Here is a 288,358-nt window from a genome sequence, read left to right on the forward strand (position 1 = left end):
TTAGAACAGTGCCAGGCACAAAGATGAGATCCACAAGGTTCGTGATCTTAACACATCATTTTATACTGTTGATAGAAATAGAAATGGTCTCAACCTTTCTAGAAAACAATATGACAAAGTGCAGCAAGAGCCACAAAGCTGTTCTTACCATTTGATACTGTGATTCAATTTCTAGAAATGTAGAAATAATTGGAGATGCAGGTACACACACAGATGCAAAGAAATTCAGCACAGTGTTATTTCTCAGTAAGATACTGGTAGCAGCCTAGAGTTCAACACCAGGGACCTTGCTAAATAGGCAGAGGCATATCAGCACAAACTGTGTACAGTCACTAAATATCTTGTTTTAAAAGAATATTTATTTAGTATTATGGGAAATTATTACGATTAACTGAAAACAGCATAATAAAACATAATTTTATTTTATTTGATAACCTATAATGACAGACTCTTGATGTAGCTGCCAGGCAAGGGCTATCATCCATGTGTTTGTCTTTACAGACAGAATTATACTAATGGTCAGCAGCAGAATCCTTGAAAAATGACACATGTATATTCAATTGAGTGGCACAGACAAGAGGCACACAGATAACATCAAAGATCATACCAGCATGTTCGCAAATTTAAGAGAAGCATCAAGAAAAATGGTACAGGGAGGTGGCTAACCCTTCATGGGTTGCTCTAATCAAATAAGAACGTTTTCCTGTCATGATATGCTCAAATGACTCACATTCTGTCTCTGCTCATAGGAAACATTCTGCAATCAATTAGTAATGTCTGTCATGGACTCAGGAATGTGAACTGGCAGTATGCACAACATATATGTGCCATCCTCAATACTAAGAATGGCCAAGGAATCACAAAGAAAGGTGAATTTATCAAAAAAAAAATTCCAAGTAAGTTTCCAGATTTTTCATGAAATTGGCCTACGACTTTGAACTTATAAATATATAATAGATCACACTGAAATACGGCAATAGTCAGCAAAGGATTAGAGAAGGAAGGAAAACTGGAGAGCCAAGGAGGTTACACTGGAGACAGACAATGAAAGCATAGAACAGATAATAACTCACTCCATTTGTTGGGCCGTCAGAAAAAGCCAAGGTCTGGGAAAATCTTGGTCAGGACTAAGAAGGGTGCTGGTAACAGGAATCAAGACAAGAACTACCACACATTATACCACTGACTTCTCTGAACTCCTTCATACCGTAGGAACTGTGGTCCCTACCACACCAAGGAAACTAAGACCTAAAGCTCCCAGGGTCACACAGCTAGAAATGTGCACAGCTCTCTTCAGTCACAGCTCTGTGTGATTGGAGTTCTTCCTAAGTCCCACCTGCCTCTCTGACAGTGAAGAAAAACTTCCTGCTCCCCAAAATTATGGAGGGAATTTCACCTTCCCATCAACACCAAGGAAAAAAACAGAGATCTAAACAAACATTCCCACCTTAACTGTGACTCAAATTTGCTCTCACACATTGTTTCCTTATCAATGTGATCTGATTGGATTGGATTAATTAATAGCCAGTTAATAATTTTCAAATAATCAAGCCCTGAGAAAAATAGTGATTTCATGGATTCTTCCCAAATATTCTGGATGGAATGCCCAGGAGCATGACAATAATGGAGAACAAACACTCTGAAGGTCTTGTCATCCAGGGTGCGCCCTCAGAATGCCCCTGGTACTTTGCAAGCCCGGGATAGAGCAAGAGCTGGCCCCTCTCCGGCTTGTCTCAGTGTGGTCTCTGCAGCAGGGCAACCCAAGGCCAAACCCAATTCAGTTAGCCCAGACTTCGGCTGAGCAAGGTCTCCTGCCTCACTTGGCATCCACTGGGGTTTGCGAATGCCTCGAGTACTAAAATGTTCTGCAGAGAGGCCAAGTGCAGAAATATTACTGGAGATTTTCTACTTTTCCAAAAAGAATGACCATGTGAGGTGCTTAGCCAAGGTCAACCTGGAACTGAGAGGCTGCGGCCAGGCTCGGAGGAGCCAGAGCCAAGGTAGAAAGCTGCAGGCGCTGGGAGGGCAGGGTTGGGGCGGCTGGAGTTAAAGGCCAAGTGTGGGAATGTTTATTGAAAAGAACGTGCTTGGGAGAACCCAGCCCTCACACCTCGGGGATTTGGGAACTGGCCGTCTGCAGTGGAGAGCCCTGCCAGATGAGTTCAGCCGTTCCCACTTCATAAAGTTCCTGGTGCAAAAATGAATGGCAAACCCAGCCGTGAATGTGATTCCTGAAAGAAGATGATTGAAACAAACGGTCCTGCTTTTTCAAATCTGCCCTGGTGGTCAGGAGGAGGAAAGCAGGGAGGAAAACTCTCTGGTCACTTGCAAACATCCCTGTCTAGCTTCAGAAGACACTAGGGTCTAATGGCACCACAAGAAAATGTGTGTTGTCAGATTTCTCCCCAGAAGGAGAGGGGAAAAGTCTGAGCCTGGACGGAAGATTCTGGATCTGGTTACCAGCAGAGATTGCAGGAGCGTCAGGGATCGTGAAAGGGAAGAATCATGTTTCTGACCCCAAAATAACACGACCCCAGGCTGCCCCCGGGCTGTGGAACTTCAAGGCACATGTTAGATAGGCAGCTCAAGGAAGAGGCACACTGATTACATATCTCATGGGCTGTCACTCTCTTTACTTCACAACATCACATATGTCACGGGGTGGTTTTGGGGATTACTCTCAACCTAGATACCCTAGATACCCAGATCTCGTTTCCCTAGTGACTCTGCTAGCATCTTCCCTTGGAACTAGTTTTACTTCCTCGCTTGCTGTTGGCATCACTTCTCAGATCTTTGCCATGGTATCTGGGTGCCTCCCAAACCCCTAAGTCTACAGATGCTTTTTCTAGACTGCGGAGTCCTTGGGCCTTTATGTCTCCTGATCACTCAAAAAGGACATCAAACCTCACCAGATTGTCTGGCCTTGCTGCCTCTGGATCTACCATCCGGCCCAGCTTTTACCCCTTGATCATTTCACTGTGTTCAAGGCCAGGGCAGGTGAGATCATTCCAGTTGCTCTTTCAAGCTTAAGGAACTTGATAAATGAAGTTGTGTGGGGCCCTGGCAGGCAGTACAGTTGAGCAGAGTACAGTGGCCATCTGTGGACCAGTCTCTTATCCCTTTTTAGTAGATACATACTCAAGTTCCAATTGGTTAGTTAGACTTTTTTTGTGTGTGTGTGTGTGTGTGTCTCCTTCATTTTTATTTCAGCTTTAGACAATTATTCCCAAATCTTCCAAATTGACAGTGAGGGAGAGTAATTTGAAAGGACTGCTCACCTTACCTTTTGAAGATTGGTACTATGGCTGCATTTTTCTCATTTCCTGACATCTACTCTGTTTTCCTGGGTTTTCAAAAACAGTTGAAAAGTGGATGAATAAATATAATAACCAATTCCATCAATACTCTTGGACCATCCTTTTGGAATTTCCACCTTTGGATACTTTGCATTTTATCATTTATCTAAAATCAGTCCTTCAAAAGAAGTACACATGCAAAGATCTCACGGGTCTAATTAAGGACACAGAATAGGTTCAAATTCCTATGTTGTTTCTAAATAGAAAGGGATCATTTCTGGAGAAAAGAAGAGAGTGAATTAAGTTATCCTTATGATTAAAATTGCACAGTGTGTTTTGTCCACTTTAGCATTAGCTTTGGAAATAAAATAAGATCATACATTTTTTTTTAAATTCTCAAGTAAAATGCCCTGTTTTGCTATCAAGAGAGCAACTCCTCATTTTTCTTCACTGAGATCCTTTTCCTCATTGCAATAAATATAAGAACCAAGAGTGGCTTCTGTTCCTAATTGGCTCAGTGAAATTTGGTTTAATCAGAAGAGATTGTGGCTCTTGCATAATTGAAGGCATCCGACTGCTTAGTAATGTTGCTGGTAGCCCCCAGAACTTTCTGTACTGAATGTCTAAGGCACACATTGTCTTCTCTGATGGAATGGGAGCCAGAGTGTGCTCCTTTAAAGAAGTAGCTCTGTTACTTTCCCCCAAATTTTGCGGGGGGGGGGGACTCAGTTTCTTGCTTCCAAAAGCCAAAACCCTATTCCTTTTGCAGAACCACTTCTTATTTTTTTAATTTATTCTAATTAGTTATACATGTCAGCAGAATGCATTTTGACACATCATACATAAATGGAGTATAATTTCTCATTCTTCTGGTTGTACATGATGTAGAATCATACCAGTTCTGTAGTCATATATGTACATAGGATAATAATGTCTGATTCATTCTTTCTATCTTTCCTACCAACCACACCCCTCCCCTCCCTTTACTCCCCTCTACATAATCCAAATGAACTCTGTTCTTCCCCAGCCCCTCTTTTCTTATTGTGAATTAGCATCTACATATCAGAGAAAACATTTGGCTTTTTGGGAATGGTTTATTTTATATAGCATGATATTCTCCAGCTTCATCCATTTACCAGCAAATGCCATAATTTCATTCTTCTTTAAAGCTGAGTAATATTCTGTTGTGTATATATACCACATTTTCTTTATCCATTCATCTGTTGAAGGACACCTAGGTTAGTTCCATAATGGAATTTCATTGAATTAACTGATGAATTCAGGGAGAATTGACGTCTTTTCAGTGTTGAGTATTCCTATCAAAGAACATGAAATAACTTTTAATTAATTCAGGATATTAGCCATATCTTTTAGTAAAAGTTGGGCATTCCTAATCCAAAAACTCAAAATCCAAAACTTTTGAAGCTCCAACATGATGCTTCAAGTGGAAAGTTCCATACTTGACCTCATATGACAGGTCACACTCAAAATGGAGAAGCACTTAAAATGTTGCCTAAAATTACCTTCAGATTACACATATAAGGTGCACATGATGCACAAATTAATTTTGTGTTTGGGCTTGGGTTCCATTCCCAAGACATTTCATTATGTGTATGCAAATTGTTCCACAATCCAAAAATTATCTGAAATCTCCTACACTGCTGGTTCCAAGTATTTCAGATGAAGAATACACTCACACTGTACTATAATTTTCTTTATATAGATCTTACCCATTTACTAATAGATTTGGACTTATGCACTTTCCAGTTTTTGATGTTTCTGGAAACAATTACATTTTCTAATTGAGCATCACTACGTACTCCAGGTATCACATAGCTGATGACCTTGTTGAACTATTGTGCTAGTTCTAATGTTTTTGTTTGCTTGCTTGCTTTTCATCCAGCTGCTTGGAGTTTCTAGACAGATAAGGGTTCTATTTCCAATCATTATGCATTTCTGGTCTTTATCTTATTGCAACAAATGGTAACTCTGCCACAACGTCACACGATTGCAGTGGTAGCTAATATTATTGTCTTTTTTCAACTTTTAGGGTCTACCTTTGTATTTTACCCATGTATGGAAGCTACTCTTTATGGATTAGAAAAAAGAGAAATTTTCTATCTAAGTTTGCTAAAATGTTATACCAGGTAAGATGTCAAATTTCATCAAAGGCAAAAATCTCATTGTTAGCCAGCTTTTTGTTACTGAGGGAAACAACTTGGAGGAGGAAAGATTCATATTGGCTCAAGGTTTCAGAGGTTTTGGTCCGTGATTGGTCAGCTGTGTTGCTTTGGGCCCAAGGTAAGCAGAGCATCAAGGTAGACGAGTGTGGCAGAGGAAAACTGCTCAGCTCATGGCATTCTGGAAGTAGAGAGAGAGGATGGGAATGATACCCTTCCAGAGGATGCCCCAGTGAGCTACTTCCTCTTACAGTTTTCAAAGCTTCCCAGTCATTCATTCAGCTATCAGTGGGTTAACCCACTGATGAGATCAGAACCCTCACGATCCAATCATTTCCAAAAGCCTGACCTCTGAACATTGCTTCGTTGGGGACCAACTTTTCAACACATGAGCCTTTGGGGGACATTCCAGATCTAAACCATAACACTCATGAAACGCAGGAATTTCATAGCAGCTGTTGATAATTCAGAATAGAGCTCATTTTTACCACAGTCTTTATGCTTTTGCAAACTTTCCAAAATGATCAATATCATAGCCAAATATCTGTAACTAAATGTGGGCCTTATTCTTATCATGGTGGGACCTCATTTTAGAGTCATGATCAATAAACAATGTGAATCATTGTTCTAAAACCCATAATAATAGAATAACTTAAAATATCAACAAATTGTGTGGAGGAAAACTCAAATTATTGGTGTCATTTCATGCTCTGATGAAGAAATGAAAATGTCAAATCTTACTTTTTTACATCTAATCAATTTTCCTTATTCTGATTCTTAAAAAAAGACTTCCTCCCTTCAAAGTATACCTCATCTCCCTCAAGCTCCTAGCTCCCCAGCCACAGTCTCAGATAAAAGACCAGCTAGAAAGAAAAATTGTAGTTCTGCTTCATACCCAGGACTCCTACTTCACTTAAAACAAACAATTGGTAAAACTCCAGACCCAACAGGAATGGAACACTCAACAGCTTCATCTTTCACAGGGAGAAGAGGGAAACGGGCTATGGTAGAACAGGGACCCATACCAGCCCATATCTGGAAATGTCAAAACGATTAGCAGGAAATACTAAACTCATGTGAAGTCCATGTTCCAGTGGTGTGACTCCCAGATGCTCTCTGCCCCATATTGCACACCGGGATTAAGAAAACAGCCCTGGAGTGTTTCACAATAGCGCCCTCTTCTCAGCTGACTCCGTGTGTTTTCCAAAGTCCTTAATTCTGCCACTTTCAGCATCCCTGTCTCTGTGGATTTATGACGTGTCACCAATATTATTACTTTCCCTGCTTCCACCCCTTCCACCCCAAATATCTTAGGCATTGTAAGTAACACATTTCCACATAAGGGTGCTGAAAAGTCAAGAAGCAGATTTTCTCAGCAAGAGGAGCTGTGGGTAAAGGGGCTCTCCCTTGCTGTTCAAGCTGGCACCGAGCAGGCCTTGCATGCTATTGAGAAAGATGGGTTAGAGGGAACAAGGACATCCCATGAAAAGAAAAGATGCTTTAAGGAGGAGACTGGCTCCATTTTCCTACCTGGTCAGTGCAGCCATCTCTGGGAGCAAGAGAGCTCCTTTAATTTTGCAGGGGGGACCCTTGATTGTCTTAGCCACCAACTCAATCCCCATGTTTCTGTCCTTGGGGTATCTAGTAGCATGGGAAAGCTTTTGTTCCTACCTACTATCACTACGAGAATCTGTACATTGGAGAACCAGTCCGTCCTTTTAGTCTACCATGACCGCTGTGAGAAATAAAACTTCGATTATGAAACGACTTCTCATGACAAATTTCTTCTGACCCTCTTTTGGAAATAACTGCTATTGCCACTGCTTACGTCACTCTGATTCTATAAATGTAGAGCTCTTTTGTACTTTTTCTGTATTAAGTAAACACTTGTTGATCAACTGATTATTCCTCTCTTGCTGAGATAGAAGGTCTAAGAATGGCTGGGGCAATGCCCAGCTCTTGTCTGTTAAAAATTCCAGCCAGAAACCTTCCCAATTTCTGAATCAATGGGTGACCCCCATAGTGGATACTATGGCACCCTCACCAGATCTCTACCCAAATTTTAGGGCTAAGACCTTCAATATGCCATCTTTCAGGGGTGTTGGCTACTGGCATCTCATAGCTGTGCCCCTCTCCAGGAATTACCCTTGTTAGAAAGAAGCTTCATTGCCCAAGGTTACAATGTCTTCTTGGAGACAGCACACATCCAATGCCTGGTCAAGGGCTCTCTTGCTTCTATGAGGACAAGTCTGCCCTGCTCCAGGTTTCCAGTGGGATCCACTGAGCCTTCTGGTAAAAACTGCTTTGTAATCCTACTTCTCCCTTTGTGCTATCCTGCTTTCCACCCCATTCACAGGTGTGATTCTGCAGTGGCTCATAAATCTCCACCTCAGAATCTGTATCCCAGAAAACCAACAATAAGCCTTTTCCTCCCCGTGTTTTTGGATTCTAGGTTCTGTCTGCTACTCCTTCATGGAAACAGATATCTGTGTATACATACATGGATATATTGAGTGTGCTTGGATTGCAGAGGTTGCAGGAGCTTATTGATCCTTTCCACATCAAATTTAATTCAGTCTGGGGCCTGTTTCCAAAGATGAAAATCTGACTTGAGCCATAGCGACTGGAGAGTTTCAGTAGTCTGGCTCTAGCAAGAGCATGATCATGGTTCAAACATCACAGGACTTTGATGGTTTGGATATAGCTTGAGAGTATCTTCCGAGGATTCTGGTGTTGGCCTGGTCCTCAGTGTGACAGTGTTGGGAGGTCAGACCTTTAAGAGATGAGGCCTAGTGGGAAGTCCTTAAGACTATGGGCCTGTGCCTTTAGAACGGATTGTGGGATCCCATTCTCTCTCTGGCTTCCTGTTTGCTGATGTGATCTCTTCGTCCCTCATGCACTCCTCCTTTGCCATCCAACATGGCCAACAGAGGCCTTTACCAGAGCCTATGCCATGCTGTTTGGACTTTTTAACCTCTCAAACTGTGAGCCAAGTAAACTTTTCTTAATAATATTATAGTATTATTATGCCTCAGGTATTTTGTTACAGTAATGAAAAATAGACTAATACGAGGATCCGTATATTTTATTTTTTCCTCAGTCCTGCTGATACCCCAGGCAGCCACATGAGATCCATGAGGTCCAGGGACTTGGTTGACAGAGCAGCCAGGTTTGCCTGGGAGACTGCAGCCCTCTACCAGAGCCAAAAGGGTTGTGTGTCAGCATGTCCCAGGGAGGTGTCAGAGAGGACTTTGACCCAGAGGCTGGCAGCCACAGTAGATGCCCATAAGTAAATGGGTGTCCTGAGACTGTTCTCTGAAGAAAGAAGTTTAAAGAAAGAGGAATTTTGAGCATATCTGACTTCACTCTGAAAGAGCCTGTTATCAATTAGCTATTGTCACAATCTTGCTGCCTAACAGTAATCACGAAATATCAGAAGGATTAAACAATGAGTGCTTTTTTTCTTTTTCCACACATCCTCTGGTCGGCTCATGCCATCTGGGCTGGGGTTTGAGGGGTGGCTGATCAGAGCTGGGGAAGTGGATGCCCTTGTTAAAATTGCAGACAGAAATTAAGCTACCATTACAAGCATGACATCCCAAACCACCCTGGCCTGCCAGAAACCACTTCTGTCTACCATAGGGTCTTCACTCCTTCTGCCCCTCAGCGCTCTCTGCTCTTACTGTCGGGCTGTCTCTCACTGGTGTGTGTTCATCATGCTTGCTCCCCTCTCCAGCTCCGCTCACCATGGTCTTGGGTGAACTCTGGATGGCTGGGCTCAGTCTACCTCCAGCTTTCTCTCAGGTTGCCCTCTGCAAATGTGCTCAAGATTCCTCTTTCTTTAGACTTTCTTCTTCAGAGGACGGTCTCGGGACACCATTTCCTTATGGGCACCGACGGTGGCTGCCAGCCCCTGGGTCAAAGTCCTCTCTGACATGCTGAGGGCTGCAGTCTCCCAGGCCACACACTGGCTGCTCTGTCAACCAAGTCCCTGGACCTGATGGATCTCATGTGGCTGCCCTGGGGCTTCTCTCAGGTCTGTTCTATAGGAGAGAGATTTATTTCCCTGATGTTTTAGGGCAGGAAAAGACTGGCTTTCTGGAGGCGTGCCAAGAAGGAGGCGATCCACCCAGGAAGCAAACAAGACCCTTTTCTCTCTAGTCTTTCCTGCTTCCCCATGTCAAATCCTCCCTGCACTCCCCAGTGAAAGGAAAGCTGTCAGGATCAAAGGCCCGCATCTGTGATGAACGGCTGCTGGCTGGACCAGCAGTAAGGACTGTCAGTGCTTTAACTCCTTGCTCCCCACCATGTGCTGGCTGCATTCAAAGGACTCCCCAAGTCACGCTCCGGTGAATGAAGCATCATTTTATGAGCAGAAAGCCAGACCAACTGGAAGTTTGAAAGGACGACGGAGGACTCAAAAGGCCACAAATCTGTCTTAGAGGATATCTTGATCTCCTCAATCGCTTCACAACAGATGATCTCATCTATTTGCTTCAGGAGAGAGAAACAGCTAAGAAGTGGGTTTCCAAAGGCGGCCTGGTGGGCTGTTCTCTCTTGCACTGTTCCTTAGCTGGGAGACAGAAACAAACACTGACCTCTCATGGGGTTGGTGGGAGAAATAAATGAGATATGCTCAGGAAACCCTAACTCCTATGTCTGGCACGTGGTAAATATGCTTCTCTGGTTTTCACGGTGGTTGTTGTCATTACTCTCTGTACCATGCCAAAGAAGAAAGAGTTCAACCTCAGCTTGCTCCCCATTCCACCCCGCATAAAGGAAGAAGTTGTAAGATGTGCCTGGCATAATCACTCTGGGGCCTCAGGTTCTGCTAAATTTGCCTGTGAATGAATCTGTCTGGTCTCACAATACAACAAAAATGTGACCATTTTCCAAAGGAAAAGATGACAGCCTAAGATAACTGAGCCGTCATCTTGGTAGAACCGGGTCCACCTCAGACCTTTCATTCCCTAAGTATGTTCTTAGGACTCTGAACTTCATGAAATGAGAGGGATCAAGAGGGGTGTGTCAACTGATGAGAAAGACAATATATCTAACTATACCTCTGTGCTGAGGGCTACAAACATATACCCACAAAAGATTCTGCAACTTAGTGCTTGCGTATCTCCACACTTGCTTAGGGACATTTTAAGTCTTTCATTGTGGAGCCTATTCTAGATTACTTCTGACTCACGGAAGAAGTCAAGAAGGCACCCAGTGCTTTGAGATTCTAGATTGTTCCAGTGAATTATGAATAAGGATAAGCCGAAACTCCAGTAATTGAGTCCCAGCAATTTACAAGGTATCAAGATATACTCCTCTGTCAAATATATTTTATGCATTTACTTATATTCAGTTACAGCCATGAAATCTTTCGGATGCACACCACCAACACCCAATATGGATTTGGAACTACTGTGAACCATAACCCCCCAAATGAAGATGGCCACAATGTCTAAGAAAACCACCATGAAAAACATTGTCACTTGTGGTTTATCTTTCTCCAGTCAAAAGAAAGAGAAAATAGATGGTTTCAAGAAAGAAGGTATTAAATTTATAGAGCAAAACCAATAATAGTTTTAATCATAGTCTAGACTTGATTAAAGTCTACCTTGGCAACCATCTCACCTAAGACAGAGTGATTTGCGGGGTTAGGAAGACAGCAGTCCACAAGGGGCAGCTCATCCCAGTACCATGTTGGCCACTGGCTGCCTTCACTTACTGAATGAGCCAAGCAGATGGAAAGTGAATGAAGAACATTTAGATGTAGCTAAAAAAAAAAAAAAAATCCTGATGGCAATAACAGTAATTACTGATTTTGTACTTATTCCTGTGATATTTAGATGAAAGAACTTTCACCATAACTAAACCTAAAATATTATCAACTGGAATAACCTTCTTTGCTGAGTGTGAGGAAACCATTATTATTGTTGTTGTTATTATTATTAATATTGATACCAGGGATTAAACATAGGAGTGCTTAACCACTGAGCAACATTCCCAGCCTCCTCATTTTCTTTTCTTTTTGTTTGGAGACAGGGTCTCACTAAGTTGCTGAGGCTAGCCTCGGACTTACAATCCTCCTGCCTCAACTTCTCCAGCCTCTTGGATGACAGGCACGCACCACCACACCCAGCTCCAATCTCCAATTCTCTTTTGCACAGATACGTTTTAAAATGTTAGAGAGTAAAAGAGGTTGATTTATTAATAGAATTATGGCAGAAGGTCAGATTCAAAAACTTTAACTCTTCATGGTTTGAGAAAAATAGTCATTGATGAAAAGAGGCGAGAGAGTTGAGAAATAACACAGCCACCAGGAGAAGAGGAAAGAGAACTGAAGAATGAAAAGAAAAGGAGAAGGGGAGGGGCAGAGAAGAAGGAGGACAAAAAGAAGACAATAACATGGAGGACTTTGAATAGAGTAATAATACCTTTTTTAAATTAATGTTTTCAATTTACATTAACTATATATTTATGTGGTGCCATGTAATATTAACTCATTTAGATTCCACACATAAGTAAAATCACATATAAGACAAAACCAGTATTTGTCTTCTATGCCTGGCTTATTTTACCTAATAGATCATCCTCTGGGTTCATGAATGTTGTCACGATTTTACTCTTTTTAAGGCTTGATAGTATTCTGTTGTTTATATATTCAACATTTTCTTTATCCATGCATCTGCTAATGGATGCCTCCTCGGTTGCTTTCACATGTTGACTATTGTGAATAATGCTGAAATGATTCTTGGAGTACAGATTATGTCAACATACATATTTCAATCCCTTTACGTCTGTCATATACCCAGACAGAGCACCTTATTTTAATTCATTTTCTTCATAGCTAATTTAAAAGGAAGGATGTGACGAAAGGCATTGTGAAGTTTTTTTCTGTTGCTTTGAAAGTCATCTCTCACAAAGAAAGAGGCTATGATTTAGAGAGAGAAAGATGAGGCCTGACTTAGAGTGCAAGGAGGATTGAGGCAACCTGGAGTTAATGCCTGCCAAACAACCACTCAGCGCCACGGTGGCAAGAGAGACCCCCGCGGCAGACCCCAAGCTCTCCATTAACTGCATGCACCCTAAGGGAAAGAAAACTGTGGTTGAACCTGCCTTTCACTTTTGCAGGGCCTGAAGCAAAAATACAAATAGAGGTATCTTTAAGCCAACAAATTTATTTCTATTTGGCAAATATTCTTTCATAACAAAATTTTTTTTGAAATAGCAAAAGACTAAATTGGACTATTATTTTTCAGGGCTGAGTGTTCTCTCAATGGTCAGGGTTTAGATGCAAAATAAAATGACAACGCATGTAAGTCATAACTTAAATACTAATCACATGAAATTAATGGTCCTCATCTTCATTTAAGTAAAATCTATGTTCAATAGATGGTGATGGTTTGAAGGATTAAAATACAAAATGAAATTATGTTCAACACACACAGAGTTTTTACTTTCCTCAAAATGTCAATTATGATAAATGTGAAAAAACAAAATTATTAAATTATTTTTATTTAATGATTCAAGTTATTTTCTACCTAAAATATTCAAAAGTACCCTTAAAATTTAAAAGTGAAATATTAATTATAATTAATTAATATAAAAGTTTTAAATCATCCTTGTTTCAGTAAAGCTGAATTTTTATCTAATTTCTTGGGAAAAAAATTAAAAAACACTTTATAGGGCTGGGGTTGTGGCTCAGTGGTGGACCGCTTGCCTAGCACGTATGAGGCACTGGGTTCAATCCTCAGCATCACATGAAAATAAATAAATAAAATAAAGGTATTGTGTCCATCTACAACTAAAAAAAATTTAACTAAAAAAAAAAGGTATAAGTGACATGTAAAATACTGCATGTGTCCAGATTTGTTGAGCAATTTGATGTGTTTAGATATACAAAAATACCTGTAAACCCACCACAATGAAGGTAATAAGCATATCCATCACCTCCAAGAGTTTCCTCATGCCCCTTGTTGGTTTTGGTTTCCTGTGGTAAGAACACTTCACACGAGATCTATTCACTTTACATATCTTTTAAGGGTACAATCCAGGATTGTTAGCTCTAGGTGCTGCGTGGTACAACAGATTTCTAGAACTCATTCATCTGGCATAGCTGAAACTTGATACTCACCGAACAACTCTCCACTTCCCCACTCCCCAAGCTTTGGCAATCACCTTTCTATTTTCTGCTTCTATGAGTTTGATTGTTTTTGACAACGCAGATTAAGTGGACTCATACAGTATCTCTCCCTCTGTGACTGAATTACTTCATCTAGCACAAGGTCCCTCAGGTTCATCACTATTGTTGGATTCCCTTCTTTTGCAATGCTGAATAATATTCCATTGATGTGTGCACCACAATTTCTTTTTCCATCCATTGCTTGATGGACACTCAGATTGATTCCATGTCTTGGTTACTGAGCCCAATGTTGCAATGAACAAGGGAGTGAAGATCTCTCTTTGGATTCTGGTTTCAATTCTTTTAACAATTATGATTAAGATAGGCATACACAGGGTGGACGTGACTGCACAAAGCAAGAATCAAGAAATATTTTTTTAAATAAATGAAGGCATTTAAATCACAGTTTTGCATCACACACAATTTAATTTACCAATAAAAAATTTATTTTTGGCCCAAAGTCTCCCAAACACAATTTCTCTGTTAACATAAAATGATATGGGCTTTGCCATTGCTCGAGACCCCACTGGAATCAGGCATAACCCTCAAATCAGCTTGTTGAGTGCAATATTGAGACAAACCAGACACCCTTTCCCCACAGCTTCTAGGAACTGGAGATGCCAAAGAGCAAAGCTGACACCCTTAATTGTCTCTGAGCAGAAAACTCTGAATGGCCCCTGGGAATCTCTTGCTTTTGTGTGGCAAAGGGGAAAGCAGGCCATTTGCACATGACAGACAGGGTGCAAGACTTTCTCTGTTGTTTTTATTGCCTGGGGCAGAGAAAATGAATGATTAATAGATCAGAATAAAAAAGACTTAGATACATGAGGAGAAACCAGAAAACCCCACTCTCTAACACTATCATTTTCAAGATTTAATTTGGCAAAAAAATTGATCCTGTTAGAGGAGACTTTGGGAGCAAAATGTAAAATGCCAACTCTTGAGTGAATCCAATTGCTTTCCTCCTTACTGTCCACTCTTTTGGGGGATCTCCAAGCCAGAGAAGTTTTGCAAATAATCTGTGCCACTCAGTCTGACCTTCTCCTGGCCCATTTCTTTTCTTTTTGAATTCTCTAGAGATAGACACCCAGAGCTCATATTAGATCATGCTAATAATCAGCAGCACATGCACCGATGAGATTGCGACTGAACCATTTTACATTCCTGCTATTTACACATCAACAGATAATGGCTGGGCGAATGTGAGCATCATCTGGATGCATTATTTCTGGAGTCAACCCTCCCCTGTTACACCATGCTTGTCTGCCATATCCCAGCAGTCCGTCTCAGGGCTAGTATTTATGTTCACTTTCAAACCCCTGTGTCAAATTACAAGTAGCACTAAATTCCTACGGCTTGCCTTTTGGGGTGGGGGTTATACTATTTTTCCAGCACTGTTTATTTTAAATTTCAAGTTATTATTGTTATTTCTTCTTGGTGGTTAAAAGTCCAGTTGGAAGGATTTTCCACCAGGCTAAAAATTCCTGAGAAACCGTGACAATAATCAGCATTCATGATTACCTAGACGGACATATTTTATGAAAATTGCATTGCCTTTGAACGCCTTCCTATGAATGAGCTTGAATGCTGGGATTCTATTAAATTGGATTTCAGAACATATTTAACATATTTCCATCCAGCAACCTTGGGATGTCTCCCCTCTAACAGAGATTATGAATGGATTGGTATTTGGTAGGAAAACATTTGCTCAGGATAGACAGGCTTCCTGAAAAATGTTGTACATCTTTATGGCTGACATTTTTGTTATTTTGAATTAGGGGTTTTTTTTTTTTACCACCAGTTTGAAATATTTCACTTATAAAACTCTTCCTATACCACCTCAAACAAAACTGGCAAGTTTCCCTCAGAAATTTAAGAACTTGAAAAGTCACATCCATGAAAATACTTTTATTAGTGGGAAAGCCTGTGCTTCCCACACTTGCAAAAATATCAAATGATGCTTGTTCAGTTTCTCAATTTTTTTTAGGCTGGTTTTCCATGGAGCTGAAAGCAGGTATACTTTTTAAGATTTAAATTTTTTAACGGTGGGACTTCATGTTTAAAGGAAATTAAGAGTATTTTTTTTCTCTCAAGTACCCACAAGATTCCCTAAATAATATGCAAGAGTTAATACACTTAGGGGCAGCCAAATAAATCAATGCTAAGGAGCTGATCTTCTGTGCTTAGAGGAGAGAAAGCCAAATTCAAGAATGAGACAAGAATCAAATAACATACATTTCTGGAGAGAGTGAGAGGAACTTATAGAAGGCATCAAAATCCATTCAGGGTAAATGTGAGAGTCTTTACTCACAAGTCTCTTTAGGGATAAAACCAACAGAAGTAAAGGTCGAGGAGACGGTAATTCTAGAATAATTTCCATGAAAGACAGATGTTTGTTCTGGCCTCCCTTCTGAAAGTCCTGTCTCCATGGGCCAGTTAGAGGTGTCTAGTGTTGATCACCAATCCAAATGTCTAAAATCTCACCTAACCCAAACATCTCCTCTTATTTGAACAGCTACCCCCCTCTGACTGGGAAGGATCCCAAATCTGAAGAGACTACACTTTGCGAATGTGAACTACTTGGAGTCTACAATAGTTCTTTCAAGTCCTGTGAGGGGCTTTTTTTAATATTGAGGGGCTTTTAAATTAAAGCATGTTTTCAAAGATGGCAGAATGATACACTTTCCACTCCTTCTCCTCTCAAAAATTACTCTAAAACAAAAAGAAGAACAAGAAACAGGAAATCAGACTCCACCTTTGATTAGAACTCATATGCAACCACAAACTGCAATACAGAAAGACTGAAAGTGGATGGAGGAAGGTCAAATGACATAGCTGGGTGGAGGAAGGTAAAACCTAGGGGCCCTCAGAAGAAAATATGGGTAAAGTTAGCCTGAGAGAAAAGATATAAGAATTAGAAGCTCCAGGTATGTCAGGTTGGATTTTTCTTACTTGAATTGGGGAGAAGGGCAGAGGAGACAAGTAGACCCAAGTAGAGCCAAAGCTCCATAAAAGGAGACCTAGCAGTATGGCAGATCTTTAGGTTAATGTGTCCTCCTGCTAAAATACAATTAAAGTCTGTATTAACTATAGCAAAGATAATTTTAATGCACTTTGAGATTCTTTTACTAGAATGTAAAAGAAATCTTTAGTTTCCTTTCTTGCACTCTGAGCTTCAGTAGAAAAATTAAAGCTAACTTGAATCCCAAGTACAGGACTATAACAGTAAGTAAACTTCAGTAAGCAAATTCCTAGGTTGATTGCCCTGGGGTTAAGAAAGTAAATGTGTAAATATCTAAGTGGCTGTTGGGAGACTAAGCATAAATGTCTCAAGGCAAGATAAGAGAGATAAACATGAAGCTCCTAATTAATTCAGGACTATGTAAGTACAATCATAGCTCCAGCCCAGCACAAGCAAATTCTCTTTGGAGGAAGGCATCCTAAAATTCCCAGGGATTCATTTCTACAAAATATGAGCACATAATCCAAAATTATAAAACATAATGAAATGGTCACTGATAAATAAAAGAAACTGAAAAGACAAACTCATATTTAAATTCTAAGAGCTTTGGATTTCAGAATTATCAATGAATACCAACTAGACAAATATATAAAATTTTTAAAACTGATTTTTTTAAAAAGAGCCAAGAACAAGAGAATATCACAAATTGCTAAGCATGTCTGAAGAAAGAATAAAAGAACTTTCAGAAGTAAAATATATACTCACTGGCCTTTTAAACTAAATGAATGAGTTAACCGACAGATTAGACTCAACTAAGAAAAGCCAGAGAACTGGAAGGTGGATCTAATGAAATAACCCCAAATGCCGCATAAAGAGGAAAGGAATTAGAACATATAAAAGGGTAAATAGGAAGCATGATTGCTCTGGCTAGAGTTTCAAGGGCTATATGGAATAGGGGTGGTGAAAGTGGACATCTTGTTTCTATTTTTAGAGGAAGTTCTTTCAGTTTTTCTACCTTCAGTATAATGTTGGCCTTGGGTTTGTCACATATAGCCTTTGCAATGTTGAGGTAAGTTCCTTTTAATCTCAGTTTTTCTAGTGTTTTAAACATGAATGGCTGCTGTACTTTGTAAAATGCTTTTTCTGTATCTATTGAGATGATCATGTGATTTTTGTCTGTGAGTCTATTTATGGTGGTGAATTATGTTTATTCATTTCTGTGTGTTGAACCAACCTTGCATCCCTGGGATGGAACCCACTTGATCGTGGTGCACTATCTTTTAAATGTATTTTTGTATGTGATTTACAATAATTTATTAAGAATTTTTATATCTAGTTCATCAAGGATATTGGCCTGAAGTTTTCTTTCCTTGATATGTCTTGTCTGGTTTTAGTATCAGAGTGATACTTTATAGAATGAGTTTGTCAGTGTTCCCTCCTTTTATATTTCATGATATTATTTTGGAATGATTGGTAGTACCTCTAAAGGTCTGGTAAAATGCAGCTGAGAATTCATCCAGTCCTGGGATTTTCTTTGTTAGAAGGCTTTTTATAGATGCTTCGATTTCATTATTTGATATTGATCTGTTCAAGTTTTCTATATCTTCATGGTTAAATTGGGGTAGGTCATAGGTCTCTAGGAATTTTCCAGTATCAATATTTTCTAGTTTATTGGAGTGTAAGTTTTCAAAATAGTTTCTGATGATTCTTTGGATTTCATTATTGTCTGTGGTGATATTTCCTTTTGCATCTCAAATTTTGTTAATCTGAGTGTTTTTTCCTCTTTCTTTTGGTTAATTTGGCTAAGGGTTTATCAATCTTGTTTACCTTTCAAAAAAAAAAAACAACTCTCCTATTCAATGAAGTCCTTGAAATGCTAGCCAGAGCAATTAAGCAAGAGAAGGAAATTAAAGGGATACAAGCAGGAAAAGAAGAGCTCAAATTATCTGTTTGTTGACAATATAATTCTATACTTAGAATCTATATTTACAACTCCATCAGAAGATTTGTAGAGTTCATAGATGAAATCAGCAAAGTAGCAGGATACAAGATCAACAAGCATAAATCAATTGCATTCCAATACTCCAAGGATGAATCTACTGAAAAAGAAATTAGGAGAACTATCCCATTCACAATAGCCTCAATAAAATAAAATGCTTGGGAATCAATCTAACAAAAGAGGTGAAGAAGCTCTACAATGAAAACTATGAACACTGAAGAAATAAATTGAAGAATACCTTAGAAGTTGTAAAGACTTCCCATCCTCTTGGATAGACAGAATTAATATTGACAAAATGGCCAAACCACCAAAATCACTATACAGATTCAATGGAATTTCCATCAAAATTCCAACGACATTCTTCACAGAACTAGAAAAATCAGTTCTGAAATTCATTTGGAAAAAATAAAAAACCCAGAATAGCCAAAGCAATCCTTAGCAAGAAAAGTAAAGCAGGAATACCAGACCTCAAATTATAATACAGAGCTATAATTAAAAACAAAAACCAAACAAACAAAAAAGCATGTTACTGGTACCAAAACACGCATGAAGACCAATGGAATAGAATAGAAGACACAGAGACAAACTCACATAAATACAGTTATCTAGTAGACAAAGGTTCCAAAAACATACATTGGAGAAATGACAGCCTCTTTAACAAAATGATGCTAAGAAAACTGGAAATCCATATGTAGAAGAATGAAATTTAACCCCTATCTTTCACGCTGAACAAAAGTCAACCCAAAGTGGATCAAAGACCTAGAAATTAGACCAGAAACCCTGTAACTGCTAGAAAAAATGTAGGCCCAACACTTCAACATATCAACACAACAATTAGATTATTAAAGTACAAAAATAAAATAAAATAAAAAATCAATAAGTGGGATTTCACCAAATTAAAAAGCTTCTGCAGAGCAAAGGAAACAATCAAGAGCATGAAGAGAGAGCCTACAGAACGGGAGAAGATCTTTGCCATCTGTTCCTCATGGCATTAGTATCTAGAATATATATAAAAAAAAACTTAATGCCAACCCCCCCCCCCATCAATAAATGGTCAAAAGAACTAAACAGACACTTCTCAAAAGAAGAATTACAAATGGTCAACAAATATATGAAAAAATGTCAACAAATCTAGCTATTAGGGAAATACTAATTTAAACTACATTGAGAGTTCATTTCACTCTAGTTAGAATGACAATTATCAAGAACACAAATAATAATAAATGTTGGTAAGAATATGAGGAAAAATGTACACTAATATATTATTGGTGGGATTGAAAATTAGTGCGACCACTCTGGAAAGTAATATGAAGATTCCTCAATAAAATAGGAATCGAATCACAATATAACTCAACTATCCCACTTCTTGGTGTATATCCCAAGTTTTAAAATCTGCATACTATAGTGATGCAGACACATCAACGTTTATAGCAGCACAATTCACAACAGCCAAGCTGTGGAACCAACCTAGGTGCCCTTGAGAAGATGAATGTTTAGAGAAAATGTGGTATATATACACAATGGAGTACCACTCAGTCATAAAGAAAAATGACCTCATGGCACTTGCCAGTAAATGGATGGAACTGGAGAATCAATCTAACAAAAGAGGTGAAGCAGTTCTGAAATTCATTTGGAAAAAATTTTTTAAAAAACTTGGTCAAGCTAAGTGAAACAAGACAGTCTCAAAAAGTCAAAGGTCAAATGTTTTCTGATATGCCAAAGATAATTCAAAACAAAGTGAGGGGTGTGTGTGTAAATAAAATAAATAAAGAAAAAACAGAAGCATAAAAAGCAGAATCAGAAAGATTTGTGTACGTATAATTGGAACTCAAGAAAGCAGAAATAGAGAAAATGATAACATTTCAAGAGATAAAGCTGAGAATTTTTCCAGATCATATTAAAGGAGATGAATCCACAAACACAAGGAGCATGGTATATATACCAGGCAATATTTTATTTAAAAAAATTACTAGAATCGATTTATTTATTTATTTATTTGTTTGTTTATTTATTTGTGTTGGAGACCAGACCCAGGACTTCACACATGCTAAACAAGTGCTATATCACTGAGCCACAACCCCAGCCCAGAACTGAATGATTCTAATGAAAAAGAGCCACTATAAAAAGCACTTATAGAGAGGAAAGAAGCTGTCTACAAGGGAAAAAGAATTAAGTAGTCAGAAAAAGTAGAACTATATTAAAGTGCTGAGAAGAAAATGAATGCCAAATTTGAATAACTTTTATGAATGAGAGTAAATAAAAGATTTTCAGGTTAAGGAAAAAAATAAGAGTATTTTTCTCCAAAAGATATTGACCAAAGAAAATTCTAAAGGATTACCTTCAGGAATATACAAAGAGGCTTCAAACGAAAGGTGAGAGAAGTAAGAGAGAATTGTGAGCCCAGAAATTAGTAAACATGCAGGTGCCGTCACTCTCTCCATGTACAATCAGTATAAGTAACAATACTTATTTTGTGAGATGAAAAAAGTAACAAAACTAAAATTTTATAACAAGAATATCTTAATTGGGAGGAGAAGGATAATGCTAAAGTACTGTTAGGTTGCTGGATTTTTTTCAGATATCAAAAAATTAGGTGTTATTAATTATAAATGGTAAATTCCAAGAGAGAGGTTATGACTTCCAAAGTAAAGGGTAAAGAAGAAATGAAAATCAGTTTTAAAAACAGCAAGAAAAAGAGCATAAAGTAAAATGATATAAACCAATCCAGAGATAGCAAGAGTTCTAATGTATGTACATATATTAATCTCTAAGTTAAAAGAATAAGTCTGGATTTTTAAAAAGAAAAATCCTGCTATGTACTGTTTAAAAGAGATTAATTAAAATATAATGTAATGGCAAGCCTGGATGTATAATTTTCATTTGAAAAATACATGTTGCCCTATATACGTGTTCATGCATTGGAAAAATAATAGTGTTATGTCCATACTACTCAGACAGACATACATATACAGTGCAATCCCTATCAAGATTTCAAGGGAAATTTTCAAAGAACTAGAAAAAATAATTCTAAAATTTATATTGACCCACAAAAGATTGAAAGGATCCAAGAAATCTTGAGCAAATAGAACAAAATTGGAAGCATCACACAACCTGACTTCAAAATATACTACAAAGTCTACTATAAATATATTAGAAAAATAAACTCCATAGAATAATATACTACAAATCAAAAGAGTTTGGTACTGGCATAAAAACACACATATAGCTCAATGAAACATAATTGAGAATCCAGAAATAAATTCATGCATTTATGAGCAATTGATACTAGAAAAAGGCATCAAGAAGGCACAATCTCCTTAACAAATAATTTTGAGAAAACTGGATATCCACATGCAGAAGAATGAAATTCATCTGGGCAAAGGTAATTATTATTATTATCATTGTTATTTTTGGACATGACATCAAAAACATAGGTAACAAATGCAAACATAGACAAATGATATTGCATCAAACTAAAAGACTTCTGCTCATCAAAAAAAAGCAAAGAAATAAAACAACCAACATATTCCAGAAATAACCTATACAATGATAGAAAATGTTTGCAAGTTATAATTTTGATAAGAACTTAATAATCAAACAATATAATGACCTCTACTCATTAGAAAGGAAAAAAATAACCCACTTAAAGGACCAAGGGCAAAGGACTTGAAATATTTCTCAAGAGAAGACATACACATAGCTACATAGCACATATATGAAAAAAAATTCTCTCACTAATCATCAGGGAAACATGAAATAAAACCACAATGAGATATCACCTCACATCTGCTGGAATGGCTATTATCAAAAAGATAAAAGACAACAAGTGTCAGCGAGGATGTAGAAAAAAAGGAAACCCCTTTGCAGTGCTGATGGGAATGTAAATTATCGCAGCCATTATGGAAAACAGGATGGAGTATTCTGAGAAAAATTTTAAAGGGGCTCCATATGACCCAGCAATCCCATTTCTGGGCATATATATCTGAAGGAAATGAAATCAGTATGTCAAAGGGATATCTGCACTCTCATGTTTATCAGAGCATTATTCACAATAGCCAAAATATTGAGTGAATCTAAATGTCCATCAACAGATGAATGGATAAAGAAAATGTGCCTTATATACACAAAAGTATGCCATTCTGCCTTTCAAAAAAGATTTTGTCATGTGCAACAACATGGATGAATCTGGAGGACATTATGCTGAGGAAAATAGGTCGGACATTAAAAGACAAATACTGATCTCTCTTACATGTAGTCTCTAAAAAAGTTTTAACTCATAGAAGTAGAGGTTAGAATGATGGTTGGCAGCAGCTGGTGGTTGGGGTGGGAGGAAATGGGAAGATGTTTTAGTCAAAAGGGGTAGGTTCCAGAGCTCTATTGTACAGCATGGTGACTATGTTCGATAATATATTATACACTTGAAAATTTCTCAGAGAGTAGATTCTAAATGTTTCACACACACGCACACAAACACACACACAGTATGTGAGGTGAAAGATATGGTAATTATTTTGACTTAATCATCTCATAATGTATGCACACATGAAAGCATAATAGTATGCACCACAAATGTATACAATTTTTATTAGTCAGTTATAATTTAATGCCATGGGAAAATATATACGTTTATATGTATCGGGAAAATGAAAAATGGAATTTCTATATTTTTCACCAAACAAAACAGATACTAACCAAAATCATTATTAAAGACAGAGAGGATCATTACATACAAAGTTTAATTCACCAGACATAATAATTATAAACTTGCATTACCTAAAATCAACCTCAAATATACAAAATTTTTAAAAATAGAAGCACAAAAAGATGCTGACAAATCCAAAGTTATACTGGGAGATTTCTAACTACCTTTATCAACTATTTAGGTCAAACAGAAAAAAAAAATACAGTGAAGATATAGAAGAAAATTAAATGATATAATTAATATACATAACAGAATTAGCAAATATAGTATACAGTTTTTCATAAGTATGTAGAGATTATTTATAAAAATTGGTAACATTCTTGGCTACAAATCACATCTTGTCACATTTTGAAGAATAACTATAATAAGGGATTTGTTTTCTGATCACAATGAAATTAAAGTAAAAATCAATAATAAATTATAAACTAGAAATCATACTCCTAAATAATTTATAAATGAAAGAGGAAATCACATGAAATTATTTCTAAATATAGTAGTAAATGAAAAATGCATTACCTATAAAAAATAAAAAAAATTGTAGTGTACAAATAAAATTATTTAGAGGAAAATTTAGCTACTAAATGCTTATAATGGTAAAAAAGAAAATTAACAAGTTTAGCATCCAATTTAAGAAGTTATAAGAAAAACATATTCAAACAAAGGAGAAAAAAGGAGACAATACAAAATGAGAGAATAAATGTAGTAAGTAGAAAACAAAGATACAATACAGGAATCACCACATCCTAGATTTAGAAAAACCTCAGGTTATTTTAGTGAAGAAGAAAAGAAGATAGAAATAAAATGTACCGGGAATGAAAAAGGCTACCAATAATCATGGCAGATATTTTTAAAGCAAGTGAATATTATGAGATAACTTTTGTTGATAAATTTTGAAGCAGTTACAATGAATAATTTATTAGAACAACTAAGCCTAAAATATTTCCATATTGTTTGTGTATCCCACACAAAGGAACAGTACACAGTGGCAAAATGAATATGAAGAAACCACAAAATACTGCATGAAGAGACAAGTCACAGATGACAACACATGACATGATGCTGTTTTTATAAAGCACAAAATAAATAAAGCTACCCAATAAATTGATTATGACTACTTCTATATGTGATACAGCTATTTATGATTCCTTAAAAAAATAAAATAAGATTATGACAAGTACAAAATTCAGACTTGGAGTTAGCAGTTGGGGCAAGACAAGGGGACCGTTTCGGACATGTACACACAGATAAAAGGAAGAGGTATCACTGTTGCTCTGATTCTTAGGTTGAGTGATGGGTAAATATTCATCTTAATGTTGTGCTCTGAAACTTACATACCTATTGCATTATTTGATGTATTAGATATTACTTTGCAAGTTATAATATATCAATATCTGTATAAGGAAAGGTACAACTTTAAACCTTCCTTCCCACCTGCTGCAGTCAGAAGGCTTTCTCAATCCCCACCTCCTCCAGTGTAGGTGAGAGGCAATGGATGCTAGAGCCATTTTACCAAACAGACTCTACATTTAGAGACAACAAAAAATCGGAGGACATTTCCCCTGAAAAAGATATCAAAAAAGGATTTTAAAAAGGAAAAAAAAATTCTTTCAAGGTGCTTAGACCAATTTATACCTCTATCAAAGTAAAAACAATCAAATATTTGGAGTCCCAGAAGAGAAAATGAAGGACCACCCCCGCCCCCAAGTCTAGAACCCAAGAGGCTGCAAACTTCCCTCAAGCCCAGTCAGCAGTTCAATGTTTTATTCTTACTGGACTTGAACAGGTGAGGGCCAGCAAAGCTTGAGGAAAAAACCCCTCATAGGAAATAGGCCCAACACAAACAGAAAAAAAGAACTCAAGGAACCACAGGACAGAGTGATGTCAGCAAGATGGCAGAATAAGAGTTCTCCAGGCTTCCTTAACATTTCACAGGAATTTCAACCAGCAACTATCCACACAGAAAAGAACACCTTGGTTAAAATCTCTAAAATTGGAAATAATTCTGAGTCAAAATGCATGGTCCATAGAACAGAATAACAACCACATGGTAAGTGGAAGAGAAACAATTTCACATTGACAATGTTGCCATTCCTTCTCTCCACAATCAGCACAGGTTATACAGGCAGGACTCTTTTGGTTTCTACAGAAGGAAAAGAGTATTGGAAAAGAGGTGAGCATCCAGCTTCCACAGCATCCCTAGACTCTTCCTAGGAAGGTTATTTTCATCTTACCTTAAAGAGAACAAACACAAGGATAAATAATGTGGCTAACCATCTGGGCTCAGGTAGAACAAAAGCATGTATCTTATATCAACGCAACACATAGATCTTGTTTATAGCTCTTAGGTATGCAATAGTGGTGCCCAATTGGAGGTACCAGGTAACAACATAGCCCAACTGCAAGGTCAAACTGATTCCTTCTAAAAGTAGAGGGAAGTTCTACATGGCTTGAATCCTAAATGGCTAGCCTCCAGGACCTCCCTTAACTGTTTGTTTCTGAGAAGAATAGCAACTTATCCTATCAATCCAATCATCGACTTTGACTAATTTTGAAGACCTTACCGCAACTCTGTCCAACCAGGGAACTCACATAGTGGTACTGCTTGACCAGAAAATACACCCTGTGCCCTGCCTGATCAGATGAGGTTTCAGTACCCTTCTAGTAACTCAGCCTGATTGCAAAGCTCAGTCAGTGGTCTTGCCAGATAGACGATTCTACCCAACCAAATTCAAAGCATAAGCAGTAACCCAGCCATGTAGAGAACTGAAAAGCAAGTTTTGCCTGCTCAGGGTTGTTAAGAGCTGACTCACCCAGAAATCACAATCTAGACTAAATAGTGAAAATCTATCCCTTTCAAAGAAAAATAACTAGAAAAAGGTGGCTGTCTCCTTAAATGCACAGACACCAATGTAAGAACATAGGATTACAAAGACTTAGGAAACCATGACACCTCAAAAGAAACTAATGAAGTTCTAACAATAGACAGTAAAGAGAGATCTATGAAATGACAAAGAATTCCAAGTTCTACAAAAAGGTTCAGAAAGCTACAAGTATATACAGATAAAAATTTAAATGAAATCTGGAAAACATTGTAGGAGCAAATTGAGAAAATTGACAAAGAAATAGAAACAAAAAAATATGGATTCTAAATAAAAATGCAATGATTAAAATGAAAAATGCAATAGAAAGCTTCAATAGTCTACTTGATTGAGCTGAAGAAATAAGCGGTGAGCTCCAAAATAGAAGATTCAAAATTATCCAAAGAGAGAAGGGGAAATAAAAAGAATAAAGAAAGTCTATGGGAATTACAAGAAGGTATCAAGAGATCCAACTTTTAATAGGAATTCAAGAAATAAAAAAGATAGAGTGCCTGAAAGGGTATTTAAAGAATTACTGACTGAAAACATTCCTAATATGTGCCAGCATCTAGGTACAGGATGCACAGAGGTCTCTAATTAAATTCAATACAAAAAGGAGTTCAATAAGACAATAAGCCATCGAAAACAAAAGATTAAAAAAAATCTAAGAGCAGCAAGAGATAAGACACACATCACATACAAAGGTGTCTTGATGTGACTATTGGTGATTTCTCAGCAGAAACTGTGCATACCAGGAGAGAGTAAGATACTATTTGCAGAGTGCTGAAGGATAAAAGAAAACAGACAACCAAGAATACTTTACCTAGAAAAACTGTCTTTCTGAAATGTAGCAAAAATAAAAATTTTCCCAGACCCCTCCCCGCAAAAATACAACAACAACAACAACAAAAAGCTAAGAGAACTCATACCACTAGACTTGCCTTACAGAAATTGCTAAAGGGACACATTTAAGCTGAAACAAAAGTCCACTGGTTAATAACATAAAAATAACAATAGCATGAAACTTAATGATATAAGTAATACAGAGCCATATTCAGAATACTTTAGGGCTTTAATAGTAGCATATAAAACAATTTTATCCCTAGAACAGAATTAAAAGAATGATTAATAACGACTATAACTAAAATAACTGTTAAGAAATACATGCTACAAAATGATGTAAATTCTGGTATCAAAAACATCAAATGATGTGTGAGGGAACAAATGTGTGGAATTGTTGTATTCAAAGTGAAGCTGTTATCAGCTTGAAATAGACTATTAGAAGGTGTTCTGTATAAGCCTGTGATAAGCAAAAAGTAAAAGTCCACAGTAGACCAAATAAACAAATCCAGAAAGAATCCAAAGCCTACCACTCCAGGAAACAAACTACAAAAGGCAGCAGCAAAAAAGAGAAGGAACAAACAAACAAAAATTGGCAAAACAACCAGAAAACAATTAACAAAATGGTAGCAGTAAGTCCCTATCTATCAACAATTACCTTGAATTTAAATGGATTAAATTCTCCAGTCAAAAGACATATAGAGTGACTAAATAGATTTAAAAAAAAAAAAAAGAACACTTCTGTCTCTAAGAAACTCTCTTCCCTTTTAAGGACATACATAGACTAAAAGTTAAGGGGTATGAAAGAAGAAAAACAATGCTCCAAACAAATGGAAATCAAAAGAGAGCTGAAGTACTTATACTTATTTCAAACAAAATAAACTTTAAGCCAAATACTATAATAAAAGACATATAGGACATTATACAATGCTAAAGGTCAATGCATCAAGAGCATATAACTGTTCTTTTAAAAATTTTATACACACACACACACACACACACACACACATGCTTAGGTGTTCTGATATATCTCCAATATCAGAACACCTAAATATGTAAAACAAATATTAAAGGATCTAAAGGGAGAAATTGCAATTTCATAATAGTAAGGGGCTTCTTTATCTCAGTTTCAAATAATGGACAGATCATCTTGACAGAAAATTCATGAGGAAACACTGGAAATAAGCAATACTTTAGACTGAATGGGCCTAACATACATATACAGAACATTCCATCTAACAGCAACAGAATAGGCATTTTTCTCATGTGTACATGGAAATTCTTCAGGATAGAAGGTATGGGAAGCTAAAAGACAATCGTAGCAAACATAAGAAAACTGAAATCATATCAAGTATTATTTCTAACCACAATGGTCATGAAACTAGAAATCAATGACAGGAGAAATTTTGAGAATTTGTGAATGCACGGGAATTAAACAACATGCTCCTGAGCAGCCAATATGTGGAGAATGAAAGAGAATTTTTTAAACATCTGAAACAAACAAAAAGATATCAAAACTTATGCAGTGTGGCTAAAGCAGTCCTAAGTGGAAAGTTCACGGCAATAAACATCAAAAAAAGGAAGAGATAGCTCAAATAAACAAATTAACATCACAGCTCAATTAAATAGAAAGAGAAACAAACTAGGTCCCATGTTAGCAGAAGCAAACAAATAATCAAGATCAGAGCAGAAATAAATAGAAACAAACAAAAATATAAAAGATCAATACAATTGAGTTTTTTTAAATACAGATAAAACTTTATCTAGATTAAACAAGAAAAAAGAAATATTCAATTAAAATAATAAATGGAAAAGGAAATGTTGCAGCTGATATAAAAGAAGTACAAAGTATAAGAGATAATTACATGCCCCAAACTTGGATAATCTAGGAAAAACTGAATAAATTCCTAGACATGTATGACCTACCAAGACTGAACCATGAAGGCAGAGAAAATCTAAGCAAATAACAAGTAAAAGGATTGAGTCAGTAATAAAATTTTCCATCAAAGAAAAGGCTAGGACCTCATGAGTCTACTGCTGAATTCTACTGAACATTTAAAGAACAAATACCAAACAAATTCACAAACTCTTCCAAAAAGTCGAAGAGGAAGAGGTACTGCCAAACTCTTACCCTGATACATCTATGAAAGTTGCAAAATATATATTAAATACTAAGGAATATATTTAGCCAAGAAGGTGAAAGACTTGCACATGAAAACCATAAAACATTAATGAAAGAAATCAAAGAACACAAATAAATGGAAAGATAAACCTGTGTTCATAGACTGCAAGAATTAATATTGCTAAAATACCCAAAGTTGTCTACAGAGTCAATGCGATCCTTATCAACATTCCTGTCATTTTTCACAAAGAAAAAACAATCCTAAAATTTCTATGGAACCAAATAGTCTGGCCAACCATAACCCAAAAGACAAAGCTGGAAATATCATGATCTGATTTCAAACTATAGTACAAAGTGGTAGCAATTAAAACAGCTTGATATTGGCATATAAATAGACTTATGAATCAATGGAACCAAATTGAGAACTCAGAAATAAACCCAAGTATGTATGCTCAATTGATTTTCAACAAAGATGCCAAGTATGTATATGTATGTGTATATATATGCATATATATGTGTATATAAACATATATATATATACATTAGGAAAAATAAAGTCTCTTTAGTAAATGGTGCTGAGAAATCTGCATATCCTCCAGGGCTGGGGTTGTGGCTCAGTGGTAGAGGGTTTTCCTCATATGTGTTAGGCACTGGGTTCAATTCTTAGCACCGCATATAAACAAAAGAATAAAATAAAAAGGTCCATCAACAACCTAAAAAAAAAAAAAAGAAATCTGCATATCCATATGCAGAAGAATGAAATGGGACTCTTTATCTCACAAACTGTAAGACATTGATTTAGGAAATGATTTTCTGGTTATGGCCCGAAATCATAGGCAACAAAAGAAAAAATAGATAAATGGGATTGCATCAATATAAAGAAAAAGCTTCTGCATAAAAGGGAAATAACTTACCGAATGAAGAGACAGCCTACAGATTACGAGGGTTACTATCCCAAATATATAAGGAATTCAAACAACTCTATGCAAAGAAAACAATTCAAAACAGGCAAGTGATCTGAACAGACATATCTCAAAAGAAGACATACAAATGGCCAACAGATATATGAAGAGAAGTGCTCAACATCGCTAATCATTAGGGAAATGCAAATTAAAACCACAGTGAACTATCACCTTACACCTGGCCAGAGGTGCTGAGAGATGAGACTGGAAAGGGCAGGTTGTAGCCAGATTGTGAAGGGCCTTTGTGGGCTCCCTACAGGTGTTCGCACCACCTCCCATAGTGCATGCCGCCAGATGACCCGATGCATGCTTTCACAAGATCACTGGCTGCACTCTGAATCCGGAGGAAGAAAGAGCCCGGAGACTGGAAGCCAGGTTGGCAATTGTTGGAGTAGCCCCAATAAGCTCAGGATGGGCTGCCCTGGGGGCAGAGGAAGAGGGACTAAGGTGGGCACAGATATGAAAGATCCTGCAGAGGCTGCTCTCTCCTCAGATGTGCGGAACACAGAAAAGAAGTGACTGACAAAGGCTCTCTCGAAGGTCCTCTTCTTCCTTTCTCTCCCCCCCTTCTCTCCCTCTCAATTTATAAATTTAATAAATATATAGATAGCAAAATATATAAATTATTTATATGTAAATCCTTATAACTTATTTATATGTCTAACTATTTTTATATATAAATATAAATTTTTACTAAGGATAGATGTAAAAAGGACAGGGGAGGCAATGAAAAAGTATCTTGTGATCTTGGAAAACTTAACCAAATAACTTTTTCACATAGTTACCAGTCCCTGTTTTCTTGAACCACCTTATCTTGTTCCTTTCTCCATGAAAGGGAACATACTTTCCAAGACTCCTCTTCTGTTCTGTAAGTGAAGTCTTCTTTGCCACTCTCTCCATTTCGTAGGGGGATCATTCACTTTTCCCAACTGATTTCTCATTTCTCGTTACGTTAATTGACACTGCTATTTAACCTGGTATAACGTGCCAGTATTTTGTGCACTTAGCCACATGCCTGTTTACCTGGACAACCACATGGATGAGTTTTACTCCGTGAGGCATCCTGTGCCTAGCACAGCACCTGGCACTCTAGTAAGTGCTCAATAAATGTGTGCTGAGTACCTAAACCTTGGACAGACAAATAAGCGGAAAACAATAAAGACAGCAGTAGGTTTTGTTTGCAAAATTTTGGGTTTTTGTTTTGATTTGTTTGGATGCACTTAGCCAGGTAAAGTCTGTGGAAATACCTAGTAGAGAAAACGCTCAGCATTTGTAAAATTTTGACACGTTCTCCAGTCCATATTAGAATTCTAGGACTTGGTATCCAGAGAAACACACTGGTGAAGATATGAAGCGGTCTTTGGAATTAGTTTGCTCCCTCCAGTCTCCTTGCCTTTTCCTCAGGGCACAAATAGAAGCCGTGGGCAAGAGATGAGGAACCCCAGTGGCCATGTGTGAGGAAAAGGACCCGCCTATGTAATTGGATGTAAAAAAGGAAAATCTCTTTTCGTCAGGCACAGGATTTTGGCTGAAGTTCAGCCACATACCTATTCTAAGCTGAATTTGGGCATAGCCCTAATAATTACAGTTACTCTTTAGAGAAAGAGCCCAAGAGGTTTACCTGGAGATTTTTTCCAGATGTAAGCAGGTATGTGAGAAGCACAGTAATGAAGATGTAAACCGGATGAGGCCATTTTGGGCCCTGTGGTCTTCTCTCCAATCGCTTGAATGCTAGGAGATGTTCCCCAGCAATCACGAGGATGATGCAACACAGCCATCTAACAAACACCAGATGCCTGACTGGCCCTACATGCCGTAGTGTTAAAGAGAAGGGGGGGCAAGACCCCAAGTTTGAATGCCTTTGCAGTTATCAATCTGTCATGAATTGTAATCAAACAGAAACAACCCTCTTTATTCCATCAGATCCTGGGATAGGCCCATCATATGCCCCACAGACATGCTCTGGGTGTGGTTAGAGCCCTCAGGGATCTGTCCCCCTCCTTCATTCTTGACTGACTTAGGGACATCTGTAAAGACACCTAGCTTCCACCCCACCACCTGGGCTCTGTAGTTTCCTAAATGAGAAAAGAGTCACTGGATCAGCTCTACCCCAGACTGGATGTTTTGGTCAAATGCTCTTCAGTATCACCCTTATTTTTTCTTTTTCCCATCTAAGTCCAAAATATGTCTTATTTCCTCTCTTGTGGTACTTTTATAAGGACTATTAAAGCTAGCCCTTAGGGGGAAAAATGAAACTCTTCATCATCAAAGTGTAAAAATACCAAGATGAACCTACATGCTTAATTAGCCCTCTCTGGAAAAAAAAAAAAAGTAACATTGCAGAATATATTTTAGAAGGAGAAATTCCAATTAACTTGAAATGAAATGATTTAGAAATTTCCCCCAGGTGAAAGCCCCAAATTAAAGCCCACAGACACTGAAAACTACAAAGAGCCAGGGACCTATGCTGGAGGCAGTTGAGTGTGGAATAGGGAGCACAGCCTTTGAGGTCTCCTGAACTTGGATTTCAATTTGAGCTCCACCATGTATTGCTAGTACTCTAACTTGTCTTCACTGTTTTGAGCTTTAGCGCCACCATCTATAGACTGGTGATAAGACCACATACTTCACATTAATGGATCAAGTGCCTGATTTATAGAGATTATTTAATATACAATATCATTAAGGTGAAAAGAAACCCCGTGGTGATATAGAAGGCCTTGGGAATAAAACTTCAGGCAACTACATCTTAACTCTTACAACTTCTTCCTGGGCTAATATAAATAACCTCTCTTACTTTGCTTTCAAATAGACTTCTACATCTTTGTCTTGTCATTTTAGTGCTGAACTAAATTAGTAATTTAGTAATTAGTAATTATTTACTAATTACTAAATGACTTGCCCTTCTGGTTATTTCTGAAAATTCCAGGTGCCTGCCCAACCTAATGATACTAAGGTTGCAGGACAGGGGTTGAACCCTTAAGATAAAAACAAGGCTTCCTGGCCTACAAAATCTGACAAGAGAGCAACATCTGTAATCACACTAAAAACTCATGTGGGCTGAGAATCTGGTTTGGCTCCAAATCTCAAATCACCATGGCCTTATCCCATGAGGGTTCCACAGTGCTCCTCACTCACAGCCTTTCGGAGTGGTGGGTAGAGCTGCTTGGTTTAACTATCTTTCAGCTAATACCTCTCAGGGTTGATATAGCCTCTGGGAGCAAGCAGATGGGATGAATTCCTGCCAGAATATTCTCCATTGCACAGAGCAACTTTGCAGGCCCCACATCAAAGTGGTGGAGTTTCCATCAGTTATGGAGCACAATGAACACTAGCTTGGAAGTTGGTTTGGGGTGCTTGTGGGCCTGTTCCATGAACAGTTTTTTAATTCAAACATTTTGTATGCTAGTATCTTCCAGAAGTCATTTCATTGTTAAGATATGGGTGATAATGGCAGTTTTCTGAGAAAAAAAAAAAACTGAAGTCAAGATTCTGGTATATGGCACCTTTGTACCTTCATAGAAATCTCTTGAAGGGTTAAATAAAACCATGATGATGAAGATGATGAAAGTTACAGGTGCAAAGAAATAGAAGAGATGAAAAAGGTAATTTACAAATTAACACACTGAGATTTGTTCCCTAATTCTTGGAAACCCTGTCATGGATATCCCACAGTTCTAGAAAGGCCCTGCTTAGCTCCGCTGGGAAGATGAGGTTCCATTCAGATGAGGACAGACAGACCCCCAGAACAAGGTAAGTGGGTGGTGGAGGGTGAAAACAGCTGAAAGGAATCAAACTTTGGGAAAACCTAACCCAACAGAAGGATAACCAGGTAAGGACAAAACAGGCCCATTTTTGAGAATCATATTAAATGCTTTTAAAATAGATACTAATTGTTCTCACTCAAAATTTCAACACAGTGCTTCTCTGTCTTGAACAAGCATCACAATAACAGGGAGGACTTGCTAAACACATCTTGTTAACCCATAGTTTTAAAATGAAATCTGGGATGAGGTCTAAACATTTGTATTTCTAGAGTTCCCAGGTGGGGACCACATGATAGGAAGCATTTTGGTGGGGTACACTGCATGAAATTGATGATGGCCTGCATTTTAGGATGCCAAGAATATGACTTACAATGTGGGGGTCTTCATCACCCCACTTCTCCTCTTCCAAACAAGTAAATCAACAAAACAAAAGATGAAGCATTTCAACAACAAATGTTATGATGCCAAAATCCATCTGTAGAGATGACTTTTAAAGGTGAAAATTAATCTGTGAACAGTGGGCAACTCTGCACATATTTCCTTAGAGACCAATCTTTGAGAATTGTGTAAAAGTTTCCTGTCAAATTTTTTAAGACACATAGGCACCAGTATGCTATAATTCCTGCATTTTCACCTATAGAGTTATCCTGATGGAACTCCCCAAAGTCTATATTGTAAGCACAAAAACATATACAACTGCTAAATATTTTACTGAGTAAGATGAAATCTGAGTAATTCTACAAATGTTTCCCTTTTCCCCAATCTTGCAGATTCTTGGAGGCCTTTCTCATGGCTTCGGATAAGGACAAGCAAACTTGACCCAATTGTCAGAGTCCCAGATTTCAAAATCTTCATCAGAGAAAAAGTCTCTCTCAATACAAATGACAAACCTGCCAATCTGGTAAGGAGGTAAACAGTCTACTGCATACCTCAGTGGACCATCCATGCATCTGTGCAGGAAATAAGCAGAATCTTTAGGAAACAGAGAAAAATATTTTTATAAAGAAATTTTATTACATAATTTCTGTATACAACAAACATAGGAAAAGGGTTTTTTAATGAAAGTTTCATCTCATTTTTTAAAAGTTTTGAATTGTGTAGAGGAAATTCATTACAAAGGTATTTAAGTCAATAATAATATTTGATCTCCAAAACCAATGATAATCCTTTTCATATTTAAAGCAAGACATGTTAAACACAATTAACATGGAGAGATTTTCAAATTGTTATGTCATTTTATTAAGAACATAAAATACATCTAAGAAGTGAAAACTTTTGCCACATAGAAATGTTTTCTACTACAATAGATACTGTTGTTTTCTTCAGATTTGCTCAGCATGGCTGTATAGATGTATTTTCTGCACACCAACAAAACCCTTCATCTTCCAAAGGTGCAGCAAGAGCTGGAAGGCAGAGAGGGAAAGTCCCATGCACTTCCAATGCTAAATGGCATTCCTCCCACAGATCACATACACCTCACCATATTGACTCAGTTCATTGCACTCCATATCCTGCAAAAATAAATCTAGGGCTCGACAGCTGACATTATTGCTCACTGACATTTTGGTAATATATTTCCTTAACATAAGACAGAAATATACCGAAATTTGATACCACTTAAACCCAAAAGCAATTTGGAATTAAACCACATGCATACACCCTGCTCCCCCATGCCCCCCTTTGATGGATGTTGCATTTTTCTTCAAAGTTAGTGTTGGAAAATAACTGGTTTTCCTTGGGGGGGGCGGCTAAAGATTAGGAGAGACATATATTTTTATTCTTATATTTTTTAAAATTTGGTTTTTGAGGGAAATGCTATGCCCTACTATAAAAATGAAGAAACAATGACAATCAATTCTTTGGGGAGAGGGCAGTCCTCTCAAATTTCTTTCTCACCTAGGCCAACTCTGTGGATCATATCCAGGCAACCCTGTGGGTAAGGCCACCACACATGGCTAGAGTGGTTGAGAAGTTCTGTGTGCCTGTGAGAATGGATGGGAGGCCATGGGAAACCCATTTCTTTCTTCAGCTACCCCTATATGAGATCCTTGTTGTTGAGAAATATTCAGCATCCCTCCATGAAGTTGCGAAAGATTCTAAGAAGGTCTGGATGCCAATGGCTGATCAGGTCTTAAATTTTACTCTTTGTTTCTAGAAGGGAGTGAAGCCTGTAAGTTCCAGCATGACCCCAGAGTATGAGGTGTAATATCTACAGCTGAGGGAATAGCTGGATAGTCAGACAACAATGGCCTCTTATCTGAGCATGTTAAGAGCATGACTCCTCTGGGATTGCATCCATGATGACACAGAGTCGCCAGGATGACAGGGCCTTCCTCACATGCCTAAAGTCAGGCAGGTACGCCAACATGATGATGCTCACATTTTGATTTGTCACAACTTTTCATTCTCATTTCCCACTGTATAATTGTCTAGTGACCCTCTTTCTTCTTTTTCTCTTGATGCATGAAAGGAAGATGTCAGTCTTCATAAGCTATCAAATAGTTATAAAAATAATATTTTAAAAAACGACATTTCAGAATGAGCATCCAAAGTTATATATACAATATATATTAGTCAGTCACACATGATGCTTTCACACCTGGCTATGGCAACATCAGCTTGTACCTGTGAAAACCTTATTGTGCACAATGACACCAGATCACATGTTATAAAGCAGCCGAGCAAAGTTTCTCAAAGTAAAACCAGCCATATTGCTATAAAGAAAAATGTCTGGCTCTTGGCCCAACCATTTCCATACTAATCGGCTAAGTCAACCTCTGCTTCTTTATATTTCAAATGCCTAGGCTTCAGTTTTTGAGGCAATTAGAACCAGATCAGTGTAACTTTACAATACTGATCTTAATTATATAGCAATATAGTAATTTTGCCCTGAGAGTGTCAATACATTTACAAATATTGTGAGTCCCAGTTTGTACATGAAGAAATAGGCACAGAAAGGCTAAATGGCTTGTCCCTTGTTGCACAGCAGGTTAGTTAGGTCAAGTGTGGAGCATGAGCCTGGTTCTTTCTACTTTAATGCCCAGCATCTTTCCAGGGGTAACCTAAAGCTGTGTACAAGGTTCCTACTTTGGGTTCTGTTTGTTACTTGTAGTATCCTGCCAGCTTTTCTGCCAGTACTGATTTTTTTGAGGACTCAAGGCTTCATCCTTGGTCTTCTCTGGATCTCTCTCATTTTGCTGTCCTGAAGAAGTGTGTTGTCCCAGAATTTTATTTTATGCAGGGGGATTAACCAAAATGCACTTCCAGCTGCAGTTGGTATTAAGTGTGGAGAAAAGTCTTATAAAAAGGCAATGGGCAGGTGTTCTTCTTTGTGAACTTTGGACAAAATGGGACTCAACATTTTACATTTGTCTTGCACTCCAATGGTCTCAATGGAAAATAAAATAAAATAAAGGCCTAACCGTGAGGTAATGTTTACTTCTCTGCCACAACACTCAGAGTGCCCCCTCAGATCTGGCAACAATTTAACATAAGGAAAGACTTTAGACCTTCACACCCTTTTAGTGAGAAAAAAACGACCTTAGCTCAGACTTTACACAAAGCTGGGAAGTCTTCTAGACATCCCTCATCCTTATCGTAGGTAGATCTGTAAAACGCCTTAAGACCATGTGTCTCAATGCCAGGCACATCCCAGCTCTGGTCCCTGCTCTGCTAGAACTTTGCTTTCACATCTGAAGACCAAAAACCTCTGCCTCTTAATCAAGAGTTAACAACAACAAAACTCAAAAGAAGGTAGGTACTCAAAGAAAAGAATGCCAAAGGCTACTTAAGTGACTTGTGAAGAAGTTTCACAAAGCTATCTCCATTTTCAAAAGCTATAAACAGTCCTGGATCTAGTCAATAGCAAAATACATGGATGGAAAGGGCCTCTGTTTAAGCAAAAGAAGAAAAATACCAATAGCACAAAACTGCCCTTAGAGTTTTGAAAAAATATATCTATTAAGATAAACAATTTTGATTTTTTAATAAGCTGTGCATTAAGTACACTTTGTTTCCATCACTCTCCATTTCTCTACAGCTCCGCTTTGTCTGCCTGGGCTGAGCTGCTGACCTCGCTGCCTCCTTCCGCGCCACTGCTGTCCGCAGGTGTGAAAGACAAGGAAGCTGAATTTATGCAGTATCTTTTGCCGGTTGGACGAGGTCCATCATCAAAAATGTGCCCAAGATGAGCCCCACACTGAAAGAGAAGAACAACATGTAAGGGAGAGTACGCACAAAGCAGGCTTTCACAGCGAGCAGCTTAAATGGATGGCCAGCCCGTGCAGAGATGATGGAAAGCATCCTGGACGATTTCTAGTCTGCCTGTCAATCGCAAAAAAGATGGTTGCTGGCAGGCTTTGCCCCACATGCTGAGAATAAAAAACACTAGAATTGTGCATATCAGAAATCATTTAGGAGCCACTGTATTTTTTTGATCTGCTAAGTCTCTCAGCCAGCTGAAAAACGACTGCAGTAATTTTATGAATTGTATTGACCTTTGATCTCCTCTTTGTAAGAAACATGGCAGAATAAAATCTCTCCCCCCTGCCACTACTTTTTGCTTTGGGTGGGTGGTTTTAGATATGCAGAAGTCCACTGTAAAAGATACTGTTTAACTGGCCATGACGGAGGTGATGTTTGCTTTCATGGGCAGTAAAACTTAACATCAGACAAGCATTGGATGTTCTTGGAACCCAGTGAAGCAATGGCAAGGCTCAACAGATTTATGTCACGGTCACCAGGGCTGCAAGTGTAGCAAATGGAAATGTCTTGAGCTCACGCAATTATTTTTTCCTGGCTCCCATTAGTGCAGCGTCATGCTGGCTTCTTTACCTTCTGAACTACAGTGTGGAGTTTTTGCTAAAGGAAGATACTCTTTAGCTAAAATCAATACCACTGATTATTCAAAAAGTTGGGGAAGGAGAAAATGCCTGGAGTTCAGACAGACAGAAGGACGGATGGTTGCTTAAGCTAGTGTTTAAAAGAAATCCAGCTCAGAAAGTTTTTCAAAAAAGGCTGGCTATCTAACTAAAGCCCAGCACTGACTGCCTCAACATTGACGATGGCTCCAGGAGACGAGAGCATGCCACTTCTCCCACCCTTTCTCAGCAGGGCCAGGAGAAGATGGAGATATTAGTGTACCACACTCAGTGGGTCCTGAAAATATATCATCTGTCATGGAACAAAAACACCCAAGCTAGGGTAAATGACTTCCATTCCTTCATTTAACAGACATTATGTGGTGTCTACTACCTGCCAGGCTCTGTCCTAGACTCTGGAGGTGTGGGCAATAATCCCTGGCCTCAAGAGCTTACATTCCAGTGAGAAAGACAGATAATATTCAAGAAAATTATGAACTAAATGTGTAGCATGTAGAAATCAATGCTAAGGAGGGAAGGAAAATAAAAACAGACCGTGATATGAAGACAATGAAGCATCTAAGTCCAGAGCAGGTCTCCCTGGGAATAAGAACCTGAAAGTAGCAGAATTTCTATGGGAGAGCATTTTGAGGAGAGAGTAGAGTCATGATTTAGATAAGAACATGATAGAAAAGGCCTATACATGATTTATTAATTCTTCTCACTGGGCTGATTCAATGTATAAAAATCTTATAAATTGTAAGGAAAGATATGAATTGACAAGGGACTGGGGCTGAGATACTAAATGGAGATGATGAGAGAGAAATGAGGCAGGATGCTCATTACATTGGAAAGAACTAGAACCTCAGTCTCCCTACTGAAAGAGCTAAACTCAATTCTCAAGGGATCCTGAGTTATTAATAAATAGCACGAACAGTAACTTTGACTATATGGCATTTCCATGTTAAAAGTGCATTCTTATTTTTCTTCTAATATACTGTGTCAGCTTATTAAAGAACTAAAAATGAACCCTGAACTGATTTGATCTATTGCCTGGAAAATATGAAACAGGCCTAAAAAACAAATCTTGCATTATTTTACCACATTCAATGCAGGTTTAGGTAATATCAAAGCTGACAGCTCAGATTGCTTTTCCTTTCTATAAACAATTGAGGCCAAATTTTCAGGCATCAGCTGCTAAGATGCACTAGTAAGAATATATCTGCTTGCCCAATAGTCACAGGAATATGCCTATTTTTGCCTGCCAAAATAGCCGGTGTGCAGGCCAATAGGAACTGGTGCTCTTGGTGACCAGGGTATGAATACAATTACTGATCTCTCAGACAGCTTTGGCATTTGATCATCTGGTATCTAAAAGGTGACATTCTTGCATAAAAGTCTTAGATGGGAGGGTGGGGGTGTGCATGTGTTTAAAGAAAGATTGCAGCTATCTGGGCAAAATATATTATATGGCCTTCCTTTCTTAATCATCCTTTGAGCATATTTAGAAAACAGTTCTATTTAAATTACTCCAAAAATAAAGTATAGCAAGGATATTCTTGAAGCCATTTAGAAATAAGTCTTCATTTCCCAAATCATTTTTAAAAAATCCAAACTACAGTAATTTAATCTGTAGCTTCATTAGTTAATCTGGAACCAGTCTTCTGTTAAACAGAAAGGAAAATGCTGCCTTTAGATTTGTCCCTAAAACAGGCGGAAAAAAAAAAGCGAGGAAAAGAAATTATAGTTTGAAAAGTCAACAAAGATCACTTGCAAACAAGTACATGGGTTGGGGATGTGGTAGGGAAATTCTCAGGAAAGGTGTGATGACAGCTAATGGCTTCATGATATTTGTCACAAGATGTTCTGAAAGATTCACACCAGGCTTAGGTTACCAAGGGTGGAGCAACATTTTAAAGCGTAGACAGGTGTCATTTATATCTATGCAATCACATACCTGCCCACCTGTTGCCTGCAAAGTGGCAAGGTCTTTTGAAAGAAGACTAACCACACATTGCCCTTTATGTCTCCCATGAAAGACCAGGTTTCTTAGAAAAGTTTGCAAGCCCTGAAGGCTCCTCCCTGAGGGCAATGCACATGGAGCCCATTCTTTCCAGCTTCCAGGCCTGGCGCAGGCTGGGATGATGAATGGAAGTTGTCAGTGATGCATTGTTTCTTTAGCCTCCTGCAAGCTCTGCCTCCCAGCTCTAGCCAACTGCCAATGTGTTGGGATCTCTCAGCACACCTGGTTGTAACTGAAACAAACTGGTTTCCCAATGAAGAAATCTCTGAAACTGAAACGTGCTGTTAAAGATTTACTTCAGGATGGGATCTTTGGTGTGTTTTGAAAGTTGTTTTTAATGGTTATGTAGTTCTTTATTTTACAGGTAAATATAAACCACACCTGAATATTCTAGACTTCACTCTGAAAAAGGATAAGTTCACTGTTTAAAGTAAAAATTTAATTCCCACAGAAATCCTTATCATCTAAGCCTCCCACTCAGAAGAGTTGACAAGAACCTGTACAGAACCATGGAAAAGGACCTCCTTAAAAAAAAAAGTGATTGAGCATCAAATTTAACATAATTATCTAAATTCTGACTGTAATTTTCAGTTGTGTGCATGAGAAACACAAATAGTGTATTCCGCAGCTACATATTTCTGCACTGATGTATTTCCCACTGTCCTAGAGGGCTTTCTCTTAACTGTTCCTAGGATGCTTGGGCTTTATTATTGTCATTTTCTCTTAAGTGTTTGATCTACAGCATGAAACATTTTCAAAGCAGGGCTTTTACACTTGGGCACATGGGGCAGAAATGGAAAGAGAAAACAGTTTTAAGAAGAAAAGAAATTTACTTTGCCAGTAGTATTCTGTTTTCTCCCACTGTTATTGAAGACACTTGTGTGCAAGTATGGGCCCTTTTCCTCTGTGCTCGTAATATTAATCTTTTGCCAAGGAAATGATTGTGAAGTCACCAGTTTGGCATTATGATTTTACTGAAAGATCAGAAAAAGAGAGATGGACTGTTGAGTCAAAAACCCAAGGGTAATACATGGGTATCTCTAATCATCAGCAATATATGATTTGTCATCTGCAGAAGATTAATAAGGTTTGGAGTTTTACCAAAAACTGCTTAACTTCTGAAAAATACTTTGTATTGGTAGATATCTACCTTTCTATTAACTTGGCTGACCTAGGACAAATTAAAAATAACCTAAAACAAATATAAGAGACTTAATCATAGACTCAAGCAGTAGTAGGAACTGTCACAGACTCCAACTTGGGCAAACACAAGGATCTGATGGTTTCCTCAAAGATTATTACAAAAAGTTAAGTGATTTATTACTCTCCCATTTGCTCCAGATGTAGAATTTTGATATGAAGAAGGAAAAATTCCCCAAGTATTTCCAGGAGGGACTTAAGTTGCCAACTACACTTTGACCATGTGAATCTTGCCTCTTTGTGCTGAATTTAATCTTCTGACCAAGTGTTGCTTAATAGGCCGAAGTTGGAAGATTAGGAAGAAGCTGTCAACCGATTATTCACAATAGTCAGTGAAGCTGGAATAAAAGCAACCTAACTTATCACAAGCTGAAATATAAATAAAATTAAGGAAGATTATTCATAATTGAAATCATGAGGAAATGACTGGCCAGGGAGAAGACACACATACCCACCAGAGTAGGCAAACTGAAGATAGAATTGGGATGCAATTCCTCAATTCAGGAGCAAACAGGAAACAAATAGGGCTACAACAAAATGCAACAGGGCAGCCTATTCCTCCATAAGCAACAATCATGAAAGCAGGAGGAATCCTACCACTGCCCATTTTCTGTTAACCCAAACAGCTTGCTAGGTTTCTTATACAACACTCTGTAAAAAGGACCTAATTGCAAAATTTCTTGTAGAAGTGGCTTAAGGACCGAACCAATCTTAACGTTCTCAGTAAGAACTTCATTAAAATATTATTACCTAAGAAGTCACTGAACATATGGAAAAACTACAATGTACTATAAATGTGGTAGGCTACAGGCTCCCAACTTGTCTGTAAGTCCTACCCAAATATGAGACCTAATTAATTGCATTCATGATATGATTATACCACAATTAAAAAAATAATAAGAGTCCTAGTACTAAAACAAGAATTAGGAACCCATAGACCGTATTGCAGGCAGGCAGGTTGAATCTACTGGTTCGATTCAGTGGAAACTCAGCTTATTTGTGTTGGCAGTAAAAGGGTCTTTATATTTAGATATTCCACCTTTACCCCAAAGGAAGAAGTATTCCACATAACATGCTCAACTGAGAATGTCTGTAAGACACTAAAAGCATCTAACAAACTCCTCACAACACAAACTACATTAATGCAATTCACCCCAGAGAAGAGAAAACAAGAATTTTGGAAAAGGAAAAAGCAAACCAGGAGAAACTTCCCACACTCTCTCACCAGCAAAAAACAAAAACTACCCTTCTCCACAAAAAAGGAGGAAGATGTGATAAGAAGAGAAAATTTAAATTGGGGGGGAAAAGGTAAAAAAAAAAAAAGAGTAGCCAGTAAATGAAAAATAATGTTAAGAATGAGAAAGTAGGAAGCAAAACACAAATGGTTGCTCTAGCATGGGAACTATTACATCAGTTATAGTTATTACATATTACATATATTACATATTACAACTATTACATCAGTTATTTTTTTAAGTCAAGGTAAAAGGGATTTATGAGAAAAAGGAAAAGAAAAAACAATAAAAGGAAAATAAATGTATCAGAAACACACAAATTAGATGACAAAGAAATTAAAGTAGAATCTCCAGCACGCTTCAATTTAGTGTGCTGAATTGTTAGGGGCAGACATCCTGGGCTCTGCTTACACAGAAAGAGCCAGCAAGCCTATGGGTCTGTAGTGCTGGAACCCAATAATCTCCTACAGGAGCTCACTGCAAAGCATGTACTTTCATACATGCCTTAGTGGAATACGTTTTTCTCTCTCTCTTTTTAAATTTAGAACTTTTATTTAAGAAAGAGTTTAACACTTTCTAAATATGAAAAGTGAAGATGGTAGATAAAAAGCCATAAGGGAACAGGTCAATATTAGGTCTTCACACAACCCTTAGGAAAGAACCCAAAGACTTAGTCTTTGTGCAGAGGGCCAGAATATCTCTCATGAATGTCACCTAATCTTGGCATTGCCTGTGGGTTTTATTCCTCTTTGGTCACTGTAAGACACATTCAAGAATGATCTTTTCTTAATTACTGTTGATTGATATCTGGAGCTGTCATAGGGAAAAGAGGAAGTTTATTTCAACTGAATTCTAAGAATTAGTTACCAAAAAAATAAGAAAGTAGAGCCTTAAGGAAAGTGAATAACATATACCTCACCTCACTTTTTCTGTGCTTTTTAATCTTGTTTTCATAGGACTCATTGTTTGAAAATGGGTTGTGAGTGAAAAGGAAAGACACAGTCATAGAGCAGCTTAAAAGAAAAAAAACTATTTTTAAAGATTTACTAAGTACTATGTATTTAAACTACAAATTCCTGTGCATCAGCCTGTCTACACTTTCCTTTTGTCAAAAATTCTAGATTCTTGGGTAGTTTTAATTTTTTGGTGACATTTATAAAATCATCAATTATAATTAAATTGATCTCAAAACTGAATTGCATTAAAACAACTACAGGAAAATAATGGGATTTTTCATTTAATTTATTATTATTATTATTTGTGTGTTTGTGTGTGTGTTTGTGTGTGTGAATATGTGTGTTGCTGGATATCAAACCCAGGGCCTTGTGAACACTAGTCAAGTACTCTACCATTGAGCTTCATCCTCAACCCTAATACGGCTCTTTCCAGTAACATTACCCTCATTCCATTGTCTCTCATATAAAGCTTTGGATTCAGACTGCCTTGCACTGAAGTTTCACTTCTGCTACTTAAATCTGCGTAAGTTTACAAAAGTTCAGTTGCCCTCTTTGTGACTCAGTTTCATCTACTATGTAATAAGGGAGAATAGCAGGACCTACCTCATTAGGTTATTGAGAGTATTAACATGGGGGAGGTTTTTAAATGCAGTGGTGCAGGCTACACCTAGCCCAATTAATTCAGAGTGGCTGGGGATGAAGCCTGCATCAGAAAGTCCCACTACCATGTTCAGAGACTCATTTCTGAGATATGAGGGTATAAAGAAAATGTGATACCTAATCTATCTTTCAAGGGAGAGAGTGAACCCAATACCTATAAGACAGTAAAATTGCCAGCATTATTTTTTATTTACAAAATTGGAAACAGAATTTCATCATGTGGTCAGGTTCAAACCAATCTCCCTCCCTAATTGGTAAATACTTACTCCCTAAAAATCTTGTGCTTGATAAAGGGGGTTGAAAAAAATGGATAAAGGGTAAGTAGACGAATACTGAGGGAGGTCCTTGTCACAATCACTTTGCTATTACAGCCTCCTGATTGTACCCCCTTTACCCCTGAACTGTTTATAGACATTTCCCAACAAATCCCTTTGTAGTATCAATGAATGTCCATGCCACAATCGGACTGTATATTTTATTATTTAAAACAGATTAGAAGAGAAGGCCTGCCTATCATAGGATATGCAGTTACTCTTACTCTGTATACATGGAAGTTCTAGCTATATTTCTGGGTTTAGGTGCAAAATATCAACAAGTTTATGTCTCTGAACAAATTAACTACTCTTGCTTCCTTCTCGAAACATGCTCATTTTCTCCCTTAGAGCCAGCATTAATTTGGCTAGAAAGAAATGGACAGTATTGATGAGAACCTCCTTGGAAATGAGGATGTCAACATACTAGGAGAGGCATGCTACTCTGTCCTCAACTAGCCTACCACTGAACTTCCACTTCTACAGCTTCTCTGCAATTTCCCTCCTAATACCCACTCAAGAAAAGCCATTTCTGGGGTCTTCATTGACTGTGTTTGGATCACAGACATTAAAGGCACTACGAATGAATGATGAACTTGAGAGAGAAGATTATCAAAACACCAAGTTCTACCAGGCCACAAAATGAAATTTTCATATACCTACTAGGTATATTTAATATACCTAGAGAATAGCTCACTCCCCGCTACATTGAGTAAAATGAAGGGATTTTTGTCTTGCCAATGATTTTGTTTAATAGTGTTGAAGCTAAAGATCAATATTTCATCAGACTTGCAAAACACCTGAAGACTGACTGAGGTATCATTCAAAATTTAAAAAGACTTCATTGTGCTTGTCTGTTCCACTTGTGAATAGTTGCTTGACATTGGTTGCTGTATTTAGTACAAGCAAGAGTCTTGAAAGTGTTATCACTGTCAAGTGAGTGGCCTATTGGGTTGTCAGGTGGGGTTAACTAACCTGAGAGCAGCTTGTTTCCACCCTGTGCATCCCATAGGAAAAGTCATCTGTGAACGTGATGGCCTCAGAACTGATCACGTCATGGAAGGAAGGCCAACCTGGGTGGAGCAGGCATAAGAAACAGAAACAGAGAAGAGAGATATACATTTGTGAATTAGAATGCAATTTTAAATAAGTACTAAGCAAATAATGTCAATACTTACAATATGACTTATGCTTAACTTTTTCAACTTGAAAAAAATCAAAAGCTGAAGTATATTTTGCAAGATACAATTATTTTTTTAAGACTAACCCTTTTCTCACATCCAACTTATAGTTGCATTGGGGTTTGATGTCTCATGAGACATTATTAGGCCATCCAATAGTTTTCCCAAATTTTGAAAGTTCTTTGTCCCCATTTTTTCTTTTGTCTCCAGAGTCACTGGCATGACCCTGAAGCACTATTTATCTTCCATTATGACACTGTGCAAAATATAATCAGTTAATCGGTCTGGCTTTTTTTTTAGTACTTTTTTGGGATGATTAAAGTATAAAAAGATGAATAATCATTCGGATCAAATTTCCCAGGACAAGGTGTATCTGGAGCATGACTTATGTTCTTTGGGAACAGGCTTGCTCACTTTATAGGAGAAATTCATAGAGCAACAGAATGCAAACTTCAACAATATCATTTCCAGTTTCAAAAAAATAAAAAACAAATTAGCTCATGCCAAGTTTTTATAAGAAACTGGCCCAAGCTCCCCATCCCCCACTATACAAGAGTATAGTCCTCACAGTCGGGGCTAGATAGAACACCACAAATTTAAACACTTTTCAACTCCTTGATTATAGCTCAAGGTTGCTACAAAAAAAAAAAAAAAACAGGAAAAACCTTAAACTTCTAGACTCTTAACATTTAAAAATTAGTTACGCTAAGTGTCAGTATAATTTTTTAAAAAGTTATTTCTGCCTATTTCCTAAATAAACTCTAAGCTATAGAATTTGGTTTACAATGGTTGTTTTGATATATTTGGGTATCTTTGTTCAATGACAGAAGTGTCAATTGCTCATGAAGACAAGTGTTAGTGGTGATATTTAGGGACACTGAAAATTAAAGCCATTTATCTATTAACTCCCCCAATTCACAGTGTCCTTTTGCACTGTGTTCTTTCTTTTTTAACCTTCCATGGTCTAAATCATTTTTTTTGGGGGGGGCACAATTGATTCAGTAGTAAACAGAGAGAAGAGTAAGAAATTTGTTTTAAATTTACCGTAAAGTTATCTTTGTGCACGTGTGTGTGCATTCGTGTATACACACACACATACATTTCCCCCTATTTTTGAATTCAAAATAGGTACATTCAAAATAGACACACACACACACACACACACACACATATGTATATGTGTATACATATACATTTAAAGTAGCCTTATTAACTTACTCTTCTGAGAGCAGAAGAGTAAGTTACTTATCTAAGCTATACAGGCATTAAGCAGCAGAGCCAAAACTAGAATCTGAGCATTTTGGCTTTCAGACTGTCTTTAGATTCCACTTTCTTCCTTAATAAAAGCCTGAGAGGTCTTCAATTGAAGCACTCTAGCAGCTAGGAGGCTGAAGGCTGTAAGAAATCTTTACCCTCCTGTCTGGATTAGTTGATTGTTTCACTTCTAAGACACTAAAGCAGATAATGAATGCACCCCAAAACAATACCTATTCTCTCACTTTCTAATGGCTAAACTACTCAAAGGGAAAGTCTAAGAGTAATGATGTAAATAATTCAATCTACTTTGAGACATACATAATTTTTTATTCATTTACCTAAAATAACCACAAAGACTTAGAAACTCACCATTTAGCAGTAGCATTGAGAAAACCGCCAATTGTATCTAGAGTTTCCTAATTCTATTTCTCTCCTAATAATTTTGAATACTTGTCCACTAAAGATTTGGAAGGGAAGAGACTTCTTTCAAATGAGCTATGTATTTTGTCTACCTGAATTAAATATTTATAAATTTGTTCCAGGAAACTGTATTAAAAAATAGAACGGTGAAATAGAGTAGAAGTTCTCAAAAGACCTCAATGTTCCTGGGGAACTACTAATACTTGAATGTTGTTTTTGTTGTTGTTGTTTAACATGGAATTATTTCATTGAAAGAGGAATTAAAAATAATGAAAATAAAAATCAATAAAGACATTTCAAAACTCCTCCAATTCACAGTGTCCTTTTGCACTGTGGAAGAAATGCAGCTCTCATATGCAATATTCGATTTGTCACCCAAATCTTGATCACTGGAGACTGACAGGAGAAACCATGTTGAAGACTATAATCCCCAGTGATGGAACATATTTTGGGGGGGAAAAAATCAGAGCTAACTTCACCAGTAAGGTTAACAAAGGAGACTGGCGAGTTGCTTTGCTAGGTCCCTCAGAAAAAGCCAAAGTCTGTGGAAAGAGAATCCATCAGAAAGGTAAGTCCTTAATGACAATCAAGCTAAGAAGGACCTTCGCCCAAGAATAAATTGTCTTATGGCAGAGAAGCCACAGTGATGACAGCACTTTGAAAGCGGAATTCCCTCATCATGTGAAAGTATTTAAAGGAGGAACTCTTCACTGCTGTAAAAATCCTCAAAGGAAACCCTGCCCCCACTGCTAATAATAAGGAAAGTGCTTCAAAGGGTGATAGGCAAAGACTGAAGCAATCTGCGTCTTGTTGAGAAAATTATCTTGAGCAAAAGGGTGGGGGGAGGGGAGTGTTTATGTCAGTTTTGACATTAAAGAAAGATCATCCATCCTCCTTTCTTTAGGTTTTTCCTTTTGGTCTTCTCATCTAACAAAACATTATTTGTTTTGGATGCATTCCATGCACTTTTTAAAAGGAAAGTCATGTGAAAACCTGTAAAAACAGAGTGCACTCCCTCCACCCCCAACACATCCCTTTGTTTCCATTTGGTGAGTTTGGATTTGGGCCTATAATCATTTCATTTCAAAGAATATAAACTGTGCTTTTATATATTAGCCTACTAGTATCAAGAATATCTTCTTTTCAATAAATACATTCTTCCCTCAAGGAATTGCCATCTCCAGATAGCAAATAAATACAGCTACTGCAACTGAAGCAGGCCCGTTCTTCAGTTTTATTCAGCCACTGGGCCACATGCATCTGCAGTTATAACTTAATATTTCTTGTATAACGTGAAGCAAATCCAGAACATGCCCATTTACATCTCTACTGTAAGAATAAGTGATACAGAATATTAGTAGTGGCTCCTTGGTGCTGCTATCACCTATATCACAATAGATTTTCTCTACATTGCAGTTTAAAAAAAATCATTCTGCTCCTTCCCCATAATGTAGCTTGATGTAGCTGCTCTGGGTTTACTTGAACCCATAGTTGAACAATGACATGACTTTTCACAAGTAGTGTTCTGTTGAAACATCTTAAATGCTTCACTCCAACAGCTTCCTAGGAAAAACCTCCTCAGCTTCCTATCCCTACCTACTCCTCCTTCATTCAAAATCTTTTAAACAAGTTGTTAAAATTAGCAACAGTTTATAAAAAATTTGAAGCCAATACCCACTGTACCATGTCTAGGAAGTGTGGCCCTCACTCCTCTATTCTTAACAAAGATTGCTATGCAGCTTCTACATCCCCTACCCCTAAATAAAAATTAGGAACTTCAGTAAATTGGCTATATATCCAATCAATAGAACATAGCAAAAACTACCCATGAACAAAAGTTTATTGAATTGAAAGGTAATTACCAATATTTTCTTATCTTCAAATGTAAACTAAGTTTGAGCACAATGAATGCCAGTTGAGCTTGGGTGATGGTTTAATATTGATGACTTGGCTGGGCATGGTAGTTCATTCCTATAGTTCCAGTGATAAGGAGGCTGAAGTAGGAAGATCACAAGATTCTGAGGCTACCCTAGACAAGTTAGTGAGACCCTGTCTTAAAATTTTAAAAAATAAATAAAAAGGATATAGTTCACTGGTGGAAAACCCATGGGTTCAACCACTAATATAGCAATAAATAAATATTTCTGATTTATATTGGAGCACAGCTTTGTGAAGATAAGTTGGAGATGTAGATCCACATTTTTAGCATGTGCCAATTGTCACACCTCCATAATTCTAGGGATATATTTCAAATTTTTCAGCTTTTGGTTTTCCTGTAGCCAGAGTATTTACCTCACTGACCACAATTTACCTTATTAGACACCTCAAGACAAATGATGAAACTCCCTATGAAGGTCCCCTGCTGACAAGAATTGTTTGAACCTTAGACCCCTGATTCTTGCCAAATTATTCATTTGGACTTACATTTCAAGTATAACTTTTATCTCACTTTAATGATTCTCTACTCCCCTTCAAAGACCCATTTGGTTGCAATCTAGTCTTCCAAAAGTTTAAGTAGTAATCAACCAAATATATGCATGTAGTAGAAAATCAAACAGTGCAAGATGGCTCGTGATGAGATTTTTCCCTTTCAATCCCTCACCCACCCACAGGCAACTGATTAATAGGTTTTCTGTTTAGTTCTAAAACAATGCTGCTACCTCTTAATTCATTCATTTTAATACTGTGCTATCCAACACAGTAGTTACTAGGCACATGTCATGATTTAAGTTTAAATTAATTAAAATTACATAAAATTACAGTTCCTCAGTCACATGAGCCACATTTCAAGTTCCCAACAGTCCTTTGTAGCTAACACCTGCACAGATAGACACAAAACATTTCCACCATGATTTCCCCAGAGTAGGGCACTTCTACCATTAAACAATGCTGTTAGACATTTGAATTGATTCTTCTAATGAAAGACGGAGATTTAGTATTCATGTCTGCACTTAATCTCCTGCATCCCCTTTCCAATATTTGATACTTATATGATTTTTAATTTTTTTAAAACATCACTTGGTAACGTCTACCTCGTAAACTGGAATTTAAGTTCAACAAAAGCCGGAAATGTGCTTGTTCATCACGATATTGCCAACTACCTAAAATAGTGCCTGCTACATAAAAGGTGTTCAAGAAACTATCTGACAAATGAACACATGAATATCCTGTAGCACAACATAACATTCTGACACCCCACTCTGTAAAACAGCCTTAGCGCTTTCATGTTCCCTCCAATGGATTCTTCGCCTCCGATCCAGCAACCAAGCATGACTAAGTCTTCTTTGCTTTTCTATAGATTCTAAGAGATGAAAACTAATATACAGCATTTGTATTATTATGCTATATATCTGCTGCTAACTGAAGAGCTAAAGGGTATTAGCATTGTTTTTCATTCTCCACGGTCCAAATGTCATGATCCTAAGTTGCCTAAAGTCAAAAAGATTTTTCCTTTTTTCCATTACATTATTGTTAAAAGGTATATCACATTTCTTTTCATTCTTTGTTTGGATCATGACTTTATTATTCAGTTGTGTAAAATCTTTGTAATTCACAATTTTACTTTTTGAAATTTTAATTATAGATATTTCAAGTATATGCAAAAATACACAGCATGATTTAATCTATTAACTGCCCAGATGTAACAGGGAATAACATTATTTCCTATATTTGCTTCTGATTTTTTTCTCTTTCTCTTACAAAGAAAAATGTTATGATTACAGCTAGATCTGACTCCAGCCTTCTCTCTACTCCTCTATCTCTTGAAGAACCAAAGGTAATTGTTTTATGTACCATTCCTACACTTGTTTTTATTTTTATATTTATTTGATTTATTTTCTACATATGTCTATATCCATATGTAACATGTTAAATGTTTAAAAAATTATATAAATGACATTGCAATATTTTGAAACTGATTTTTTTTCACATTATTCTTGTTCTTTGATTGCTTTTAAAAAACACTATCATTTTATTTTATAAATGAAATATCTTTTCAAATACCTCTGAGAATATGAATTAGAGGGTTGGTTTTTGATTTTTCCACTATTCTCTAAAATATCTCTGCTTCCTCTGGGGCAATTGTTCTCCTTATCTTTTTGTTTGTTTGTTTGTTTGTTTTAATTTATTTCCCCCAGGGTGTAGTGTTCTTCTTCTATCTCTGGTGATCCCTGATCAACTCTACCTCCTGTTATAGGATGGAAGCCTGGGTCAGATATCTTAGAGTCTGATGTAGGTTCCTTTGCTATTAGTTGTAATTATCAGTTTGTTTCCTTAGCAGGTCTTATCTCTAAACAGAAAAGCTGCCTGGAGATCTGGGAACATTGTCATTATTTGCTAACTAAGCAAGATTTATTCTGGGGTTCCCTTACAACCTGAAAGGCGAATGGTTTACTAGATGGTACCAACACCTCAATAAGAGCTCCAATTCTCTCAGATACACTGTTTAATAAGTCTTTTGAAAAGCATCTATCTTCCAGAATTTTTTTTTCTCATGGAAACTGATAAGCTATCATTGTAAATGTGAAGGTGAGGAAGATGTAAAACTGGTCTACCTATTCTTCAGACTTTTGAGTAAGCACCTTGTCAGCACTCCATTTTGCTGTTGCTAATTCTAAGCTCTGAGCTTTGTAACCCTGCTAGGCATCTCTATAACAACTTTCCTGCACACTTGGGGCTGCAACTTTCTTTAATTAGTCATATCCATTTCCACCACCCACCCCATTGGAAAATATTTTTAAACTTCTTTTCTGCTCAACATGGCCCACCCATTCCAGTTTTTTGGTTTTTTTTTTGCACTGTGTTTCTTCTTCTTTTACTCTTCCTCTTCTTCTTCTGACTCTCATTTTAAAGGAGTCTCTTGGGAGAGAGGAGAATAAACATGCATGCTGTCTATATCATCTTAAGAAGCTGACATTTAAAAAAAATAAACTACTGATGTTAGTCTCAATCTACTATTTTATGTGAAGCAACAGATTTTAGGCATCATAACTTTTTTGTAAACACAATTGAATTCTTTTAATCTTATTGATTAAAAATAGTAAAACTAATGTAAGCTTTAGTAGCTTTAACAGGCTCAGATTTAACCCTGTGGTTAAAAACTGACTGTGGGCTAAGTGTCTGAGACTAACCTTTCATGAGCTTGGCAATACCATCCGAGCTTGGAACCAGCAGGGCAGAGAGCCTTCCGGCTGACTAGCTCAGTAAAAGAAATATCTTAAACTGTTTTTCAAGTTTATATTGTATTGTTTAATATTATTTGAGAATTTACTACATTTATACCTTCCTGCCATTGCAAACATAGGGACAAATATCTCCCTATATGTTCATGACATGATTTTATTACTACAAATAAGCAAGAGTCTCAAGGGGCATATTACTCTAGTCAGGACAAAGGGATAGACAGCAGTTATGAAAAAAAAATCACTGACTTTGGCAAACTTTCTTCCATGCTTCATTCAGCTTTATTAAGTGATAAACAAAAACTATATTTAAAATACTTACCTTGGAAAGCACAGAGGTTAAAACATAAATGAAATTAGCATAAATCTGCAGATAGATTCTAAAACTTTATGAAGATAAGAATAATAATAAAATTTAAATGCAATGTACTGTGAAGAAGGCTTAATTTATTCTGGTTACCAGTTACCATTTGTTGTTAAGTAACCCAGGAGTTCTAAATGAGGGTGACATTGCTGCCAGTGGCATTTTGTTTTGTTTTGTTTTGGTTTTTTTTGGAGAGAGAGAGAGAGAGAGAGAGAGAGAGAGAGAGAGAGACAGAGAGAGAGAGAGAATTTTTTTTTAATATTTATTTTTTAGTTCTCGGCGGACACAACATCTTTGTTGGTATGTGGTGCTGAGGACCGAACCATGGCCGCACGCATGCCAGGCGAGCGCGCTACCGCTTGAGCCACATCCCCAGCCCCGCCGGTGGCATTTTGGATGACAGGATATTTGGGAGTCCAATGGAAGGCTTTTATTTTTTATTTTTTTTTAAATCTTAATATTTATTTATTTATTTTTTTATTCTTGGCGGACACAACATCTTTGTTGGTATGTGGTGCTGAGGATCGAACCCGGGCCGCTCGCATGCCTGACAAGCGTGCTACCACTTGAGCCACATCCCCAGCCCAATGGAAGGCTTTTAAACAGACTACTCTCATGATCATATTTGAGTTTTATGAAGATGCTAGAAGTATGCTGGAAGGTGAGGAATAAGAAGGAGCATGAAAACAAAAATATAGATGGAAGATTATACACTGGAACAGAACTGATAGTGCTCAAGTGAAGACATTTACAACGGACAGTAGAACACAGGAGAGGCTACAGAGAGATTAAGAGCCAAATTCACTGATTTTTGTGACTGCAGTATATATGGGACCCTGCAGGAGGACAGTTCATGCCAGTGAACTATGCACTTCAAAATTGTTAATAGGTAAATTTTAGGTTTCCAGGCCCTATGACTAGCTGGATCATGCTGGACATACATTTTTGCATGTAAAATCATAAAAGCAGTTTCTTGGGTAACTCTGTAGGATGCAGAGGGCTGGTGAGAACTACCCTTGGAGATATAGTGTGAAAGTCATCAGAACATAAAGGACAGCACGGTAATGTATAAGGACAGGTAGTCAGGAATATAGGGAAGAGGTGAACAGGCAAGTACTTAAAAGTTGGTCAAAGGAAGAGTCAATATAAATAAATAAATAAATAACAAAGTGTTTCAAGAAATAGGGGGAAGACAAGAGAACCAGGACAGAGTCCAATAGAGAAAAATGATTAAAGATTGGAGGGCACATAGAGGTGCCACATTCTACAGAAAGAGTCTGTAGAAAGGCAACTTAAAAAGGTCTGAAAGAAACTGCTGAATTCAACAACTAGTGTTAGGCTGAAGAGCAAAGTGAAGTGGAGACTGAGCAAAGGATTACCAAGGCTGTCAGGGAAGAAAGGTAAAACAGGATGATGGCTACAGAGAGAACACAGTATGTCTGTGTTAAGATATCTGAACTCTGGGTGTCCTATCTGTCCCACCTTTCTGTGTTTTATAGAGTGCTTTAAAATTTAAAATATGACATTCCTACAATTTTGCAATAAAGTGATTGATATAAAAATATGTAAACATGCTAAATTATTTTAAGCATTACTCAAATGCTCCTAAGGACACTGAACAGAAGTGATAGTTGAAGAAAGGCTAAAAGATATTTTAAAATTTTTAGTGTATTTAAAATTTTTTTTATTGCTGTTCTAGTATCTTTTGTCTATTGAACAAAGAGTGATAGGTGTGATGCTTTTAATGACCATTGTAATATGTTTTGCTTTTTGAGGAAAAAGTAGGTGCTCATAAATACAGTTGAAGAAATGAATCCAGAGCTTAAATTCTAGGTTAGGTTCTCATGTCAACCAAGTTAACAGCATTTGGTACTTTCACTTCAAACCGTATATCATGATTTGTGATTACTTATTTATAAGGATACTTTAAAATTAATGTTTTCCTTTTTTCAATAAGCACAATGAGATCAAGATTATTTTGTTTACTAACACATCCTCAAGACCTACCTCATATATTTCTTACATGAACTAATTAATAAAGAAAATATAACACATTTCATTATTTAACAACAAAATTAAATTTAATTAAACAATAATAACTTTCTACTTAGACACTCAAAATCATAGAGACAGAGAGTAGAATACTGGTTGCCAGAGGCTGGGGTAAGGGGAAAGCAGGTGTCATTGTTAAATGGCTATAGAGTTCTGATTTTACAAAATGAAAAGAGTTATGGAGTTGGATGGTGATAATGGCTGTATAACATGATTTTATTTCATGCTAGTGGACTATGCACTTCAAAATTGTTAATAAGTTAATTTTATGTTACATGTTTAGCATTTTACAACAATAACAAAATTTTAAAGGGGGGGGGAAAATAGACAATGACCATCTGAAGACAGGAACAGGGCCATCACCAGGAGCTGAATGGGTCCTTGATTTTGGATTTTCCAACCTCCAGAACTATGAGAAATAAATGTCCTTTGTTTAAGGAAACAAACAAACAAACAAAGATAATCAGTTACTAGTTTGGATATATCTATCACTGGGCCAACTGAAAAATTTTTTTAAAAAAGGCAAATAATTTTTACTACTTTGCTTTAGACTTTTTTTTTTTTACAAATGCCAATTTAACATAGGTTTATTTTTCCTGTTTATCAAAAATAGTGCATTTTTTCAAAAATGTTCATTGATAGTTTCAGACATAAAGATCACATGGCCTTATCACCCACAATCATTCTAGGCATTTGAGTCTATTAAAGGACAATATGACTAAAGACCATCAAGAACACTGAGGTGTCCTTTGGGCAGTGTGAACATCTGGTATCTATTCTCTTTGGAGATTAATAATGTAGCTGTACTGCAGCAGCCTTTACTAATTCCTTTGAGCCCTGCACAGCATTTTTTAAATGGTTCCAAACACACAAGATCTCTAATTGGTATGGATTTCATCCACAGTTTTCTTACAATCTCAGAATATCTCAGAAACTCCTAAGCAGGAATTGACAGGGGCCAGCTTCCCTATTTCCCTTTGTGAAGGCAGCTATTAATAATATTTTTTCAGGTTCAATAAAATTACTGAACTCAAACAATTTCAACCAAAAAACTGGAGAGGGAGACTTTATTTTCCCTGGCCTGAACACTGTCTCTTGCTACTTTAAATCACAGTTAATGTTTTAAAAAATATATGTTACACATAAGTCAGTTGTAGACTTTTAGCATCAAAGGATCTGAGCAACATCACATGGAACAGCCTGACCTTTAGCCATAATTTCTAAGTGCCATTAAAAAAAGTCTCTCAAACTGGTTTTAAATTTAGTGTTGACCTTGTAACCTTGATCCAAAACATTCAACTTTAGATGATTATTTTATTTTGCTTCCAAAAATCTTCAGTTCAGTGAGGCATCCATTAGGAAGCTTCACAAGGAGTTTTGTAGTTTGCTTAGAATTTATTATTTACATCAGATGGGAAAATGGTGATTTGGATTGCTTGCTAAGTGAAGATTATTTACTGTGCTTAACTGACCTCAGGAATACCAGGAGAGATACAGAATGGGGAATTTCAAAGAAATACAGATTTATTCATAGCAACATGCAATCCAGACCAAAAATAAAGTAATTTTCCATTCACATGCAGTCTTGAATTAGGTCTATTAACTAAAAAGCATCATTTGGGAGTGTCAAACTATTCCTTACATTCTTTAGTTGGGTGCCATCAAAAATTTCAAAATAATTCCCCTTTTATACACATGTACCTAATGAAAACATGAGATTACTTATTCTAACAGGCAGTTAAGTCTCAAAATTCTACTTATCTAAATTTTTTCATGTTTTTCTCTAACAGAAGTCTCTCTAAATTTCTGGATAGACTTCAGATCTTTATGCTATACTTTTAAGTCCTGCAATCCAAAATAAAGGATTTCCTTGTTTTCATAAATTTTCTATGATCTTTCACTGATACACAAAACCTTTTAATGATGTATCAAAACTTGGTTCCTCTACTATAATTTAGATTTCTGAAAAACTATCTTGAAACAATATTTTAAAACAGAATAAACTGCTCAGAAAAGCTGTGAAAAAAATTAGAACAAAATAATTGCTTCAAGTTGTTTACAAAAGATATTCTGCCTTTGTAGCAGACACACGACAAAATTAGAACAATTTATCAAAACAGTGTACATTCCTTAATATGTATATCCCATATATATATGTGTATATATATATATAATTACAATATATATTATATATAATTACAATATATTATATATATATATATAATTACAATATAAAGTTGTGCATCTGTGTATTTTCAAACCCAACCCAGTTTTTATCTTTAAATTTCAGATTTTTCAAGTAGCAGGTATGTACATAGGAAATTCATTCAATTAAATTTTTTTGAATGTCAAGTTCCCCTTCAGGAACTTGAACTACATTAGGAGATATATCCATATATATATCTATATATGTATATCTTCATATATGTATATATATCCATATATCTCTATATCATATATACCATATATACCATACACACACACACACACACACACACACACACACACACAAACACACATATACTAGGGAATGTACATTGTTTTGATAAATTTTATTAATTTTGTAATGTGTCTGCTACAAAGGCAAAAATGTATATATATAATAGATTGCATCAAAAAGTCATTAAGCAAACTAAGCCATATCCTGATTACTTACTCTTTCTTTTCTAAACCTTTAGGAAAAATTTTGCCAACACTCAACACATAATTCCCCATTACTCTACTCTATTTTTATCACATAAATTGTTACTAATATACTATACATGGTAGTTTATTATGCTTTTTGTCTCCTCAACTCCCATGTAAATCCATGAAGGCAAAGATAATTGCTTTGGTCCTAATGTAGTTCAAGTTTCCTTTTAGGAACTTGACATTCAAAAAAATTTAATTGAATGAATTTCCTATATACACCCCTGCTACCTGGGAATCTGGAATTTAAAGATAAAAACTTGTTTGGGTGTGAAAATATACAGATGAACAACTTTATATTGTTATAGAATTAGTTATAGAATCTCTGGTCCTTACTAATATTTATTAAAGATTTTGGCACCTGATGACAATCTTTTCTCAGCTCCAAACTCCTGTCTACATTCTAAGGGACTTCAGTGAGAGTAAGTCACACGAAACATTTTACTATCAGCAGGTCTTTGAGTACTTCAGAGAGCTGAAACTAAGTCTATGGAGTCAAGGTACTACATCAAGACCCATGGGGACAAGTGGCCCTTGCAGTGTAAAAGATTCTTTAATTCTGACCATTGACAAGCTGAATTCATTAAGTGTTAGATATCATCACATGAAGAGAGTAGAACTTCACATGATTGAATTTGGCTGATGTGCTGTGGTACACACAGTCCTATTTTAATGTGGCATTGGATATCCATGACAAAAAAAAAATGCAGTTCCATAAAGGTCCAACCCAGCCTATAATATATTTATTCCTACAGTTTGACTTATCATTCTGTTATGCAGTAATAGTTAAGTTCTATACCACAAATACTGTGAATGATTAGTGCATGGCATGGCTGCCTTAGTAGTGAGTAGTCTGAATAAATACTTGTTGAATAACTGAGCCAAATTGGGGTTGAAGAAAATGTTAAGAAAAATTATTGCCGGGTACAGTGGCACATGCGTGTAATCCCAGCAGCAACCGCAACAGAGGCAAGAGGATTACAAGACCAACCTCAGCAATTCAGCAAGGTCCTAAACAACTTAGTGAGACTCTGTCTCAAAATAAAAAATAAAAAGGCCTGGGGATGTAGCTCAATGGCAAAGCATTCTTTGGGTTTAATCCCTAGTACCATCCCCCCACCACAAAAAAATATTGTGGATATTACAATCAATGCATAGATATTTTTGATAAAGATAATTCTTAAGTATTTATTATTTATTGATATATTAATATTATCTCAAGACCAGAGTCTAGCATGCCAAGGATTACTACCTCTAGGTGGTATGTTACAGGCACTATGAAATTTCTCTGATCTTTGAAAGCCTTGAACAGGATCCATAAACCTGAAGCACTGTAGTATTACTACATTTGTGTATCTCTCTCTCTCTCTCTCTCTCTCTCTCTCTCTCTCTCTCTAATATTTGGTTTCTTTTTAGTGTTAAAAAATTACAAAAGTCTCAGCCATACACTGTTAAATAGTGGCCAATATCATGGTCTTAAACACTATGTAAAAATGAATTTTAATTACATTTCCCATATTGGAAAACTTCCTCAGGGGAAATTTTACCAAAATCTGGTGCCATATAAAATATTTTTAAAAAAATAATCTACTTTGACTTAAGGGGTAAACCAACAGCCAATATAATAGCTCTTTAATCTTTAACAATTTTTATTTTTATGTACTTTTATTTGAAATGTCTCTCTCACACAATTCTTATCTCTCAATTTCAAGTTCTTGCTTAGTTCCTAGTATTGCTCTTGGTTCTGTCCTCCGAGATATCTTAATGTTATTACTTTTTAAATGCCTTGTTGCTAAGCTCCTGTTGCTTTTTAAAAATGTCACACATACATTTATTAACCACATATAAATACGTAATGTGAATTTATCATGCATACTTTAACTACAACTCTCCCTCTTTTTTTCTTGGCCCCTTTCCCCATCCCATAGGAAAGCAATGTTAACAACCTAATAAGTTTTCTATTGCATTTCTGTCCATGTTCTTATAGCCATATAAAATTATAAGTATCTATATAAGTATAAACAGAAATGTTCTATTAGCTACATAATATTCCACTGTGTAACCATCTTCCAATGACAGAGATGGCCTTGTTTCCAATTGTTTTTCCTATATGAAACATACAGCAATAACATCTATATACATATGCTCTTACATCTAGTGGAATTTTTCCTCCTATGGGATTTATTCTTAGGAAGGGGATTTCTAAACCAAAGGGTAAATATATTTTTTGCATTTAAAAGATATTTCTAGATGGCTTTTCAAAACAATTCAATACCCTTTCCTTCAAACCCTCATCAACAATATCTGTTACTTTTTAAATGTCCAATAAATTTTTGTCAGTAGCTCATTTAAGTATAACTGTATTTCAATGAGTACTTAAAAAAATAGATAACTCTTAATGTTTGTTGGCTATCTGAATTTGCTCTTCTGGGACTTGAATCTTTACATTGTCTTTTTTATTGTTATTTTCTTCTTAACTGGTAATAGTTCTTTGCATATTGTAGATACTAATTCATGGCCTCTGCATTATAATTATTCTCCTATAGCCATTATTTCTGTATTTGATATTGTTTAAGGGTATTTTTTTTAGATAAAATATCTTTCTCTTTCTTTTGCAGTTTTTCGGCTACCAGTCTTGGTTGAGAACTCCCTCTCTGCCCTGGATTATATGCATAGTATCCAGTATTTTCATTCAGGATTTTTGTTTTGTTTTGCATTTAGATCTTAAATCATCTGGACTTTATTTTTTTATTTTCTTGTAAATGGAAGAAAAATTAGGCCATCAACAAATTTTAAATCATTTCTGTAAGCTTTCTGTTGCTTTGAAAAAAAATCTTCAGACAAGTAACTAAGGACAAAGATTTATTCTGGATCATGTTTCAGAGACTTTAGATTTCATAGTTGTTCTACACCATCAGTTTGGACCTGTGGTGGCATTCATGGCAAAAGAGGTCTGTTCACCTCACAAAGGCCAAGAAGCAGTGAGACAGGAAGAGACAAGCATCCCAATATTCCTTTCAAAGGAACTCCCCCAATGACCTAACTTCCTTCCACTAGGCCCTACCTCTTAAAATTTCTACCACCTCCCAACAATGCCACAGGCTGATGACCAAGCCTTTGAATATGGGTCTTTGAGAGATAATTTAAGATCCAAACCATAACATCATCCATCTTTGACTGAGATGAAATACCATGCTCATAAATTTTCATTTGTGATGTCTGTAATTATAGAGTCTCTAGGCTATTACAATGGTCGATTTCAAGCCAGCATAATTTTCTTGTGGTAGCTTCAAAAACGTTTTTATATACAGAAAGGCAAGTATCTACTACCTATTGTTTTTTCTTTTTAATAAATGTTTCTGCTCTATTTTCCCTCTTAATCAGATTCATTATAAGTTAATCTATTTTGTTTGATCTTCATAAGAACCAACTTTGGTTTCATTTTTTCTATTATTGTTTGATATTTTTTATTTTCAGCTTTTATCTTTATTACATCTGCATATAAATTTTATTGTTCTTTTCTATAAAGTTACTTCATTTTCTACTTCTTTCCTTTAATAATCAAAGCATGCAAGATTACAAATGTTTCACTAAGTACACTATTCACTGCATCTCATAGTCATGTTTATTTCTAATTTTATTAGATAATTATAAAACTATAGCCTATAAAATCTTTAGAGGTTTATGATTACTCTATAGTCTTTATAAATAGTGCCCCTTTGTTATGACATAATTCCCTTGTCTATTCCTTGTCTATGCTTTTCATTAGCCTACACTGCAGTCTGTCTGATATTAATACTGCCATTCCTCCTTCCTCTTTATTTTCCTGGTCTACAATCTGTTTAGCCACCCCTTATTTTCAAACTTTCTTTAAAATTTGTTTGTTTCTTATAAGTAGCAAATGACCAGAATTTAATCCAATCTTTAGCAGTCTCTGTCTTTTAGTGGAAGGATTCAGTCCATTCATATTTGACTGAACAACCAATTTACCTGCACTCTTTTCATCTTAGCTTGTATTTATTATTCATTTTATGCTGTTTTCCCCCTTTTTCCTGCTATTCAAAACAAATTCCCATTCATTTCATTGTCCCCCTTAAGTCACTTTCCTTTTTTCTGGGACCACAAACACAAAATCATCTATTATTTTTGCAAACAAGACACTATTCCTTCCACAAAGACCCCTTCCTCCCACTCAGAGGCTTTAGGTACTGTTTTCTTTATAAATCCTATGTGCAATTTGGTGACCTATTCAAAATGTGGACTTGAGCCTTTCTTTAGATTAGAAATTTTTTTTCCTAAATCATCTATTATTTTCATGATAAGGCTTTTGGAAGTTTCTAAGTCTCTTAATTTTTCTTTTATGGTTTACCTTTTTAGGTTTTACTCTGTGCTTCAAGACACTTCTTTCAACTGATCCCCCAAGCAACAAATTTGAGTCTCAGCAATGGCTTTCTTCCTTTATGAAATTGTTCAGTTGGAAAATCATAATATTTTCAAATCTGAAAAATACTTTTTGGAGACTGAGCATGAATTGTATTAATTGTATCAGGAAATTTCAGCCATGAAAAAAAAACAGGGGAACCAAATAATGACATGAAAGTGCTTTAAAGAAAAAAGGAATTTTTTTCTATCTCACATAATAATGAGTCTATAGTTAAGAGGTTTTATTTTGGCCAAACTAGTGGTCTATCTATCTCTTAAGGATCAATGTGTTTTTCTTTCTACTTCCCTTACAGTGTTGATGATGTTCTCCTCATGGTCGCATGATAACAGCAGCAATTCCAGACACCATAAGCGGATAGGACAACATCCAGTAACAAAAATGGAGTTTTTTGACAAGAATATCTCATTTTGCTAGTGAGCAAGACTTTTACCAAAAACCTTCCAGATTTTCTCTTAGACCAATAGAAGAGTAATGGGCATCTGTCCAATTAAACTAGTCACTCAATCAATGAACTTTTATGATTGGCTTATATCAAGTATTATTCACCCGTGGCAGGAGCTGTTTTGCCTTGAACACAAGATAAGTTTAAAGAGATTAGGCAACTAGTATCATTACAGTTGTCTTTTAGTTGCTTGGTTTAGTGGTTGTGTTTCACCTCTAGAAGTTGTTTCATCAGATAGATGTGCAACTATCTGTTTTGACTGAGCCTGGCTGCTGGTCTCTTGGATGTGTTGTTTTTCTTTGTGAGTTCCCTGAAGCTCTGAACTGTTTATTAAGGTAATGTAATAGCTAGTATTCCTTCACATAACAAGTCCAGACCTAGATGAGCTTACTGAGGGAATAAGAGGATAAAAACAGGAGAAAATCTCCTGTATCCAAGATCCCTTTCAGGAACATCTGACTCATCTCAGATGTTTAGTTGCTTCTTAGTCTCTTGGGAGCAAGGATGGGGACAAATATGAGTTGTTATGCTGATCTTTACTCTTGGAGTCCATAAATCTCTGTAAATCAAACTTCTCCTATGGTCTACTATTTCAAAATCTCACCCCTGTCCTCTCTGACACAAGGGCAAAAACTTTAGCCTTAGTCCACAAGGGCAAAAACTTTATCCAAGTAGTTCCTGCCAAATTTTCACCTCCATTTAACTCAGGAGGATCAGAGAGACCACAATAGAGAGTGTAAGTGTAGCAAGCCATATGAAGAATCATCTTCAACGAATGTTATTGTTGTTATTTTTCGTCAGATGTTACACTAAGTGCTTTACATTTATTGTTACATAAAAACTTTACACCAATACTACTTGTCCTTATTTTATAGGTGAAGAGACTGAGGTTTAGAGATTATGTATCATTCACAAGGTCACTTTACTGCATACTAGTAAATTGTAAAGTTGGCATGTAAATCCAAGATTATTTCCAAACTCTTTGCTCTTAAGTACAATATGAAATAGTCTCTGTGGCAACTTAGAGATTTGTTAAAGTGAGATTATCTCTGATAGAATATAAATAGTGAATAAAAGAAATAAAATAGTAAGAATCTATGAATATTTCCCAAAAGCTAGAAATTTCACACTCTGTAGATGATTAATGATTTTTTTTACTTTTTCTAATTAGTTATACATGACAGTAGAATGCATTTAACACATCATACATAAATGGAGTATAACTTCTCTTTCTTCTAGTTGTACATGATGTGGAATCGCACTGGCCATGTAGTCATATGTGCATAGGGTAATAATGTCTGATTCATTCTACTGTCCTTCCTACCACCATACCTGTCCCCCCCTTCGCTCCCCTTTATCTAATCCAAAATACCTCTATTCTTCCCTACCCTGACCACCTTGTGAATTAGCATCCACAGAGAAGAGAAAACATTTGGCCTTTGATTTTGGGGGATTGGTTTATTTTGCTTAGCATGATATTCTCCAGTTCCATCCATTTACTAGCAAATGCCATAATTTCATTCTTCTTTAAGGCTGAGTAATATTCCATTGTGTAAATTTTCTTTTTAGTAAATAATATTATATGATGAAATCCTAAGCTGCATGTTCAATGCACTAACAACAACAACAACAAAAAAGACTGAAAATGATGATGTAACCTACCTGAAGCAGGGATTCTTGAATTTTTCTTGTTCCATGGATGCTTGAAGTCTAGACTCCTCAGGATAATTTTTTAATTCATTTTTGATATGCTAGGCAAGTGCTGTACCATGAACTACATCCCCAGCCCAGAATAATGTTTTTATTTATTATAACTATTTTTTAAATTCATTTTTATTGGTGCAGTATAATTACACAGAATAGTGGGATTCATTATGCCATATTCATATGTGTACATAAAATGATATCTTGGTCTCTTTTCCTAGTACCTTCTTTTCCCTCCCCCTAAGTATAATATTTTTAAATGCCCAAGAGAAAATACATGAGATTAAAAAGAAAATAATAATCTTTATATGGTGTTATCAAAATACTAAAAATAAAACCAAATTTGTAATATACTAACATGTTTTCCTTATTAAGAAATTAAATAACAAGCTCTATTAGCAGATCTAATAGAGATCATAATTTTGAAATACTATTGTGGTTTGAATGTGAGCTGTTCCCCCAAAAGCTCATGTTATAGATAATGCAGTAGGTGGAATAATTACATTATGGCAGCTGTGACCTAATCAGTAGTAAATCCATTTGATGGATTAATAATTTGAAAGGATTACTGGGTGGTAACTGTAGACTGGTGGTGTATGGCTGCAAGAAAGGGGTCATTGGAGGTTTGCTTTCAGGACTGTATTTTTTGTTTCTGCCTCAATCTGCTCGCTCTCTCTTGCTCTCGCTCTCTCTCTCTCTCTCTCTCTCTCTCTCTCTCTCTCTCTGTTTCCTGGCTGTCAGGAGCTGTGTAGTTGTCCCCTGCCTTGCTCTTCCGCCATGAAGTTTTGCTTTGTCTTAGGCCCAAAGCAATGGAGTCAATCCACTATGAAGTCAATCTCTGAAACTGTAAGTCCAAAATAACCTTCTTATCCTCCAAATTGGTCACAGTGATGAAAAGCTGACTAACAAAAGCATAAATGTTTTGAGATATCTGTAAACAACTGGATTAATATATTTTTGTGAGTTTTGCTTTTTGAAATTAAAAACTTCACCTGAACATGTTTACCTAGATGCTGGTATTTTTTCATTAATTCTAGCAGGCACACAGTAAATGCAATTTTTGAGATTGAAATTAATCTTTCTTCATGTATCTTTTACTACTGTTTCCTTCTACTTTGTTTTTTTTTTGTGTGTGTGTGTGTTTTCTTTTTGAGGGACACCAATTACCCACTTAATTAAATCATAGTTTTCCATGCTCCACATCTATCATCTTATGCTGACAATTTTCCCATTGTTTTGATCTTCTTCTTTATTACAGGGCAATATTTCAAGTTGTCTTTTGCATTACTAACTATACATTTAGCATTACACATTAATACATTATCAATTTAGTTCCTTACTTCTTCTAATGAAGTTTCCAATTCAGCTATAGGACTGTTAATTTCTCTGCAGGAATTTAAAAAATTCTACCAGCTATGTTATATCTTAGTCTATGATCATATTTCATCTTTCACCTCTTCTTATAGTTTCTTTTATCTTATTCAGTGAAAATATTTTTCAACAAAAATATTTTAAACATACATGTTTTATCCCAGAGCCTTGTTATTTTCATTTGCTTACATTGCAGAATATTTTGTAGGTCCCATGTTTGATAATTTTCTTTCTCCCCATGTCAATGGGAAATATACTTATATCTGTTATTGGGCCCACATTAATATGAGCATATTGTCCTTCCACACAGTACTGCCCACCTATATTTTGTTAGAAGTTCTAACACTTATGTGTTGTTTTGTGTCTACCTGTGTACTATTACATAAAATGCTGAATACTGATTAATTTATATTATTAGTTCAGTAATCTAGCATTGAAGGAAATGTTTGAAACCAGGTGCTAAAAGTTCTCCTTACTGGGGACATTTGTCTCTGTATACTTTTCATTGTGTTTGGCAAACATTTTATGCAAAGGATCAATTGTTGCTCCACATCCAGTTTACTCTTTGGCCTGGCTTCCTTTCCAGGTACATGATGGGACTGTGTGTGGCCTTCATTTGGTTGCTTGTTACTGTTTGGTCCAACAGAGAAAGGTCAAAATTCTAACCTCTTATGCTGTGCAAAGGTTAACTGCCTTTAGACGTCTGCACTCAGTTTACAGCTCAGTGTACTTCTATAATGGTAAAAGGATTTCCAAAGTGGAAAATCCCTCTCTCCCATGAACCAAATTGCCATTTTTATTTATTTATTTATTTATTTTTGAACTCTTTTTTTTATTGGTTGTTCAAAACATTACAAAGCTCTTGACATATCATATTTCATACATTAGATTCAAGTGGGTTATGCACTCCCATTTTTACCCCAAATACAGATTGCAGAATCACATCGGTTACACATCCACATTTTTACATAATGTCCTATTAGTAACTATTGTATTCTGCTACCTTTCCTATCCTCTAGCTATAAACTCTAGCTTCAGAAGCTTTATTTGGGTCCTGACAGTATCATCCTAACCTTCAACTATACCACTTTCTTATAAAGGATAATGATACATCTTCCCACAGTATCTTCCATTAATCATATTTTAGTTTACCTCACCTGGTAGAAATTCTCAAAGTTAAAATAAATTTTGGTATTCCTTTCATTATTTTAGCTGGGATTTGGGAGATTAGGAAAGGAACACACATCTTTTCATCTTGCTACATCCATGTGGCACAGACATGAGACATCTCAAACTCTAATTCCCCCATTTAATTTCTAGGTTTAGTGGTTTTAAGAAATTCTTACATGTGACTTTAAAACAAATGAATATGAAGAAAAAATAAAAATGAATGATGTTAGGTCATATATATTACATATTATTATTGTGATAAAAATATATATGATTTTAGCCATTTTTAGGTGTGCTATTCAACCAATTTAAACACCACTCATATTGTTGTGCTACCAGTATCAACATCTATTTCCAGGACTTTTTCAAACTGAAAATTGGTACCTATTAAACAATAACTCCCTGTGGGTCCCTATCTCTAGTACTTGATAACCACCTTTCTACTTTCTTCTCTATGATTTTGACTATTCTAGGTACTACATACAAGTGAAATTATACATTATTTGTCCTTTTGTGTCTGATTTATTTCACCTGGCATAATGTTTTTGAGGTTCATCCATATGGCACAGTATCATTCCTATTAAAGACTGAATAATATTCCATTATATACACCTACACAAACACATATAAAATACATTCATAGAGGTCATATAGTCTAAGTCATATACAATGGAATATTTTCAGTCTTTAATAGGAATAAAACTCTGATACATGCCATATGACCCTTTATATATAGTCCATTTTATACTGTGAACTGTTACTACAACAAATACCTAAGATAACCAATTTATAAGAAAAAAAGGTTACTTTGGTTCACAGTTTTGGAAGTTTAAGTCCAGGATCAGTTACTGCTATCGCTAAGGGCAAAACAGCACATCATGATGGGAGCATGTGGCAGAGCGAAACATCTCAATGCCAGGAAGAAAAAGAGAGGATACTAGGGAGGGCTAATCCTGCTAATTTATTCATACATCTATCGAAGAACATTGAGCTGACCTTTTGGCAACTAAAAATAATTCTGCTTTAAACACTGTTGTACAAATATCTATTCAGGTCCCTGCTTTTAATTCTTTTGAGTATATACCTACAAGTAGAATTGCTGGATCAATGACAATTCTGTGATTAATTTTTTGAAGAAATGTCACACCGTTTTCCACACTAGTGCACCATTTTACATCATTTGCATTTACCAGAAATATACAGGAATTTCTTACTTACAATGAATTATCTTGATATAGCTTGGATCTGGAATGTCTCCCATAGTCTTTATATTAAAGGCTTGATTCCCAGGGAGGTGTTATTAGGAGGTAGTTCTGCTCTGCCACACACTCCCACCATGCTGTGCTGCCTTGCCCATAGCAACAAGGCCAACTGATCATGGACTGATTGGGAGCCAAATCATACATTTCCAGAGGAGGAAGAAGATGGAGGAATAGAGAGGTCGATTCCCTGGATGCTTCATGGTGTGAAACCAAGAAAAGCAGACAGGCAGGTTCTCAACAAGGTGGATAAATGAACAAAAATTAGGAGGGACATTACTGAAATTTAATACTAGACACTCAAAACAGACTGGGGACTCAGGAGATCGAATTTAATAAAATAATACAGAATTTCTTAATGCCACTGCCATTGGCAGTGTCTGAAGACAAAAGTCAGAATGGTCCCTCTGTGAATACAGTAAAGTGATAAAGAAATTAAAGGAATCTGCATTTGGGGGAAGACTGAGGCATATCTGGGTACAGAGAGTTTCAAGAGCAAAGACACTGCTTGATGAAACTGTAAGGTGTGCTGCACAATATCCTCCTACAGGAAAGAAACTGCAACTCTTCTGGCAGCCTGGGGAGGACAAAGGAAGGAACCATTTTACAACCCTAATACAGGGGCCAACAGCCAAGGGAGCCAATTTCTGGCAGATCTGAGTGTGGCCCAAAAAACAAGCCTGGCAGACTCACGTTGTGCAACAGAGAGTGCCTAAGTGACCAGGAGAAAATCAAGCATGGAGTTTACTGAATCAATTGATACCACAGTGGAAGAAATGTCAGAGAAGGAGTTTAGAGAGTATATAGTTAAACTAAACCATGAGGTAAAGGACAATGTAAGGAGTGAAATCAGAGAGAAAATACAAGAAATGAAAGATCACTTCAATAAAGAAATAGAGATTCTTTTAAAAAGGAATCAAGAAGAAATCCTCCAAATAAAGTAATTAATAAACCAAATTAAAAATTCAAAGGAAATCAGAACCAATAGACTAGACCACTTAGAAGATAGTGTTTCAGACAATGAAGACAAAATAATCTTGAAAATAAAGTTGACCATGGAGAAAAGATGTTAAGAAACCACGAAAAGTATGGGATAACATGAAAAGACCAAATTTAAGATGTATTGGGATAGATGAAGGTGCAGATATACGAACGAAAGGAATGCACAATTTTTAATGAAATAGTATCAGAAAAATTTCCAAACCTAAAGAATGAAATAGAAAATCAAATACAGGAGACCTCCAGGACCCCAAATATACAAAATTACAACAGACCCACACCAAGACACATTATTATGAAAATGCCTAACATACAGAGGGAAATCAATCCATATCTCAAGTGACCTCTCAACCCAGACACTTAACGTTAGGAGGTCTTGGAATAATATATAACAAGTGCTGAAAGAAAATGGATGCCAACTAAAAATATTATACCCAGGAAAATTAAGCTTCAGATTTGATGAAATAAAAATAATCCATGATACATAAAGTTGAAAGAATTCACAACTAGAAAGCCTACACTACAGAATATTCTCAGCAAAATATTTCATGAAGAAGAAATGAAAAATAAAAGTGAGTCCTGGGGATATAGCTCTGTTAGTAGACTGCTTGCTTTGCATGCACAAGACCCTGGGTTTAATCCCCAGCACCACAAAAAAAAAAAAAAAAAAAAAAAAAAAAAAAAAAAGAAAGAAAAGTGAAAACCAGCAAAGGGAGGAACTACATTAAAGGAATAGTCAATCAAAGGAATAAACCAAAATGACTGGGAATACAAATAATATCTCAATAATAACTTGGAAAATAAATTGCCTAAACTCATCAATCAAAAGACATAGACTGGCAAAGTAGATTAAAAAACAATAACCAACAATATGCTTTCTCCAAGAAACTTACCTCAGAGGCAAAGACATCCTCAGACTGAAGGCAAAAGAATGGGAAAAAAACATATAACTCACATGGACTGTGTAAACAAGCAGGGGTTTTATCCTCATGTCAGATAAAGTGGACTTCAAGCCCAAGTTAATCAGAAGTGACAAAGAAGGACATTTCATACTGCTTAAAGAAATTTTACATCAACAAGACATAACAATAATAAATATTTATGCCTCAAACAATGGATCATCTACATACATCAAACAAACCCTTCTCAATTTCAAGAATCAAACAGAACACAACACAATAAGATTGGGTGACTTTAACACACCCCTCTCACCACTGGACAGATCCTCCAAACAAAAACTAAAAAAGAAACTGTAGAACTAAATAATATACTCAATAATTTAGACTTCATAGAGTATTTCATCCATCAATGATTGCATTCATTTTCTTCTCAGAAGCACTTGGATCCTTCTCTAAAATGGACCATATCTCGGGCCACAAAGCAACACTTGGCAAATTCAAAAAGTTAGAGATAGTACCTGGCATTCTATCAGATCATAATGGAATGAAATCAAAAATCAATGATTAAATAAAAAATGGAAGCTACTCTAACACCTGGAGACTAACTAATATGCTACTGAATGATGAATAGATAGCAGAAGAAATCAGGAATGAAATAAAAAAATACTTAGAGGTAAATGAAAATAGCACAACATATCAAAATCTCTGGAACACTATGAAGGCAATGCTAAGAGAAAAGTTCATTGCATTGAGCTCATGCATTAAAAGAATAGAAAATTGCCAAAGAAATAACCTAACATTACATCTCAAAGTCCTAAAAAAAGAACATATCAACACCAAAAGCAGTAGAAGACATAAAATAATTAAAATCAGAGCTAAAAATCAATAAAATTGAACAAAAGAAACAATCCAAAAAATTGACAAAACAAAAAATTGGTTCTTTGAGAAAATGGATAAAATTGATAAACCATAGACATGCTAAGACACTACTGAAATACAGATGATAATCAGAAATATTTTGAAAATTTATATTCTAATAAGATAGAAAATCTTGAAGACATTGACAAATTTCTAGGGATATATGACCTACCAAACTGAATCAGAAGGACATACACAATTTAAACAGATCAATTTCAAGCAATGAAATAGAAGACACAATCAAAAGCTTACCAACTAAGAAAAGCCCAGGATCAGCCAGATTCTTAACTGAGTTCTATCAGACCTTCAAAGAAGAATTAATACTAATATTCCACAAATTATTCCATGAAATAGAAAAGGAGGGGACACTTCCAAACTCATTCTATGAAGCTAGAATCACCCTGATACCAAAACCAGACAAAGACATATGAAGGAAAAAAACCTTCAGACCAATATCCCTGATGAACATAGATGCAAATATTCTTAATAAAATTCTGGCAAATTGCATGCAAAAATATATTAAAAAGATAGTGTATCATACTCAAGTGGGGTTCATCTCAGGGATGCAAGGTTGGTTCAACATTTGGAAATCAATAAACATAATGCATCATCATATCAATAGACATAAAGTCAAGAATCCAATGATTATCCAACAGATGCAGAAAAAGCATTTGACAAAATACAACATCCAGTAATATTCAAGACACTAGAAAAACTAGGGATAGTAGGAACATACGTCAACATTGTAAAAGCTATATGCTAAACCCAAGGCCAACATAATTCTAAATGGAGAAAAATTGAAAGCATTTTCTCTAAAAACTGGAATAAGACAAGGATGTCCTCTTTCACAATTTCTATTTAACATTGTCCTTGAAACTCTAGCCAGAGCAATTAGAAGAAAGAAATTAAAGGGATACAAGTAGGAAAAGAAACACTCAAACTATACCTATTTGCTGACAACATGATTCTCTATTCAGAAGACCCAAAGAACTCCACCAGAAAACTTCTAGAACTCATAAATTAATTCAACAAAGTAGCAGGATATAAAATTAACACCCATAAATCAATTGCATTCTATACATCAGTGATAGTAGGAAAGCTATCCCATTCACAATAGCCTCAAAAAATGAAAATAAAATACTTGGGAATCCATCTAACAAAATAGGTGAAAGACCTTTACAATGAAAACTACAGAACACTTAAGAAAGAAATTGAAGAAGACTTTAGAAGATGGAAAGATCACCCATGTTCTTGGTTTGGCAGAATTAACATTGTCAAAATGGCCATACTGCCAAAAACATTATACAGATTTAATGCAATTCCTATTAAAATACTGATGACATTCTTCATAGAAATAGAAAAAGTAGTCATGAAATTCATTCAGAAAAAATAAGAGGCCCAGAATAGCCAAAGCAAGCCTTAGCAAGAAAAGTGAAGCATGAGGCATCACAATACCAGACCTTAAATTATACTACAGAGTTATAGAGATAAAAATAGCATAGTATTGGCGCCAAACAGACACATAGTACCAATGGTACAGAATAGAAGACACAGAAACAAACCCATATAAATACAGCTATCTCATACTAGACAGAGGTGCCAATAACATACAATGGAGAAATTATAGCCTTTTCAACAACTGGTGCTAGGCAAACTGAAAATACATATATAACAAAATGAAATTAAATCCCTATCTCTCACCCTGTATAAAACTCAACTCAAAGTAGATTAAAGACTTAAGCAATAGGCCACAGACCTTGAGCCTAATAGAAAAAGAATAGGTCCAAATCTACATCATGTCAGATTAGGAACCAAATGCCTTAACAAGACTCTTAAAGTTCAAGAAGTAAAATCAAGAACCAACAAATGGGATGGAATCAAACTAAAAAGCTTCTTTATAACAAAGGAAACAATAAGAATTCGAAGAAAGAGTCTACAGAATGGGAGAAAAATCTTTGACACCCAAAACTGAGACAGAGCATTAATCTCCAGAATATAAAAAGAACTCAAAAACCTTAACACCAAAACCCCCCAAATAACCCAATTAATAAATGGACAAAGGAACTGAACAGGTGCTTCATAAAAAAAGAAATACAATTGGTTAACAAATATGTGAAAAAAAAGTTCAACAACTCTAGCAGTTAGAGAAATGCAATTTAAAACTACACTGAGATTTCATCTCACTCCAGTCAGAATGGCAATTATCAAGAATATAAATAACAATAAATGTTGGTGAGGATGTCAGGAAAATGGTACATTCATACATTGCTGGTGGGATTGATTGCAAATTGATACAACCACCCTGGAAAGCATTATGGAGAGTCCTCATAAAACTTTGAATGGAACCACCATTTGACCACTTATCCCACTCCTTGTTTTATATCCAAAGGACTCAAAATCAGCATACTACAATGACATGGCCACATCAAGGTTACAGAAGCTCCATTTATAATAGTTAAATTATAGAACCAGATTAGGTGCCCTTCAACAAATGACTGGATAAAGAAAATATGAAAAAAATACATATATAATTTGTGTGTGTATATAGACATATAGACATATATGTGTGTGTATATATATGTATATTTATTTATTTATATATTTATATATACGTGTGTGTGTGTGTGTAATGGAATACTACTCAGCCATAAAGAGAAATAAAATTATGGCATTTGCCAGTAAATGAATGGAACTGGAGAATATCATGCTAAGTGAAATAAGCCAATTCCCCCCAAAACCAAAGGCTGAATGTTCTCTCAGATATGCAGATGCTAACTCATAGTAAGGAGAAGGCAGGTAGAGAAGAATAGAAGAACTCTGGACTAGACAAAGGGAAATAAAAGGAAGGGAGGGGAATGGGAATAGGAAAGATTGTACAATGAATAAGACATTATTACCCTATGTGCATATATATGAATACACAACCAGTGTAATTCCACATCAGGTACAACCAGAAGAATGGGAAGTTATACCCATGTATAATATTTCTAACAGGTCAAAATACATTCTACTACCATATATAACTAATAAGAACAAATTTTAAAAAGAAAATACACATTTTCTCTTTTAATGCTGATTATCTTAAGCATTTTTATAGTAACAGGAGGCTAACTAACACATAACCTGATAAACCCATAATAAGTTGAAAAATTCTAAGTAGAAAATGCATTTAATATACCTAAATTACTACATAACACAGCTTAGCAACACAGTATTATTATTATAAATTATTTATTATTTACCATCAAGATCATGTGGCTAACTGGAAGCTACAGCTCAATGGCACAGCCCATGAAAAGATCAAAACTCAAAATTTGGTATAGTTTCTACTGAATGTGTATCACACTTGCACCACTGTAAAGTTGAAATATCATAATACAAACAATTGTAATTATGAGGCCATCTGAAACAAGGAATCCAATTTCTCCACACCCTCTCCAATATGTATATTTTCTTTCTTTTTTTTCTTTCTAAAAGTCATCCTAATGAACTAAGAATATCATTTAATATGTTATTCTCATATTCATTCTTTATCTCAAATTTACACAAGAAAGGGTAAGGGGCGTACTATTTGCCTGTACAAAGAGCTTTCCGATTGTATGAACATACAATGGTACTCAAGCATGTGGCCTAAGCATCATTAACAACATGGTCACACCAGGTAAGCCAACAGACTAGAACCACTGCATCACTGATATACAAATTTGCCTCTAACTGCTTTAAGAATTTACTGATCCAACTGTTTTTAAAACTTAGCTGTTAAAGAAGGGTCACACAAGTGGACATGGGGGATAAGGAAAGGCAGGGGAGAGGATGCAATGCCAGACATCTTTGTTCCTATCTTCACCTGCAAAGATGGGGAGTCAATTCATTTACTGTATTATCAAAAGAGCTACAGACGGATACTGATAAAGAAGAAAATGAAGTGTTTTAAATGTCAGCTTGTGCTGACATATATAAATCACCATTTCAATTCTTATAGAAACATCAAGCACTATTTTTCCTTTGGGAATCCATCTTTTCTTTTTTCCACAAAGCTATCTTGTGCCAGAATCTGGCTCTTTTCTCAAGGGTCTAACATTTCATCTTGTCATAAACAACATATGGATATAGACAATGCAATGATATGGTGTTCTACATTCCAACAGCCTATGTTTTCTGTATATATGTGAATAGCAAGTAATCATTACATTGATTTTCCTCCACTCTCAAAATAAATAATATCCTAATTGACCAACTAAAACAGTACATATATTCTTTTGTGATTTATATTAGAATCCCTTATTTTTATGGATTTAACATTTTTTAAAAGTTCTGTGCTAAACAATGAGAAGGCAGCTATAAACATTATGTGAGCTTTATGGATAAAAGTTTATATTTTTTTAAAGATAGCATACTGAACATAATGAAGTCTAGTGAAAGATTTCCTAGTAGTCAATTTCTGAATAATTTATGTCAGTATTCTACTAATCTTACATATTCTGTTTGTCCTGTGCTAGACTTATGCTCTGTCTCCTTAGCACATGCTCAGCTGCCATTTATTATCAGGACACAGGCACTGTCTTTTGAAACTCACAAAGACATGTACTTGCTCATGCAGTTCCTCACATAAGTGAAGTGTGTACTATAATAATCATTAAAACTCACATGTCAAAAAGTATCATCTTCACCTCTCTGGACCTTTTAAATGGGAACACACAAGAGTTCTGGCTTTCCAATAACCTGACTTTCACCTTCTTCAAAAAAGAAAGAAAGACAGAAAAAAGAATGAGAAAAAGAGGGAAAATGTATATCCAAAAGCCTTTCTCATCAATTGTTAAATGGTTCAATATATTTGTAACTCTATTTCCTTTTCCTTTACCCCAAGTGAGTGATGAAAACCTGATGGGACAGGCGGGCAACACACAAACTTCAAATCACTTAAGTGTATTCACAGATAAAATAAGATAAAATAAGCCTAAATAAGCACAAAAAGATGCTAGGAATGGCATTAGTGGCAACTGAAAACATTTTCATCAAGAGAAAAGCTTAAAAAGTTTAAGGAAATAGCTGAATAAAATTATTAAGGCAGTGAAAGGAATTAACTTTTCAATTTTCTTGAAAAACAGGAGTCAATCTGTGACCCAGCTCCCCAGGTATTACATGCAGGCCTCTAGAATAGAGTCATTTCAACTGCTTCAAGGAGTCTAGCTAAAACTACAAAGATATGAAATTCCAGTCAGACACAGGAAATTCTTTGGGGAATAAAAGAATTTTATGACTCATAAGATAAAAATCTCCTGAATACTCATAAAAGTAATCTAATGAAGTACTGTCACCAGGAAAAAAGTTTGATGAATTTATGTTATTCAGGAAAATTTTAAGCAAAACAGGAAATGGAACAAACTTGAACCTGTATTCATTTATAATTTTTCCTTCAGGGTAAAACTAATTTCAAAAATATCAGACTTTCCTAGTAGTATGGCATTTTATAGAATGCCACATTTTTGACTTCTAGGATCTAAGGCAAAATTTCATATTCACTTAAAAAATTGTACAAGTTAGTACAGGAGTAGGCCCAGGATTCAAATTTGGCCCATTTCAAAGGTCCCTGGTCTTTAATATTTAATATTATTTGGCAAAAAAAAACTACAGTTGAGTTGTTGACGATAAAGACTTGAAACAGGACTGATGTAAGCAGAAAGAAGGTCAAGTTTTCCTAGGGAAATCAATGACAACAAGACAAAGAGAGAGAGGAGTGTTTACTTGACTTTTAGACAAGGATTAATCTTAGAAAAATCAACCCCAAGCAGGATACCCTGACCTTAAAACTATTTCCATTTTTTTCCCCTAACTTAATTCTAATTCAAAACTGTGTCTGTTCTCCATGAAATTTCCTTTTGGTGCCAGGTTCTAAAAAGAGAGCAAACAAAGAAAGCCCTCTGTTTACTCTTTTCCAGGGACAAACACAGTGTAATGTACAATATTTGAGTTAGCTTGAAAATTACTTTTATTTAATTTAGTCTAGTGTTTGGCTTCACCTCTGTAATATCAGTCTGAATCCTTCTATTTTGATTTGATTCTATAGTCCACTTAAAACAGTAAATGTTTACATTAAAAGGACAAGAGAATGCATGATGCATTTAACTGTCAAAAGTGTTGTGAACAGCGGCAGCTGGAAGAAGAATGTCTAGTCCACTTTACTGTTATTCTGAAGCCTTTTAGATTCCTCAAATCAGCAGTTACATCCTTCAATGCCCATATTAAAACACACATAGAGAGAACTCAATTATTGCTATTTCTGAAAAGTAAAGTTATAAAATTTCTCTTGTTCATGTGTGGTCTTTGCATTAGATTCTACACTAACTTGTTAATGCAAGGAATGAACTGGCAGTGGACATGAAGCTTATCTTGAATTTTTAAGGTTGCTGAATCATATAAAGACAAAATTCAGGATAGAAATCTATATGAACTGTGCTTAGTCCAATTCCTTCAAGATCATAGTTCATATCATCCTGATTTTGTTATGATATGGCTGTTGGTCAGGCACTTGGAAGACCAAACTCTAAAAACAAGTTGCTTCCTTTAAGGTTTCCAGATCTTATTGTTCCATTAATAAAAGTAAAGAGAGGAATGTACAGCACATATTGCAATGACTTCAAGCCCAGTGGAAACATAAGTGGATGGAAATGTTGGAGGATAAAGACAAATACATCCATAATTAGATTTGAAGTTTGACGTATTCAATTCAAGAAATATTTGAAGGTGCATGAAAAAAAATTTTGTTACCCAACTCCTGCAGGCCTCTCCAAACACATCTCCCTCCTCATACTAGGGATTGAACCCAGAGGTTCTCTACCACTTAACTACATTCCCAACCCTTTTACTTTTTATTTTGAGACAAGAGTCTTGCTAAGTTACTGATACCAGCCTCAAACTTGTGAATGTCCTAACTTAGCCTCCTGAGTTTCAGGGAATATAGGTGGGCACATAAACACACCTTGAACAACACTCCCTGTCATGCTCCAACCACACTGCTCTTCTTCCAGTCTTTCCAACATATCAAGTATTTGCTTTCTCTTCTGTTTGAATCACTCCCCCAAACTCTGTATGGTTGGATTCTCATACTTTAGAATTTTAGTATAATATCAGTGAGGGGTTCCCTTTAATGCCTATCTAAATTAGTGCTTGCTTCTACACAACACTACCATTCCCTCTCATGTGATCCTTTTTGGGTCTTCTATAGCTCCTATCAGATGTCATCGTGTTTGTTTATTTGTTTATTGCCAGACACAAACACATTCAAATGTAAACTCTTCAAAAGCAGGATTCCTGTCTATTACCACTGTACCTTCTGTTCTAATGCAGTAAATGTTTACTGAATATGATGAGCTTAAAACTACTAGAGGCTGAGGGTAAAACAACATGAAAATATACAGTTACATCCTCAAAAAACTTATAAGAAGAATGGAAACTGGTAAGTTATCATAATACAGTAAAATAATTGCCTTACAAGGGTCAAATGAGCCTAGTAAAAACAAGCTCATACCTATCTTATGGGGCACAAGTATATTCCAAGGGAGGATCTGTTAAAAGCACAGAACTAGCTGTAAGTGCATAATGCATTCTGGTGAATTATTTCAGTTTTTCTAAAGTATAAGTTGCTAAGAATGAGGATTGATAGAGGAAGAATTGAACCTGAACAGAAAGAAGTCCAGGTCATTGAAAACCCTTCCAGGGCATGCAAAGGGAGTGAGATTCCATCCTGTAGTCAATGGAAGTCCTTGGAAAAACTCTGTACAGAAGGGTTACCTCATTAGATCTGTAGTTCTGAAACCTCATACTTTCTCTTTGTAATATTACTTTTAAGACTCATTAAGTTAGGGAAGATCCTAACTTGAGCCTATATTGTCCCATATACTCAGTGCTCACCTATTAGAGCAGGTATTGAATTGGTGTTTAAAAGAAAGAATAAATAAATAATAAAGTCACTACCAAGATGGCAGAGAACAAGAAATCAGTCTTCTCCCTCTCCCTGCCAAAAATAAGTATAAACAGCTATCCACAAACAAATATACTAGATAAGTCCTGAGAGCCCATTAAAGAATTTTGTCTACCAGGGCTGGGGTTGTGGTTCAGTGGTACAGCACTTCCCTGGCATGTGTTAGGCACTGGGTTTGAGCCTCAGCACCACACGAAAATAAACAAAATAAAGATATTGTGTTCATCTACAATTAACAGTACTTTTTTTAAAAAAAGAACTGTCTACCAGTACAGTAAACAAAACAAAACAAAAAGGATATCCATACATCCATAGTAAAACCACCACACCTGAGATAACAGAAGATGGTCAGGGACAAAGAAGAAAGGCAGATACTATTTCTATCAGGTACACAACAGGAACTTATACTACTCTAAAGAGGACACTAACATCTTTTGCCACTGAGGTAACCAGCAGCTGTTTCCACCAAAAAATCCTGGAGGGGAGACACAGCTCACATTCCTCCACCACCCAAAAAGTGACCACTGTTGGGTTGCTCTGGGGAAGGAGTTGCCACCTCTCCCAATTCTACTACCCAGGAGTTATGGCCATCCCTTGAGTGCCCACACTCTACACCTTGGCACTGTGATTACACTGGGCCTACCAAAATCTCAGACACTGGAGCCATCACCATAGCAAACTAGCTTACATTACAGATCCTAGAGCCAAATTTTCAGTGCGTGCCTGTAATCTAGGCATTGGCTCAGCCACCATAGAGAGCCAGACCCTGCCATAAAACCCCAGCCACTGTAACTCTATACATCAGTCCTCAGTTCTCAGCTCCTCCATTACTTAACAAGCATTACTTTATACCTCAGTGTGACAGCCAGCGGGAGTAACTACACACTGGGCACCAGTGCCATTACTGCGATAGATCTCAGAGCCATAGTCTTCCCACACATGCTCATGTATTAAGTCTCAGCTCCATGGCCACTTGATAGACACCATTCATCAGACATCAGTGCTACCACTACTGTGAATGGCCAAATCCAGTACTAAGAGGTATTTCCTCAGACACAACTTTCCTAGTTGGAAATTTATAAATCAGGAGGATGTTAGTATCTATTGACACTGAAGACCCTAACAACTCTGGTGGCTACTGTGGATGTCTATAGTATTGGTCATTGAAGATTCCTGCATGTTCATCCGCACTGACCCTAGCTGAAAAAGTTGTACAGACACTACATAACTGCACTCTCATAGGTGCTACATCACCTAGCCAGCAAGCTCCCTCAAAGTCCAGATCCTTCCCCAGCAAAACGAGCCTATAAAATGTACAAACATTATTATAATGTAACAAGAAACCTGAGAAACCCAAGAAACATAACACTGCCAAATCATGCATTAATTTGACCTCCAAAAATGGAGATATACAAACTGCATGAAAAATAATTCAAAATAATTATTTTAAGGAAGTTCAGTGAACCTCAAGAAAAATATGGAGAAACAATGATATTGGGAAATCAATAAATGAGAAATTTAACAGTAACTGAAAGTTCTGAAGCAGAAAAATACAAAAAAAAAAAGCTGAAAAATGAAACAGAGAGCATCAACAATAAAAGTGATCAAGCAGAAGAAAGAATATATGAATTCAAAGAGGTTATTTAAGAATACTATCAGAGAAAAAAGAATAAAGAAAGTATATAGGACTTGTGGGAGAGCATCACAAGAACAAATATTTGAATTATAAGACCTTGGAAAGGACAATATAGAGAAAAAGGGTCAAAAAAGCTAACTAAAAGAAATAATAGCAGAAAACTTCCCCAATCTAATAGAAGATATAAGTATTCAGTCTCAGGAAGATCAAAGATTTCTAATCAGATTTAATCCAAACAAGACTACAGCAGGACCAACTATACTCAAACTGCCAATAATGAAAGAGAGGAACTTGAAAGCAGGAAAAGAAAAGAAAAAAAATTATATATAGGGAGTTCTAATAAGGCTAGGAATGGACTCCTCAGTAGAGACCTTACAGGTCAATGTGCTGAGAGTAAAAAACTTATAACCAGGAATACTTGACCCAGAAAAGCCATCATAAAGACTCCCAGACAAACAAAAGCTGAGTTAATCACCACCAAACTCAAACCTATCTTATAAATAATGCTAAAGGGAATTCTTCAAGTTAAAAGAAAAAGATGCAATTAAAAGCATCTTTTAAAATGAAGAAGTATAAAATTTGTTGGTAATTGTACACACATAATAAAATTCAGAATACTCTAATATTGAATGGCAGTGTGCAAATCACTTTAGTATGAAGAGTACAGTGCTCCTTTTACTCTTTATATTAAAGTGATTTACATACTACCATGCAGTTTTATTTATTTAAAATATTGCCTAAAATAATTTAGGGGGAATATGATATAAAAAGATGCAAACTGGAACAGCCTTAGAGTAACTAGAAAGTAAAACTCTATTACAGATATATGAGATAAAAAGTAAATAATAAAAGAATACCACTGGTGAAAAACACCTATTCACAAAAGAGGTCAGCAAGAGAAAAAGAAAGGAAAAAAGACTCTATGAAACAACAGAAAATAATAAAATTGGAGTAATAAGTCCTTACCTATCAATAATTATCTTGAATATAAATGGATTAAATTCTCCAATCAAAAGACATAGATGAAATGGGGCAGTAGGGAGGGGGGGGACAGGTCCCAAATATTAGCTACCTGCAAGAGGCACACTGCACCTTAAGGACACACATAGACTAAAACTGAAAGGATGGAAAAAGATATTCCATGTAAATTCAAATAGAAACCAAAAGAGAGCACAAAAGATGGAAATGGAGACTGTAATTTTGAGTGAAATAGATCAGACTCAGAGAAAAAAAATTATCCTGTTTTCTTTCATATGCAAGAACTATAGGTGAAAAACATGGGAAAAATGGATACATGTAGAAGGCTATAGAAAGGGGATCAGAGGGAAGGAGGAGGAGAGGGTAGGGGAGGAAATGGGAAGTGAAATTGATCAAATTATGTTTACATCATAATATGTACAGATATGCCATTCTGTATAACTAATACACATCAATAAAAATAAATAAAACTTACTCCCTCCCCCTCCAAAAAATTATGAAATAAGACAAAGGAGGTCATTATATAGAGGTCAGTACATCAAGGGCGTTTGACAATCACACATAAATATATAAAGCAAATATTAATAGAACTAAAGAGAGAGACTATAATAAAATGACAGTAGGGAACTTCAAAATGCAACTTTTGACAATGGATAGATCATCTAGACACAAAATTAATATGGAGACATTAGACCTGAACTACACATTAGAGCCAATGGACCTAAAAACATAAGCAGACCATTCCATCCAATAACAGTAGAATACATATTATTTTCAAGAATACATGGAACATTTTCCAGGATCGATCATATGTTAGTGTCACAAAACAAGTCTAACAAATTTGAGAAATGGAAATAATATTGAGTATCTTTTCCAACCACTATGGTATAAAACCAGAAATAAAGGAATTTCAGAAAATTCACCAATATGTGGAAATTAAACAATATGCCCTTAAACAATCAAGGAGTCAAAAAACAAATTTAGAGGAAAAAATTTAAAATCCTGGAACAACTAAAAATTAAACACAATGTGCCAAAACTTATGGGATACAGCAAAAGCAGTTCTAAGAGGGTTTATAGCAATAAATGCTATATCAAAAGAGAGGAAGTTTGCCAAACAAATAATCTTACATTACACCTCAAGGAACTAGAAAAAGAACAAACTAAACTTAAAGATAGCAAGATGAAAGAACCGATAAAGATCAGAGTAGAAATAAATGAAATAGAGACTGGAAAACAATGGAAAAGATCAACAAGACCCAAGTTGGTTGTTTGAAAAGATAAACCTTTAGCAAGAGTAAGGGGGAAAAAAGACTTAAAATCAGAAATGTAAGAGAAGACATTATACTTGATGTCATAAAAATACAGATTATAATATTTTATTATGAAGAATTATACAGCAAAGTTTGGATAATCTAGGAAAATGGATAAATTCCTAGACACATCCAACTTACCAAAATTTAATCATAAAGAAACAGAAATTATTAACAAGTTAATGACAAGTAAGAACATTGAGGGATGAAATTGTAGCTCAGTGGTGGAGCACTTGCCCCGTATATGTGAGGCACAGGGTTTGATTCCTAGTACCACATATAAATAAGCAAATAAAATAAAGGTCTATCAACAACTAAAATATATATATTTCCTTATATTTTTTACTTCCAAACTCACTAACAAAAACAGTATTAGCTTGATAACAAAGTCAGACAAGGGCACTACAAGAAAAGTATATTACAGGAGGGGGATCCCCAATGAACATAAATGCAAAAATTCTTAACTAAATACTAACAAACTGATTCAGCAACATCATAAAATGATCATTCACTATGGTCATGTAAGATTTATCCCCAGAAAGCAAGGGTATGCAAATAAAGTGTACCATGTTAGCAGAACAAAGAACAATCCCACATGATTATCTCAATAGATTCAGAAAAGACATTCAACAAAATTCCACATCCTTTCATGAGAAAAAAACTCACACAAATTAGGTAGACAAGGAATGTACCCCAACACAATAAAGGCCATATATGACAGCCCTATTGCTAGTATCATTCTCAAATGCAAAAAAAAAAAAAGAAGCTTTTTCTCTAAAATTAAGACAAAACAAGGATGCCTAATCTTACTATTCAACATAATCTCCTATAAGCCCTAGCCAGGGCAACTAGGAGGAAAAAAAAAAAAGATGTCCAAATAGAAAAAGAAGTTAAATTATCTCTATTTGTACACCACATGATTTTATATATAGAAACTCAAAAGAGTTCACCAAAAAAACTGATAGAATAAACAAATTCAGAAAAGTGGCAGGACAAAAAATCAATATACCAAAATCATTAGCATTTCTATACACTAACAACAAACTAAATAAGAAGTCAAGAATACTATCCCATCTATAAATAGCACCAAAAATATAAAATAAAATAGATATGAGTAAATTTAACCAAGAAGTTGAAAACTCTATACACTGAAGACTATAAAATACTGATTAAAGAAGATGAAGAAGACACATATAAATAGATATCCCATACTCGTGGATATCTGGACAGAATGCCTATATTTTTTATTTTTATGCCATGCCAAGGTTTGAACCCAGTGCCTCACACATGCTAAGCAAATATCTGGAAAAACAATATGGTCAAAATGTCTATACTACCAAAAGCCATCCACAGATTCAATGTAATTTTTTTCAAAATTCCAATGACATGTTAGAAAAAAATCTTAATGTTCATATATAATCACAAAAAAATCCAAATAGGCAGAGCAATCTTGAGGGGAAATAGAAAAAGTAACAACAGGAAACAAAAACTAAGCCATAAATACCATACTGATTTCAAAATATACTATAGAACTAGAAATTAAAATAGCCTTGTACTGGCATAAAAACAGACACAGACCAATGGAACAGAATTAAAAACCCAGACACAAATCCACATATTTATAATCAACTGAATTTTGACAAAGATGCCAAGAACCCAAAATGGAGATAGGAATTTAATAAATGGTTCTGAGAAAACTGGATATCCATATGCCAAAGAATGGAATTAGATCTTCATCTCACAGCACATACAAAAAATAATCTCAAAATAGATTAAAGACTTAAAGATAAGACCTGAAACTATAAAACTACTACAACAAAATACAGGGGGAAAGCCTGATGACACTAGTCTGGGCAATGATTTTTTTGGATATGATTCAAAGCACAGGAAATAAAAGCAAGAATAGACAAATAAAATCACATCAAACAAAAAAGCTTCTACACAGCAAAGGAAGCAATTAAGAGAGTAGAGATAAAACTTATATAATGGTAGGAAATATTTTCAAATTATATCTACTAAGGGGTTAATGCCCCAAATATATAATAAACAACTCAGTAGCAAGAAAAAATAGTAAACTCAATTTCAGAAAAGGCAAATGACCTGAACTGATACTTCTCAAAAGAAGTCATACAAATTGCCAAGAGGCATATGAAAAAATGCTTATGCTCACTAATAATTTGGGAAATGCAAATTTAAATCACAATGAGGTACAATACCTGTTGGACTGGTATTATTTAAAAAATGAAAGGTAGGAAGTGTTAATAAGGATGTGGAGGGAAAAAAAACCTTGTATACTGTTGATTGGTACATCAATTAGGACAGTCACTATGGAGGTTCCTCAATAAATTTAAAATAGGGCTACAATTTATGTTGGGCCCAGTAACTATGCCTATAATCCCAGCTACTCATGAGGTAGGAGGATCACAAATTTGAGGACAACCTGAGCAATATTCTGATGTTTGAATAAATTTAACTAGATTCAGAAGGCAGTAAAGAGTATCTCCTTTTTAAAATTTTTTCATAGTTGTAGATGGACAGAATGCCTATATTTTTTATTTTTATGCCATGCCAAGTTTTGAACCCAGTGTCTCACACATGCTAAGCAAATGCTCTGCCACTGAGCTACAGCCCCAGTCCATATAAAAAGGGTCTTCTAGAAAGAGAAAATGAATAAAATCTAAAAAGATATACTACTCTTATTTCACTAGAGAAAGAAGTGCATTGTATCTTTAGTAGATTGTCTTGTCTGAGCAGGTGATGAGATGGAGAATATTTGTGAGTTTATCAATATAAACTACATTATTAAAACCCAAGCAGAGTCAGGAAAGAAAGGAAATCCTAGTACACACTATCAAGTTGGCAAAGTAAAGACAACTGTATACCTTCAGGCTTTCCATATCCCTCTTACACATGTCACAAGGGATAATGGAATGTTATACTTGGAGCCACAAAAAGTTCTACCATACCTCACATGAGGTCTTTTTAAATCATATTTAGGATGTGAGATGGAATCATGTACAGTCAAGAATGTTTTGGACCTAGCAATTAACCAGGGAGGTCTCCCAGTGCTGATTCAGAAACTGGCAAGCAACAAATGCAAAGTTGTACCAAGGGACTGAATTCCTTTACATGCACCCAAGTTTGACTGAAACAACAAGCAAACCATTTGTAAGATGCTCCTGACCTTCTTGATGCCTTATTTATTCACTGTACTTATTGGTCCATTTTGTGCACAAGGTGAATTTCATCTGCACCCACCCATCTTTCTGGAAACCATATCTTCCCCAAACATATACAGATACGTTGACTCGGCTTTGCTCTCTTTTTATTTGTGATCAGAGTTCATAAGTATCTAGCAACGAGTTTGCAAACCATATCATGGCACTATAATCTGTCCTCCAGAGACAAAGGTGAGTTAAACCTCCAAGATAGTCTCCTAAGGCCATGCAGGATGGCTTACTGAGATGGAGAACTAACTTAAGAGTTCCATAATCCTCTCTCAAGTCTCTCTCAAAACTTCACAGAGCCAGATGAAGCTGCTATCAGATGAAACAGAAGAGGTCCCAACCAATCTCTCACATGGTTCATGAAAAGAAATTCTCTCTTGAGAAATAAGCATCCTTTCAGCAAAAGTGTGGTGACCATATCTGAAGACAGAGGTTTGGTCTAATTATAAAGCATTCTACACAAAAGAGTAGGCAGACAGTTTCTTTCTTAGCCAGATCTGTCCTCCCTGGTTCCTTTGCTGGTTCCTCCACTTTTGCCAACTTCTAAATGTTGCAATGCTCCCAGACTCAGATCTTGATTCTGATCTCTAACTAAATATGCTCCCCTGTGGTAATCATAGTCATACTCATGCTTATATATCATCTATATCTTATGACTTAAATTTTTATCTGTAATCTAGCTTTCTCTTCTAAACTTCAAATAACCTACACAACATTTCCATCTGGATGCCTCAATATTAGCATTTCCAAAACCGAATTACTGATTTCCCATGCCCATTCTACAACCTCGTGCCCAAACCTCTTCTACCTGTAATCTCCCTCATTTTAATGGAAGAAACTTCATATACATGGTTGAACAGGTAGGAAACCTTTTTCACATAATTTATACCCTATCAGGAAATACTTTTGGTTCCATGTTTCAATTATATCCCCAAATCTACCGTACCTTATCCCTACCACTGCTATAAATTAATGTAAGCTACCCAGGAATTATGTAATAGCCATCTCATAGCATGCCACTCTTCTGCTCAAAATCTTCCAGTGATTTTCCATTTTATTTAGAATAAAATCCAATGTGTTTATAGTGGCCTAAAATGTCCTACCTGGTTTGACCCCATTTCCTCTCTGATCTCCAGCCACCTTCCCTCTCATTGACTCCACTATAGCCACGATCCCTTTTTTGTTTGTTTTCTGTTCTTAAAATTCAGAGACATGGTTACCTGAAGGCCTTTGTTCTGTTTTCCCCAGGATATCTGCATTGTCAGCTCCCTTTTCTTCAGAAAATGTTTGTTTAGATATCTTCCTGTTCTTGAAGCTGCCCTGACCTATTTTTTGTTTTTATGCTTTCATTAGTGCATTATAATCATATATAATAGTGGGGTTCATAGAACATGAAAGGACTTTTAAAAGAGTTATTATTATTATTTTTATCCTGAAGACATTAAAAGTCCTAAAACACTGCCCTGACCTATTGACTGTGCGCTATGTCACTCCTCTTCGCAACATTTCCAATCCCCTTATTCTGCTGGGGTTTTTACCATCTAATGTTAGAATATATAGATACTTATTATGTCTGTTTTGTCTGTCTCCTCACACACACCAGAATGTAAGGTCCAGATGACAGAATTTTTTTTTTTTACTTTTGTCTGTTTTGTTTACAAATGCATCCCAAGTACCAGTAACAATGACCGGCATACAGTAAGTACAGATAGTAAGCACTGAATAAATCCACATGGCCCTCTTTCTCCATGGGTTCTGCATCCATAATGTCAACCTCAGGTTGAAAATATTTGAAAGGAATAAACTGTGTGTATGCTGATATATGCAGCCTTTTTTCCTGTTATTATTCCCTAAACAATATAACAACTCTTCACATAAAATTTACATTATATTAAATATTATAAGTAATCTAGACCTGATTTAACATGTAGGAGAGGATGTGTGTAGGTTATATGCAAAACTATGCTATTGATACGGAGGACTTGAGCATCCAAAGGGTTTGGTATTCACGGGGTCCCTGAAACCAAGTTCCCCACCAGGTACTGTGGGACAACTAAATTGATGATTACTGAACGAAGCAGGAAATTAATCTATGAAAAGAGATGCTGTTCAGCAGAGAAATAAGCTAAAATAGGAAACAGGGCATCTCAAAGTTAAAAAATTATCCGAAGTTTGCTATTTTTTCTTTACCTAAGGCTATAAGTCAACTTCTCAGGCACTGGCTTTTACCATTAAATGTCAGGCAACAAAGCAAAGAAGTATGCTGACTGCAATGGTATTTATAATGAAACACCTACTATCTGCTGGATATTCCTGGAGTTGGTATAAAGATGAAGAAAGCAAATATACTGTCCTTCCTACTTAAGAGACATATGCCATTCAGCATGGGTAATATTTAAGTCTTTTATCTCAATCAAGGAAAACAAATCATCTTAATGCCCTATATCCATTTGGTATTTTAGTAATTTGAAGAGACGCTGTTAAAATAGAGTAAATTATTATTTTCCATAAAGACTACCAAATCCAATACTTTTCAAGGACAAGGAAAAAAAATTAGTAGTATCCTGGTGTACCATGGCCAATGCAATTAGATAGAGCAAGCTACAATTTTAATGTGTTGTTTAATGAAAAAGCACAGCTATTGAAGCATTGTCTTTAGTCCTATTAAGTCCATTCACTTAATCATAATGGTATTGAGCTACTTAGAAGCCTCAGAACACAGCACACAATTTCAAGGTCCACAACAGGTACAATGTATCATGACACCTTTTGAGGGAAGGCAACATGAAGTTATGACTTGTTCTTATTAGGGTCTCCAGATGGGAACACATGCTGGGCAGCTTGGGAGGCTGAGGCAGAAGGATTGCAAGTTCCAAGCCAGCCTCAACAATTTAGTGAGGCCATAGCAAATTGGCAAGACCCTGTCTCAAAATAAAAAGTTAAGGACTGGAGATGTAGCTCAGTGGTTGAGTGCCCCTGGGTTAAATCCCCAGTATGAAGAAGAAAAAGAAAAAGAAGGAATAGGAGGAAGTGAGGAAGGAGGAGGACAGGGAGAAAGAAAAGAGGGAATACATAACATATTACAAGTACTTGGATGGCAGTTTTTGAAAATTTTCAGTAAAAGCAAACTTAGTGGTAGACTTAATGGTCTCATAGCCTGCTGCCCTAATATGATGACTCCTGCTTTTAAAAATCTGCTAAGTGATTAAATGGGAAAAATTGAATAGATTTAGTCAAAAAATAACTGTGACATTAAAAACAAGTTAAATAAAATTTAAAAGTTGTGGTTGCCACCATAGGTAGCATGGCATTAACTCAATCCTGAATTCGTTACTAGGTTATCCCATACGAGACACTGGGTAATCTATGTGCTACCTTTCTAAGCTTATTATTTTAAAATGGGTGTATTAAAATACATGATCTTGAATGTTCCCTTTTTAGGCATTAACATTCTGTTTCTATAAAAGCAAATCAGGAGACATCACATCTTTTTATATATCTATAATATAATAAAGTAAATCCATATGTGAAATATAAAATATTAAAATAAGTATATAACATTGTATGCTTAGTATATAAGTATACAAATATATATAAACATTATTTTTAAATTTAGCTTATTTCTGCATTAATAAATTGTAAAGTAGTTAAACTTAGAATGACTTCATCTTTCTTCCCTTTCATCAATAACCTAATTCTCTTTTAGCCTTTCTATAAAGTATGCATGATTAAATATCTGAAAACTAAAAACAGCTTATAAAAGGAATAAGAATTTAAGCATTTATTAATCTGATGATCAAAAAGATATTGTGATCATTACAAATTTTTCAAAAGTAGAAGAGAACAAATTTTACATTCATTTGTACATATGGGTTTTACAAAGGAGATCCAAGAATAATGGGTAGCACATGTACAAAAGTTGCATTGGTGGCCGTAGAAAGGACATATTTTATTCAACCACAGAATAGACAGATATGTAAAAATTACATAAAAAGAAACAACACAAGTAAGACTTCCCTATGGAAAGCTCACATTCCCATTCCTCCAAACTTTTGGGAGGGGAAAAATGTCACTAATCAAAAAAAGAAGTAGTCTCTGTGGCATATTCAGAGCTAGAAACATCCTTTTGTTACATCTTCTACTTGTACAATTGCCTCTGTTACATAAGTAGGAAAAATAGTTAATATTCATTATATCTGAAAATAGTTCTCTTACTGAGCTTTATTTACTTAAGTACACTTAATTGGAAAACCTACACAAAGAGTACCTAGAAAAATCCCAAATGCTTGAAACAAAATAAAAATAAGATTATGTATCAAATACACTGCTCACGAAAAGGTACGAGTAACAGGGGGTTGGTTACTGGCAATATTTCTGATAAACAGCATCCATGCCATTATATAAAAAGGTCCCCCAGCATGTTTTGCCTGTGGGAAAGGCTAATGGGAAGAATTCATACACTCATTAATTTAATATAATTTCCTTTTATTTCTCCTTAGCTCAACTCTCAAAAAGTACATAAACAGGAGCAGCCAGAAATGACTAAATGTTTACTTGATTATGACAGATATTTTGCTAAAGCCCTTTAAGTCCTTTAAACAATCCTAAGAAATTGGCACTCTTGTTTTGTATTAGTTTTGGCAAGATCTAAAAGAAATTAAGCAGTTTCACAAAATTACACAATGAGCAAGTGGTTGAGCTAGGATTTGAATACAGAGCCTGTGCTCTTAACCATCCCCCTAATGAAACCTCAACAAGCACTGATCTTGTGCCAAACAAAATATGGTGAAGATAAATTAGCTGGATAAAATAAGATATCTAATATCCTTAATATATAAAGAGATGTTACAAATCAATCAGAAAACAAGCAAATGATATAAACTGGCAATACATAAAAGAAAAAAATGTTCAATAACTATACTAAAAATTAATAATTAAACAATACAACTAAAACATTAATGACATCCTAGCTTTCAAATATGGCATGCCATGCATTAAAATGGATTAAAAATATTCAGAATTAAAGAAAGAGGGTACAAAGAATAGAAATATCCATAAAATTGACACAAAAGCTAAGTTTTCAGGAAAGCAGTCTGCAATAACTACCAAAAGCATAATGGAAACACTCAGAAGTCATACTAACCCTATTCTTATTCTAAGCATTTTTTCTTAAAAATCAAAATACAAAGCCCAAGGTAAGGGAAGATATACTATATAAGAAATATCTACAACAAATGAAAACTGTAAGTTATTTTAATGCTGAATCTACCTAATTCTTGATATTATGATTTTGAAAGATATTGTAGCACATAAAAAAGATTTTATAAATAGATACGGCATTTTGTAAAGAAAGAAGTTGCTGAGAATCTAGAACCAAATTCCCAATTACTTTACAGAACATGAAAAGAAAGGAAAAAAGAGAAAAAAAATTACACACACACACACACACACACACACACACACCCCTATCTGTACCCATTAGCAGTCGCTCATTCAGTCCCTATTTATTTTCCCCAAACTCCCCACCCTGGGAAACCACTTATCTATTCTTCTGTCTCTATTGATTTACTTATTCTAGACATTTCATATCAGTGAAATAATGTAATAGGTCCTCTTTTATTACTGACTTGTTTTCATATAACAATGTTATTAAGGTTCATCCACTTTGTAGCATGAATCTGTTTCATTTGTTTATATGGCTAAGTAATATTCCATTGAATGGATATACAATGGTTTTATCTATCCACTCAGTGCCTGATGGACATTTGGATTGTTTCCATCTTTTGATTATTATGAACAACACTGCTGTAACTACTCAAGGACAAGTTTTAATATGGACATATAATATCAAGTATCAAGATTATATAGTTCAAAGTGGAAATTATACATGTTTATCGTTTGAAGAATTAAAAATGCAGGACCTCTGGGAATGTGGCTCAATGGTTAAGTGATCCTCAGTTCAATTCCCGGTACCAAAAATAAAAAAATAAATAAAATAAAAAGGCTGGACAACTTTATGTTTCCATCAGCAATATATAAGGGTTTCAAATTCCTTTCCATTTACAGACATCCCATTTAATAGGAAGTAGTATCTCACTTTTTATTTGAATTTTCCAAATGGCTAATATTGCTCTGAAGCTTTTCAAAAGTGCATACTGAACATTAATATATTATCTTGCTCAGGGAAATTTCTACCAAATGCTTTATAATTTTTGTTTTTATTTTTTTTCCTAGGAGTTTTTATTTTTAATATTTATTCATAGGAGATTTTTATATAGTCTAGACATTAGTCCTTTTTTAGATATATGATTTGTAAATATTTCCTCCCATTCTGTGAATTGCCTTTTCATTTTTGTGGTGGTATTCATTGAGACATAAAAGCTTTTTTAATATTTATTTTTTAGTTGTAGTTGGACACAATACCTTTATTTATTTATTTATTTTTATGTGGTGCTGAGGATCGAGGCCAGGGCCCCGCACATGCTAGGCAAGTACTCTACCGCTGAGCCACAGCTCCAGCCCCGAGACATAAAAGCTTTTAATTTTTCCTGAGTATCTCTATTTTTTTTCCTTTTACTACTTGTGCTTTTAGAGTCATAAGTAAGAAGATTTTGCTAAATAAAAACCACAAATGTTTAACTTCTATAATTTTTTCTAAGGGCTTGATATTTATTGGTATATTTATGTGATACATTTTAAGTTATTTAGTATATTATATGAAGTCAGGATCCAACTCTGTTCTTTTGCATGTGAATATCTATTTGGGGTACCCCATTTGGAAATGACAATCTCCAAGTTCCTTGCTAGACCAGAAACTTAATGGCCCTCAATCCCCTAGTTGTATTCTATACACTAGCTGCTATAAAATAAATGTTTGCCTATCCCCCATCCATATTCTGAAGTTCTAATCCCCAAGATGATGGTATTATGTAGGGGTTCTTGGAAGGAAATTAGATCATGAAAGTAAAGCCCTCATGAGAGGGATATTCCACTCATTTCAAGACTTTTCCTGTTGATTTGGCTTGGTGCCCTTCCTGAAAATTAATTAACCATAATGTGAAGGTATATTTTTTAATTCTCAACTTCATTCCAGTGATCTATATGCTTATACTTTGGGAAGTACTACATTATCTTTATTACTGTATCTGTTTTAAGTTTTGAAATCAGGGCATGTGAATCCTTTGTTCTTGTTTCCAAACTTTTTCATTCTTTCTTTTTTTTTTGTCTATTATTGGTTCATTTTTATTTCTACATGAGTTGTAGGATCAGCTTGTCAATTTACGCAAGAAAAAGCCAGCTGATATTTTGATAGAATCTTTTGTTGAATCAGTAGATATATGTGGAAAATAGCGTCATATTAAAAACATTAAGTTTTTCAATCCATGAATATGGAGATCTTTCTACATATTTAGGTCTTCCTTAGTTTCTTTCAACAGTATTTTGTAGTTTTCAAAGTAGAAGTTTTAAATTTCTTTTGTTAAATTAATTCCAGAATATTTTATTCCTTTTGAAGCTATTGTACATTTAATTATTCTCTTAATTTCATTTTCAAGTGTTCACCATTTGGAACGCTACAACAAAATAACATAAACTAGGTAGCTTATAAACAAGGGAAATTTGGTTTTCACAGTTCTATAGCTTGGGATGTCCAAGATAAAGGTACTAGCACATTCAGTGGATGGCAAGGTCCACTTGTTGGTTCATGATGTCACAATCTTACTGTACCTTAATAGGTGGAAAGCAAAGATTTTTTGGGCTCTCTTATAATACTACTCATGAAGGTTTTACCCTTATGATCTAATCACCTCCTAAAGAACCCATGCAAACATTCAGATCATAGCAGCTAGCATGTAGAAATACAATTGAGGGACACAATTCTGGTCCAGCATGTAAGGACTTGTTACTCCCATCTTCATAATAAAAAAAAATAACTGAAAAATATAAAATCAACATTTCTTAGATCCTTCAGAGAAATGAGGTACAGGGCAACCAGCTGCCCCCCCCCAAATTGGAAAAACATACAGGTGAATACAGAGAATCCCGGTTTATAAGAGCAGAAACTCAAGATCAGAAACCAGTATCAAGACAGGAAAACTTAAACTGTAACTGATAAGCCACTGGAGGTTCAGTGTGAATAAGTTTAAGAGTTAAAAACTCTATGGAGGTCTAGTCTTGGGGGTAGGAGATACATCAATAAATAGGCTAAGAGCTGAATAGTCACTTCTCAGAAAAAGATACAATCGATCAACAAAAAAATATTCAACATCTCTAGTAATTAGAGAAATGCAAATTGAAACTACTGTAAGATTTCATCTCATTCCAGTCAGAATGGCAGTTATCAAGAATACAAACAACAGGGGCTGGGGATGTGGCTCAAGCGGTAGTGTGCTCGCCTGGCATGCGTGCGGCCTGGGTTCGATCCTCAGCACCACATACAAACAAAGATGTTGTGTCCGCCGAAAACTAAAAAATAAATATTAAAAAATTATCTCTCACTTTAAAAAAAAAAGAATACAAACAACAGTAAATGTTGACAAGGATGTGGGGGGAAAGGCACACTCAGACATTGCTGGTGGGACTACAAATTGGTGCAGCCAATCTGGAAAGCAGTATAGAGATTCCTTAGAAAATTTGGAATGGAACCACCATTTGACCCAGCTATCCCACTCCTTGGTCTATACCCAAAGGACTTAAAAATAAAAACACCATAACTACAGTAACACAGCCACATCAATGTTCATAGAAGCACAATTCACAATAGTCAAACTTTGGAACCAACCTAGATGCCCTTCAATAGATGAATGGATTAAAAAAACTGGTGTGTGTGTGTGTGTGTGTGTGTGTGTGTGTGTGTGTATGTGTGTGTATGCCGGGTTTCTGTTCTCGTGACTAAAAGGCTCAGGGGTCAATCCAGTTGAACTGGGCTAACTGGGCTGCACAAAATTACCACACAAGAGACACAAGTACCTTTTTCTTTGTGGTCGCTGTGAGGGCTCCTCTGACCTTAAGGGTCCGCAGGAAGAGAGAGAGCGAGAGCATGCGCTGACCCCTTTTATTGAGGAGAAGCTATTCAAATGAGGCAAGGGGTCAGGTTTCAGGGGGCTGAGTCTATCTTTATGATGTCCACTGTCAGCAGGTTGACTGACACCTGGGTAGGCCACACCCAAGGGCACAGTAAGAGAAGGGGACACACACAAGGCACTTCCATGGAAGATTCTATCCTAAACAGGGCAAGGGGTTATATTACAAAGGAACAGGTGAACATAGCTTCACCCATGGGGCTGTAGCAAGACACACCCATGCACAAGACACTGACCCTTGGACCCAAGAAGGGTGGGGAAAGCTCTGCCACATTTCTTCCACTGAGCGCCTCAGCACCCAGCTGGGGAGTGTGACTCAGTCACGTGTAAGGTTGGTCTCCCACATATGTATACACTGGAGTATTACTCAGCAATAAAAGAGAATAAAATGGTGGCATTTTCAGGTAAATGGATGTTAAGCAAAGTAAGCCAATCCCAAAAAACAAAGACTGAATGTTTTCTCTGACAAGTGGATGCTAATCTATAATGAGGGGAGGCAATGTCATGGGATGAGTAGAAGAACTTTGGATGGGGGAAAGAGAGGAGGGATGGGAAATGGGAGTAGGAAAGATAGTGAAATGAGACATACATCATTAACCTAGGTACATGTATGATTGCACAAATGGTTTGACCCTACTTTAGGTACAAGCAGAAAAGTAAAAAATGTGCTCTATTTGTGTATATTGAATCAAAGAGCATTCTGCTGTCATGTATAACTGATTAGAACAAATTAAAAAATTAAACAAAAACATTTTCATATATTTTACCCCTACGAGCCCTACCAGATTGACACAGTGAGAAGCAGAGAAAAATACTCTGTGCTTCAAGCAGTGGAAAAGTGAAAAGAGTCAATTTTTAAATACATACAGAGCATTCTGTTCTATTTAACAAGGTCTGCCCTCAAGGGAAACTTTTCCCAGAGCCTAATCAACTGGGCTTTTATCAGATTCTAATCAACCTGAGAGAAAGAAAATACCCAATCCTTGTCTACATTAAACCCTCCACAATGGGGAAGAGAAATACCCAAATCCTGCCTCTTCTAGCCACCATTTGTTGTCTCACCAAAGAGGAAAGGGAAGGACTAAGAAGTACTTGTGAAAGTCACACCCAGAAGGCCACAGGTTCATTGAGACAGCCGAGACCTGATCACAGGTTCATATAATTGACCCTCTCCTCCCACATTTTAACAGCACAACAACAGGGCTTCTGTTTAATAACAATATATTACAAATGAAAAAACAACATCTCTCAGAACAAGTTAATATCTCTAGCCATAGAAAATAGTAAAAGAAGTCTAACTCCTAACCAGATGAACATAAAATATCACATTAAAGGCCTACCTACCTCAGCGCTTTTTATTCAATGTATCATGTTCAATCTTCAACAGAATATAGAAGGCATACTAAAAGACAGAAACATATTTTGAAGAGATAGAACAAGCATTAAAACCAGACTCAGATATGGCAAAAATTTATGATTATTAGATTGGGAATTTAAAACAACTGCAATGGAAAAATGGGCAACATGTAAAATCAGATGAAAATGTAGGCAGGAACCATAAAAACTATAAGAATGAATCAAAGAGAAGTGCTATAAATCAAAAACACTATAACAAAGATGAAAATTTCCTTTGATGGGCTTATCAACAGACTGGACACAACTGAGGAAAGAATCAGTGAGCTTCAAGAAATGTCAAGAGAAGTTTCCAAAACAAATTCAAAGAGAAAAAAGAATGAAAAAGAACAGAATATCCAATAGCTGTAGAATATTTTAAAGGGTATAAGATTTGCTTAATAGGAATATCAGAAAGTGAAGAAAGAAAGGAACACAGAGATGTTTAAAAATGGCTAAGAAATTTTCAGAATTAATGACAAATACAAACCATTTGTCATAGAAGCTCAGAAAACACTGAGCTGAATAAATATCAAAAATCTATACCTAGCCATAACATTCAAATTGCAGAAAATCAAAGACAATGAGTAACTTTTTAAAGAAGGCAGAGAATGGGAAAAAACACATCAGTTGAAAAATAACAAATATAAGAATTAGATTGGATTTCTGAGGAACCACACAAGCAAGAAGAGAGTGGAGTGAGGTACAGCACTGAAGGAAAAAAAACTCACCACCCTAATTATATATTCTGTACAATTTAAATTAATAAGAAAAAATTGAAAGAGGAATAAAAATATTTCTCATATAAAACAAAGTTGAAGTTTTCCCAAAACCATTTACTGAAGAGACTGTTCTTTCCCTACTGTATTCTTGATATCTTTATGAACAACCAATTGACTATAAATAAATAGATTGATTTCTGGGTTCTCTCTTCTGTTCATGTGTCTGTTTTGCTCATCTACTTTTGAAAGTACCACACTGTTTTGATTACCACAGTATCTTAGCCATTCCTGCTGTATAACAAAATATTTTAAACTGAAAAACTTAAAAAACAGAAATTTAATTCTCCAGTTCTGCAGGCAATAAAGTCCAAGATCAAAGAATTTGCAAATTTGGTGTCTGATGAGTGCTGGATCTCTCTGCTTCCCAGACAGTGACTTGTTACCAGGTCTTCATAAGGCAAAAGGGTACAATGGGCCTAGCTAGTTCCCTACAGATCTTTTTAAAAGCACTAATCCCATCAATGAGGGAAGAGCCATCAAAATCACATCATCTCCTAATTGTTATACCTCTTACTTCCAAATAGGAGATTTAAGTTTCAACATGAATTGTGGAGAAGACACAAACATTCAAATTAGAGCACATAGTTTTGTAATAGATTTTGAAATCAGGTAGCACAATACCTCCAGCTTTGGTTCTTTTGCTCAAGATTGTTTTAGTTATCTGAAATACTATGTGGTTCTATATGCTTTTAAGATTTTTTTTCTATTTCTGTGAAAAAAAATTTTGAATTTTTGTTTGTTTTTTTTTTGTACCAGGTATTAAATCAAGAGCCACTTAACTACTGAGTCACATCCCCAGCCCTTTTAATATTTTATTTAGAGACAGGGTCTAGCTGAGTTGCTTAGGGCCTCACTAAATTGCTGAGGCTAGCTTTGAACTCATGATCCTCTTACCTCAGCCTCTAGAGCTGCTGGCATTACAGGCAAGTACCACCATTCCTGACTTGGAATTTTGACAGAGATTGCATTGAATCTGTAGATTGTTATGGGTAGTATGAACACATTAACAATACTGCTTCTTCCAATCCAAGAAGATATCTTTCTATTTATGTTTTCCTTAATTTCTTTCATTAATTATAGTTTTCAGTTTACAGATTTTTTTACTTCCTTCATTAAATTTATTCCTGTTTTTTTTCTTTTCAGTACTACATGATATGGCTTTCTTGAATTTCTTTTTTGAGTAGCATGTTGCTAGTGTATAAATGTGCATAAGAAAGAATGAAATGGAATTCTTATTTCACACTCTCCCCAAAATGAACTCAAAATCAATTAAAGAATTAAAGGTAAGACCTTAAATTGTAAAACTACTATAACAAAAATAGGGGAAAATCTCTGCAACACTGGTCTGAACAATGTTTTTTGGATATGATCCCAAAAGCACAAGCAACGAAAGCAAAAACAAAACGGATATGGCAAACTAAAAATTTCTGCACAGCAAATAAAGTAATCAACAGTGATAATTCACAAAGTTCATATAACACTGATGAACTTTTATGTGCACCAGAGCAGTAAACTATATAAAATAAAAACTATTTGAAATACAAAGAAACTTGGTAATCCTCAATTATTGTAGGAGCTGTTAATGCACATCTTTCCAAACAAAAAAATAAAGCTTAGTGAAAATAGGGAAGAAGAAAATGACATGAATTATATATAATGAATAAGCCTTGCTGAATATAAAAAAATCACCTCTTTATATTCATTTATAAACTACAATTAGTTCTAGAGCAATAGGGCAACAAGAAGTGATTTGAAATGGAAGAAATGGAGCTCACTGACAGGGAATTGGAGTGGTACTGAAGAAGTAAAAATGTCTTTCAAGTCCTCTACTATTACAGGTCCTCTATTATTTGGCTGAGATTCAGAGGCAACATTCTGGGTTTTAAGAAATGAGTCTGGGGGCTGGGGATATGGCTCAAGCGGTAGCGCGCTCGCCTGGTGTGCGTGCGGCCCGGGTTCGATCCTCAGCACCACATACAAACAAAGATGTTGTGTCCGCTGAGAACTAGAAAATAAATGTTGGAAAAATTCTCTCTCTCTCTCTCTCTCTCTCTCTCTCTCTCTCTCTCTCTCTCCCCTCTCTCACTCTCTCTTTAAAAAAAAAAAAAAAAAAAGAAATGAGTCTGATTTGGGATCACAATTGTTGATAGGTTCCTAACACAAGGACTGAGAAACAGTGACCAGAAGAGAAGACATGAAGTGGAGTGCCAATGGGGGTTCTCAGGAATCAGATAGAAGACCAGCTGTCTGAGTTGAGAAGGTCAGAAAGACACAATGGATCTAATGCTGAGCTAATTAAATCCACTCATTCCTTATCCTTGATTCATTCTGTATATCTAAGCAAATTTTCATTGAATTTCTATTAACAATCAAGCACTATGCTGGATACAGAGTTAAATAGCAAATAAAATCAACATCCACAATTTTTATCCTTGTATACCTACTTCTGGCTGTATCTAGCAACTTACCTCTGTAGATACACACAGGAATTACCTAGGGAGCTTTTAAAACAATGCAATGTCTCAGTTCCAATTGCAGCAACCTTAAGTAAATTCATCAGTGATGGGCTTGGCACCTCTATTTTTTAAAAGTTCCTAAGGCCATTCTTCAGTGTGGGGTAGTGTCATGAAAAACTGTTCTATGCACTTTGCAGAATAAGAAATAGGAATGGTTAACAAATATATGAAAAAATGTTCAAAACCTCTAGCAATTATAGAAATGCAAATTAAAACTCTACTGAGATTTCATCTCACTCCAGGAAGAATGGCAATTATTAAAATTCAAGTAACAGTAAATGCTGGCAAGAATGTAGGGAAAAGGATACACTCATACATTGCTGGTAGGACTGCAAACTGATACAATCACTCTGGAAAACAGTATGGAGATTCCTCAGACAACTCGGAATGGAACTGCCATTTGACCCAGTTAGCCCTCTCCCAAAGGACTTACAATCAGCATACTGTAGGGATGCAGCCACATCAATGTTTACAGCAGCTCAATTCACAATAGTTAAGGTATGGAACCAACCTGGGTGCCCTTCAATAGATAAGAAAATGTAGTATATATCCACAATGGAATATTACTCAGCCATAAAGAAGAATGAAATTATGACACTTGCTGTTAAATGGATAAAACTGGAGACTATAATGCTAAGTGAAATAAGCCAATCCCAAAAAACAAAGGTCAAATTTTCTCTCTGATATGTGGATGCTAACACATAATAAGGAGAGAGGGAAAAATAGAAGTTCATTGGACTAGACAAAGGGGAATGAAGGGAGGGGGGATGGATATAGTAAAGATAGTAAAATGAATCAAACATAACTTTCCTATGTTCAAATATGAACACATTACCAGGAAAACTTCAAATCATGTACAACCGCAAGAATGGGAAGTGATACTCCATGTATGTGTATGTCAAAATATGCTCTACTGTCATGTGTAGCTAAAAAGAACAAATACGAAAAAGAAAAACTGTTCTAAATGACACTAGACCTAATAACCAGAGTTGGGGCTGGCTAAAGTGAGTATAAATGACTCCAGGTGCAAGCAGCAGGACTACTGTGGCTAGAAATCCAAGCAGACACTAAGGCTTTGCCACTTGAGACACTGTGCATTTGAAGTCCTCATTTACCCTCTCCCCTCCTCCATCTGTAGATTCCTGGGATATTCTCCCATTTTCTTTTAGCACTTGGTTCAAATTTTCTCTTTCTAATACAGCTTTCCATGGTCTTCTATAACTCTAACAATCCTGTTGATAACTCTTCCAGGACTCTGGCTTCATGCTTCCTCGATCTTTACAACTCCCAAAATATTTTTTTATCATTCCCCTGGTGTTATCAACCAACCTACACAAACCTGTAACTTATCATCTTTGAAAATTGCTCCACACACTCAAGAGAATTGAGAGCTTTTTTTTTCCTTTCTTTCATTTTTTTCCTTCCCAATGGGAATTTGATTCTTAGCACCACAACCTAAAATTCTAAATAAATCCTCCACTGAAACTGTTACGTACTGCCAAGTACATGATAGGTTAAAATGTTTGATAAACTGACCTTGAAATCTAATTTTCTAATATGTTGTTTCTATAAAAAATGCAATCTAAGCTCAAAACAACCTAGAAATGGACTTAAAAAACCTAATCACCTCCTTGAGAGCATTATGTATATTATATTACTGGCCAGTGTTTGATATGACAGTACCACTTATATGAATATGAATTATGAGGAAAAGACAGAGCCAGAGACCCACACAATAAATTTTAGTCTACATTTGTAAAGTCACAAATTAAAAGTACAGCTAGAAACATATATCGTGGATATCTTCATTTAAACAGCAGTGGTTTCTGAAGAGGAATACACTACTATCATAAATCACTTTTCTCAATTTCTATACACATTCTGGTGTATTTCCTTTTGAACTTTTCTTCCTGTATAGAGAGAGTGTGATAATCTACCTCTATTATTTGACATTTAAGCTATTTAGGCTGGCTTTCTTTCTTTTTTTAAAATCTAAAACAATTTTCACTATGATAATGCTTCCTGACATTCTTTCACATTTAGCCCTGAATATTTTCTTTATAAAGTCTCCCAAAGCAGAATTATTGAATTAAGGAATTACCTAATTGCTTTTCAGAAAGAGTGCACCAATTTATATTACTACTAATATTTGAGGGTAGACATTTAACCACATTCTTGAGGTCCTAATTTCTTTGGCAAACAATTTTATAGTTAATATGATTTGCCTTTCTATAATTAATAGTTTGGTTGAACTCTTGCAAATGCTTATTGACCATTAGTATTTCTTCAGTTTTTCCTTTTTCCTTTTTTTTATTAGGCTGTTCCTATGAATAAGACAAAGTAGAAACAATTTAGTACACTGAAAACCTTAAGTCCAATGGAAAGAACCGATGAATGTTAGAAGCAAACAAAATTGAAGAAACTGTGTTCTGGATTTTTTTTTAATTCCTTTTTTTTTAAAGACATGATTATTTGAGTTCATCTCTGTGAGAAAGAAGCAAGCAGAATCAAATAGCTTCAAAATTCAGAAATTATAAGTGATAGGATAATGTGCAGGAGAGAATTGATGGTATTCCTGTGGACCAAAAAAAGTACATCTTTTCCTCCAGAAGTATGAAGAATGGGATAAGTATGAGTGTAGATATTTGTAGTTACAGAAGAAAAGTTCAAGCTTCATAGCCTCAAGTTTCTAAAAAAACAGGGTCAAGATTATTGCTCAGAAAGAAAAGAGTGGTAGACAAGGAGATCTGAGAAAAGTGATAGAGGCATAGGTGGGCTATAGAACAGTACCAATAGGCAATCTGAAATCGAAGGCCATAAATCTCCAGTGGCATCTATCCCATCATTTTATCCTTTCTTTCATCAGGGCTGAAGGAGATACAGTTGAAAGCATATGATTGGGGTTTTTTTCTGGGGAATTTAACATAAGGAAAACAAACCCAGGGCCCAGGGAGCACTGGCAAAAGAAAAATGGTCACCATGGAGTCTGGGATGGATGTGGAAGAAAGTAAAATGATGGGGTATGAAACAGAGTAGGTGGGAGAGGGTCAAGGAAAAGGGTCATGACATGGAAGATGAACAAACTTAGTCAGTGGATGACCTTTCCATATTATCACTGAAATCATGCATAAATATAGAAATAATTAGAGAAGACTAAAATCCTCAATAAATGAAGAAGATTTACCAGGAAACAGATAAATCACAGTAATGGAAAAAGGCAATGAGTGGTTGCATAAGATGGTAAACCTCAAAAGAAGAGTTCTCACATGAGAAGGGAAAGGTAAAGTTCTGACAGAAATAATAAAGACTTTCTGACAACACTGCCTGTGGGTATGGAGAAAAACTGCAGTTGCAGGAAGGTGGGAGAAGGAGAGAAAAGTGAGAGGGAGGGAGAGAGGGAGAGATAAAGAAATGAAAGAAACATCTTGTGAAGAGATCTGAGAATTTTAAAAAATGTGTATCTACAAAGGTATCAGAGCTCCAAGAAACACAGTAGAAAAGGCTGCAAGCCTAGGAAGAAAGAACCATGGATAAGAAAATATAATAAATATAAGGGCATGAGAGAAAAGCACTATAGGATAGGCAAGTACAACTGCAGGGGGAGACTTCTGCATAGCACATTTTGCTAGAGACTCTAAATAATACTGATCAATTCCCCCGTAACAAGAAAAGCATTTAAAAATGGGGCCCCAGATTTTCCACAAACATCATTATTTACTACAAGGAAGAAACCAACCTTTGAGAACATTTACATTAATACCCAAAGTAGTAAAATAGAGGGCTGTCTGATTAGTGCCAGTACTCTTTTCCTCATTTTGTGTCCATAATATTCAAATAAAAAGCTTTTTGTTTATGAAGTGCTTATATAAATAAGTCCGCTCAATTCAGTTGAACTATGCAAGTGGATTTATATAAACAAATCATTATTTTCTCAAACTTTTTCAAGAGCTATTTTGTGAAACACTGAAATGTAGGACCCTCTCACAGAGAGGTGCAATCTGGGCGGCCCCAGGGAGCCTTCTGGAAGAGACACATGGGAACTGAGCTCCTGCTCCCACATGAGCAGGAGATCAGTTCCCACGTGTCCCACTTGTCACTCCCAGACAAGTATACACCCCTGAACACAGGAGTCATTTAGTACAGGGTGAATGGTGGTGATAACGCAAGGTGGGGACTATTTTTCTACTTTGTTGGCCCAAGGACATCACCATTTTCTAGTGGACACAAAGACACTTCATACGTAGAGACCCTTCCTAAACACATAAATCAGCCAGGAACACAGTGTTTGAGTCTTTAAAAAAAGCATTTCAAACTTACTAAACAGGTGAACTAATGTTTCTGAACTTTTTTTTGACAGGAGTAAATGCTAATGTTTTCTAAAAGAAATAAAAGGTAATAGAATTATTAGTTGTTTTCTATAGTTTGCATCATGAAAAATTTATGATTCCATTTACAACTCAGTCGTACAGAAAAAATATTTCCATCTTATTTTCATATCAAAATGAAAAAGAAGAAAACTTGCCAGTCATTAAAAATGAAAATCAAAATAATGAGATTCCACCTTTTACCTACCAGATAGACAAAGGAAACAAAAATAGAAATATTCAGAGCCAAATGGGTAAAAAAGGGTAATATTCAGAGTTGGTTAGTGTTTTCAGAAAAACAAAAAAAACAAAACTGCTAAACACAGATTGTGAGAATATAAGTTGAAATAATTTTTTCTGGAAGTCTGAAATATTAAAACAAAATTCAAAAGTCTTAAAAATATGCAGACCTTTTAATTCTTATTTCATTAATTTTATTTTAATTTATTCATGCTGTTGAATTTTCTCTTATTTCTCTTTGTTCATTGCCTTTCGAAGGTTCTCAAACCTTATTGTGTCAAACAAACTCCCTGAATGCCTTTAAAATGAGATAGTGTCGTTGTACTCTAACCCTGTCATCCATTAGCTCTACAATAGTCTTACATAAATAAACTCAAAAGTTTAAATAATGAGATAAGAGCAAGAAATATAAGGAAATATAGTCTATATTAAAGGTATATAGCTGTAAAACATTTATAACAAAACTGACACCAAAGGTCTTTGCTTCATTAATCTTTGTGAACTAGAAAAACAAAGTGAAATCCTGTCATCTCTTGTTCTGCTATAATACGCTGCTAATTTTACTAAATATCCAAAAATGGATGATGACATTCAAAAATCAATATGACTTATACTCCAATTTAATCAAAGATGATAATATTCCTTTAAAATTTATAATTTCAGGTATTTAATTTTAAAAACCTCTTCAAACAAAATTCAGGAATTATCAAGACCAAGTTTAAACTATAACATGAAAAATTTTAACACACTGAGCAAGATATTATATTTAATATGGTCTCCCTCAGTACTGGACTTATTAATTATTTATTGAAGTACATATTTTTAAGTGTTTGATACCTGAAAATTTTAGCAAATGAGTTTGAACTAAATTCAAATCTTACCTATGATTTGATCATTAAAAAAGAAAAAAAGAGTCACCTGGTATGATGGTGAGGTTCAGGAGGCTGAGGCTGGAGGATCTTGAGTTTGAGGACAGCCTCAACAACTTAGTGAGGTCTGAACTTACTTAGTGAGACCAGTCATAAAATAAAAAATAAAAAGGTCTTGGATTTTGGATCAGTGTTCAAGAGCCCCTGAGTTCAATCCCTGATACCAAAAGACAGGGGAAAAAAATGTCCACCCTTAATGGAAGCACATACAAAGATCCTAGAATCATGTAAGCCCACTTTACCAATTTCCATTTTTAAGGAATTAATACACAATGATGTGACCTCTGCCTTGACATCATCAGAGATGTGAATAACAATCTATAGTATATATAAATAATTCAGATAGTTGGCTATATAGACCATTTTTGAAATAATATCCATTGGAACACCATGGTTTGTGGGGAAAGGAAAGGAATGGTACAAAATATTGTGGATCAGAGACAAGTTAAAAGAGTACAAAAGTAAAGTGGGAGAATGGGAAGGAGGTTATAGATAATGGGTTCTCAACACTAATAGAAAAATACAAGATCAAATATTTTTGTTATATTAAATGTCAGACAGAATAAAAGGAATAATATGTATAACTAACAACTTGAAGTTCTTTTTTTAAAACTATTTTAGTTGTATATGAATACATACCTTTATTTTATTTATTTTTATGTGGTACTGAGGATTGAACCCAGTGCCTCCTATATGTGAGGCAAGCATTCCACCACTGAGCCACAACCCCAGCCCCCTTGAAGTTCTTTTTAAAGGGCAAAAATGTAACCCATCCATCTGAAGCAAACAAATAAACAAACAGAAAAACCCAAAAAACAGGACCAAAGGGAACACAATAAATTTTAAAAAGAAGAAGAATGGCAGGTACAATTCAAAAACATTTGTTTTCACAGTACATTTAAGTAAGCAAATGTAAATAAATATTAATTCATTTGGTATTTACTTCTCAAATCATCTGGTCACCACTTGTCACCCAATTGCACTTAATGTGGTAATTAATATAATAGATGAATTAAATAGGCCTCTGTCCCCAAGAAAGTTCAGAGTATAGGAAGTTAATTAAAGTCACTTTATTTTATTTTGTGAAGTTTTAAAATAGAAATAAGTTTTAAAAGGCAATGTATTCTTTTTCTTATATTGATCTTATAAATTCATAAATATGGCTTGCTAGAAAAATTATACTATAACTGATTGAAGATTAGCTTCAGATTTCTTTCAGAAATCAATGCAAGTGTTGATACAAATGGTATGCCAGTAGTAATTGGAAATTAAGAAGTGATAAAGCAAAGTTGGGGTGGGACTGAATTGATTCCCCTAAGCAGACACAATCAGAAAAATGTATACAGTTTTAAAGGGATTTAATACCAGTTCATATAATTTGCAACATATTTTTGCTTTGGTCTTATCCATTCTCTTCCTCCCACCAAACAAAACCCATATCACTATTCTTTCAAAGACGGGATGATGTGTTTGTTTAAGATGAATGGTATCTTTAGACAAAGCAGACTTCTTCCATTTGCCATTTTACGTAGTATTTACACATAACCTCAGTGAAGGAGAAAAATGGGGGATTAAAAAGACTTCCACTAGGTAAATATGACAGAGAATGAATACACATCATTATCTCTGGATAAAAAAGACAGAGCAATTAGAACCAATGGGCAAAGTTCCAACATTAATAGTTATACTTGTCACCTATTTATGAACATAGAAAACATTTATAGTTAAACATTCTAAAATGGCCTATTTCCAAATGATGAAGAGCTGTCTAGTTGTAAAGATAAATTTTTAAAAATTACATACTGACTGAAGTGTTACCCTCCCTAATTGAAAACAACAATCTTAGATCTTTCATGCTAAACCTAATAAATCTTAACACTTTAATGAATATATTTAAGGATAGCCCAAAAGCTATATTTTTGTTAAAAATTTGTTCTTAATTTATGCTGTTTGAGCTAAAAAGAAAGCACAATTTGATAAGGTAAAACAACTTCAAGTGGATTATGAATGATATATTTTTCCTGAAGTATTTTACTCCTTATAAATTTTAAGGTAGAAACTTACGATTGTGGTCATTAAAAACAGAATGTGAAAATATTTTAATCTTCTTCAGACATTAATCATGTCATCTTTACTAGATCCCCCCACTAAGTTATTTGAAACAGATTAAAATGTTTTCTAAGCCATAACTTTCTCTTTCTGATCATCTATATAAAACTATGCTATTGATACAGTGACAAGTGTGGATAGCAGATAAGTATAGGAGCTTTCAGTTTTTTGTTATATGAATCTATGACTTGTATTGTGTGTATGTATGTGTGTGTGTGTGTGTATATATATATATATATATATATATATATATATATATGTAAAAGTTGTATGAATTGGGAAAATATGTTTGGGGAAAATCATGCCAAAAAAGAAAACTGTTAACTCCAGCAGTAAGAACAACAAAATAGGAAAGTGAGTCTCTACCAATAATGTTATAAAATAAAAAAATGATTCCAGTCAGGCTTAGTGGTGCATGCCTGTAATCCCAATGGCTCTGAAGGCTGAGGCAGGAGGATCACGAGTTCAAAGGCAGCCTCAGCAACTTAGCTAGGCCCTAAGCAACTTAGTGAGATCCTGTCTATAAATAAATAAATATATACATAAAGATATATATATATATATATACACACATATACACACATATATATGTATATATAAATAAATAAGTATATATACATATATATAAAAGATGACATAATTAATGACTGAAGAAGATTAAAATATTTTCACATTCTTTTTAATGACCATAATTTTAATGTTCTATCCTAAAATTTATAACAAATAAAATATTGCAGGAAAGAAATATATACACATAATACACATACACACACACACACACACACACACATATATATATATACACACACACACACACACACACAAAATCCCACAACCAAAAAGAATAGAGAAAAGAAATGATTCCATTGGGTTCCAATAAAACAAATATGTATTTTGAAAAACCATAAAAGTTTATTTTCTTAAAAACTGATTACAGAGTAGAGGAAGGTGAATAGGGGGAGGGAAGAGGAAAGGGAAAGTGAATGGGTCAGAATTCCATAAATTCTCCCAAATTTATGGAATCATATATACTTCAAAATAAAACTAGTTGTTATCAAGATGCATAGCTTTACTTTAAAATAACTGAACTAATAATGCATCTGTGTTTATATTATTTCCTACTTCAGGAATAAATATTCATTCATCATTACTTAAAATTATTACTAATATTACACCAAGAAGTTTACAAATACTAAAATAATAGCAACTAGCTATTGAATCAACTTTTAAATCAACTGCACAACTACACTGGCACTGAGATATAATTATTTTTTCCATAGGTATAATACAGACACATGAGGACAAAACAGTAAGAAATCTCCATTGGCCCTGTTCATTAAAAAATAAATAGCAGAGAGAGGTGACCTTCCTTCATGGTTATCACAATTGTGTAAGAATATGCTACCAGTAGTACATTTCTATGCCAAGAATTGCTTCTGCTAGATATTAAATTATTCTAAAATAATTTAGAATAATAATTGCTCAAGGCAATGTGCAAAGTTTATATCAGAAATGTTACAAAAAACTCTGTGAAACTAAACAGGGGCAAATTAAACTTCCAAATTGATGAAAAGGCATTCATTCTGACATTAAAATTTCTTTTTTAAGTTCATACATTCATTTGTGAAAATTTCTTTTAACAAAAATATCAGTGTGTAGTTATATGAAGTTACTTCCAGATCTGACAGATCTGTTATGACTATATTTGATAGTTTATAAAATTATTAAGTTACAAAAATGCATAATAGATTTACAAAGAAAACTTTTGGAAAAAATAATTATATTTCATCATGATAAGTTTAATATGATTGCAAAACTTTTAGGAGAGAAATTTTTATTCTCATATATATAATATACATAATGGGATCAATAAGCAGTTCTAAGTTCTAGATATACAGTATTCTACAATCCTGAAAAAAAAAACATATGAAATCATACAGCTAGAAAAATAAATACATTTATCACATTGCTTAGAACAAGAAATTTCCTAATACACAAATCAGTGAAAGCCACATATCTGACAATATCTCAAGGAAAAATGCTAAATAAAATGTAGATCATGATGAAAATAAATTGAGTAAATTCCTATACAATTGAAGGGTACATTTTCCCCTGGACCCTTCCCCCTCTTTCTTCTTTTTCCTTCTACTTCTCCTCCTACTTCTTCTCCTCCTCCTTCTTCTCCCTTTCCTCCTCACTCTTTTTTCTTCTTCTTTCTTATTCTCCCTCTCCTTCTTCTTCATTCATTCTCCCCCCTCTCCCTCCAGCCTTCCAGCTATGAGATGAGCAGTTTTCCTTTACCATCCCTTCTACCATGATCTTCTTCTGACCATAGACTGAAACCATGAGCCAAAATAAATCTTTCTTCCACTAAGTTATTTTTCTCAGTTATTTTGTCACAGTGACAAAAAAAAACCCAACTACAACAGATGGTAATATCGAAAGACGCGGAATTCAGGTGAAACACATTGAATAACAGACTATCTCCTTTCAAAGTCCTCATCAAATAAAATAAAAAAAACAAATAAATAGTGATATAAAAGTTATATTATCTTGAATCAAATTTATCTATTGAATGTGCATCAAACATAGTGTTTTGAATCATCAACAAAGAGTCATAAAAATTAAATCCATATTAAGCCCAAAATCCTTATGTACTACTTTTAGATTTACTAACAATTAGTAAGACCATATTCTTTGACACTAAGCAATGAAGCAAAAAATATCATCAAAAGCAGAAATGGAAAATTTGGAAATTTAAAACTACTTTCCTAAAAATTATTGTATTCAAAAGAAAATCAAAACTGCAACTATTTAAAATACAGTATAAAAACCTCTAGAATCCAGCTAAATCTTTGATGAAAAAAATTTATAGCTTTAAATGTTTTAATTCTGAATTAGCAAAAGAAAAAATATAAGATTTAAATATGTAGCATAGTGGTACACAAGAAATCCAATATAACCACTAAAATTTTTAGAAATAAGAAGAGACCTCACTTAAATCTATTTCATCCAAACCTCAGTAGTTAGCCACTATGCCTTGCTAACTACTAGTTTATAAAAGAAGCTGAATGTCTTTGTCCCCTTTACTTGCTTTTTTATAATATAGTAAGCTATTATAGAGAAGGTTGCCTGATTTTTTAGGTCAACCTTGAATATGATCCAGATAGGTATAGATAGATAGATGGATCAATAGATAGATAACTGCAAAGAAGAAAGTATTCACAAATATTTGTCATTGTTCTCATCTCAATCTCGTGATGATAATTAAATGTCACTGTTTATTGAAAGCTATATAAAAAACTACAATGCTAACTGTTAGCATTATTGAGCTAGTCTCTTAAAAACTCAAAGTGGAAAACAAAGTGACATGGTTTGAATAAAGACAGGTGATTTTTGTCTAAACCTAAAAGATAATCACCTCATGCTTAAATATCAAGAGTTCTTTAACTCACCATCTGGATCTAAGTTTAGCCTTGTTAGGCCACCTCAGTTAAATATGGAGAGAAATCCATGTGAATTTGTACAAAGGATCAAGTAATGTAAAATTCCATGAGAGGAAGAATTGTACACCCTTTTTCATAACTATAACCTCAACATGTTGCATATAGTATGCTCAATAAATATATGTACAATGAATAAGTAGAGGAAAAATCAGTATTTCTTATTTGTGATACTGAATTATGCCCAAATACAGATTCAATATTCATATCAAATAATTTATATTTGCTTTCCTTGTTCTTCATTGTTACAAGACCTTTGAAAATAAAAGAAATGTAAAATGGCAAAACTAAACTGGGCAACAAAAAAGTATTGTCAACATATTCTCACACAAGAACTGAAAATCTTTTTCTAACTAATATTTCTTGAGGAAGGCTTACCATGTTAGACAAATTGTCTTATCTGTTAATAAGCTTTGAAAATTCAAGTTGCACAACATTTAAATTCCTCATTTCCTTTCAGCTTGTGGCTACCATAACAGCTCACTCAATTCTTCACTGCCCTTATGCTTTAACTGATTGTGTTCTTTGATTTCCTTACTCTGGTTTGTAGATTCCTTTTTAACTACAGATCCTAAAAGCGACACTAGCTGCTTTTTGTTCTTTGGAAGCTTTCCCCCCTCTCTTCAGGATAATTATATTCTGTTGTGCCTTTTATTATCGTGTCTTTAAGGATCTCCTAACCTTCTACACTTTCGGGCTTTATTTAATAGTGAGCTCCCGCCTCAACCCTCCACACTAAACCATGCTCATTAGGTTTCTTAATCCTCCATAATTTGCTTTCATGAAATCTTATACCTTTGAGTTGCTGTGTTCTATGAGCCCATTTCCTTAGTACAGCTATTCCAAGAAGCCCAGAATCAACAAGCACTAAACATAAGCTTATTCACTTTCTCGGCCAACATGACTCGAAAGGAAAAAAAAAAAAATCTTTGTTTTGAATGTTTATGGACCATGAAACGATACCATTTAACTTGGTATTTCATTTTCTTACCCAAACATTGCCTGAGATGGTGAAGACTACAAAATTAGCCCACAGACAGTCCTTAACATTGTTATTAACTTAGGAGCATCAGGTTCTTCTTAGAACAAAAATAACAATATCGTAATGCTATATTAGTGATCAGTAAATTCTAGCTATAGCTTTACCTTCTCAGAATTCGGAAGAAGAGAAAAAAGTATTTTTCCACTTATTCTACAAAGTTCTGTTTTTTCAAGTGGTGGCAGTTTGTTTTGGGGGGAGGAGTTACTAGTGATTGAACCCAGAGGTGCTTAACCACTGAACTACATCCTCGGCCCTTTTCATATTTTTTATTTTTGAGACAGGGTCTTGCTAAGTTGTTTAGGGCCTCATTAAGTTGTAAAGGTGGCTTTGAACTTGGGATCTTCCTGCCTCAGCTTCCCAAATTGCTGGGATTACAGGCGTGTGCCACCATGTCCAGCACTCAAATGGGTTGTTTTCAAAAGATGTGTGCATGTTCTTGACCATAGAGCTAGCTAACTCTGGTCTTTTTTCAGCAGCTCATCCTGTTTTCTCTTCCATTCTTCTCTTTACTAACACCTTGGTTAATAGGGTTTGTTAAAAAGAGCCAAGACAGCACATATTTTCACTTTTTATTTTTAACTTCGTAGCAACCTTGGTTTAAAAAATAATCTTGGTAGTGGACTGAAAGAGTTAATGAAGTTTCCAAAGGTGCCTAGCTTACTCCAGCAAAGTTTACACTTCAACCCTGTGCATGTTAACTTGTGATCCTCCCCATCCAGATGATAGAAAGCAAAAGCCAGTAAGTTCTTTATTTAATTGGTTTGCATCCACACACTGACCTCCAGGGCTCTGTTTATATAGCCTATCATGCAATATGCTCCACAGTTCTCTGCTTCTTTCAAAAGCATGTTTCTCCTGAGATTTGATATATGGCTTTCATGTTTAATCACTACATTAAACTCAATGCTCTGCTTCCTCCAGCATCAACTAACTTCCCTTCTTGGGAGGTGGGGAGAAGAGCACAGCTTCTTGCTACTTTTGAACATAAAAGGAAGTCTGTTTTACTCTATTAGTAAAATCACCAGTTCCACATGATCTAGGCAAGCAACGTTATTATTACATCAACTAGGAACTGGTGTTAAAATGGAAACCTTAAAAAAAAAATTGTGGGTTTGCTGTTCTCAACTGGCAAAGCCAAAACCTTAGATGATCCAGTTATAAATCAACAGAAAAGGTTTTTAATCAGCATGTAACTCAATATATAGAGATCACAGCTATATAGCAACTAAAGTTTTAGCCAAACTAATTTTGAGAATAGAACATTCCTGAGATTCTCAGATCAGAATTAAATCAGTGCCTCTGCCTTGTGGTGAAAGGTTTTCTTAACAACACAATGCCCCATAAAAAGAATTTCCAAAGTTTCCTTAACTAAATGCTATGATTCTTTTCATAATAATTTGTATGTGATCCATATTTCTAAGATAGATGATAACCTCTGAAATTAATTGACACTTTTCAATAAGTCAAGACAATCTATAATTTTCAGGTTTTTTAAAAAATCATGTGAAATATATGTATTTTACTTTAAAATATTCTGAACAAAACTAGGGGAAACAAATGTAATCAATTATTAATAAGTAAAATTTAGATGCTGGTTCTTTGGATGCTCATAATGTTATACCTCTATTTTCAAATGTGGTTGAAATTTTTCACTATAAAAATTTTTAACTTAAAAAATACCAGGAGGTTGTTTGTGAACTTGCTTTTATAAAACAAATTGTTACAATTCTGATAGAAATTTTATATCATTTTCTATGTTGATCATTTGATACATATTAAACTGAAAAATTGTTTTTACCTGTGCAGGCAATGAAAACTTTCTTTCCTCCTGAATCTCTTTCCATACCCTGAAACTCCTTTGTACAAACTACAAATGTTGTGCAGTAGGCTCTCCATAAATTGGATACTTTCCTTTAAAATATATATTTATCTGTGTGTGTGTATGCACACATATATGTATACACATATTTTATATGTGTATATATAAATACATGAAATTTGACTTTGAAATCCTTTCTTTTATGGCTAGTCACTGACCAGAGTATTTATTTTTTAAGGTTTCTTTTCTTAGAAAGATTGACATCATTCTTCATTTAGAAATCTTGCTTTGTCACAGCTGTATACAACATTAAACAGAGCCAGTTTACTTTCTTCTGTATTCAATGAACAATAGAAAATCTGAACCTATTAAAGTCATACATTTAATTGTTCCAATATGCTACCTTATTTCTAACCAAAATTTGCAGGAGACAAAATGTCAAAGAACAAACTTCTCGCTTCCTTTGTCATGATTTCTCATTCACTATCCAGCTAAAAGAGCTTTAAGAAAAATAATTACCTATTTCTTAATTTGAAACCATCTGAATTTCCTCTATATTTAAACTCAAAATTAAAAGAATAAATAAACTTTTAATCAGTATTCCCCATAAGACTTTAAGAGTGCAGAACTTTGTAGTTCTCAAAGACATGCAGATGTTGTCCATGTAGACAGTAAAACAAAAAAATTAGGACTTGAAAAAAAACAAGACTCATGGACAAAATCTTTGGTTACTGTGAGTGAAAGATATGTGCACGTACAGATGTTATAACTATTTCCATGATAAATACTAACCTTCAGTACAAGAAGTTAGCAGCACACTTTAATTTGGATTTGAAAATTTAACATAAATTATCTGATTTTGACAATAGCTGCCTAATATTTCAGTTTTGTACACCATTTCTAGGTTTACCTTTGAAATGAACCTTGTGGACTTTTTCCTTTTTAAAAGCTATATTCCAGATTCTGTGCCTTAAAACCAGTTTCTGGTTTGCTGTTTAGGAAAATTAAATCAGATCATAAGAAAGTAAGTTCTTAAATATTTTGTAACTGACTGGCAGAGATTCTTAAAAAGACATAATTTTTATGTAAAAACACATTCTCCATAAATTTTTCTCATTTTATTTACTTTTCAATTGTATTTATAAATTGTAAGTATTAACAAAATGAAAAAGACTTTTCACCATATTCTGAGTCACCTTCAGTTCAATAAAAGTCAAATAGCTGGTACAATGGCACCACATCTTTAGTCTCCAGATAGTTAATACTGTTTACCAAAACTGTTCATGTTACACCATCACTGTCATCTGTAATTCAGAAGACCTGGGACACACAGAATAAGAGGATTCCTGGAATCAAGATTCTCAACTTAGGTGAATTTGTTAACTTTAATGTATAAACTTCATAAAAAAAAAAAGAGTCTCACCTAATTGAGGAAAGTCATAAAGCAATACAATAAAAGATGATGCTTATAAAGAAGAAAAGCATGTTAGCTCCTTATACCACTATCAAAAAGTATTTGAAAGTATTTGTAGCACTTGGTTCCTTTGTGATATTAATAGGCAAAAATATTTTTAAGTTAAAACACAGTGGAACTCACACCAGAGTAAGAATGTTAGTTTTAAACTCAACACACTATATATTTTTCTGCAAATTATTTTCTCCTGGAATCAAAAACTAATGTTTATGTATTAATAGTTTATTAAAAGACATTAATTCTTGTAAAACTGAACATGAAACAATTTTTTATTTATAATTAAAGTAAATATCATCAAGAACTCTGAAGCAATAAATCTCAAAAGTAACAATAAGGACATAGTCAAACCTGAGGATTACATGGCTACATCATGCTTTACAAAAAGAAACCATAGAATGAAGCTGATATGCCAGTTTGTGAGAATGTAAATTTTGTCTTAATAGACATAAAACAACTGTTTAAGGTGATTTTCATTTTCCATAACCCACAATAAAACATTTTTTTAAAAACAAATTCATAGACAAATTCCATTTCTATTGGCTGAAACTCATCATACTTTGCTGGATTAAATGCATCCATCACCCACATTTGCTGACAAATCACTTGTAGAGAATCTTCAAATTATTCAAGATGCTTTTTCCATGGAGAAAATAATATTCTATTTTGAGCAAAAAGTATGTACGACCCCCTCCTATGCTTTTAAATTGAAACTCTGCAGATATAGAACACTTAATGCTTATTGCAGAACTATGAAGAATCCCAAAGTGAACATCTCAAATTATGATTTGAAGCAGCCAATAGCTCTGCTTTGAGGTGGGGCTCATGTTTTGAAAAGAGACTGCCCAGTCTGTTTAAAATCAAAATGGTTCTTGATCTGATGAATTACTCCTCAGAGAATAATGTAAATAAAATATAGCCAGAATAACGTTATTAATGTAAACATACCTGAACCGGAGTCAAATTTGGTTTCTGACCTGCAAAGTGAAAAAAATTTTAGAATATAAAAATAGTTTGTAAAATAACAATAGTTATTTCATGGGAGGAGGGTGTAATAGTTATAGATTTCTGTATGTTGACCAAGAAGTAAAATGTAAATATAAAATTTATATTTTTAAAATGTAAATACACAATTTACATTTCTAAAATGTAAACATATATTTATTTTAACCATTTTCAGTGCATGCATTAACCTAGGTCCCCTAAAAATGCACAAATCAATACAGATAGCACAGTATGGAAAATTACACCAACATTTTAGTTGTTTTTTTTTAAAGAAACAGGATAAATTGTGTTTTTTAAAAAGCACCCAACCTTTCAGATTAACTTGCTTCAGTAATATAATAAAGTAATAAAAACCCGGATTTATAATTATTCTTTTTACTTCATTATTCAAGATTTTCAACTATTAATACCAAATAATTTCACTCAGTTCTTAGCACATAGCAAATGAACCTAGTAACCCCATACATTTAATAAGGAGAAAAAAAAACTGAGCCCTTGTGGGAACATTATGTTTCAGATATAGGTTAATACTGGTTGTAAATTCAGAAGCCTTTGAAGCTCTCAGATCGGCTGTGGGAAAACTTCTGTTGGGTAATTACTCTCAAGATGCTGCTGATGTGCTGTCAAGCAGAATTAACCCTATGACTAGGCCTATCTACACAGGCTACTATAAGACAGCATTGTCTATATCTAGCTCTCAAACCAATTAGTGGGCATGCTCCAGTCGGATTTATATCACACATTAACAATCAATAGTATATATGTTCACAGCTGCCATAGCAAGATACAAGAAGCAAGCAGCAGGAGTCCTGTTAAAGGATGTTACATTGACAGAGAAGATTTTTTTTCCTAGGGAAATGTAGTTAACTAACTGGGAAAGGAGATTTCTTTGAAATTATGCCAGAGTACCAAAGCACTTTTGGAAGCAGTGGCTTTCTTTACCTAAATTAGTTTCAAGAAGTCATCAAAGAGGGGGAGGGAAGATAAGCAAGAGGCTTCTTTCATCATAAAAATTCATTTTCTCAAGTACTCCCAAATAGTTTCACCTGCTACTTAAACATATTCAGTATGTGTGTATATATATATATATATATATATATATATATATATATAGATGATAGATAGACAGACTTGTGTAGCGCGCGCGCACATGCACACGCACACACACACACACACACACACACACACACACACACACCTGCACCCATGGTTTTCAACCACTGTAATCCAGGTCCACTTCTTCCAAGTCCAATCCTCATCTCAGTTCCTCTCTCTTCCAGGTCCCGTTCTCTTTGCAGATGCAACCCCATTTTGTCCTCTCTGATTCTGGAAAGCTTTACCTCAAGCCTACCACCATGATTTCACTAAGGCTGATGGCAACTCTAATTGCTCTTACCACACATTATCTAGCTGGCTTCCTTATCTAGGTCCCCCACTAGACTACAACCTTGGCTTACTAACCTCTGTAGGCAGGACATCTAAACAGTGCCTGATTCATGTGTTTAGAAGTCTGTTAAGAAAACTTTTGCAAGTATAATATACATCCCTTGTCCTTCTTTCCTATATAAAACCAGAGGATTCCTTTCTTCTGAGGTTCTCTTCATCTATGTGCTAAAATGCACTCTTCTATCTGCCTTGAAGCCAAGCTGTATGAATTATTATTCCTTCTCTCTGTCATTCTCCAATATCTGGCCTTCTACAGCTTCCTCTTTCCTTCAGCATATAAGTACTCCAGAATATTTTTTTTAAGTCTTCCTTTAAATCTTTTTGTTTTGTTATCCCTCGTGTCCTCTGGCTTTACAATCAAGTTTACTGTAAAGCCAAGTTTACCAGCTTCACAGCTATATCCTATGTCATCTGTCTTCCTTCTCTGACTTCCCAACATAGTCACTCCTCCAGCAACTACAATTGTCCCTTGCTAAGGCTTATCCATGACTTCCTTACTTAAAATGCAGAAGCCTTTTTATAGTCCCTATTCTAGGAATCTCTTGCTCCTCGGACATGCAGGTACTTCTTTCCAGTGTGCGTTTGGTAGCATCTTGCCTGCTCCCTGAACCTCTCAACCACTGTGCTCCTCCCTCAGTTTATTCCATGGCATGGGGCTTGGCATGGGATTCCCCAGACTGTGTGGCACTGACACTGCATTCTGTGAGGTGCAGAATGGGTCTCATGTATTTTCATATTCCCAACACTTAGCACAGCACAAGAGTTCATGAAAATTTGTAGTAAGAATTAATCCATGAACAAATAAATCTATACATTAACAGAAAGCCAAAAGCAAAATATAATGACAAAATCTACAAAATAGCTATTTTGAGATATGAAAACTCATGTCAGAAAACTTTTATTTTTCAAGCCATCTTATCTTCTTCAGGAATTGGTAGTCAACATAATATGAGGAAGTCAATATGATCAAGTAATACAGACAGGAACAAATAAACAGCAAGGGCAAAAAAGAATACACAATCACATGGAATGCACAAGAAAGGCAAAGAGAGATGTTCATTCATTTATTTGAAATCCATTTCTTGTGTGCTTATTTTCAGTGATGTACTATGCTAGATGGTAGAGATAAAAAGGCAAAAAAAATTGAATAAGATGCATAAATATAGTTGTCTCTCCAAAAGGCACCCACTTTACTCCTTGACTACATATTCACATCTAAGCTTAAAACTATACAACTGTTTTGTTGTTTTGGTTTTGATAATCACCAAAAGATGGTGATAATAGGACAGACCCTTATTGCTTTCTATCATCCATTATCCCCTTTTTAAATTTAGAAATAGAATATCTGAGTTTTAAATGGTCACATGGCTGCCTAGGTAGGAGTTTTTCCACACTACTTCCCACCTCTCTTGTGGCTAGTTTTGACCATGTGACCTAATTACATTGCACCAGCCTATCCACCTTAAAGGTTCCAGCACATAAACACTGACACACTAGAGACCAAAGTTCCGGCATATGAACCTTTGGGGGATACCCTCAAACCATACCCAAACCATAGCAAGACTTAAACTGAAGTTTCCAAATATTTAAAGTTGGAAAAGAAGGTTTCTTGAATTTTAAACCAGAATTCAAGTATAATTCTTTTATTCATTCTTATCATACTTTTTAAATAATAAAAATATTTAATAAAATATTCATTTGATAATAGTTACAGATTCTCAAAAGTGGGAAGTTTTAGTCATTTAGTCATTTTAGATTTGTATATTCCTGGGTAAATTTATAAAACTACTGTTTTCTACTTTAGAGAACAGCCCATTATCTATGAAAGTTCTATGTGTATTGCCATTATCTATAAAAGTTCTATGTGTATTGAAGTAAAAATGTTTATTTTTACTTACTTATTTTATTGTCTCTCTTGGGGAACAAAGTCTCAGAGAACATTGTTATTTGCTTAATGTTCAATTGTTTCAAAAAATTTAAAATGGGAATAGCATAAGTATGAACTATAGATTAATAGAATTAATGTTTCAAAAGTTTCAGACAACATGTAAAAAAGTGAGCTTGCTATTCTGTTTTTAATTGATTTCAATTAACGATTCTAGCTGCAGAAAATTATTAGAGACAAGAAGCAGGAGTGACAGATTGACTTTGACCTATAAATTCATTATACACAGAAACTCAATGGCAAATTTTTCTAGGACAATCCCAGTCAAATAATCTATTCAACTGTCCCCTTCAAACATGGAATTTTTTTGAAAATTCCAATATTTCAGGATCCTACTTGTAAGTCTAAGAATTTCTTCCTACCCCTAGAAGTAATTCAAAGACCTTCACAGGGCCAGAGACTAGTAATAACAGCAGTGAATATTTATGTGCCTTTTTAAAGTTACATAAACACAATACGCTTCCCCTGCCTGGAATGCTCCCATCCTCCCTGCCTAGCATACCTTAACCCCTTTGCTACCTCACTTCTGAAAATTTTTCTACAGATTAGCTTAATCATCTTTGAAAGCGTGGCCAGTCTAGGTTAAATATCTTCTTTCAAAGCACCAGTCACTCCTTCCTTGTGATTCTACATTTGTTCACATGGTTATCTGATCATACTAAGAGTTTAATAATAATATTTAGATATTATTAGTTACCTACCTAATATCCATTCTAGTTTCCTCAATAACATGATACCAATTTTTGAAGGGCACTAAAAATATAACTATCCCAGAGATGAATCATAATTGGGCTAAGCCAATCATTGTAATCCTTTTTATGTCAGTGACTGGATCCAGGATAAGCACTTACCCCAATTCTGAGCGGTGAGCAGTACTGAGAAGGCCTCTGCTGGTAGTTCTTAGAAAAGTCATTCTTTATGGAAAAGAGAGGGGTGACTTAGGGAGAAGGCCCTTCTTCTACTCTCTTCCTCTTCTCAGCCAATGAGGTTACCATGTAAGAATACATAAACAATCTTGCAGCCCTGAGTAATGTCGCCCTAGAACCAGGACATCATTCCAATTCCAGATCAGTCTTTTTCTGGAGCTCTTACTAACAGTGAGCTCTAGCATTGTCCAGCCACTGTTACTCGGACATTTTTGTCCTGTTAATCCAAAGTACTCTAATAGATATTCATATCATAGCACTAAATTATGTGCTTATTTACTGTGCTTAAAACTTAGGCCACAATTTTATATTTTGATAATAACAATGCTCTAGATATAAAAGACAAAAACTACAAACAACAGTAAATTTAATGTTTAAAGACACATTAACTACAACTAAAAACTAAAAAAAAATCAAAGATGTCCATCAACTACATAATTTTTTAAAACCCAAAAGCATAAATCAGAAAACCCCAAAAATTTAGAAATTAAGATAATCATGAGCAAAAGAGAAGCCAGAACTCAGCCAAGCCACTTTGAAAACATGATACAATTGCAACTTCTATGATGAATCATGTGGTTTAACAAAATATTGCTTTATATGTCTTTTAACTTTCATGTGAAAATCAAATTTATGGTTGCTTGGTTAAGAAATATTACTAAAATAAAGCATGCCAAAGTCTTAAAGTTTGCCAATATTAAAAAGAAATAAATCATATTCAAAGGAAAAGTCTAAATTCATTATAAGAAACTAATATCTGAAAGAACAAATTAAGACATAAAAATTATCAAAAGATACTAAAAAACGACACTGTATAAAATATATTTATTTAGAATCTGTGTTTAGTATCCTATTTTTCAACAAATGTTTATTTAAGCTTTTAGGAACAAGACTCTATGCTAGACACTGGAGATCTAAATAGTAAACAAACAGGTAAAAATGTGGATGTGTAACCGATGTGATTCTGCAACTTGTATTTGGGGTAAAAATGGGAGTTCCTAACCCACTTGAATCAAATGTATGAAAGATGATATGTCATGAGCTTTGTAATGTTTTGAACAACCAATTAAAAAAAAACAGGCATACTCTTTGTTCACAATGAAGTAATGATCATGGAAAAGATAGAAGGAATAGATAGGAATAGACAGACCCGAGCTACTTCCCAGCTCTTCTACTTTTTACCCTATATGACTTTAGAGAAGTATGATTATCATTCTACATCTCTGTTTTACTGCCTATAGAATAGAGTAATATATTTGCCTTTTAAAACTTTGGGGTAGAATAAATGAGAATAAACAAAATGCCTACGACAGCTCCTGATACATATTAGAAATTGAGTAAAACGTTTTGTCTAAGCAAAATAAATTAATTAATAAAGTTGACCTATGGCTGCAAGTAAAATTACTAATATTTTGTCAAATTAAAAAATAGCATTATGGTATAGAAAGAATTATTACTCTGTTTGATATCTCACATAGGTGCAACATAAATGATACAGAAAAATAAGAGGATAGTGATAAAAATAACTGAAGAAAATGGAAATGTTTAAAAGGAAAAGTAAATAAGAAATAATAAGAATAACCCCATTACACAATATTAAAAAGAATTCTTATTTGTTCTTAAAACGTAAATTAACATTCCCAACTAAAACAGTAGCACAATGCACTTGAAAGAAAGCACAAGGGGATAAGAATCAGGAGACCTGGATTCTCCAAATTATTTAATGTGTGAGCTTCATTTTCCTCACTGACAAAATGAGGTTATTTAAAGTAAATCAATGTTGTCTCAAACTAACTCATGGATAGATAAGCTACCTAGGTTTCTTTTCTGCAGTTCCCAGGAATGAAGAACAGGAGAAATGCAGATGTGAAAATGAAAAAAAAGTTGAGTTGAGGTGATAAAAATTTGGATGTATAAAACTTGAAACTATAGATGGATTGTGATGAAAAAAATAAATAATTCTTAAGCCAGTTTTGGCTTCCAGTTTCTACAATTCTCCTCTACTACCTTTTCTGAATTCCAGTATCATTTCCTGCCTACATAATTATGTTTCCTTCAAAATAATTTAATGCTTCCTTGTGCAACTCCAGAGAGAATAAAGCTTTTAGAGTCCAGACCCTTTATCCATTGAGAATAAATTCAAAGATGCTAAAGAAACAGCTTTAAAGAGAATACAACATACCTTCATGTTGTAGGTTGAATTTCTGCCCACCACCATCACCACCACACACAAATTCCTACGTTGATGTTCTAAGCTCTAGTACCACAAAATGTGACTGAATTTGGAAACAGGGCTCTTAAAAGGTAATTAAATTAAAGTGAGATTTTTTGATTTGACCCTAATCCAACATGGGTGCTGCCCTTATAAGAGGAAATTAGGATGTATATATAGAGAGAAGACACACAATGTGAAGACACAGGGAAAACAGAGAATCTAAGTCAAGGAGAAGAGCTCAGAAGACATCAGACCTGTTGACATTTTGATCTTGGACTTCTAGCTTCAAAAACTGTAAGACAGCAAAATTCTGTTAAGACTTCCCAGTCTGTGACACTTTGTTATAGTAGTCCTAGCAAACGCAATTATTTTATTTTTTCTATAGTTACATATTTCACAACCTCACACCTCTAATAAAAGCCAAAAATCAGTTTTAACACATATCTCTACCCTATATTTTAGTCAGAAATAGAACAAGAGAAGTTACAGTTAGAAGGTTAGGGCCAAATGCAACTACTGGCAAATTCCAACATTTAAAAAGACAGCAAAAGAAACTCAAAAGCAACACAGAGCTGGAGCATTTTTCGGTGACAGCTTCTAGGGAGGTCAATGCATATGAGAAAAGCAAAGGAACTCATGCTCTACATTGTATAGAACTCTGTAGGAATCAGAGGCCAAGGAGAGTCTTAACATAAATTATTAGGGCTTAATTGCACTATTGTTTTATAACACAGTTAAAAAAATTAATGTTCATAATACCAACTATGTCATGAAATTAACCAATAAATTAAGGGAAATTATGCCTTTTAGTAAGATAGGTAAGTATGTTTTTTAGATAAGATTATACAAAAATCATTAATAATTTTAGGGTTAAAATAGAAATTTTTGTTTGCCTAGAGAATGTATTTATTCAGAGCCCTTTGTTTTCTGGATATCACTATATACAAACAGAAGTAGTAACACAAAATTAAGAAGAGAAAGATATAAATGAAGAGTAAAGAGACATGGAGAAAAGATCTGATTTACAGTCTTAAGCTTGCTCTGTTTTTATGAAATTCTAAAAGTATTTAGGCCTTAAAAGTCAGTTGTGCTTTTTATTTGTAAAGTAAATTAACAATATCTGTTATTCCATATAGCTATATTGAGAACAAAATGAATCATAATTGAAGCACAGGAAAAGATTATAGGAATGAATTTTCATTGAAATTTTTCATATTGTATAATTCAATAATTAAACTGAATTCAGGAACTAATTTTCATGAGATTTCATTCATTACTTTAAAATCTAGCATTTCTAATTGGAACAATTAAAATGTGGCCTATGGCAAAGTTTTAAAAGCAAAATGTATGAGAAAGTCATTCTTCTTCTATTCAACATATTTTGCATATGGACCATGTACAGGCACTATTCTAACTCTAGGATACATAGAGACTGACAGACAAGGTTCCTGCTCCCATGCATCTCACACTCTGTTCAGGAGAGTCAGATAGTAAACAACCACATAAGTCACATTCTTGCAGACAGAGACTGAAATATAGTGCCTGCTGTGAATAAAATCTATAGGGGTAATGGGACAGAAAGTTCCTAGGGTGGGTAAGTGAGGGAGGCTTTGTTAAACAAATGTTCATGGATATGCTTTCAGAGATGACATGTCTGCTGACACATGAAGCACAGGAGCACATAATGTAGAGCAAAACAGAACCTTTGGTAGAGATTTCAAATGAAAGGGAAAATGCACAAGCTGAAGCTTGGCATATTACAAATAAAAAAAAATAAAGAAAAAAGGGAAAGGGGTGGGGAAGGAAAGAGAAAACAAAGGTCAAGGTGTTTGAAAGGAATGAATGAGAGAGAATGATAAGAGATGAAATCATAGAGGTAGACAAGGGCCAGATCACAACTCTAAAAGCCACAGTAAGAAATTATGGTTTTTACAGATATGAGGATAAATCATCAGAAATAAAAAAGAACAAATTGGGCTGGGATGTGGCTCAGTGGTGAAGCACCTGCCTAGCATGCATGTGGCACTGAGTTTGAACCCCATTTCACTGATTAAAAAAAAAAAGAACATATTGTTATTGTAATCTAATTTCAGGTCTTTTTTTTCTTTTTTTGTGGTGCTGGGGATTGTACCTAGGGCCTTGTGCTTACAAGGCAAACACTCTACCAACTGAGCTGTATCCCCAGGCCCCTGATATTTTACATTACTTAAACCTTCACCTTGCTATGTGGAGAATATACTACCCTGGGACAAAAACCGTATATTTTCACAAAAAAATTCATATATGTGGATATATGTATTCTAACTCTAACCCTGACCCTCGTGTCAACCCTAAACTTAGTCCTAGGCCTGAAACAGCTTCTACCATGAAAGTCTTTTTGTACAAAATGCACATATTTCAATGCAGATTTATACATGCATTGACATATAATATTTATATATTCATACAAAAATTTACATATATGTTCATATATACTCTTTTACATATGTATGCCCTATATTTTATCCAAGCAATATCTATGTATTTGTCTCTAATATTTCTAATACAGATACATGTAACAAATGTCTCATGTATATTTTCACAGGTATATTCATATAAACATTCATATTATATATATTCATATTTATGGATACATATGTTCTAACCCTAACCCTAACACTAACCTTACCCTCTCTCTCAGTCCAAATCTTAACACTGGCCCCACATAGGATCTCAGATTTAAAATTTTTTTTTCTTCTATTTTGTTTTTTATTCATGAAGATACTAAAAGTTTGCTTTGTAATACTTTTAAGTTCTTCAGATAATCCTAATAATCACTAACCTTGATGGCATTCCTTTAAAGCAAAGATAACCTCTCCATTTAAAATAAGAAAGCATCCCATCTTTCCAATTATCCCAAAGTCTTTATATTAGTCATTTCCAAAGTCATTTTTAACCCAATGAAGTAGTAAAAAGTTTTCCCTCATGTTGAATAAAATTCCACATTGAAAAGTTTTTACAAATCACTGTCATAAAATTATTTTTTGTGGGAAGCCCTTAACTAAACACCAAATAAGTGAAAATCCATCAGAAAAGACCCAGTCCCAGGATAAAAAATAATGGATTTACCACATTCTTGATGAACTCATTAAAACTATTGTTTCATTTTACAGCTGTATTGAAATAAATAATAAAACTTAGTTTGCAAGACTTACTGAGATGGGCCAGCAAACCACCTAAAAAGATTCATCAATAAAAGATAAATTTCATCTTTTTTTCAGCGAAATTACACTCCATTAGTCCCCATCCCCATTTTTCCAGCAAAACTCATTGGAAAGACAAAAACATAAGGTCAAAAAGCCTTGCCTCAATCTGAAAACCATGAAGAGAAGTTCACCAGAGGGTCTAAACACACGTTGTCAGGGTCAGTGGAGAGCATTTATGGAGTGCTCACTACATGCAAAGCACTTTACTTTAAGGAAGGGGGTCTTTAAAAGAGCCATAATTCAGCCCATAAAGCTCTTTATAGTTTAAGATCAACAGTTTGAATCTTGATCAAGAGCAAATGGTAGCTGATTCATACTGAAGGATGCAGGTGTAATTGGTCAGTCAGTGCTGCTCCGTTTCTGAAGCTGAATGAGTCTTTGCAGTCTGTGTAAACTCCACCTCCTGGGTGGTCTTCCAGAGCAATCTCAAAGAAGGCACACCACAGAGGTACCAGAGTTAATTTATGCTTGTGTAGACTATGAGTCATACGACTGCCATTAACACTACATACTTAAGTGAGTACATAGAAGTAAAATGTGCAAATCTCCAGCAGTATAAAGCCAACTTTCCTTACAGTAGAAAAACTGCAACTGAAATGACCACTGAAAAACAAATCAAGACATGAATTCACAAAAGCATATTTTGTTCCAAGTACAATGTAAGGTAATAAACATAAAATATAAACAGCAGAAAGGAGCACAGACTACAGCCAGCTAATTCATGATCATGAAATATAGGACTGAAAACCATAGTTATCTAGTTTGATGATAATGGAATTTTCTTTCCTTTGTCTACTCTCTGGTTGTGGTACCAAGCAGTAAAAGGTTCAAATTGTTGAAACAATAGCAACACTAATAAGAGCTGCCAACTATTGAACTCCTATTCATGGCAAGAGTCCTTGACATACATATACAAGCAAACAAACTGGCTAATTACCCAAACTAAAAATCAAAAACATCTCAGAGATGGACAGTTGTTAATCTTAAAAAATGTTCCATTGGGGTTGTGGTTGTAGGTTAGTGGTAGAGCACTTGCCTAGCATGTATGAGGCACTGGGTTCAAACCTCAGCAACATAAAAAAATAAACAAAGGAATAAAAATATACAATAACAAAAAATTTTCCCAAAAGTTCCATTGCCTATCTACCAAAAGAAGAAAAATCAATCATTTTTACTAAAGCTTATTCTACCTGTTCTCTAAATCTTTTGCTCAATTCTAGCATTGTAAATGTATCTCTGATTACACTTTTTTCAGTTTAATAAAAAAAAATTAAACTCTATTTCTAAAGTCTGCCTTCCCTCCAACTATGAGGGATTGGCCCACCTCTCCCTTGTTTAACTGTATCTACCTAATCACAGTAAGTGTATTTTACTACCATTTCTTCATTTAGGTTTGTGGTTTGAAAATATATCATATCCCAACATCTCCACAATCTCTCACTACTTCTTCTACTGAAATTGTTTTCTAATATTGCCAAACCAAATGCCTGGTTCTTTGAGTCTATACAGCATCCCATAGCCCTGTGCATTCCTTCCATATGTACTCAACTTAAATACTCTCCTGGTCTACATTAGAATTTTCCAGTGTGTATTGTCAGGAATATTAGACTCACAATATGTTCTTCAATTAAGAAAAATTATGTGGTCAAAAAATTTTGAAAATGCTACTTATTCTATTCCACTCCTGGAACTCTACAATGAACCATAGTGTGTTGTAGGCTTTTTTTTTTTTTTTGATGATATGGCAATCCTTTGACTCATTTTAATTCAATATTTACCAATAAGAAATCCTTTTTTTTTCTTTCCAAGCAATGGTACTCTTTCTTTGTACATAACACATATTAACATGTTATGAAACTAGCTTTATGTAGGAGTAAATATTCTAATGAAACTGTTAAATATTTAGTAGCACACACTTAAGGGAATACTGACATACCTGAAATTTTAGGTTAAAACCCCAAATTGATCGGGCTTCCAAAATTAAATTCATCATCTTTTCTCCTAATTTAGATTTTAAACATCAAGTTAATATTTTTTTAAAAAATGTTTATTTTTTAGTTGCAGTTAGACACAATACCTTTATTTATTTTTATGTGGTGCTGAGGATCAAACTCGGGTCCTCGAATGTGCTAGGTGAATGCTCTCTGCTGGGCCACAACCCCAGCCCCTCAAATCAATCTTTTTAATAACAGCTTTCATATCAATCTGACATTCAGGCAACTGATACATCTTCTCAGCTCTCACAGCCTGTTTTTTGTAGTATGTTTAATATTGCTACTGACATTATCCTAAGACAGATCTTTCTTAAACTTCATCTAGACCAATGGTAATCAAGCATAAGAAATGTAGGAGAGGATCTTTAAAACAAACAAACAGACAAATAAAAATAGATTCTAGGCTCCACTACAATCTTGCTAAATCAGAACTTGGAATATGTGGTTCTAATGAACAGCTAGATTTGCAAACTACTGAAGCATACCATGACAAGTCCAGACTTTTCCATTTCAGCTAGTATTTTCAGTTCTTTTCTATCATCTGTTCAAAGTGACATGGTACTGAGTCTCCTAACTATCAGTTGTTCTATCTCTGTGCTTCATTATGTCCATTAACCTTTTAAATTGAAGGCTTCATATTGAACCATCGAGCAGATATAGGCTAATCAATTTGTGAGAGATCTAGACTGTCAATTACCTATCGTATCTTCCGTTTTTCTAGATTTCTCTTTATGCTAGACAAGCACAATCACTCTCCTCCCTGATCCATCCCTTGTAGCAAATTACTACTAGTTGTCACTAACAATCTTGCAATTACCACCAGAATGCAACCACTCAGCAAACAGGAAGAAACTTCCCAGAATTCTAAAGCATCACTTACCTAAATTATATCTAGTTTCTATTTTATTTTGGGTTTTTTTCTTACATACATGACAATAGTGGAATGCATCACATTCATAATTATCCATTCACAGCACAATTTTTTAACTCTGTACATAAAGTATGTTCACGCCAAATTATGCCATTATACATGAGCTCCCTTTTTTTGCATTTCAATTCTTAATACACCTTTATACCATACTTTATCATATCTCTGTTTGTATATAAGGTATGTTGACACCAAATTCACATCTTCATACAAGTATTTTGTATAATGATGACCGTCTCCTTCCACCATCCTTGCTACTATTCCCTTCTCTCTCCCTTTCCCTCCCCCATCCCTATTCCCTATCTAGAGGTAATTTTCCACCCATGCTCTCCCTCCCTACCCCACTTTGAGTCACTCCCCTTATATCAGAGAAAACATTTGGCATTTGTTTTTTGGGGATTAGCTAGTTTCTATTTTGAATAAGCAATGTGCTTCCCTTTCACTGATGAACTTCAGTTCTGACAGCTGCTATTTATACCAATCCTTACACTATTTTGGTATTGATGCTTCATATTTATAGTGATTTTTTTCCATTTACAAAACATGTCAAGATTATGAACTTGATCCTCTCAGAAGTTCTTGTGATATGGGTATTAGACTCATCTTAACAAATGAGGAAATTAAGGCTCCTAGAGGTTAAGTAGCTTATTCAAAGTCACACACAGTAAGGTAGGGAAAGATGTGACTTTAACCTTGCTTGCATTAGACCTTAATCATAGCTTTCTCCACTTCAAAATCCAAGTATAGTTACTTGGCCATCATCAGAATATTAGAACCAATTAGCACCAGAGTGTGATAGCTACCAGATGGTGAATTACTTAGTAAAAGGACTAATCAGCCAGAATACAGGGAAGCCTTATGATATAAGAGCTAGGGAAGGAATGACTGAGAGCCAGACAGACCCTCTTTCCATCTCTCACTACCAGTATTCTCTTGAGTAAATAACATCAGCTTTGATAATTCTATTTAAGTTAAAAAAAAGAGATAATTTTCTTGAAATTGATTAGCATAGTCCCTGGTATATGATAAGTCCTCAATCAATGGCTGCTTTAAAATATCCCCAAATGCAAGCATGATAAACAGTTCATAAAATACATCTATTTGGAAATAAATACAATCTTCTGGTCTTGGTGAGGCATCATTCATCAATTACCTCAAAGTTTCTGGGACTATGATCATGTGAATACTATAGGAAGATGGAGGATAATCATGAAAAGGGAGAAAATTTGAAATGGTGATTGAAGTGGAGGTCATGAGAAGATAAGTAAGTAGAAGATTTGAGCAGTCCAAACACCCAGTGGTCACCATTCCAGTATAATTGTCTTAATCGGTTGTTTTTTGCTATGACAAAATACTTGAGGCTGGGTAATTTGTAAAGATAAAAGGTTTGTTTAGCTCTCAGGTCCAGAGCATGGTGCCAACTTCTACTTGGATCTGGTAATAACTTCCTTGGCTGTTTCACAGTATGAAGTAAGTATAAAAGAGATCACATGGCAAGACAGGAAGCCAGACAGGAGAGAGAGACCAGTCTCACTCCTTTTATAACAATCCACTCTCAGGGGAAATAACCAAATTCCCACAAGAATGATATTAATCCCTTTTAAAAGCACTGCCCCTAATGATCTAATCACCCCCACCACTAGGTTTCACCACCTGAAGGTTCAAGCATTTCTGAACACTGCCACACTGAGGACCAAGCTTCTATCATAAAAACACTTAAAGACACACTCAAACCATATCCAAACTACTGCAGATGCCATCACCATTAGCATTTATTCCTATAACAGAGAAAAGAAAACAGCAACGACTCAGAAGATGGTGAGCAAAGTGTCTACCTGGAATATGAGTAATTGACCATGATGAATTTGGGCCCACAAAAATAAATTTGGAATGACATTCCATTTCATTCCTTTAAATTGTCATTGTGAAAAAATTAATTTGGGGTGTAGAGAGGTAATGGGGGGGTGGTGCTGGGGACTGAACCTAGAGCCTTGTGCATGCTAAGCAAGCACTCTTATCACTGAGTTATAGCCCAAGCCCAATAGATGATGTTCTTAATTTTTTAAAATAAATTGTTCAGAGGTGAAATGATTGGGTTATCAGAGCCTAAAAGGAATTAACTGGGTGGTAACTGAAGGTAGGTAGGGTATGACCAGAGGAAGTAAGGTCACAAGAGCCATGCCTTTGGGGTTTATATTTGTCCCTAGCCAATGGAGTCTCTCCCTCTCTGCTTTCTGGTGGCCATGTTCTGTCACACTCTTCTGCCATGATGTTCTGCCTATCTCCAGCCACAAGGAATGGAGTCGGCTATTTATGGACTCAGACCTCTGAAACCAGAAGTCCCCCAAAAAACTTTTCCTCCTTAAAATTGTTCTCTTCAGAACTTTTGGTCACAGTGACAAAAAAAAAAAAAAAAAAAAAAAAAAAAAAGCTAAAACAGCTTTCATAGCATATTTCTATTCTTTCACTTGATACAATAGTGATATGAGTTAGAAAAAGGTACTGTTATTCTTACCATTTTACAAATGAGGAAGACAAAATGGAATGTTTAAAAAACTTGTTTATGGTTTTGCAGCAAATCTGTGCTGGAACTTCACAACACCATATTCCCACTGGTTCTCTGGATGTCATCTTTGACAATATTTCATGATGAGTCAATTATCCATGTATACAACATAGTGAAGATGTCTATCTGAATTAAAATTTATGCAATTCTCACTAACCACTTTCTAAAGAAAAGGATTCATTTAAAAGACCAGCAGCTTTGTGGATAACCTCTGAAGTATTTATAAAATTCATATTTTTCTGAACTGCCTTTAAGTAATTTCAAAATCTGTGAACTAGAATAAAACTACTCATTAATTTTCTAATTTGCTTACTCAACCAAGATAAATTTTTGTGACTTATAGTTAAAACTTTTATCCATTATGTTTCCCAGTTTATCCTAACCATCCATTCTAATTCACTATGAAAATACTCATCTCTGTCAATGTTTTAAAAGTTAACTACACACTTAATATTGTGATTTTGGTAATATAGAGAAAAACTGCTCTTCCCCCATCTTTCTCTCCCCAAAATACATACACATATGTACACACACACACACACACACAAGCATACATGTACCTCCAGGATCTAGGAATTTTATGTGTAGGTATTGCTTCAATACATTTTTGTATGTTTGTATAGGTTTTATTTTTTATATCACTCATAATTTTATTGTACTGTTTGTATAGTTTTTAAAAAGAAAAATGCAGCTATAATTATTTTTGTATTTGCTTACGCTTTGAATCATGCTTTGCTATAGTTTTCTAGTTTCTAAAACACAATTATTCTTTTCTTTTCTCAATACTATGCTCTTTGTGTTTTCTCCTCACCTCCACAGTTTAATAGGTCAGGCATTAGCAGTGATTTTTGCTCCCTATCTTTTTAAGTAGCTCAAGAAAATCCTTTTCTTCCACTCTAGCTGTTATCTTATTCTGAACTTTCAGCTGACATAAAGGCAGAAAAGAAACTCCCTCTATTAAAAATACCTTTCCTGTAAATCACTATGTGGGGACAAGATAAGAAGGGTCAATGAGATGACAGGATTCAATTTTATATTCTCTTCAAAATCATATAGGTCTGATTTAGGTATAACAAAAGCTTGAGTAAAACATCACTCAGAAATCTATTTCAGAGCAATTTCATTACACTATGGTGAAAGGCAATTCAAATCTTTTAAAATTAAAGTCAAATGTACACTGTTAAAAATTAAGTAACATTCGCTGGAATTATAAGCAATTTCTAGGTAGAAATCTTGAAGTTCTTGTTGATTTCCCTAGAATTCAGTGACTGAAAATATTTATTAGTAAATATCCTATGGATGGTATTTGAAAGAGTTAAGAAGGTTGGATCTGAGTAGAGGGGAAAAAATGGAGAACTCTTATCTTCTTGCCCTGTTCTATTCTCCCTGCCACACACACAAAACTGGATGAGGGGAAAAATTCATCTTGAAAGTCAGTTTTAGTGGTGAATGGAATAGCACATGGAGTAGCAGAGCTAAGTAAACTGTGTGTGGCATTGGGCTGGAATGTTCTCGGTAAAAGGGATTATGTTCTTAAAGAGCTGAAAGGGGGCTTAAATTTTCTGGTAGCCTAGGATAAAACTGCAGAGGAGTCTCATGTGAAATGCAGCATCATGTGTGAACAGTTTTGCAGCAGAGTTTTATTTGAAATGTGGCAGTACATCTGGAACAGTGACTCATCACACCAGTATCTTCTGTAAGCAGACTCTAATATCAGAGTCCCTAATTTCTCACACTTTAAGAAGTTTTTAGGCTGTAGTATTAGTATGATATGTTCTCAAAACTTGGTCAGGTCATTTATATTTAATATTTGTTGAATACTGAAATATAATAGGCATTTTTCTACATTTAGTTTTTATATTTGTTTGGTTTTATTTTCCCCAGTTTATAGATAATGAGTCTGAGGTCAGATCATCTGGGCTGATATGCAACAAGTTCTACCACTTGCTTTTAGCCAGTGCCTGTTCTGATTACTTGATGAAGATGAAGAAAGGAAAGGAATTTCCAGACTGATAGAAAACCATTTAGGATTACTGATATCAGTTGGCATCAGGCTTCTAAGAAATGTAGAAGATGGGGGGGGTGAGGGAAAAGTGGTGAAAATTTGTAATACAGTAACTTGATAAAAATGTAATGGGAAATCACTAAGTGAAAATTAAATGATCTCCCAGTTTCAGTTACTAGAGTCCTCCCCATAAATCTATTTGCTGCCCGACCTCCCAGATGCTAAATGGCCTCATGGCTTCTGAACCTTGGCTGCATCATCCTGTCAAGATTCCAAGGGACTTCTTGGATATCATCAAGATTCTAAGGATACCACCAGATTGAAACAGTCCTTCTTGATGACATGCCATAATGGATCTAGTTACTATTGATTCAATTCTTCCCGAATTGAGATGGTGTTCAATTTTTAATACATACTTTTTTATAACTTTATTTTTATGTGATGCTGAGAATCAAACCCAGTGCCTCATCTGTACTAGACAAGTACTCTACCACTGAACTATAGCCCTTGCCCCAATGTTCAATTTTTAACTTAAGTACTGTGTCAGATTTATCAAAGAATCAAGATAGGCGTATGTGTTCTATTTGCTCTGATGCTAGCCAAATAACCAGACTAGAGTGACCAAAATAAAATATTAAAGCATTCTATTATAATTTTTTATGCTCTTCTTTTTAAAAATTTGAAAGTGACTATTCTAAATCTGCTTGTATACTGGCTGGCTAATCTTTACAAGTTGCTTATCCTTTCTCAGTTTCTTCATCTATAAAATGTGTTGTTGTGAAGATTTAATGAGTCAATATACATAAAGTACATAAAACCTTGCCTGGCATGTGGTAAGTACTATTAAGTGTCAGTCTTTATTTTAGTAAAATTGTTATTTATTATTAATGAACCTGTATAATATGAGTTACTCAATTCAGAGTCTTCCAAAGTAAATGTATACAGGATATTAACTATCCTATGTGGTACTTCAGGTCTAGAACAAAATTATCAGGAGCTATTTGTACATGGATAATGTTGAGATTTATTGGCTAACAGAAAAGTTCCCAATGAAGTTGTTACAATCCCATGTCCTTCTTTTTTACTCCCAGAAATCCATCTTTTAGCACTATGGTGGTTTTTTTGTTATTATTGTTTTTGTTGTTCTAATCAGTTATACATGACAGCAGAATGCTCTTCAATTCATCATACACAAATGGAGCACAATTTTTCACTTTTCTGGTTGTACACAAAGGAGAGTGACACCATTCATGCAATCATACATGTACCTAAGGTAATAATGTCCAATTCATTACTATGGTAGTTTTTTCATCATGCTATTCCCTTATTCAAAATTGTCCCATAATCTATCTAACAAATTTTAGCTTGCATGTGATCAACAAATAAATATTTAGGGATTATTATGTGTCGGGGGATAGAGATTAAAAAAAATGACTAGGGCGTGGCCTTGCTATTGGGAAATTACATAAACAGAAAATTCATAAAAAACTAGAAACCGCAATTATGGAAGTGCATACAACATGCTATGGAGCAGAAAGTAGGGACAATAAAGTTCATCCTGAGAGGATCAAAGGGCTTCATGGAGGAAAAGATTCCAGAGCTTAAAAGATTTCAAGCAGGAATTAAAACATCTTCTCTGGTATCCAAGGACTTAACCTTTACCGGCCCAGCCAATACTGCTTTATAAACTCCAGCTATATTTGCCATTACAACATCAGCATAGCCCTCCTCCCCACTCCTATTCAACTGGTCTTCTATTTCCTTGAAAACTCCACTTTTGATCTTATCTCTAATTTCTCTTCTCACATGATATTCCCTACCATGCATATGCCCCCTGGGAAAAACTGAAATCTCCATGCCTAGTAAAATGTGGTCTTGAACCAACCTAGATATGCTTCAATAGATGAATGGGTAAAGAAACTGTGGTACATATACACAATGGGATATTAGTCAGCATTAAAGGAGAATAAAATTATGGCATTTGCAGGTAAATGCATAGTTGGAGAACATCATGCTAAGCGAAATAAGCCAATCCCCCAAAAGACAGGGGCCAAATGTTTTTTCTGATAAGTGGATGCTAATCCATAATGGGGTGGTGACATAGGATGAGTGGAGGAACTCTGGATGGGGCCATGGTGGGAGGGAGGATCCAGTAAGAAGGTAGGAAAAATGGTGAAATGAAACAGACATCATTATCCTAGGTGCATGTATAATTGCAAGAATGGTGTAACACCACTTCATGTACAACCAGATAAGTGAAAATTTCTGCTCCATTTATGTACAATGAATCAAAGAACTTTCTACTGTAATGCACAACTGATTAGAACTAATTAAAAAATGCATCTCCTCCATGAATTCTTGCCCCACTTAATGTAGTCAAATACCTTCCTATTACATATAAAATCAGATTTAATGCAGTTCTGATCAAAATTCCAATGGCATTCCTCACAGAAACAGAAAAAGCAGTCATGAAATTCATCTGGAAAAATAAGAGACCCAGAATAGCTAAAGCAATCCTTAGCATGAAGAGTGAAGCAGGTGGCATCTCTATACCAGACCTTAAACTATACTCAGAGCAATAGTAACAAAAACAGCATGGTATTGGCACCAAAACAGATGGGTAGACCAATGGTACAGAACAGAGGACACAAAGACTAACCCACAAAACTACAATTATCTTACATTACTCAAAGGTGTCAAGAACATGCATTGGAGAAAAGATAGCCTCCTCAACAAATGGTGCTGGCAAAACTGGAAATCCATATGCAACAAAATGAAATTAAACCCCTATCCCTTACCATGTACAAAACTCAACTCAAAATGGATCAAGGACTTAGGAATAAAACCAGAGACCCTGTGTCTAACAGAAGAAAAAGTAGACCCTAATCTCCATCATGTGGGATTAGGTCCCAACTTCCTTAATAAGACTCCTGTGGCACAAGAATTAAAATCAAGAATCAATAAATGGGATGGATTCAAACTACAAAGCTTGTTCTCAGCAAAAGAAAGAATCTTTGAGGTGAATAGAGAGCCTACATCTTGGGAGCAAGTCTTTACCCCTCACACATCAGATAGAGCTCTAATCACTAGTGCATATAAAGAACTCAAAAAGCTAAACACCAAAAAAATAAATAACCCAATCAATAAATGGGCCAAGGACCTGAACAGATACTTCTCAGAAGATAATGTAAAAATCAATCAAAAAATACATTAAAAAATGTTCATCATCACTAGCAATTAGAGAAATGCAAATCAAAACCACTCTCTAAGATTTCATCTCACTCCAGTCAGAATGGCAGCTATTATGAAGACAAACAACAATAAGTGTTGGCGAGGATGTGGGGGAAAAGGTACACTCATACACTGTTGGTGGGACTGCACATTGGTGCAGCCAATATGGAAAGCAGTATGGAGATTTCTTGGAAAATTGGGAATGGAACCACCATTTGACCCAGTTGTCCCCTCTCCTTGGTCTATAAGGACTTAAAAACAGCATACTACAGGGCCACAGCCACATCAATGTTTATAGCAGCACAATTCATAATAGCTAACCTGTGGAACCAACCTAAATGCCCTTCAATAGATGAACGGATAAAAAAGTGTGGCATAAATACACAATGGAATATTAGTCAGCAATAAAAGAGAATAAAATCATGGCATTTGCAGGTAAATGGATGGAGTTAGAAAAGATAATACTAAGTGAAGTTAGCCAATTCCAAAAAAACAAATGCCAAATGTTTTCTTTGATGTAAGAAGGCTGATTCATAGTGGGATAGGGAGCGGGAGCATGGGAGGAATAGAGGAACTCTAGATAGGGCAGAGGGGTGGGAGGGAAAGGAAGGGATATGGGGTAATTAATGATGGTAGAATGTGATGGACATTATCATCCAAAGTAAATGTATGAAAACATGAATTGGTGTGAATATAAAACCAGAGATATGAAAAATTGTGCTCTATATATGTAATAAGATTTGTAATGCATCTGTCAGAGATAAATAAAAAATTTACATGATAAAATTAAAAAAGAAATGGCAAATATATTTGCCATAACTCACATACTGTAGAATTTCAAAAAGAAAAAGAATGTTCAGATAGATGCTAATATTAATATTGCCATATTTTATAACTGCTATTTTTCATATTATGTGAACAAAACCATAAGTACCTTGAGAATAAAATATTTCATAAATTTATTTTATTTGTTCCCAACACCTGGCAAAGTGTTAGCCAAAGCATGATAAAAGTGGTCAAAAATACTTTCTGAATTAAATTATTTTACCAATGCTTTCTCTGGTTTATCTGATGAGTAATAAATTCACTTTATGAAATTTTAAAAGTTCAAATAACCAGAGGTGAGAACATCTTGCTTCTGTCAGTTAATTTACTGAGTGAAAGTAGTAGTACTATATGAGAAATAAACTAGCTTGGTAAAATTTGTGAATGTGAAGAAAACATGAACCATGGAATAAATTACATATTTGGTTTATAAGAAGCCTGTGAATGAGGTTCTTGTACTTGGTAAGCAGTAAAAAAGCAGCATATTGTTCAGAGAAGGAATGTATTTTGAGTAGCATACACATTTGAAAATGAAATAAGAATAATTGAATAACCTTTTTTGTAAGGAAATATAATACATATACATCAGTTAAGTAAAGGAAAAAGATTATGCACTTATATGCACACACTACTATAAGTGTGAATTCTATAACATATATGAGTTATACTGCTAATAGCAAGACATTTTCAAATTCTGAACTTTGTATTTCTTCCTTCTTTTCTATTTTCCTCCTACTGCTATCTCTCATGCTGTTCCTCTATTTAGTCATTTGCTTAATTTTCTTCTCTCGACCCTTTCTAACTACACACACAGACAAACAAATGTGCATGCATACCCATAACCCCATATCCCAACTGTCTCCTTTACCTTGTATACAAAGCATGAAGAAACCAACTACCGACAGGAACCCTAACAGTAAGATCACTAATTGACTAGACTAGTGGGTGGCTTTCAAACTTCTGAACATGTATCCCTAAAACAAAACTGAAAAAAAAAATATGTAGACTTTGTGCCAGTTATCAATTTGTTACCTTTCACCTAAAAATCCATCTTCCTTTTGCTCTGCTAAAATGGAGCTGGGCCCTTGAAAATATCTTTTCCTTGTCAATTAGCATGATGCTAAGCTTTGCCCATAGAGGACACAGAAGAGAGGCTACTGAAGGAAAACATTTTTCCTTCCAGATTTGAGTATGCTTGCTCAACAGGCTCCTTCAGTGCATGCAGCTTCTTGAACATCTGAATCCTGAAGCACATAGAGCTTCTCCACTTCTAGGCAGCTCTTGCACTGTGGCTGGGTTCTCCAATGATAGGCTCCTATAGTGTCTCCTACATCCAACTCCTTCAAGGTACCCAGCTTCTCCAACACCTGATTCCTGCACAGCAAACAGCTTCTCCATCATCTGGCCTTTTTAGCATACATGGCTTCCCAAGAGCCCAGCTGCTGCAGCACAAGCAGCGTCTACAGTGCCAGGATCCTGCCATGCCAGATGCTCTTTTCAATTCACAGCAATCAGCAGCACCTAGCTCCCCCTAGCTCTCCTCTCAGCTGGGGTTTTATAACGAACTGCCTCCACTGAGACATCTTGCTGCCAACAGCTTTCCCCAGAACCCTAGAGGACAGATAACCAGCAAATTCCAGAAGGTGGATTTCCAGAAAGTTCCAGAGGCTTCCAGCAAGTTGTACCCTCATGGCACATTAAAGACTTTTCTGACATTTAGTAAATATAGACTCATCCAGATTTCAGTTCTTGGGAAATAAAAGTGGGGATATGGGGCAGGAAGGAGAAGGAGGTTTTTCCTTGGGTTATCACAGCACCAGGAGTCATGTTTACCATTCCTGCTAATACATGTTTTCTCATATATTTTAAGTTAACAGCTAAATGTCTTATCATTAATTTAAATAACTACAAAAGATGAATTTTCTGTTGTTTTGCATATCATATGCATGTTCATTTTTGCCAACACTTGAGAGCTACATATATAGATTATTTAATGAACAGAGAAGTCCAATTATGAAGTAATTTGCAAACCAGTCCTCACTGACAAATTAATCAAATCAGACTTATTTTCTGTCCAAAAGTGGGTAGAAAATAAGCCTGAAAATATGTGTATCATGGGCATGGTGATACCCACCTGTAAATCCAGCGGCTCAGGAGGCTGAGCAGGAGAATCACAAGTTCAAAGCAAGCCTCATCAACTTAGCAAAGCCCTAAGCATCTTAGTCTCAAAATTTTTTAAAAAAATTTTTTTAATTATTTATAAAATAAAAATAAATAAAAGGGCTGGGTTTGTGGCTCAGTGGTTAAGCACACCTGGATTCAATCCCTGGTACCCAAAAGAGAAAGAAAATGGATAGACAGGCCACAGGTCACAGACAGAGGACCAGACAGGGAGGTAGACTGAGTTGTGCCAGGAGCCTTGCCAAGACAAAATACTATTTCAATATTTTTACCAATGCTTTTTTATCTTGCTTTTTTGGGTCTCTCCTTCAGAAGTAATGCTTTCCTGAAGCATTATTTTACTTAATGCATTAGAGATCATACCGAAGGACAATAAATCATCATAATATCTGAGACATAATATCTGACATCTTTCATGAAAAGGGAGAAAGATGATCTTGATAGAAGACATAGGAAGGAAGAAGCAGCAGACCACAGGCTCTTAGATACATCAGTTTTAGGAAACACACATACAGAAGTTGAGAATCAGAAAATAGATTCCCTCAAAATTGTCCATGCCCTAGGGCTCCTGGAGAGCCTTGTGGGTACTTAGGGCACACATTCTCTAGTCTGAAGACTGATGCAACAGACCAATGAGTTACTCCATCTCCAGAAAAGGAAAGAGCAGGGAATCTTCCCCCAAATAGATAAGAAACCAAGATAGGAGAAGCAAACAAACTTCATAGAAAAGATGTAGGATAAAAATAATTAAACTATATTGCTTAAAAATTTATAAAATAAAAGATTTCATTCCAAGATTGCTAAAGGAAATCAAGGCATTGTCACACCGAATGTGAAACCTGATTCCTACCAGTACCTATGTTTGGATAAGAGTCCTACTTTTAGGATTCGTGATTCAAAATCTCACATTGGGGGCTGGGGATGTGGTTCAAGCGGTAGCGCCATCGCCTGGCATGCGTGCAGCCGGGGTTCGATCCTCAGCACCACATACAAAGATGTTGTGTCCGCCGAAAACTAAAACATAAATATTAAAAATTCTCTCTCTCTCTCTTTAAAAAAAAAAAATCTCACATGGGTTAAATCCTTCACTTATAGTGGTTCTGCTTCTTATTTTAAAAGGTAAGTTTTCCTTAGATACAATACGTTAGTGAATCACATGATAGTGAAAGAGATGGAGGATCTTAAAAAAGCAAAAGGGACGTAGCCAATTATTACCATTTGAGGTATTAACAAGTTTAACATGGCTCAGCAACTATCTTCAGTGTTATATCAATTATTTTAACACAAGCTAAAGGTGTTGAAATATAAGGACCTGTGTTTTCTGAAAGGAAATGGGTGACAATTTGAAGGGCCAGTTTTTTACATGAATAATAAATACGTAAGAATTCAGAACAGATTCTGAACCAACACTAACGTGAAATGAGGTTTTCGCAATTTAAGAAAAGTTCAAGGAAACTACTATTTCCTGTTACTTCTGGAAAATCTGTAAATGCTAGTGTTTTAAAAGAGAAACATTTATGGAGAGATATAAAGTGTGTTTTACATGCTACAAGTATCAAATTCTTGTTTATTCATTTCCCCTAAGAAACTTTGCAATTCTGTTTTAAATACATGACATTTACTCTCAAGTAAGCTTTCTTTTTATTTCCCCAAATTAGCCACCCCATGGAGAAATTAGGGCTTCTAGGATTTTCTCCATCTATATAAATAAATTTTTGGTAAAGATTTTCTTTTCTTGAATAAGATCTATACTCTCCAGAATGCACTGTCTGAATTAACCATTTTGTTCAAAAAGTCTATGTGATCTCCATTTTATGGTAAACTGTTGGGATCTTTAAAGATTTTTAAATCAATGCAAAAATGGCTAACCTCATATTTATATAATTTGTTTATCTGTGTATAAGTATCCTTAATACTTCTCAGGTTACTTTCAGTACAGGTATTCTCTTTATCGAAGAAGTATAAATAGTCTACTTGGTAGTTATTATTATATCTGAAAGATGTACATGAAGACCTTTCAATATAGTCCAATAAATAAATTTAGGGACATCACTTGAAAATAGAAAAAAAATCAATAAACATAAAAATTCAATAAACATACATTTCTATGTTCACCAAAATCTCTTTCACAGCTCTCTTATACACAATAATTACTGAGATGAATAAGTTAATGTTGGATACTTTAAAAATCTAAATAGTGAAAAATCTGTCTATCACACTAGTAATTTACCATGAAAGTCAATATTTTGTTTTGTGGGAGGTAAACAGACATAGAAAAAGATAAAAGTAAAAAAAAAAATAGTAATGGAAAGATTCCAAGGTGAACAAGCAATAACTAGTTTGTTGCCATCTGTGACATGCCCATACCTACAGGTTGTTAATATACTTACTTGAATAACGGAGTTCCACAAACAATACATTTATATATTCCAGGATCTTTGTGATGTGTGTATTCTCCTTCAAAGGCACTGATAAATAATAAACAGATCATCAAAAAATTAAGCAAAGCTAGCATTATTTCTTATAGAACATGTATGCTTAAAATACATTTCTCTAATAAATCTTTCAAGGGCTTTTTGTCCTAAAATGAGAACAGACCCAACATATGGAAATCTGAACAATACTAATATATTTCAAACCCATATAATAAAATGTACATATAACTACTCCAAACTAGTGCAGGTTAAATAAAAAAATCAAGTCATCTAGTTATGTAATGCTTAGAAGATTTTTTCCAATTAAAAAAAGCCTATAGTTTGATTCACAAAAAAAAAAAAACATTATTACATAAGATTTTTGCTACTCTACAGTGTCCAAGAGTATACCAGAAAATGCAGAAAGGTCTGAGACTTCAAGTGGAAGGAGCCTTATTTTTTGGTTTGAAAAGGAATATTGCAGCTTTAAGGGAATATTTTTCTAAGTTAACAATCTTAAAGGCTAGGAGGTCATTCAGCTAATACAAATCAGCTGTGCTAGCCCAACAAAAAGTCTATGTGCTCTGCAGCTTGTTTTTATTATCCTTTCACCCTCTTTATGAGGTCCAATTTTTTTTATAAACAGAATTTTTAAGAATGACCTAATCTCTGGTTGTTTGTGTGCATTAAATCATTTTGCTAGTCATGCACACAACAGGACGGGTAGAAGTCCTCCAGAGTTGAGTCCCAAGTCCACCACTAGATCATTGTACAGTGAGGGTGGACTTTGTCAGATTCAACATTTGGTAAATTCAGTAAACAGTAGATACTGTGACAGGAAGAGAGTGTTGCCTATTAACAAGGATCCCATGTGTGGTAAAGAGCTCTTTCAGTTCATGAATGAAAACAAGAAGTTACATCATTAATAAATCTGGATCATAGGTAAGTTACGGCCTTATGCCAGGCTCCATGGTATAAATTAGACAACAAAATCATTGGACCTTGGCAAGTTACTTTTGAGCTAGAATCAGCTGAGAGAGACTTTATTCACTAAAAACAGTCTTGGAAGTGAACAAACTCTTTTTTCAGGACTTAGGGCGAACTTCCAAGGACCAAAGCCATGTGAGGGCAGTTATTGAAAATTTTTGACATTCCAACCACAAATGAGCCAATAAATACTTTCTCCACATGTGCTTCAAAAAGAAATTGGAGTGGGGTAGAAAGGAACTAAATTATGCTACCTTCTTTTTGCAGCCAAAACGTCTATACTTACAATGGCCACCTTCAAAATTTCGGCATCCTGGCATGGCTCCATGTCCTCATGGTTTTGCTTACTGTGATGTCTTCCCAAAAAATATACCTAAATCGCTATTACTTCCACACATTTTGTAGTAAACTAAAAACAGGCCCTTAACAAAAGCCCATGACTTTACATAAGATACAGTACTCATTAAATGGAGGAAAGAACAAATAAAACTTAGTCTTAACCTAAACAATGACATTTTCAAATGTAGACTTTAGCAAATAAGTAGAGAACTCTTTAAATTAATTGGCAAGGAAGAGGATTCAAAGGAGGAGATGAAGAAAACTAGCTCTTGCTTAATGACTTTTTATTACAGCTCACCTTACCTTTCAGTCCCTTTCTCCTGAGTGACATGGTACTGCAGGGGTGTTAGCCGCTTCCTCAGCTCCTGCTGGGAAAAGACCACCTTACAGTTCTTTTTATCCCTACATGACCCTGGAAAGAGAGAGGATATGGGAGAAGGAGGCTTTTTAGCTTGAATCCTAAATAATTGCTTTGGCTGGACGCCATAGCACAGCTTCTACAGTCACTTGTCAATGACCAGACCAGTCCCTGGTGCACTAGAAAATCTTACCTGAACTGCAGCTGATTATTTCTCTAAGTTTAAAAAGAATGTTTCTTAAGATCCAAGTGATTCCACTGGAGTAGTGACAATGTGCTACAGCAAAAGCTTCTAGCATGTGATACTAAAACTTATTGAACATTCACAAGATGGTGCTACATCCTTTGTTTCCCAGTACCCTGAAACTCCTTTTTAAAAAAGGATTTCAGCTGGGCTAGGGATGTAACTCAGTGGTAGCATATGGGAGGCCCTGAATTTAATCTTCAGCACCATAAAAAGAAAAAAAAAGTCAAGACACAGTCTATTTACAATTATTCACACTGTATGTTTAAGATGATGGGCATATTAAGTTAACCATAACCCTCCATTAAATAATTCTGCAGCTTGATAGAATAGCTTAAAACCATCCTCAATTCCAATTCTGAATGATTTAACTACCATCCTTCTTATTTTTCTGTGAACCCTGAAGATTTATTTTTATACAACCAGGAATTGTTTTTCTCTATGATTCCATCAGATTCTTCTCTAGGTTCTGTAGAGTCCTTAGAAATAAACATTTCTTTAAAGACATTTAAACAGGCAATAAGAAACTTTCAACAGACAACATAATGCGTTTATACTAATGCAGATTCAATAAGTTCCAAAGAAAGAGTGAGAAAAACAGGGACGGAGAAAGACAAAGGTAAAGTGAATGCGATTTTTGCAAAGTATCTCTAGGAAGACTTCACTAAGTGTATTTGATAGTGAAATACTTCTATTAATGTGACCCTATTAACAATAGCAGCTTTTATTTCACTCTGTATAGACTGCAGTAAAATGTTCAGAAAACACCCATTTACATGTAGTATTTTATTTTACCTGCACAAGTGACTGAAAAGAAATACAGCTCCAGGACAGAGCAGCCATTACTCACTGTAAGAAAGCTGTTTTTCTTTGCCTTCCGTCGTAATGGGAAAGAAGCTGCCAATTGTCCTAAAGGTAAAGATGTCATAGAATGTTTTGAAGGTTCTAAAAGGAAGTTTGCTTTGTTTCCTCAATGTTAAATTCAATTTCTTTTGAAATATAAAGAAATATGATTTAGTAGTGGGAATGCTTTCTACTTCTTTTACTCTCAAGGTCCGTAATGTCATAGAATGTGAGAGCATTGAAGTTAAACTTGAAAAAATTAACCAGTTACCCTGATTGTGGGATTGAAGGAGGGTATCAGCTTCCAGAATCAAGGCCACCAAGACACAGTGGCTGATTCTCTATCAAAAAATGCAGAGGCAGGAAAAGAGCAAATAGCTGAATAGAAAGGTAAGCATGAGTGTAGGCCTGCGGCTATCAACAGCTCTTCTGCTGACCTTCCATGAGGTACCCTGGCCCTTCCCAGCCTGGAAAGAGCCACAGAACAGCTGGCACATCACAAATGGCAGCTGGGTATCTCATCTCACTGGGCCCCATTTTACACTAGGCTTTGTCCAAAACCCTACTACTTGAATTTTTACTATTGTCTAAGGGGTAAACAGAAATGTCTGTTCTGTCAGAACAAGCCTCTCAATGGCCTGAATGAAGAACAGCTCTTTCTTAAATAATCAGTTGACCATGGATAGCTGGGTTTCCCCTCAATCACCATAGCTCTCTTAAAAGTTACTTTGTTTGTTTGTTTGTTGGAAAGGTTGTATCTTTGTTAATTCTGTCAAAAAAAAACATTAATTACAAACTTAACATGACAAAATATCTTGGTTAGAATCATTCTTTCCAATGGCATAGATAATTAAACTCCAAACCACTAGAATTAAACAATTCTGTCCAAAATATTTTTGTTAATATATGTTCATTCATACAAAAAGGCCAATTGTGTTCCCAAAGTTGAGAGAACTAAGCTACCCATCTGTATGTCATTTAGTACAAGAGAAGCAACTGCAGGTTTAAATTACATGGTATTGGATTGCAATTTCCTAACATTGGATGCTTTTCTGCTTTTTTACCTTGAGTCATTTACTAAGGAGTGTTCATAAAAAGTAGCTTAAAGCACAGATGCTTGCAAATCGTTTAGACAAAGATGTTTCTCTCTTTTTCATTCCCCCCTCTCTCAAAAATCTCACTTTTCTGAAGAAAAAGAATAAAACTGTTGGTCAGTATTGATGAACCATGTCAAGTATTTGTATAACAGGGGAAAAAAAGGTGAAATTGAAAACATCTGATTGAAGTAAATAATACAAACATAAAAGCTTTACTGGTGAATGAAGGGTATTGAAGAGACTTTATTTCATAGATTAGAAATTACTTTTGATCTAAACATTCTTAAAAACAGATTGTTTTCTACTATGAACCATCTCATTAACTGTGCTACAGAGACCTCGTTTGAATGGCAAGCTTTGAAAGAGTGCTGCTGTACTCCTTTGTTAGTCTCCGTCTTATTTAGGAGGGGAATAAAGATTTCATTCCAGCTTTCTTTGTTTGTCTTTCAAGAACCACTAAAGCAGTATTCACACAAATTTTGTAGGAATGTGCCCTATGTCATAGCCTACAAATTATTTGGTTTTGGTGCACTTAAAGGTCATCTTCCAAATTAGCAAAATTTTCCTACATCCTGGCTTTTCAACCTTAAATATAAATATTGTTTCCTAATTGTAAGTGAGGTATGTTCTCTAAGAAATGCTAGTGATTATTTAAAATTGTCAAACTTTATACCTTTTCTACTCTTTGGTCATACTATGTTCTCAAAATAATTAGACTTTTAAAGAATACCTAATAGTGAGAGGAAGTATATATATTTCATAAATAATTATTATGATTTTACATCAAACAACTCATTGAGAAGTTTATCATATTTTATAAATGCCTTGCCATGTAGTTTAATAACAATAATATAACACTTGGACAATTGAAAGCTACACTATTTCATTAGCTCTTCTAGCATAACCCAAAACCCAAAATTGGCATACATAAACACAGAAAAACTTCCCTTTTGTCTCTCTCTGATTTTCCTTCCCCCATCAGACTCACTTTCCTGAAGTCATATGGTGCCACTGTTAATTTTAAAGATATCATTTCATTTTGAAATTCTAGAGTAATTCATTGGATGGTTTCCCTTTACTATCTTCACTTAGGTACTGTAATTTTCTTATTACACAGGGTAATTTAACATTAGTATTATACAACATCTGTTCAATGACCTCTAAATTGGCTTAGAAGTATGTTAGGGAAAGACATTTCCCTTTATTTAAATGTTTAATAGTATATTTTGAAGGCACAAGTGAGTGAGTGCGCATACATAGCAACACAGGAATATTTGAGGAGTTAATATCGTCCCTTTGGTATCTAATAATAACCCATTCCTTACAGAGTAAACTTGGCATAGAGCAAATCTATCTGGCACCCAAACCAGAGGTATTTATTCACTGAAATATGCCCAAAGTCTCTTTTACTTTGTTCAATGTTGTTGCCTTAAAGCAAAACTGTTTTTCTTTTCAATGTTAAGCTCTTGCTATAAGTAGAAATAAACTTAAAGCAGTAGTTCACTTCTGCTTCTGCTGCTTCTGAACAATGAGACCTTAGACCAGTCAACTGCTCTGACTACATGCTATCACCCTCATACCTGTTCTAAGGACCACAGCAAACAGCATACACAAAACTCAGTCTGACTAAATGCAATATCACATTATCATTCTGAATGCAGCAAATTCTGAAGTTAAAATTGAATTTTACAAGGTAGCTAAGTGAGGTATTTCCATGTGTTTCAATATTTTATGAGTAATTAATTTTTATGTAATTACAACAGACGGGTATTTTCCCCAGAAGGTATCCTCAAGAAAATGCTAAAAATAGGAAGTGAAGGAAGAAAGTAAAATTAAAACTTGATTTCTACTATGTGTCAAACACATTTCCAAGCACATAGAAGATAGCTGCCATGCCCATTTTACAGATACAGAAACTGATACTCATAAAGTATAGATCTCAACTTACTAAGCAGACAACTCAACTGAAGCTCAGAGCTGTTTGACTGCAAAGCCCAAAGTCATTGTGTTTTCTGTCAGGAAAAATTAAGTAACAACATTCTTTTTTCTCAAGTTATACAATAACTTTCAGTTTAAAAAAAAAACTATCACTAACAACTGAAGATAATGAGGGGTTAAGTAAGAATCACTGCATCACATCCGGAAGAGTAAATATATTTGTCATTAGCCAATGTCTGCTCTCCCTATATTCACTCTTTAACACAGGGTCAGAGACAAGGTTCGTAGAGGATTCTCACAGAGTCTATAAAATGTTAAAAGGCTTTTCAACTTCCTGTTAAGAAGTAAATCAGATCTGCTACCTAAAAATGCTTAGAGCACTTTTAAGTCATAAATTTTATATTTCAGTGTGAAAAGAAAACAAAACTTAAAGATCCTATAATTTTAAGTTTGGTACAAGGATCAGAAGAAGTCAAATTATTAAATTTTTTTCCAAAATAATGAGTAAGAATAAAAATATCATGTTTTTCTTTGAATTTACTACGTTAAAACAGTAAAGTTCAAGTTGAAATAGTTTACTATTAGTTGAAATACAGCTTATTGCTGTATTTAAAGGTAGTATAAAATTATACTTTAATTTTCACTATAAATTTTAATTTTTAATTAGTTATTAGTCTGACATATTGGAAAACTGAACAAACTTGATAGTATTAGACTTGATAGTATTAGAATTGCTAAAAAGGTAGGAATTTATAAAGTACAAATCTAATCCACTTTCAAAATTAAACAAAATATATACCACGAACTATTATTCTGTGTGTGTGTGTGTGTGTGTGTGTGTGCACATGCGTGCCCGCATTTGCATTCTAGTAATTCAATAGAGGCCTTAAGAAAACTACTGCAAAGCTTAGGGGGAATAAAGGTTCCCTATTTGTAGAAATATACCCAATTGTTCTCATTCTTCTGTTGGAATAGACATATAGGAAAAACATTCATTTATGATGTCAAGACACTGTTTCAGGCCTCTGATTTGCACAAAATTAGGGCTGCAGAGCTTACTTGGAAGCCCATTGATCCAGAACTTTTTATTATCTAAGTTATAAAAATGTTGAATATTTATAGAGTTCCAGGTACTATGTTAAGTAAAACATATTCATTTTATTCATTAATTACTTATTGAGTACCTACTATGCTGACATTAATCTGATGCATCAGTATACACCGGAGAATAAAATAAAGATCCTGCTTTCATGGAGCTCCCATTCTGAGAGGGGTAGGAAAGACAGACAAAACACAATGAAAATAAGTAAGTAAATTATGTAGGCTTACATAATTTAAACCTTATACCTATAGTGGTAAGTATGCAGCAAGGAAAAAAGGAAACCTGGAGCAGAGCAAGGAAAATGGAAAGTGCTAGGAGTAAGCATTCTAATGTTAGAGTGGTAAAGGTAGTTCTTCCTAAAAAGGTGACACTTGAACAAAGTCCTGAAGGAGAAGAGAAAGCTGGCTGTGCTGATATCTGGAAAGAGCTTTTCAAACACTCAGAGGAAGTGGCCAACCCAAGAGATGAAAACACTAAGATGTTAAACACCATTGGCAGAGGAAGAGACAGGTCACTTGAATGCAAGTACAAAACCCTGAATATAAACACAGTAGATAAGCAACAATTCAAACATGCAAAGAATGTATTTTTAAATGAGAAAATTTACAAATACATATCTTAATATGGACCTTAACTAACATTACTTTTTTTAGTTCCAAGAGAATTCGTAGTAACATCTTTTTAGCAAAGTGCTATACTCAAAAGAGCTCTCATAATTATCTGGCTGAACTCTGAATCTATAATCATCGTGCAGACTCTGTTAATTTGTATTGTCTACTTAATGCCATGCTATATTTAGACTAAAGACCATCATTCCCAATCTGGAGTCATGTGTAAGAGGATACTCAACAGATATTTTTTGGTGATGAAATCTGGATGAGCACAGAGAATAAAAAACTTTGGCCAAACAGTGTTGTTCCCCTTCTGAAACATTAAGTCACCTCTTCCAAGTAATCCTCTAGGTAACAGCAGAGAACATCCATAACTAAGAAAACTATAAAATTAGTACCTCAACTGAGTTTCTGTTTGTTTAAAGACATTCTTAATTTGTACATTTAGGATCAGATCAATTTCATCTGTACTCCAAGCCCTAAATAAAACATACTGAAGATAAAAGTACAAATCTTAGGAGTCAAATAGCAAACAGTTGTTTCTTTTAAAGGAAGATTTCTTTTTCCTTTTCTGAATGTGCGAAAAAAAATTACATCTTAGATTGCATAATAATAATCACATTTCATACCTTCTCACTGTTTTTCTTTTACTTCACATAAAATAATTCTACACATCAGTTTTAGTTATATTTTACTTATGCATGCACAGAGTTCTAATTAACATCAATGGATATGGTAACCATGCCAAGGCAACATACCATTTTAAATTTCTTGAATTAAACAATACCATATGTCTTAAAGGTGCATAGCTGAATGATAAAATTGGTCTTCCGGTTTCCTTACTGAAGGCATGAATTGATCAACTCAGAAGACATTTCAAGAAAGTTTTCCTTCCAAGCCTACATACCCTACCCTACGTACCCTGTTAACTTTGCCCCTACCACCAACTTTAGCATTAGTGTATTTACTAGGCAAGGCATTATTTGCATGAGAATATACAGTACTGTGCAATCATCCTGAAACATCTTCAGTTGTTTCTACTTCATTTTGCCAAACACACTGTAAATTCCTTGAAGATAAAAACTGTTCAGGCAGGGCACAATGGCACACACCTGTGATCCCAGAAGCTAGGGGGGCTGAGATAGGTGGATCATAAGTTCAAAGCCAGCCTCAGCAATTTAGCAAGGCCTTAAGCAACTTAGCAAGACTCTGCATCTAAATTAAAAAAAAAAAAAGGTGGGGGCTGAGGACGTGGCTCAGTGGTTGAGTGCCCTTGGGTTTAATCCCTGGTACAAAAAAAAAGTGTTCAGCTTAATATTAATATTCATACTTCCTACAACTATTTATTAACATCTACAGTGAGATAAGAGTGTGTGATGAGCATTGTAAAATTTAAAAATAAATAAAGTTCCTGGATGAGAAACTCATACACACACTAGCAGGAGAGATAAAAACAATTACTCTTGATGTGAAGTCTGTAGTAAAGGTATGTGCCAGATTTTGCATAAAAAGAGTTAACAAAAAGAGGATGTTAATACTCTTAAACTTTGCCCACCTAGATTGGCCATGTCCAGTTATAACTAGAATAAAGAAATTCAAATATTTGTAGAAACAGCATCTACAGTGCCAGAGTGCAGGAGAAGATCCAAATAGAGAAAGAACTTCATCAGGAGAAGCTGATGGATAGGCTGTGATCAAATGTGTACAAGTCAAAGTGGTAAGTATCCTATCCCAGTGAAAGGTATACAAATAGTTTTTTCATGTAAGCTTTATCAGCTAATTTAAAGAAAAAAAAACAGAATAAAATGTGGATTCATCTTCGAATGAGGAAAAATTGAGATTCTGAGAAATAAGGGAGTTTTAAAATTCAGGGGGAAAATATGCAAATGTTTTCTGTGAGTCAGCAGAGTAAATAATTTTTCCACAGTATCTGAAGCTTATTAGTATGACTTAAATTTCCAGACTAAATATAGTAAAATCTCATGTACGAAGTTGCATGATTTTCTTGAAAGGAAGCAATGAGCAGTTTACCACTTCATTCATTCTGATACAATAGTCATTAATAATTCACCTGAATGACTGTAAGATAGAAGCCACATTTTACATTTCTATATCTTCCTTGCATGTTACAAATTTTTAATTGTTGAACTCATGTATAGTAGTCATTTTATCAACATTGTTTAAGTACCAAAAAGAATTAAAGAGTACTTTATCAATTCTTCAAAATTTAACGCAAATACTGGGGGCATGATTTTCATGTTAATGTGGACCATGAAGCTTAGAGAAAAATGTTAGACGTGGGTTTGATCCAAAAAGAATTTTCTTACTTGCAAAGCTATGAGTAAAGAGAAAAATTTTAAAGGCACTGCCATCATCAAGTGACAATAATGGAAGAGAGAGTCATTTAACTTCAATTCCATCTGATTGCATGTGAAATGTCTGACAAAGTTGGAATTCCCTGTTTTTAATTTTTTTTTTAAAGTTTGGGTCTTCACTAGAACATCATAGCCCATACAGGGAAAAAAAATTAAAAACAGACAGACTCATTTCCATTCTACATTTCACATGCAATCAAAAAGATCTGCAAATAAAAAAGGTCTCTCTCCCATTCTCCTTCTTCCCCTTGGGGAGCATAGATTGCTAGGAAGATGAGAGGTAACCACTCACAAAAAGGAAGAAAAGGAGCCCTCTCTTAAATTATAATGCAGAATTTTATTTAAATACAACATTAAATATTGAAAAGAAAATAAAATTGGCATTATCTAAAAACCCAGTTTTACATATTTCCAAAACCTCATGCTGGCCCACATCAAATTTCAAATCCAAATGAAGCATAATGAACAAAAAACAAGTCTGCAATTGCCACTCAATGAATAGCTAAATTTGAATCTATATAATCCAAAGAAACCTGAGATATTCTGGAGGGAAAAAAGTCAAAAATTTTATATTTTTCTTTTTCACCCAGGTAAGTTAAGAAAAGGTACAGGTTTCCCCTGAATTATTTAATATCTCCTTCAGGGACAGTACTCATATATTTTAGTCATCTTGTATTCCCAACACTTAGCAATGTGCCTGGGCAAGGGAAAGGACAAAAACTATATATGTATTGTATTTGCTTATTCAACTCTCCATTTTAATTATTTTTATTTAAATCTTCCTAAAAGACATTTCCTAAATGGCATGTTTGGCTATGTTTCTTAGAACTTAGTTTAAAAATTACAATGATAACATTTGCTTAATTAATCAGTAAAGTTTTTTAAAAGAATGAATAATAATATGGTTTAAAAAACTTTCCCTTTATTACTACTCTGATCCTTTATTGCCTTTCTAGAGTTCCACATTTACATTTTTTTTAAAATTTTGCCTAATAATCCACTAATTCTCTGGATTTAAGACTATGAGATTACCTGATCCATCACTCCCCCAAAAGAATTTTGTTAAACACTGGCTCTGAAAACAATGCTAACTGGCAGTTTGTCTTGGGGAGTGAGAAGGGGACTGGGAAAATCTAGGTTACATGGGTTTCTTTTATTTACTTTCTTTCTTTCCCCGGCCCCCTGGTACCAGGGATATTTAATCACTGAGCTACATCCCCAATCCTTAGCAAGGGTCTTGCTAAATTGATTGGAGCTTCACTAAGTTGCTGCGGTTGGCCTCAAACTTGCAATCCTCCTACCTCAGCCTCTCAGTCATTGTGATAACATGCATGTGCCACCATGCCTGGAAATTACATGGGTTTCTTGATGCAGACCTTCTCAGAGACTTTATTATGTTGATGTCTACCACTAAATACATGATATTTTGACTCACCATTAACTTTATGTTCCATTATAAAAGGGAAAAAATGCCAAACTATGATATATCCTTATCACAATTATTTTTAGGCTGATTATCAAAATGGTAGACTATAAAAAGGTAAAACTTATAATTTATAAAATATTATAGTATGCAGTTTTTCAATTTGATGAAGAAATTTGTTTTACAGAGTAACTAGTGTAACTAATATTCCTCATATTATAATTTGGGAAATAACAGATTTCTAATCCAAACCCCTCAAGAGGAAATTAAGACCCAAAGAAGTTGACTGACATGGTCATATACCTGATTAATGTGAGCCAGGATCTCTTGTCTGGAGTTTTCCTCCATTGATTATTCATTCATTACATTCCTTTCTTGAACCATGTTTTGTTGTATATTAATATACCCTCTATTTCTAACCCATCAGCCTGTAGCCCATTCCCACTTCATCCTCCTAACTTACACTCATCCCACTTCCTGCTAAGTATATCTATGCATTCCTTCAATATCCTGTCATTGTGTGAAATCCTATTCCAAGAAGTGTATCATTCATTTGAGGCAGAAAGAAACACAGTGTCTCCACAGTGAAATAAAAGAGAAAGTGTTTTTATAAAAACTCATTAACTATTGTATGTAACTCCTTTTATCCAATAATAGATAATAAAATATGGATCTACAATGGCCATGTTTCTCACCAGAACGTGCATTCCTTAAGAAAAGATTATATTACTTGGCAATGTGGCAATATTTTGATACTGATACTTATTCAAGATAATGATACTTATTCACAGCAATTCATTAATCCAACACATACTTACTGAACACCTATTATGTGACACAGATAATTCCAATTGTTGAGATATAGCAGTGAACTAAACAGATGAAAATTTCTGCCATTCTGAGTTTATTTTGCAGTAACCAAGAATTTTCTGTAAAAGAAAATGCTTTTGCCTAATCAACCCATCCCCTTTCCCAGACTTATTTGATGTCCCTTCCCCCCCCCCACCCACACACACTATTTTCTTCTCCCTTACAATAAGGAATTAAGATTCCAAATAACAAATTTTGGGGAAATTCCGGCTAATGTAACCAGAGAATCATACCTAATTGTAAAAGACTTAACCATGTTATATAATTCTTCATTTACAGATGAAGAATAGGGGAAAAAGGTGAAAAAAACAAACAACTCTTGGGGCCAGAAAGCAAGTTGGTAGTAGAAACAAATTAGTAAATTTACAGAATATACTTCTAATCTGTTTCTTCATCAATACAATAATAAGATGGTAAAAGCTGTGAAACTTGCTGTAATGTTATCTAAAATTGCACAAGAAATATTGCAAGCTAGGCATGGTGGCACATCCTTTAATCCAAGCAACTTAGGGGGCTTTGGGAAGGGGAATCCCAAGCTCCAGGCTAGTCTCAGCAATTTAGCAAAGCCCTAAACAACTTAGTGAGACCCTATCTCAAAAATAAAAAATAAAAAGGGCTGGAGATGTAGCTCCTTGGTTCAATCACCAGAACAAACATATATAATATTAATCAAATGAGATGTAATATGAATAGCTTTATCATTTTGAATCAACATACATTTCTACAATTAAAAACCCTTAGAAAACTATAATTATTCTAGATTTTCTTTGTTTGCTTAAAATTAAAATAATCTAATGATTTAAGTTAATATCCCATTCTTTGTTTGCAATTATGTGGTTGAACATGATAAATATGTTTACTTTTGAGGGAAATGCCTGGCATAAAAGTTACTGAGTAAATTTAAACTGTATAAATGTATAGCTCTTACTAATCAACTAAATAACTGATATTTTCTTCACATCATGTTTTTTTAAATAACATAACATATATTTTTAAATAACTAATACCAGTGCAAGCATGCTAAATGGGAAAAACAACTTAAGGAACTTAAATAAGTAAAATTGGTATTTTAAATATTCAAATAAATAATTAATTTCAAATACAAAAGCACAAAAAGTAATTAGAGATAATTTGCCATTGCATTTCAACAAATCTATTTAGAAGAATTTTAAATGAAAATGTATGTAGCAAAAGCAATCATGAGTAATTCAATCTCCAAATAAAATGTTCAGTTTGAAACTATAAACTACGAAAGACTGATAATAAAAATTCATCAAGCATCCACCATCAATATTAGTCTTTGTAAACTGTCCTTTATGGCTCATTCTTTCATTAAACTTGCGTTTGTTGAGATCAAAAGACTTCATTTTAATAAATTCTTCTATGATCTATTAGGTAACATTATTATGAATATGTTGAGATAAAATGTAATTACCTATGTGAATTCTTCAGAGTACAAATTTTCTAGATATTCTAATGCTATAGAATTGTTTTAGAGCTAACAATGTTATATTCTTTCCAGTCATTGTTAATTAACTGCTGAATTTCTCAAACAAAACTAAGATTTAATTGTTTTGTTCAGCCTATTTTAACTCTGTTGCTAGCAGATATTGGTTTGTCTTTTATGATTACTAATGAATAATACGAAGAATGTATTTGAAATTGAAAATTTTAACAAAATTCACATTTAAGAAACCATATGCCCAACACCTTATTTATACAGATGTATTATTCTAGAACAATTTAGCCTTGACTAATATGCATTATCCACAAATAGTTTTTGAAACTCTTTTGGTAATTAGATGCTGCACAGCACTCTTCAATGTTAACTAAAACTTTACCACATCATTAAGCTAGTAAAAGATTTTTTAGAAAAAATATAGCTATATCAGAATATATTCATTAATGAACATTTTAAATATAATTTTTATAATTTTTCTTAGTGTCAAAAATATTTTCATTCATGCAAAAATGATTCATGCTTAACAGTCAACATGTTAAACTAATAACATTTTTTAAATTCTATAAAAATTTAAAACAGCAAAAAGAATGTGAAATTTTCTTTAATATTTGGGTGGTCTGCTGAAGAAAATTTAGCTGCATATAAAAACTATAAATTACTGTTAAATCAGCTGTTTGGATACAAGATAAGTTAATTTATTAAAACTTGTTTTAGTTTATAGAAGGTCTACACATGAAAGACAATTTCAATGAGAGGTCCAAGCAACAAAGGGCATCAGAATCCTACTGAAAATGGAAAAAGGTTTTCACTTCACAAATATTGTTTGAACATAATAAGAAGAAAAAGTTGTAATTTGTAAATCCATGTGTTCTTAATTGGATGTTCTTTACATACTTTCTAAGTTTTCACAATGTACCTAATGCTATCAGTTAAGTATCTATGCTAGGAAAGAATGTAAAACTAGTGCCATCTACTGGAAAGAGTGGATATCATTCCAACAACTAATTGCAAATTATGTTGTGAATTATGAGTTGGAATTTGTATGGTTTTATTAATTATTTGTTTTTGTTTTTTAAAAAGTCCTCCACAAAGCATTTTTAATGTAGTTAAACAGGTTAGGTAAGAAGAATTCGGAGGACTGATGAAATTGGAGAACAGAGGGCATTCAGGGAGTGAATTCTATTGGTGACACCAACACAGAAATCAGAAATAATGCATTCTGAACAGAATTTTCCTTTGATTTCTTATGTACCTGATAAAATAGGGTTTCTACGGCATGCAGTTTGTGGATGTAAATGAATGGACATCATTACCCTAAGTACATGTATGAAGACATGAATGGTGTGAATATACTTTGTATACAACCAGAGATATGAAAAATTGTGCTCTACATGTGTAATATGAATTGCAATGCATTCTGCTATCATACATAACAAATTAGAATAAAAAATTTAAAAAAATAAAAATAGAATTTCTAAACTCAATTCAAAGAACACTTTCTGAAGAGTTTCAGAAGATCTAATTTTTTAAAACTTCAAATTGTTTGGAAATTTGAGTTTAGGGATGTTTAGAGGTGTGTGTGTGTGTGTGTGTGTGTGTGTGTGTGTGTGTGTGTTTATTCCTCCCCTCACCCTAGCTCTTACCAAGAACTAAGGGGGTAGTTAATATTTTTATGACCCAAAAAGTTTGTTAACAATTAATATAAAAAGTTAATCTATCCAGGAAGTGAACAGCATGCTGCTGAGGTGATTTTTTTTTCTTTTTAGGGATAAATACATCAGTTGCTTTGAATGAACTCTCACCAGCTCAGAGTGAAGAAATAGTACTTTTTAACCATGGATGCTGCTTTAATGCATACCTATAGTGTTTCCTCTTTAAAAATGGAGACTTTAAAAGACAAAAAAATACTAATTTTCTCAAAAAAAGTAATCAAAAAATCAGAGTTCTTAATTCTCAGAGTAAATATAAGAGGCACTATTCATCTCCTCAGTTGATACACCACCAAAATTCAAACTGTTTGAGAGAAAAACTAAAAGCAATTTTGGATAATATACACTGTATTTGTGTTACTATCTTTTTGTTATATGTTTTACTACAATGTGGTTTATATCTAAGACATCCCCTATGTGGAATTAATACAATAAAGTGAGAAAAGAGAAATTATTTTTGACAATAAATTTAACAGCAAGCTAAACTATGAACTTTACTTTTAATCTTTTCTTATAAAGGAATCTCAAATAAATTTGTACTCTGTTAAAATTATGACTTCACCTATATGTAAACTTTCCAAATGTTTACTTATGCATTTAACAAATATTTATTAAGTGCCAGGCATTGTGCTAAGTTCTGAAGCCATAAGCTTGTGATTCATAGAGTTCTACTTATACAGATGGTATTATATGACTTTCAAACACCATTTGCAAAATATCTCTTAAAGATGTCTAAGTTATCCATTAGAAGATCATGATATAATATCTTTATAAACTACATAACAGCCATGTGGTTCTTCAATTCACTGGAGACAGTTAAATACGCCCCTGAAGTCAAGGAAGAATCACAACCATATATTATGTGCTTGATGTTAGAGAAAAAGTATAATTTATCACTATAATTAGTACTATTTAGGCAAACACCCTCACTTGGCTGAAAAATTCTATAATATCTAGCCTACAATTACTCTTAATTTTTATCTAGCATTAAAACTATGTATAAAACTGTGCTTCCTAATCCCTCCTCAGATAATGGTTCAATCTTAATTTAGTGGTCAGGAATTCTAATGTTCAAATGGAAAATATTTCTATCCTCCCACCACCAACTAGAATACTTTTCTATAAGTTTGCAACACTAATTAGTAGTGAGTTTTAACATTTAATTAACCTATGACCAAAAGTTGAAACAAATAGCAGCTAATAAAATCACAGAATTTCAGATCTGAGCATACTATATAATTTTAAAGATCTAGAGGTTTACTGATTTGTTCAAGGTCACACAAGTTAATGACAGAGCCATGGTTAGAGTTTTCTGACTCCTCTTCCAGTGCTCTTTTTTAATACTTAAAGAAACTGTTAGAGGAAATTAAGAAATTCTGAGAGAAAAAAATTACCTTTAATGACAAACATAAGTGAACCATAACTCAGATGCATTTAATAAGCTCTAAATTAAAATTATACTTTATTAAAAAATAGAAAAGGAAGTCAAAGCTCAAAAATGATGTATCACTCTTCTGGGATATGGCCTTCATGCAGGTCAATCCAGTTATAATCAACTTTAAGAGCCTGTTGCAATTATTTTTTAGTTCTGGAATTATTTCATATTGAATAATACTCAAAATTAGTAGGATAATGGCTAGGGAACAAAAATCTTTTTGATTTACAGAGATTTCTGTTGCAATCAGTTTTAACCAGGGAACAGTAAATTAAAGCAAGGCTTCAAACTTTCACCTTAATTTCCTATATCTCTAGTGTTGTCCTCTTCCTTCCTTACCTGTACAAAATAATAAAAACTAGAATTCTCATTTCATTTTATATTTCAAGGTTGAAATAGTTTCTATTACTGTTGAACTTAGTTTCTTTACCATTTCTATATACCTAAAAGTAAAATCTTATTACAGAAATAAACAATAAAGATTAATGTAGACACTAAAAGACTAACTTTCCTAACACTTGAAAAATTAAATTAAGTGGCACTTAAATGATTAAGTAATTATGAAACACTATTTTATACAGTTCATTTGCCATCTTAAAATGGGTGTATAAGGCCTAGATAAGAATGATAACAGTTTCTTTGGGTTTTCATCAGTACTGGGTAATAAGAATGACAGAATGTATTATTATATATTTATAGGACTCAAATTCTGGTTCAGCAGGATATATAAGTAAAATAAAGAGTTCAAAACAACAGACTGAGGTGGTTATTTCTTCAAACATAAAGTATATTTGTGGTTTCTATTTAAGTAAAAGTAGTTAAATATGGTGTAATTTTAAATGTTTTTAAAAGCATATTGTGCTGGAAAAGTAAAAACCTATATGGATACAGATGCATGGATTTCCACAGTGAACCTAGTAAAGACATAGATGGTGCCTACTTCATGCCAGCCAGTGTGCTAAGCACTTTTTACAACCCAAACTTTTTAATTCTCCACAGCTATCCTTTCAGGTGGGTATTATTATCCTTGTCTTACAAACAACTGAGCTAAAGTACACAGCCAGTGAGAGAAAAGCCAGATCTCAAGCCCTGTCAGTCTGAATCTAGAATGTGTATGCTTAGGCACTGCACTGTAATGGTTACCTCTTAAAAATTGTCAGCTTTGTTGAATTTAACTCTGAATTATTTTGTTATCAAAACTTAAAGATATTTATATTTCAATTAAACAATTTCACCATGAAATACATTAATTCCATGACTGTCACATCTCAAGGAATATACTGTTATTAAGTTGTTTCTGTTAATATTTGCCCTCCTCTGTGTACAGCACATCCCATGTTACAGGAACTTTCCTGGGTGCTTTTACCCATGGGTTTCTTGTTTCCCCAAAGTGAACATAACATAGAGCAATGGAAAAGTTCCATTCGGCACAGGTACTACAGTGGTTAAGGTACTGTTTCCAGCTCATATACAATGCAACAGACAAAGCTAATGCATCACCTTTCTTTTCAAACCTACTACCAAGACCACTAAATTCAGAATCTCAGCTCTTCCTGACACCATCCAGCCTCAAACTCCTCCAATATACTGTATGGTGGGAGTGCAGGTAATATGGGGCCAATGCAGATACTGAGAAGAGTGGTGGGGGCTTCCATGGTTTAAGCTGCATTAGTCACCATAAATAGACACACACAAAAAAAACTACTTTAAACAAGTTACTTGCTATTCAGATATAACCTCAAGACAAATGCCTTATCTTCCCCTTCCAATTAGCGGCCATTCAGCCCCTCTCAAAAACACCTGGAAAACCAGCACTGACCTTTCCCCACACTAAAACAGTCTTTTTAAATACAAAAGGAAGTCATATTATTCTCTGTCTATTCCCCAAAATTTAAATTCCTTAGAACATCATCTATAGCTCTTCATGATTTGGCTTCCTGTCCTTCCTCATCTTTTGTACTTCCCCTTCCCCTCCTAAACTTCCTATAGTAAATAACCCATATTTTCTGAACACATATTGTTCTTTCAGGCCTTCATGTTTTACCCATGCTACACAGTATGTTAGAGATATCCTGAACCCTCACTGGCCACAGGGCTAAGGACAGTTAGCCCTGTCCTTAGGGCTAACTCACAGTCTGAGATTCAGCTCAAGTAGAACCTTTCTTGAACTTCAGAAACCTTACCTCCCTTCCAAAATTTCTTCCCCTAAAAAGCTAGGCCCATCCACCTCTGGATTCCCACAATACCCCAGGCATAAATACTTCTATTTTCAAACCTTTCAAAAGTCCTCACACACTTCAATCACTACTTCGAACTCTTTGAAAGAAACTGGCTTTATCTTGTATATCCTTGTATCCTCAGTGCTTAACACAATGTCTGGCACTCATAGTTAAAACTCAATAAATATTTAACAAGTTAGAATCAGATTCTCTATCCAATGTAGTAATAGAGATACTCATTAATGTAAATGTAAATTATAATAATATTAAAAATAAAATATTTGGTTTTCATAATAAAATTAAAGTATTAAACTTATACGCACATAGGAAATTTTGGACTTTCATACTTTATTGTTTTAAATGCTCAAAATCACATTTTTAAAAAGTACAGTGGTTCTAATTTAAGAATCAACTGACACAGCTATTTTACTTCTGTTTATTTGGTAATTATTAAGTAGAGTATATTTTATTTTAAACTACAACAAATGTATATTATGCCAAAGTTGGTCATTTAATTTTTTTTCCCTAAAGGATGCCCACATGTAACACGGAAAGTGTTTTCATTATCCTTTAACAAGATGAATGTCTTATTTTGTATGATTTGGGGCATTTTCTCACTGAGCTTCTGCCTCTTATGAACATTATGATTTGCAGATGTGTAGTGTGCAAAGAACAGGAAGATATCATGAAATTTTAGTGATGATTGTATACTGGACAAAGAAACTGGACAGTGTTTCCAAGAGCTGAAGAATTATGGAAATGAATGCCACTCAAGTAGAGTGGTGATTTATAACCAATTTCCGTGTTCAAATTAGGACTCAAATAAAAGAAAAGGAAATTTAGTAAAGCAAGGTGGTGTATCATTTCCTGCAGCAGAAACACCCACACAGACCAGTGCCCTCACTATGTACAGTACAACAAGCAGCAACCTGAGGGAAGCCCACAGGCTCGCAGGGCCACTGGCTGGCTCTTTGTCACCAAATGCAGCAGGTTGAATGCAGACATCACTGTAATATCTTCACCAACAAAACGAGAGGCAAAGAACAGGGGCAAGAGCTGAGTAAGAGAAAAAAAAAACAAAACAAAAAAAACAAATTAACACAACACGTATGTTAAACACATTCATTGAACAATTTATAATTATGATTTTATCTGGAACTGAACATACATACACACACAGTGCTAATAAACTTCAAATGTCTATTTTTCAGACAGTGAGCTTATTTTCCACCCAGGCTTATTTATATCTAATGAATAAAATACACACCATATAATAGCAGTGTAATCTGCAAACACATTTTGCAAGAAGTTGAAGTTTTAAATAGTTGAAAGGAATTAGGTTTAGTGAGTTCATAACATGTGACAGGAACTGTCTGGAGCCTAATGTGTATACATTGTATCATATAATTCTTACAATAAACCTAGGAAGTAGGTTTTACCCTCCTAGTACATATGTGAGAAACCTAGGCTCAAAGGTCCAAAGGCACAAACCAAATAACCAGTGGAAAAAGGATTAGAAAACCTTGTTACATCTGACTGCAAAGCCATATTCTTGCTTTATACCATGCTGCCTTTTCCCAGCAATTATTTGCAAGCCTCCCTTCCTGGAGAAGACTGTAAAATATTGTGAACTTAAGAGACTTCTTTTGTTAGAGTTTCATTTTTTAAAAATAGAATCAAAAAACCTAAGGGGAACTAAGAGAATTCACAGCAGAAACCGAGTTAAGTTAGAATAAAACATGAACAAGAATTTTCATTCTATTTTATGATAAATTCTAAATAAATTTCTGTGAAAAAACACTCGAGACCTAGTATTAAAAAGGCTAAAAATATTTTTCTAAAGTCTTTGGAAATGAATCATGTGGAATAATCTCAAAACCATAAGAATATTAAGCTTCAGAGAACAGTTCAGTTCTTAGGATTTTTGTGAAAGTTTTAAACAATATTGTAATTGGTAAAGATTAACTTCAAATGAAAATGGAAAAGTGCTATATTAATATAAACTTCTTATTGTTATTTAAAATTAGTATTTTAATTAGCTTTAACTACCAAATGTCCAAAAATGGTTATAAAATTAATGTCTTGTTCATTTCCTGACCACCATGTCCATTCCCCTTCCACCCACCCACCCCCAATCCACCCACAAATAAAAACCTGTTCCTGGACTTTTCTGACCAACTTCAAGAACAAACACATAATAAACAGTAATGTATTTTATCAAATCACTCTGGAGTATATCTGACAGAAATCTGCTTGTATTAACATGCCTGAACTCTGACTTCTCCAAACTAAACTCACTACGAAACTAAAACATTTTTGTGTTACCAACTGGAGACAAAGGAGAGGAAGAGGGAAGGTAAGTATCACAATGCACAGCCTGAAAGAACCATTAAACATAAATAAACATGTCATTTTCACGAGTGACTGCAGAGCAGGAGAAAGAGAGCATGCCTTTGGAGCAGACTACTGACTAATAAAAGATCAAAGGTCTATACCTCCCAACACTATAAATAAAATGTATTTTTTTCCATGAGACCCTTCTCTGCTAGGAATAAAGTGTTCACGGTAAATGTAATTACTTAGCAAAGCTGTAGCCTCATTGTGCTCTCACAGCTGACCATAAAACGTCTTCCTATTCTGTTTCATCAACCGCTCGCTGTACCAGGCAGCCTGGGTGCCTACCGATCACTGTGGCCATCTGGCTTGTGTCAAAGCCAGCACACAGGAAGAAAGGCAGTGATGTCACTCTGCAGGTCAGGCAAAGAACAAAGATGCATTCTGCAATTAAAAGCTGAGGGCCGCAAATACCCAGGACCCTCCACCATGATATGACTGGGTGATTTAATGTTCTGACTTCACTGCCTTTTTTTTTCTACCCAAATAGCCAGAGCTCCATCTAGTGGCAAATTAGTTTTGCCCAGTTTTTTAATAGATGAAGAAAGTGTTAAATTAGCATCAACAAACTGGAGCAACTAAAGTGACTACTTTTAGAGCAGCTTAGATTTTTTTATACTTAAGAATGTAAAAAGCACAATCTGTCACAGTGTTCTTCATTGTTAAATCCTACAATGAATGCATTTCATAAATTAGGATTTGATACAACCCTAATTGTTTCAATGTTCACAGGATAGGAGAAGAAGCAGATAAGTTTACAAAATACATAAAGTGGTATTACTCACACACTACCCTGAAAATATGTAGCTGAGATGTAAAGAGAAAATCAGTTCTAAAGAATATGTACACACATCTGGATGCCTTGGTTACATCAAACCCATAATCTTATACTTGCACACACACACACACACACACAAAAAAAAAAAAAAAACAGTAAATGTGGCTCAAGCATGTGACATCAGGAGCAAATGTTCTCCAGAATAGAAAAAGTAACACTTTTATGCTGAAATATTTCAACAAAATTATTTTTAAGTTAATGTTTCCACCTAATTATGTTTATAGAAATAAAATATTTTTGTCAAAATACATCTAAAGTACATAATATGATTGTGTGAAAGATGGGTTTGTGTGAACTATGGAGCCAGACTGTCAATGTTTCAATATTGACCTTGGACAAGTTAGCTTTCCCTCACAGTGCCTCAGTTTCTTCAACTCTAAGATAACCATTAAGTAAATTATTCAGTTAAAAATTCCTAGAACAACTCCTGGAACATAGTATATGCTCAGGAAATGTTAGTTGCTACTATTATTATTTAAATATGTTAGATATTTGCTAAATTTAAATTACATGAATTCAAAAATTCTAACAGTCCATTTATATACCTAACCATATTGAGAGATAGCAGATCATTCTCCAAAGAATCCTATTTAGGCCAGAAAAGTTACTATTCATTCTTCCATAGTAAAGTATTCTAAATAAAACCACAGGATAAAGAAATCCTAAAGATAACAGTTAACTAAGCACTGACAGGTGCCAGGTAGTATTCTAAGCACTTCACATTCATCAGCTTTTTTAATGTTCACAGCCTTAGACATAATACCATTTTTTTTCCATTTTAGCTATAGAGACTGAAGCTTAGGAAGGTTCAGTACTTTGCTTAAGGTCTTAAAGTTAGGAAGGGAAACAGACCCTAAGTAACTGGGTAATGTAATTGGCATATTTGAACCTAGGCCATATAGTTCTGGGGTCAGTGCTCTTGACCATTACACAACTGAAAAGGAAAAGCTTTAGGAATACCAACCCATTCTGCATACTCTGATTCTATGTTTCTCTGCTAGATAGTGTGGCTGATAATCAACATGTAATAAGAAAACATAATTCAAGATTATTTGAGAATCTTCTCACTGAGAGGAAAAAGTAGGGAATTAAGTAAAAAGTCTGAGATGCTCAGATTTCTGCACTTCCTCTTTTCATTTCCACCAGATACAACTTTAACTTCTATTTCGCCTTCAAAATTTTTCTCTAAATATCTTGGACATACCTTCAGGATATATGCTAAGGATTATAAAACTCACTGCACTTTAACCTACTAAAATTTATATATGTCCATGATATAGGAAAACAACGGCTAGTTTCCCATCCCTCTACTCCACCCCCCCAAAAAAATCCAAGTGTCAATTTGGCAGCTTTCTTCCTATTATTCTTTTTGAACCGCCTGAGTGAAGATCCTAGCCAGAAACAATTCTAGTACAAAAAGAGTCATGCTTTTTAACTATATATGATTAACTCTGTCTGGAGTGATGCTTCAAAACCCCTTTCTGTCCTATAACCATCCCACAGAACACGTTCTGGTAAGTCTTTTGGGTAAAGTTCAAATTCCTAAACAGAGCATCTAAAGTTGTACATCTAGCTGCCACCTAACTCTTCAGCATCTCTCACGGCACCTCCACATCTCACCCCGCCCCGCACTCCTACCATACCAACATGCTCCTTATTTCCCCAAATAGGCTCACAGTTTCCTAATTCCACCTCCACATCTTTATTTCATATCATTACTCTCTTTTGCCACCTCTCCCAGCTCCCACCACTCCCAGCTTCTCCAAGAACACCCAATGTGCCAGGTACCTCCCTGGCAACGTTAAGGGCACTGATTTGCTCTCATCACTTCCTCTTAAGGTCAGGGACAGTATCTTTTTCATCTTTATACCCCAGAACCTGGCACATTACAGCCATTCGTTTTATAGAGTGAAAGACTCACCATGCAAATGACAGTTTCTATGGAATGGGATCATCATTTCCAATGCTAGAGTCTGTCTGCTCAATCTGTTATTTATACAATTAATAGCAGTTTCTATGAAGAGGTGGAAAGTTAAAAATGCAACCTGACTTGAATCCAAAGATAATTCAAATTCTCTGTTATGGTCAAAATTTTTCACTTTTCCACCTTCTTCCCCCAGAATTCCAATACCCCCAAATTCAACTAAAGTTAGTTTGGTAACACTAAAGTTTGTTTTTTCTTTCTACTTTTATCCCTGTAGTTGGACAATAAACTACCAAGGAGAGATGATATACACAGGGAATCCAGAAAACTCACAAAGTTGATAATTAGCTTCAGAATACCTGAGCTGACTGTAACAGTGGGCTTCAAGTGTCAAACCTAAAGGTCAAATACCTTTCCAATAAATACCAAAGGAATGTCTACATCAGTGGTTTTCCACAAGCTAGTAAAATGTTCCCCCAAAACCGCAGTAACAAACAGAGAGTTGGCAAATTTGAATTTTGTCAAGTAAGGACATTAAAAAAAAAACCCTGCAAAACTTTAATTTCATCATATAAGAAAGATTACATTAACACCATCAAGAACTAAGCAATCGAGAGAAAAAATATTTTTTTTAATTGTTGTTGTGCTGCAGATTGAAGCCAGGGCTTGGTACATGATAGGCAAGGGCTCTACCAATGAGCTATATCTCCAGCCCAAGAACATTCTTTTAATTTATTTATTTAGAATATATTTAGTTTTGTGGGAGAGAAGTTTCATTTTTAGTATTGTTCTCACTAATCTAAATGTATACTATAAAGGTTATATAAAAATATTGTTCTTATTATTGTTCTTATTAATTAGTTCTTATTGTTAGATAAAAAATATTGTTTATTGAGTGAATTGATCAATCATTTAACTACTGCTTGAAATCATCAGCCAACTGGTAGAAATTGGCAAACCTTTTGTTAAAAGGAGCTCCCTCTATTATTGTACTTCTTTTAAGAAACACCAGAATCCTGTTACTGAGGAATTCCTAGTCAATCTTCCAAACTGCTTATAGTTGAATGATTTTAAGATATGGATTTTTAAGTTATGCAATCCCTAGTACTTGGAAAACAATTTATCAGGTGCTGATGAACTATACAAAGATGTAAAACATTGTCTATGCTGTCAAAAAACATATAAGACTAAATGGGAACAGTAGACATGTGCCAAATGTCATGACAGATAGAAATTAAATGCTACAGAATTTCAGTAAATATTGGTAGGTATAACTATATAAACAAAAGGTATTTGGAGTTCTTGACAATTTTTCTGGAGTCTAAAGGCTCCTGATATCAAAAAATTTAAGCTATTTTGAATAGATATACGCTTGCCTAATTTTATGACATCATACAAAGTTCATTTGGAAAGTACTGGTTCACTGGGTTATACAGATCTTTCATATGTTGACACACTTCAACACATGGTACTAAAAAATCATATTCAGGGCTGGGGATGTGGCTCAAGCGGTAGCGCGCTCGCCTGGCATGCGTGTGGCACTGGGTTCGATCCTCAGCACCACATACAAATAAAGATGTTGTGTCCGCCGAAAACTAAAAGATAAATATTTTAAAAATTCTCTCTCTCTCTCTAAAAAAAATCATATTCATTAATATCACTACTGATTTCATCAGAAAAGTTTCTAAATAATGAGAAACTATTATGCTTACAATAGTAGATATGTTTTCCAAAAATTTTTAACCTGAAAGCTCACTTTTTCTAATTGACAAAAGTAGTGCCAGTGTTTTCCAAGAACCAAATTGTTCATTTTTGAGAAAAATGCCCCCCAAATACCATGGTTTGTCTATCATTCTTTTAAGTAAAATAGTATCTCCAACAATTGCACAAATGCTTTTCCTGAAGACAACCAGTATGCTTTAGTACCCAGAAGCACTTTACAAAAATATAGTTTCCATTTCTGCACATAGAATATTAAAAAGATATGTATTCGGTCAACAAAATTTAATAAAATATAAATGTTTGTTAATGCATCATCTTAAGTGAAATTACCCTTTTTTCCGACTTATGCAGTGTTGCTGAAAAACAGAATGACAGTGAAATTTGTTGCTTTGTTTTATACTAAGAACCAGCAGGGTTACCCACTCTTGCTTTTGCAACATTAATGAAAACATCCAACAGTGAAAAAAGCAGTTAGTGTTAGTATCAAAATAGTTTTGGCTTCATAAATCCTTGAAAGGGTCTCAAAGACTTCAAAGATCCACAGTTCACACTTTGGAGAACTGCTTTGAGAACTGCTGGTCTGGTAGGTGGCCTGTCACATAGTAAGTGCACAAATGTTTAAAAGTATTTGTGAATAAATGAATAACAAATTGAGGAATACATTTACAATTTCTCCCATAACAGTTCGAAAACAACAAATGAAAAATAATATCTACTAGTAGATTTTAGATCCCTTGCCACTTCTGAAGCGATCAGTATATTTCCTATTTCATCATATTAGTGAAAAAATTAAAAATTTTGCAGTATTTTATCAAGCTCAGGAAGACTAGTTATGGCAGATTTCTGAAAGTAACAGAATACTGAAAACCAGTCTTCTCAGTATCACTTTAAGAAATCCACAAAAACATGTCCTGCTAAGGGATAAGAAAAAAATTATGAATTTATGTTATCTGCATACAGGGATAATTATTTCATTAATAAGTCCACTCAATATTTACTGAATCCATATCATGTATATGGTACTATTAATTCATGTAATGCCTACCAATGAAAACCTACTAGTATAATAACCAGGAAATCAGAAATGCTTGAGAATAACAGAATTGCATCATTAAATAAGTTTAATAACTAGCCAAAGTCTTAGACACATCTACTACCTTAGAAGTCACTACTTACCAATAGTAAAATATTAGTCATGAGGTATCTTGCTGAAAATTATATTTAAGTGCCAAAGTTTGAGAACACAATAAAAAAAACTAGATGGGTTTAGAATTACCTCTAATGTCACTTTCATTTACTAATCTTCTGGAATATTTTCTTGAATGGGAGAGAAAAGAGTAGAGTTAGATCTAGTACTAGGCACTGAATATCATGTGCAGCCTATACCATCTATTTCACAACCTATAATCAAATCTCCATAGGACTATGTGACTATGTTGCCATTTGTCATGTATATGACAGGGGTAAAAAAGTGAGAGAAACAAATTTTCCATTTTCTAAATAGGAAAAGAGATAAAGAGACTTACCAAAGGCAAGGTCAGATAGCTAATTTGAAGAAATATAATGTCTATATATTGCAGCATCTACATTTTCTTTATTATTAGGTTCACATAAAAAGTAGCTCGGTGGTAGAGCACCTGCCTCCCACATGTGAGGCACTGGGTTCCATCCTCAGCACCACATAAAAATAAATAAATAAAGATATTGTGTCCATCTACAAATTTAAAAAATGGAAAAAAGGTAAGAAATGAACATAAAGAAGTGTATCTAATACTGACAATGCAAGAGTGACACTATGTCCATTGAAAAGGTATACCAATTGTATAACTAAAATAGAATGTAGACAAAAGCTCAACTTCTAATGTAAAATATTTTAATTTTTACATTTACTATTAAGTATAAATTTAGTGTTTATATTTATTATAACATATTATGATTTAATATTTTATATTACATATACAGGCCATCTTTTTTCATAATTTTTTCTTTCATAACTGGATATTATCTGTTAAATAAAATTATAAAAGTAACTACTGGAGAATGATTCATAAACATCACTTCCAAAGAGTGAAACATATACAGGGAGGGGTGAAGATGGTGGCTGCTGCTTCCCATCTCAGGTTCCCCATGTGCAGATTTTTGATGAAAATAAAGCTTAAGCCAGGCATGGTGGTGCACATTTGTAATTTCAGTGACTCAGGAGGTTGAGGCAGAAGAATTGAGAGTTCAAAGCCAGTTTCAGCAGCTCAGTGAGACACAGCAACACAGTGAGACCCTATCTCAAAACAAAAAAAAAAAATGTGCTGGAGATATGGCTCAGTGGTCATCCCTAGTACCAAATAAATAAATAAAGCTTATAGACTAAAGAAATAAAATAAATAAAAGATGCAAGGCATCAAATGGACTGTTTTGTCTAAAGAAAAACTTGTTAATCCTGGCTGAGTAATCCTATGCCTGGGACTATAAACCAGACATCTAAATCTATTTTAAAAGATATTTTTTGTCTATTTAACTTATCTTTCCCATCCACCTTACAAAACATTTTTAAATTTTATTTTTATTGTTGCATAATTATACGTAATTGTTGAATTCACTGCAGTATATTCATACTTGGACATAATAAAATTTGATCATTTTCATTTTCCGGTACTTCCTTTTGTCCCCTCCTCCTTCCTCCTCTTGGTTCCCTACTTCTACTCTATTAGTCTCCCTTCTACTTTCAGGAGAGCCCCTTTTTTCTTTCTTCTCTCTAAAAACATGTGGCCCTTAACTTTCTGAGTCTGGCTTATTTTGCCTAAATAATGCTCTCTAGTTCCATCTGTTTTCCTGTAAATAACATAATTTTGTTCTTCTATATGGCCAAATAAAACTCCATTGTGTATATATACCTCATTCTTTATCCATTGATATGCTGCCAGACCTAGGCTGGTTCCATAAGTTGGCAACTGTCAATTTCATTGCTATGAACATGGGTATGCATGTATAGCTACAGTAAGCTGACTTTGATTCTTTTGGATGAATACTTAGGAGTGGTATAGCTGGGTCATATGGGGATTTCATTCCTAGTTTTTTGGGGTTTTTTTAGGAACCTCCATACTGATTTCCATAGTGATTGTACTAATTTATATTTCCACCAATAGTGTATAAAGTTTCTATTTCCCTGTATCCTCGCCAGAATTTATTGTTATTTGAATTCTTGATGATTACCATCCTGGAGTAAAATGAAATCACAGTGTAGTTTTGATTTGCATTCCCCTATTAGCTAAAGACACTGAACATTTTTGCATTTGTTCAATTTGTAATTGTAATTGTCTGATAAGTTCATGGGAACATTTATTGAATGGATTATTTGTTGGTTTCTTTCCCTTTTTTTGGTGTTGTTTTTTTTTTTGAGTTCTTTATATATTCTGGATATTAATCCTCTGTCAGAAGAGTAGCAGGTAAGATTTTTCTCCTATTTTGTAGGCTCTCACTTCATGTTTTTTTTATTGTTTCTTTGCTACGCAGAAGCTTTTTACTTTGATGCCATCCAATTTCTTAATTTTTACTATTACTTTCTGGGCTTTAGAAGTGCTATCAAGAAGTCATTGCCTGTACCTACTACTGGAGTGTTTCCCCTGTGTTTTCTACTAGCAGTTGTGAAGTTTCTGGTGTAATTACTAGGTTTTTGACACATTTTGAGTTGATTTTTGCACAAGGTGAGTGATAGGGATCTAGTTTCATTCTTCTATATATGAATATCCACTCTTCTAAGCACCATTTGTTTAAAGGGTTGTCTTTTCTTCAATGTATGTTTTTAGCATCTTTGTTAAGGATCACATGACTGTATCTGTGTGGGTTTGTCTTTGTGTCTTCTATGGTGTTCCATTGGTCTATGTGTCTGTTTTCATGCCGGTATCATGATGTATTTGTCAACATATCTCAGTAGTATAATTTTAAATCAGATACTGAAATGCCTACAGTATTACTCTTTTCACTCAGAACTGCCTAGGCTGAATATTTTGCTCTCCCATATGAATTTTAAGACTGTTTCTGTGGGTTGGGGATGTGGCTCAAGTGGTAGCACGCTCGCCTGGCGTGCGTGCGGCCCGGGTTCGATCCTCAGCACCACATACAAACAAAGATGTTGTGTCCGCCGAGAACTAAAAAATAAATATTAAAAAAAAATTTAAAAAAAAAAGACTGTTTCTGTGAAGAATATTATTGATATTTTGATGGAGATCGCAATTGAATCTGTGGATCACTTTTGGTAACATGGCCATTTTAACAGTATTAATTCTGCCTACCCGTGAACATGGGAGATCTTTCTATTTTCTAGCACCTTCTTTCATTTCTTTTTTCATTGTTCTGTAGCTTTTGCTGCAGTGGTCTTTTATCTCTTCGGTTAGCCTTATTCTGTTTTATTTATTTATTTATTTATTTTGAGGATTTTACAAATGGAACAGTTTTCCTGATTTCTTTCTTAGTGGACTCATTCTTGGAGTTCAAAAAGGCTATCAATTTTTATATGTTGATTTTGTATTTGGCTATTTTGCTGGATTTGTTTATCAGCTCTAGAAGTCTTCTGTTGGAATGTTTAGGATCTTCTATGTGTAGGATCACCTCATTACAGTGAGAAGATCACCTCATTACAGTGATAATTTGACTTCTTCCTTTCCTATTTGTATCTTTTTATTCCCTTCTCTTGTTTAACTGCTCTGTGTAAAATTTAAAGCACTATATTGATTAGGAATGATAAAAGTAGACATCTTTGTCTTGTTCCTGATTTTAGAAAGAATGCTTCCAGTTTTTCCCCATTCAAGGCTTTGGGTTTGTCATGTGTAGCCTTTATAATGTTGAGGTTAAGTTCCTTCTATCCCTAATTTTATTGGGGTTGTTATTATGAATGAGTGCTAAATTTTGTCAAAAGCTTTTTCTGCATATATTGAGGTAATCAGGTGATTTCTGTCTTTGGTTCTATTTACATTGACTGATTTGTATATATCAAACCCTCCTTGCATCCCTGGAACAAAACCAACTTGATCATGATGTATACTTTTTGTAATGTGTTATTGAATTCTATTTCCTAGTATCTTGTTAAGGATTTTTGCATCTATGCTCCATGTGCTCTTATCTGGTTTTAGTATCAGGTTTCAACTTGGTTCAATTTTGGTAGGGTGTATGTATCTTGGTATGCATCCCTTTCTTCTAGATTTTCTACTTTATTGGGACATAAGTTTTCAAAATAGTCCCTAGTGATCCTCTAGATTTCCATAATGTCTGTTGTGATATCTTCTTTTTCCATCTCTAATTTTATTAATTTGGGTCTTCTTTCACTAAGAAATAATTTTAATGAGTTAAATATAAGCCCTAAGACATGTCCTTAAATCATATTTAAAATATTACTATCAGAACTTTGTCCCCATTCTAGGAATAGAAAGTTTCAGCACTGGAAATTGCAAATAAATGTTTGTTATATCAGAATTTTAGCAACCCTCCCTCCAAGTTAACTTTCTATTGCAGAAAATAAGAAATTTTATCTGATATAGTATATAACAGAGAAATTTTACAAAATGAACCTCACCAAAAAGTAAATCTTTGTGACCTCTATCAACTACTTGACAAGTATTGGTCTTGAGAGGGATAAGTCCAAAAGAAGTTCATAAAGTGAAAGAAATAAAATATTTTGCATAATGTTCTTTCTACTTTGTCCTACTATGGTTTTCTTTATTAATTAAATCATGTTTTTAAATGAACCTAAATACTCCACATATACTCCAAACTATTTTTCTTATCCCAAACTCAATTCAATTATTTCTTTATTTCTTCACTAATTTATTATTCTTTCTGTATTCCTAATTATGTTTAAAAAGGACTCCCATTTACCCAAATGAAACCACAAACCTGAAAGTCACCTTGATTCTCTTCTAATGATCGTTATATCCAAACAACACTAAGTACTATCTTTATTTCCAAGAGGGTACTCAAATACACCTTTTCATCTCTCATCAGATTATGTGCCTCTTACTGCCCATAATCTGATTTCCTCCACATGTAACCAAAAGCCCTGCATGCTGGCTCTAACAGTGCTATAACCCAATCTAACATACTTCATAGCTCATTAACACCTACAGGGAAAAATTCAATCTATCCTGCCATTTAAGACCTACTTGGTTTCTTTCTTTTCCTATGTCTATAACTTTAATCCTCCATACAACCTAGTATACTCTTATGTTCCATGCACTCTCTTACCCTTACTTTTTCTCTAGTACCTCACACAAAGCCGATCCCCTAGTAGGAATTCAATATGTATTTACTGAACAAATAAATATTGACAATACATCTTTTATAACCTCACCATACCACTTATATACTCTATATTATATACAGAATGCATTCATATTTAACTTTGAAGCCCAATTTAGACATCATTCCTATAGGCAGGAAATTGTGTACATATCATTTATATAAAGTTTATATTTAGGTATCATTTCCCTCACAAGGATCTCCCATTTCCTTCTCGCCATTCCTTCTATTAGAAAAAGAATGCATTTCTCCTCTGCACTACTTTCTATCTCAGCACTTCTATTACTATAATGCAGCTAGAATTTTAGGTTTACAAATCTGCCTATCTTATAAGCTCCTTAAGAGTATTCAGTGGGCTGGGTGTGGTGGCACATGACTATAATCCCAGCAACTCAAGAGTCTGAGGCAGGAGGTTCCCAAGTTCAAAGCCAGACTCAGCAAAAGTATGACATTAAGCAACTCAGTGAGACATTGTCTCTAAATAAAATACAAAAATGGGCTGGGGATGTGGCTCAGTGGTTGAGTGCCCTGAGTTCAATCCTTGGTACCCCCTACCCCCAAAAAAGGAATATTTGGTGGGATTTCATCTCCATAAAATAAAGGCTCAGTAAATGTTTTAATATAACTGAACTCAAATGTTTTCCTCTGTTTTCCCTATATTTGTACAAAGTGTCCTAGTGCCCATAGAACTAGTCCTATATTTCTGTTTATACAGCATGGTATACAGGAACTGCATTCAAATTCTGACTCAATCAGCTGAATAATCTTGAAAAATTAATTACCCTCTAAAATCCTCAGTTTTAGGCCTGAGGATGTGGCTCAGTGATAGAGTGCTTGCCTAATGAACATGAAGCCCTGGGTTCAATCCTCAGGACTGCAACGAATAAATAAATAAATAAACAAACAAAATCCTCAGTTTCCTAAGGATCTGTCTCCTTCCCTGCACAATGTAGATCATAACACTTACTTCATTAAGCTTCAGAAAGATTAAATGAGATATTTTTTAAAAAGCTATCTAGCCGTGGGTTTTATTTCCCCCACTGAATAACAAAAGAGGAGGTATAAGAAAGAGAGAGTTGGAGAATTTAGTTTCATTTTGGACAGAGTAAGAATAAGGTGGGTATCTAACAGATAACTCAATTGAGATACCTTTTTCCAGGGCTGAGGATGTGACATGGTGGGAGAGCACTTTACCAAGCATGTGTAAAACCCTGGGTTCAGTCCCCAGTACCATTAATAAAAACATGTATATATTTTTTCCATTTAAGCAATTATGTTTTAGGAATTTCAAAAAAACCATTATCTTTGAGAAGAAGGAAAAACTTCAAATTTTGCATCAACTGTTCTAATCAGGGTGACCTAACTTTATACATACATGAGGCATGTACACTAATAAGATAGGAATTTGACAAAATAAACTTTGGGTCAACTTCAATGTGAACCGTCCAACAGGAGTTATAAATTATCATTGCCATTCAACTAAAACTGGCAAAATTACTCACTTTCATTCAAAGATAAACTGTTCAAGGACTTGCCCATCATGGAGGCACATACCTGTAATTCCTACTACTCAGGAGGCCAAAGCAGGAGGATGGCAAGTTTGAGGCCATCCTGGGCAACTTAACAAGATCCTGTCTCAAAATAACTTATTTTTAAGAAAGGGATGCATGGAGCAGCTCAGTGGTACAGTGCTTACCTAGCCTGAGTGTACCCTGGATTTAATTCCCAGTATGGAAAAGAAAGAAACAAGCAAACAAACAAAACCTGTTTAAGGACTTATAATTTTACATTAGAACCCTGATAACTATATATACTATTTGAATACCCAGGAAGAACTCTGGGAGTGGCACTAATTTGTTAACTGAATGCCAGTACATTCTATCATTACAGATTCTTCTTCTGTATAGAATGCTAGCAACCTTTTTATATTCCATAATTACAATATTATTTACATTCAGGTTATTCTCGAAGAACTTTCCAGCCTCCTAATTATCAAATTATGCCTTTTAAAAATTCTCTTATCAATTCAATGTTGTTTTGCAAGGGAAAGTTAACATGGTATATAATATTCTTTATTAAATTACCTAAGATAACAGAGGAGCTCAGGAAATAAAACATGCATACATCCTTCCCTACCAAAAAAAAAAAAAAAAAGACATCAACTCAAGGATGTACCCTCATTAAACAAGGTATGTATCAAAATATTCTTACAGGGACTGGAGTTGTGGCTCAGTGGTAGAGCACTTGCCTGGCATATGTTAGCCCCTGGGTTCAATCCTTAGCACCACATATAAATAAATAAAATAAAAGATCCATTTACAACTAAAAAAATATTTTTTAAAAATATCCTTACAGATGAAAAAATTAAGATAAAAAGATAGGTGGTAATAACTGCATACCATAGATGTTACATGATAAAATGAAAAGGACAAAAATAATCCTTAAAAAGGGAGAATGTATAATGTAAAAATAACAATAATCAACAATAATCATTTTGAACTAAGGCCACTTTCATTAATAAAGAAGAGCAGAGAAAAACAAAAAGATCTTAAGTTTTTTCTGTAAAAAAGGGTCAAATGCTGTTGTATTTTTTTAGGGAAATAATCAGATTAAGTAAAGCTCAGCAATGTTTTTAAGGTCCAGAAACTAAATTCCTATAAAAGATTAAAAACAAATAAAACACAAAAACCATATGACAAAAGACTGAAAACCAAGGCAAAAATATCACAAAAGAGCATAAAATAACAGGACAAAGAATGTCATCAAATATGTTCATCCCATAAAACATAAATAATTTAAATGTGCCTATTAAAAATAATGACTCTTATAAAGTGTCACAAAATGAATGGTATAGAGGGATTTTTTAAAAAGAGAGAGAAAAAGACTGCTCATACATGTGCACACCCATGAAGACAAAGGGGGCAATATAAATAAATACCTTCCAGAAGAGAACTTATGTTTTCCTTCAATCAGATTTTATCAGTTCCTCTCAAAACCGTGAATAGACTATAAAAACATATAAGACCTATATCATCCTGGAAACTAAAAAAGAATAAAACTCACTTTGAAAAACTTTGAATTGCAGAAAGAAAGTACTGAAGAAAAGGCAACCCCTAACTCATCTAATTCATGACCGTTGTCCCTGCAAGTTAGAGGAACAGAGTCCAGCAAATTCCCACCAGGATTCTAAACAGGAGAAGGAAAAGCCAGCAAGATAGTCTACAAGGTTTGGAAAGCTTAGCAACCTGCACATGATTGCTAAGCTATGTCTATGTGTGTGGCTACAAAGGTAAAGCTCAGCAATGCTCAACTCTGGCAAGGACTTCTGACACTGGATGCTACCTCACAAAGGTAGGAAGGACATGAAAAAGACAGCATATCCTTAAGTACTGGGGTCACTGCCCTGCAAACTCTGGGTGGCACTCCAGTCAGAGAGAAGAAACTTCAACACCAAGAAAGTATCTTCAGAACCATCTGCAGCCCTCATGCTACTTTCCTCCTCTCTACTCAGAGGCCACTGGAGCTCTGAGAGTGAATCTAGGGTAATTCTAAACTTTTCTATTCTACCCTTTTGTAATTCTGAGTGACTAAGACAAATGCACACCCAACTCAGAAGGACTCCAATTCCCCAAACTGGACAAGCCTGTGTTGTACTCATTCCTTGTTCTATTTAACAAGCAGATGCTGGGGACAAAGTAAAAAAAGATAACATAGTCCCTGGAAGTTACCATGTTAGTGAAAATGAAAGACATTACTAGGAAATGCAATAAAGATCACATAGAGGTAGAGAATAAATAAAGATCCTAAATAACAGAGGAAGAGAGGGGGGCATGAGAAAGGTGTTCTAGAAGAAATAACATTGAAACTAAGAATAACTGTTAAGACTTACACCCAGTTTAAGAAGGAGGAGAGAAGTATTCCAAACAAAGAGAAAGATATACAGTGGTCCCAAATTAAGATCATAGCTCACTGAAGCTCCTCTTCTCAACAAGAGCAGTGTGGCTGAAAAATGTAAGGAAGGAGTGAAAGGGGAGATGATGGTGCTGACAGAAACAAATCTTGTGCCGCAGTCTGGCTGGGCACAAAATGACAGGGAGGTCACGAGCCACTTGTAGGTTCAAACAGGAACTACTTTATTGCCAGAACCCCACGGGAACACCACCAGAACTCAACCGAAACTCCATGAGAATCAACGGGAACTCAAAAGTAGCAGCCACCCGAGGTAGCAGAAGCCGCCTTATTGCCGGACAGCAGAGGTTTATATACACACCTGAATACACAGCTTGTTTCAATTTAGCATCATCCAGTTACAGCAATCAGTCATTATCTTATTAATTATACACGGCTTAACTTAATTATCATCATCTTAATGGCTTGCTGGCGTTACTTCTCAACCACTCCTTCTGGCAAAATGCCAGGCGCCATCTTGACTTGGTTGTGGCTCTCAACAATCTTGAAAAATTATAAGTATTTAGAACTTCACCCTAAGAAGAAAGGGAACTAACCAAAGGACAGTGACATGATCAGATTTGCAAATTAAATAATGAAGATGATAAAAATGGAAATGGACAGGAATAGCATAAGACCAAAGGTAGTGATTCTAATTAGGAGACTTACAGAAAACTGTGCAAGTGGTGGACCATTTACTGAGCTAGAGAACAAAGAGGAAAGGGTTAAATTCAGGTTGAAAAAGAAGTTCCATTTTTGACATGTTTAAGGCACCTTAGACAGTCCTCCAGGTAGAGATGATAGAGAAGTATGTGGATAAATGGGCTATAATTTAGGGTAGAGAACTAACAGATAGACATTGCGGGTGGGTAATTATATACAGATAAAACTGAAGCTCAAAAGTAAATAATGTTGTATAAGAATATGTATTAAATTAGAAAAAAATGCCAGAGCCTTGAGGAACACATGGAGATAAGCTGAAAGAACTAGCGAAAAAGACTAAGAAAAAACAATGGTCAGAGATGGGAAAGTATTGTCCCAGAATGACAAAAATGATGATGATGATGATATTAACACTGTGAATTAACTCTGTGGAAGATGATGTGCTAAGTAATCCACATTTACTCTTTCACTTAATGGTTACAACAGCCTAAGTGTGATAGGTATGATCTTATTTCCATTCTACAAGAACCTGAGTCACAGTCAATCTAATTAATTTTTGCCTAAGATTGCACATCTAACAATACCAATGCTATTAGAAACTACTGAATCCACTGAGTTTAATGATATGAGCACCATAAGTGGCTTCAACCAAAGCAATTTCAGTAGAATATGAATGGTTCTTCTATCTTCCTTAAATCCTATGCCCAATCAATCAGCAAGGTTTCAGTTCTGGCACCACCATCCTGGCCCAACCATTATCAACTCACCAGCCCAACCCTAAACATTCGTCTGATTCTATTCTCAACCCCTATGTTATATTCTCCATACAGCATGCAGAGTGTGCATTTGAAAATGCGAATCAGATCTCCTCATTGCCTACTTAAAACCCCCAACTGTTTCTTCTATCATACAACATACTATCTACACACCTCATATGATCTTAAAGTCCCATGTGATCTGGCCCACTTCTTGACCCTCAACTCCAACCATACTCTTTCTCTTACCAAAAAATGATCTTCTTGCTCTTTCTACAACAGGACATAGCAGCTCCAAAGTGGATAGAAAAGCCTCTGAGAATGAGGCCTGTGTCACTCTGATTCATGTTGTGTCCCCTGAGATTAGACAAATCAGTACCTGACATGGAAGAGGGCTAACTACATATTTTTAGATGGAGGGCAGATAAAGAGAGATAGCAAGGACATAAACAACTTATAGAATAGCTTGATCATATTGGATGTTGGGTTGAACAAGTTTTTTGTTTGTTTTAAAGATGAGAGAAATTTGAGCACATTTAAATAAGGGATATTAGGAAAGTATGCAAGAGCTTGGAAAAACTTAAAGACATCAAAAAACAGCATGTAAGAGAAAAATATAATTAATTAGCTACTTTAGGAAATATAAAAGCTGTTCAAGAAAGTCATGATACAAACATATTTTATTTCTGAATGCCAATGTGTTTCTTCTTCTGAAATTTGAGGGTCTTGGGTCAAACTGGTAGTTTCCAATCACTATCAAGAACTTTCTTTTATTTAACCATTTTCCTTTTGTAATCTCCGCTTGTAATTTCACAATGAAAGTGATTAGCAATTAATAAAATAAGTATTACAAAGTTCAAGATGATTACTGATTCATCTAAGGCCATACAAATGTTTATAAAAAGAGAATGCTGCTGCACAAATATAAAGAAACTGGCCCAAACAAGCAAAAGAAATCAAGGAACTCAAGTCTAAACCACAGACCAAAAATTAAAAACTGAAAAATTTCAAATTATGAAGAAGGTATATTTTTCTTTTTAATTAGGAAAAAACACAATGATAAATCCTGCAGAATCAAACAACTTTGTATAAAATGAAAGATTGGAAATAAATCTGGGGAGAAGAGGAGGAATGGAAAAAGGGAGATGTTGATCAAAGAATACAAAGTTTCAGTTGGACTGGAGTAATAAGTTTTATGGTTAATGTCACAGTTAATAACAATCATTGTATAATTAAAACATGTTAAAAGAATAGATTTTTAAAGTCTTCACCATAAAAAATAAATTGGTGAGGTGATGGATATATTAATCAGCTTGCCTGAATCTTTCTACAATGTATACCATATATTAAGACATCACATCATACCCCCATAATTACATATAATTATTATTTGATAATTAAGATTGATTTAATAAAAATTTTATAATTTTTAAAAGAAAATCATGTTCTAACCATGAAGCAAATTAAACTGTGGCATGACTTCGAGCAACTGGTGTTGTTCGTGCAGGAGAACCCAATTGAACATCGAGTGAGAGCCATTTCCTTTTTAATGTCCTACCAAGGTTTTTAATACCTTAAAAAGTTAAGTGGGGAAAAAAGAAAAGACTACATGGAGTCAAATAGTGAAATGATAAAAGGATGGCATTCGTAGCCAGACTGCCTAGTTTAACTCATGGTCATACAAATTACTGAACATCTCTGTGCTTTAGTCCCTAATATTTTTTCCCTATGCTTTATTATGATGAAAAGTAAAATCTGTACCTCCTTGGAAAATTTTCACCAACATTCAATGAGTTGATATATGTAAATATAAATGCTTAAAACAGTATCTGAAACACAGTAACGTATTTGCTATGATTTTATCACAATTATCATCACTATTATTATTGTTACTATAGAGATGATAAAGCTTAAAAGCAACAGAAGAAAATGCAAAGATTTGACTTGATAGGAAAATACAAGAATCCAACTCCACAAATGTGCAAGAAGCATAAATAAATTAAAAGTAGAAAAACATGGATAATAAAAGAAATGCTGATTTAATGAAAAATGAATTCTACATAGCAATACAGATGGCAAAAATAATACTATATGGGAAAAGCAAGCTACAGAAGATATACAGTAGATAATACCATCTCTCTAAAGTTCTAATGCATGCAAAACTGAACAATGTAATATGCAGAGATTCATCCATAGTAAAAGCATAGAGCAAGAGTTTATCAGGTATCATTAAATAAAAAACAAAATGTAGGACTGCGGGTACCTCTGAGCAGAAGGAAGATGTGACTGACAAAAATCACAGAGGCAGCTTTAGCATTCTATTCTGAAGCTGGTGAGAGCCGCCTAATTTTTTAAAACATCATTTTTTATTCCTTATATGAACATTTTATATTTGTTGAATGAAGTATTTTATGATTAAAAAAGACAAAAAACTTAATAATAAATTTTAAAGGCAAGAAAACATACTTTTTGCCTGTCAATAAAACATTTTTTCTTTAAAGCTCATAGTGAAGATTTATTTTTCAATCTTTACTTTCAAATCTTTAAAATCAAGATTAAGCAGTGCTAAGAGTTAAATAAATTTCTAAGATGGTCAAAAGCAAATTCCACTGGTAGTATACCTTTGTTAAAAGAGGACTTTTTCATCTGAGATATATTTTCAAGCATAGACAAGTAATTACTGGCTATGTATACAGAATAACAGACATGATTTCTGGTGCTTAATGCCATTATTTCAGATGGGATATTCAATATGATACCTGTAGTACAGTATAATCTATCATTTAAATAAATACTAAATTTTTAAGAGGGTTATGTAACTGCCTGTAGATCAAATTACTGGACACACTAGGCTACAAAGTACAAACAGATCTTAGAGAGCATTTGTAGTTAGTTCAACAAAATAGCTTGTGCAACTTGAACAAAACATAACAAGAAAAGAGAATTTTATAATTAACTAATCATATTATTTTCATTAAAAATCATGGAAGCTATTGGAGACTTTTAGACAATTCAGATCTACAGAATCTTAAACAAAAAGCAACACCAGGTATTACCTAGTCTAATTCATTCATTTTGCAGATATTAAAACCAAGACACAAGACACTTAAGATAAGAACAGGTCTAGGAAAACCCAATCTCCCAATTCACCACCCAGTGTTCTTCTTATGCCTGATTCCCTTGCAACCTGATCATGAACACAGGATGCAAATACTCAAATGAACTTGCAATTTCTCACATACCTCTATTTATAGACAAACATCCTCTGTCCTCAACCCATTCTCTTCCTGGAAGGCAGCCTGAGTTGAAGGCATATTCATCTACCAAAAAATCAGAAACAAGGACTATGGTGCACTTTTATTTTTTGCTTTCAATTACTGTGAAACTAGAAATCCAAGACCACTCGTGGCCTCTCACCCATTGTCGTGTCTAATCCCCTGGATGATGTCCAGAGAGATATGTCTGTACTTTTTCTCAATTACACACCACTAATTTAAGTATCCATCTATAACAGGCATTACACAGTTTCCCCCTAAGCTCTACCAAACCAAAATTCTCTGACCACCAAACAAAATAAAAATAAAAAAGAAAGAATAAACATAAAATGTAGGACTTTTGATTTATGCAAGGACTGTACTGCTTTTCTTTTAATACTGACTCTACCATGCACCATAGTCCTATTTTCAATAATGGCTTAAGTTTAACACGTATACTGAAGGATTTTTTTGCTTTAAATAAAAAGAAGAAACTACAAGGATTCATCATATAATTTATAGTACTAGAAGACAGTTATGTTATGGTCATAGCAGTAACAGCTGTAGGTATGTATGTATGTATATGCAAATAATTTTCTAAATTTCACCTTAAAATCTCTCTACAGTCCTAGGAATGATGCTCATATACTTGAAAATGCAATTTTTAAAATTTTTTTAAATATATTTTTAGTTGTTGATAGACCTTTATTTTATTTATTTATTTATATGCAGTGCTGAGAAATGAACCCTGTGCCTCACACATGCTGGTCAAGCGATCTACAGCTGAGCTACAACTCCAGCCCCAAAATGCAATTTTTAAAGTATTTGTATACTGTATTTGACTTCTAATCCCTGAGACTGTTCAATAGGCCAATCAGCATAAAACATATTGCATGCTATAAAATAAGCATTAGGTGTTGTAAGAGTGAGTATATTGAGGAGCTTCCAGTAATTCCAAAATTTCAGTTATGGCTGACATTTTCAAACAAAAACTCTCCCCCACATTCTAAAGCAAATGATAATGAGCCACTGGAAGTCAAAGCCAGAACTTCCCTGAGAATATCTATAAAACAAGAATTCAATGGCTGTCTGTAGACTAAGTCATAATTTCTATATATGTGCACTTTCCAAACAAATGCTTTCATATTTTTTTAAAAATGCAAGTCAAAGTTTTATAGTAGTTGTTATGTACTTTCTCAGTGAAGAGCTACTAAAAGCACAACTACTAGCATATGAGAGAGTTCTTATATATTTTTTAAATTTAGCAAGTCAGAAATTACTCTTAATACTCTATGCCATACATAAATGTGTCACTTTAGACAAATGTTATGAACAATGTACTATTTTTAGAAACTGAGGATCAAGATATATGATTGGTTTAGAAGCTGAACTCTGAGAACACTTTATGCCATTCTTAATTCTGTTTCACCTGTAGTCATCTCCATGTTTTATAAATATCTATAATCTGTCTAAATGAAGGCTCTCATAAGATAAATTCCCCCAGCTTACCTTCAGGTCCTAAAGTTTCCAAATCAGCACATATTTGGGTAACTCAATTATACAAATGCAGATAACAATGCTGTTCCAAACTATCACATCCAAGTGTCAGAGGTTACCAAGTGTCAGAGGTTATCGTATGATGGCCAGTGTGGCCAACTCAAGCGTACAGGATACTTATACAGGAGACATTTAAAGAGATAACACAAGCAACGTGTTCTGTTTTATTTTAACAAAAAAAAAAAGGGGGAGAGAAATAATTTTTATCATATTTTTTTGTTTTTTAAGATTAGGAACTTGTCAACAATTATCTTATGGTTAAGAACCTGACCCTGACAACAAAAAGTGCCCATAAAAGACTTCTCAAGTACACAGGGTACTCCATCTGCTGGAAATCACATCTTCACATTTTGTCTATTCTTGGGGAAGAGAAAGGGAGGAACGAGGAGGAGTGTGAGACAGAATATGTGTTCAGCACTAACTGAACGACTTGCAGGAAGTCCAAATTATAGAAAGAAACAAGGTTTTGTGATGATGAAAACAACTAAGGAATCCGTTCTTTATCTTAACAAAGCAGAGATGCCATGGAAGGAGGGTTAGTCAAGAAAGTAGCAGCAACAATTTTGTACTCTAGTAAGGTCATTCTGGGTGCAGTATCCTTTATTCAATTTTTCCCACATATTATTTGTAGAATTAAAAAACAATGTTCCTTAAACAAAGAAAGCTCAAGGATAGAATGCCAGAAGTTGAGTGAACATCTTGTAAAGGCAGATCAAAGGGCCTAGGATGTAGCTAATAGGTAGAGCACTTGCCTAGGTTCAAGTTCCAGAACCAAAAGAAATAAAGGAAAGAAAGAAGAAAAGAAAAAAAAAGAAAAACGTAAAGCCAGATCAAATTCTATCTTCTTTATGATGTTTTTCCTGTACCCTTCCTCTTACTTCAGCCTACTAATGCTCTCTTCCTATCTTTATTTTTAAACCTCCTTACTCATACATGTTTTATTTCTAGCCCAAACTCTCTCCAAGTTCCAATCCCACACCATCTGATTCTACTACACATTTCCATATAAATGTCCTACCAGCACTTCAAACAGGAGATCTAAAACAAAACATTTTTACCCTACCCACAAACCTGAGTTCACACTCTTTCAATCAACCAGTCTTAACATCTTATCATCATCCTTTACTCATCCCTTGTTTCCCAATATCCAACTAATTGTTTATTTCTGTTTAATGTGCTTCAGCAATACTTCTCCAACCCCATACCTACTGCTCTAGTTCAGGTGTTCTTTGACCAAAACATTTACAACACTTTTTTATTCATCCCCTGGTTTCTTTCCAATTCAATTCATTCTCTGAATTATTAGATAATATAACCTATAATTCAATTCCAATTATGACATTTCAAGGATCAAGCAACTTCAATTTCATACCTTACTAAATAAATCCAAATTTCTTGGTCTAGCATTAAAAGGTTTCCATGTTCTAAGTCAAACCAAAATTTCTTCTACTTTATCTTCTTGCTATTCCTTTTTAAATATGCTCAAATTTTTTTTCTATGCCTGCTCTCTGTCTAATCTGGTAAATAAATGTAAGGTGCTCTACAAAAGTTTACTCCCTTTCATATAAGTGTGCTACATGCTCCCTCCCTGTACCACTTTAATTGACAGGAAAACATCCCATCATTCTATATATTTGATCTTCACAATGAAAATCAGAATGTTCATGGGAAAGCCTGTAAAATCTAAGAAACAGACTATAAAAGAAAAGCACTGTGACTGAGTTCCAATGTCAAAGGAAAATGGTAGTAGCAAGTAAGATGTCACAAAAGTATCAGAATATCTGAAAAAGTAAAAATCAATATAACCTGAATCAGGGCTGGGGTTGTGGCTAAGTGGTAGAGAACCTAGCACGTGCGAGGCCCTGAGTTCAATTCTTGGCACCACATAAAATAAATAAAATAAAGGTATTACATCCAACTACAACTAAAAAATAAATATTTAAAAAATATATAACCTGAGACAACTGATCCTGAGCCTTATCCAAAGTCAGTGATTCACTAGACTTCAGGAATTTAGTCTAATGAAGAAGATAAATACATATAGACTAAATTATAACACAGTGGTAAAAGTTGTGCCAACCAAGGTATAAACTGTTATAGAAAATGTATAAAATGTATAGGAAATTACAAATTCTCCAAGATGAGGAAGGCTTCACAAAACACCATCTGAAAGAGGTCTTAAGGACTTCAATCTGATAGAATAGTTGCAGGCCACAGGAATAGCCTAAACTGATGAATTCTTGGTCCCTGAACTATTTCTAAGAATATCTCTAATTACATTAGTTTAAATCAATTTATCCTAAAAAGCTATTTGAGTTTGGCATTTTATCCAGTGAACTCCTGAAAATATGCAGATGATTATCTGCAGAATGGATTAGTTGCTATCAGACAGGATTTTCCTACCTCAGTTGCATGCCAAGTTTATAATTCCTAAATGTGGTGCTAATCTCAGTCTACTCCCCAGAAGCTTCTTTCCTCTTCAGCATTACTACAATAATGTGAAGTGCACTAAGGTCCTAGGATTTCACTGACAATGTCACACAGTTCCATACACATTTCAGTCAAGAACAAATGATTCATTTTAAGGACTAATACCTCCATGATATAAAATGTAATAAGGCATATGCAAACCATCTACACATACTACATCCTGTAGATAACTCCAGAATTAGAAGAAACGTTAGGAAAAATCTAGATCAACCATATGATCCAAAGTGTCTACCATTCTCTTCCTCTCAAAAATTTAAGATCAATGCTCAATAATTTAGTCTCTCCTTGTGCTTGGAGTCAAGGGACATATAAATTCTCAGGAGCTGCTGAATAGCCACATTCAAATATCAAAAACAACAAACAAAAAAGACATAAATAAGAAAAGTCAGCTAAGAGAAAATAAAGATGCAAGGAGAGATAAGACTAGAGACAGGGAATGTTCCATGTTTTCAAATCCCTGGTCCCAGGCCCCACCTGATAAGGTCTGTCTGAACTTGGCTTCCAGTAGTCTTCCAACAAATTCCTTTCTTCCTTCCTTCTTTTTGCTAAAACTTGTTCAAGTTCATTTCTGTTACTTGCAAGGGAAACTTAAATGAGGCAACAACCAAAATTTTCCATAAAGTCAACTGACTGATTTTTACTGGTCTATGTTTTTTATAGTTTCTTTTTTTCTTTAATTCTATTCCTTAAAAACCACAAGTAGACTTTGATATACTATACAAATGAATATGTGAACAGGGATCAGAGCCTTTGCTAAGCATTTCGAAAAGAAAATGCATTATTCCCAGGAAAGAGAAAACAATAGAACATTTAAATTAAAAACAAAAACCTTAAGTTATCTGTACAGCAATAAAAAATGTTACCTAATAAATGGCCAATTAATTAGCTGATCACCCTCCTCTGCAAAGGTAACTTAATTCTGAATAAATCAGACAGGTAGATAGATCCACTTCAGTCTTCTGTGGATCAAAAGGTGATACCTCAACATAGGTCATTTCATTTGGAATGCTTCCAGCTAACTAGCCACAGCCTTCTCAACCACAGAAGGTTCGGGAGCTCTCTGGTGGTGTCCCTAACCTGAACCCCAAAACCAAAATTGAATATCAAAATGATGTTAGGGCCTGAACTTTACTATCCACAAAGAGCAATCGGGAATTTATCCTATAACATAACAAGCACTTTCTACTAGTAGATGAAGAGAAGAAAGTAATCGAAGTTTAATAGTATGGACTCTGTGTGTATGAAGACAATCTTGAGGCAGAATTGAGCTCCCCAAAGCTGTATGCACGCCCATCAGATCTAACTACAGTTAGACCAGCTTAACAAGTATAACAAGTCAGAAACTGACAATCAGAAGTTTGAACCAGATGTGGCGGGTGGCTCTGCAGGGTTAAATAAACAAAAACAATATTAAAGGATCCTGGAGTCAGAAGAGACATGGAAACTATACCCAGCTTTATCATTTTACAGAGAAGGAAGCTAAACTCTGGAACTAAATTCATCAACCAAATCTCTAACTGTAATACATTAGACAGTTGAGAATAAAATCAAAGGGATTATGACCAGTTTACGATAGAACTAAAAAGTATTATTTCCTAAGGTTGCTTTTGGATGATTTAGAATCTATGCTCAATAATTTGGTCTCTCCTTGTGCTTAATAAATACATATTAGAATAAACATATATTAGAAAACTAATGAATCCTACTTTGCAGATAATCTTTGCATATTATCATTACTTGAGTAAAACAGTAAGGATTTCTGACTAAAGAGGTTAACATTTTAGTTACAATATTGAAATAAGCACCTTGAAAGAGTAAAAATAATAAGTTGATTTGAAATGTAAAAGTTTTATGTTGCAACCTTGGGGATGAGCAATATAGATACTGTAAAAAAGTTAAAAATCTAGATGGCTAAAAGCTACTTATTTTAAAATAAGAAAAAATTCCAGACATTCACAAAAGGCCCTAGTAAAAGTCACCAAAAAGTAGACTGATACACCAGTTGGGACCAAAATTAAAAGAATCTATGTTTAAAAAATCCAAATATAAACTTGTTAAAAATTACTGGCAAGGGGGCACATAGCAGTGGATTTGGGTCATCAAGGGCTATTTTACCAAAATTATTAGGTAAGTCAACAAACTGAGGTGCGCGCATGTGCACACGTGAGCACACACACAGCATACATATATTTCCTACAATACAATCCATTCTTTTTTTTTAAAGAGAGAGAGAGAGATTTTTTTAATATTTATTTTTCAGTTTTCGGTGGACACATCTTTTCATTTCATTTTTATGTGGTGCTGAGAATTGAACCCAGAGCCCCGCGCATGCCAGGCGAGCGTGTTACCACTTGAGCCACATCCCCAGCCCACAATCCACTTTTTATCAGCCGGCACAGTATTTTTTAGAAGCCCATTGATAAAATGAGAAATTAAAACCTGTTGTTTGCCAAGAAGTGCTATCCCGAAACAAACATGAAACTGATATCATTGCTTATATTAGTATGTATAAGCTGCACATTTAATAGTTAAATATTGTAAATATCTGCCATTAATTCTAATTGACAGTTTTATATGTTCTAGGAACCATGAAGATTGTTATAAATAAAATTATCTTATAAAATCTATTTTGCTGCCTATGCTGCAAATGAAAATAGGATACTAAACCAGAGAATATAATCTATGTTTAGAAGAGTCAGCTTTCAACTAATTAATGTGTCCTACTTAGCCAAATCTTATTTTGACAGCTTAGTCTATTGATGACAAAAACAAAAGCAAACTGAAATCTCCTAAATAATCTCAGCTGTAAATTTCTGTTCTTCCATTCCAGACAAAATAGAGAACCTAGAAGCTTTGACGGCTAGTTACTCATCACAAAAGTAAGAATTCACGCAATTTCACATTTACCTTAATTCCTCCTCAGTATTTTGTACATGCTTTGAAGAAAATTGTCTTTTAAAACCCTTACAGTTACGACTTAATGGCTTCTAGTCTTAAACCTAATAAGGTAGAATGAGGACTTTACATTCATAGTTTGACTTGAAACAGTTCAGTGTAAAACTTTTAAAAAAAAATAGACTTAAATGCTTTTTTCCGTTTAAAAACAAAACAAAACTGGTACCTGGCAAACTCGGGGATCTCTGCGATTTTTGGCCTAGGAGATGCCAGCCGGGCCCGCGGGAGACTGGCCCAGCGGCGCGGAGCCCCCGGGGGCGCTCCTCTGCGCCGCTCCCCGTCCGCCCCCGCCCGCCCGCCCGACGCCCCACTCCACAGCGTGCTACGCGGCGGTGGCGTGGGCCTGGCCGGCTCGTTCCCACGCCCCGGGCCCGTTATCTGGGCAGCGACGCCCACGGGGCCAACTTGCGCCGAGTAGGGGGCTCCGGGACAGTCCCCTATCCCGGCCGCGGGCCCCGCGCCCCTCCCTCGCCACTCGCCGCTGTGGGGCCAGACCCCTCCCTCGGGCCCGCGCCGGGAAAGAGCCTCCCGCAGGCTCAGGTTCGCTCTGGGCTTGGGGTAAGGTGTCAGCGCGGCGGCCAGGCGCCTTCCGTCGGCGGGGGGAACGCTGGCCAGCCCTGACCTCCTTCCAGTCAGCCCCTCACAGCCCGCGCGGGGCGCAACCCTCCCGCGCCCCTCCTAGGCTCGGGAAGGGGGTGTCCCCGCCAGAGGCTGAGGGGCGCAGCCGGCGCTCGGAGGGGACCTGGCTTCGGGTCACACCCTAACTTGGCAGGGTCGGGTGGGAGGGGTGAGGCGAGGTGGGAAGGAAGACTGAACTTACCAGACTGCGCGGTTGCCCGCGCCGCGACAGCGGCCAGGCAAAGGCAGAGGCAGAGCGAGAGGGGGCGCGGGAGGGTCCACCGCGCGCTCATCGAAAGGCCAGGGAGCCGCCGCCGCTGTCCGAGCCTCCTCCTCCCTCCCTGGCTCCGGGCGACGGACGGGGCGGCGGGAGGCATGACGGGAAATTCCTGGGCACGGGCAGCCGAGTCCAAATATGAGCATAGGAGATGAGCGAGGGAGGACCGGGGAGCGCGCCGGCCGCGGACGGGGCCCGCTGCCCGGGTTTCGGCGGCAGCCAACTCCCGCCTCCAAGGCATCCAGCCGCCGTGCGCGAGCGGAAGGTGGGATTCCCAGGAACATCACTTCCAACTTTTTGGGCCCAAGAGCAGAGCCCAGCACCCCATCCGACCCTTTTCAAGGTTCTGAGAGTCCTATGCGACCTGGAAAAGGAGAAAACTATGTAGGGAGTGGACCGTGAGACAGTGACCTAGAGGAAGACCTGTCAGGGCTTGACAACCTTGGTAGTGAGGGGATAAAAAAATTCTGGCAATTACTATGTATGGGAAGGTAAGGCAGGAGCCGCATGGCCAGGCTGGGAATATCACTCAGTTGGTAGAGCACTTGCTTAGCATGTGTAAAGGCCTGGGTTCAATGCCCAGCACCACAAAAGAGAAATTGGATTTTTAAAAGTTAGGAGAAAAAAAAAAAAAAGGAAGCTGTGTTGCCACTTAAAATATCCACATAAGTATTCTATACATATAGAACAAGCATTATAGTATAGAGAACACCACCCAGGTGAGGGGGCCCCTGCCACAGTTGTGTGTGTGCGTGGAAAGGTCTTTCTCCAAACTTGTATTTTGAACACCATATATGGAATCAGATAAGCTGACTGAACAATAGGTTTTCACAATAGCTAGATGCTGAAGTTTACACCAGCCTTTCTCCACCTCCAACCTCCATTCGTCTCTTACCCTCCAAACACACACACTTATTTCACACAACTCATCTTGTATTTATTGGAGCTTGTCTAAAGTGTAATGTTGAAATGTATTCAAAAAGTGCTACCTCTGATGACCAGAATGTCAGTCCCAGAGGGTTAATTACAGGCCCAAGCCTGTAGTTACCTGACTTTTCTTTGGCACTAATTCCTAAAGTAATCAAGTCCAAATGACCCTTAGCCTTCCAAGACAATGTAATTATGTCTTAATTACTATATTTTTTCACTTTAATAAATGGGACAGGACCCGGAGATGGTAGGATGAAATATAATTACTTATGAACATTTTAAGATGCTACAGAAAAGATTTATTGATGCAAAACATTTAAGGGGTAAATGTCAAATAGATTTAGAGGGTAGATTATTCTAATATGAACTAAAGTGATGATAATTTGTACATAACACTATTTGTTTGAAAATGCTTTATTTGAAAATCAGAAACTTTATTTCAAAACAGCTTCAATTCTGGCAGACTATTTAGGTCTGTAAGCCAAAAATCAGTCTATTTGCAAGTGATTCCCTTAAAACATCTGGAATTAAAAAGCACCACATCCCATGAATTATGCCTGGCAGATGGGCAGATTTCACCTTTAAACTTACTAACAGTGATAAGGAATCTAAGGAAGGGCAGGTGACCTAGATAAACTGATGGTAAATAAATTGTAATATAGTAAATAAATAATCCAAATGACCCATAACATTACCATTCAATTAGGTACCTAGAACCGGGTATTTGCAAGGAAATACCCAGGAAATTTGAGTATTCTTTTTTTTTTTTTTGTATATTTAATCTTGTATTACATAAGCATCTGTTTTTCTTACTGCTTCCAGAATACCTGACACAATTCTTTGCCCATAGTTTAAATGTTTAAAACAAAAATGAGCACAGCCATTTGTAGACTAGAATCTAGGAAATTCCTCATAGAGAAAAGCATGTTTCAAAGGATTATAATAATTATGGCTACATTTAAAATATTTCTGTTGGATGATCTTAATTACTAAAATGTAAAATCATGAAGAATGCAGTGTCATTACATCTTGATTTGTGTTTATAAGTGAAGAGTTAATTGATCAAATTTGCAGATTTCAATTGCTGTTTTAAAGGTTTAAATTAAGTACGTTAATGGAGTTGAGAAAAGAACAAAAGTTCATGAGTTCATAAGTTAATGACCGTCACTAAGTTAGATGTTTTATACCTGATGTCTAATTTTAATCCTTACAAATCCTGTGAGTTTATTCTCTTCATCCCTATTTACAGCTAAAGAATCTAAGATAAATAATATGCTACCAGGAAGGGGTGAGGTAGTATTGAAATTTAAACTGTTCCAAAGTGCATATACAGTTGTTTGTTTATTTTTTAAGTAACAGGGATCCAACCCAGTGTACTTAACCACTGTGGCACATCTCCAGCACCTCCCACCTTTTTTAAAATTTTGAGACAGGGTCTCCTTAAGTTGTTTAGGCCTTGCTAACTTGCTGAGGCTGGCCTTGAGCTTGTAATCCTTCTGCCTCAGCCTCTGCAGCTGCTGGTATCACAGGCCATATTTTTTACTATACTAAATTGTTCTATTTCCCCAATATTACCCAAAAAAAGGAGGGGGGACATTTAAAAATTATACTCCTTGGGCTCTTCTGGTTTTAAGTAACTTTAAGTATGTATTCAGGTTACCTCAAGTACTAGAAAATAAAAGAATGGCAATTAAATAAAATGCTAAATTAAGACTGAAAAAGAAAAGAAAATGTAGAAATATGACCAGAAGTTTAACTGGTTTGTCAGATCATGCTTTTCGGATCTAGGGAATGGGTCCTATGACTTTAATAGCTGGGAAAACAGGAAAGGTGTCACCTTTATATCATCCTCTTACAAATTTTATAGTTTAACCATTAATATTTTAATCATGTATTTCACAATGCTTTCTCTAATGTCTTTTTCATTGTATCCTTAGTAACAATCATTTTAACATAATACTTTGACCATTGATTTTAAAGGATCAAGAGACATAATCACTTCCCTGCTGCCTAAACTATCCCTCCCCCTCCCCAGTGGTGTGCTGGTAAACATTTAGCAACCATATCTGGACCCAGAGGTATGGAGGAGGTGCGAATTTGTAGCATTAACCAATTTATGGGATGTATTGGCAATATTCTTACCAATTTAATGTCTCTGAGGCAAAATTGGGAAGCTAACTCAGCATAGTACTAGAGCCAGCTCTAGAATACTACTGCTCCAACTCTTCATAAAATGTCTTGAGAATACAATAATCATCCAACCACAGTTTTGTCTCTCTGCCTGTCTTTCCACTTCTGCTCCCATACAGTCCTCTCACAGTCAAATGCCCCCCAGGAGAGAATCTTATTCTTTTACCATTCTTATGAGTCTGTAGACTGACCACCTTTGAGCCAGATGCCCTCTTCTAGTTCTTCAGCTGTGGCTAAAATATGAGAGTCACATGCTACAGAACATGGTCAGCTATTTGCTGAAGAAGCAGACTATGATGGGGCCATGCTTAAGGCAGCCCTGTTCAAAAGGAGTGTGTAAGCATGACAGGTACCCAAGCTATAACCTAATATGCTTTTCTAGTTCTTAAATAAAATCCTCTCTGCCACTGCACAAAGCTTTGGGACAGCCCTCTTCCTACATCCTGGATGGATACCAATGACTACAAATGGAAAATGGATGCATTAGGACTAAATACCATTCCAAAGCCTCCAGCCAAAGAGAAAACTCTTAAGTTAGTGCTTAAATTCACTGGACATCTATCGAATGCCATTGTTTTAAAACAATTAATTAATGATCAATTGGAAAGTGACAGTAATACTCTTAGGGGGATGAAATATACTCTCTATAGGAAAATTTTTCAAACCACAATCCAAACTGCAAAAATTCTGTGTTTCTATCCCAGGAAGTAGAATGCTATCACTCTCAGCTCTTCTGAGAACACTATTGTAAATGGATGGAATTGTGCCTCCTGCCTCAGTTTGCTGCAGTGGAAATAGGGCTGAAAAGAACTATTTTCAACAACACAAGGGACACACTTGTATTTTTCTCTCAGATTCTGAATTCTGAAATGATGTCATGTCCATCACCATGACATAATTTCATCCATCAGTCACCAAATATTCTAAAATCCCAAGAGCTGTCTACCAGGAAATAAGGTGGGTCTTCTAAACAAAGAAGACTAAAGAGAGCATTTCTCTTATTTTAATGGTAAAATGGTTTGTCTGCATCTCAGATGGCCTCTTCAGATACACAGTTGAAGTCATCCCTTTGTGTTGATTAATTTTGAAGAAATTTGAAATGATTGATATGCTGCTAATTCTACCAGCTTTGGCTTGGATATACCACAGCAAGTAATATATATTTAACAAGATTTTAAATATTGTGGAGAATAAAGTAATCCTCTCTAAACCAGCAAAGCTGTTTGGCTTTGGGCAAGATTTTTTAATGTAAAGTGATACATGCAAAATCAACTGGATACAAACATGGAATGGTGGAGGCAAGAATTAACTTTTTAAGTGGTACAGGAATATTCTGCTATTCATTCTATTTTTTCACTCAGCCTTGTTTTTAAATGCTTCTTAAGAGCATAATACCACATGGTATGTGTCCAGTGTCTAAAAGTGTGTGTTTTTCACACAACTAATCCCTTACTGCAAACAGCTCTTTCATCTGTTATTCGTCCAAAGTGGCTACTCTGAACCACAGATGGAAATTCTGGCCATTTCCTAGGAAATGGTATGTTGTTTTCCAAAATAATGCCTCCTTAAAGGGATTTTCATAGTTTTACCTTGGCCTAACTTTCATCCATGTGAACTGTGGACAGAGCCCAGTCCCTACATAAAATGAAGCTCCACTCAGGCATCAAAGGCTTGGGCTTTGGCATCAGACAGATTTAGATTAAAGTGTGGCTTCCACTATCAAATCTTCAGGATAGCAGGCAAGTAGGTTCTCTAAGCCTTTATATTCTTATCTATAAAACGGAAAATAAAGGTAGCTAGTACACATGGAGCTTAGTACTTGGTCCCATGCTAGCACATGGTAAGTACAAAACAACTATTAATATAGTTCTAGTATCATTTTTTTACCAACTTTCAATCACTACAAAGTCACTCTTTGCCTTTAAGCCTTATCTGATATGATTTCCTGTCTGACGTGACTCACAGTTTCTATTTGCAGCTCATAGTCCCACATTTATATTCATAATCACTTCTTAAAGAAATATGTCCAGATTTAGTGATCTTTTCAAAATACATTTTTAAAAGTTACGTTTTACATTTATACTCAAAGTACCAACAGTAATTGTTTTTAAAATGTTTTAACTTCCTCAAAGTAATTATTAGAAGGCTTCAGTCATATTTAAATGATTATTCAAACTATTTTGCAGAAACCATTTATAAAGTGCTGTCAAAATACATAATGTAATCTTGAAAATATTTCCAACAAAGGAAAATAATCTTTGCATTCACACATTTGTTGATTCATTCAAATACTTAACTGAAGACTTACTATATGCTAGATAGACCATAAACAAGATAAATCAATAACATGTCTGGCATGAAGAATGATAATTACTAATAAGAAAAATAAGGCAGGGAATGTTGCTGAAAGTGTTGGTTGGGGAAATGACATTAAAGACCTGAAAGAAGGAAGCAACCAACCAGGGGGGAAAAGAGCTGCAAGTGAAAAGGTCACACCCGAGGTAGAAAGAAGCCTCTTCTCTAGGGCCATCTAGGAGGCCAGGGTAGGAGGAAGAGGGTTAAAGAGGTGGAGGCAGGAAAGGATTAGGAGATATGGCCTGAGAGGCAAACATGTAGGCTCTTATGGGCCTTTCTAAGAACTTGAGCTTTTATAATAAGATGGGAAGCTATCACTGGGTTTTAAGCAGAGCAGTGACATGATCTGACTTACATTTTAACAATAACTGGCTGTTCATTTGATAAGGAGTGGGCAAGAGAGACAGAAGGAGTCTCTTCATAATCCAGGTGAAAGAGGATAGTGATCAGGAGTAGGGTGGAGAGGAAGCAGTGGAGATGATAAAATTGCAGATATATTTATGAAATCCCCACTGGATTTGCTGACAGACTAGATGTGGTGTGAAAGAAATAAGTTAAAAATGTCTCTGTATTTTTTTTCCTTAAGTATTACCATCAAATAGCCATCTCCTAAGATAGGGAAGATTTAGAAGTAGGAGATGGTGTATTATATTAGCAGATCTGTTTTAAACACTTAAGTTTGAAATGGCTTTTCAGATATCCAAGGTAATGTTGAAATAGACTATTAAATACAAAATTCACAAGAATGGGAGGATGTTTCAGTTGGGGATATCACAGAGATAGCATTTAAATCATAAGAAGCCCATGGATTAATAACAGAGTCAGCAAGGGCCATACAAAGATGTGGCTAAAGAGGTAGGAAGAAAATTGGGTAAATATGAAGGCCTGAGAGACAAGTAAAGCTATATATATTTTTTTAGTAATACATTTGATTTATGAAAAAGGAAAAAAGTGTGTAAAATCAATCCAGAATAGGTGAATAATCTTTTTATTCTTTTTAAATAAGTGAACATAAAATATTAAGAATGATTTTATGAGTATAAATCAATTCTAAATTTTACCCTAAAATATGGCCTCTAATATAGAGGTACAGTGGCACTGGAATACAGCAATATCCCCCCATTGTGACTACACTCACAGTCTCTATAGGTCAAACAGTCAAACACTTAATATTTGTGATGTGTAAAAAATAAGCTAAGTGGCAATCCTGAAAGGTGGGAATAAATGGATCTTTGTCTCTTCAGAGATGGAAAGCAACTTTTTTGAGGTTCGAATATACACAAAGCAGTTCTAATCCTGTTCTATGAAGTATTATACAAATATTGGCTATTACTTTTTAAAGCTGACTCATATTATACAAATATTGGCTATTACTTTTTAAAGCTGACTCATAAAAAGTGGAGAAATAAACTTACAGGTAGCAGATTTCTATTCAGACTTTGACTATCCATGTAACAGTCATGTATCCATGACTTTATAATTCACTTCACTTCTCTGGGATTTCATTACCTTATCTTTGAAATGGAAGTAAATACCTGTTCTACCTATTCTGCAAGATGCTGGTGAGAGTCAAATTACATAACCCAGGGAATTTGAAATTGATATCTAAAGTAAGCCACGATTGAGGCAATTGACATGTTTCTAAATTCACTTACTTTTTTAAAAAAATAAGCCACATTATTTATCTTGAAGATGTTTCATTGAAATTCTGATAAACAGTAAATACCTCTCATAAGATTACACATACACACATTCACACAAAACTTAGTACACAACGGTTATAAATCACTAGGAAAATAACAGGAGTCATCATAAACTTTCTGGTGGAAGAGAAACTTAATGAAAATAAATTCTAAACAGTTTGATCAAGCAGCAGAGTGGGGCAAATAGGAAGAGGAGTGTTGGAAAACCTGGACTCAGGTAATGAAGATCCCTATCCTAAAATGACAGCAGTGTGACTAGAGATGAACAAGGAGATATGTAGGAATACAGATGCCAGATAGAATGCAGGATACCCAAATAAATTTGAATTTTAGATACTCACCAAATAATTTTCTAGCCTAAATATATCCTAAATATTGCATGGTACATACTTACACTAAAACGGTATTCGTGGTTTATCTGAAATTCAAGTTTAACTGGGCATTGTTTTAATTTGCCCAATCTAGCAGCCCTAGGGAGAAACTAGTAAGTTCTCTTCTACCCTACTTCCATATTTCTCTCACAGGCAGATTCTGAAATGAACAAAAATGTGCCACGTGAAATGAAAGAAAGTCTTTGCTGGTCCAACACTTTTGTGGATCCTGAAGAGATCAGTAAAGATTTCAAAATATTCTTTACAGACACACTTGTTTTCAATCTGGGGCATAAGCCTTCCTAAAATTGTGGCTATATTCTATTCTTAATACAGTTTTGGTATTGTACTATGCAATTTGCATGAATGTCTATGTGTTTGTGCATGCATATATTTAGTGTATGGATTAATCAGCAAAGGAGAACTCTAGCTCAGGGTTCCCACTGGAGAAATAATGAATAGGAAACAGCAAAGGAAATAACGAGAGTCAGTTCACAACCACAAGCACAAGAACACACATGTGAATGTGAGAGACAGGGCAGGGAAATTATTCTCCAAAGTAGTCTAGGCAGCCTAAGCCTGTGGCTGTACTTGATTGGACAGTGTATGGAATGTGTGGAGAGAGAAAGGCTCAAGACTATGAGGCCCCTTTCAATGGAGGAGATCCATTTGAAGTGGTAGTGCAACCTTCAGGCAGGTCAAGCAGGTGTGTTCAGGAGGGTGGCATGCCATTTAAAATCTTAAGACCCTTGGGAACTTCCTTTAGGTCCTCCAAGGGAAAAGCCAAACTAGAGCTGCAGAACTTTTAACTTTTGTCTCTTCTACTTTATAATTCTGCTCTGAAATATTAGGGAAGACTAGGCAGGACATGGATACTAATTGAATTATCAACAGAGAAAATTGAACATGAATCTAAAGTTTTCCTCCTTTGACTCCTAAAAGTAGTGCCTAACAATGCTGCTCAATGCTCCTTTAACTGGAGGAAGAGTGATTAAGATAGAAATTTTACATGTTTAACTCACAGAGAAAGCAAAGCCATTGACCACTTATTTTTTCACAATGACAAAAATATAGTTCCTCCTAAAAATGTTATGTTTTGCTCCCAGTGTTAACAGTTACAACAAAAAATACAAGTAAAATTGGTGCACATTAATAAAAATATATAACTATCACAACTAAAGCTCTGCAACCCAAGGTATTTAGGTGAAAGAAAGCCTAAAAAGACCCTTATGATAGTGTTTACAAGTTAATGAATGAATGGGCTCAGCTAAATTCATGTTATTTCATGTCTATAAAGAATATAGTGGAAAAATCTATATATTAAATGTTGATATTATCAACATGGATGAAATAGCTCTGAACTATTTCCAATTTTGCCTCTAATTTGGTCCAACAACATATAATTTCCTACTCTTGTACTCTATGGGAAGTAACACACCCATTTCAATTGTTGTCACTTTTCTCCTGTATCAACATTCATGGGAAGAATTATTTGGTGTTGCTTCCATTATCCTCCCTATGTTGATATTTCTCAGATCCAGAAGCTGTTTGAAAGTGGGTTCTAATTCAGAATTACCTGGAAAGTTTGTTAAAATCCTGAGATCTTTCCCAGATACAGTGATTCATTAAGTTAGGTGAAGGATTCAGTAATCTGCATTTCTAACAAGTATCCCTGATGATTTGAAAGCAAGTGATTTACAGATCATTTTTCATAAACTCTGATCTAGAGTAACTGGAATAATTTTCAATATCTACTTTCCAGTTGGAGGTAGGAAAGGGATAAGGTTTGGCCTCTCTTTTCTATAATTTTCCTAACAGGGGTGGGAGAGATTGAAGGAAAAAAATAAAAGCATATAAGACACTGATTTCATGACCTTTACAAATTATATAGCTTACTCATAATCCAAATAAGTAATTCAAATAACTAGAATTTTCAGTTTTATCCTATAATAAGCATTTAGTTATGAATTCAGGCACTGTAAGATTCCAAGTTGTTTCTTGAGTCATCGATGATTAAATTAAGCTCCTCATAGATTTAGTGCTATAAATGTTTTACTGTATTCTTTGAAAAGGGGGGGTTTTAATCTGGTTATGATAAACCTTAGATAATGGAAATATTAAGTTTGTCAGGATACATCTTTAATAATTATCCCAGGTAAACAGGAATTTACTGTATAAACCTCTTTAGTACCAGTGTATGAAATGCTTTATTATATTAAAATAGAACATAATAAAAATAAGTGTTCTCTCTCTAAATGTTTTAGTTATACATGTAATATTTTTCCACCAAAAGCTATATACAATAAGGTTGTTTTATAACTAAGTAGTATTTTAAATATACTGAACTCTCCTTGGAGAAAACCAAGAAAAGCAACATTGACTTTTTCACATTATTAAAGCATAGTAGAAAATGAAAATGGAATATTTTTTACATAAGCCGACTAAATTTTATTAGATATGAAACAATGTAATTTTTAAATATGCTTTTAATGATATTGAAACATGGCTTATTTAAATGTAAAACAGTATAAAATTCTCAATGAATAATAAATAACAGAATGAGCAGCCCATCAACAAGGCCCATGGATAGATCTTTGAATTTGAGATTAGGACTCAAAACTCACATGACTATACAAAAACAGTCACTCTCGTCCACTATCCACTTCTCATGCACCTCCGTTACTCCCTGTTGTCTTCTAGGGATGTCCACCACACAAAAGAGACACATTGATAGAAGGCATACATCATGAAATTAATTTTTAAGACTCCTACAATTAAAAGATTATACCATCCTCTATGTTCAAAGGGACATCAAACAAAATTTTAATAGCAAAAATTTAATAAATTTTAATGATTGTAGCCAGGTGTGGTGGCACACTCCTGTAATCCCAGTGGCTCAGGAGCAGTTAGACTCTGTCCTTAAATAAAAAAATTAAATAAAAAAATACAAAATAGGGCTGGGTATGTGGCTTAGTGGCTGCCTCTGAGTTCAATCCCTGGTAACTCCCCTGCCCCCTAAAAAAGACTGATTGTAGACAATCATTTTCATAGTTTAGTTTTCCACTGGAATGCACAACTGGTCCATTCCAATCAGGCTGACACCACTCTGACAAAACTTCATATGTAACTAAAATATTTAGAGAAATACATTTATTTTTATTCTATAACTATTTTGATATAATAAAGTATATCATACTCTGGTATTAGATTCATACAGTAAATTCCTGATTATCTGAAATACTTATTAAAGACGAATCCTGATAAATTATTATTTGGCAAAACTCACAATAAAATGAATAAGAAATATTAATGAAGTATTACTGTTTAAAAGCCAAATAAAAAGAACATTGGTCCTAAAAGAACAAAATTACTTAATAGTGACAAACAACTATTTAGAAATTAAGGGAGATTTCAAAACTTCTGGGCATTCAAAACTATACCCAATAGGGATATACCTGAAAATTAACCATTAATAGGATGTTAACTGTAGCTTTTTGGCAAAATTTTAAAATCAGATATAGCAACTACTCCCAGTTTGCTAAGAAATTACTTTTTGCAAAAAGATTTATGTATATTAAAATTTATCAGATGCTTTTACTGCATCTATTTGAGGTGGCCATATTATTTATTTCATTTATTTTGTTAATATAATGTTATATTGATTTTGGAATGTCAAAGCAATCCTGTAATTCTGGAATCAATCCAACATGGTCATTATGTGTAATTCTTATTACATATTGCTGTATTTGTTGATCAATTTTGTTTGTTTGGGATTTTTGCTTCTCTATTCAGTAAGAATGGTCTGTATATGTTTCCTTTCTGTCTGCTATTTGCAGCAAGGTTATGCTCATCAGGAGTTCACCCCTTTTTCTATTTTCTGCAATAAGGAACTTATTATTTTAAAAGGAAGCACTCAACAGCTGATACATTTTCAAAAATGTCTCTTATATGTGAGCATTGTTAAGAAGGACCACAATGAAAAGCAACAAAGGAATGTTAAAAATAGATATTATCAAGTACTCTCATAGAGCAGTTTAGAAATAGTAACAGTGACATTATGACAGGCATTTTACATTATTTTACTTAATTCTGTCAATAGAACACTGTTTTACAAATGAAGAAATAGTCCTAGACAATTTAAATAACTTGCCTAAGAGCTGCAGAATTAGTATGCCTCAAAGCTGAAATTCACTCAGCAGTGTTCTGGCTCTAGAGGCTATGCTCTTAAACCACTTGTCTCTGTTTTGTCTCCCTTCTCTGAAAGCAGGAATCTAGGGTGTTCTGGAAGACCTTTTTACACACCTGCTAACAGTAACATCTCATGGATCTGCAACCAAAATAAACATGGTCCTTTTCCAAAGTGCTGAAATTATAAGAACGCTAAATGTCTTAGCTTCACTAACAAAGGTTGGCAGTGACTCAAAATAAATTACCAGAGGAGATAAAATTTGAAACATGGAGTGAAGGCAAATTAAATCCTAAGTAAGGTAAACATTTAAATATGCAATAAATGTACAGGGAAAAATTTTGTTTAAAAAAAAAGTGACACAATAGATTGGCCTCCATGGCTAAATTTGGAATATTTCTTTTGAATTGTATGCATTCCAGGCTCACAGTTCTTCCCCTTTTAACAAATCTGATAATAGAAATTTTAGAATCAACCATGTCTTATAATCATTGTCAAGAATTACAGAAATAAATTGCTGTCTACCTTTATTAAGGTTCACTTCTGCCATAGCATTGATGCTTCCTCTAGGAACTATCAACTACAAACATGTTTTATCAAAATTTTCTTTTTGATTGAAGCTTTTTGGACAATGATGGAAGTGGGGATTTAAACCATTATCTGAATGAGAACTAGCTTAGTTCTTTGCTGTCCCCTTCTAGAAACAGGTCTATTCTCATTTACCCTGGCTCTGAGATTATTCCAGCTTTACACCAGAATCTTCTGTTAGAATCTACACCTAGGATTATCTCATTGAAGAGATTGTGCATTCCTATTGGTGTAGATCCACCCACACCAGTCTGTGCAGGACCCAGGCTCACAGTAGGCCTGGGTCCACCCCTTGACCCACGGGGCAGACACCTACCAGAGCCCAGCCTCTGGCACAGGACTGCCTCTGCCGACCAGCAGACTACCCAGGGAGGCCAGGCCTGGCCCAAATCCGTCCACACCTACTTGTGCAGGACCCAGGTCCAGGGTAGATCCAAGTTTGCTCCCCCCTACTTGGAAGCCTAAGTCTAACCCACTTCCATCTTGGGACACTGCAGCCATCACCCACCATAGCCTTCCTTATGCAGCAGCCCCTAACTTTCTGACGACAGGGCCTAGAAGCACCTACATCTCAGAGCAGGCATCCCAAAGGGAGTGTGAGGCCCACCCTTTCAGCTTCATCTCTGTAAGACATTGCTTCCATTTTGGGGCACCTTAACTATTATCTCAAGTTACCTAAGCTATTGCTGCCACCACCTTTAGATGCAGTAGCATACATTGAGAGACACTAGCAAGGTCTGGAAGCCCAACATCAAGGTAAGGTAAAGAAAATCTGCATGGGTACTATAAGAATATAGGGAAGAAACTAGAATATCTCAGATCCACACTGCAAGAAAGGAAGACACATAGACAACATGAAAAAACAAGGGAGGAAAGTGCCCCAAACAAACCAGGATACTATAATAACAGAACCCATGGACAGCAAAGTTGATGAAATATCAGGGAAGGAGTTCACAAGGTTCATAATTAAAATGACCTGTGAATTAAAGAATGACCTAAATGAGCAAATACAAGCAAAAAATGATTACTCCAACAAAAAGATGAGAGGAAATACAAGTAGCAAAAGATTACTTCAAGAGGGAGAGAGACTCTGAAAAAAAAAGGTCAGAAATCCTTGAAATGGAGGATACAATAAATCAAATAAAAAACTCAATACAAACTACAACCAACAGACTAGATCACTTGGAAGAAAGAACTTCAGATAATGAAGACAAAGTATACAATCTGGAAACTCAAGTTGACCACACAGTGAAGATGGTAAGAAACCATGAACAGAGCATCCAAGAATTATAGGGCAGCATCAAAAGACAAAAATAAGAGTTATTGGGATAGAAAAAGGCACAGAGTTTCAAACCAAAGGAATGCGCAATCTCTTCAATGAGATAATATCAGAAAATTTCCCAAGCATGAAGAATGAATTGGAAAACCAAATACCAGAGGCTTACAGGACACCAAATGAACAAAATTACAACAGACTGACACCAAGGCACATTATAATGAAAATGCCTTGCAGAATAAGGATTGAATCTTAAAAGCTGCAAGAGAGAAGAATCAGATCATATGTATAGGGGGAGACCAATTCATATCGCAGCAGATTTTTCAACCCAGACCCTCAAAGCCAGGAGATCATGGAACAACATATACCAAGCTCTGAAAGAAAATGAATACCAAACAAGAATCTTGTATCCAGCAAAACTAAGCTTTAGATTTGATGATGAAATAAAAACCTTTCATGATAAAAGAAGGTAAAAAGAATTTACAACTAGAAAGAATTTACCACTACAGAACCTTCTCAGCAAAGTATTCAAAGAGGAGGAAATGAAAAACAATGTTGAAAATCAGCAGAGAGAAGAATTACACTAAAGGAAAAACTAATCAGAGGAGAAACCAAGCCATGTTAAATGCTAAAAATAAAGAAAAATGGATGGAAATTCAAATCTTGTCAATAATAACCCTGAATGTTAATAACCTAAAATCACCAATTAAAATATACAGACTAGCAGACTGGATAAAAAAAAATCAATATGCTGATTTCAAGAGATTCATCTCATAGAAAAAGACATCCACACATTGAAGGTGAAGGGTTGGGGAAAAAATCATACCACTCACATGAACTGTGGAAGCAAACAGGGGTTTCCATCCTCATATCAAATAAAGTAGACTTCAAGCTAAAGTCAATCAAAAAGGACAAAGAAAGACACTACATACTGCTCAAGGGAACCATACACCAACAGGAATTAACAATTATAAATATATATGCCCCAAATAACAGAGCAGCTATGTTCATCAAACTCTTCTCAAGTTCAAGAGTCAAATAGACCAGAACACAATAATTTTGGGTGACTTTAACACACCTCTTTCATCACTAGATAGATCTTTCAAACAAAAGCTGAAACTATAGAACTCAATAATACAATCAATAACTTAGACTTAACTGACATATATACAATATTCCATCCTTCATTGAGAAGATAACACTTTCTTCTCAGCAGCACATAGGTCCTGCTCTAAAACAGACCATATACTATGCTACAAAACAACTCTTAATATAAAAAAATAGAGATACTACCCTGCATTCTGTCAGATCATAATGGAATGCAATTAGAAATCAATGATAAAATAAGTAAAAGCCACTCCAACACCTGAAGACTAAATAATATGCTACTCAGTGAACAATGGGTTGCAGAAGACATCAAGGAGGAGATGAAAAAAAATTTTAGAGATGAATGAGAACACAAACACAACATATCAAAATCTCTGGGACACTATGAAAGCAGTTCTAAGAGAAACGTTCATTGCATGGAGTTCATTCCTTAAAAGAAGAAAAAGCCAACAAATAAATGACTTAACACTACGTCTCAAAGCCCTAGAAAAAGAAGAACAAATCAACACCAAAGGTGGTAGAAGACAGGAAATAATTAAAATCAGAGCTGAAATCAATGAAATTGAAACAAACAATTGAAAACATTGACAGAACAAAAAGTTGGTTCTTTGAAAAAATAAATTGACAGATCCTTAGCCATGCTAACGAAGAAAAGGAGAAAACTCAAATCACTAACACACGTGATGAAAAAGGAAATATCACAACAGACACTACAGAAATAAGAAGATAATTAGAAATTATTTTGAAAACTTTTATTCCAATAAAATAGAAAATATCAAAGGTATTGACAAACTTCTAGAGTCATATAATTTGCCCAAATTGAATCAGGATGATATACACAATTTAAACAGATCAATTTCAAGTGACAAAATAGAAGATGCCATCAAAAGTCTACCAACCAACAAAAGCCCAAGACTGGATGCATACACAGCCGAGGTCTACAAGACCTTTAAAGAAGAACTAATACCAATACTCTTCAATTTATTTCAGGAAATAGAAAAAGAGGGAGCACTTCCAAACTTATTCTATGAGGCCAATATCACCGTCATTCCAAAGCCAGGCAAAGACACATATTAAAAAAAAAAAAAAAAAAAAAAAAAACTTCTGACCAATATCTCTTATGAACATAGATGCAAAAATTCTCAATAAAATTCTGGCAAATTGAATACAAAAACAAAAGATTGTGAACCACGATAAAGTGGAATTCATCCCAGGGATGCAAGGTTGGTTCAACATACAGAAATCAATAAATGTAATTCACCACATCAATAGACTTATAAAGATAAGAATCATATGATCATCTCAATAGATGCAGAAAAAGCATTTGACAAAATACTGCACCCCTTTATGTTCAGAACACTAAAAAAACTAGGGATAACAGGAACATATCTCAACATCATAAAGGCTATCTATGCTAAGCCCCAGGCCAACATCATTCTAAATGGAGAAAAATTGAAGGTATTCCCTCTAAAAACTGGAACAAGACAGGGATGCCCTCTTTCACCACTTCTATTTAACAAAGTTCTTGAAACACTGCCCAGAGCAATTAGATGAAAGAAATTAAAGGGATACACATAGGAAAAGAAGAATTCAAATTGGCACTATTTGCTGATGATATGACTCTATATCTAGAAGACCCTAAAAGTTCCACCAGAAAACTCCTAGAACTAGCAAATGAATTCAGCAAAGTAGCAGGATATAAAATCAGCACCCATAAATCAAAGGCATTTCTGTATATCAGTGACAAATACTCAGAAAGGGAAATGAGGAAAACTACCCCATTTATAATACCCTTAAAAAAATAAAATACTTGGGAATCAACTAAACAAAAGAGGTGAATGATGTATATAATGAAAATTATAGAACCCTAAAGAAAGAAGTCAAAGAAGACCTTAGAAGATGGAAATATCTACCTTGCTCTTAGATAGTCATAATTAATATTATCAAAATGACCACACCACCATAAGCACTATACAGATTTAATGCAATTCCGATCAAAATCCCAATGGCATTCATCATAGAAATAGAAAAAGCAGTCATGAAATTCATCTGGAAAAATAAGAAACCCAGAATAGCTAAAACAATCCTTAGCAGGAAAAGTAAAGCAGGTGCCATAGACCTTAAACTATACTAGACCTTAAACTATACAACAGGTCAATGGTAATAAAAACAGCATGGTATTGGCACCAAAACAGATGGGTAGACCAATGGTACAGAATAGAGGACACAGAGACTAACCCACAAAATTACAATTATCTTTTATTAGACAAAGGTGCAAAAAAAAAAACATGGATTAGAGAAAAGATAGCCTCTTCAACAAATGATGCTGGCAAAACTGAAAATCCATATGCAATAAAATGAAATTAAATCCCTATCTTTCACCATGCACAAAACTCAACTCAAAATGGATCAAGGACTTAGGAATAAAACCAGAGACTTGGTGTCTAATAGAAGAAAAAGTAGGCCCTAATCTCTATCATGTGGGATTAGGTCCCAACTTCCTTCATAAGACTCCTATGGCGAAGAATTAAAGTCAAGAATCAATAAATGGGATGGACTCAAACTAAAAGTTTCTCCTCAGCAATAGAAACAATCTGTGAGGTGAATAGAGAGCCTACATCTTGGGAGCAAATCTTTATCCCTCACACATCAGATACAGCACTAATCTTGAGGGTATATAAAGAGCTCAAAAAGCTAAACACAAAAACAACAAATAACCCAATCGATAAATGGGCCAAGGACCTGAACAGACACTTCTCAGAATATAATACATAATCAATCAACAAATATATGAAAAAATATTCATATCACTAGCAATTAGAGAAATGCAAATCAAAGCCACTCTAAGCTTTCATCTCACTCCAGTCAGAATAGTAGCTATTCTGAAGACAACAATAGTGTTGGCAAGGATGTGGGGTACAGCCAATATGGAAAGCAGTATGGAGATTTCTTGGAAAATTGGGAATGGAACAACATTTGACCCAGCTATCCCTCTCCTTGGTCCATACCCAAAGGACTTAAACAGCATACTACAGGGACACAGTCACATCAATGTTTATAGCAGCACAATTCACAATAGCTAAACTGTGGAACCAACCTAGATGCCCTTCAATAGATAAATGGATATAAAAATGTGGCATATAAACACAATGTCCTGATGTCAGTAATAAGAGAATAAAATCATGGCATTTGCAGGTAAATGGATGGAATTAGAGAAGATAATGCTAAGTGAAGTTAGCCAGTCCCAAAACCCTAATGCCAAATGTTTTATCTGATATAAGGAGGCTGATTAATAGTAGGGTAGGGAAAGGGAGCATGGGAGGAATAGACAAACTCTAGATAGGACAGATGGGTGGGGGGGTAAGGAATGGGGGTTTATAATGGGGATTTATAATGATGGTGGAATGTGATGGTCATTATTATCCAAAATACATGTATGAAGACATGAATTGGTGTGAATATACTTTGTATACAACCAGAGATATGAAAAATTGTACTCTATATGTACAATAAGAATTGTAATGCATTCCACTGTCACATATAAATAAAAAAAAAGAAAGAAAAGAAAAAAGAATCTACACCTACATCTTCAGTGTCATTTTTGTTATTGTTTTTTTTTCCTTAGGTGCCAGAGGAAATATGATGCGTCTCCCAATGTAAAGTGTTCTACATGAAACAGAGTTGAGATGATGTATATGCAATTTATGCACTACACAGACACTGCTTTTCACATCTTAAATATTCTTCACATTATTTTAATTATTTCCCAAGATTTCATATAATTCATTATGTATTCCCATATTCATAAGAGTTAGGTTGCTTCTAACTTTTATCACAATATAAATATAGCTGTGATGAACATCTCTGATAATTTCTTCACAATAAATTCCTAAAAATAGAATCATCAGAATGGTCTGAATACTGAAATATTTTTATCATGTATTGGCAAACTGGCATTCAGAGATGCTCATCATATGACACAACAAGGGGCTCTGTATGTACGGGGCTCTGTTTCCCTGCATTTGAGTCAAATTGATAATTTTCATATGCAAAAAAAAATTTACCAACTGTTCACTGATTTGCATTTACTTCTGTGGCGGAATGCTTTATATGCTTATTGACCATTTGTAGCTCTTCATTTGTGAATCAAGTCCTGATGTCACTTGATTATTTTTCTATTAGGATGTCTGTTTTCATGTTTTTAGAACACCACTGCAAATCATATGCTAATATTTTCCCATTTCCTTGTCTTTTAACTTTGTTCTCAGAATTTTTTGATATACTGGTTATCATTATTTTAATACAACTCAAAATGTAATATTTTTATTTATGGTTTGTTTCTGTGTTTAACCTTCTTTTAAACATTTTCCTCATATTTTTCTTTCAGTTATTTTATGATCATTTCAACTATTCTTTCCTCATGGAACTTATCTGGGCATAAGAGGATTAAGAACTAAAAGCTGTATAAGATTTGAAACAAATAGACATATTAATCATATAAAGTCTAATATGAATCTGAATTAGAACAAGACATATTCCATGCTTTTATAATTATGTCAAAATGAATTCTACAGTCATGTATAACTAAAAAGAACAAGAAAATAGAATTGGAGAGAATCAGAAAAAAATCTGATCCACCCACTCACCCACTGCCTACTAGACTCTATTATTCTTCTTCCTAACTCAAATGACTCTGTGTTGCGTGATTTTATTCACATTTTCAATGTTCCCATTTAATTACTTAGAACAACCTTAAAAAAAACTGGCATTCAAAGGAACGGATAATAATTGTAAAATGCATGGTTAAATGAAGGAAGCTGTTTACAGAAGGCAGGAGGCGTGTAGGCCTTGAACTTCACCACCCCAAGTACTGCTACTATTCTAAAAACTAATATTTGGGCACATCTGATACATCATGATATATCAGCTGCAAGATTCTATTCCATAATAGCTCTGCTACTTAATGTGTTCCTCTGACAGAACCCCTGCTCTTTTGATGTTCCTGGGAGTATATAACTCAGATACTAGTAGCAATGTAGAAGAGCCTATGACTGTGAAGAAAAAGAGAGCCCTGGAGAAAATAAGAATCAGGAAAACATCCTTCTGCCCTTTTGTTCTAAGGAGAGGATACTGAACATAAGGACTGTAATTGTTTGTTATCAAAATATATGAAATCTTCCTGCATGAAACCCTTCGTCGGCTGAGTGACTCCCATATACTGTGGAAAACTCAAGTCATTAACATCTTTGAAATTACTACAAGCCAACTTGTAGTTGGGCCTCTTCTAAGGAGACACAGTTACAAGGATTATAGGTCCTAGTAACGTTAGGTCTCTAATCTCTTTGAAAATGTCTCAACTTTCATTGAAAGATTCACTTGTCCAATTTAAATAATCAATCAATTTATTTTAATTTAATGGAACCTAGTGCCTCACATATGAGAGGAAGGAGATCTAACAATGGGCTATATCTCCAGGCCCTCCCACCAATTTTATTAGCTACTTTTATCACATACTGAATTCTTACAAGAATGTCCACATAATTCAAGTATTTACTAACCGTATAATCTCAGTTATGATGTTGAATCATTAGAACATAAAAATATTCTTAAGAAAATGCTCTTCACAGAGCCTCCTTATATATTCTCTGCTTCATAGTACCTTCTATTCCTGCTCAGTAACCAATTCCTAAGTATTTTTGTTTGTGTGTGTGTTCGTAGTTCTTGTAAATGAAAGTGTTTTAATTTTTTTAAATGGTTATTAGTGCATAAAAGTGCCATTAATTTTTCATGTTTATTTTTGTATTCTGAAACTTAACTGAATTTGTTCATTAGTTTAAATATTTTTATTTTATTTTCTCTATATAGAAGATCATGTCATCTGCAAACAGACAGTTTAATTTCTTTCTTTCAAATTTAAATACCTACCATTTTCTTGCCCAATTATTCTGCTAGGACCTCTTACATAATGTTCAATAGAAGTGGTGAGAGTGAACATCCTTGTTACTGATCTTGGGGGAAAAGCTTCCAACTTTTCACAATTCAGTATGATGCTGAATACACTGCTGAGTATGAGGAGGGACCTTCACCTGTCCCAGCAGAAATTCAGTCCCCACAGACTGAGGCTCAAAATATACCTCAGACCAGGGTAGCCGATGCAGTCTTAGTAATCAGGCTGATCCTATCCGCATGCTCCAGCAGAAACATGGTCCAGGTTCATATCAGTAAATCGAGTTCTAGAAGAGTCTCCAGAGACCAAGCCTCCAGCACAATCCATGTGAATCCAGATTCCAAGCCTGTCCTGGCTCCAAGACATAAGCCGTCCTTGAAGACAGACTCCAGACCAGCACTTTGATATCCAGCCTCCAGGCCAAGCTCCAGACCAATCCCTCTATCTAGAGAATCAAGTCATCATCCATAGTCTCAAGCTCAAGTATGACCCCCTGTGGACCCAGACTCCATGCCTGCCCCAGTGCCATGTCATTGTCATTTTCATTTTCCAGACCCACACCAGTGGACCCAGGCACCAAGCCTATCCAAGTATCTGGCTGGCCTTTCAAACTCAGCTTCAAGGCCCATCCAAATATCAGGTATGCTCTTTTAAACCCAGAATTCAAATCACTGTCCAAGAACCCACGAAAAAAGCCAATTATCCTGATGATTCCAGCAGCAAGCCACCCTCAGAATATGCCATGTAGTCTGCCCAAAATCTATGGATGGGCTGCCTGCTGAAGGGCTTTCCAAGACAGAACTAATCAAAAGACTAAAGTAAGACCCGGCTCTCTCAAGTGAACAGATACCAATGCATAGCAATTAAGGTCACAAACAATTAGGGAAACATGACACCACCAGAGAAATAAAGCAGTAACTGACCCTAAAGAAACTGACTAACAAAGGACTCAAAATAATCATTTTAAGGCAGCTCTGTGAGCTTCAAGAAAATATACAGAAACAATTCAATGAAATCAGGAAAACAATAAGGAGAACAAATTTATACATATGTCTAAAAAAAAATTCTGAAGCCTAGAAATACAATGAAGTTAAAATTGCACTAGAAGGTGTCAGAAAAGGTTCACATATGTTTTCTCATATGTGAAATCTAGGGAAAAAAGACAGATATAAATGTATGTGAGAGACTATTAGTGAATAGCAAAGGGAGTGGGAAGAGGATCTGAGGAGATTACAGGCAAATAAAAATGATAAAAATGTTAAGTGCACATATGAATATGCCACAACAAAATCCACTATTCTATAGAATTAATATGCTCTATTAAAAAAGGGAGTGAATATTTAAGAGTAGTGCCTGTTAGCAGCAGATGAAAGAATTCATCTCTTATCACATCCTTTCTACAAAAAAAAAGTTAAACCCTGTAGGCATAAGGAAAATTCTTACAAGGTAAAATATGAATCTACATGGGAATGAAAAGTACTGAAACCGTTCACTGTATGGGTAAATATAAGATTTTTTTTCTTATTAAATATCTTTAAAATTGTTCAAACAAAAAAAAAAATGGGTCATAGCCGGGCACAGTGATGAATGCCTGTAATCCCAGCAAATCGGGAGGCTGAGGTGGAGGCAGGAGGATTGCAAGTTCAAAGCCAGTCTCAGCAACTTCATGAGGTCCTAAGCAATTTAGCAGCGAGACCCTAACTCTAAATAAAATATTCAAAAAGGGCTGGGGATGTGGCTTAGTGGTTAAGCTCCCCTGGGTTCAATCCCCAGTACCAAAACAAAACAAAAAGAAAGTTGCTATACATAAAGTTGTAAAATATGACTTGAAGGCAGACGGTGCTAAGTATAATGATAATGATACCATTAAGGTTTATGATATACCTTATAAAAATAACATTAAAAAGGTATAAAAAAGAAGCAGAAAGGAGATAAAAATGGAACCACAGATACTCAATCCAAAAAAAGACAGGAAAAGAAGAACAAAGAACAGACAGAATAAAGGGAAAACAAATAACAAGATGGTAGACTGAAACCTAACCAAATCAATAATCATATGTGAATGGAATACATACCCACTTAAAAACAAAGATTGAAAGATTCAGATTGCAAAAATAAACAAAAATCTAGCTAAATACTCTTATTAAAAGCATACTTTAAGTATAAAGACACAACAGGTTAAAAATAAAGGGATGGGCAAAAAAGACATATCATCCTACCACTAATCAAAAGAAAGCCGGAATGCTCATTTCAGCAGCATTCCATATTAAAACTGGAATGATACAGAGAAGATTAGCATGGCCCCTGCGCAAGAATGACATGCAAATTCATGAAGCGTTCCACATTCTTAAACCCCAAATTTAAGTAAATAATAACAAACAATAAAAACAGAAATTTGGGGAAAACACATGCACACAAAGAGAAAGCTGGAGTGGCTATATCAATATCAGATAAAGTAGATTTTGGACCAAAACATATTATCAGAGATAAAGACCATTTCTATAATGATAAAGGGGTAAAAACATCAAGGTAATATAATAATCCAAAATGTCCACCAAACAACACAGCTTCAAAATACATGAAGCAAAAAATAGATAAATCCTCAATTAGAGATTTGAATACTCTTCTCAATAATTAACAAGTACACAGAAAATTGGTAATGATAAAGAAAACCTGAACAACATTATCAAATAATTATGTCTATTCAAGTCATGAACAGTCCACCAATTAACAGCAGATAATACCCACCCTCATCTCCTTTTTTTCCTAAGTACTCACAGAAATTTTACCAAGAAAGATCATGTTATAGACCATAATATAAGTCTCAACTTTAAAAAGATTCAAATAATACACTGGTGTATAATGGAATAAAATTAAAAGCCATAACCAAAAACTTCATCTGGAAATCTTCAAAGAATTTGGAAACTAAATAATACACTCCTCAATAACCCATGGAACAAAGAAGAAACCAGAAGGGAAACTATAAAATATTTTGAACTGAATGCAAATGAAAATACAACATACCAAAAATTGTGGGATTCTGCTGCAGCAATACATAAGGAATCAGATTTTTGGAAGTTATACTGAACTCCCTAAAATCAAAACACAAACTTATTTTAGATCCAGAAAAACATTTTAAAAATGTGTGTCTTATGGGTTAATTCAATAAATATATGGTGACAACTTAAGGGAGGCTCTATTCTGAGCCCTAAAAATAAAATAACTAATACAAATAAGACCCTCTACTCTTATATTGCATCAAAGGGTACAAATAATAAATACAAACACTAAGAAACTTGCAGATAATAACAAACTACATTAAGAAAATAAAACAGTAATTTAAAAGAGAAGTAGTCAGAGAAGTACTCTGTAAATACATATGAGCTGAAACCCGAATAAGGACAGCAGATCATGCAGATGTAAACCCAAAGAAACAGTATCATACAGAGATAAAGTATGAAGGTCCTAATGTGGGAGGCATATGTTCTAGATATCTGGAGAAAGTTAAGTGAAGGAGGTAATATAGGAGAAATATTAGTAAAGATATGCATGAAAAAGATAAGCACTCAAGCTGGAGTACAGGTAGCTGGGTAAGGACTGAGAGTCGGCTAGAAAGGTATAGGTGGGTCAAGACCTATACTGTCAACATGGCAGCCACCAACTGCATGTGACTCTTGAGTACTTAAACTTGGGCCAGTACACCTGAATAACCAGTTTTAATCTAATTTGAATTACTTTATATTTTTAGAACTATTTCAAGTACATTGGGAACTGTTTCAACTATGGGTTTTATAAAATCTAAATATAGATCAAATATTTCTAATTTGGTTTTCTATTATAGAACATTATAAGAGGAATAGCAAGCTAATCTTTTCAGCACAAAAAAAAACATAATTGTTGTTAATGTTCTGTCATTATCTGACTCTTTAATACTTATTAGCAATTTTTCCTGAGTTGTAGACAAATGAGATGTTAGGTAGATCTAGAAAACTGCAATATGTCTGAATGTTCTATAGGTATCTCAAACTCAAAATATCCAAAAACCCAGTTTATCATCTTTCCTATCCAATATATTCTTTCTCTTCTATTCTTTAAATGTTGGGAATTTAGATTTCCCACTTTAGAAAACTTGTTATCAATTTCCCCCTCAATATCCACTAATAATCATCTTTCCCATTTGCTTCTTAAGTATTTTTCAAATCCTTTATGTAGTATTCATTCCAACAAACCCTAATTATTAGTTTGTTACCAGAAGTCTTTGAACCAGGTAACACTGAACTTCAAATGTGACCTACAAAAATTTCCATGACATGCTCATGGCCTACCTTTCCCATTAATATTTATTGCCTTGGACTTAAGTGATTTGGCCATAAGAAACCACTTGTGGTTTATACAGGCAGTAAATTGTTTCACACATCATAGTTCATGTATTATGCCTACTCATAGCAGAAAAAGTAAACTTAAGTACACAGGTTCTACTGGTTTAAAAAACTAAGAATCAACAAAATGGGTCTATATTACTATCTACACCAGAGGTTCTTAGGAATAGAAACTCAATCTACCCATAAAATCTCCTTGGGCTTACAGGCTAAGAATGAGCATACTGCACATTGTTTCTTTAAACCATAACTTCTGGTTCCTAATTATTCTCAGTTAAGTACCTGTTCTTGAGCATCCTTCCCAAAAGAAGGGCTGGCAAAATTCTGCTTGATTTAGTTAGCATCCTTTGATCAGCCATCTGGAAGAAGTGAATTGCCAAGATAGGTCTAGGAAAAAAGGGTGAAGAAGCCATGTAGTTGACCTAAAGTAATTTGATGTCACCAAGAGCAAGGAGTGAAAATTGCAAGGTCAATTTTACTAAAGGAGATATTCTGGGCACAGGACAAAACAAAACACTGTTTTCTTACAAATCACAACTTGTAATTCAAACTGTGAATATAAGACAAGAAAAATGTAAGGTCCAATATCAGGCTTCAATATTCATAAAACATTCAGGAATCTACATACCAATGAGTATGCATATGAATTTTATTATGACACAGGTTCCACACATTAGATTTCAAGATCTCATCCCTACAAGCTCTCCTCTGAGGGATCAAGGGAAAAGAGACTTATCATTGTATCTATTCTTAAGAGGTGCTTAATAGGCATACTGAATTAAAATACAGCTTAGCTATTTTCTTATCTATTCTGATATTCTTTCTATTAAGATGCATATGATATTTCTCTGCTCCCAGAATGCCCCCAGCCTAGTTCTTTTTTACTGTTATTTTCCATATATTTTTTAATCTGACCTGTGTTCATCCTCTTGACTGACCAGCTTAAGGATTGAGCTGTATGTTTTCATCCATGTTCCTCTAACAGAAACAGTACCAACACTTATTAGCAATCCTAAGTCTACCATGTGACTAATAAATCTAGGCTTCTTGCTACTCAAAGAAGCTTGCCCAAGAACTGTTTGTTATCGATTTATGACAAGATAGAGTTTGACCCAGAATGTATGTAGAAAAGAACTTTTTCCTTTTGTGAGAGAGTTGTTCTTTGAAAAAGTGTCTAACAATTAGATAACGCTTAATGATACAATTTATACTCTTGCCCACTTTGATCCAAGGTGCGTAAAGACACTTTTATGAAGAAAAGCAAGATCCTGAAGAATGCATGGTTAAAACTAATAACTTTAGAGTCTTCATCATGAATGCAGATTCCCAAGTAAAATAGATTTAAAATAAAGGCATATGTTTTCACTGGTAAAAATAAAGACGCGAGGCACTTAAAAAACTTTTTTAAAAGTGAAGACACATTAAAAAAAAACCTAATAAATTTTTAATTAGGATGTGTTCTGTCTCTCTTTTTTTTTTTTAAACAGGACAAGTAACAGATTACATCAAACTACAGAACTTCTCAAATATCTAATTATTATACACATTCCCATCTGTCTTGCAGGGAGGAATCTTGGTCGGCTTAACAGTTTCAGGTAAAATAAGCTGCATAATAGCATATATTACAATAATAAATGTACAATGTTTACATGAAATATGTTTTAGAAGCAAGAAAAAGATGCATCTGCATCAAAAGGCGACCTGTTAGAATACCACAACTGTTTTTTGTTTTTTACATTCACTCTTGCAACAGGTTACAAGATGGGGTCACTAAGCTCAGATAAATCACTATGATGCACATAAAATACAGAAAGATTGGTTAATTTATATATTATATATATTTATATTTCACACATTAGCATCTGAGACATAAACTGAGAATTTAAAACTTATTCTCTTCAAATAACAAATTAATTTTTTATTCTTCATAAACATGGTGCCCACAAAAGCACATAGGTAAGGCACAATAGGATTTTCTGTTACAGAATAGTGTGCATCATGTTTACTTAACCAGAAAACGTGCATTATCTGTGCAAGTTCATGCTGCAAACCCAACACATACATAATAAAACAAAAAGAAAATTGAACTTTAAACAAAATCAAAATTGGTACAATTCCAGCTGTTTCACATATTCATCTGGACTGACAATGATATATCAACAGATTATTTTTAAAAAGCCAATTGTTACATTACAAATAAACCTTGCTTAGCAACTATTTTAATCTGAAATCATAACAGTAATAAAGCAACTTTATTAAAACAAATTAAATACTGAGGCACAAACCAATGGCCACTCTTGCATTTACTATATTGCAATCTTTCATGACCCAAAATTCCAAGTATAGTTTGTCTAATACATTTTGCTGCAACCATGTGCCCTGCTTTAAACTTGACATATAACAGGGTGCTATCATTTCATTAAATTATAAATAGATTGGGAAAAATACTTAATCCCAATAGTACTATGTCACAGCCCTATTAATTAACAATAAATACAGCTTTTCACAAAATATTTTTCTAATATCTGCCAATTGCTTCTTTATTGCTCACATAAATTTGAATCCATTACAACTGGTGTCAGAACTTTCACACAAAATCATACTCAGACATTTTTATATAAAATCTATAAAAGATATTTTAAACTTGTATCTAATACTTCCAGGTGTTTGGCTGTTTGATCTATGTGATAGTACAGCCATATGTATATATGTGTGTGTGTATACATACACACACACACACACACACACACAAATTAGATTACGAATAAAATAGAAAGCTTATTTTACTGCTTATGCAGACATCCTCACAAAACAAGACTACTTTCACCACCACCACCACCAGTATTTATACATATTTACAAAAGCCAGTTTAAGTACATGTACATCCACTTACACATATATGTAACCATTAAAACCAAATAAATTTTCCCATATTCCAGCTGTAGCAAATAAATCTCTTACAAGCAATAGAAACCTAAGGTTAAATTGGGAAATTAACAGTTTTACCACATTAGCTTGTAAGGAATTATGCAGGTGACTGTATACAAAAATTCACATTAGTTCACAAGAAATTATGGAAATACAAGAAGCCTCTTCACCATGCTTTTGTGTGGTTATCCAAACACTTCTTGGTGCAAAAATATAACCACCATATCTGAAAATGCTTAATAAAGTTCCTCATGCAAAACTTTAAATGCACTGGCTTAACTGAGCTCCTAAAACTGAATGAAACAATTATTCTACATACTCAGCATTGCTGCCTCACTGCTAAATCCCTTTGGAACCTTAAGATTTCTGGAACTTTCAAACAGAGCTGTACTCAGCAATAAAAATATTACATAAAAAAGCATTTAAAAAGGAAGACAGGAAGCCAAACAGGAATTTTCCTATTGTAAATAACAGTCCTAGGAGTGAAGAAAGTCCTTTCAGGAACCTCCTTGAGAATTGGCTATGCCAGTCCGAAGGCGAAGATGAGACATAGAGTTCATATGTTTATTTGATGGCTTCAAGGGAGTGTTGCAAGTAAGAGCTTGGGGAAAGCGATGGTGATATCTATCTAGTCGTAAATATTTTACTGTAACCAACTTCCCTGTTGCAAGATAAAAATAATATTTTAGATCTGTAAAAATGTCTTTAATATTGTTAGAAAAGTTAACTGTGGTAAAGTCATATGAACACAAAACACAAAATAATTTAAAATTATTACTTAAAAAATGGTAACCTAAAATACTTCAATTTAAAATCTCGTATAGTTTAATCATCTTTTCAAAATTTTTGTAATACACGAATTTCTTACCATCAAACCAAGAGCCATGTAATGCCTTAAAAGCCTTTCCAGCATATTCTGGAGACAGACATTTAACATATACACAACCCTATGATATTAAAAAACAAAAAAAGAAAGAAATGTTTTAGTTAAACAGCAACAAATCCAAAACATGAAATTCAATACTTGAAGCTACGTTACCTCACGTGAATTTTTGTCTACTGCAATGTGAACAATGCCATCATTGTCACTGCATTTTTCTAAAATTGCTTCTTGAATTGCCAGATGCCACTGATCCCCTATTTCCCTAAAAATTAGTAAAACCAAAAATTAACAACTATATTCCTACTCAACTGAAAATCTCATTATTTCAATCACAACAGTACATATGAGTCATTTTTATATTTAAAATCCCATGCACTTGCAAGTTGTTTCTTTTTTCTTTCTAATGTTAACTCATTAAAAGTGCAAAAGTTGAATATCATTTTCTTTATTTTTAATGACATTTTTGACTTCTTGAATTTAAGAAAAGTCTTAGTAAATACTATATTGAGCTTCTCTTTTCCAAAATAATGGAAGAGTGATACAGGACAAACATTTTACATAGCTACCTTATTATAATGAGAACTTTAAGATCTCTTGCTATAGTAATGCACTTTTGTCTTACTTGTGAGACAGAAGAAAAGTAACCTCACTTTAAATCATAAATCTTCATTTTAGGTAATGAAGTACAGGGCTGGCATTGACCTCCTCATTACTAAGGCATGAGGTCAGAGTTCCTACAGAGGTATTACCACACTGCTACTGTTTATATATATGCAAAACAGAGGATGCATATACATACATTCATGTATAGACTGACAGTACTTTCCAACATTTCCATTTTGCTGTCATCTATTTGAAATCTCATCAATAATTTTTTAAATAAATGAATTATTAGATTGGATCTGGAGTATTTTAATTGTAATGCAGATTCTACCATTAGAATTTTAAAAACAATTTAATCTGTCAAACTGTTGAACAACTAACCTCCAGAAAGCTAATTCTAAAAATTCTTGTGGCTTAATATGTAAAATATTATAAATTCTAAGGCAGCAACTTTTGACTCTGCTATTCTCTGGATGTGTTTATTGCTATAATTGTAGTAAAAAAAAGTTCTTCAAATATTACATTGCAAGGAAATGTAGGCCCTAAAGAAAGGAAGGTATATACAACTTTGTAGGAAATATTTTTATAATTGGACACTGGAAATTTTATTAAAGAGGCTCATATATGTATGTGTAAGTGTATAGATATAAACTAAACACACACACACACACACACACACACACACACATAAACCTACTGAAACAAAAAATGTTGTCAGTCGTCTATAAAATGAATTGTACATTTAATAAAGGATGTTGTTTGTTGTTGTGTGTCAAGGCTTCAAAATAATACAAAGATTTAGAAATGTTTTACAAATCTCTATACAACTATTTCCTGGTTAATCCTTTGCTGGGAATTTAACAAAAGAGAAAAGCATTAAAATTTCTATAGTTAGGAATTCAGAAGGAAACAGATTTTTCAATTATAGACACAGCATTATAAGAATGCCATGCAACTTTCGGCGGTGGCAAGACGAGGTCTGGCCTTGCGGAGGACGTTGGATTTAATCCTTAATCTCCAACCTTCTCAATAAAATGATTTGACACCAAAAAAAAAAAAAAAAAAAAGAATGCCATGCATTTTTTAGCCAAACATTGCCATTAAAATTACATGTAATCGTAATACTTACATAACTGGATCAAACATATTTCGAATCTTTAAACACGGTGTCAAACTATTTGGCGGTGAATTTCTTCTATCTAAATGAAATGCTATAAAAAATAAATTTGTTTTACTATTGGCCATTGTTTCATTTTGTTAAACATTTTCATCGTTTAATTCAAAAATATTCATTACATAGTTATACTATGAACCAGACCCATGTTAGATGTTACAGTGAATTAACAGAGTCCTTGCTGTCACAGAGTTTACAGTGCAGTGGGAAACATAGATGATAAACAGTGTCATCCAAGACATAACTGTGATACATCCTAAGACAATAGAGTACAAAAAGCTGTAAAAAATAAATAAATAAATAAATAACTTCACCTCATTTGGGAATATCAGATAAGATTTCCCCAAGGAATTGAAATTCATGTTGAGCACTAAAGAATAAATAAAAATTAACAGGGTAAAGATAAGTGTAAGGACATCTCAAGAAGAAAAGATAGCTTTTACACAGGCTTTGTGACAAGGAGCCTGATATATTCAAATAACCAAAGGCAGTTAATGTGGCAAAGTGGAAAAATTTAAAAGATAAACTTGGAGAGGTAGATGTCAGATTATTCAGGAACACCTAGGCCACACTCAAGTACTTCAACATTGACACAGAAATAATAGCCATTCAAGTGTCTTAAGCAGTGGAACAATAGGACAGCATCAATCCTTTAAAATTGTAATTTAAAAAAATAGTTTGTTATATGAGGAATCAATCAGGCAAATACAAAAACGAATACTAGGAGACCGGTTAAGAAGGCCATTGTTGCTAGGAAGGAGATGACAGTGATGTGGGTAAGACAGGCGAACAGTGCAGATGGAAAATAGATGGAATCAGGATATATTAGGGAACAGATATGACTTGCTAGTTAAAAGACTGAACAAAACGGGTTAGGGGGAGATTAAGAATGAGTCCCAGGTTTATAGCTGAAAACATGAGGAATGTTACTAATAACTAGACTAAAAATATTCAGTTCAATATTCACGTTCAATTTGTGGTTCCCATATCCTAAAAAATAAGATTAGTATAAACCTCAATACAATCTGAAAACCAGAACAGCAGACTTAGTCACAGCTGAGATTATTTAAGGAGTGAAGATAGAGGACTGGGGATATAGCTCAGCTGGTAGAGTGCTTGCCTCGAATGTACAAGACCCTGGGGGATTCAATTCTCAGCACTACCAAAAAAAAAAAAAAAAAGTTAAGATAGAATGAGAAGATGGTCTTTAAAAACTCCAATGTCTAAAAGTGTAGGAAATGAGAAAGATTGGGGGGGGGGTTGCAGAAGAGGTCTGATAAGAGGAAAAACTAAGGGGAGGTGGGGGATGGCATCTCCTAAGTTCAAAGATAAAAGTTTCAAGGAGTGCTCAATTGTCAAACACTGGTAAGAGACTGGGTAAAGTAAGTAATTCTTTGTTTTCAATTACTTAGGGCCCTTCTGCATGAATCTTTTAAAAAGGAACAGTTTGTTATTTTAATTTTGGGTAACACCAAAGCATCACTTTCATACCATGATTAAAGAAGCTTTTATTCAAGTATTTTGAAAGTGAAAATTAGAAAAAAAGGGGGGACTGGGTTTTCTTCCTGTAGTTTCAAAACAGGGTACTTACCTTTTCTAAGAATACTGTTTATCAAACATTGATAAATATGCTTTTGTAGAAAAAAGAATTTACAATTGTGAATTTGGCATTCACAATTTTCTTATATATAATTTTCTGCTTTACTGTATGCAAGAGGTTTGGGTATATAAGGCAGCCAGTCTTAAACAAAAAAAAACCTCCTGTATGCTTATGTGACTGTTTTTGAAACTAAGCAGACAATACGAAAACTATGAAAAGATATCTACAAAAAAATAGGTGGCAGGGGGAATATACAAGTAGAGATGTATTAACAAGAAAGAAGAGGGAGACAAGCAAAAACTAGAAGAAAGAATAGTTTAAAAGGTTATGTTTCCACTTATATACATAAAATATGTAAGGTATGTATGTTTATGTCATACTTATAAATTATGTGTCTTATTTACATAGAGAAATTAGATGAAAAGAAGGCAACTAGATCTATGATACTATATTGCTTGTTAAGTGAAAAGAGCAAGATCAAAGAAATGTTTGCCTTTATTACAGTAAAACAAATCATTTGTGTTTGCATTAGCAAGCAAAAAAATGTGTAAGGATACATAACAAGTTTTCATGCATCTTTGAATTGTATGGTTTCAACTTAAACACATATTGTAGTTTTGAAAAATTGTAAGAAAATCAATTTTATACTTTTTTGTTTAAAGTACATACCTTGACCTTGCCATACTTTAGAAGGTATCACTAATATTTTATCACAGGATGCAGAAGGCTGGATCCACCGCCAAACTAGAAAATCTGCACCACCTATTCTTCGTGTTTCCGTGCGAACTCTAGACTCATTAGCAGCAAGGAAGTCAACGGCTCTATCCCAGACTTTCTTCATTTTTTTTCTATTACATGAACGAAATGACAAATTTACAAATTTATCTTGGCTTGTCATCTTTTTGAAATATTAGTAATTGAAGTATGGCTATTATGAAGTCTGGCTGTTCTTATCACTACTCAGAGTTCGTTTAAAAGCAGATAGTAGGTGCCTGTACCCCACTTCAGATTTACTGAATTTCAGTCCAAAGAGGTGATAAATGAGCATGTAGTTTTTTTTCTTCTTCTTTTTTAATCTAAAACCTCCACTGGTGATTATAATGTGCTACTAGGTTACGAATGATGCTTTATATATAGCATCACCTTTTTATTTTCAAAAGTCATTTTTTTTAGTTTTTATTTTAAAAACTAAATTAATAATAAAATAGGTATTTTAAAATATTAGTAAAGCACCAGAGATTATTTCTGGGCTTTTTTTTCCTACAAATTTACTCCTTATTGGTTTTTAGTTATACATGACAGTAGAATCCATTTTGACATAATTATAAAAGCATGAAATATATCTTGTTGTAATTCAGACCCCAGTACCTCTCCTTACTCTTCCCTCCCCTCCCCGTTCCCTTCCCTCAATTGATCTTTCTGCCATTTACCCATAGCTATTTTTTAAATTAATTTCTTATGGATGTACACAATGGTGAGATTAACTATGGTTTGTACATATTTCTGTTTCTTAAATAAAATGAAATGAAAGGAGATAAGATGGAAAGTGACAACAAAGAATCAAAAATGTACAGGAATGACAAAAGTTTAGAAATCTAGTCATCTTACGTGTGACTGAAAATCAGGGGGATGACAAAAGAATTTAGAAAGAAAGAAGAGTATAAAATATTTGTAAAAAGTGTGCATAGTAAAATAGGTCTAGATAAGAAAGAGCCACAATTCTCAATATAATTTCCAAGACTACAGAAGATACCTATATTCTGATTTACTTCAACTCAAAATGCTTTGAACACACCTATCATGAGGCTGTATTAAGGAATCTCGCACATGAGGAATAGGCATGTAAGGTTGTAAATCCTTATTCTCCTGGCAAGCTTCATTATGACTTCGCAAAACATCTGAAAAAAATCAAACTTCAAAAATGAATCAATCACTTGACATTGTTATATTATCATATAATTGTTCTAGAAATAGTTAGGGGTTTTACAAATACTGTACCTATTATCTTTACCACCATATCATACATCTGCCTTGATTCCTCCTCCTCTTTTGTCCAGCGATATTTCATGTAACGCAGAACAACACAAACCATCACTACACCTGCAATATTTACATGTTTTTCAGTTTAACAATTGTGGTCAATGGCATTTAATTATATTAGATAGTCTCTACAATGATTATCTTAATTGTACTAATGAAAAAATGCAAAGAGCCTTTATGACAGAGGATTGAATTGGGCACATAATAAAAGTGCACAAAAAAAATTTAATATTAAACATTTTCCAGAGTTTTCTCTAGAAAATGTCTTCTATTACACTGATAACTAAACATTTAAATTCTATCTTTAAAAAAAAATGCAACTTTTTAAACATTTTCCAATTATAGCATTAAAGTACTTGAACAGTTTTATTAAAGCATTAAACATGCTAAATCTTACTTTAACTGAATTATTTGTAAAGGGCTAAGAAAAAGAAAAGGCAAGGAATAAAATCTCTTAAATTCCTATTACCAATCACAAAATATAATAACCTGAATATAAATTTTAAATCTCATAAACAATACTGTTTAAATGAAGAATAATTTCAATGAGCTTAATTTACAATATTTTATTTAAAAAGAAAAATTTTCTATTTTCTAAAGTAAATACACTTACTATTTTTGAAACATTCTTATGAAAAAGTTTTATCCCTACCTCTCTCTGTTACTGTTTTCTGAGCCCTCAGTCTGATATGACATTATAAAAAGCCCTCAACTTCATTTAGTGAACACTTCTGGATGTGATTTATATGACATCTATCACCAAAGTGACAAGTAAATTCTTGGCTCTGGCATTTAGTGAAATACAGACACACACAAAAATTCTAAACTGCAATATATCACTCTTCTTATCCTAACAACTTACCCAAGCATAACAACAATAACCTGTGTGTTACAGTAATAAAAGCACGTCGAAAACGACACCAGAAAGACATCTGTGGTCTTGTAGATTGTAAAAACTGCACATCAGTTATGTTTTTCAGTTCTTCCTCAGGGCTATAACCAACACACCTATTTAAAAATAATTAGAGTTGAGTTTAAGGTTAAAAAAAAAAAATCACTTCTTATACTATAAAACAAAGTGGAAATCAACTCCTCTACCTTATTCCAACATCTTTCCCATTTTCTAAAATCCACTGCAATGAGGTGTTAAATATATCTTCATATTCAGGACCTAAATCCTAACAAGAAAAAAGAGAAAATAGCTATTTTTAATAATCCACATTCATTTGACTCTGACTATAAGCTGTCTTATAAATAACACTCCATGTAACATTTTTAACTATATAACAAATATAACAAAAATGTATTATTCATTAAAGAAAATTTAAAAAAACAAAGAAATCATGATTTTCCCATTAATTCAATATAACTTGTTAATATTTTGCTATATTTTCTCCTTTTATATTTATAGACTTGGGAGTTCTTTTCATAGTTTTGTTTTTAAGTGTCATTGTGATCAGAATGACTTAATTTTTAATGAAACGCCATTTTCATATGAATAAACAGCAAACAGTTCAGATGTGGCTATTTTATTTTTACAACTGAATGCATTAAGCATATGAACTCAAAAAACCTGTGTAAACAATGGACTCAAGCTTCCAAGAGAAAAGAATTGAGAAAAACTTGCATGGATCACTGTGTCCTTAACAGGTTTTATAGAGTACTTGTGACCTTTCCAAGATGATTGGTGTGATATTAAAAATGTGACTTTTTGATATGGTATAATGAAATGTGACAACAACTGGAAGTCCTAACAACTCAGTATACCTATATTTTTCAAATAACCAGTGCTTGAAATTATATAATCATACATGGATAAAAGATTTATTCAAAGTACAAAGCACAAGCTGAGGTTGTAGATCAGTGGTAGTGTTTGACTAGCACATGTGAGGCATTGGGGTCAATCCTCAGTACCACATAAAAATACAATAAAGGTATCGTGCCCACCTACAACTAAATAAATAAATGTATATTTTTTAAAGTACAAAGCACTTCAAAAGATTTTATTGGGCACAGTACAAAATGTTCACTAATATGCTTGAGACTCCAAATTAAAATCACCTTTAAGAAACTACTTGTGAGGTTTGCTATACTACCAAAGAATATTTATAATTATCTGAAAAGACACATTTTTCCCTGTTTTAACTCCATACTGATTAAGGCTGGATTTTCTTGATATACTTCAACAAAATAGCAACACAACAGACTGAATGCAAAAGCAGAAGAGAATCCAGCTGCCTTTTATTAAGCTAGACATTAAAAAGATTTGCAAAATGTAAAACAATACCACTATTCTCATTAAACTAAATTTTTGAAAATAGAATTATTTTTCATAAAATTATGTCTCACAAAATTATGTCAACATTTAACAGGATCATTATTTTTATTCTAAGTGAATAAAATGATTTCATTTTTAATTCTAACATAACTATATGTATATATATATATATATCTAACATATTATAATAAATGTATAAAATATATATTTGTAAACATTTATCCACAAATGTAAATGTAAACACACACACACACATAAATAGCCACTTAAGACTTCAGTAATTATGGAAAGTCCAAAAGTTTAAGATCTGCTATGTATGGGTATTTTTTAAATCAAAATATTGAAACTGGCATCACATATGCACTATTTTTCTACTTGCGTTTTCCATGGAACCAAGTATTATGTCAATATCAGTACACATGGAAAAACCCTAGGTTTTTCTACTCCATGGTATGATTACTCGAGACATAAATCAACTCCTTATTAATGAACATTAAGAGTATATTCTTTAAAAAAATTTTTTTGCATTCTTGGGTATAGAAACCAGGACTTCCTGCACACTAGGCAATGTTCTACCACTGAGCTAAGTACCAGCCTGAATTTTAAATATATATATATATATCAAATAGTACTGTTACAAAAATCCCTGAAACATTTTTCACTCAACAAATATGTATTAAGGGCTCACTATCTGTCAGGTACCATATCAAGAACTGGAAGTACAACACTAGGCAAGACCGTCAAAATTTCCTGTGCTTGTGAAGTAGTCTTCTAGAAAGTATATCGTATTAGATATGACATGAGTCCCCTAAAAGCTTATGTGTGAAACAATGCAAGAACCTTCAGATGTGAAATGATTACATTATGAGAGTTCTGGGCTACATTATCCACTGATACGGATTAACTGGGCGGTAACTGTAGGCAGGTAGGATGTGGTTGAAATAAGTAAAAGGGGGAAGTAGCCTTTAGGGTTTATATTTTATCTCCAGTGAGCAGAGCTCTCTCTCTGCTTCCTGTTCCTCCTCATACTTAGCTTATTAAAATCATAGGAGTTGTTAATTAATGAGTTTATTATAATAGCCGGTATATTTGTAAACTTCAAGTTACAAAACACAAGGGGTAGGGGCTGGGGATATAGCTCAGCTGGTAGAGTGCTTGTCTCCAATGCACAAGGCCCTGGGTTTAACCCCCAGCACCACAAAAAGAAAAAGAAAAATACAAGGGGTAAATAAGAAAAGAGTACTGTTATTTTCCCCCACTTCCTGTTTTCTTTTCCCTATACTCGATATCCCCATCATCTGGAATATAATGGAACCATGGTATGTTACATATTCTTACAAAACAATTGACAAATTATTTAAAAACTTTAAAGAGTCAAAGGAGTGTTTAGGTCTTAACTATGTTATTTCTACAAATATTCTATATAGAGTTCTACAGCACTATAAAATAGAATTGCTTGATAAAACTTGAGGTTTTTTTCCCTTGCTTATGCTAACTAAATACTTCATGCTACTATTGTAACATACATAGTATCTGATACTTGGATTTTAAGAACTTAAATTGTTTTATTATTCACTTTATGTGGTCACTTTAAAAAGCTATAATACAGCAAAGTATGCCAACTACTTTTTTTCTGTAAATGGTTAGAAAAGAAGACATTTAAGTTTTGTTGATAAAAACATGCCTCTTTGTAAAGCAACCATTATTTCTTTTTCTTTTTTGGTGCTGGGAACTAAAAACCAGGGTGCTCTATCAATGAGCTAAATCCCGGGTCCTTTTAATTTTTATTTTCAGAGAGGGTATCTGTAAGCTGCTGAGGGCTGGCCTCAAACTTTCAATCCTCCAGAGTTGCTGGAATTACAGGTGCGTGCCACCACATCCAGCTATAAAGCAACCTTTAAAAATGTAAAGCCAGGGGCTGGGGTTGTGACTCAGCAGTAGAGTGCTCTCACCTAGCATGTGTGAGGCCCTGGGTTGGATTCTCAGCACCACATAAAAGTAAATTAATATAAAATAGGTATTGTGTCCAACTACAAAAAAAAAAAAAGTAAAGCCAGCCAGGTACCGTGGCACACACCCATAATCCCAGTGGCTTGAGAGGCTGAGACAGGAGGATTGCAAATTCAAAGCCAGCCTCAGTAAAAGCAAAACACAAGCAACTCAGTAAGACACTATTCCTAAACAAAATACAAAATAGGGCTGGGTATGTGGCTCAGTGGTTAAGTGCCCCCAAGTCCAATTCCCAGTACCTCGCCTCCAAAGAACAGTAAAGCCACAGCTCACAAGCCATACAAAAATAGGATGATTTTGGTCCATGGACCGTAATTTGTCAACCTCTGAAATACATTCCAGCATCAGAAAGCAAATATCTTCCAAAAGCTGATAACAAAAATAAGAAAACAAAGTTTCTTTTATTTACTATTATTTACTTATGAGTAATAACTCAGTCAACATACTGTTTGCTGCTTCATATAAATTTAGAGTATGTTCTCCCAAGTCTTAAATCTATTTATTTTATTACATTATGCACGTACATACACATATACCCATCCAGGATCCCCACTTCCAATGTACCTTATTTTCAAAATAACTGGTGAGCTGAGTGCAGTGGCACACACTAGTAATCTCAGAAACTCAGGAAGCTGAGGCAGGAGGATTGCAAGTTCAAAGCCAACCTCAGCAATTTAGTGAGGCCCTAAGCAACTAAATGAGATCTTGTCTCAAAATTTAAAAAGGGCTTGGGATGTAGCTCAGTGTAAAGTACCCCTGGATCCAATCCCCAGTATTAAAAAAAGGAGTGAGGGATGGGGCAGTGTATTCTAAAAAATTGTTGTCAGATGCTTCAAGCTTTTATTATACAGTTTCAAAGTACAAAAAATAATACTACTTTATATAAAAGACTCAGCTCATTAAATGAAGCAATGTAACTTTAGTAAGAAGGAAAAAGGAACTGCCACAGACAGTAGTACTACAAGAAATAAAAACTTAATGTGGCTAGGCATGGTATGTGCATGCCTATAATCCCAGCAAGGAGGATAACAAATTCAAGACCAATCTCAGCAATCTCAGAGCCTATCTCAAAATAAAAAATAAAAGGGCCAGGGACTTTAGCTTGGTGGCAAAGCACCCCTAGGTTCAAGCCCCAATATCCGCCTTCCCTGCAAAAAAAGCCTCATGAGATAAGTTGCATGAGTAAGTTACAAAGTAAAAATAGTTCTATGGCTTTCCAATTAGTGAACATTCTGGTTATTTCTGAGATTATGTATACTACCTATTGGATACCATCCTTTAAACTATAAAACACAATACTGAATATGAATACTGATGATTCAAGGGGAACTTGATCTTTCACCTCCAGGAATAAGAGAAAAACCATTGTCTTTAGAATAGAAAAAGCCTGGGATTAGATCCTCACTGTCTCCATTATAGACTATGTATAACATTAAGTAGGGACAAGAGAAATATGCCATTTTTATATGTGAACTTACTTTGATTTCTACCTCTTTAGATCATTCACAATTCTTTTTTTTCATTTTCTTTATTTGTTGTTCAAAACATTACAAAGCTCATGATATATCATCTTTCATAACCCAATTGAGTCAAATGTATGAAAGATGATACATTCACAATTCTTAACAGCATCAAGTCCCTTGTCCATTCAATAGTTGGAGCTAGGGGTTATATACCAAATCTGTCTAAGAGGCAGAATAGTAAAAGAGAAGAGCAAATGCTTTGGGGTTCTATTCCCAGTTCAATTACATACTAGCTACATATTTTAGTTAATGAACCCCTCTAAGCTTTAGTTTCTTCATAAACTAGGTCTGATATTATCCATTGTTAAATTACATAGGGAGTACCAAAATAACTTACACTTGATAAGTTATATTATGAAATTTCCCCCAATCCTAGTACTCAGAATACACAATTTTATTAACTGTGATTCGCATCCCAAGCTAGTCCCTAAAATCTTGGTCTATTAGCATATTTGTAACACTTGGTATATTTGCAACTATCATTGTGTCAAAGGATAACCAGGTTTTGAAAATAATAAAGGGACTTTACTATTATTCATTATACCATTCTACAGAAAAGTTAACATAACCAACATGTTGTTTCATGAAAGTATAATGCTATGTATTTCCTAAATGTTCCACCAGAGGGACCTCTCAACTTCTCATAAATAAAAGCTTTCAATATCAAAAATGATGAAAATAAAGCTCAAGAAAAGAACCAGGGGACTTAGAAATGAGTATTTAAATTATTTAATTATAAGTTGACTTAAGTGTCCTTTGAGGGACATAACAAGATAAATAAAAGGATCAAATTCAAGAAAACAAAAATATTTTATTGAGGCTTTTCACTAATTTTACTCCATCAAATATTTATAATACATACTGTGTTTAAAATGCACTAGAAGCTGGGGAAAAACTAGCTTAAAACAATGTGTACAATTCCTGTTCTACACATTCTCCAGTTTATTTACTCCTAAATCCACAAACTTAACTGCATTGCATGTGAAACCACACTATAAATATATGAAGGTCTCTTTCTATAAGCAGAAAGCCTACTATATACATATTATCATTGTTTGATACAAACTTTCTAGGGAGTCTCTTCCATATTTATGACAGAACTTGGATAAAATAAACAATCTGGGCTAGATTGTGCTAAAACAACCATTGGAAATAATTTGAACATATATTAAAAGCATTTTTAAAAAGCTCTAGACAGAGTACTTTCATAATACTGAAAAATGACAAACCAAACAATACAATCACATATTATCCAATGAGAAAAGTTTTCAAAAAACTGTTCAATGACAGATGGAAATGTACTTAATAATTTTAAGGGGAAATAAATATTTATACTGTAAAATACTTAAATATTAATTAAAAAAATATTTTAAAAGACTGTAGAAAAATGGGCCAAAATACTATCAGTGCTTATCCTTAATGAATTTGAAACCTATTTTTTTCTTTTATTTTCCATGTGAATTATAATAAGAAGCAATAATTAATTTTACTTTGGAAAATGTAAGCATTATTTTTAATGTACTTATATATTTATCTAGACTTTGTCCACAAAAATCCTAATTATTGTTTCTTTTTTTGTAAGGGAAGAGGAGAGTCTAAAACTACACCTATGGTAATGACAAGCCATAACAAGTTTTTATAACATTTGAAAACCTGAAAATTAGACTCCAAAAGGCAAATGTTAACAAAAGAACACATACATAAATCTGGATGTAGTTAAGTGTGGTGACACGTGCCTGAAATCCCAACAATATGGGAGACTGAGGTAGGAGAATTCAAGGCCAAGTTCAAGGCCAGCCTGAAAATAAAAGGTCTGAAGATGTAGTTCAATGTCAGAACAATTGCCTAGATTGTGCAAGACCCTGGATTCAATCCCCAGTATTACAGAAATAAATAGATAAACAGATAAACAAATAAAAAAATCTAATGCAGAAGAATGTTAACATTTTACATAAAATGACTTCATTTAACCAAGACATGGAATTAAATTAGTACAGAATCTTTTGTAAAATATGAAAAATTCTACAGAATTGAAAAATATAGGGCTGGGGATGTGGCTCAAGTGGTAGCGTGCTCGCCTAGCATGCGTGGAGCACTGGGTTCGATTCTCAATACCACATAAAAACAAAATAAAGATATTGTGTCCACCTAAAACTAAAAAATAAATTTTTAAAAAAAGAAAATATAAAAAAGCAAAATCCAGTGTAAAACATAAAATAATCCCAGGAAAAAGAGATGAAAACATCTTCAGGAATGCATTTCATTAATTTCTTTTTTTTACTGATTTTTTTTTTTTTTTTTTTTTTTTTTTACTGTTTCCAACATAGTTCATCCATAGGTGCTTCCAATAAATTCTTTGCTATAAGACTTTAGTAGAACTAATCTCTTATACCCTATGCTTCTCTGGGTCTCTGTCCCTTCTTTTTACTTTTTCTTACTGTTGACTCAAAGCTGCAATCAAGTGGTTTGAGAAGAAAAAGAGAGGAGGTTAATAAACCTTACATACCAACCCTGCCTCTTCGTTCCTCAGTTGTAGACTGACTACTAGCCAGGCACTATCCTGTTCCAAAGCCTATCCTATTTTTTTGACTCCTTCAAACATACTACTTTGTTTTTAAGAATCTTGGATTTCTTCTAAATCATCAATGAATCTTGCTCCAGGAATTTATAACCAACCAAAACATATATCTATGCCATTGCCTATGAACATGAACTGAATAAAAAAGTAGGAAGGATTGGATTGGATCAGATCTTCCTACTACTAGAAGTAAAAACACTTTCAATTATTTAATAAGGAACATTTTGCTTGCTTTGAATTTCTACATGATATACCCTTCTTCCTAAAATATTTTCTTCTATGTTCCCTTAGGCCTCCTCAATCCAATCCCCTCAATGAAACTAGGAGTTGGTTTAAAACCAACAAGAGTAACAAACACTTAACTACTCTAAAAAAATAAAAATAAATATACACACAAAAAAATTTTATATATACGTATATATATTTTTTTCATTTCTAACTCTTAGGGTTTGAATATGAGGTTTCCACCAAAAGCTTTTGCAGAAACGTTAATAGAAATGTTCAAAGGTAAAATGATTATAGAGTATGAGAGCTGTAACCTAATCAGTTCATCTTCACTTGAATGGGCTAACTGGTTCATAAGTATAAGCGAGTGAGGTGTGGCTGGAGGATGTGGATCACTGGGGGCATGCCCTGGAAGGGTTGATCTTCCCTGAAGCACTTTCCTTTCTCTTGGTGCTTTCTAGCTGTCATGAGCAAACAGCTCTCCTCTGTCACTTCATGATGCTGTACCTTGCTTTGGGCCCAGAGCAACGAAATCCACGAACCATCAACTGAACCTCTGAAACTGTGAGTCCAAAATAAACTTTTCTTCCATATCATTCTTGCCAGATATAAAGGTAACTAAGACACTAATTTTTATGACTTAATTAATGAAGAATTCATCATAATCCTACTCAAATTTTCCCCTAAAATTGAAGAGAACAGAACACCCTCAAACTCAATTTATGAGGCCAGCATTACTTCAGCATGAAAATTAGACAAAGTAAATACAAGAAAACCATATACTAATATCCTTGATTAATATAGACTCAAATATCTTCAACAAAATAGGAGAAAGCTGAATTCAACAGCACATTAAAAGACTCATACACCATGACCCAAGGATGGTTCAACATACGAATATTAATAGATGTGATTGCACATTAACAGATGATTAAAACAAATCATTATTTGCTTCTAACCCTAATTTATTATAAATTATATACATGTATTATTACCATAATGTACCTCATAAAGATGTACAAATATTACATCTTTAAAAAAGATCTTAAAAATCTTCTCTTTAAAAAAAGAAATACAATTATTTCAACAGATATAGGAAAAATGCTTAACAAAATTCAACATGATTTCATGGTTAAAAAAAACAAATGAAAAACTAGGAATAGAAGGAACACATTACAGGTCATATATGCAAAGTCCTCAGCTACATCATACTCAATATATGCCCACTCTTGTCACTTCTAATCAGCACACTACCAGAAATGCTAGCTAAAGTAATAGGCAAGAAAAAGAAAAAAAGCATCCAAATCAGAAAGATAGAAATAAATTTCTCCTCATAGATGACATAATCTTATACACAGAAAACACTACAGATTTCATGAAAAATCCTATTAAAATAAATGAATTTAGCAAACTTCCAGGATATATACAACAATCTCAAAAGGATACTTTAAAAAAATTAATTTATAATACCATCAAAAAGAATAAGATACTCAGGAATATAATCTTAACCTACGATGTGAAAGACCTGTACCCTGAAAACTACAAAACACTGCTGAAAGAAATTAAAGAAATATGAGAACGCCATGTACTAGAAGACTTAACAGTGACACAATTTATATATCCCCCAAAGCTATACCAATACAGTATAAACTCTAATAAAATCCCAATATCAAAAATGGCAGAAATAGAAAAAAAATCCTAAAATTTATATGGAATCATAAAAGACCCTACACAACCAAAACAATCTTAAGAATGAGGAAGCTGAAGACTTCACATTTCCTGTCTTCATAACTTATGATAAAATGATAGTAATCAAAACATATGTATGGTAACTGGCATATGGACCAAAGAAACAGAATAGCCCACATATAAAACCACTTATATGTAATGAAATAATATTTAATAAGAGTGTCAAGACAAAGGATACAGGACACATTCTATTCAATCTATGGTACTAAGAAAACTATTTCCACACGCAAAAAGAAGGATATTTGGTTGTGGCTCAGTGGTAGAGTACTAGCCTAGCACATGTGAAGCACTGGGTTCTATCCTTAGCACCTCATTAAAAAAAATAAATAAATAAAAATTTAAAAAGAATGATATTGGACCTTTATCCTATATAGCAAAATCAACTCTAAATAGATTAAAGACTTAAACATAAGACCTGAAACTCCTAGAAGAAAACATAAAGAAGAAGCTTTGTGATGCTGATATAAAGCAAAGATTTCTTAATTATGACCCAAATGCATAGGCAACAAAATAGAAGTAGACAATCTAAAATACCTATCGGCAACAAAGGAAACAAAGAACAGAGTGAAACAGAATCTCTACGATGGAGGAAAATTTTGGTAAATCATATACCTAAAAAGAGGTTAATAAAGTATGCAAGGAACTCTAACAACTCAATAATAAAATATAAATAAATAATATTAAGGGCTTGAATAGCATTTTCCCAAAGACATACAAATGCCAACAGACAGTATAGTGTATGTATATACAAATATATATGGTACATAGAAATGGTATATGAAAAAGTACTCAAAATCACCAATCATCAGGGAAATGCAAATCAAAACCACAATGAGCTGGGGAGGGGCTGGGGATGTGGCTCAAGAGGTAGCATGCTCGCCTGGCATGCGTGCGGCCCGGATTCGATCCTCAGCACCACATACAAAGATGTTGTGTCCACCAAAAACTAAAAAATAAATATTAAAATTCTCTCTCTCTCTTTAAAAAAAAAAAATGAGCTGGGGATGTAGCTCAATGGTAGAGCATCTGCAAGACCCAGGGTTCAATCTCCAGCAGTGCAAAACTCAAAACAAAACAAAACGAAAATAGATGTGAAGAAACTGGAACCTTTGAACACTTTTGTGAAACTGCAAATTCATTACAGCCATTATGGAAAACAGTATGTAGGTTCCTCAAAAAATTAAAAACAGAACTACTATAGGACCTAACAAACTTCTGAGTTATTTAACCAAAAGAATTTGAAGCAGGAACTTGAAGAGGTATTTGCACTCCAAGGTTCACTACAGTGTAATATTCACAATAGACCAGAGACAGTCAAAATAGACCAGAGGCAGAAACAATTTAAAAGTCCATCAACAGATGAATGGCTAAACAAAATGGGTATACACAGACAATGAGAAACTATTCAGTATTTAAAAAAAGAAATAGTGTCATATGCTATAATATGGACAAACCTTGAGGATATGTTAAAAGAATAACCCTGCTATTGGATGACAAACAGTGCAGGATTCTATTTACATAAGGTATCTAAAGTCAAGCTGACTGATGTAAGCAAAAGGTAGAATGGTTGTTGCAGGGGTAGAGGGTAGGGTGTTGGTGGAGAGAAAAATGAGAAGCTGCTGTCCAACAGACATAAGATTTTAGTCATGCAAAATGAAAACGTTCTAGAGATTTCATGTACAACAATGTGCATATAGTTAACAATACTGTGCTGTATACTTAAAAATGTTAATTGAGTAGATTTCATGTTATGTATTTTACTACAATATTTAAAAAGGGGAGGGATATGGGAGAAATATTTGCATGACATAACTTGTTCACATGCCAGTCACCTTCTTAGGATCAAAGTTCCCATTTGCAAGTACTTATATCTTTATGGAATTATCTATTTGGAACTGAACTGATAAGAAGCTTTCCAATATTGTTTTCAAATTCCACTTTCCCCTTTTTGAAGTCAGAATGACATTTGTCCACCTTTAACCTTCTAGTACCTTTCATTTCATCTAGGATTTTCAAAGATTATTTATAGTAGTTTAGAAAATTCATCTGCAATTTCTCTTGGAATCCTGAGGTGAAACTGATCTAGGGCAGATTTGAAATAATTGGTATATACTTACTTACTTGCTTGCTTCCTTACATGTTACTCACCTGTCTCAACTTCCCTCTTACCAATTTTCTTTCTTTTTTATTGATGCCACCCAGGCTGGTCTCAAACTCCTAGATGCCAAGTGATTCTCCTGAATTAGCCTCCCAAGTAGCTAGAACTAAACTAGCATGCCTGCCTCTAACTGATGTTTGTTATACCCTTTCCAAATTAATGTACATTCTCGAAGACTGAGTGTTTTAAAACAAAAAATATTGAGCAATTCCAATTTCTCTTATTTACTCATATGAAACAAGAAGCACAGGCTTTTAAAGGTACCACTGAAGTAGTCAAATTCATAATCCTTTGATATCAGTAGAAATGATTTACATAAGTTTTAAGAAAACATATATTAAAATTCTAATGTCACTACTTACCTTTAAGTATGCAACTGCCTCTTGGACAGAAAGTGTTCTTTGACTAGAACTCCCACATTCGTGATCTCCTAAAAAGATTAGCATATTGTTAATTTGTAATCAGTATATTATTAAACAGAACTAAAATTTAAAAAATTTTTATAAATATACAATTATAGGTTATATTACTATAATCAGTAAAGAAAGATTAACTATAATTTATATTCTTTTTAAAAATTTCAATAGCTAAATAGTTACCCTTATGTAAATCACAATCTTTAAATGCACTTCAGTCTAGATAGGAATACATCTTCCTCTTATATTCCCAACTAAACTATAAGTCTGTATAGAAACCATGTCACCTTGATGGGTTTCATAGATCTTCACACAAAAGTGGCCCTCTACAGTTTTGTGTTATTCCTAAAGGGGAAAATTTCACCAAATTCACTGCTAAGTTACTAGTTTACACCTTTATTCTTAAAGCTAATAATTCCAGAATTCAAATAAGTTTAAATTTATTATTGTACTAAAACATGACCTTTTTCAGAGGATAGCTATGTCTATCTCTAGCAAGGGGAACGCATACCTGGAAAACTGCGATGACACAAATCAACAGGGAAATTTGGTAGAAGTTTGGTTTCTAAAGAAGAAGATTTGGTTTCTAAAGGGGTATGTTACAAAGTTTGGAAAACTGTTTTTCTTTTCTTGTGACCATTTTTAAGAAGAGAATTTAAAGCTTTTTTCTTTATGCTATTATATATGGTTATTAAATTATCCTCTATATTCAACTTAAATTTAAGTTTTTCCTGCCATATTACTTTCAGTAGTTTTTTTTTCAATTAGCATAAAATTCCAATTAAAGACTTAAAGACAATGGCATTTGACAAAATACAATACCCCTTCATATTCAAAACATCAGAAAAAGTAGGGATAGTAGAAACATACTTCAACATTGTAAAAGCTAGCTATCTTAAGACTAAGTCCAACATCATTCTAAATGGAGAAAAACTGAAAGAATTCCCTCCAAAAACTGGAACAGACAAGGATGCCCAGTATCGCCACTTTTATTCAACATAGACCTGAAAACTCTAGCCAGAGCAATTAGATTAAAGAAATTAAAGAGATATGAATAGGAAAAGAAGAACTCAAAACTATTACTATTTGCCTACAATATGATTCTATATTTAGAAGATCTAAAAATCTCCACCAGAAAACTTCTAAAACTAATAAATAAATTCAGCAAAGTAGCAGGATATAAAATCAACGCCCATAAATCAAACACATTCCTATACATTAGTGATGAATCCACTGAAAGAGAAATTAGGAAAACTAGACCAATCACAATCTCAAAAAACAAAATACTTGGGAATCAATCTAACAAAAGAGGTAAAAGAACTCTACAATGAAAACTATAGAACACTGAAGACCTTAGACAATGGCATGATCTTCCATGCTCTTGAATAAGCAGAATTAACACAATCAAAATGGCCATATGACCAAAAGCATTCTGCACTGCATAATGCAATTCCTATAAGATCCCAATGACATTCTTCACAGAACTAGAAAAAGCAATCATGAAATTTATTTGGAAAAATAAGAGACCCAGAATAGCCAAGCAATCCTTAGCAAGACTAGTGAAGCAGAAGACATCGCAATACCAGACTTTAAACTATACTATGGAGCCATGGTAACAAAAACAGCATGGTATTGTCACCAAAATAGACACACAGACCAATGGTAGAAACAGAATAGAAAACACAAGAGATAAACCCACATAAATACAGTTATCTCATACTAGACAAAGACACCCAAAACATTCATTGGAGAAAAGATAGTCTCTTCAATAAACGGTGCTGAGAAAACTAGAAACCTATATGTAACAAATGAAATTAAACCTTTATCTCTCACCATGCACAAAACTCCACTCAAAGTCAACTGAAGACTTAGGCACTAAAACAGAGATCCTGCGCCTAATAGATGAAAAACTAGGGTAGGCCCAAATCTTCACCATGTTGGTTTAGGAACTGCCTTCTTTAACAAGACTCCTAAAACACAAGATGTAAAGTCAAGAATCAAAAATGGGATGGAATCAAACTAAAAAGCTTCTTTTCAGCAAAGGAAACAATCAAGATGTGAACAGAGAGCCTACAAGAATGGGAGACAATCTTTACCACATGCACCTCAGATACAGAACTAATCTCCAGGATATAAAGAACTCAAAGAGACTTACACACACACACACACACACACACACACATCCCAATCAATAAGTGGGCTAAGGAACTGAACAGACTCTTCACAGAAGAAATACAACTGATCAACAAACATGAAAAATGTTCATCATCTCTAGCAATTAAAGAAATGCAAATCAAAACTAATGAGATTTCATCTCACTCCAGTCAGAATGGCAATTATCAAGAATATCATAACCCACTTGAATCTAGAGTATGAAATATGATATGTCAAGAGCTTTGTAATGTTTTGAACAACCAATAAAAAAAAAAGAATATAAGCAACAATAAATTTTGGCAAGGATGTGGGGAAAAAGGTACACTCATACGTTGTTGGTGGGACTGCAAATTGGTACAACCATTATGGAAAGCTATATGGAGATTCCCCACAAAACTTGGAATGGAACCACCATTTGATCCGGCTATCCCACTCCTCAGTTGTATACCCAAAAGACTTAAAATCAGCATACTACAGTGAAGCAGCCACATCCTTGTTTCTAATAGCTCAATTCACAACAGCCAAACTATGAAACCAACCTAGATGCCCTTCAACAGATGAATGGATAAAGAAAATGTGGAGACACACACACACACACACACACACACACACACACACAATGGAATATTATTCAGCCTTAAAGAAGAATGAAATTATGGCATTTGCAGGTAAATAGATGGAGCTATAGTATATCATGCTAAGTGAAATAAGCCAATCTCCAAAAACCAAAGGCAGAATGTTTTCTCTGGTGAGGATGCTAATTCACAATAGGCGGGGGGCTAGGAAAAATAGAGGTACTTTGCATTATGCAGATAGGAGTGAAGGGAGGGAAGGGGGTAAGAAGGATAATAGAATGAATCAGACATTACTATCCTATGTACATATATTATTACACAACCAGTGTGATTCTACAACATGTACAACCAGAAGAATGAGAAGTTACACTCCACTTATGTATGGTGTGTCAAAATGCATTCTACTGTCATGCTTAACTAATTAAAACAAAAAAAATGTAAAATTAAAATAAAATCCTTGGCGATTTTTCTATAATAAAAGAAACCATGTTCTTATTTATCAGCTTTGTTCATGCAACATTTTAATGCTAGTGGTTTCAAGAAGGAAAAAAGTGCCTACTGGGTAAACAAGTCTTCAAACTTTATAATGGATCCTCAGAGACTCAGATTCCATAGATCTAGAGTAGAGGTCAGCAAACCGTAGCCCAGGGCCAAATATGGTCTGCTGATGGTTTTTATAAATGAAGTTTTATTGAAATACAGCTAAGCTTATTCATTTGTGTAGAATTTATTATTATTTTCCTGCTATAACAGCAGAACTAAATAGTTGTGACAGAGGCAGTCCAGCCAGCAAAGCCTGAAATATTTACTATCTGGCCAATCACAAAAGTTTGGCAACCCCTACTCTAGAAGAAAAATCTGGATCTTTAAAAGCATATTGTGTTAATAAAATGAGCCCCAGATTACATTTCTTAAGACAATGTTACAGAGATAACTATAGATGCTGGTATTAGCAACATCAGGATTTCATAGCTAGAAAATATACTTAGCCTATTTTGGGATGTTAAAGTATAATAAATATATGTCATTAGCCTGCAATTCATAAATATGACAGCCAGTCAATATAAAGACTTCTAGTGATGAATTATAAGCTTAAAAAAACTCAAGAGAATTAAAGACCTGAACTAAAAAACAAATATAGATGAGAGTACAGGGAACTGTCAGATTCTTAAATATTCCCATTCAACCAGAGAAGTTTCACATTGATCTATTAGGTTTCTGGTTTTCACAAAATGATCTGCTACATTAAAGTATAAAGAACTGCATTATTATTATTTTCTTACAACTAATTATAAGAAGGAAATCCAAAGTCTCTTCTTTCAGGTTATATGTAAAAGAATAATTTTTTAAAAAGTGAAAGATAATAAACAGATATTGCTACTATAGCTACTTGATACTAATAGCTACTTGATACTAATGCTAAGTGAAATAAGCCAATCTCCAAAAACCAAAGGCAGAATGTTTTCTCTGGTGAGGATGCTAATTCACAATAGGTGGGGGGCTAGGGAAAAATAGAGGTACTTTGCATTATGCAGATGGGATACTAATTCATAAGCAACAATTTATTCTAATTGTAGGTATGTTGATAACTCAGAGTGTTCAAGACTTTTAACTAAGAGCAGGATATGCAGAAAATTCAATGAATCGGGAAAAATATTCTAGAATATGTTTTAAGCAACAATTTATTCTAATTGTAGACATGTTGATAACTCAAGAGTGTTCAAAAACTTTTAACAGCAGCATATGCGGAAAATTCAATGAACCAGGAAAAAATATTCTAGAATATGTTTATTTTATCCAAAGGAATGACACCTATATAACCACCAAAAGAAAATCTGCATTTTTATATTTAATCCAAGATTTTAATTAATTCATTACTTACCCAATTCAACCAATATTTAAAATTCCAGAATTTTTTTCTATTAATGCAATTAAGAAATTAGGTTGACTTTAAAATTATATACAATATACATATGTATTATAATTCATGGCAGAGAGAGAAAAGGCCTTGATTAAACAAATTTACATAAATTGAAAAATCTGCTATGCAGAGGTAATAAAAATTTCTAATGAAAAATATTCCACAAATAGGACAATGCGCTTTGGAAAGACAATTTCCACTGATACAACACACTAGATAGGCAAATTAATCTTTACAAACATCTTTAGAGACTATGAATGCTAAACAATTACCTGCAAGCTGTGCCAATCGATCATGTAGCTTGTATAATGTGCTCATCATAAGATTCTTTTCACTTTCCTAAAATTAAAAGAAGTTATTATGAAATATCAAATCCCAAGAAAAAAGTATATTGTTATTCCAAAAGAAAAACAGGAAATTTAAATTTATGGGTTCTGCATTCACTGAAAGACAAATTTATATTTAAATCTCGGTCACAATATTTTAAGGAACCCTACTTTACAAATCTAAGTTATCACTTTAAAGATTTTACTTTCTTGAGAATGATCAAGAAGTTGGCACTGTGACTGGTGCTAACAAGATTTTGTAATCTTAGTAAACTCACCCATCCACCTAAGAAAAGCTTTCTATCCCTCTCTAAGCTATGGATACCATTCTCACAAATTGTTTTACATCAAGGCTTTCCTTTATTTTGTTTTGATCTGCCTCAACCACGCAAAACAAAGGGAAGAAATATTAAGCACTCTGACCTCATCCTCTCATAGGCTTCCAAGGTGGCCCTGTATAAACTTATGAACCATTAAACTGAAACAAATGTTCAGTGAAGAAGTAGGAGTCAAGAACTGTTCTGTCAGCAAAGTAAGAGACCAAAAGAATAAGATGATTCCTGTTCAAAAAACATACACAGCATTACATTACAGTTGCAAACTAAAATGCAAATATATAAGAGGGAGGTAAGGGAAGACCTATTTGTGGAGCAGAGTATTTGAGGTTTCACTGGAAGAATAGAATTGACCAGCATCCCTTGGCGGAACGAAGAGCATGAACAAAGGCATGATGGCACAAAACAATTGTTAAATTTCTTATGTAACAAGTAAACAAGTCTGACTCAGTAAACTACTAGAAGTAGTTTGGAATTAATTGCCACAGAGTGCTGGATACTAAAACAAAGAATCTGAAAATTTAGGAGGAAAGTAAACCAGACTTATGTATATCAGAGATATTTCTCAGACGTGAAAGTATAGGATGAAAGGAGTCCAGACAGGGAACTACTGTAATGGCATAGTCTAAGCTCTCTGCCAAGTACTCTAAAACCCTGATATCCCCAATCTAAGAGCAACTGCAAGAAGGCAGACCAATATAAGCAATGAAGAAGGGTAAGTTAGAAGGAGGTCATTGCTTATCACACTATCTAAAATGAATTACTGATTCATCAGGAGAATTGTCTTTATTATTTTCTTTCCTCTGGAGCAAATTCAGACATGATATAAAAGGGAAAGTAACATCTATGTGTCTAATGACATGCAACCTTATCTATCCATTTGTTTTCATGCTTTATATTCAGAAAAAGAAGAAACTAAGTCTGCACACCGTGGGTAACATGTTTTGGTGGAGTTTTTCAGTACCAAGGGTTGAATCCAGGAGCACTAAACCATTGAGCCACATTCCCAGCTCTTTTTTATATTTTATTAGAGATAGGGTCTCCCCGAGTTGCTCAGGGCCTTCCTAAATTGCTGAGGCTGGATTTAAACTCAATCCTCCTGCCTCAGCCTCCCAAGTCCTTGGGATTATAGGTGTGTGCCACTGCACCTGGCTAGGTAACATGTTTTTGTCAATATTTCGTTTTGTTTTTCAGTGACATTAGGAAGAGGAAAAACTCATCAAAGGTTCCATGATCCTACCACCAGAGTCCTGGTTTTATGTTGTTTGACTTAACACAAATATTCCTGCAGTTGACTACTTGCCTTTCAAACCTTTTACCTTTTCTTCCCCTCAACTCTATATCAACAAGATTCTTATCAAACCAATCATTATCTTCACTTAGGATTAAAAATGCAAACTGCAAAAATCAGACATAAAAAGTAAAAGTAGGAGCTGCAACCCAAGATTCTGAAAGCTATGCATTTGTGATACAGTAAATTACAAAGGATTTTCAATACAAATGTTCAACAGAATGAGCAGAAGTTCCAATCACAGTGTAACTTACGGACTTGATATATAAAACCAAGGTGTGTGTAATTAAGTTATGGAGTTAAGGCAAATGAAAGTTCTGAAGTGTTTCTCATCTGAAGAAGAGACTGATTTCCCTTTTATTTATCCTATCTTTTGATCATACCCATCCTTATTCTTCTTTCAAAAACAAAATTTAAATATCTGGTACCTGTCTTCTGTGATTATATCTTTAATAAACATAAAAGACTTGATAATAAACTTTATCTTCTGAATTACAGATATTTCTTAACCTAGATAACAAAACCAACTGGATCCCAAACATACCATTATATTCTCAAAGAATTCAAGAAATTCAAGAACTCAGAAAGCTCAACTATCATTTTTTTCCCAAAAAATCATTTTTCTGATATAAACTCATTCAAAGGGATGTCTATATATTACAGGGCCTAAAGTGCTATCCAAATGACCAATTATGTAAGACTGCCATGATATATGTTATTAAGTATAAAATATATAAATATTTTATATTTATATATAAAGAAGGAAACAGTCTTGTATTCCCAAAGTTCAGTGAGTATATTGTACTAACCTTAAATTTTGATATTTTCGTATTGCTAAACTCAATACGGCAACTAATTAAGTCAACTTTATTTTAAATGTCATCACAATAGAATATTATTGAACATAATTATTTTGAAAAAAATAGAAAGGCTTTGATTCAATTAGTTTTAGTAGCAGATACGCTAAAGTAGCAGAAAATTTGAAAAGTATACAAATAAAATTTTTAAAGTTATATTCTTATTGGTTTATAATTTTATTACACTCTTCTCTGTTTTTCAGACTGCCTCCTAACATTTCAGTCTGAAATGTCTAACTACTAGCTTCCTTTATCTCCCCTACAAACTAAAGACCTAACAATACAAAAAAGCTTTCAAGTAACTTTAATTAAACAAAAATAATTTTATAATTTAAACTTGCTACCTTCTAATTGTTTGTTTTTAGTTAGGTTCAGATTACTGTTTTTCTATATATATCATTTCCTAAAGCAAACATTTAACTCATGGGGTTAAAAAACCTGTAGGGTGACCCTACCAAAATTTTTCTCATATACTGTCAACCTTTAAATATTTCTCTTCTCTATCCTCAACCATTTTCTCTTCAATGACATTTTTAACTATTATCAAGCCTTTGATTAAATGACAATGGACTTGAAACACCTAGCATGGTGCCTGGCAAAGAATAAACACTAGTGTAAGTGAACTGCCATTATCTTCATTAGAATTATTACTATCATTCAGAGGCTCAGAACTTCAGTTTACCCCAAGGGGAAAATTACACAGAAGGAAATAGTCTTGTATTCCCAAAGTTCAGTGAGTATATTGTACTAACCTTAAATTTTGATATTGCCATATTGCTAAACTCAATAATACTGCAACTGATAAAGTCAACTTTATTTTAAATGTCATCACAATAGAATATTATTGAACATAATTATTTCAAAGGTTCACTCTTAACAATTTAATATTCTGTGAGTTTGATTACTTCTTTATTAAACATTCTTCCATTCAAGTACAAAAACAAACATTTCTATATAGTCTATGTAACTGTCAGTTGCTATAAAAAATTAACAAGGTGTGCATTATTGTATATATGAATGCATATGTGTGTATATATATATATTAAATACACATACATATATAAAAGATTAAACATCTTAATCTTCAAAGTACCTATAATTATGGTAAATGAAAAATGTTTTTATGTAAATAAAATCTAGGTTAAAATTATTATAGCATTCTTTGAAATGAACTCTTTCTAAATCCTTTACTGGCTAGGCATGCCAATTTATGATGTGAAAGATTCAGAGACAAGATGAAGACAAAGAAGACAAAAACTGCTAAGGCATCCAACAATAAGACAAAGACATACTTTTAAAACTTAATACTTTAATACATTAATACTTAAGTGTAAGACCCAGATCCATAGAAAACATGTTACTTCCATTTTACTTAGCAGTTGGCTTCAAAATGATAAACAGTTCAATCCTTAGGAGAAAATATTTGTCAAATTTAATCACATTGTAGTTAAGGAATACTCAGAATAAGAAAATGTATTTTCTGAGACTAAAAGAAACTTAAAAATTATTATTTTTAAAGTTGTCATTTTAATACTTTTATCATAAAACATAATACAAAGTATCAGTATTATGGTCTTTTACTTACTTGTATTTTTCCAAATGTTTCATCAAAGGGGTTTTTTACTATCAAGGAAAAGAAAAAAAAAAACTATTAGCATCACTTAAGAATTTAAACCCCCCTAAAAAGCCCACTGAAATGCCAGTATATTCTTTACTAAAACCGAATGTAAATATGCAAACAAACTGATGATAATAAAAGGGAAGTGATTTTTCAGACATACTCTAATGACCATTCTCACTCTGAATTCACAATTTTCTCATAATCATTGAAAGTGTTTTTGTGTCAGGCACTGAATGCAAGTACCAGCTTTACTACTTTTTGCAACATCCCTTTAAAGTAATATCTACTTAGCCACTCTAAGCTATATTTCTTCTTTTTTATAAGAGGGATAACAATGATCCACCTACTTTACCTAATTGTTGTCAGTATTAAAATAATCCATAAAATGCCTAGTATAGTGTCAAGCACTTAATATATACTAATGCATACTACCCATTATTACTGTTAATGACTGTATCATGCTTGCACCTTAACTTGATTTCTCTTCAAAATGTAGACTACAAGTAGTTAAGTAGTTAACTACTTAACAATAAGATGCTTTAAGTTTTAAATATTTAGAATTCCAACTTCTAAAGAACATCTTCCTCATCTTTGCTAACATATGGAAAAGTAGAAAGAAAAAAATATACTGATCAAAGTAGCTAAGAATTAGGTCTCGCTGTTGAACAACTCAGAATTTCCAATAAAATATTAAATTATAATGAAAGGATTTAATATTTTCCATACAATCTTCCTATCCCTCTCCCCCCATAATAAATAAGTTATGGTTGAACATATATGGCATCTAAAGATTATTCAGAACCTTTTTTCTATCATCTCTTTTAATAGTATATGCAAAAATACTCAAATTTGTCCGTTGAAAACTTTTATATATGTTATAGACTATATATCTATATAATCTAGGTCACAACTAAAACTAGCTGATCTTACAAAGTAGTTCACACTGACCAGGTTTCCTTTCTGAGATGCTTTTCTATTTTTATTTGAGAAAACAGGAAGTCCCATAGGAACCAGGAACTGCCTGATTCTAAGAAAGTTCATGTGAGAGACCAGTTTAACAAGGTACAATAAAAAAGCAAGAGAAAAAAAAAATGTATCCTGTTATCATCACAAGAGATTTTATTTTGCTAATAGATTTTTGGACATTTTCCCATACAACAAAATGACTTTAATACCATGGAAGAAAAATGTTGGGAAAATAGATAATCAAAAGAACTTAAAAGGGGAGTAGAAAGAATGTAACTTAGAGATTAAAAATTAAAAATCTTGGGGCTGGGGCCGTAGCTCAGCGGCAAAGTGCTTGCCTAGCATCTGTAAGGCACTGGGTTCGAGCCTCAGCACCACATAAAAATAAAATAATGGAAAAAAAATTAAAAATTAAAAATCAAAGCACATGGATTGAAATACTTTTTAATAACATTTTTATGTAAAATTTCAATAGTTTGAAATAAAGCTAAAGTTAATTCCATACTACCAAAAATAATACCTTGTCAATCTACTTAACATAAATTTATTCTGTATAGGAAAATGCATGCAGTTCTAAATAAAAATGATAACATTTTTTTCATTTTATACAAGTATCACTATGAAAGCATATCAATAAATAAGAATGTTCTGCCACCAGACTGCTCCACTGTGAGTTTCTCACAACAGAACCATATTTCATCCCACCTTTATATGACTAAAGCCAAGATAGTACTGGACATAGAGTTAGTGCCTGAAAAATGCTGATGGTGCTACCTGGGTACTTTGTGTGCTAACACCAAAGCAAAAAAAATGTATTTGACAAGAAGCTAGAAGAGGGTACGTTCTGAGCAAGTAAGAAGGTACAAGGTGGGATAACACAGAGAAAGCTAACAAGAACAACAATTTTGCATAACATATCTAAAAAGCCAAGAGGATACGTTCTTCCATATGCAACTTGTTTTCCCATATTGTCACCTATTAAATTAACAAACAAATTTATTAAATTAACAATGGTAGAAGTAAAACATAGTCTTGAGTTAAGTTTCAGAAGGAAACTATCCAAAAAAGCAGAAACTCTAAAACCCCTCAAATTTTTGCAAGAAGTATCTTGATACATCTAACCATTTTTCCTCCAAATCATTTCAGTATTTCTAAAAACACACCAATATCTTATCCAGATTACACAGTCTTTAACGGAAATAACACACATTGTTACCCCTAGAGTAAGAAAACCTAACACCAGTTCCCAATTAGGCAACTACAGAAAAAAAAAAAACTAATTTCAAAAACAGCCAGCAGCAAAACTTTGCCACATCATTTATTATGTTTCTTTTCTAGGGAGACCCAAGAATGAATTATATTTCTTATCCCATATTCTAAAATAATAATAATGCCAAGATGGTACTTCAAAATGTACTCTTCTAACCCCCTAAAGGAACAACTTTTTTAAACCTGCTGTCTTCCTTTATAACATACAACTCCATCAGCTTTTCATTATTGCTTTTCCTCAATTTCTTCTCATTTGGCCATTTCTTCTTCAATGTTTTTGTTCAGATTATTTCAAACCTCAAATGCACCAAACAATTTATGTCCATAATCTTTGTACATGTCTGTAATATTCTGACTTCTCTTTTTATTAAATCTATCCTAATGACTAAAAATCAAATTCCTCAAATGTTTGTTTAATTAGATCCCTCAAAATCTTCTAATGATTTCCCATCACATTTTGCCTAAGGAACTAATTCTTGTGATATTTATTAGACACGTACTAGTTTCTCCTTTTCCAACCCTTTCCTACCAATTTCAAAAACATTACCAGTTTTACCGATCCTTTCATTAAGTGCAAACTTTATTCCATTCTTTTAAGCTGAAATCAAATATATCAACCACCATGAATTCCCAGATAAACAGGAACAAATTATAAACTCAACTATAGGTCGATATACTTCAAAGTACATGCTTATATTAACCAATTAAATAAATGATCTCTCGAAAAGGCTCTATTTTGGTTTCACAGTGCCAGAAAAGTCAGAGACTTTATAAAAGTTCTTCTTTATAGCTCAGGGGATAACAGTGTATTCATTTAACAAATTTTTATTGAGTACTTAGAGCTAGACAATGGAAATTTGGCACTTAAAAAAAAAAATCCCAGGCTGGAGTTGTAGCTCAGTGGTACAGCACTTGCCTCACAAGTGTGAGGCACTAAGTTCAATCCTAGCACCACATAAAAACAAATAAAGGCATTGAATTCACATACAACTAAAAAAAAATTTTTTTTAAATCCCTGCCTTCATGGAACTTTGTCCTAATAGGATCTGAAGAGACAATGAACAAATCATTTTAAAAATACATATATGTCAGATGATTCTAAGTTCTTTGGAAGGAAAACAGAAGGAATAGTACTTGATATGATAGGGGGAAGCAATTTTATACAAGACATTCAGAGGAAGCCATATTAAGATTGCATTTGAATAGAAACCTGAGGAACCAGAGGAAATAAGCCATGTGGATATATAAAGTTTGATGCTTATAGACAGAAAAAATAGCCAAGTCTAAAGGTTATAAGGTGGTAACATTTCCACCACATTACTCCTGAAAATGGAAGGAAGCCAGTATGGCTGGATAGAGTAGATGAGATAAAAAAAAAATGAAGTCCAATCAATAAGATGAAGGAAATAAGTCAGTACAGAATCTGAAAGGCTTTGAACACTTTTGTACTTTAAGAGAAATACCTCAGAGAACTGGGAGTATGTGTTACCTGGCTCATGCTTTAAAAGAAAGACACATGCAATAAGGGGCAGCTCACTCTCTGGCTTCAGAGTCCTAAGCATTGAAAACATAAAGGATCTGCTCTTTATGGACCCAGAAAAACAGGTAATAGTACATTCAGGATTCTTCCAGCTTTTCTAGATCAAGACAATAAACAATATATTTGGAACTAATGGAAATAATAGTACATAAAAATATTTTCCCAGGAAGACTCTAGGCCTTTGATCTTTCAGCTCTTCTTCATACCTGAATAGCTTCTATTTTATTTCTCCTGTCTTGAGGAACAAGGCAGCAGCTATGCTCCAATCAGGAAGGATATCAAACTATTGTAGCTTAGTTTAACTTTCCTCTTCTCAGAATCCCTGTAAATTTGTTTTCAGTATCTTTACTATCTTTTAATTTAAAATCTCTTCATATCTCAATGCTTGTATACTGGGTACTAAGTATATACTGAACAAATAAAAGCTTGAAGGCACACTGAGCCTCATTGAGTAACATTTCACCAATGTCAAAAAGGTACTATAGTTCTGAATACTTGTACAATCTTCTCCTTGAATAAAATGGAAATTACATTTACTGAGCTCTCTGTATGTGCCAGGAATAATACTGCTGTCATATAATCATTTCATCCTCACATTACCACTGTTTTAGAGCAGGGAGTAATCCCATTTTTGTGAACAGAGACAATGAAATGTAAGATTAGGTTGTTTCCTTTAGGTACATGCAGCTGGAATTAAAAAAGACCAAATTTAAACCTGAGTACAAAATCTACATTCTTTTCATTATAGAAACAACCACAGAAAATACTTATTCTGTTTGATTTAAGGAAAGCAATATCAAGAACTTTCAGATAGGAAATCATTAATTTAATCTCCTTATAACATAATGCATTAAAAAGGACAAAAATGTGGATAAGAGGGTTGAAGAATATGCTGTTGGCTCCTAGATGAGAAAAAACTTATCTCTGAAAAAAAGCTTTCTTTTGCAGCCTAGGAAAATATACACAATATAAAGTGTCCTATGACTGCCATGAGCAGAATTACTCACTCCCTTCTCTCTGCAGCAACAGCACTCTGTTCATAGGGCTGCTTTGGAACTTAACACATGGCATCCACTTAAAATAACCATAATTTCTAGTTTAGATATAGTATCTGGTTTAGATATACTATATCTAAACATTTTCATTTGGCTTTATCTTGCAACATAAAAGATTCACAAACATCAAGTGCCTACTAAGTGCCAATCATGCTAGCTGCAGGAGATTAAGAAATGAATAAATATAAGCAAGCCCTGCCTTCAAATTCTAGACAGCAGCAATTCCAGCAACATGGGCTTCCAAAGGCAACCTCTTAAATTCTAAATTTCTATGAACTTAGGACTAGCTAGGTTTTAATCTTAGGAAAATTCAAGTCATCTAGGCAGTTAAATTCAGCTCCTTGCTCTCTAGGTTATATCTTTTTGCAAAGAGATATTCAAATTCTTAAATCTCATCTCTAGTATTAATGGTTTAAGTAGAACATAATTATATATAAAGAAGATAGGGGGAGTAGTGAGAGGGTGAGAGGGAATGTTCCAACAGCTGCAGAACACTGCACCTGTGTGGCAAACACTTCTGCATTTCGCCATCAGCTAGACTGATCTAAATATGGACAGGGTGAACAAAGCAGGATATTCTTTTTCAACACAGCATTTTGCCCATTTGTTCTCTGAAAATTTTCCAATTGTTTCATGGCTTTATTAAACACATGTTCATTCTACAAGACAAGTTCAGTTTATTTGATGTGTACTTAGCAAATCAGACAAAAATTATCTATTGTCTACTATAAAACTCGCCTAAGGTAAACGCTTGATCATCTTTGTTCTACTCATGAATAACCTTTCAATGTAATCTCATCTATCTATCTGGATTATAGAGGTCTAAATCTAGAAAAGGATAATGAGTGAAAGAAAAAGGAAGGAGAGTGTTATAGTTTGCATGAGGTGTCTCCCCAAAGCTCCTGTATTAATGGAGGAATATTCAGAGGTAAAATGATTAGATTATGTGCGCTGTAACCTGTAATCTGATCGGTCCACCTCAGTGTGAATGGGTGATTAACCGTAGGCAGATAGGACATGGATGGAGGAGGTGGGTCACTGGAGTGACCCTATGAGGGTGCACCATCCCCTACACCCCCACCCCCACCCCCGGCTTCCAGGCCATCCATGAACAGACAGTCCTCCTCTGATGCACCCCTTCCTCCATGATGTTCTGCCTCACCCTGAACCCAGAGCAATGGAGTCAGCCAACCATGGACTAAAACTCTGAAACCATAAGCCAAAATAAATTTCTTCCTCTATGTAGTTCTTGTCAGGTATTTTGGTTACAGCAATGAAAATTGATTAACAGTGATAGGAAGAACTCCACTTCTCATATACTACAGGTCTTCTAGTTTTTCATCAGTCTCTGGTTTAAGCTTTAGTTTTTCAGCTAAAGCTCAGGAAATAATGCCAAAAGTAAATAAATGGGATGGCATCAAATTAAAAAGCTTCTGCACAACAAAGGAAACAATTAGGAATATGAAGAGAAAACCCACAAAATGGAAAAAAAAAACTTCGCTAGCTATTTTTCTGATGGAGGATTAATATCTAGAATATATAAAGAACTCAAAAAACTTTACACCAAATAAGTAAATGACCTAATTAATAATTGGGCAAATGAATTAACACTTTTCAAAAGAAGAAATACAAATGACCAATAAATACATAAAAATAAATGTTCAACATCATTAACATTTAGAGAAATGTAAATCAAACTACCCTGAGATTTCATCTCACACCAATAGGAATATTAGTCATCAAGAATACAACCAAGGGCTGGGATTGTGGCTCAGTGGTAGAGCGCTTGCCTAGCACATGTGAGGCCCTGGGTTCAATCCTCAGCACCACATAAAAATAAATAAATAAAATAAATGTATTGTGTCCAAGTACAACTAAAAAAAATGTTTTTTTGTTTAAAAAGAATACAACCAATAATAAATGCTGGAGAGGATGTGAAGAAAAGAAACTTTTGGTGGGAGTGTAAATCAGTAGAACCACTATAGAAATCAGTATGAAGGGTGCTCAAAAGACTAGGCATGGAACCACCACATGAACTGGCTATTCAGCTCTTAAGTATTTATCTTAAAGAATTAAAGTCATCATACTATAGAGATAAATGCATACCCATGTTTATAGCAGCACAATTCAAAACTGTGGAATCTAGGTATCCATCAACAGATGAATGAATAAAGAAAATGTGATATACACAATAGAGTTCTATTCATCCGTAAAGAAAAATGAAATTATGTCATCTGCAGGAAAATGGATGGAACCAGAGACCATCATGTTAAGTGAAATAAGTCAAATCCTAAAGGTCAAGGGTCATGTATTTTCTGTCATTATGTGGATGCTAGAGAAGAAAAACAAAGGGGGATGGGGTGGCAGATCTCATGAAAATCAAAGAGAGATCAGTAGAGGAAAAGAACCAAAGGGTGGGAGGTGGAAAGGGATGAGGGAAGAGCTAGAGAGTGATATTGGCCAAATTATATTGTTATACTGTATGCATGTATGAATATATAATGACAAATTCCATCATTATGTACAACTATACTATACCAATAAAAATGAGTCGGGGGCTGGGGTCGTGGCTTAAGCGGTAACATGCTTGCCTGGCATGCACGGGACTCAATCCTCAGCACCACATAAAAATAAAGATGCTGAGTCCACCGAAAACTGAAAAATAAATATTAAAAAATTCTCTCTCTCTCTCTCTCTCTCTCTCTCTCTCTCTCTCTCCCCCACTCCCCCTCTCTCTTTAAAAAAAAACATATTTTAAAAAATGGGGGGGGGGGACAACATTATGGTCTCTTTCAACCTCATGATCATCTCAAAGTCTCATATGTTGTTCACCATAAAAATGAAGATGCCCTTGGGGAAAACTGATACCAGATTATAACTGAAAGTACTTATCTTTTTACTCAACCACTAATTTTACATTGGAATTGTATCCCAAGTTTGGGATCTCTGTAACAAAAGTTATCTAGTTAATAATATGCATGATGTATATAAGGATAAGGTATATCAATATCTTCAACTTACTTTAAAATACATTTTTAAGCCAGGCATGGTGATATACACCTGTAATTCCAGGGGCTGGAAAAGCTGAGGCAGGTGGATTTCAATTTCAAAGTGAGTCTCAGGAACTTAGTGAGACTCTGTCTCAAAATAATACTTTTTTTAAAAAGTATTTAAAAGGGCTGGGGATGTGGCTCAGTGGTAGAGTGCCTCTGGATTCAATCCCTAATACCAAAAAAAAAAAAAAAAAAGATGAAGAGGAGGAGAAAATACATTTTCAAGAAAAAAAAAATGAATGATGGGTGGATAAATAGAGTGCAAATAAGATCCAAAAGAAATACTGAAATTTTCAACAGCAGAATTTAGGTAATACGGGTATATAAGTACTGACAGCACAATTCAATTTTCTGTCTAAAAATGTTCATAATAAAATATTAGGGAAGGAAAATATAAATACATAAAATGTATGCTTTAGTATTAAAATGCATTTTTTAAAAACAAGAAATATGTGTTGGTAGTGCTACAATCTCATCAGAGGTCTGAGCTTCCAGCCTGGCATGTAAAAAGCTCTCAAATTTCTCTTCAGTCCTGACAAGAAGAGTTGAACAAAGTGAATAATCAACAACTCCTCATATCCTCAAGATACGCAAGGTTATACCACAACCTGCTACTGGCAAAAATGGAGAGCCCAAGTGGCAAGTAGAGAATCACTATCTAGCTGAACAAAACACACAACTAGTTATTTCTGAGCAGCTACCTCACAGGGAACCAGTGCCAGGATAGGAAAACCTGAATTGTACTTGACAAACTACTGGTGGTTCACTTGAACAACACGGAGAGGTATACTCCAATAGGATAAAATCATATAGGGCACCCACACTTTTGTGAGTTCTGCCTCCAGGAGCTTTTCCAGGTCCTCACAATGGATATCAGAGAAATATCCCCATGTACTTCTATTGGGTGGAGAGGAGAGGCAATTTTAAAATATGCCAGTCATTTCTGTTCCTAAAATCTGTCCTCAGGAGAAACTAGTTAATTAGAGCTTAACCTGCTGGGTTTTAACAGAGGCTACATGATCTGGGAGAAAAGAAACACACAGGAGAAGGGAAATGTTCAATTCAAGACCACTCTAGCCATCAAGTCCCACCTGCAGGGTGGGGATAAAGTTAATAATCCAGAGGTACAGGTTCTAGAAATCTGAGACCTAGTCAGAGGACTACAGAATGCTCTCTTGCCCTCAAATACAATTACCACTGCATTACTAGACTTATGTACTACAATACCTTTTACCCAGTTCATTATGTCTGGCTATCAAGAAAAAACTTACAAGTACAGACTAAAAGGAAAAAAAAAAAAAAAAAACAATTGAAGACACAGAGCAAGTTTCAAAACCAGACTCACATATGGCAGGGATGTTGTAATTATCAGACTAGAAATTTAAAACAACTATAATTAACAAGTTAAAGTAGTCAATGTGCAAAAACAGATGGGCAATATGAGAAGAAAATTTTAAGAAAGAAACAAAAAGAAATGCTAATAATCAAAACCACTGGATCAGGAATGGTACAGTGCCTGTGATGGGCTTGAATGGAGCCAGCTGAGGAAACAATCTCTAAGCTTGAGGAATCTTAATAAAACTCTAAAACTGAAAAGCAAAGGAGGAAAACAAAGACTGGAGGGGGAAAAAAAAAATCTAAGAACTGTGAAACAACTACAAAAAGTATAACATTTGCAAAATAAAAATAACCCGAAGAAGAAAGAGAAAGGGACAAAAGCAGTACTTTAGACCATCATAGCCTGAAATTTCTCCAACTTAACATTAACACTAATTCACAGATCCAGGAAGTCCAGAACACTAAAGTGAGATAAATGCCAAAAAAGCAAAACAAACAAACAAAAAACCACCTAAGCATATAATTTCAAACTATAGAAAACAAAAGATAAATGAAAAAAATCTGCAGGGCACGGTGGTACACACCTGTAATCTGAGCGGCTCAGGAGGCAGGAGGATCTTAAGTTCAAAGCCAGCCTCAGGAATGGCAAGGTGCTAAGCAACTCAGTGAGACCCTGTCTCTAAGTAAAATACAAAACAGGGCCAGGGATGTGGCTCAGTGGCCGAATGCCCCTGAATTCAATACCCGGTACCCACTCCCTGATCACAAAAAGAAAAAATTCTGGAAGAAGCCACAGGAATCACTTCTTGGGCTTTTGGCTAAGATCAAGTAAAAAAGCCACAGGAAAAAACATGTTACCTATGGAGGAATGAAGAATGACATCTACAGTAGTCAAAAGAGATACATCTATACTATCTTTACTAAGGTACTAACCAAGTTGCAGAATCAGCCTAGGTGCCCATCAGCAAATGAATGGATAAATATGACAAATATATACACAATGGATTATTCAGCTATAAGGAAAAATGAAAACAGCTCATTTGGAAGTAAATGGGTGGAACTGCAGTTAACATGTTAAAAAAAAAATAAACCAGACACAGAAAGACAAGCATCACATATTGTTTCTCATATATGGATACAATTAAAGCATGAAATATGTATGAAAATGTTGCATTGAAACCCATTAAACTATGTAATTAATAATTATAATAAAAAGAATGACATCAACTCCTCTGAAACCATGTATTTAAGTAGAATAAATATTAGGGTGTTCAGAGAAAATAAGCCACCAATCCAGAACTCTATGCCCTGCAAAATAACCCTACAAGAGTTAGAAATAACAGAAACTTTTTCTGAAAAACAAAACTTGAGGAAATTTGTTGCTTAGTAGACCTGACTTGTAAGAAATATTAAAAGAAGTCCTTTAAAGAGAAGGAAAATGACGCCAGTAAAACATTTGCATCTATATCAAGAAAGGAAAAGAACAGAAAAGAAATAAGTGAAAATAAAATAAAACCTTCATTTTTCTTATTCTCAATTAATCTGATAAGTTTGAGTAATAACCGGAACAATGGATTTGATTGGATGCCTAAGCATGTCTGTGTGTATATGTATAAATGTGTACTTACATATTTTTATAAATAAATAAAATGAAGGATAGCAATGAAACAAGGCAGAAAGGGAGAAATCAGGCCTATTTTCTTATTAAGAGTTATATTTGTGAGGCAGTACAGTGTTATATGAAAGTGGACTTGCATTAGTTACAAATGTATAATGCAAACTACAGCATTACATAAAAAGAAGACTGATATGCTATGAAGGGAAAAATTTGAACTTAAAAAAAAGCTCAATTGAAATCACAAAGGCAGAAAAGGAGTGGAAGAATAGGAACAAAGTTCAAGGGCAACAAATAAAAAACAGTAACAATTACAGCAGATATTAATCCAGCTGTCAGTAATTAAATGTTAAGTCAAATGCACTAATTAAAAGATCAGAGTCAATCAAAAAACAAGAACCAAATATATATTGTTTACAAGAAACTCATTTTAAATACAAAGAAACAGATAAATGAAAAGAGATGAAAAAAGTTGTACAGCCAGGCCCAGCGGCACACACACCCTATAATCCCATAGGTTCAGTAGGCTGAGGCAAAAGGACTAAAAGTTCAAAGCCAGCCTCAGCAACTTAGCAAGGCACTGAGCAACTCAGTGTGACCTTGTCTCTAGAGAAAATATTTTTTAAAAGGCTGGGGATATGACTTGGTGGTTAAATGCTCCTGGGTTCAATGCCCAATACAAAAAAAAAAAAAAAAAAAGCTGTACAATGCTAACACTAATCACAAGAAAGTGGAAGTGTGTTGAGAGCCACAGTTTAGTCAGAATGACGCCTGGCATTTTGCTAGAGGGAATAGTTGAAAGGTGACCCTGCTCCGGGATTAGGGGGGCTCCTGCTGGGAATAGGGTGGCTCCAGGATTAGGGCGGGTCCTGCTGCCCTAATCCTGCACCCCCTAGTTTGGAGTTCCTGTTGAGTTCTCTGGGGTTCTGAGAGAATTGGCGCGCCGAGCCTGGTGGAGGCAGTGTGTTCCTGGGAAGTGTGTGTAGAGGGCCGGTTCGAGTTCGGGAATAAAGGTTGCTGTTTGAACCTACAAGGCTGTGTGGCTGCTCGGTTATTTTGTGCCCAGCCAGACTGCGGCAGAAGTGCATGTGTTAATTTCCAATACAGCAAACTTTAGAGCAAGGAAAACTGTCACGGCATTCCATATCAATAAGTCCAAAAGTCAGAACAATACTTAATGTGTATATGCCTAACAACTCAGAAATGAACAGAGCTGGACAGGAGGTAAGCAGTAAGAACATAGTTGAACTCCACAACACTATAAGTCAACTGGATGTAAAGGTTACTGTTGCTTTATCCAGCAACAACAGAACACACATTTTCCTCAAGTTCACATGGAACATTCACCAAGAAGGCCCACGTTCTGGGGCATAAAACACAGCTTAAGAACACAAATCATAATAGGTCTGCTACCAAATCACAACTGAATTAAACTAGAAATCAAAACAAAGATAGCTAGAAAATCCCAAACAGTTGGAGATGAAACAACACACTTCTAAAATAAGACTTGGGTCAAAGAAGAAATTTCAAGAGAAATTTACACTTTGAACAAAAGAAAAATAAAAATACAACTTTTCAGAATGTGTGGGATTCATCAAAAGCAATGCTTAGAGAAAAATTTATTAATGAATGTGTATATATTGTAAAAGAAAGACCTAAAATCAGTCATAAGCTTCTACCCTAGAAAAACTAGAAAAAGAACAAATTAAACCCAATATAAACAGAGAAAAAAGTTACAAAAATTAAGGTAGAAACCAATGTAACAAACCAGGAAATATAGAGAAAAATAAATGAAATCAAAAGTTGATTCTTTGAAAAGATGAATGAAATTAATAAGGCTTTAGGCAGATTAAGACAAAGACATAAATTACTAATACCAGAAATGAAAAGGGACATCACTATAGATCCCACAAACATTAAAAGAAGGAGTCCTATAAACAAGTCTGTGTCCCAAAATTTGATAACCAAGATGAAACTAACCAATTCCTAGAAAGATATGATCTGTCAAAACTCACAGAAAAAAATGAACATCTGAATAGGCTTAAATCTATTAAAGAATTTAAATCAGTAATTAATAATCTTCCAAAACACTGTGCCCAGATGGGTTCAATAGTGAAATCTACCAAAAATTTAAGAAAGAATGTATATCAATTTTCTATAATATCTTTCAGACGATAGGAGAAGGAATATTTATTTAACTCATTCTCTATGAGGCCAGCATTACCCTAATAGCAAAACCAGACAGACATTACAAGAAAACTACAGATAAACATCTCTACAAAATCTTCTACAACAGTAAATCAAATTCAAGAGTATAGGGCCGGGGTTATTATAGCTCAGTGGCAGAGGACTTGCCCAGCATGCGTGAGGCCCTAGATTCGATCCTCAGCACCACATAAAAATAAACAAATAAAAAAAGGCATTCTGTCCATTTACAACTACTAAAAGAAAAAAAATTTTAAATAATTCAAGAGTGTAGCCTGGCACACTGGCTATTTTCCCAGTGGCTCAGAAGGCTGAGACAGGAGGATCACAGTTCAAAGGCAGCTGCTGCAATCTATCGTGGCCTAAACAATGCTAGAGCAGGTTAGTGAAACCCTGTCTCAAATTTTTTAAAAAAATAAATAAAAGGGATGTGGCTCGGGAGTAAGTGCCTGGATTCAATCCCTGGAACCGACAATGTATAAAAAGAATAATACACCAGACCAAGTAGTGTGTATTTCATGTATGTAGGGTTTAGTCAAAAATCAACTAATGTAATTCATCGCCTCAAAAGACCAAAGAAGAAAAAAAAAAAAATCACAAGATCACATCAGTAGATGCAGAGAATCATTTTAAAACCTCTCAGTAAACAAGAAACAGAAGGAAATTCCTCAACTTCACAAATGCCACCAAAAGCAATAAAACCTATAGCTAACACTATGCTTAACTGTGAGATATACACAGCATTCCAACTACCATCAGGATCAAGGCAAGGATGTCCCTTTTCATCACTGCTTTAACAAATGGATCACAAACCTAAATGTAAAACATAAAACTATAAAACTTCTAGGAGATAAGAGAAAATCTAGATGGTCCAGGGATGAGCAATGACTTTTTAGCTATAACACCAAAGGCATGAAAGAATTGATAAGCTGGACTGCATTCAAATTTAAAATTTTCACTCTGCAAAAGACACTGACAAGAGAATCAAAACAGAAACCACAGACTGTCAGAAAGTATTTGCAAAATGTATCTGGTAAAGCACTGTTATCCAAAATATATAAAGAATTCTTAAAACTCAATAATAAGAAAACAAACAATATAAAAAAATGGGTCAAGAACTTAACAGACTTTCCAAAGAAGAAAAGACATTCTATATCATGTCATCGGAAAAATGCAAATAAAACAAGAAGATACCACTACATACTTCTCAGAATGGCCAAAATCCAGAACACTGACATTATCAAATGCTGGCAAAGCCATGGAACAGCAGGAGCTTTCATTCAGTGCTGGTGGGAATGCAAAATGGCACATCCATTTTGGAAGAAAGTTTGGTATTTTCTTATAAAAGTAAACATACTCTCCCCATATAATCAAATAATCATGCTCCTTGGTATTTACCCTAAGGAGGTAAAGATTTAGGTCCACACAAACACCTGCACATGGATGTCTACAGCAGCATTATTCATAATTTTTCAAACTTAAAGCAATCAAGATGTGCTTCAATAGGTGAATGAATAAACAAACTGTTGTACACCTAGACAATAGATTATTTACTCAGCACTGAAAAGAAATGAGCTATCAAGCCATAAAAAAAAAATGGAAGCAGCTCAACTGCATGTTATTAAGTGAAAGAAGGCAGTCTAAAAAGAGCACATACTATACAATTACACATGACATTCTAAGAAAGGCAAAACAATGAAGACAGTAAGAAATAAAATCAGTGGTTACCAAGGAGTTAAAGGGGATGGAGAGATAAATAGGTGGATCACAGAGGAGTTTTAGGGTAGTACAAATAGTCTGAATGATACTATAACAGTAAATAAATGTCATCATAAATCTGTCCAAGTCCTTACAGTGAATATCCCCAAGAGTAAAGCTTATCGTGAACTATGCACTTCAGGTAAAAATGATTCATCAATGTAGGTTCATCAATTGTAACAACTGTACCAATTCAGTGGAGCATGCTGATAATGGGGAAAGTCACATATGTGTAGAAGTAGAGGTATGTGGGAAATTTCTGTGCTTTCTGCTCAATTTTTTTTTTGCTGTGAATCTACAAGTACTGTAAAAAATAAAATCAAGCTAAAATTTCTATCAAAGAATTGTTAAAGATTACTTCAAAACCTAAATACATCAGTTGAAAACCTCAATTTTAAAAGCTGCAGCTTAACACACAAAAAAGATTTTCTTTCAATTCAATCTAAAATATTTATAAACTGCAAACAGAAAATTCCTCCTCTTGCAAAACAAAGTAAAACAAACAAAAACTAGAGTTATTGTAATTTAAAGGCTTTTTTTTTAAAGTAAGGTCTCGCTAGTCTTATACAATTCACATAATTTACATTACAAATAAATCTTAAGTTCTTTTTACTAAAATAACTAAGAAACAACACATTAGAAAAGTCAAAATATGTAATTTTGTCTAGTAGTCTTAAAAGTAAATGTCCACAAATATTCATTAGCTATTTTCTGAAGTGCTTATTAAGTTAGTGAGTTGAAAGTAATTCACCTATCAATGATTTTATAGAACTAGTCTCACTTATCTGAATAAAATATGACTAAATTAGAAAGTTAGGTCCCTATCAAATCAAGAGAATACCAAAATACTATACATTTAGAAACCTTTAATAAGGCTATTTCTTCCAAAAATGAACAGATATCACAATAGAGATACACAATTCCAAAAAATTTTCCATAGGATTTATAATTCTTAAATTTTACTAGTAACTAAAATTGAAGTTTCCATGCCCCCCAAAAAAGTTTACTCTGTGGGCTGGGGTTGTGGCTCAGTGGTAGAGCACTTGCCTAGCATGTGTGAGGCACTGGGTTTGATTCTCAGCACCATATACAAATTAATAAAATAAAATAAAAAAGGTCCATCAGCAACTAAAAAAAATTTTTAAAAAAAGTTTACTCTGGGCTGGGGATGTGGCTCAAGCGGTAGCGCGCTTGTCTGGCATGCGTGCGGCCCCCGGTTCGATCCTCAACACCACATACAAAGATGTTATGTCTGCCAAGAACTGAAAAATAAATATTAAAAAAATTCTCCTCTCTCTCTCTCTCTCTCTCTCTCTCTCTCTCTTTAAAAAAAAAAGTTTACTCTGAACAAAGACTTTCAGACTTAAAGAAAATATCAACAATTTGAAATAAAATACAAAACTAATAATAAATTCCCTACACCCTAAGCCTTCATACAAAGACAAATCTCAATGGCTCAAAGTTCTAAGCAAAACAATCAGGCTGCTATCTCCATCTAAATTTGCCAAAGACATGCCTGAAGTTTTCCCAAATGCTGGAAAGAAAAACAGTAGATAGAACATACTCAAATAAAGACAAAGCAGCATGTCTACTTACTATACTGCTCAAGGTCCAAAACTTTTGAGTGTTCTGCCTTTCAGTACTTTCAACAGATTTCTTCTTGAAAATTATTTTTGTACATTTGGCAGTTAAATTAAATTATTGCAGAGTGACAAGTGAATAGAAAATAAAAATAAGACGACCCACAAAGGTTAGATACAAACCTATAAATAATATCAGGCATCTGTGTGACAGCTAACTTGGCACTCAGAGGAGTTTATGCTAATGAAATACTGTAATTTATTAAATATGATGGCAGCTCACTGTTCTAAGAGATTTTTAAACATTAACTGTTACACACTAGAGACTGACTGTAACACTTTCTCAAGGTCTACATTACAAGATTACAACTGAAACTTGCATTACAACAAGGTCTGTTCTGAAAGAATACTGCTAAAGGAGAATTCGGAGGCCCAAAAGGGATCTGGGATACACTATACAGCCTATCTCAAGAGCAATGCAATAAAACAACATGAATTTCCCATACAATTTTAAATATAGTAGATGCCTAACTTAGTAACTGTTACGGTTTGAATGTGTCTCCCAAGTTAATGTGCTAGAAATTGAAACCCCAATATAACAGAATTGAGAGATGGAATATTTAGGATAATTATCTAATTAGGTCATGAGGGCTCTACATTATCATGCAGAAGTGGATATATTATTATAAGAGAGGATTTGTTATAAAAGCAAGTCAACTTTTTCTATGGCAGAAGGTAGAAAAGCAAGAGAGGGCACACATGATACACCAAGGCCCTCCAGATGCAAGCCACTCAATCTGGGACTTCCCAGCCTTCAAAACGATAGATAAATAAATAAATAAATTTGTTATTTATATACTCAATTTCAAGTATTCTGTTATAGCAGCTCAAGAGACTAAGACAGTAACAGTCTAAATTACAATGCATATGCTTGAAATCTTAAATGACTATCACCAATTTAATTTTGTGTTGCACATAGATAATATGCAAATAAAAAAACCAGAGAGTCTGCAGAGGAAAAGATGTAATTAGGACTGAAAAATACTAATGACAGTTTTCATTTCACTCAAACAGGACTAAGGAATACTGTTTTGATAAAATGGAAAAGGGCCTAATATGTCTAGACAAAGCAGAGATTGACCAAAATGAACATCTGAACTAAATTTGAAGCTAAGACCATCATTGAGAAATGTGCTTAAAAGTCACATCTCTCCTGACCTTAGCTCTAAAAGAGAGTAGACACAGATGAAAAGTTACTTAGCAAACAGAGACATTTACAAATGTCATCAGTAAGTCAAAAACAAAACCACTGGATAAAACAACCATTCAAGCAGTTATGACATGTGGCAAACAGGCTAAGTAAGACTTTTGTTGGTTATATAGAACCTTGGAGTAAAACTATGCTTCTATATGAACACAACAGACAGAACATACAGCGTAAAATAGAATCATATCAATTCTCATCTAACATCTTCTAATTTCTACAACTTCTACTTATGTCAAAGTGGGAGAATACAAATGAGTACCATGTGAAAGAATGCTTAAAAAAAATGATACATGCAATTCCTCATCCATTCTACTTGTCAGTGACCTAGACATAACTTAGAGATAGGAGATATAACTACTGTCAAGCAAATAAGGAAGTCCTTAATCTGAGCTTGTCTCTGTAAGTGGAGCTCCAACATAAGTAAACCAAAACCCAATTCAATGTAAGCAGCAAAATGAGACATAAATTTAACCTATTAGAAATTGCCAACTAACCTCAAACTAGGGTTTTTCCATACTAACCAAAGAGAATTTATTTCCACATTCAGCTATAAATGTTCACTGCCTATAGTGCTATGGAATAGAGCTTTCTGAATCTCCTCTGGTTCTAACTGATGCCCAATTCATGACTTCTTATTTTTGACTTGTCAAAAGTTTTATCTTTTAATATTATGCTATTTCTTAAGCTGCTCTCAGTTTCCATATAGCTTTTACAGTATACTTCAAGCACTGAGTATGATTTTAATGTTTAAAGATAAATAATCGTCCTTAATGCTTTATTAAGTATTTTTGAAAATCTAATCTTACACTGAAGAAAAACAAATGTCCTTTTTGAGAGACCATATAAAATACATAGACCATGGTTTCAATGGAATTTTTGAACACATTAGTTTTTGCTTCATGCTCTTTACTTCATGCAATCAGTATATAACCTTTCCTAGTGTAACTGATAGTGCAGTGAGTGATTCTCACTACTTAGGGAATTTTATTTAATTCTCTCTGAGAATTAAATAAAATCTGTGGACCATCCCTCTCACAAAATGCAAACACACACACACACACACACACACACACACACACACACACACACACATTTTTTTTTTCAAGCTTTTCATACATTTCAAGGAGTTACTGTTCACCCGGAGTCCATTTATTGCTTCATTAAGATTCATGGATCACTGTTTTAAGCGCTCCTGGTCTAGGAGAATATCAAGCTTTTTGTTTTTTTCAAAGGCCAACTGGGAACAACTTCAAAGGAAATTTAAAAAAAAAAACTCTTTGAGAAGACATAAGATCATGCAGATAATATAGTTTAAGTACAAAGATTCTTTAGTGAGAATCATAGTATCTGTATTCAACTCTTGGTTCTGCCATTTTCTGACTCTAGATAAGTTTCTTAACCTCTCCAATCCTCAGCTTCCTCATCTAAAGATGGAAACAGTAATACCTGGTTCTTAGAATTTTAAGAATACAACAGACACTAGTATGGCAATACGTAAATCAGTGGATGTGTAACCGATGTGATTCTGCAATCTGTATACGGGGTAAAAATGGGAGTTCATAACCCACTTGAATCAAAGTGTGAAATATGATATGTCAAGAACTATGTAATGTTTTGAACAACCAACAATAAAAATTTTTTAAAAAGAGAACATTAATGAAAATCAAAATGTAAAAATAAAAATTTTTAAAGTTTCCTAAAAAAAAAAAAAAAAAAAAAAATTTTAAGAATTAAATGAAATAATGCAAGCAAAACTTAACACAGTACCAAGAGAGTTTTAAGAATTAAATGAAATAATGCAAGCAAAATTTAACACAGTACCAAGACAGAGGCACTTGCAAATACACAGAGTTTTTCAATTTAATTCACTCCTCAGTCTTTTCTGATTTGAGTTTACATGCATCCTCACAGTAAACCCTCAATTTCTTAAAACTGTCTTTATGACCAAAAAAGCCCAACAAAAACATTATATACTCCCACATTCCACTGTGTAAGCTAATGATTTCTAAAACTCCTTCAAACTCTAAGATAATCTTAGGTGGCAAAAAATGTTGATTTTAAATTTAACTGCTTTTATTCAATTTCATGTAACCTCCCTTCCTTCAGAACCTGGATTTATTAGCAAAAACATAAAAACAAAAGCATAGCAACTACACTATAATAAATTGGTAGAGTTGATTACAGAAGAAAATATGTAAAAGACCTTGTAAATTCTTTAGCTAGCAGATGGACTTGCCAGAATTTCTTCCACTTTAAGCAGTTTGTTCTTTTTCTCAAATTGTACACCCTACTATAGCCTATTTAATCTTTTTTTAAACATCCAAAACATGCTTACATAGTTTTATTTATTTCCCTCTAATATTTGTACTATAGTTCTTATCACTAAGCAGATACTCATGAACTCTGGCATCTTTATTTTAATCTCTACAGAAATTATTAACCAAAAAGAATTTTAAAGAATGTAGTATGTGTTTACAAGAGAAAAAGAAAAGCAATTTCTACCAACTCAACAGAATGTTGCACACCTATTTTTAAAAAATGCATTCAGACTGATATTCTGTCCAAAATAAAATTCAAGCAAGACACTAAATTGCCCTTGTTTCTCTCATTTTCCAATCCAAATAATACAAAATTTATTTAAAGATGCTAAATATTTTCAAAGTAATTGGGAAATACTTTACCTTTTTTTCCTTCTTGACATAATTTTAAAATGTTTGTATTAACTTCAATCTAGTATAATTTTTAAAATTTAAAAATCTCTGGAGCAGAGAGATATCCAAGATGGCAGAATAGATATCCAAGATGGCTGCTCCAAGGTGTGAAACCAATAGACAGGCAGCTTCTCCCCAAGGTGGGTGAACAAAAAAAAGTGGAGGGGAGGGGAGAATTATTGGAACTTAAAACTGGACATTCAAAGCAGACCTGGGGGCTGGGGATGTGGCTCAAGCGGTAGCGCACTCGCCTGGCATGTGTGCGGCCTGGGTTCGATCCTCAGCACCACATACCAACAAAGATGTTGTGTCCGCCGAAAACTGAAAAATAAATATTAAAAAAAAATTCTCGCTCTCTTTAAAAAAAAAAAAAAGAACAAAGCAGACCTGGGACATGGAGGTTGGACATAATAAAATGAGGGGAAAAAAATCCCCAGTGGCTCAGCTGTTGCCACAGCTAGGCCAGAAGCTCCAGCCAGAGAGATCCCTCCATGAGCACAGTAGAGGGATAAGGAATTTAGAGAACCCACATTTTTGGGAGACCCATGGCATGTCTAGGTAGAGTGTTTAGAGACCAAGGACATTGCCCAAGAAACCTGAAGGAATTGCTACACAATACGTGGGGTGGGGGGGTGGGGGAGAAGCTGCCATTTCTCCAGGCAGCAAGGGAGGACAAAGGAAGGAACCATTCTGCAGCTTCCACTGGGAGGGCCAGCAACAGAGAGAGACAATTCCTGGCAAACCAGAATTTGGCAGGAAATATAGGTCCAGTAAACACACACTGCACAACATAGTGAACAGAAGAAAATCAAATGTCGAGAGAGTTTCCACAGGGTACAACTAGTAACGAAAACCCACCCAGGTCTACCCTTCCCTTTCCCAATCTGACTGCTTACAGACCAGCTGGGAGATACACTGGGAATGGCAGGGGCAGGAAAAACTGTTTGGAGACTGAACCCAAGACCAGGAAAGGTGGAGTCTGCAGATGACGTAGGGGACAAAGAAGTGGCTCCCCCACCACACAAGTGGAACCTAGGGGAGCTCTCTGGGGTAAAGTCTTCCAGCATGGACCAGGAAATACTGGGTGATGACGGAGGTACGCTGATTTATAATCTCCAGACCAATTAGCATTCAGCAAAGAGCCTGAGTCCACCTAACCAAACCCATCTATGGGATTACTTCTCTCACTCCAGCAATCCAGAGGTTGGAGCATCATACTCCAGAAGACCCGACCTAAAACTGCTGAAAAGAGAAGCTGAGCATATTTTGAATTCCAATTTTCATCAAGATTTTTTTTCTTTGCATTTTTAAAGCCAGTTATATTATATGGATTAGTAATAGATGTTCACAAAACATTAGTAATATAACTAGATGTTCACAAAAATGTATGTTTTAGTTTTGTTTTATATTATTTTTAATTTTTTAAAATTTTTGCTTTATAATTTTTTGTTTCCATGTCTCTTTCCTTCTGCTAACAGCCAATCTCTTTCACTCTTACTTTAATCTTTTACTTGTCTTCTCTCCTCCTATCCTCTTATAATCATCACATCCTATATCACATCTGTTCTCTCCCTGTTCACCATTTGAAAATGTTAACCCTTTTGCAAACTTGCTATTTTTTTATTATAGGCAATAAATGATCATATCATTTCTGTTTATTGTGATAATTAACATTGTAGAGGTCACAGTAGAAAACTATTTGGTTTATTCTGTAACTTGTTTGAATTGGTCATTGTTATTATTTGTCTCCCCCTAAACAGTGAGATACTGGAAACCTTCAGAGACACTGTAAATCCACAGGGTAGAAACTCTACTCCCTCAGATCCATACTGTTAGATGGGTAGACACACAAACAACGTGAAAAAGAAAGGGAACAAACTGCCAAGCAAACCAAGATACTCCAACTATAGAATCCATGGACACCATAGTGGAAGAAATGTCAGAGAAGGAGTTTAAAATGTACAGTTAAACTGATCTGCAAAGTAAGAATGATGTAAGAGAGCAAATACAGGTAGCAAAAGATGACTTCAATAAAGAGAGATTGGGAGGGGGGAGAAATCTGGAAATGAAGGAAACAAACCAAATGAAAAATTCAATAGAAAGCATAGAAAATAATCACCAACAGACTAGACCACTTGGAAGATGGAACCTTAGACAATGAAGACAAAATATATTGAGAACAGAGTTGACCATGGAGAGAATATAATAAACCATGAACAGAACTTCCATGAAATATGGGATAACATGAAAAGACCAAATTTAAGATTTATTAAGATAGACGAAAGCACAGAAATACAAACCAAAAGAATGCACAATTTTTTCCATGAAATATCAGGAACATTTCCCAAAGCTAAATAATGAAACGAAAAATCAAATATAAGAGTCTTATAGGACCCCAAATGTGTAAAATTACAACAGACCCACATCAAAGACACATTATAATAAAAATGCCAAGCATCCAGAATAAGGATAGAATTGTAAAGGCTGCAAGAGAAAAACATCAGATCACATATAGAGGGAAATCAATAGGGATCTCAGCTGATGGCTCAAACCAGACCCTCAAAGCTAGGAAGAATAACGCATATCAAGCTCTGAAAGAAAATGGATGCCACCCAAGAATCCTATCTCCAGCAAAATTAAGCTTCAGATTTGAAGATGAAATAAATATCTTCCATGATAAACAAAAATTTTAAAAATCCACAACCAGAAAGCCTGCACTTCAGAATATTCTAAACAAAATATTCCATGAAGATGAAATGAAAAAAGTGAAAACCAGCGAAGAGAGGAACTATATTAAAGGAATAGTCAATCAAAAAGAAACTAATTCAAATTAAAAACTAGAAATGAACAAAATGACCAGGAACACAATCATATCTCAATAACCTTGAATATTAATGGCCTAACCTCATCAAAAGATAATGATTGGCAGTTAGATTAAAAAACAAGGCCCAACAGGGGCTGGGGATGTGGCTCAAGCGGTAGCGCGCTCGCCTGGCATGCGTGCGGCCCAGGTTCGATCCTCAGCACCACATACCAACAAAAGATGTTGTGTCTGCCGAGAACTAAAAAATAAATATTAAAAAAAATTCTAAAAAAAAAAAAAAAAAAAAAAAAAAAAACAAGGCCCAACAATATTCTGTCTACAAAAGACTCATCTCCTGGGCAAAGACATCCAAAGACTGAAAGTGAAAGGATGGAAAGAAAACCTCACTCACATGGATCATGTAAACAAAAAGGGGTTTCTATCCTCATGTCAGATAAAGTGGACTTCAAGCCAAAGTTAATCAGAAAGGGGACAAAGGAGATTTCATACTGCTTAAGGGAATTATACATCAACAAAACATAAATATTTATGCCCCAAACAATGCAGCATCTACATACATCAAACAAACCCTTCTCAACTTCAAAAATCAAATAGACCACAACACAATAATACTGGGTTTGAACACTGTTATCCATATATATAAATACAAATGTGAATATATATGTAAAAATATACACAAATATTTAAATAGATATGGGTTTGTATACAGTTATTTTTCTTTTGAGATGGATGTTTAAATTTTTGGAAAAATATAGGATATGATTTTGTAACTGAATATATATGAGAATTTATGGGTAGGATTTGGGTTGTCGTTAGGTTACATACATATATGTAAAGGTATATAAACAAATACAGAATACATATGTGAAAATATATATGGATATTCAGTAATATTTATAATTTTTGTTTAAAAGCCTCACAACTATGGGTAGAGTTAGGTTTAGTTCTGAGTTACAGCTTTGGTTGAGAAGACGGGTTACCTCTGTAACATATATATCAATATATATGAATATAAATATGAATATAGAGGTAATATATCAAACATATATATGTTATATATATATATACTTTTATACTTATCTATGGATATTTTTAAGGTAAGCAATATTGTTATATTATGTGTGAAATCTGGGTTATGTCTATGGAAATGAGCATATATATGAAAAATATCTATGGGTTTTTATGTGAATTTATAAACTTATATCCCCAAATACATAGGTACATTCATGTAAATGTTATATTTATATGAATAGAGGTTTCTCTGGGGCATATTAGTAGGTGTAGGACTAATGTAGTAAAATAGGATTAGTTTAGGGATTGAATATTTTTAATCATATATAGGAATACAAATATGAATATATATGTAAAATATACATGAAAATATTTAAATGGATATAAATTTGTATATAATTATTCTTCTTTTGAGGTGGATGTCTACAATTTAGTTTATAATTATGTAACTGAATATTTATGAAAATGTATGAGCAGGAATTTGGTTGCCCTTAGGGTACAAAGACAAGGGTTTTAGGATTAGATCCAACTGTAAATCCTGCTCTGCTACAGAATGCCTTTTTAACAAATTAATAACTCTATACCTCATTATATGTACCTATAAAATTATAACAAAATGTCTAGTATTAGAAAGATTAAATTGAAAAAATGTAGAAAACATCATGCATAGCACACTGTAATCATTTAAAAATTAATAATCATTAGAACTCATTAAAACCAGCAATGTAATTCCTTAATTGAGGAAATCTAGATACACACTGTTCAACAGGGAAGCCACTAACCAAGCCACAACTGAACACTTAAAACATGACTAGTCTAAACTGAGTTACACTGTTAAGTATAAAATACACACTGGATTCTGATGCCTTAGTACAAAAGAACATGTTTCATCAGCTTCTTTAGAGGGCAGCAGCAGGTGCCAGAGATTGAACGCAGGGGCACTTGGCCAGTGAGCCACATCCCCAGTCTTATTTTGTATTTTATTTAGAGACAGGGTCTCACCGAGTTGCTTAGCACTGCTAAATTGTAGAGGCTGGCTTTGAACTTGCAATCCTCCTGCCTCAGCCTCCTGAGCTGCTGGGATTACAGGCACGCACCACCGCGCATGGCTCATCAACAAATTTTATATTGGTTTATGTCAAATGCTATTTGAATTATAGTGGATTAAATATATTATTAATACTAATATCACCTTTTTGTTTTAATGTGACTACTAGAAAAATTAAAATCACAGGTGTGACTTATACTATATTTATATTTCTATTGAACAGTTCTGCTCTAAACAAATCACATCATTTCTAAAGTTTCAAATGCAAAATTGGGTGAAAATTTCATTATGTGCTTCCTATGAATTATCTAGAAGACTAAAGATCCTAATACATTTTAAATTCCTTCCATTTAAGTAGTATAATTTTAATATCATATTTTTTAAATACATTTTATTTCATACCTCCTACTCTCATTTAATCTATTGCCTATTCATAGAGACACACCTCATCTTCCCACTTCGATAATAATAGTACTTATGCTATCTTACAAATTAGCTGAAGAACAGCATGTGACAAGCCATCCTTCTCTACTAACTATATGCACTGTCTGCTCCACAGATAACACTAACAGTAGCTCACACTTTCTAAAGAAATGTTTTTCTGCCTCAAATTCAGTGATATGTTATGAATTAAAGATCTATCATCTCCAACTTTCCTACCAGCAAATTTATCTTAGGATGGTCAGCCAGGTTAAAGTCTAGTTTCAAGTTTTGTTTCACCACCTGTTGTATTAATATAGTTAGAAAAAAACATTTTTTCAATTCTAGAAATAAGACACTAATCAATGTGAAACAATGACTCTTTTTTTTTTGTAGTTATAGATGGACAGCATGCTTTATTTGTTTATTTTTATGTGGTACTAAGGGTCAAACCCAATACTTTACACTTACTAGGCAAGCACTCTACCACTGAGCTACAGCCCCAGCCCAATAACTCTTTTTATCTGCTCAGTTAGAGACAAAGGTTTAAAAATACTAATAAGGACTATAAATTTAACCAACTCTCTTATTAAGTCACAGTGTTGAACATGTATTACTTAAATTACGTTACTACAGCTAGAAAATCCTAACTCAATCATATTAAAATATAGTTTATATCATTTCATATTTCCCAAAATCATTTCTACAGACATCACATTAGTTTCCTACAAAAAAAAAAAAAAAAAAACCACTGGCTGGAAACTGTAAAGTTACTTTTACTATGCTCTCATTTGACAGATATCAACCCAGAGACTGAATAACTTACTTGGCCAAACAGTAGCCGATAATAAGATAAAGCCTAAATAACTACCATAGCCAGTAGATAAGACAGTAGCCTCTCAAGTGAGACGGTGGATTCAAATGCTGCATAACACTCAGCTGTTTAACACTTAGCTATGAGGTCTTGGACAAACCTCTTAAGTTTCAGTTTTCTCACGGGGATATTATTAGTTACCCTCAGGAAAATGAAAACGCTCATACATAGAAAGTTTTCAATAAATGTTTAGGAGAAAAAAAAAAAAAAGCCTGCCACGAAGTGGAGGCAGAGGGACAATGTGTCTGAGAGAAGAGTATCATTCATATGGTTCTAAAAAGTATATACTTATTTTCAGGTATTACTTGGCACACTTAAGATACTCAATAAAAATCTGAGTCAGTGAATAGAAGAAACAAGAAATGTTTCTTCAGGAAAATTAAATCAAATAAGAAAGCATTTGAAATCCCATGGGAGATATCATTAGAGGAAATCATTAATAAGGTTGACCATGACCAAGGTTCTAAGCCACAGCCCAGAGGCTAGGAGAAATAGATATGTTTAAATATCTCCACTCCTAATTAACTTCAGTTGTAATCTCCATATATAACTTTTGAAAATTATACCTGAATTCCTGCAGGGAAAAAGCTTCCTCTGCAAGTACAAAGTGTTTTCAGCAATTAACCACTGCCAGCAAATCCATATATTTATGTGGGCTTCCTAACTGCAAAACAAAAATTAATTTTCTGCTATGTATTAAAATATCTACTTACTCCTAAAGGATTTTTTTTCCTTCACATCACATTCAGGGCAAGAGAAGAATGGTTCGTGCACACTTACCACCCCGTTACTTTAGAACAGCTGAATCAAACTCTTACATAGTTTTGTACCCAAGCCTTGTTTCTAAACTTTGGCTTGCCACTCGATATCAACGCAGCTGTAAAGAATCCAGAAATCATCTTGCAAAAACATTTTAAGCAAAAAACTGTAGGAAAGCAGAACAATAAATCAGTCACCCAGACCAAAAAAAAAGTGGTACGATTTTAAACTCTATACCTACAGAAATAAGATAACTGAGATATCTGAAGAATTACACGGGAGCTTCCATGTGATAGGTGTATTATTCTATTTTCAGACATTATAACCACTGTCTGTATAATTTTTATGATCTTTTTCTAAATTCCTTAGAAATATGTTTTTAAAAAATAAATTTTGACTGTGGAATGTTAGGTAAATACTAAAACCTAAGCACTTTTTCCTGGTTAATTCTTTTTATTTTTGACAGCAATGTTTTAATAAAATATCAATCAAATTGTCTTTTGTTGTTTTTTTAATGCTACCTGGTTCACTTTTTTTTATTTTTTTTTTAATATTTATTTTTAGTTCTCGGCGGACACAACATCTTTGTTGGTATGTGGTGCTGAGGATCGAACCTGGGCCGCACGCATGCCAGGCAAGCGCGCTACCGCTTGAGCCACATCCCCAGCCCCAACCTGGTTCACTTTAAATCTTAAAAACAAATCCTAAATATGGAAGCCAAAATCTAAAGTTATAAGTAAATAATTATTACAACAGTTACCAGTTTTATGGAGTTGTGTTCCCAAATTAAATGGCAACAATTTTTAGTATGTAAGAAATACAGGATTATTACTAGCAATAAAATTTTCATAAAACAGTTACAACTATTTGTTTATGATATACTTTGGAGGAGATTTATATTAGTTTAAATATCTCTTTACATTGAAGTTACATTTGCTTTAACTTATATTTTTCAAGTAGTAAAGTCAATGTAGAATTATCAATGAACAAGTAAAGCTAGCTTTAAAACTTCACAATTCTGAGGAATCATGAAAAAAAAAAATTGGTTTTTCAATACTGCGATGGAACCCAGGAGCACTCTACCACTGAGCTACATCCCCAGTCCTTTTTACTTTTGGAGTCAGGATCTCACAAGGTTGCCCAGGCTACCCTCACACTTGTCATCCTCCTGCCTCAGCCTCCCAAGTCATTCACACCTGCGTATGAAAACAATTTTTAAAAATATCTGTTCCTGAAATTGTAGAATACTTCATTTCCATTAAAACAAATGAATATAAAGGAAAAATACAAAGCTAATTTAAAAGGAGCAAAAAAAGGAAAACTCAAGTACTCTATATATAAAGGTCTTTACCTCTTAAAAACAAACACTGAAAAAAATATTTTACAGCAATAATGCAAGCCTAGAGACCATTTTCCCCACCAGTTTTAAAACTGCAGATTTTTAAAAATTAGAAAAAGTATAAATTATATTATAGTTTTATATCATATTATGTATTATCATTTGTATATTATAGCAGATGCCCCTCCTCCATATATCAATGAGTGAATCTTAAACCTTAAGGAAGGATAATTAGTCCCACACAATTCCTAATTGTTGAATGAGTACAAATTTGTACTTTCTTTTCACAGAGTATTCCTGCTACTTTGGGGATTTCATACATTAATCTGCTTCTCCCTCTCCATACTCCAGATAATGACATAATTTTCACAATTTTCTGGATATCAACAAAAGTCATAGAGAACATATATGAAGTTCTTGTGTATTTATACGCAATAAGATACAATCAAACAGGGTGGTTAAGGGCCACTATCTGAATTCAAACCCTGCCTCTGCTCTCACTACCTACAAAACCCTGGGCAAGTTCCTCAACTTCTCACCATCTCTTTATTTCTACTAAGGGAGAAATACCTGAGGATTATAATATTGTTTGGCTCACTGTCTGGCACATAGTTAGCACTACATAAGGGTTAGCTGCTATTATTATTACTATATGCACATACTGAGTTCTCCATGCATTATTTCATTAATTCTCATTTAACTTTATTTTACAGACAAGAATATTGGTTTGCAGTAATTAAACAACTTATCTTCAGTTAAAAAAAAAGCTAGCAAGTTGAAAAGCCTGTACCCAAACATAATTTCTTTGCCAGTGTATCCTCGAACAAGGCTCTATGGATATGCAAGTGGGGATGTACACATTTTCACTCTGATGATTTCTAATTTTAAATTATAGATAATTTTTAAGTGAATGACACTTGTATAAAGTACACTTAAATTTCTGAAGTCATTAAACTAGCATATGCAAACTTCTGGGTTTCACAGAAATAGTATTAGAGGTCTAGGAATTTTTTTTTTTACAAAACAGTAGTCAATTTCTAAATACTTTAAACATAATACTCAGCTTTCATTCTTCAGGAATAAGAGCAACAATTTATTTTTCAAAATTGTTAATCCCACATTAGATGTAGATACCAAGTTCTAGACCCGTTGGCTAGTTTTACTTTAAGTACACTTATAGTTTTTAAAAAATGTTCTTTGTAACACTTGGAGGCACACACACACACATACACACACACAAACACACACACCCCTTCAGAAAGTAACTATTCCTTTAGTAAAAAGTACCAGTCATCATATTCAGCATCAATCTCTCATCTTTATTCCAATTATATTATCTACAATATCTAACAGGACAATTTGCACTGAACAGCTCAAATAATACATCTCAAGTAAACTCATTTTCTCTAGACCATCTTTCTCCAAACAAGATATCTCTTCCACATTTCTAATTCCTCTCAGTAGTATCACCATTCTGTCACACAGGCTCATGACACAGAATAATCCTTATCTTTTGAGTATAAAGAAAGAAGAGATAAAGTAGTCACCAAGTATATTTCTTTCTTTAAATAGATTATCTCATTCATAGGTCCTCCATCTCCACAATTATCAACTCCTACAGGTTTCATAACACCAGTGCTTATCACACCACTCCTTTGCTCCAACCCTGTCACTTCATTAACCATACCAACTGTTTATTCTTTGATCATGCTGTTTCTCTGCTTTAAAATCTTCCATGGATTCCCACTGCTCAACCTACAGAATAAAGTCCAAACGTGGAATTCAGGGCTTTTGATCATTTAAGACTGATTTGCCTTTTATAAAAGTGTGGCCCTCATCACATAATACCCTACATATTTCTTAACCATTTTCTGTGACTGTCATTAGTGGAGTGGAGACTTCTACAGCAATAAATTTTTTTTAAATATTCTTCCCAGGTACAGAACAGATAACCAATTTACTGAGTTTGATCAAGAGTTGATGAGTGGCTCCTCCGTATGGATGAAGAATTAGTTCAAGAACCTCCAGAGGATACCAAAATCTACAGATACTTGACTCTCTTACGTAAAAATGGTATAATACTTGTGTATAACCTACATACATCCTCCTAATATTTACAGTATCTCAAAATTAGGATACCTAAAAAATGTAAACATGATGTATATAATTTTGATACATACTGTTTAGGAAATAATGACAAGAAAAAAATCTGTACATGTTCAAATGAGATTTTTTTCAAACATTATGATCTGCAATTAGTTGAATCCACAAATGTAAAGCTTGTAAAGTGGTTAAGGACAACTGTGTTGTGTATCTGATAAGTGATTAGTTATTTAACAAATATTTACTGAGTAATGAATTTGTGCCAATGATACTAATGTGATCTCCATCTACTAAGAGACTGCTATGTGCCAGACATACATTATCTCACACAGTGCTTAAAGCCATCCTCAGGCAGGTATTATCATCTTTAAATTTTAATAAGTAACAATTAAGTTCCTAGTAAAGTCACAGAGCAGATAAAAGACAACTAAGATTCAAACTTAAAACAGTGAAAAGTCTAAACCCATTTCCACTGTATTATACACCACTCATCTTATAGAAAGAATAATTCAAGTCATTAATCTACCTGACATGGTGAACTTACATAATTATACACATAAATGCTATCAAGGATGCAAAGGATCTCATTTGAGCACAGAATAATGGGTCAAACTATAGGATAAAGAGGATGAGGAGTCAGAGAAGACGTCCAGAGGCAATGTTTTTAAGAATGAATAATAGAGAATAGAGAGAAAGAAACAAATTTCCAAAGAAGGGAATAATGTGTGCAAAGGTATAAAAGCACAACATTCCATGACTAAGGCAGCAAATATCAAACAGTTCAGTTTTCCAGAAAATAAATGTGATAAGAGGAACTGGTAGGAAGTTAAGCTAGCAAAGGCAAGCACAGTCTGATTAAGGACAGTTTAGCTAAGGAGTTTAGATTTGGGCCAATAAGAGAAAGTCATTGAGTGATTTTAAGCAAGAGGATGATTACACTGGTGTTTAGAAATATTGCTCTTGCATTGAAAAATGGACTACAAAAGCTACAGTCCAGCAGCAGTGACATCTGTTAGGCTACTAAAAGAGTTCAGGAAAGAGACTAACCTAAAGCAACAGGGATAGAAATAAAAAGATTGATTCCAAAGATATATAGGAAATAGATATACAGGACTTGATAACCAATTAGGCTGGGGGTTGGCAGGAAGGTGAAGGAAAAAAAGGAATCTAGACAAATCTAGACAAGGTTTTCTCTAGAGCTATGGGTGAAGGGAAGCATCACTAAAACAAGGAATAGAAAGACAAAAACAAGTTGAAGGTAAGGTATGCCTCATATGGTACCAGTACTTTCTGGTATATCCAGAATACATCTAATAAATAAGTCTAGAACTCAGAAGAGAAATCTAAGATGATAATACAAAATTGAGAAGTATTGCCCAGAAGAGTGGATGAAACTGTTTAGGGAAATATGTACAAAAGGATAACCCAAAAAAGAAAATTTCGGAGACTAAAAAAATATTTAAAACACAAGCAGATGACAGTTTGGCGAGTTTGATGAAAAAGGGAGTTGTCAATGCACTGAAGGTACAAAAGGGGTGAGGAATGGAAAGTGAGTAATTGATGGCTTGAAGAAGAGGTTACAGAGGAATGGTTGGAAAGGTTGGTAAAGAAAGCTAAACTAGATAGGATTCAGTGAATGGCAGGGGAGGAAACAAGATGAATGGCTTGAGAAAAGAGTAATAGAGAACAGAATTGAACATTTTTAGGATGACAGAGAGTTTAGCCTTTTGATAGGATGAGTGAGATTATATTGAAAAGCAACCCGTGACACAATAAAAGTATTTAAAAAACAAATAAAAACACAAAATGTTGGATAATACATATAGTATGATGTCCAGACTCCTGTGCACAATATCAAGGTCTTTAAATCCATTATGACTTGGCCCATGCCTAACCACTGAACTTTACTTAATGCCATTTTCCTCCTGATTCACTAAGTCCCAGCAACACCACTCTTTCTAATCTATCAAAACATGCAAACTTATTTGGTCTTCAGGGGTATTTTTTTTTTTTTTTTTTTTTTTTTTTGCTGTTAGTTATACCAAAATGCCCTTATCCCTCTCAATGGCTAGATGTTTCAAGTCATTCAGATCTCAATTCTAATGTCACCCCCTTAGAGAGATCTGTCTGTGTATTTTCACACCAGCCCCAAAGTTACTAGCATTTCCTGTGTTAACAACTAGGACTCTCTGATATTCTTATTTACTTGTCCATCATTCTCCCCAGGAGGTCAGCTCCAAGAGATTTCATCTTCCTCATATCCACATATTGTTCACCATATATCTTAAAATTGTGTTTGGTACAGTTAGCCCTTTGTAGCTAAATGAAAATCTACACACACATCATTTACATGAAAAAAATTAAGAAAGTTTTGAAAGGATTAAGAAAGTTTTGAAAGGATCTAATATTTGAATTATTTGTACCAGGAATGAGCATGACACTAGAAGGACATACTATACCCATTCTTTTTTTTTGTTTTTTTTTGGTTCATCTCTATCAAAATTTTCTACATGAATCATGTCTTTTGCAATTGAAGAATTTTAAATAACAATCATTTAAGCCTAAGATAGTCAATCTATTCTACTTTATATTTTCTTTTTGTGGGTCATGATCTAATGACCAGTGGGAAAAAACAATCTGACTGCAGGCTGATCTTGGGTTGTTTGAATGGTAGCTCAAAGTTAGAATCTTGAAACTTGGAGTTGGAAAGAACTTAGAGACCATCTAATCCGTCCCCATTTATAGGTATGTAAACCACAACTCAGCAGTGTACTAAAGTAATTTAATTAATAAAAATAGAATACTAATGAAAAAATTCCAAAGATAAAATGAAATAATAAACAATAAAAGTTTATTAAAAATTACTCTCACATATAACCTACAATTTTCTGGTGAGATTATTAAAAAAAAAATCTATTTCCTCAAGTCCTATTTGACCAATGAACCCATGACAAAAAATTCAGAATACATAAATGAATGCAGTAAAAATAATTCATGTTTGAGATCTTAACACCATTAGGTGACCAGACTAAACCAGCAGGCACTTCTTTCCACTAGAGTACACAGTCTGTCAAATATTGTAAGGATTCATTACACTCTGATTCAAATTTCTGCATCAAATTCTACAATGTGTACTTAATGAAGTTAATAAAAGTCAAATAGTTAAGAAATGCACTATTAAATATCATTTACTGAAACTACTTCATTACATTTTTACTGTAATTTCCCAGGAAACAACTAATTTCATCTTAACTTCTGAATAACACCACCTTATATTTACTTAATTATCTCGTTTGATCCTCACAATGCCATGGGCAGCAAATATTGCTACTCTCATTTGACATACAAAAATAAGACGCAAGCGCTAAGGAGCTTAGCCAAGATCATTCACAAAAGTTCTAAAACTCCATCCTCCCAACCTCTTAGATTGTTTTTTCCATCATCCAAGCTATCTTACATTTATCAATTGCTAAATGCAAAACACTTTATGTTCTCCTTTCTTACATATTGATGGAGAAGAGTACCAAAAATCCTAGCATTTCTATCCTATTCTACTTGAAATTTTAGTGCATAGCATTTAATTATTCATTCTAAAAATGATAAAAAGGATGTGAATAAGATAATTCTCATCTTGAGAATTATGCTAATCAGTAATTCTATAGGAAATCCTACCAAACGTTCAATTATTTCCTTAATCATAAAAAGATACTCTTATCTACAAAAGATACTCTTATCTACAAAGCTCTGTACTAACAATATAGAAAAACAGTGTTAAGAAAAAGGGCTTTACAGTTGGAAAAAAATCTGAAAACAAACCATCAAACTGTGGGTACATATCTTAAATCACTTGAGTCTCATCTTCCTGGTCGATAAAATGAGAATAACACCACATGTATTCATGTGTTGTTGGGAATTATAAATAATGTGTGTAAAGCAATTAGTTCTTAGAAAACGACCAATCAAAAAGGCTCAGCTCAAGAGGTTGAGGCTGGGAATCGCAAATTCAAAGCCAGCCTCAGCAACTTAGACCCTGTCTCAAAATTAAAAAATAAAAAAGGCTGGGGATGTGGCTCAGTGGTTATCCACCCCTGAGTTCAATCCCCAGAACCCAAAAAAAAGAAAAAAATAAATGACCAGATCACACTGTTGTTAGAGAAACAGATGCCCATAGGTACCGCTGATAGGCAGTCATTTATGTGAAGTTTATCTGTTTAATTTCCAGTGTGCCCTTATTTTTTTCCTCCCAAATTTGCAGCAAGACACAGTACATCACTCTTGCTCCCAGGAAACAAATTAAGTAAGTGCTGGATTTCACTCTTCTTTCAACCCCTGTAATTAAGCAATATTGTAATATTCTATTGTTGGACCATCCTGGAATTGGTCATTATCTAAATCAAAACTTATATGCTATTTTGGGCCAATTAACTGCATCTTTCACTCTATTTTGAAATAAAACTAATTTAATAAGCCAAATTTTTAATACAAATCACAATGCAGTGAATTCATACTGGGAGAAAAGAGCAGAAAACCTGCCAGACACTGTGGCACACACCTGTAATCCCAGCAACTCAGGAGGCTGAGGCAGGAAGACCTCCAAGTTCAAAGCTAGCCTCAGCAACTTTAGCAAGGTTCTGTTTCAAAATAAAAATAAAAGGGCTGGAGATGTACTCAGTGGTTGAGTGCCCCTTGGTATAATCCCCAGTGCCAAATGTTGGAGGGATGGGCAGAAAATGGACAGAAGGACCTAATACTGAGAAAAATGTATTCAGCAGTTCATTATACACTAATTTACTTTCTCTCTTTTAATCTTCACAAGCTTCATCCTAATCAGTATTAGATCAGTTTATAGATTGGGAAAGGTATTCCCTACTCTTACCTACAGAAAGGCTATTGCTCAATTCAAGCCCTTTTCCGTTTTATAATCTCTGCTCAGAGTGCTCTCCAGACTTTCCACAAGGCCTTCTCCTCAGGCTTCAGGTCTAACCAAATAGCACCTCCTCTGACTATCTAATCTGAAGTAGTGCACACCACTTATTCCATCCTTATTTCCTTTGCAGAACACGAAATGGTCTGTATTTATATTCTTGTTGTATTTAAGAAGAATGATTTGACTATTACTGCTGTTTCCTGATTATTCAGCATGGAGGAAGATGCTGCCTTAAAAAATGAATGAACACACCTGCCAACAGTCAATAAGCAAGTAAAATAGCAGGGCCTAGAAACCAATCCAAGTAAATCTGACAGTAAGCTCCCTTAATGTCCCACCACTACTCTTTCACAGGTGAGAGGTGAGTTACTTTGAGCTAGGGAAGCAATTAAGAGATGTGCACTGCTGCTTTGTAAGTATTCATTGTCTTTAAGGAAATTACAGAACTACCTAAATATATACTTCATTCTACAAAATACTTAACCCAAATTTCAAGAGACACAACCTTTTAGAATCACAATTGAATTTGTAAAAAAAAAAAAAAAAAAAACAAAAAACACTGTATTTATGTCTCTGTAATACTTCAAAACCCATTGAATAATTGGCATCTGCACAGTTATTTAAAGCTAAAACGAAATTGAGTAACACACATTTTACTAACAAGCTTGTAATATTCTGTTCTTTTATAAGTTATTTTGAATTTCATCATACAGAAAAACTTACAAACAGTCATAAGATATCATACTGATAACGGTAATATTGTTCTTAAAGAAAGATGACACATGCATTCTGTTTCACTGTTAAGCCATGTTCTTGCAGGTAAAAGTCATCTCAAGTAAAATGCTAAGTGCACTTAAAGCAGACCACTAGTGACGTTCTCTTCGTAACCTTACCCACCGGGTTTAATACTTACTGAGTCCTCCATCCTCGGATACTCCTGTTCCTCTCATTCCTAGATAAGTCAGTCCCAATATTAGGAAAAATAAGCAGGCAGCAGTAAGGAGAAACATTGACAAGTAGTGAGCACTGAAACTCCCTGCTGGGGACACCTCCTCCCGTTTAAACTGCTGGAGAAGTTCCTCTTCTGGTTCTGAAAGCTTCGGTTTGCTGTATGCGTTTTTCAGGTAGGTATGATTGGAGCCGGTATGATTGGCGTGATTGATCCTGAGTGAAGTTGGGGCGGCCACAGCCGGACTGGGAGGGAGGCTGTTGGAATAAATCCTGGGGGAGTCCACACTGAAGGCCCCACCGCCGATGTGATTATTGGTTTTAAGAAGGGAGCCTGTAGATGAATCCAAGGTTGAGTCCATGTCAGGAAGTGGTGGGGGCAGGAGAGGGGCCAGTTTCTTAGCGCTAACACGGTATCTAGGAATGGGGCTGCAGTCCACTTGATCGCACCCTCCTCCCAGCTCCGCCGCTGCCTCTTCGAGGTTTCGGCTCCTGTCTAGACTCCCGGCAGCCGCCGCCCTGTCATTCATCGCGAGTCCTCCCCCATCCTGAACTGAAGTCTCCCGCCGGCTGCCGGCAGATTTAGCAGTCAGCGGAGAGAGAGGCTTACTATGGCTCCGTCTGGGCCGATGCCGGGAAAGGGAGTCGTCCTTTAATACCTGTCTGGTGGCCACGTCGTCGTCCTCCTCTTCCTCGGAGTCCGAATAGTTCTCACGGCAGCTGTAGGGGAGAAGCCGGCTACCATTCACTGCTCGGCTCGCCCACAGCGGCTCCTCCGCCTCGAGGTCCCTCTCCTCCCCGTCTTCTCCCTCCTCTTCCTCGTCCTCCGCTGCTCCATCTTTCCCCAACGGGGTCTGCAGCTCCAGACCCGTCGGCCTCCTGGCCCCCCACCACGAGTGGGGCTTCCTCCGCTCGGCCGAGTTGCTGTTAGTCACCTCGCTGGCGGCCAGGGGCGCCGGCGGCGCTTTGAGCCCGCGATACTGGAGCGCAGCCCGGTCTCTCCTCCCGCCGCCGCCCGCCTGGTCCCGAGGACTGGCCTCCACGTCCGACTCATCGGAGCTGAAGCCCAGCAGCACTTTGCTGCCAGCCACGGGGGTGGCTGAGGCGCCCCCGGGCCCTCCCAGGGGGCTCTCCGGACTCGAGACCGAGATTCGGCTCAGGCCCCCAGGGGTCCGTAAGTAGGAGAGGTCACCCGAGACCGGCCGGACCCCCATCCCCACGGCCGCCGCCGCTGGTCCGGCGGCGGCGACCGTGGCGGCTGCGGTGTTATTGTTATTACTGTTCCGCGTCTTGTTGCCGCGGCCCCCGGACCGGTGCTGCTGCTGCTCTTCCTCTCGAAGCTTCTTCAGCTTCTTGAGGTAGACCGGGCGGGTGCTCTCCGTCACTGGGCCCGGAGACAGGCCGTAACGGCGGAGCTGAGAGAAAAGCTCCTCATCCGAGAGCTGCTGGGGCCCCGAAGCCGCTGCCGCCGCCATTTTCTCTCCAGGGTGTTTTACAAGCTCCGCGCTACCGGAAGTGACGCGCCGCCCTAGACCCTGAACTAGACCGGGCTGCGTCGCCCTCCCAGCGCTACGGGTGCCTCGGCCAATGGGAGGCGCGGGAGGAGCTCACCTGAGCGGGAAAGGGCCACCTGAGCAGCGCGAAGTCCCGCGGCGGAGTGTTTCTCCACTGCTCACCTTGAAGTGGCTGCGCAGTCACCCCCTGGGTCTGGCTCCCTTTCCTGCAGTTCTCAACCCTGGCCTTCTAAGTGCCTTCCCCGTGAGCTGTCTCTTTCTAAACCGCACCTTGACCTCTTCCCAGGTTTCTGCCACCCGCGGTCGCAATCAAAGGGGAATCTGCCTTGAAGTTCATGACATTAGTTTTCTTTTCATCCAGATTCCCGCTGCTGAGGGAGTCCAGAGACGAAATCTTTAGAGCCAGACAAGATTGGCAATTTTCCTCTCTGGCTCTAGGTTCTTTTTGGTTTGTCTTTCCGCTTGACTTAAAATTTTAAAAAAATAAAAAAAGACTTTCACTGCTCTTTTTGAAAAACCTTTCCCTTCTCATTCCAAAAAGACACTGAATAGGCTAGTTACAATACACTTTTCAAGAATGCTAGCTATTCATTCACAATTTGATTTGTTAGTAACATTTTTTTTCTTTTTAAAAATGTTATGACCTCAGAAGGTCGTCTTTTTGGGAAATGAAAGAGACTGTCCTCTGCTTCATTTTAGGATTCTGACGACACATCATCCTATTTATTTACTGCTTAGCGTTTTTCCAACCAATAGTTAATTATTAATAAATACTTTTTGTTTATTTTAAAAATTATTTATTGTCTTATTCCTTTGGACTGTAAGCGCCATGCACAGAGAGCCTTGCTAATATTACAACACTAGTAGAAGCTCAATAAACATTTGTTGAATAAGTTAATGAATTGCAAAGCAAAATGGTATGAAAGGCAGATAAACCTTCACACAAAGTCAAAAAAAAAAAAAAAAAAAAAAAAAAAAGCCAGTTAGGACGTGGAAATCCTACCTTTTCACTTACAGAGAAGTCCCAGAGGAGAAACTTGCCCAATTTGGTAAAGATCACTTCCCATTTCCTAAAAGCCTATCAAGGCAGATACTTCTCTAGTATGTAAACCTAGCAGCTACAGGACAGCATCTAGCACAATATCTGAAACATTACAATTTTTTTGTCAAAAGAATTACTTTACACATTACATTATACACAGCTGCACAAAAAAAAAGGGGGGGGGGAAGGTCAGTCAAAAGCATAGTTACTAGCTTTTCTACATCCTGGATTCTGAAAAATACTTGGTTACCTCAATGTTTTACTTCTCAACAAAAGCTTGCCATGTTCTCAAAAGAAGCTTCTATTTGGAGGATCACTTCCTTTATCGTTGAAACTTTAAAATTTACAAATGGAATAGCTACCTGAATCAGATTAGATTTTAAAAATTTTTTACAAATAGTCCTCAATCTATGACTGTTAAGCACTTGTAACAGTGTTTGGCACAATAAATTATAATGGCTATGATGATGCCACAAAATTTTATTAACATAATTATCTGAATAGAGAACCAAATTATTATAAGTTTACTGGAGTTATATCTCAAAATAGAGTGGTTAACCTGTGAGCTTTGGAATTAAAACTGAATATGGACCCAGTCTTGTCTCTTATTCTTGGTTCAACATTTGTTTCACACCCTGTTGGCTCTTCAGGTAAGAATCATACACATCTATTGGTTTAGGCTTTGATTTTCGTGAAACTTTAAATGTCCTTCTATAAAGATTGTTGGACCATTTCAATTTCTTTTTTTTTAATATTCATTTTTTAGTTGTAGTTGGACACAATACCTTTATTTCACTTATTTATTTCTGTGTGATGCTGAGGATCTAACCCAGGGTCTCGCAGTGCAAGGAGAGTGTTCTACTGTTGAGGCACAACCCCAGTCCCCCAGCAGCCCCCCATTTCAATTTCTGTATGTAACTTTGGGTAAATTACTTTATGTTTCTGAGCCTTAGTGTATCTCTCTCTCTGTCTCTCTCTCTCTCTCTCTCTCTCTCTCTCTCTCTCTCTCTCTGTCTCTCTCTCTCTCTCTCTCTCTCTCACACACACACACACACACACACACACACACAAGGATGAAAAGCCTTCCTCAGAAGATTATATTAAGGATTAAGTGAGATTTTTATCTGCTTAACTGTTAGTAACATGCCTTTACACAGTATTCACTCAATGAATGAAAAGGCAAACATTGTGTGTATCCAATTTAGTAGCATGCCTCCTGAGTACTCTGTGTAATAGCAATTAAAATGCTATAGCACAGACAGAAATAGAAATGCTGAAACTTTTCCCAAGGTATTAAATAATCATATCTAAGATATAATGAATATTTAGGGCTTTGGTAAACGTAATTCTTGGTCATTTCAGCCGTTGGAGGCAGTAAGGTTTAAAATGAACTAGAAACCAAGGGCCTCCTGTCTCTAAGTGATTTAGGGCAAATCTTAGGCTCTCAGAACCTCAAT

At 34.8% G+C, this 288,358-nt stretch overlaps 2 protein-coding genes and 1 non-coding gene across 5 annotated transcripts; 1 reads left to right on the forward strand and 2 right to left on the reverse strand.

The window, feature by feature from the left end:
- Positions 1–34,859: 34,859 nt before the first annotated feature.
- On the reverse strand, positions 34,860–191,575 carry Msrb3 (methionine sulfoxide reductase B3). 3 transcript variants are annotated; one of them, XM_026386608.2, is made up of 7 exons: positions 191,384–191,467; positions 162,708–162,834; positions 144,396–144,504; positions 142,743–142,820; positions 116,789–116,817; positions 46,087–46,184; positions 34,860–38,065 (listed from the first exon to the last, which is right to left on the reverse strand). In XM_026386608.2, exons 2-7 carry the CDS (start codon positions 162,781–162,783, stop codon positions 37,901–37,903), a joined length of 555 nt encoding a protein of 184 aa, XP_026242393.1. In that variant the 5' UTR covers positions 162,784–162,834; positions 191,384–191,467; the 3' UTR covers positions 34,860–37,900. The 3 variants fall into 3 exon arrangements, with proteins under 3 accessions (XP_026242393.1, XP_026242395.1, XP_026242392.1); XM_026386610.2 differs by lacking the exon at positions 191,384–191,467 and adding an exon at positions 190,730–190,823; XM_026386607.2 differs by lacking the exon at positions 162,708–162,834 and having other exon boundaries at positions 191,384–191,575.
- Positions 191,576–214,351: 22,776 nt separating this feature from the next.
- LOC113181256 (U6 spliceosomal RNA) lies at positions 214,352–214,460 on the forward strand. Its single transcript, XR_003300577.1, has one exon. It is a non-coding gene; the product is annotated as a U6 spliceosomal RNA (small nuclear RNA).
- Positions 214,461–217,953: 3,493 nt separating this feature from the next.
- On the reverse strand, positions 217,954–285,833 carry Lemd3 (LEM domain containing 3). Its single transcript, XM_026386676.2, has 13 exons — positions 284,311–285,833; positions 247,700–247,737; positions 243,578–243,644; positions 238,602–238,669; positions 226,817–226,896; positions 226,581–226,726; positions 225,677–225,778; positions 225,474–225,576; positions 224,348–224,526; positions 222,034–222,115; positions 220,458–220,563; positions 220,287–220,365; positions 217,954–220,079 (listed from the first exon to the last, which is right to left on the reverse strand). Exons 1-13 carry the CDS (start codon positions 285,818–285,820, stop codon positions 219,916–219,918), a joined length of 2,724 nt encoding a protein of 907 aa, XP_026242461.1. The 5' UTR covers positions 285,821–285,833; the 3' UTR covers positions 217,954–219,915.
- Positions 285,834–288,358: the final 2,525 nt, after the last annotated feature.

The sequence above is a fragment of the Urocitellus parryii genome, chromosome 5 (assembly GCF_045843805.1).
Source record: "Urocitellus parryii isolate mUroPar1 chromosome 5, mUroPar1.hap1, whole genome shotgun sequence".
NCBI classification, from domain to species: domain Eukaryota; kingdom Metazoa; phylum Chordata; class Mammalia; order Rodentia; family Sciuridae; genus Urocitellus; species Urocitellus parryii.

What these genes read in the sequence shown, in the direction of transcription:
- Msrb3 (XM_026386607.2), bottom strand. Translation starts at nt 191,558, where the DNA reads ATGCCTCCCGCCGCCCCGTCCGTCGCCCGGAGCCAGGGAGGGAGGAGG. An exon ending in GCGGGCAACCGCGCAGTCTG is followed by an intron (nt 144,505 to 191,383) that starts GTAAGTTCAGTC and finishes CTCTCTTTCCAG; the next exon opens with GGTCATGTAGGGATAAAAAG. An exon ending in CAGGAGAAAGGGACTGAAAG is followed by an intron (nt 142,821 to 144,395) that starts GTAAGGTGAGCT and finishes ATTATTTATCAG; the next exon opens with TGCCTTTGAAGGAGAATACA.
- Lemd3 (XM_026386676.2), bottom strand. Translation starts at nt 285,820, where the DNA reads ATGGCGGCGGCAGCGGCTTCGGGGCCCCAGCAGCTCTCGGATGAGGAG. An exon ending in AGGCAGTTGCATACTTAAAG is followed by an intron (nt 226,897 to 238,601) that starts GTAAGTAGTGAC and finishes TTTTCTTGTTAG; the next exon opens with GATTTAGGTCCTGAATATGA. An exon ending in GTTATTGTTGTTATGCTTGG is followed by an intron (nt 225,779 to 226,580) that starts GTAAGTTGTTAG and finishes TAAATATTGCAG; the next exon opens with GTGTAGTGATGGTTTGTGTT.